The sequence below is a fragment of the Phalacrocorax carbo genome, chromosome 5 (assembly GCF_963921805.1).
Source record: "Phalacrocorax carbo chromosome 5, bPhaCar2.1, whole genome shotgun sequence".
Lineage (NCBI taxonomy): Eukaryota > Metazoa > Chordata > Aves > Suliformes > Phalacrocoracidae > Phalacrocorax > Phalacrocorax carbo.
In genome coordinates this window covers 69,152,038-69,440,395 of record NC_087517.1, presented here as the reverse complement: position 1 = coordinate 69,440,395, position 288,358 = coordinate 69,152,038, and the positions used below count along the sequence as shown (strand labels likewise).

Sequence of the window (288,358 nt, the reverse complement as noted above, 5' to 3'; positions counted from 1 at the left end):
AATATTCAATGTTGAGTATTCAGTGTGGGAGGGAAGCTAAAAAGAACCAGTCCTGCTGTACTCCTGAAGGTGTGTACTGGTGCACTGGAGGTGGCTTATCTCAAATGTTATAAAAACACATTCTGTAAAAAAGTACCAGACATGAGCCTAAGGGATGGCAAAGCCCAGGAACGAGAAGGAAAAGATGCTTCCTGACTGCCTACTATGACAGGGGAGGAGCAAAGAAACAGATTGCTGATAATGACTATTAAACTCCTTTTTAAGGCATCTCATTGCATCGGCTGTCATTGGGAGCTGGGCTGAGATATCAGCTTTAGTCTTTTCACACCTTCTTATGAACGGGGAGAGCCATAAACACTGTTTAAACAACTTAACTGTCATAACTATATGAGGTTTCTCATGGGTCTTTGGATCAGAACTTCTAACTTGCAATATGGACTGCAGAGTTATTATCCAGTGAGAACTTTACTCACTGCAAACAAGCACTGAAATTAAATTTAAAAAAAAAATGCAAGTAGATGTGTGAGCAATGTTACAAATGTATAGGAATTAATTGAAATGAAATACTGCAAACTGTCAAAAAATAGTCACTCAAATTAATTTCAGCTTTGAAAACTCTGCCGTAATTGTGGGCTCCTCCATGTGGGTTGATGCTGATGTGGGCTTTAACACATGTTTTTCTATGAAATAAAGAAATCATTGACCCTGTCGTGGTTTTTTAATATTTTCAGGACTTTGTTGTCTGTTTTGAAAAGAGAAAATCCTGTGAATGCTATGACTGTTTAGAAAGGTAGGAAAAACAGGTGTTGCTTTGCAATTAATACTAATTTTCTGCAGCCCCCAGGTCAATAGTTTACTCAGTAATTTTACAAACGAGAAGGCTGGAGGGGAAGAAAAAGCAGTTTCACAACCTACCATCAGAAGCTGGTATAACATTTTGTGCCACCCCAGGCTTGTCCAAGGAAACAGAAGCATCAGGTGCAGAGCTCTGAGAATCGGACTGGCCCTGTAAAGGGCACCGTGGAAGCCTCCTCCCCCCTGCCCGGGCCCTGCTGTGCGGGCTGGGGGACTGCAAATACAGAAATATGGGGTTTTCATCAGGTTCTAAATATAATACTGAGCTCTTAAGAGATTGCCATGGTTTGTTTGGTTTTTTAATTGGGCATAAGAACGTGCGTAACTCCTGTTTCGTCCAAAGGGCTTAATGGACTGTAACATCTAAACTAAGCTGCAGAGTGATAGTATTTTTCTGGTTAACAACGGGTTGATCAGGGGAGTATTTTACGTGAAGTTTTCCCTGACTGTCAGAGCCCAGTAAGCCTGTCCTGGGACCAGAATGAGCAAGCTGAGAAAAAACCCTAGGCGGTCGGATACTCCTCACCTGTAGCCCTGCCGTGCTTTGCCTCCCTGGATCGCACTGCGGCTGCTGGAGCCGGGGCAGTGAAAAAGCGGGTGTGTTTTTTTTTGGGGGGTGGGGTGGGGAACACGGGACAAGGTGAACCCCAGGGCTGCTGGAGCCTGTGCAGGAGCTCGGCACCGCGGCTTTGCCAGCATCACTCGCCTTTCCCAAAGCCCCTCCGCCGACCTCCCGGGATGGGCAGAGGAGGAGGGCGGGGGCCCGGGGCGGGCCGGGCGCGCCCCACCCTTATATGCCTTGGCGGGAGGGAGAGAGGGGAGGAAAGAGGAGGAGGAGGATGGCGGTACCGCTGCGGGGTGCCGGGGAGGTGCGTGAAGGGCGGGATGGGGGCTCCGAGGCGGGGCGGCCGCTGCGGCGCTTCACCTGGGAGGAGATCGGGCAGCGGAGCGGGCGGGGGCCGCCGCCCCAGGAGCGCTGGCTGGTGATCGAGAGGAAGGTGTACGACATCAGCCACTTCTACCGGAGGCACCCGGGAGGGGCCCGGCTCATCGGCAGCCACGCCGGGCAGGACGCCACGGTGAGCGGCGGGACCGACGGACGGACGGGGATGGGGCGGGGGGGCTTTTGCTGCCGGCGCGCTTTGGGATGCGGGGAGGAGGAGGCGGCTGGTACCCGGCCAGCATCATCCAGCGGGAGCCTGGGAGGTGGCTTCGGGGGGAACTGGGGGGGGGTCTGGGGTGGGGTAGGCAGCAGCGGGGTCTGGGGGTACGGAGGGTCGCCGCTCTGCGCAACCTTTCCAGCCTCATGCTATGGAAATAGGCAAATAAAACGGTTTAGCCCCTGGGGCAACCAGCCTGTAATTGTTTATCCAGCTAAAGTCTTTAGGATTACTCTTATCTGCGGATCTTGCTTCTGCAGCTGCCCTGAACGGCAGTGATTGCTGCAGCCAGGGTAAGGTGGGGAAGAAGCCACAAGCGGCGAGTGCATCGGCCCTGTGGCAACGGCAGCAGCTGCTTCCAGAACCGTACCTTTGGGAAAAGTATCCCTCCTAAATGCCGCCCGGCCTAACGTGTTGGGAACGCAAAGACAGCGTGCTTTCCCAAGCAGTCTTCCAGAAAAGCCTCTGTAGTTATTGCATATGGTCCTCCTGAGCCCTGAGGTGAACAAAATGGAAAGAATCAGTTAAGAATTGTCCAACTGCTGGCAAGTGAGCAGTTCTGACTTGCAAAAAGGCTTCTGCTCATCGTGCTTCCTTGCCTGTCTGCTATTTTAACACCATGGAAACCTGTGATAAAACACGCACCAAAACGTTCGGCAAATTCCTTGAAGTTCTTGCCTTCTGGTGTACGCAGGAAGGGTAGAAAATAGTGGTAAATCAACACCTGTGTGATGTAACTTAACATCACAAATGGGATTGCTTCCTTGCTGTGTATTCTGAAAGAAAAAAACCGAGATAAATAGTTCCCTGATCTCCCATATAAGTTATTGTGTGTGGAGTTCTGTGCTCTCCTGTGCAGCCTGATTATGTGTGAACCCGGATTATCTGGTTTAGAGCAAACTTGGTTATATCCACGCTGAGTTGCAGTGGGAATATTCCCAGGACATTGTGGGTGAAGTAAGAAACTCCTCTTGGTTACTAAGAGCAGTTTTATGAGACAGTGTGAATTCAGTAGGCTCTTAGTCTGGGAGGCAGACAGAAAAGGAAGTGAAAGAAGCATTTCTTAAGAAACTCCATAAGATTTTAGTGAGGTCTGTGTGTCTTGGAATAGGTCAATTGCTTAATCTTTTGGATGTATAGCATGAAAAACAAATATCTTAGTTTGACTGGAAGGTTGCACCAAGAGCATATAGCCTTGAAGGATAACTTAGGAGTGGATGAGAAATATGGAAGGCTCTTAGTAAGAAAAGAACCTGAGGGATGGAAAACAGAGTATAATTAATGCCACAATATTAGTAAGGGTGACACTGCACAAAACTCTGGAGTTCTTTTATTGCTGCTTTTTGTTCTGGTATTTTATCACGAAGGATAGAAGAGCAGAGGTAAGGAATGAGGTGACTCAGGAAGTGGGAGCAACAATCCTGAGACTGGAATTTTTGGCTGAATTTGGCAAAACTTGGTTGAATTTTGGTGACTGTAAAAACATCTGGTGTTGCAACATCATGAAATAGCCAGGTACTTGCAGTAGATTATTTTGCAGGGAAACTGCTTGCTGATGTTTGGATTCATCAGTGACAGCAATTATTTGCATGGTATTTAAACCCGCTGTATGTTACATATATGCCTCAGTGTTAGTCACGCAGTTGCCCAAACCTATATCATTTTGGAGTAGAGGACAGAAATTCTGTAGCAGTTTGCTCAAAGAGATTATCTTTTTTTTTTGGTCACACAACTGTTCTTAATAAACATTTGTTCTGGAGTAACTCTGGGGCTGGAACGCAGTAAAGCACTGATTCTGGTCTGTTTAGGAAGACTAAATTGAATTGGGTGAAAGATGGTGCGAGAGCAGGGATGCAAGCAGATCAGTAAGTTGAAGGCATGGATGTACAAAAGCAGTTTTCAATGGTTGGAGAACCTTCAGGGGAATTTCCTTTCCTACAGACTGAATTCACAGCTCGGCTCAGGCTCAGCTGTGCTTCAGGGCTCCCACCACCCCCATCGTGCTCTGTCAACACAGTTGTCTCCTCTTCTGCTTTTCTGCATCCTGTCCTTTCTGTCCCCAGCCCTGCCTAGAGGCTGTCACACCATGGCTTCTTCATGACTGTATCTTTGAGAGAGCAGTAACACCAGGCCTGTGCCTGTGAATTGTGTCCTCGCAGTCATTTCCTTCTGAATACTTCTAAGTACTAGAGAAAAATAGAAAGTTGTCTGGTATCGCTTGGTCCTTGATGAAATGCTTCCTTAGTTAATTTGGCAGTGGAGTTCTCTACCCGGTGAATAAAGAGGAATGCCATTTTAATTTTAAGCGGTCAGACTTAAAGGGCAATTTTCTCTTTTGACAAATTGTACGACAAAATAGTTTCTGGTCTGCTGATAAGAAAGGCCTTTTGGGCACCTGGATGACCAGGAAGATGGAAAAGTCACTAATATTGGGGTTGAGAAGAGCGGGAAGGCGAAAGGCAAGGGAAGTAGACCCTGCTTTAGGCATACAATGGAGATTAATTCTATTCTGTATTATGGAGCTTGCATACCTGTAGTAATTGCAGTAGCGGGATTCAGACCTCTTCCATTTGCCAGCTGAAATAAGAGCTCACTTAAGAGCATAGGATAAACACGGGAAGAAAAAAGTCAACAAAATCTTAAGGAGATAGAAAGGTAAACCAGACCTCTTTGCTACTGAGGTTCCTCCATAGTGAATGTCTTGCTGTGCCCAGCAGATTGAGGTTAGTAACACAGCATTTGTTTTTCTTACCTCTTCCTTTGCTTTTGTGTGTTCGCAGGATGCCTTTGTAGCGTTCCATGTTGACAAGGTGCTGGTGAGCAAGTACTTGAAGTCACTGCAGATTGGTGAGCTGGCACCAGATCAACCCAGTATTGAGCCCACTAAGAATGTAAGTCTATCCTTGTAAATCAGACCAAAGGTAGATTAAAGGGAAATAGTCTGAGATTAGACCTTGTTCTTCTGTTATCAGCGTAGCTCCTGGAACAAAGGGATCCAGGTTCGTCACAATTTTTTGTGCTATTACTCAGAAACAATACATGAATATTAGTCTAGATACATATTGTGTGGTTGAGAATAAAATTTCTGAAGATTCCTCCTTAGCACAGCAACTCTACGTAAATAGCAGAGCCTTGTTTTGCTCTCATTAATACCACAGCTACCACCTTTTCTTTCCCTTGCTTTGAGAAAGAGCTGACCAAACATTAAGTAATTCTTTCCAGCTGACAGCAAATTCTCAGGCTGTACTGACTTCTGTTGCAGGAAGAGACTGAAGATAGAGTTTTAGCCTTGAATTGAGTTTCACAGGCTGTATTGGCATTGCCTTTTTGGACAGCCTTCTTGCACCAGTCTCAAGGTCATTCGCAGAAGTACTGTTGATGGTTACTCTCTCAGTGCCAATCTGTGATGTCAAAGGAAACCTCATGAGAGGGGCACAGACAACAGGATGGGAATAGTCTTGGAGTACAAGTATTCCCTGGGCTGCATGGTCCTCATTGCTTCCCATTATCCAAGATATCTTTTCCCTGTTCCATCTAGCCTGTCCTGACTTTTCCTTTGCACAGTCCCACACTGCATGCGGAAGGGGGACGAGATGACACATGACCCCATGTAACTTGGATATAAAAACACAATTCAGAGCAGTCTGGCTCCATGCAAAGTCAATTTCCCCAAAATGATTGAGAAAGTAGGCTGGCAAGCTCCTTTGGGTTGGGTTGTGTGGAGGCAGGAGTCAGGTTTGGGAGGCATCTGCGGAGCTGGCAAAGCCAAAGATGAGTTGGTCTAGCACCTGTGCCATGCTCATTTCTTCATCTATCCTCCTTCCTCAGTGCCCACAAGATGGCATGCTATGTTCATGCATGTACAGTACACCTTTCACTCGACACAACTCTCATCTGAGCCCTAGGCTACTTGCCAAGAAGGTGATGGAAGAAGCACCAAAGATATAGTCTTAGGGGTTGGGGGTTCGGCCATCGTGCTCTGCGATGGCAGCTGCTTGCTCCTCTGCTCTGTGTACCTTATCAGGCAAAGACACAGAGAAGCTGTAGGAGAGCAACGATAAAGTTTACTAGCATGCAAGTCCAGCTCTTGCCCATTTGGCCTTTCTTTCTTTGCTCTTTCTTTCCTCCATTAAAGTGGTCCTTAGCTTTTGAGGCTGCAGTGCTGCACTCTAGAAACAAGGAACATGTAACACCTGTGCTTCCCACAGAAAATGCTGGTGAAAGACTTCCGTGAATTGCGTGCCAGTGTGGAGAAAATGGGACTTCTGGAGCCAAATAAACTCTTCTTCTTCCTGCACCTCGCTCACATCCTCCTGCTGGATACGGCTGCTTGGCTCATTCTCTTCTACTTTGGGACATCCTTAATGCCCTTTATTGCCTCTCTGGTGGTGCTGACCATTTCCCAGGTAAGCAACTAAGTCCACAACATGGACATGTGCACGTAGACTTGCATCAACTTTCATACACATAATATTACAGCAGTTTGTAGCCCCCCACTTCCTTACTTGGCATAGCTCTCCTTTGTCATAAGAAAACAACCACTATTTGGAATGTCTTTATGGAAGATATAAAGAAGACATTCTGGATGTGGGGAGCTCCTGCTAAACCTAGTCTGGGATTCTTTCAGTAAGAGAGATGCTAGGGGAAGCTCCAAGAATATTAGGATTTCATAGTTCCTTTCTGGCTGTGATTTTGGAGCACTGTCCAAGAAATAAATAGTGATATTTCAAAGCAAAGATGGGAGTGGCACTGTCCTGGTCTCCATTCCCCTTTCCCTCAGCTCCCAGTGTTTTCTTTTTCCAATTCCAGGTCCAGGCTTCATGGTTGCAGCATGATTTAGGACATCTTTCAGTATTCAGGGAGACCAAGTGGAACCACTTGCTGCATAAGTTTGTGATGTGCCATTTGATTGTAAGTACCTGACCCTGGAAAAGTTCTTAGATGTGATGGGCTTTCCTGTAAAAACATGTGTTCTGAAGGCTCTGTGGAGGATGGTGTGTTCATTGTTGGGTGAGGGAGGGAATTGCTTGAGAGACTCTGGCTCTGAGAGTATTGCACTTCTCATGTTTTGTTCTTCACTAAAACAGGGGGCGTCAGCCAAATGGTGGACTCTCCTGCACTCCCGGCACCACGCCAAACCCAACTGCTTCCAGAAAGATCCTGATATTGATATGCACCCCTTCTTGTTTACTTTGGGGAAGAAATTCTCTGTGGAGGTCAGTGTGTGTGTGTATGCTCACGTAGCAGGGGCTGGGAAGAACACCCTAGCCAACAAAAAGCACACTGTACCGTGAAAACCTAAAACTAAGATGTGATGACAGTTCCTGAAGATTGCTTTCATCTGTGTCTACTTTCTTCAGCCTTTGTAAGCAGGTCACAGTCACATGAAGTTCCTTTAAAAATTTCTTGAACAGCTGACAAGTAGTTGTAAATAAATTAGAGATGACGTACATGCATCATATGTAGGGTGAGAAATCCATCAGCAAAAAGACTATTAATGTTTATAGCAGCTTAATGACCTAGTAGAACAAGTCAGTAATTAATGATTATTAGATAACTTGTAAACACGCCCCTAAAGCATGTCTGCTGTTGGCTTGTGATAATTACTTAATATTAATGTCTGAGGCTCAGAGGTGCAGGTGGCTTTGGCATGTCTATGCCTTCTAGGAGAAGCAGAAGCCTTGCTGAGAAAGGCAGCCAGCACAGCAGCGCTGAAAACCAAGGGCTCTTCCTGCAGCTCGGTAGGACTGGTTGGTGGTGGGTCCCTCTTGTGGGGAGAAGTCATTTGACCACATAGGGTGCTTCAGTTCTAGGCCGCTTCCAGGAGCAACAACCTAAGACGATGCGGAACCCCTTTTGCTGTACTACTTCATCAGTTCTTGAGACCCTGTCAGAGTAGCTACAGCAGTGAAATATTGTTCTCCTTGGAAGACCTTTGCCATTGTGAAACTGTCATTTAAATGTACAGAATCGGAGAAAAGAGAAAATACACCTGACTATTTTGGACCAATAATAGAACTTAGCCTTGAAATATCTAATATTTCACCAAATGAATTATGAATGTGGTAAGAACACAAAACCAAGGAAATTCAGCAGTTAAAATCCACCTCTATCCATCTTCAAAATTATTTTTGTCATAACTTACAGATCACACCATCTTTTATTGGATGAAATGTCCTGGTATAGTTTTCACTCCATCATTCTGTTCCAACCCAGACAATGGTGGTACCTGTGAGAGCAGTTTCCTTCCTACAATATATCAACACGGGTTTTTCTTATGGGCTGTTACCTCTGTTTTGGCTTGGCATAAGTACAGCTAGAATTACTTTCCAAGAATCACTTATTTTTCCCCTACTAGAGAAATCTCATGCTTGCTTAGCAGTTTGTCTTTGAAGGACTTCACAAAGCTGTAAGGCATCGAAGCCTTACACTAATGGAATGAAGACTTATAGAAAAGGTATATTATGTATGTAAACTAAGAGGACAGGTAGACAAGGGGGAGACAGCAGGAGTGAGGGTTGTGGCAAGAGTGCTTCTGGGGGAGAAAGAGTGGAAAACAAGTTACCTTAGTATTCTTTGTGGTTTCTTTTCACAGCTTGGGATCAAAAAGAAAAAATACATGCCATACAACCACCAACACAAATACTTCTTCATCAGTGAGTATCTCTGTTCTCCTGCAATACAACGAGGGGTACTAACGGGGTTTGTAGATCTTAATTTGACCTGCAGGACTTCAGCAGAACTGAGGTGCCTACATCAAAGAACGTAATAATCAGTTTGCGTCTGATTTTTGGAGGTGTTGAAGACCTGACTGGGTAAAACCCTGAGTAACCTGGTCTGACATTATAGCTGATATTCCTCTGAGATCCTGAGGGTCCTTTCCAGCCTGAATTATCAGATGAGCCTATGTGAGATTGGGTTTCTGTGCTTGAAACCTGCTTCTGTCGGGTTTCTTGACTTGAAACACATTCATTTGGTTTGAGAATTTCTAGCCAAATGGCTTATGTTTGTTCCAGGGGAGAAAAAGTATGGGGGTATGTTTATCCTACGTCATCTTAAAACTGTATTGCTTTGTAAACATAAGTCTACACCTATTTAGACAGAGAAAAGGAGAGAGACTCTTAACTCGCTAGTTAAGGAAGTTACTCGGGAGAGTGAGATGAAGGCTCCGGGGACTGTTTACAAGAGCTGTGTAATGTATGGCTAACGAAGTATGTAAACAGCAGAGTAAAAACTCAGAATTTCTCCACTGTTAGTGCCCTGACCTCTAGACTCACTCCTGTGCTCTTCTTCCCATCTTAGTGAAGCTTTGTTCCTTTTGCAAAGCAGCACAATTTCAACATGGGACAAGGAGGTATCACCTCTTGCATCTCTCCAGAGTAGTCTAAAGTCTGCTGCTTAGGATGCTTGCCTGGAAAGTCAACAGTATGAATTTGAACCCTAAAACCCAGCATAAATGGGCACTTTCAAGGTGTGATTCATTTGACCTTTCTTTTTCCCCTTGACCTCTGCAGACAGCAGGAACCGCACTCCAGCAGCGGCTGGTGTCTCAAGTGGCTAGACAGAACTAGCAGGGTTAGCTCAGGTGCACGTGTCTCAGGCAACTCTGAGATGCCTAGTTAAGCTGATCCTATCCCAGATCTTTCATGACCTCCTCAGTGACTCTGAGGTACAACGTCATACCACATCCTTCAGTAGTATTCGAATTTAAATAATAGTGGGTTTGTTTTTGTTGTTTTATTAAGGACAAGTGAGATGTCCATTTGGAAGGCTGAGTCTGAGTTCTTGCAATCCAAAAATCCCTGGTAGGGAAGCAATTTTGCATGTATTCCTGTTGTTCCCCTGCTTTGAACGACTGAATGAGGAGCCAACTATGCTTTGGGGCTGTGGAAGCCACTTCTCGAAATACTACTCTGTGGCTGTTCCTCGGTTAGAAGCCTAAAATGAAATCTTGGATTTGTGAGCACTCTCGGATTAATGGACAGACCTAGAAATATTTAGAGGCACAAATCATGGAATGATAGAATAGTTTGGGTTGGAAGGGACCTTTAGAGGTTGTGTAGTCCAACCCTCCTGCAGTGAGCAGGGACACCCTCAGCTAGATCAGGTTGTTCAGAGCCCTGCATAGCATCCTAACCAGTATCAGTCAGTTGCTTTCTTGCAAAGTGGTTACTGTGGTACTCAAGATTATTACTAAGTTTATGGGGTCTTGTTCTCCTTATTTTTCAGGGTTCTCCACATCCTTTTTTTGTTTTCACTCTTTTCTAAAAGAACCTGTGGTCATAGCTCTCCACGAGGAAATGCAAGGCCGTAATACCTGTGTTGGCAGCTGACATAAGCAGTAGCAGGCTGTCGTGCTGAAGAGCAGGAACTGTCCCCAGTCAAGATTCAGAGAGCTTCTTGTCATACCTCTGCTTTACCTCTTGAGGTCAGCAGGCTCCCAGATTGCTTATGGCTTGTCTGCGTTGGTCCATACTGATATCATCCAGAAAATCCTGCAGCCCTAAAGCTTCTCAGAATATTCTCCATATTGAGTAGCCGTTCAGGGATCCTTTGCTTCCAGTTTATCTGCCATTCAGTCCATGACATTACCAGTGACAATGAATTCTCCCTTACAGCTCTTCCTCCGCTCCTGTTTCCCACCTACTTCCACTGCCACACCTTTTATATTGCATACACAAAAAGGTATTGGGCGGTAAGTACTGCTACTTGTGCAACCAAGAGGGGTCAGCTGTGGGCCTTCAACCCTTCTTCTGAACACGGGGCCAACTTCTGCCCAGAGCTGAGTCCCTGCTGTGTCACACTGTGCCATTCAGTTAAGGCTAATACGACAGTCAGCTTGGTGCAGTGTTTTCAGTGGCTCCGCGTAGTTTCTGCTAAACCCTTTATGTTCCCCAGCTCGATGATAAAGGCCTGAAAACAAGCAACAGGCTGTTTGGCTTGTACTGCTTTGCCTCATTTGCAGAACGATGAAGGGTGCTGTCTCCTATGGTTTGGGGAGCAAATAGTGGTCAGGAACGGGAGGATGTGGGTTTACAGGAACTGTTGTCCTTGATTTCTCAGCAGTGTGCGTATACTTGGCGTTGCTTCCTAGGCCAGGCAGCCAGACCTGCTTCGTTCTTCCTTCTCTTACATGTTCTGTCTTCCTGTATATGTAACACAACTTCCAGCCAAAAATGAGATCGTTGGTCTAGCGCTTAGTGCGCTGTGGAGTCCTGGGCAATGATCTGATCAAGCCTCATGTTTCTGAATGCAGAGTCACTTGCTAATATATTAATCTGCTTACTAGGCCTGAATGCTCAGATTCATCTCTATTACAGCAAGCTGTGAAAGACAGTGTTATAGCTTATGTTAACTTGGATTGCTCCAGATGATCCAATTTAGCAAAAAAACTACAGAAGACAGATGTAGATTGTTCTTTTGTACATATAACATGAAGCTTAGAAAAAGACTTAAGCAAATGTAATTTATAATGATTTTCTTTTCTTGTCTCTGTTTTTGGTAGGACTTGGCCTGGATGCTGACCTTCTATATCAGATTCTTTTATACTTATGGATCATTATTAGAAATAAAGAGTCTCCTGGCATATTATTTTATATTCAGGTGATATCCCTTTAGAAGGTTCTTCAGCCTTCCTCTACATATTCTTTCCACCTCTGCCTGCCTGCCTTTCTCTGCCTTTGCTTATCTTTCCATGTTCTCCATGACCATCTCATATTTTTGCTTAGCTTTTTAATTCCACAAATTTAATCTAAGACTCTCCTGCTTAATTGCTAGTTCAAGTTTCACGTTGCCTCACTGGCTCTGGCAGCAAAAAGACCTCATGGGTGCTGACCAAACTGTTACGTGAGGCAAGCATGTCTCACTCAGTGCTTTGGGTGTTGGGTCTCCTACTGGTTAGAGAAAGAGAACATTTAACAGACACATCTTAGCCAGGGCTTGCAAAAACCCAGGCATTATCCAGCAGCATTAGGTTGAGCGGACAATAAAATCTCCGCTTGGATCATTTTACTGATTCTAATTAGTTGGTCCTTGGCTACAGATAAAACAAGATTAATAACAGGCTACCTCAGTTTCATATGAAACTCATGATTATTTAATGTTTTCTTAAGGAAGTATGAAACTTCCAGGTTTTGGAAGTTCTTCAGGTGCTGGATTAGCAAGGCTGGTGTTCAGCAGTGTGTTTGTAAGTCTGGCTCATCATTGACTTTCTTACCTGGTACTGAATTCTGGCCTCTTGTCTGCTTGCACAGGATGCTGGAGAGCAGCTGGTTTGTCTGGGTTTCACAGATGAACCATATCCCTATGGATATTTACTATGACAACAATTTGGACTGGGTGTCTACTCAGGTAAAATATTTTCCATTCTTAAGAATTGTGGTTATACAGGTACAAATTCCAACCATAAGACAAGCAAGTCCTCTATTGCATTAACGGTGAAATCCTGTTGGCAACTGGGAAGTGAAGGTTAATAGGATAATGGGATTCAGTTATGGTAGCAGTAAAGGAGGACAGTGATGACACGCTTGCGGGCAATCTAAAACCAAAGCCAGGTTCCAGCTCTATTTCCTAACCATACCCACCTCCCCACATATTGCATCATTCTTTCTTGGACCTTTTCTGCTTATGCAGAGATGGAAGCTTGTGTCCCGCTCTTGCTGAGCGATTTTGGACGAGTAGAATGCCAGTGTGGTGTCCCCTTTTTGCAGAGGCACCTGTTGGAGTAGGGCAGTAAAGGCTGACCACCACAGAAGTACCCTGCCATCTCTGCTATTTCTGCAGACATAGGTTTGAGAAGACACAGGAGGAACTTTTGACTGTTCACATGCATTCACAGGAGCACAGAGCCAACTCCTAGTTTTAACATGGTCCATGTTAGCCAGCCTACGTACCTCTGCTGGTCCACAAAGCTGAAGGAGGAATATGACCCCTGGCTTGAGGTAGCTCAGCTTAGGCTAAAAGAAAACAACAGGGTAGAGTAGCACAGCATACTGTGCTCTTTAGACAAATGAGAGAGGCTGCAGTCGCCAATCTGCACTGACTTTGCTTTCCTTTCCCCTCCTCCAGCTCCAGGCAACATGCAATGTTGAGCAGTCTCTGTTCAATGACTGGTTTACTGGGCATCTGAACTTCCAGATTGAACACCAGTGAGTACACACCCTGAGAGAGGGTTTTCTTCCCTCTTCTTTCAAAAAAATAGTTGTGTGTTTTTTTTATTTCTTTCCCCTACTTGTCTTTGCTCTGAATTCTACAAAGAGATGTGGGCCATCAATGAGTTTGTCTTTAAAAAGACTGAAAACCCTAAAAAATAATCATAATGTAATTCAAAGCCTTCACTGGACCCATAGGAAGGTGAGAATGACTAGGGAAAATTGAACCTCACAGGATCTATGCAACCATATGGACAGCAACAGGGTCCATCCAAAGCAGTAGCTCTGAAGCATTAGTGAAAATGCACGTTTTAAGGCACGCTATTTATAGTCTGACATAATAGTTCAAGCCTACCTGTACTGACCACTGACACTATCAGTCTAGAGACTGAGATATGCAATGGGAGGATGGGCTCATCTCCTTTTCTGTGCTATGGAGATGGTTACTACTGGAGGAAGAGGAGGGGGGGAAGCCAATTCTTCCAGTTTATAGCATCACTTAATTTAGAGAAATGTTGCTTCAGAGATGCTAGAGACAGCTGTGGAAAATAATGGAAGGGGAAAGCAGGAAAGTCTCATGAGTTCCTTGTGCTAAAAGCACACCAAGGGTAAAGAAGAGCCAGGAGCAGCTGAAGACCCAACTCAGTGTGAGCTGTGTGATTCCTGGGAAGTACTAATGAATATGAACAAGTGAAAGGTGGTATTTCTGATGGAGCACTGGAAGCAAATCCGTCTGCCTTCTCTTCACAGCCTATTCCCCACAATGCCAAGACACAACTACTGGAAGGTGGCTCCTCTGGTGAAGTCCTTGTGTGCCAAACACGGCATTGAGTACCAATGTAAGCCGCTGCTCACAGCTTTTGCAGACATTGTGCAGTAAGTAACACCACATTGGTAAAACATTGCAGAAGGATGTAGGAGGGACTGGAAGCCTAAGAACAAAAGTTGGCTTGTTCTTCTCTTACAAATCCACACACAAACTCCCATTTCCCCTGTCCCCACCAACGCTCTCCTGAGTAACCCTGAATAAGCAGCCTCTTGTGCTCTCTCCCTCTCTCTTAGCTCTCTGAAGAATTCAGGAGAGCTCTGGCTTGACGCCTACCTACACAAATAAGAAGACAAAGCTTGATGGTACCATTCACAGCCTGCCATGTCTTCGCATTCCCAGCAAGCTGAGGAGCAGGGACCGCAACAGATTCTATGGCAGAAGAAAATAAGAACTGAAGGATATGATTCCAATAGATATGAAGTTACCTGAATTTTACTCCTAGTCTTCCCTGGTGTTTTGGTTCAGACATGTTAAGAGTGGATAGGGCAAGCAGGAGATGACTGGTTAGAACAGGAGAAACCCTTTGTGAGCTGTGTCTGAGTAAATATGGCCAAGACAAGTCAGATTAGGGGCTAGTGCAGCTGCACACACTTAACTTCATGTTGGAGTCCTCTGACCAGTGTTTTTTTTTAGATATTCCTCATGTGGAAGGTTTAATGCTTAACATAATGTTTGCTCCTTTGAAGTCATGTGAAATTGTACAGGATTTTGAATTAACCTAGTGTTCTAGCAATGCGCTTAAATAATAATAAATTATAATCAAGTATGTATCACACTTTGAGTATAACAATTGCAATATGCAGTTGAATAAGAACATAAATGTGTTTCCCATTACTCTTCTCTAGAGCATCCTTGTTGTCACAATGCCAGGCATCCCCAGCTCTCAGGAAGAAATACATGGGTTGAAACCAGCTCAAGACCACTGCTCTCTCCAAGGTTTCTTTGTTCGTTGTTTGGGTTTTTTGTACTTAGTTGGGCTGAGCCATGCATATGCTTCCCCCTGCTCAGCTGGCTGAGTTGTTTATAACCATTAGGTCTCCACTGTCAAGTCTATGCCTCAAAATGCTCTTAAACACTTCATGCCTGTACTTCTTCATGCCACATCCTTGGTCTTCATGTCTCAAAGCTGCTACTATTATACCAGATCTGTATTTCATTACATTAGCAGACAGCTCTATCTCATTCTACAGCAAGTAACTGCTTGGTACTACTATCTATATAAGAATATGATCATACTATAGAAAGATAAACCAAAAGTAAACTAGCCATAGACATTTGGTCAAATAGAAGAGTTGCTGTTGCAGCTAAAACAAATAAAACCAAGTTGCAGATGGTCCAGTAAAAGGTCAGGCTGAGCAAGCCTGACAAGCCTCAAGCGTGAGGCTTTGCAAACTCAATATGAAGTTGAGCTACTCTTTGGCTCCACACAGTTCATATAAACCATAAACCCATTACACTCACTAAATTGCTGTTATAACCATTAGAACCAAGTTCAGCAATTCTGCAGTTGAAGAGTGTGCAATGAACTTCATGATGGGGAACAGATTTATTTCTTCATCACCCTCTGGGTCTCCGAGTAAGCTGTACTCACCTGGAGCTTGAGGCTTGCAGGTGCTGCTGAGCAAGACACTTCTGGCAGGCTGTGTGTCTCAGCTCCTCAGGCTTGCCTTGGAGCCTGGGGTGTTTGCACAGCACCTTGACCAGATGCTAGTCATAGGTGAAGTTACAACAGGTAAGGGCACTCACTTGGAGAATGACAGGGCTCTACCAAAAAGTATAGAACAATAAGCTAATGCTTAATATAGTTCCATGAATAAAAAATGCTATTTATTTGTGTCATAGCTCTGCTTTTATCCTATGAGCCTAATACATATACACTTTAAGAATAAGCATCCCCATAACACTAGTTTTGTCCTGTTTTAAGTTTGCATGTCTTTGTCAGGGACAAACAGTTCCACAGTGATTATTATGCTTAGCTCATATAGCCATTTTTATCTAAAACAAAGGCACCCACTCACCAGCTGGGTTCATGCCCAGGCCCCCAGCACCTCCTAGGTTTCTCTCTGTGGAGGGGGACCTGAGGGAGACTCCTCCACAGATTCCTTCCTCCCTGGAGTCCCATGCAGGGCAGAGCCCCACATGCTGACCTGGCATCACTGAGGGGCGATGCCGATCTCTGCCCTCTCTCCTGGGGCTCCCCTGGCCTCTGCTCCACCCAGCAGTGGCATTGCTGAGGGGTGGGAAGGATGCAGCTGGGGCCAGGCAGAATCAGCTGCTTCAGCTCCCTGCACAGCTGAAGCTGTTGTCTTTATTGCTCCCAGCAGCAGAAGTTTGGGGGCTCCTAGCAGGCAACTCAAAAAGACTGACTAGAAACAACACAGGCAGAAATGTTGTTTCTCTGGGCAGATGCCCCTAGCCAGAGCTGCTAGGTCAAGAGGCAGAGCGAAGAGGCCGTTGTCTCAGAGGAAGTGCAGATGCGCTGGGTCTGGTTGGGGTGGAGTTAATTTTCTTCATAAAAACCCATATGGTGCAGTGTTTTAGGCTGTTGATAACACACAGCAGTAGCTATTGGTGAACAGTGCCTCCATGGGGACACAACCTTCTCTTTCTCACTCTGCTCCCTCCCTGAAAAATAGGCTACGGGGTCAAGTTTGTGTTATGGTTGAGGTTAGCATTAGAGATTTGCACTCCGAGGTGCCTGTGCTCACCAAGTCACTCAGAGGCACCTGGTGCACTTCAGAGGCCTCCCTTCAAACCCTGCACAGCACAGAGGTGTACACAGGTGCCTATCCTGCCCACCAGATAGCTCTGGGTGACGCCTGAACACACTGAAAAGCACCCAAAAAGCTATGGTGCACATCAGAGGGTCCTTGTAGACCACTGGATAGGGTTAGGGTTAGACTTTGGGTTAGAATAAGGGTTAAGGTTAGGGTAGGGCTTCAGGATTAGGGTGGGGGACCAGAGTTTGGTTCAGGATGAGCGCTTGACTATGGGTTGGGTTCATGTAATTATTGAGGTTAGCACGAGGATTGGCACTGCAAGGTGCCTATATTCACCAAGGGCACTTGGAGGCGCCTGGAGCACATCTAAAGGCACTCTTCAACTGCCCTGCCCAGCAGAGAAATGCACATGGATGCCCATCCTGCCCTTTAGATGGCTCTGGGTGATGCCTGCTCACACCAAAAGGCACTTGCAAAGCCCTGGGACATGTCAGAGAGCCCTGGTAGACCACTGCAGGTCAATGAGCTCTAGGGTTAGTGCTGAGATAAGGATTAGCATAACAGCTAAGTTTAGGGTAGGGTATCAGAGTTAGTGCAAGGCATCAGATTAGCCCAAGTCCAGGTCCAAAACAGACACCTGTCGACTAGAGCTCCCACACAGAAGTTGCCAGGAAGGTATAAAAGATCAGCTTACCCAAAAAGGTTTTGAAGTGGATCCAACAGCAGCTGGACTGTCAATGCTTTCATGCTCCCTGGTGTGATACAAGGGACACCTGCACCGTGATGGAGAAGGAAGCATGAGCACTCTTACCATCAGCTAGGGTGTGAATTATTTTTATTTTCCTCATAGGTGTGTTAATGAAGAGTTACAGGTTATAAGTTATGAAATCTTATGACCTGAGTGGTGAATAGAATTCACATGATAGGCCAGTCTAGGCAACAGGGGATTGAGTCCCATTTGTCATGGTTTTTTCGTCATATTTCTTAATATTTCTTAAATCGTCAAATAAAGTTTAAATCACAGAGTACATTGTCCTGTAACTTGGAGAGATCCAACAGTCCGTGATGGGCACTAGCCCTAACCGAAAACCTAATAGGCCCTAACCATAACACTAACCCTAAACCTAACCCTTACCTTAACGGCCCTAACCCACCTCTGATGTCCCTAACCGTAACACTAACAGGCCATAACACTAAGCATAACTCTCATCCTAATGACCCCAGCCCTAACACTTACAGGCACTAACCCAAACCCCAATGGCTCCAGACCAAACAGTCCCTAACCCTAAGCCTAACCGTAACACTAACAGCCCCTTACCTGAACACTAATAGGCCCTAACTCTAAACCTAACCCTAACCTTAACCCTAATGTCTCTAACACTAAACCTAACCCTAGTCCATTCAAACAAACAGATTTGAGGATTTTTTTCACTAAATGAAATAAAACCTGCATTTTTTACTTCCTATGCCTTGATACACAGGAGAGTTTATATTAAAATTTTTGCAGCTCATTCATGCTGTAAAATTACAGAAGGTCACATCATGTTTCCAAGCACCCTAGGAAGTGTTGAGGGGCAGTAAGCTTACTTGCTTCCTGGTGAGGTTTACAGCTCTAGAAATGAACCTGAGAGTTTGGATTACAAATAAAATCAGGCGAGGAAGGTGGGATGAGAAAGCAGGGAAAAGGGTAGAGCTGGCTAGTTTCTTACGCAAGTTTGGCTTGCAGGAACAACAGCTGCATGAACTTGTTACGATGCAGAGCTGCTCTTGCTCCAGACCACATCCTAGCTACTTTTTAAATCAGCATCACACAAGATGCAATACCAGCCTTTTGGACTTGAGCACTGCCTCTATACTATAAAGGAAGAACAGTACAGGATCCAGACTCAAGTTTTTAAGTGAGCCATGGATTTTGTGTCAAAACTTATTAAGATCAAGCTTATTAAGACAGTTTTGAGAGTTCAAGAGTAACTAAATTACCTGAGTGGGCTCCGACTTTGGCTCTGCCAGTCAGAAGATGAGTCAGAGAAAGAGGCTGATCTGGGTGCTTTGAATAACCCTTGTGAGGGGGCAATATCTCTCCATTAATTAATTAATAAAGTGTGTTCTTCGTCTGAAGTGAGTACAATGGTGAGTGCATACTCAGGGTCTGAAAGAAAAGACTAACTTTTGCAAAGGGGACTTTGGAGACAAAAGAATTCGAGTTAGTTAAGTGGTCAGCAGTTAAGACCACTTTCTTACAATAAGGAGAAGCGATGAGGTTAATAAATAGAGATGTCACCTGGTAAAAAGGTATAAGAAAGCCTCTGGCTACATAACGAATGGACTTTGTGCTGCTTATGCAATAATTGCCTGAATTACATGTGCCGTGCTCAGCACTGACTTTTACCTAAAAACCTTTAATCCAATACAGTCAGCCAGAACATGTGAAAAATTTGTGCCCTAGAAAATGTGCAATTATGTTTAGAGGTTAACAGCACAAAGTACGATGCCTGAACCATGGGAGTCAAAGCAGCAATTCCTGAAAACTCCGTGGGGGAAGTAAGGAGCGAAGCAGTACTCGGAATGCTGTCAATTATTCACAAGCACATTTCCACTATTTGAAAAAGCCTTTTAAAATTAAGTAGTTTGTTAAAATAATTTCTCTGGGTAGATGAGAGGCCTGATTTTTGAAGACCAGCATTTCATTTTTGGACCTTCGACAACATTGTGCTTCTGGTTCAGTTTGCAGTCAGGACCCCTGTAAGTCAAAATGCAATTAAAAAAAGTAAGAGCTGCAAATGTTTTCATTAGTTGGGGAGTCAACAGTGTGCAAATGAGGGAAGGTGTGCAAGAAGGTTGAGCAAGATTGAGATGAAGGGCTGTAGATAAATGTGGAATAAAGCCTAAGCAATATGGATCAACAACCAGAGCAAACAGGAGGAGTTGCCAAATCTTCCCCAGGTATCTTCGACCAATCTTATCAGTACGGTAGGCAGCAGGGGTTTAGATGAAAGGCTGCCTGTCTTACCGAAGCAAAATATTTAATACCTTGGTGAGATTTTACACAGAAGATATCACTGTGAGGGCCAAAGAAGGAAACATATACAAATTAGTTATACAACCCAACAGAAAAGCATAAAAGAAATGACTCTTATGTAAAGAAGTTATGGTACATGAAAACAGAGTGGGAGTAAAATCAGTGTCACCACTGCAGTATCTTCTCTAAATGTGAAGAATGATGGAAATAATACAAAATATTGACTATCCTAAAATACAACCTTCATTCCTACAACTGTGAAATGCAAGTTCTGTTCTTCACCAATGGTCGTATCTTGAAATCAAAAGTCCAGGACAGACAGTTTCCTGGAAATAATCTTGAAATTTGGATGTTTAAATGAAGTATTTTTTCTGAGAAGTTCTCTCTGAAGAAGGGCATATTTTAAGAAGTACCAGTGTGCCTGACAAATTTTGTTTTATATATGGCACCTTGTATTACTCACTAGCTATTAAGTAAAGAAGAATATTGAATGTCTTCTGTGTTATAAAGCCGAATGGTAAATAATAAGAAACCCTTAATTTTAAAACAAAAAGCTGTACCAGTTACAAGGTTGTCAGATCTTAGCCAAACTTTTTATAGTATAATCACACTGTTCATTTCATGAAAGTGTTGAAACTACTCATCATCCTGCAGTCTTCACAAGCTTGTACATATACACCTATCAGATGCATAGCTTCCCTAAAAAAGAGCTTGTAAGTTATTTATTTTAAATCTAAAGAAAGAGCAGCATTTAGGAAAAGTAATGAGTGTTAAAAGCACCTTGGACTCTGCACATATGCAATAAGTAGAGCATGGAAAATGAGAGGGGATTTCTTCATTCTCACTTTCCCTCCACAAAGTCAAGAGCATTGTCAAGACCCTGTAGACAATGCGAGAGCTATGATTAGGCAGAACTAAGTGGTTTCACCTCCTTAGTATGTGCTAATTTTGACTTTTTCCCCCTCATCCCAAGCTACACAAAAAGGAACACCAGACTTACCGCCTTATTTAACTGGGTTTAACAGAAAAATCAGAGGAAAAAAATGCAAGTCATGCAAAATATGTTAGACTTCTGTTAAAGATTACACCTTTAGGCAGAGCAAGTGTTGTGTAATTTAAAGCAGCGCTGGTTTGGCCAGCTTGCTGCTTCAGCAGAGCAGGCTGGGAACAGGTCGCACAGCCCTCGCTCAGGCAGGGGTCAGCTGTTTGCTAAAGCAGCCAGCAAAAGATGATGTTTGATTAAACAGGCAATTTACTCCATGTATTTTCCTTTGATCTATTATAGCAGGAGAATGTGAATGCGAAGAATAAATATGTTTGAGCTGTTTTCTAAAAGTAAGGAGGAACCAAAAAGAAGGCTGGACGTGATCCGTGAGGTTGAAGTAACTGCAATGGGCTGAATAGAGCAAGCTGAGAGACTGATGTTTGGGTTTAGGTGTCCCAGTGGTCTCTGCCTCCTGGAGACCCTCACCCTTTCACAGTTGTACATACCAACACAGTCTGAGTGTAGAGAATGAGCTATCGGCTGCCACAAGGACTCCGCTACCCGCTTCTTCACGCGTTTTCAATGGCAAGCCCAGCAGCATCTGTGAGTGAAAGCCAGACTTGAAGCTGAAAGCTCGCCCAGCTGCCACCCCTAGCACAGAGGCAGGGAAGGCTGTCTTAAGGCATTTCACATTTTCATTCTGTTTGGGGAGTGTTGTAACTGCAACTTAGCCTGTAAACAGTATCTCCCACCATCCTTATTCCTCAGTAATTCTTACAACATATATGTACAAGGTCAAGGAAAGATTCCTGAGACTTAAGTGTAGAAAACAGGAAAGAGATGATTCTTCCACAGCTATTTGTTTGTAGAAGAGTCTATCCACTTGTGTGTCAATGCTGTCACTCTTGAATCAACCACCACTGTGAGACAAGGATTTATTGCTCTGAAAAAAAAAAATTTAAAAAAATAAAGTTCCCAATACTGGTCAAAGTTTTAACATGATGAAATCCAAGAGGAATGAGCACAGAATAAACACTGAAGTTAACAGACACAGCAAATCTGTGTACCATTTTTTGTGATTTAGCACATGAAACAGGAAAAATGAGGTTTATCTTCTGACTTGTTCCATTATAGCTTTACAGTATTTGGATCAGATCATTGGATGCAACTGTGATTACAGCAACCAAGCAAAACACCTTTTATAACCTTGTAAGGATTTGAATGAGATGGATTAAGATCAAGGTGAACAGTTCTGAGGTTTTCAGGAAAAACTCTGAAGACATTGCCTACAACTTCTTCTGAAAAAAACACAAAATAACTGGTGGCTACTATTTTAGCAACGTATCGTCATTTAACGAAACAGGTCAGGCTCCAACTTCTAGGCTGAACGATGCCACCGTTGCTCATGTAACGGTACCAGACCTCCTTGATGCAGCTACTTTGCTCTGGTAAGCAGGATGCAAAAACGTTTTATTTGTTCTTACTAAAAAAGTACAGCTATCAGCTTACCAAGCTTTAGTACGTGACCTGAAAATAAATTTCAGCACAGCTCCTGAGGGCCTGTTTACTCTCAGACTGCAAAGCTGTGAGGTTTGGAGCTGCCCTGGGGATGAAGTTCGATTTTGGGTGGAACTCCACCATGACAAAGTTCAAGCTTTTATCACATAACTAAAATATACGGGCTCTACACAGCAGACCAGGCTGCACAACTGTCATTGTCACCAGTAAAACGAGTATCAGGCTACTTCACTTATTACTTTTACACCACTGATTCGTTGTTTAGCCTTGATTAGCTTTCCCAGGCTACGTAACTATGCAACCCTTTACAACCTTTGGCAAACACAGGGCTTTTTCAGGAACCTACTTCAGTCTAAACAATCCATCCCCACAACTAAAAAATTGTTCTGAACTAGGAGAGGACCTCAGAACTTCTCACGTGAGAGAAGTTTTCACAAGAAAAGTACATTAATAGTTTCTTAATTGGACAGAATAGAAAAGGAACGTGACAGATGCTTTGCAGGTGCCTCAGCTGTTTGTGAGATGATGGTACAGCACAGATTATAAAGGTCTTTAGCTCTTAGTATGGATCCAAGAGCTAAGTGGGAATCTAGCAATTACTGACAGACAAACCACAAATCTGGCAAAATTGCCTTTGTGTCATTTACAGTCAAACCGGAGCCTTAGTTCTTCTTCAAGTTCTGTCCAAAACGGCCATATGCAACTGCTTAAATTACATCCTCAACGTCAGTTGAGTCAAGGCTATGCTCAAGTCCAGCTTTGCATGTCATGGCCTGTGTCACAACCACACAACTGTGAGCCCACAAAGCAGTTCAGGTTAAGCTCTGCAATATTGCCTGGGAGGAAGGGTCAAGCTTTTTACCATACATATCTTCAGGTAATCTACTATCAACCAGAGATAAGAACGTGCAACATATCTGTGGATTGATCCACTTCTGCAGTACCGGTTTGAGACCCCAAACCCCACATCAAATACAATGTGAAGTGCAGAAAGAATCACAGAATGGTTTGGGTTGGAAGGGACCTTTAGAGCCCATCCAGTCCAACCCCCCTGCAGTGAGCAGGGACATCTTCAACCACACCAGGTTGCTCAGAGCCCCGTCCAGCCTGGCCTTGAGTGTTTCCAGGGATGGGGCATTGACCACCTCTCTGGACAACCTGGGCCAGCGCTTCACCACCCTCATTGTAAAACATTTCTTCCTTACATCTAGTCTGAATCTACCCCCTTTTACTTTAAAGCCATTACCTTGCCCTACTAAAAAGTCTGTCGCCAGCCTCCTTGTTAGACCCCTTTAAGCACTGGAAGGCCACAATAAGGTCTCCCCACAGCCTTCTCCTCCCCGGGCTGAACAACCCCAGCTCTCCCAGCCCAGCCTCGCAGCAGAGGGGCTCCAGCCCTTGGATTATTTTTTGTGTCCCTCCTCTGATCCCACTCTAACTGGACCATGTCTTTCCTGTGCTGAGGAACAGAAAGGTTGGGTTTGAGGCTAGGGTATTACTGCCTTTAAAAACCTGCAGAGTGAAGGCACGCGAAGGCTAAATGATGAGTTCTGACCCATACTGCACACCAGAACACCAGACCGTGAGTGTGTGTGTGTCTGTATTCAAATGAGACTCCTCAGCTCCTGCTCGTTTACAGCTGGGAAATACAGTCACAGGGCACACATCTGTCATCTTCCCCTTGGACAGAAGGAAGAAAGGGAAGGACACAAGCCAGGACCCAGCCCACAGGCAGAATGAAGACCAAATAATTGGAGAAAGAAAGAAAAAAAAGGTAGTTCAATGCAGAAGAATTTTACCCTTAAGTAATTTCAAATATTTATTAAGGGGAAAAATCTGAGAACACTACTTTCTTCTTTCCAAAATGATGGTGGTTGTGTTTATAAACTTCAGTTAAAAGCTTATTAAATTAGAGGGAAAAAATCTGTGGCGTTCTTTTCCTCTCAGCATCCAGGCAAAGCAGGCTACGAAGCCCTGTCGTGACACAGTGAACACATTTTTCATGACTAAGCGTTCAGACATTATTTGAAACTCTCATCTGTGATGCTAAAAGGCGTTCTTAATACATTTTTTAAGAAGGTCCAACCTAGTGATGAAGTCCCAAGCTATGTGCATCTTTGAGGAAAGTCTCCTCGTGGCAGACCTTTAGATTAAGCCATTTAAGGTCTCAAAACTAATACTAGTCATTAAGCCCGATACTTTCTTTGAACCCTAGCAACTCATAAAACAGGTAGGTGCTTTAAAGTTCTTCTCTAGTGCACATCTACACTGCTTGCAGTGCTGACCAACACAGTTACCTTCTTAGCACCATGAACTCATGCCTGTAACACTGATGTTGACGACTTCTCTTTCCATAGAAAAGGAAGGAAGCAGACATTCCTTCTCACCCAATTAACACTTAACTTGCAGAGGAAAATGAAATGGTTTAGAAAGGAGGATCAATGGAACCCCAATACATGAAATGTGGCTTCTCAGGCTTAAGACAGGCTTTAACGTTCATACACCGCAACCAACTCCTCCTGTGATATTAGGGAAGACTCTTGCTTCGATATAATTTTGTGAGAAAACAGTGGCTCTCATGCCTGCCTGAGAATTCATGTGTCAGATCTCCAAATGGAGAACAAACAGCTTTTCCCTCCCTGATTAATAGCAGGTATATAACATTATCTGGCAAATCAACATGATTTAGTTAACGGACACTAAAGTCATGGACACCGACACACTGCTTAGTAGACAACTTACCTCAACAGTTTTCACCAGGCAATGAGCTAGCTGGGTTCAAGAAAGGAATTCAGGGCTTACCACTTCAAGTATGTTAGAAAAAGTAACTATCTGATCCACACCTACCTCACCCTTTTTGCCCTGGAGAAGAGCTCCATATGCTCACTCACCTCCTGGCACAGCCCACTTCAAGAAATGTCCATTTTGATTCTGGAACCTGCTGCTGCTTTTGGCTGCTCAAGTCCAGACATTTTGGAAAGGGGAAAACGACCTAGGAATCAAGAGGAAGGGCCCATCAGGAGGAGAGGTACTCCAGGAGAAACTAATTTCAAATCCATTCCCAATTCCACTGTTATGGATGCACAGCTAATATAAAACAATAAGAAAACGTTGATCGATTCTCCCTTACACGTAACTGAAAGTCATATTGCAACAACCTGTCAAAGGAATATTTGATTTTACTTGAGCAGAACACAAAGTCAGAGCACAAGTGAGATTGTGTCATGTCATGTAAACAGCCTTTTTACTCATGGTAAGTAGCTGTAAATGGATTTATCACCTTGTTTATTTGAACAAACAGCATTATTGTTCTTCCAGTCTCACCCAACCCTCTCAGTGCCTTTTGAAAAAGCTGAGTTTTACTGTATAATACTTATCCTGGTCAGTTTAGCGGCACAGAATATAGGTCAGCCTTTAAAAACAACTACCCTGAAATTGTGAGTTTTCAAACCAAAGTACGTACTACCCACCCAGCCCATTCTACGTCTTCTTAACAGTACTGTGCAAGACGCTGCCTCTCCTTCATTCCCTAGTGCTGGATTTTCTTTTCTGACTTGACACCAACCAGATTTCAGCCTAACCTCTACTCTAAACTAGCAGAATTTACACCAGAATTTATTAGTGATTAAAATTTATGGGCGTGGTCAGATAAAGGGCACCTGGACAAAGTTAACAAAATAGCTGTCCATGTTAAATGCTCTACCAAAACCTCCACCAGGTCACGTCGCAGTGCCCGTTCCGCCACCTCTTCAGAAGGTGTATTCATCTGCTGTTTTGTAAAGGTTACCCTACACCGTACAATGAGGCATAAGTCACCCAGTTCCTTACTGTGAAACAAAACAAAAAAAAGTAGTTATTTAGGAAAAAAGTAACTGCAATATGAAAAGCAGAGCTGAACATTTGGGTAATATAGATGGGAGAATAAGCCTCTGTACCGACAGCTTCTTGAAAGGCAGCATGGTAGCTCTGAGACACTTCAGGTGCTGCATTTAACCCTACCTACTCTGTTAAACCATCAAGAACTGTCCTTCACTAGGATTTGAGTGAGCTGCGGTGAAAAACTAGATGACCTTGGGACAATTCTATAAATTGCCACCAAAAATTTGAGATGAAAAATAAAAAGTTCTTCAACAAAAGAAAGGCTTAAGTAAGGCATCATGGATGAAACCCACAGTAAGGCAGGACAGCGTTTTTTTTCCCCTTCCTATGGTACGCAGTCATAGGCACTGCTGTTCTACAGACATGGGCAGCATTCCCTTTTCTGAAGGCTTTGGAAATTAAAGAGTAACAAGTAATTTCACACACCTGAGCTGAGCAGAACGCAGTGCTTGGCCCCTGCACATGAATTCCAAGGGTCAGCCTTGGCCTGCCCAGGCCCTGACTGCCAACAAAGCGCCCTGGGCTCAAGTAACCGAGTTCTGAAATAGATACCAATTACCCAGAACTTCAACAGCTTCTGTACAATCTCCAAAAAGCAGATGAAGGTATGAACTTCCTAGATTAAACTATTTGAAATCATTCACACAGAAAACAGACAACACGTTGCCAAGAGATTTTTAAATTCAGTTTTATTTCAGAAATAAAAGAGGAAGACAATTAATTCACTTAGACACAACCAAAATTGAAGATTAAGCCTTGCTTATTCTTTTCCAAAATGCCCTAGGATTCTCTGTTCTAACAAGAACTATTCCCACCCATTCATGTAGCTCTTCCAGCTCCCACCTGCCTGATCAGCTAAAAATCAAACTGAATCCCACAAGAGAGTAGGTTATCAGTTCATATTAGTTTACTGCGTCTCTATCACGCTAAGTTTTCACAATAGTTTAGTAGATGAGTTGGAGAAGTAGTAGCTTTTTTTATAGTTTAATGGAACAGCACTTAGTATGTACTCTTCTTTATCTATCTGCCATTACTTCTTGGAACGCCAGTTCACATTTCAATGCCAAACCAGGAAGTACTCCAAAATACAATTCAAGACAGACCCATAAATGCAGCAATATTGGGGGAGAAAAAAGCCCTGTTATGATTTGAAATTTGTATAACATTTGCTTAAGAGCTAGTAGCTGGGCTCTGAAATCCTTTGCATCATCATTCAAGTGCTGATTCTGCCTCATCAGCAGGCAAACAAGGAAAGCAAATATTTCAAGGGGGGGTTTAATGCTGTGCAACTAGGATCTTCACTAAATACACATATACACTGATCTTTCTCTTTGGCAAGGGAAGGGGAAGAAGTAACAGGCAGAGTAGTTCCAAAAACTTGCCAGGACCTTGGATGCGTGGGGAATTGCCTGATCCTACCGAGCACACGTTGGAAACTTTCGGTCTGTCAGGACTAACTTCCACATGCAACAGGTACAACCAGAGATTTTTATTCAGAACTCCAGCCTTGACACTAATTAGCCCATAACTGGGTAACACTTTCCAAATAACTATGTAAGAAAAAACACTAGGTGGGATTTTGGCCCTTATAAAAACAATAGTCTTGGTTTTGTTGTGTGCTCGTGTAGTAAAGCACCCACACGCTGGCAATGTGCTGCCTTAGGTGACTGCTACTCACCTCAACCAAGGTAAGTCCAGAAATTCCATGATTATCATCTAACTGTTGCTCCAAGTTCTCAAATATAAACACTTTTATTATGTGCAAATTAGTAAGACCTGATTAAAGATTGTACTCCAAGACTGAAGACAAAAAAAGAAATCTTACTAAGCCAGAGAAACTCCTTTGGACTTAAGGAACAATACCTGGGAACACTTTTCAATCCAGAGGGCTCCAAAATCTTTTGCACCGATTAACTAAATTGCAAATACTAGGCAACATTAAACATGCCTAAAACCAGGTTAGATACATACATCTAGCTATAGACACCCACACTCATACAAACATGCCACTTCAGTTCAAGTCTAACTCTGAAAACCAGCTCTGGCTTGATCAATAGACAGCAAGATCAGATTATAGCAGTCAAATAACACAGTTTCAAGAACCATTGGGAATAATTTGGAAGTGCTTGAGCTTGAATTCGGCCAAGATAAAAATATTCATTCATTTAGAGGTTAATTTCTCAGTCACTTGGAAAATTAGTACTTTTCTATTTAAATTCTTACAGATTAGAAAGAACAATTCACCCCCACCCCCCGCAAAGATCTGTAAGATATAATTGATTTAGTTGTAAAGTGTATGTAATAATGGAGACAGGAAATTTTCTTAAATCAGCTATATCCAACCTAGCATTAGTAAGCAAATATTATCTTAAAATATATATTGGGAATAAAATTTGTATATATTGAGATTAAACTTTCTAGTTAGCTTCATTTCGAACATGAGGAATGAGACATAATCTACATATTGTGTATCATTTTACTTCTGGAAAGCCAAAAAATGAATTCCAAAGAAAGTATCTAGAAATACAGAGATAGCTATGTTAATTAAAAATACTAAGCAACATCAACTTTTTAACATGAGCAAGCTTATCCATAGGGATAATCACAGTGTCATTATAGAAGTTCTATTGTGTGAAATTTTAAAGGAAATTTTAAGGAAATTAAGGAAATTTTTGAGGAAAGTTTTACAATTAAAAAAAATTAAAAAGTATTTTGACTAAATTTATGTTTGCTTCTAGAAATGAAGACAATTTAATCATTAATTTCCTTAAAAACACCCTCTGTTGTTAACAGGCCGTGAAGAACTAGTGTTGAAAGGCACTAGGATTGTTAGCTTGTGTTACTTAGTTTCCAATGCAGATACAGGCACTTGAAAGCTCAACAAATCAAGCCTGTAAAACACTTATGTATTTGTGCGGAAGTCTGCTACATTCATAAACATCTTCAACAGGTTGCCCTGCAGTTCTAAGGACGGAAGATTCACAGAGTAAATCTCTGCAGCACGCTTTACAAGTTGGATCTTTCTTTGGCAGACACACGAGATGTGGACTGTGTATATGTCCTAATTACATCCTAAAAATAAGAAAAAAAAAGAAATATTCAGAGCAAGTTCCGTTACAAGTAGTCAGGGGAACTTCAGAAAGAAGGAAGTACTTGAAGCAACAGTTTGTTATTCTCTGTAGCAAGCACTGAGCCCAAGAAAGACTTGTGGAAGTGTTTCATTACCATTACAAGGAGTTGGTAAACATTTGGTCTGAAGAATCAACCTGAACACACTCCAGAGGTACGGTTATCTTCCAGAAGCCTTACAAAAACCCAAAGGAACTGTACATCACTGGTTAATCACCATTTCATTAAATGTTATTAGTGATGTCTCCTGATTTTGTAATTCCACAGCCACTGCCTTCTGCCATTTAAACCAAATGGGAATCAAGACCAGACTTCTCACTTGGTTGCATTTATAAAAGCAGCTAAGATAACGCGCGGCCAGTCAGAATTCAACTACAGAAATCATTAGCATACGTTTTTCCCACTGTCAGCGTTGTATTTGTCCAGCAAAGCCTGGATACGGGCACCATAGTCAGGATGAACATCGGTGAAGTTTTTCACCTAAACAGGAAGACAGAACAGAAAAGGCAACAATAATTTTTTCCTCCGCTTCAGGTGCGTTCTTTAACACATTTTCTGCTCTGTAGTCTACAAGTAGTGCATATCCTAAGGTAGGAAAGGAGCAGGAAAACTCTCTTCTAAAAGTCTAACTCTGACCAGCCAGAGAGGAGCTATGAACATCTCTTCACTCTTGCCATTATCTCACATAGAGCTCTTTACTGATTTAAACAAAGTTCCACTGGGAAGGATAAAGATCCAATCCCTCCCTGGCCCTCACTGCCTTTTCCTGGTTTAGAGCAGAACACTGCACTGGCAGTCACCTGATTTTTGAAACACCAAGCTAAACATTTAATGACATCCTCAATGTTCATCATCAAACCCATTCTTCCCATCAGGAAGAGGTTACTTTAACATGTTATACATCATTTATATTATGTAAACACACACACATTTAAGTGTTCTGTATTGGTAATTCCTGCACAAGAAAAACCTAGAAGTTGCCTTCTCAGAGACGAATTTCTGATCTTCCTTTGCCATTTTGACAAAGGTACTGGATGGCAAGAAAAGCTGAAATAAAGAGTAAAGGCAAAACCAGACAGGCCACTTACAGCTCTCTTCTGGATGAAGAGTTGCGCATCTTTAAGGTGATCAGCAATATTTTTACACAGCCTTTGGCGTTCGTCCTCCTTCAGCACTTTGGTATAGAATTCTCGCACCTGATGATGAGACACAAAGTTTTATTTTGAAATTCCCAAAAGCAAGTCATTCTACCTGTAGCAGCCAATAACAATTACTAGACTTTCAGGATTCATTATTACTGGAAAAGAAAAGCTTTCACTTACAGGCCAGGCAACACTTAAAACATTCAAAATACTTAAACTCAAAAGCTAACCAAGGGAGGGGAGGGGAAGAAGGTTGGTAAACCTGCTAACAACTCTTTATGCATACTGTGAAATAACTGTTGCTTATTGTATTAATGAACACAAATATTGCTGTTGGGGCCCAGTTCATGAATTGATGATGACGACGTTACATGCATACTCTAGCTTGAGTGTCTGCAGACGCTAATCTCAAGATGACAAAGTCACAATCACTAGGTATCTGTGCTCAGAATATGGATGGCAAAAGCCTGTGAGAATTCACTAGCTGTCCTGTCAGCAAAAATTCACTTATTCATGACATTAAGCTGTATGGAGATCTCCCAGGCTCTCACGAGAGCTGAATTTCAGGTTAGCCCAGATGCTTCAGAGAAGGCATGTTTGAATGATTCTTATTAATACTTTCTAGACTCATCCTATAAATTTATCTTATGTAATAAGCAATATCAAACCTTTTCATACATCATACCTGAGTCACATTATCTTCATTTGCACTATTGAAGCGCTGCACATCTCCCGAAACGGACATGCGGCTCTCTCTTACCAAAGGCTGATCTTCCGGACCAGTAAAACTATTTGGATAATAGTTGGGGGCACCACCTGAAAACAAATTTTAAAAACACCCACAAAACCAAAACGATCAGATGCCTGCTCTCTGGGATTAAGTCAGAAGACAGAAAGCGTGCTTTGCCCAGAAGAACCTAAAGCAATTACCCAGTTATGATTCACTTTATTGAAAACAGTGGTCAGTATTTGTCAACACACAGCTCAACATGAGGAACCGTGTCTCCAAGCCAGTACTTAACAGAGCTTATTACAAACAGAATTTCAATAGCTTTTGGAGGCAAAAATTTGTTTGTTTCAGAAATAAAGAGGTCTGGCCACTCTCACAACAACAGTGCTCAGCCAATTAATTGACGAAGTCATGGAAATTATTCAAAGTTTAGTCCAAGGCAGTGTAATAAATACACTTTCATCTGCATATTTGAAGTACTACTAATCTTAACTATGCAGGAGGTTTATTTCAAACACGTAATAAAGTTACAGAACTGCATAAACTTCTTATCTCTTCCTGGACAGGAGCAGCTGTTCTCAAGTCTTTGTTTTCCAGATCTTTTCCTCTCCTCCCTCAGCAAGTATTACAATTCATAGCCCAGAGGAATACACCATTTCTGGCACGAGGCATAGTTAAATATATCCTTGTTTACTCTCTGGTGTGAAACAGTCACCATTGAGCAAACGCTGACAGAACATAACCTGCTGAACAGAGGCAAAGTTAAAGCTCTGCTCTTGGCATTTATACGCTTGCCTTTTGCCCTCTCTTGGAAATCAGAAAGCAAAGCAGTTTAACAAAGTGGACTGACTATATGAAAGTCAGCCTTTTAATTTAGGAGAGGCAAATGCAAATTTCTCACAGACATTTAAGCCATTTGTTTTTAGATTAGATTTTTTGCCTAGGCATAGAAACAAAGAGGCAGCAATTAACTTCTATGAAAGCATTTCTCAGGCATATTTCTTCATTTTAAATAAATAATATTTTAGAACTTTTTCTATTAGGTCCCCTTTAACAAGCATGTTTCTAGAAGTCTTCAAAGGAACATAAACTAGGGACAGAACTGAATTCCTGTGGCTGGGTGTTCTCCTGCAACCCCCCTTTCTTTTAAAGGTCTATTTGTAAATATTTAAAACACATCTTAGTCTTCATTTGGTTTTAACACTTAAACTCCCAACCCCCTGTCCAAACACCCGGAGCTTTCCTGGATTAATAGAAGAGGTATCCACCTGTTCTAAACAAGTACATAAAGATAACAGACATCCTACTTCTGCCTGAGTTGGCGGAAAAAAGGCACTAGAGACACTGAACACCTGAGGAGAAAAGTAGCATTTCTCACAATATACTAAGTTCGTAATATCCAATAAACCAATCTGTTTAGCAAGTATCTCAAACCTCCCGTGAACAGAAAAGAATTCTCCAGTGCATGCGTAAGTATCATTAAAGATATCTTCATTACTACCTTGGTTGTCAGAAACACACATCGGTCCATCCCTCTGGTAATTGGACACACGAGTTCGGAAGGGGCAGTTCACAGGAATTTGTAGATAGTTCGGTCCCAGACGGTGTCTATGAGTGTCAGGATACGAAAAAAGACGACCCTAAAACATTTATCACAAACATTAACTACTACTTGCTGAAAGAGATCACTTCAGTGGTATATCCCAAGTCAAAGCTTTATACATTAAATAGTTATAGGGAGAAGACTTTTTCCTTTCTGTATATATTCTTGACATAGTCCAAATTATGTCTGAAGTGACACTCAGCCACAAGCCAACTTTGCTGGAATACCAGCGAAGAATGGCAGGTTGGTAGGAAATACCCAAGCTGCATAAATGCAATTCAATTTCAGAATGCTACACCTATTCTGAAGCAGGAAAATGGTTACACACGTATAGGCGAAAATTACTGTAACGCTGCTAACTGTTACTAAGGAATAATATAGCATTTGCATACTTATTTTCAACCTTAGACTTAAAAACTGATTCCATCTGAAATACGGTAGTCCCTTATTTATTTACGGAACTGAATCTGAAGCAGTTCTTGACATCTGGATGCCAAGAAAAGAGACCGATTCTGGTCATGAAGTTTGTGGGAGCAGAGAGAGACAAAACAGCTACTACATGATTGTTCATGAGTTTATCCAGTCAGAACTGACGCAATACCTTCTGTTTCATCAATACAATTTGAAACAGCCACCTGGGTTTAATCTGAAAAGTATAACATGCAAACACCCATGGCTCTGCAGCCAGTATAGTCTACTGCAGCCAGTGAGTCTTGCCAGATATTTTGACCTGTAAGAAACCTGTCACTACTTCTTAAGCATAGTCTTGCAGTTTATATCAGGGATTAGTTATATTGGCGCTTTAGAGCATTTGAAGTCCACCTCTCACACTCATGAGGGTTTAAAATTCTAAGATATACTGTAAAAGCATGAATAAATATGCATTGCTGCTCTGGTTTTATCCTGTACCTATTGCCAGACTCGCCCATCAACTTTGATAGTTGTTGCAGATGCCCTCTAAATTCTAGATTTCCTACCCCTTTAGTTCTTTCTTGTTCTCTTCACGTTTAAATTCTGGATGTGTACATCAAACAGTGCCCATTAAGAACAACCACCAAAAAAAACCCCAACCCCCAAAATTCAGTTGCTTTCCATCTGTCAGGTCATTTTACTGCTGCTATACCAGCAGTGATAGGAATGCTTTCAAAAACATCAAAGCAAACATAATGCTTTTCAGGTAAAATCTTATGTGCGTTGTAGTTTACCTGCAGCATTTTGTCAGGGCTAGGCTCGATACCAGGTGGCATATTGCTGGGATCATACGCCATCTGTTCTACCTCTGCAAAGTAATTGACAGGATTCCTGTTCAAGACAAGCTTTCCCACAGGGATGAGAGGGTAGTCACCATGTGGCCAAACCTATAAGACACAACACACATTAAAAATCAACATTATTATAGTATTATGCAGCTTAAATAATATATCAGGCAAATGCTGCCTAGTAAAGTCTTGACTGAGAAACTACATTACTGAAGAAACTTATTTTTTGCTAACAAATGTTTTGAGAAATGTCTTAAGAAGTCTTTTGCAACTATTTCATCATCCCAGCATAATCTCAGCACTTGAATACTTAAATGAAATACCCACAGGTGCTTGAAAAGCTGCCTAGGAACGCAGTATCGTAGGTGGAACTGGTAGCATGGCTGTTTTCAGCTACTTAAAAATGTAGCCAGCTTAACTAGCCTTTTCTTCGTCACCTTAGCCTGTACTTTCAAGTTCAAAAAAGTCCTTTGCCATTTTGCGAAAGCAATATTGGGGGGGGGGGGGGGGGGGGGGGGGGAGAGGGAGGAAGTAATACAAGTTTACATCAGTATCTTTCAACAAGCCATTCCTTGAAACAGCAGTTGGAATTCTGACAAAAACCAGACCAATAATCAGAAGCTACATTGTCAACAACACTTAAAACTAGCAAGCTCAGGGTGTGACTACATGATCTGAGACCACGCTTAGGAAATGCAGCGCAGTTGTAATCTACAGGCCTGGAATCAAGCCCTATCCATATTTCATTGAGGAAGAGTAACATCAGATATAACATCAGTATAACTTCATCTCCAGAATTTCTGACTCATCATAACCATATAATAAAGACTACACTTAAAAAACAGAAGGGGAGAATAAAAAGGACAGAGTGAAGTTTAGCGATACGGACTAGTAAAACAGTGCTACTCCATGGAAACTGTTACACCTTTTTTATAGATAAGCCCAGTTATGGCATTTGCTACATTTTGATTTCATGATCTTTCTTAAAGTAGCTGAAATTGAATATTCACAACAATATCAGAGATACCTTAGTTATATCAAAAGGATTAAATGGAAACTTCTCTGCTTCTTCAAATGTCATGACTTGAATGTAGAAAGACCATGACGGGTAGTCCCCCCTGGCAATGGCATTGTAAAGATCACGTAGTCCATAGTCTGGATCAGTAGAAGCCAGTCTTGCAGCTTCTTCAACAGGAAGGTTTTTGATGCCCTGGTCAGTCTAAAAGCAAAAAAAAAAAAACAAACAAAAAAAGCCACAAAAAATGCAGTAGCACCAGTTACAACATGCAGAAAGTATTACAGAAATCATAATTAAGAATGTGCTTTAACAAGACTTTGAATCCAAGAATGCGATTGTCCGTCTTCCAATCTTCAATAATTTGAGTTCAGAAGAACAGTACATTCAACAGCTGCATTCCAGATAAAATTAGTTCTCTGATAAAAGCGAAATAAATATGTTCTGCAGTGTAGCATTACATAAGACATCAAACATGAAGCTATGATCCCTGCAGCACATCAAATGAAGATGTTTCTCCTCTCCCCTTGCAGGATGGAGTGCTCCTTTACTGTCCCATCATGCCACCTTTTCGTACAGATCACATGCCAACACAGTTATGAAATGGTTACAGCCCTCAGGGCTAAAAGTTCTGGATTCTACATGAATCTCAATTTCTCATCCCCCACCCCTATCTCTGTGACATCTTTAGCACTAACTAAAAATCTCACTTTAATAAGCTTTTGACAACTTGAAGGCTAAAAGCTGCCATACAATCCCTCTTAGCTCAACATAATGTCTTCCTTCAAAGGTAGATGTCAGCCTCCACCAAAGTCTAATGAGGTAAGAAGCTGTATTGCCTTTGAAGGGAGGTTGTTCCAAGTGAGATATGCTAGAGACTGCTTTCTCAGAGAAGTGTGGAAGTTCTGTGAGGTTCTGTGAGCTTCAGCTGCAGAGCTCTTGGAAACAGAGTTTTTGTATTTTGATATACAGCTTATGCCATCTTAAAAATACTAGATCAGTACAGCTTCTATCCAGAAGATAAATGGGAACAAAAACAAGATCCAGACTGAGAGAACTTTTACCTGAAGAAGCACCTGTTGAATCCAGACTACTGTGTATCCATGAACATATCACACACTGAATAAAAGGCATTTCCAAAGGACTAGAGGATTTTTGCATCTGCACTGAGTGCTAGCAAGGGAGTCTGATAGGAAGTTCTTGCACAGCTTCACGCCCAAAACACCTAGTGGTATGAGGCTGAAATGCAGTAAGCTGAGCTAGGTGCTCAGGGCTCACCATACAAGTAAACTGAATTCTCCAATAACAAGAGACAGTTCCCCAAGGAGTTCTTTATAGCCTAGTAAACACCTATTGTGCCATAGCAAGAACAATGATGCCCATCACATTTGTTAAAGGCATGCAACTGAAAAAAACACCCACACCTTTTTGATTCTAGGCACTAACAAGTCTTTTCTGAATTAAACCTGGAAAGTCCCAGAACATTTTTTAGACCATCTGTTTAAACTCGGTTCTATCCAATATGACGTATACTTGCAATAGATAACTGGAAAAAACATCAATACCTTCACATGGAATTTGCAATAAACTGCTCTTCCACCAGCATTAACCAGTTTAAAAGTATGCGATCCATATCCATTCATATGGCGATAACCATCTGGAATACCACGATCACTGAACAAGAAAGACACCTAAAGAGAAAGATCAATCAATATTAATGGACTCACCAGATTATGGATAAAGGGGCCATTCGAGACACAGTTTGCTTATTGCATTAATCTGCATCACTGGAAGCTATCTTAATGTTATCAATTCTTTGAGGAATTTCTGGTTTAAGTTCTAAGATTGTTAATGAAATAAGGCTGCTTTGGTTTTGCACAAAGAACAACTGTGAATTAAACCTACGTGAAGTTTTATGCCCACATGAAATATGAGGAAGTATAAGACATCAACCTAGTGATGATGTTACGATTTCCCCTACAAGCAGAGCTGGTAAGCATGGATAATTTAAGTTACAAATATAAGATTTTTTCTCTACAGGTTGAAGACAAAATCTGAAAGCTGAAACCCTTAATGACTAGTTCTTCAAAGTCTTCAAAAGCAGTAAACATACCACTGTGCAAACATATTCAAAATGCTGCTTTTCTTTAGGTTTATGACCGCAAGCAACGCTTGTGATAATTCTTTTTCTAATCAGTAACTACTGGAAGGCTTCTGTATGAACCAGTTTTCTTTTAAAAGAAAAAAAAAAATCACAACTGCATTTTTAATTTTATATTAGCTTTTTTTGTATAACATTCAGATACAAATACATTTCAGAATAGTTAGAATGCACTGTGAATTCTAGTCACTTTTGGAGTTGATCTAATATGCTATACAATATACAGCTTTAAATAAACTTATTGTGATAGCATTACTTTCCCAGTGTTTTACTGTTCGGTAACATATACAGTTTGTTGTCCATCAGTATCTCCACTGCTTTAGTCTTAGTAAACCTAGCAACTTCCCCTTCGTCCCTATATAAAGTCTGATTATGAAAACAGAAGAATCCCACCCTTTTCATAGAGTCATTAAAAGAAAAAAGGCAAAACTAGATACACGTACTAATAGCCTTAAAAGTTATTGGAGGCCTTTCACCTTTACTGTTCCTAGAAGATCATGTAGACTTCTGGATACAGCACGGAAAAGAGACAGAAATATATGCTCTCATAACGTGATTTTCTTAATCATACAAAATGAAGTCAAAGGAGAACCTTACTTGATGCAAAGACTCGGGGCGAAGACTCCAGAAGTCCCACATCATGTCTGGATCCTTCAAATGAGTCTGAGGGTTCCTCTTTTGGCTATGGATAAAGGATGGAAACTAATTTGTCCAGAAGCGAGGGAGAGAGAAAAGAAAAAAAAGTTCTGTAACACCTCCAAATTATGTGGATTATACTAAGCAACTCCTGGTACAAAACAAGACAAACAGTTTTTTCAATGCACTTAACTGTGAAAGGAACAGCACACTGAAAAATGAGACAAAGTTGTAAGATCACTGAAAAAAATCTTCCACTGTCATACCCCTCCTGCCACCAAACGCATTCACAGACAAGTAAAATTAGGGTAAAGTGAAATATTTATAATTAGGATAAACAGGCTGTTCAAAGCTAAAGAACGCTTCCATTTTGTGACCAATAAAGTGAGAGGCAAATCTTTTCAAATTTGTATATCTGAACTTTACTGAATATCTGACTCCTAAGCAAATACAGAGGTACTATGAAATATGTGTGCAGGACTTCTCTATGCAAGAAAAGCCCCTCTACCTACAAAATGCTGTTAAACTTAAAGACACCATCCCCCTCCCCTCCAAAAAAACAAGTTTAATAAAAAGAATTTGCAAGCTTTAAGTCTTTTTTTTTTTTAAAGTAGCCTCAGAATGAAAAAAATTGTCTACAGAGTTAAACAGCTAATTTCAACACCAGTGAACTTCAGATCTGAAGTTAAACACATGATAATGTAGTTACTTGCTGGCTATTCCGCTGTGGCGTGTACACTAGCAAACACAACTAAACGTGTGTGCTATTTGTGGTATGAAACCACATAAGTAATCAAGCATTAGCTCTTGATTATTTTTTTTTTTAAATCAGACCTTTTCAAGTCAAAAATATTTGGACCATCTAACAAACAACAAGGTTTAATTGTGTCAGAACAGCTTTTGCTTCTCAGTGAAGCAAGAACAAGATGTGAATGAACTTTTGGACTCTCTCACAAAGCACCCTCATCTTTTGTGCTTACTCACCAACATTGCATCCCGAATGAAGAAGATAGGAGTATTATTTCCCACAAGATCCCAATTACCCTCTTCTGTATAGAACTTCATTGCAAAGCCTCGAGGGTCACGAACTGTATCAGCTGACCCAGATTCTCCAGCTTGAAGAAACACATGAACATATGGAAGTGTTACGATAGGAAATGCATACAGATTGTAAGCATAAAAACATCGAACTTTGGAATATGTCATAAAATTCTAAAAGGGGGAGGGGGGGTTATTTTGTGTCTTTTTTTTATACCAAGGAATTTTTGGCATATTTTCAACAATACTTCAGGCACTGAAGTTTCCAAAGGGTGAACAGACACCCAGCCAAGCATTTGGGCCACAGTTAAAAAAGAAAAAACACCCCAAGTATATCCACTTGAACCAATTAAGAGTGAAATTTGCATTATCACTAACAGAGGCAACATCGGATTATAAGAGTAAATCAGCTACACACACGAGTTTCTGTGCGTCAAATCCCAGTGTGAAAGCTCTCATTTGGAAGGCAGCAATCTAAATGTCACGCCTAGTAAAAGGGGAACTTATTATAGAAGAGTTACAACCCTTTTAATTCCCATCTTGCTTTATCCAATCAGTCCTTTCAATGGGTAACTTTACACCACAGCAGAAGTGCCTAAGCAAAAGGGTTCCAGAAGTGTTCAGGAACAGCTAATGCTAAAAATCCTGATCAAATAAAAAGGACACTCCTCCTCTCATTTGAAAAACATTGTGTACTACAGAATACCTAGGAAGAAACATGTTCAAACAGAGCAGGGAAAGGAAAGATACGGATGCAACGACCCACTTCAGCACACGGTCTGCAGATCAAACTCAGCTGCATGCCTTTCCCCCATATAACATTCCATGGTTCCTTAAGTTTTAGTGACACACGGAAAAGCCGGCAGGCCAAAACCAGCACTCCTGGAGCCTTGCTGGACTACTTCCTCTCCAGTACTACTTCCCAAATGCAATCCTTATTAGGATTTCTTTTCTTTTAAATACAGTTAGAGTAGTAACACATCCATTTTGAAAGATAATTTTTCTGTCAGACAAGCTATTAATCAGAATGCATGTTTTAACTAATATAATTTAAGATTTTGCTAGTTTACGCACTCACCTCTTCAAGAAGTAAAAGTTTTTTTATGGAAGATTGTTTATTCTTCTTTGCCTAGTACTTACTTTACAGCCTTCATCCCCAAACCATTATTCCTACAGCCTAAGAGACTATAGATACTTCACTTTCAAGTGTTAAACTGCAGCATTCAAATGTTGATTATGATCCATCCATATACAAAGCAAACTTTCCATCAGGAAAAAAAGAAAGGCTCAGACTATCCTTTCCCTTACATTCCAGAGGGAAAAGCGTCTACAGAGAGCTCTGGCAAAAAGATGCAGAAGCTGCCTGAGGTCTTACAGTTTAACTGAAATTCACATAGAGGAACTGGTTGGCAGAAAGCATGTCAAACTGCCTTAAGCGCGTTAAGAATTCCATAATGCAAACATTGCTATCAGCATAACTGCAGTACACACCTAAGAAGATACAGAGTAGCTTTAGTGCCTTACCAACAGTGGAGAACCGTATAGCAATCGGAGTTCTCTTTCCAATGTGTTCAAACACTTTTGCCTTACAGTACTGGGTAATATCATGAGTGACTTCAAAATAGCCAAAGGCTCCTGGAAAACAGTAATTTCAGAATATCAGACCTAGATACCTTCTTTCCACTCAGGGCATGCCTATTATTCCATTATGGTCCAACATACAACTTTAAGCCAACGGGAAACGTGGCAATACATGAGTTTAAACAGAGTTTATATCTATGCACTAAACCAAGTTTGTTTTTGCAGAACAAAATTTACTGAACCCAAACTATTTGCATGGTGCTCGCTCTCCCCTCCGTAACTGATCATCAACAGCTCCCAGCAGCAATACAGACCTCACTTCTACTGTGCGAAATAACAAACAGTAGCTTTTTGGATGCTCTTCTGCCAAGATTTGCATGTTTATCTCTGAGCAAGACAAGTATTTCTTTAAACCCAATATGAGTTGCAGAATTTTTGGTCTGCCTGTAAGCTAGATGAAGCAACAAAGTTCTTCCCATCCCCACAAAGGAATTTTTCCCATGTACATTTACATTATAATAAAATTCAGTCCCGTATCATCATCTTCTAGGGCAATACGTATCAAAAAAAAAAAATAGTCAGAGGTGCCAGTTCTACCCTACTAAGATCAGTAACAAATTTCAAAATTAGTTGGTTTAGGCTTTTTTAATTTAAATATTAGACCACCATCTTACTTTGGGAGGCAGATACAAAGACAAGAACCTCCATAAAATAACATACCAACAGACATTAAAATAGAGATGTGCAAGTCTTCCCTTCCAGAGGGATGGGGTACTATGGAGGAACAGATAGAGGAAGCAGAGAGTAAGGCAAATACAGTAAAAATCTAAGGGCTGTAACTACGTTTTCTCCCTTTTTCTTTTCAAAGAGTTTTTCAGTGCTTCAAGTTTTGGCACTGAGTTCTTCTAAACCAGGCCCTACCACTGCTGGTGATGTATTATCATTTCTTATAACCTACAGTACTAAATTATAGGTAATATGTAATTTATCTGTCAATCTACATGTTAATTCAAAAGCTTTTTAAAATCTAATTCTACACAGAAAAAAGTATGTGTTTTCAAACATACCTGCCCCTTTTGCATGCACAACTCTTTCAGGAATCCTCTCTCTGTCAAAATGAGCCATCTCATCAGTGAAAACAACATCTTGAACAAGAAGAGGTCCACGTGGCCCTACTGTCAGAACATTAAGCTTATCCCCTACTGGGTTGCCAGCACCGGTGGTCAAGACATCTGGTTTCTGAAAGCAAGACACAATCAGTATCACAACACCAGAAATTAAAACCCCTTTATACTCAAGCCACACAACGTGCATGCCTGTTCAACTGTTACAGGTTGCAGGACATATTAGCAAGTACATAGCTAAATGGCATAAGATTCTGGAACTACTTATGGAAAATATAGATGTTTAACTACATCACAGTTAAAACGTGTTTGGTGCTATTTAAGAATGGGAGTTCAAGTCATGTATAATCCAAGAATGTTTTCCACAGTTCAGAAATATTATTTGTTAAGACCACATATCTTACTTCAAGAAAAATATGAAGTGTCAACCTTAAAACATGAGTTAAGGTTCAGTTTGCCACCCACCTCAACAGGAGAGGATGGGAAGACAGCGAGCTAGAAAAGCAGTAGCTACTAGAAAGTAAGAAGGGAGAAAGGAGAGGAAGAAGGTAGCATCACTATAGGGATGGAGGCATAAGGAAAGAGCTAGAGCCACACAGCATAAAGACTAAAAGGGGGTACTCAATTATTGTTGGTCTGGAAGAGCTATGGAAAATAGCTCCAGGTAAAAAACACTTGATCTGCATCACATATGGGGTCATATGCTCCTCGAAGGCAACAGTGCTATTTTACTGGGTATTGTAGAAAACACAGTGAGAAAGGTACATCCGCTCCAAAGACCCGAGGGTTGCAGGTGTCAGTTTTTGCTGGAGCATATTTATTGTTAGGAGCCAGGGCGATGTTGGTAAAGCACTCAGAAGAACAGAATAGAATCATAGAATATTAAGGTTGGAAAAGACCTCGAAGACCACCAAAGTCCAACTGCCAACCCAACACCCCCAGGCCTCCTAAACCATGTCCCCGAGTTCCACGGCTACATGTTTTTTGAACACTCTCAGGGATGGTGACTCCCCCACCTCTCTGGGCGGCCTGTCCCAGGGCCTGACCACTCTTGCAGTAAAGACATTTTCCCTAATATCCAATCTAAACCTCCCCGATGCAGCTTGAGTCCGTTCCCTCTCGTCCTGTCACTGGTGACTTGGGAGCAGAGACCAGCCCCCCCCTCACTCCAGCCCCTCTCAGGCAGCTGCAGAGAGCGAGAAGGGCTCCCCTCAGCCCCCTCTTCTCCAGGCTAAACCCCCCCAGCCGCCCCCCAGCACACTTGTGCTCCAGACCCTGCCCCAGCTCCGCTGCCCTTCTCTGGACACGCTCCAGCCCCTCAAGGGCCTTCTTGTCCCGAGGGGCCCAAACCTGAGCCCAGCATTCGAGGTGGGGCCTCACCAGGGCCGAGCACAGGGGCTCCATCCCTACCCTGCTCCTGCTGGCCACACCAGTGCTGACACAAGCCCGCGGGCTGGTGGCCTCCTTGGCCACCCGGGCACTGCTGGCTCATGCCCAGCCGGCTGTCAGCCAGCACCCCCAGGGCTTCTCCACCGGGCACTTTCCAGCCACTCTTCCCCAAGCCTGGAGCGTTGCCGGGGGTTGGTGTGACCCAAGTGCAGGACCCGGCACTTGGCCTTGTTAAACCTCATACAGTTGACCTTGACCCATCGATCCAGCCTGTCCAGGTCCCTCTGCAGAGCCTTCCTACCCTCAAGCAGATCGACACTCCCACCCAACTTGGTGTCATCTGCAAACTTACTGAGGGCGCACTCAATCCCCTTGTCCAGATGATTGATAAAGATATTAAACTAGACTGGCCCTAAAACTGAGCCCAGGGGGACACCGCTTGTGACCGGCCACCAACTGGATTTAGCTCCATTCACCACAACTCTCTGGGCTCGGCCAGCCAGCCAGCTTTTTACCGCACAAAGAGTATGCCTGTCTAAGGCATGAGCTGCAAAAGTTGTAGAAATTACTACAGATGTAAAAAAAACCAACCCAAAAGAAAAAAGCTTGCAACAGGGTGAGCTCAAATATCTGAGCCACAGATTATGACCAGTTAACACTAAATCCTCAGTTACATGCTGCACTAAACTGACCTACATCCATATGGGCCCCCTGTCCAAACCATCCTACCCTCTTCTGCCAGTGGCATCCACACACCTGAACCGCAGGAAATGCTGCAGAATAAGCCCACTCACCCCCTCCTGACTAGTTCTCCTTCTTTTAAAGTTCTTTAAATGAAAAAGGATGGTGAAGAGAAGGAAGAAGTAACTCTTCATGAGAAGGCCTTCACTATTATATCAGTGCCTTTATGCGGTTCCAACTTTTACACTGATGAACTAAGGTCTGCTTTAACTGTTTTAGTTGCTGTAAACAGGCAAAATTCCCAGCTGTATCTAATGGAAGAGTATACTTAGCTGGACTAACCTCCAGGTTTTTTTTCAAGAGGCAACTCACAAAGGCAGGGGAAAGAACAATTATTCACATGTACACCCAGAGGCCTGGATGAGGTGGAGTACACAGGCACTTCTATGCACCTTTGTTTAACTCACGTACATGAATAACCACATAAAAGACACTTGACAGGATAACTGCATTTCCAATGTGTTCTTACTAATATGCAACACACATTGCTCTAGCTGGCTTGAATTCCCAAAATATCTAGGTTCTTTATTCTTCATTCACCACTTCATTAGCATAAAGCTATAAAGCTATAAGCATAAATTCAACTCCTTCAGGACGCCTGAAATCCTAACCTGCACTGAAATTTGTATAAGCATTTAAAAAAGACAATATACTGTTACAAACAGGAACATAATGTTCAGAAACTTACAGGAGAGTTACTACTTCAGCTTTATTTAAAGTATTCTTAAGTCAAAGGAACATCTGCTTAAGTCAAAACATTATCTATAGTTTGTCAAGGAAAATATGCAATAGTAGAAACTGTTCTCAGCATTCTTTCAAATGCCGATATCTCACATGCTTCCTTCCTTATATTTTGTTCAGATTTAAATGAGCCAAAAGAAAATTATTTCATTGGTCGCTGAGAAATCACCTAGTCAGGCTATATAGGAAGCTCTCCCATCCTGAGTCAGTCTAAGAGTTCAACCTCTTAAAATTATATCCTAACACACAGGCCCCATATAATTTAGTACCTTTAAATATGTATGCTTTATTATGTTTTAGCTATCATAAACTAGAAATGGCTTAAATTGCCATTACAAATGAACTTTTTGAATTGTAATTTAATTTCATGTATTATAGTGGAAGGACACCACCATATTCAAGGAACCTTAGGAAAAAGCTCATTCATCCATTCCATGATTCAGTTCAGTAAGTGCAAAACTCTACTTCAAGAAATTCACCCAGCACAAATTAATGTACTTACCTTATCAGCTCATTATCCTGACATATTCTCTGTCCTGAGGTACAAAAGCTACAAGCAACCCATCTTGAAACCCATTCTAAGCCTCTGCTTTGAGGAGCCCTTCCTTAGGACACAGCACAGTCTGAAGATGATGACCCTTTAAAATGCTCACACATCACAATGGTTTTAATTAAAACTTTTTGGTCAATAAGTTTTTCCAGAGTTTGTTTAGGAAGGACTACTGTTTTGGGGTTTTTTAACCCAGCTTCCAGCACTGCTTGCATTTTAATTAGTTTTGCTGATTAGAAGCTTCAAGTTTCTCACAGATAAAACCCAATGCGTTAGTTTTGCTAATCATAAATTCTTTTTTTTCCCCTCATAGTGATGACTCTGTATACTCATGAGCAAGCTCATTGTAATGTGATGAAAAAGAACAGAATCTAGCCAAGGACATCCTAAGCTTCTGCGTCTTCCTCTCCAACCCCCTTGTGTTCTCATTCATTACAGACATTTCTATCCTTCCCATGTGTTCTCTGTACACATCGAGCCTTCCACTTCATCCTTGCTCTAAGGCAGCCTGTGATGCAAAAACCCTGGGTACAGCTTCAGCACCATATATGAATTCTGACCACTATAATTTTAAGAAAAGCAAACTTGAGGAGTGGATTCTGGTAACTTTTCTTTAACATGAAACATAGCTCTTAAGAACCCTCCAGTCCATACAGTGACTTTTTAAAGTCGCTAATACTAGTGTCACCTTCAAGCAGTGACCAAGTTTCACTCAGTACATTCAGAAACACATAAGTTCTGTCAAATTAGAGCCCTGTTTATCCTGGAGTTCTTCATAAATTCTAAGCAGCCCAGTAGGTTTAACTACGCAGTGGTGGACTGTAACACATACCTACACATACGACCCTTCACTCTACAAAATCCTTGCAAGAGCTTGGTAAAAGGAAAAAAAATAAAAAACAAAAACCACCCAAAAAAACCCTGAAACCTTAGCCTTAAGGAGACTTTTGGTGTCCCCTTGCTTCACCTATGCCTTTATAATACCTCCCATATGATTACCTCAAGGGTAGAAAAAATCCCTTGCATATTATTTGTAAACTATGCATGCAACAAAGAATAAAGGTTTGTAGAGGTAGTACAGCGCTTCTCAAACCAACAGGCTACACTGTTGTCTGAAAGCCACTTTTTCTATAACGCCAACATTTAAGACTACTGGAAGTAGCAGCTAAAATCACAACTTTTTGAAACTAAATGTATCAAAAAATTTAACAGCTGTGTGGCTGTACTGTATCTTGTGTAGGCAGACTTTCTGAAAGGTTCTTTCTAACATTCACACTACAAACAAACATTTTTTTTTTTTTTAATGGTAGGATATATTCACTTCAGTTTCAGGATAAAGTTATGTGGGGGCACGTAAAATGAGTTCCAGCAGTGTGAAGGGAAAGAAAAAAAACCAACCCAGTACTTTTAAGAAGAATTCTCATACTACTTTTGGACTTGAGTTTGTTTGATGCCTGTATTTTCATACAGCTGGGAGCTGCATACAGTCAAAACCTTAAAAGATAAGAACTGTTGAGCCTGCCTGTGTATTTCAGTACAGCACTAACCTGCCATGACAGAAAGAAGGGAAACAAAGCCAGGAGAATTTTAGTCACAGCTGTTGTAAACACCATACATCAAAGTACATACTACCAGGCATTACTGATACTTTGCACCTTATACAAGTCACTTTAAAATTCTAATAAGTCCTCCCTACCTTCTATCTTAAGGTCTCATGACTCCTTATGCAACACAGACTTTGGGTTGCCTCCCAATCTTCAAATGAACCTTGGCCTGTATCCAAATACTGCTTTGTTACAGAAAAGCCGACATCCGTACAAAAACTATTACTCACAGTACAAAAAGAAAATATTATGACACATGCTAGAATACAACAAAGTCGGAACTCATCCCAGGAAGGTAGTTTTCATAGATTACCCTTTAGAACCAAGGGGGGAAAAAAAATAAATCAAGATAACTTTACAACTGCACACAGTGGGAACTGAGACACCCACTTGTGTCTTGCAAAACTGCTGCTTAATATAACCAGCAGAAAAGGTGTTTAATGCCAAATACACGTTTCTGTCAGAAAATACAGATTAAAAACTGTCATAGTGATTTGATGATGTACGGAAATCAATTCTTGCAGCATTTATAAGTTTACCCCAAAATTTCGGCGTATATTCTACATCTTCAGAAGGCTGCCTGCCACGCTGTTGATTACATGCTCTTATGATTTCAACTCCTGCAGAATTTATACATTTACCCAAATATTTTGGGGTATATCCCACATCTTCAGAAGGCTGCCTGCCACGCTGTTGATTACACGCTCTTATGATTTCAACTCCTGCAGAATTTATACATTTACCCAAATATTTTGGGGTATATCCCACATCTTCAGAAGGCTGTCTGCCATGCTGTTGATTACACATTCTTATGATTTCAGCCAACCACTTGCCCCAATCCACTTCAACCTGGTAAACAAGCCTCCACATATTGCTGAGCGCGCCTTATTTTCTATATTATTATTCCCTAGTTACGTTTTCACGGGGTTCTACCGATGCGATCGCTGAATTTAAAATGTGCATAACTGACTTGAGACCAAAAAAAAGAAAAAATTAATACCTCAGCCCGCGGCCCCGCCTGCCCTGGCGCAGACAAGCCCCGCTGCAGCCCAAGAGGAGAGGGCAGAGCTGCCGAGGCAGCCGTGCCAGCAGCGTGACCGCCCTTGGCGCTGCGGGCCCGCCGGCCGCCGCCAGCCCCTTCGCGCTCCGCTCTCCCCGGGCACGGCACCAAGCCGAGAGCTCCGCGTTAGGGGCCGAGGCCGCCGCCGCCTCCTCCTCCTCCTCTTTCTCCAGCGGCACAGCCGGCGCCGCGGCCCCCCGAGCCCGTTTCTGTCAGGTCAGGCGCCAGGCCGAGGGACACCCCCGCCCCCCCCCCCCCCCGGGCTCTGCCGCCCTCCAGTACCGGGGCTCACCCGCTCCCCTCAGCCCCGCGGTACGAGGGGCGACCCCGCCCCGGGCCCATCGTCCCTCCGCCGCCCCCCCGGACCGTTACTGCCCAGCGAGCCGAGCCGGGCCGGGCGGGGAGCCGAGGGGCGCAGCCCCTCAGACCCTGCCGAGCCCCTGAGCCGGGGCAGGCGCGCACCTGCGAGCCCCGCTGGCTCCGCCACTGCTTCAGCTGATCCGAGGCGTCGTCCCGGCCGTCAGCCATTTTGCAAGCTTAGGCGACCCCCAAAGAAGGAAGCGCGGTGCGGAGAGAAGCAAGTGCGGAGAGAAGCAAGCGCGGGCGGCCCGGCGGGGCTGTACTCGCCACCGGGGAGGAGGCAGCGCTGGAGAGGACACCCCGCGGGGAGACGCGGCCGCCGCGCCCTGCAGCACCACCAGGTAGCGGGAGCCCCGGCACCCGCGGCTCCTACCCCACCGCTGCGCCCACCCCCCGCTACCCCTTCGGCCAGTAGCCCTGCGCCCAGCGGGCAGCGTGAGCTCTGAATGGACGAGAGGAGCGTCAATCAGGCTGTGTGAGGAGGTGGGGATGGTGCCGGCGGCAGCCCGCCGCCTGAGGGGCGGCGACAGGGGAGCGCGGGTCGCCGCGGTCCCTTGTTACTCGGGTGTGTGTAATTAGCCTGTGGAGGTGCGTAAGTAACCTGATTTTTGGTGTGTGTTTTCAGGTCTGAGACATCGGAACTTTCTAAAGCTGCTGACTGGGGAGAAGTTGTTCAGTGGCGCAGGAAATTATAGGATGAGGGCACCAAAAACTAAAATTCGGGAGTTTCACAGGCAGGGTTTGTTTCAGCAGGAAAAAAAAAAAAAAAGTTTTAAATTGCAAAATCAAAGTGACCAAGTGTACAGTTAAATATTCACTCTCGTAACTGTACCTCAAATGAGGCACAGGTGGTACATGAACGTTGGTCGTAATTCATATGCACCCAATTGTAAACAGTATTTCTTTGCAGGCCTGAATTTTTAACCTTAAAAAAACCCAACCACTTCTGAATTAATGAGAAAACTCCTTGGGTTATATACCAGGGGAGGTCCCCTGGTTACCTGCCTGAAGGATAGGTGATAAAAGTGGTTAAAATGCAGTTATTTTCCCTATTTCTGAAGCGAAACCTTTCAGCAATGTGAATAATCTACCTTAAACTATGAGGTTACATGACACTGGGCACTTGAAAGATGAAGATCTCTATCTACCAGTTATTCTGTGGCCTTGCACTTCATGGCACGTACTTCAGTATGGGGTTCCTGGACCCAGCCAGCTGGGTAAGACTACCTACACATGCTAGAAAACTAAAATATATATACCTTTTCGCTTATTAGCTCTTCCCTAATGACAATCATAGCATCTCCCATCATAGCAGGTAGGACACCTGTCTAAACAAACAGAAATTACCCAAATGTGGTTTCAGAAGTACTGGTTTATAAAAGCAACTGAGTCAGCAAGTTTGTGTGTGGTGGTTCGGTCCCACCCCCCATCATTCTTGGTAAGCATCCCAGTATGGTTCTTTACAGAATACATATTGCAGCAACGAAGCGGAGCAGCTCTGTTTACCCATAGCCTGTCAGAAAGAACTGAAATGGGGAAAATGCTTATCTGCAAGATTATGGCTACATTTTTTTTCTCTTAACAGATACAAAGAGTAGTCTAACTCATTATTTCAATCAGGCGATTGCTTTATCTAGTATGTGCTATTATGTATTAGAGGGCTAAGAGTCCCAAATTCAGGTCCATACTACACAGGGAGTATCACTAATGATGTTCCTTTCCTCAGTGGTAAGAACAGTGAACTCCCTTTTTTCTCCTTCAGCCTTATTTGGGACATTTCTTTCATGTCTCCATGGTTCATAATCTTGTATTTCTCAACATGATATCCAACATAATCAAGAAGAGCAAGAAAGATCAATCACCTGTGTTTCTAATATTGTTATACTACATATACATCATCAGACTGCACCTACTACTGCATCTCTGTGCAAACACTGATCGCTTCCATGCACCAGACTTCTACTGCACTCAGAAGATCCTTGGTAAAGCTAAACAGGAGTAAATCCACAAAGATCTAAGCAGTCTTTGTACAGAGCAAGAAACCCTCTATAATACCAGCTAAAGAAGAAAAGCATCTGAGCTTCACAACAACATCTTAACCCACAGAAAGCTTTGTTTCCAAGATGCTAGCTCCCATTCTGCAAACTGAGTTTGTAGGCCTCACCATCAGCTGTTTCGGGGAATGTTAAATGATCTTTTCAGGTACTCATTCAGGCTTATGTGGTGTTCTTTCATATGGCTTTTATTTTTTAAGATGACTTCTAAAACAAACTAGTCTTTTTGTAAGAAGAGACTGATTGACAAGTCCTATGCACTTAATATAAGGAGTGCATACACACATTTTTTTAAACCAAGTAACTGATATTTCAGTTTGCTTAACCATCAAAATGATGGAAATGTGGACATTTTCATGAAGAGTTACTGTTTGCTTTTCCTTTAAAGATTAACACTTCCTGTCAATAGATGTGTGTAGATAAACTTGCTTGCCACAAATCTGTTTGAAAATAAGAGTAACTTGCAAAAACTGCGTCTCTTTCATTTCCCAGAAACCCTTATGACTGTAATGCTAGAGGAAAAGGTATATGTGTATATATACATGTGTATGTGTGCCTAAAACAACAAGAGGAGATTAAATATTGGCTAAGAAGATATGCAAAAAAAATTCCAAGAAAGAGCAGGTGGTAACATCAATGGCATGTATTTTCAGAAATGTTTGCACTTTAGCTTTAGTAACACCAAGCAAACTGCATTTGATAAGAAAGGGCATATACAAAGCTAGGTTAAATGTGAAACAGATACAAATTTTTTCTCTCATCTCACCTTAATCTTTGGCCTTTTCAGCAAAGAAAGCAGTGCGTACTGGTTTAAATTCCACAGGTATCTTGTTGTGGGTATCTTAATTTATTTCTTTTTCCCCCCTTCTATTTTGATATTTGATTCCTGCGGCATCTTATTTGCCTGCGTAAGCCTCCTGTTATATATGCATTGAGTAAACAAACTTCAAACAATTCCAAATTAATCATCTTTATTTACCTGGGGAGACTGGTTCTATGTTGCTGCATGTCCTTCTGAGGCATAATTCAAACCACACTTCACCCTTAATTAAGATTTTGAGAGATTAAAAGTCATAATACTTAGCATTCGTGTTTTGTTTTCTGTATTTAAAGTGCATTTAAACACAAACTACAAGGTCGGTTCCACTTGCACGTGCACACACAGAATCGTGCTGTGTATAAAATTTACGCATAGTTCAGTCGTTTACACCCAAGGGAATGATCTAGAATTAGTCAGGTAGAAGGTCAATAGCGTCTGTTGCTTTGCTAATTAAGTTACATGAGCACCTAAAGCTTTCATGCTGCCATGTATCAGCCATCTCGGCTGGCTGTCTTGGTACCTACCTCTTCCTTATGATTAAATCAGATTCATAAATATTCCCATGTTCTCTACAAGATTTGTATGATGTAGGTATACTCAGAGTGCCTCTACCACACAGCCAAAGCATGTAAATTCCACACAGAGCATGGGGGCCGCAATGACTTTTATTCCAAAAGAGCAGAAAAGAGAAACCCAAGACAGAGAGAACATGTTTTTAATTAAATTGATTATTGGTGAGAACATTTATCACAGAACTGGGACACTTAATTTTTTTTCCCTTTCTACTAAAGATGTTCAAATTTATATCTTCCAGAGTATCCAAATTATGTATCTAGAGATGAGGCTTGGTTACATTTTCTACCAGTGCTGCAAGGAATGAGGTCAGAAAGAAAAAAATAAAAGACACTGTTTTATGTAATGCTCATGTCATAAAAATATAATTGATATTACCGAATGTATTTTCAGTCATGAAACAAATTCATCTTCAGCATGTACTCCAATGAAGTGATATAATGAAACTGTTTTCAAGGCTTGAAATAATAATTGTCCTTGTTACAAATATCCAACCTTGGGATATTTACAGTACCTCGGGAACCTCTACAGATGACTCTTCCGCTGGTCATTTTGCTGTCACGTCTGATATAAGCATCAGGGCACAGAAGAAGCACTGAAAGAGGAACATACGCTACTACTTAACTGTTCGCTTCCATGACAGATATTGAGGGGTAGGTATGGGAAGTACAGTCAGAAGAAAAAGGTTGCTATTATATTTTAGAAAAACAGAGAAATATTAATGGAAACAACAGGTTAATGTCCATTGTAATACAGTAGATGGAACATTTTGTCTGTCTTGATTCTGAAGGGGCAATATACACCCAAAACATTTCTGGGTGTATATTGTATTATTGCATTGTATTATATCCCAGTACTCCATTATATCCCAGCACTCCACCTAGAGTCCTGCATCCAGCTCTGGAGCCCTCAGCACAAGAAGGACATGGAGCTGTTGGAGTGGGGCCAGAGGAGGCCACAAAAACACTCCGAGGGCTGGAGCACCTCTCCTACGAGGACAGGCTGAGAGAGCTGGGGTTGTTCAGCCTGGGGAAGAGAAGGCTGCGGGGAGACCTTATTGCGGCCTTCCAGTGCTTAAAGGGGGACTATGGGAAAGATGGGGACAGTCTCTTTAGCAAGGCCTGTTGCGATAGGACAAGGGGTGATGGTTTTAAACTAAAGGAGGGGAGGTTTAGAGTTGATATAAGGAAGAAAATTTTTTACTGTGAGGGTGGTGAAGCGCTGGCCCAGGTTGCCCAGAGAGGTGGTCGATGCCCCATCCCTGGAAACACTCAAGGCCAGGCTGGACGGGGCTCTGAGCGACCTGACCTAGTTGAAGATGTCCCTGCTCACTGCAGGGGGGTTGGACTAGATGGCCTCTAAAGGTCCCTTGAACCCAAACCACTCCGTGATTCTGTACAGCAAACTTGCAATTAGATGGACACAAAGTCCATGCTACTAAAGGCCAGCCAACATCTGGGTGACAGGTGCTGAGACGTTAAACATAGTATATGGTGAGAAGAAGAGATGGACTATGAGATAGATAATAATAAACTGAGATCTCTCTATTTACTCTAAGTTATGTCTGAAAATGTGTTACTGGTTAAGCTATCATGACAATAAGTTTGTTATTTAATAACTTGTGTTATATGTAGTGTTTTTAATTTTGTATTGTCAGTCATCAGATCTAATGGAAGACACTGAAAACACTGAAATCTTCAGAGGAGGTGGACTTTAAGGGATGACTGAGGGAACAATACACTTGGAAAAGGTAAGCAGGCAGGAAGTAAAAGCTGGCTTTTATGGGAAATTACACATGTATATTGTGCCAGAGTGAGATACTGAGATGCACAGCGGAGAGAAAACATGGACTTCTGAGGAAACACAAGTAGAAGAAAATCAGGAAAAGGCAGATAGGAAACCTCTTTTTTGTGTGTGAAATTTTCCGCCATCCTCTGCTGTAGTTATTAGGGCAAGGTCTTAATTTAAACTGCTAGAGAAAAAGACTAACCTCAGAGATAGAAAAGTGTGTTAGAACAGTAATAGTTTGTGTGTTTCAGAGAACATGTTTTTTTTTCCTTCTGCTTCTTTCATTCTACATGGGCAATAAAGACTTCGGTGACTCTGGAGCGAACATTTCTTCAAACTTTAATGGTGTATGTGGCTAGTGAATGTCACTGGATAAACCAATCCTAGAGTAAAATAAATTCTGTGGTGTTTTTACCAAAAAGAGATTTTTCATTCAGCTATATTCATGTTTTACAATAATTTATTAACTTTCATAAAGAGTAGTCCTGATCGTCATCAAGAAGTTGTGCTTCATATTTAGTGCTGGAAAGATAGCTGCACTACACTTCTGAGATAACTGAAAGAACAGTAACAGAATAAGAAATACAGCACTTGTCAGGTGGTGAGGTACTCAAACATGTATTTAGCATTCTGGATATCTCAGTTTTGTTTCTAGAAGCTACATTGTGAAATTATTTCACATTCTAGAAATACAATTTTCTTTTGTTAATGCATTTGCTTTTAGTTGATTTTCTTTCAAGTTAGAGCACCAGTAAGTGAGCTTACGAATGTTTTTCTGCATGTTTTCTGTATTAGTAGCAGCGTTGTCTGAAGCATTTACCTAATAGCAGTTAATAAAGCCTCTCTTTTGAAACATGATTTTGCCCGTTAATGCTTCGTTCTGCGTAAGAAAATATTTAAAGCTAGACACAGCAATATTTTTTCTGTTGTTAGAATCAGAAGCTCTTAATCTTTTAAGTGGGTCAACCATCCGGTGAGACTTAGTCACATGTGCTTTAAATTAGTCAAGTGCTTAATTGGCGTGCTGGATGTTTGCCTGTATAAATACAGCTGCTTGATCCAAGAGATACCTTGATACAATAGATGTCATTTTATATGTTCTAATTCCGTAGAAAGAAGTGAATCCTAAATGAACTAGTTTTTCAAACCAATTGAATTTTCTGAAACTTAAAGGCAATTAAAGGTGTTGGCTGCCAGCAGGACTGGAAAATCAGGTTATTATTTTATTGCCAGTAAAAATCAGATACGTGCTTTTGAATATTTTGGATATATGTCCGTAGCTAAATGCATCAATACAGCTCTAGACTGATATACAGAGATTATTCATACAATTCATTAATATGTCAATAAAATGAACTAAACTGAAGCTGCTACTTTGGATGCATGAGCAGAATTTGTTTGCCCATTATATAGGTTCTGTGATCTGTAAGCAGAAGAAAGAAGAGTTTGATACTGTGCTGAAAAATATCAGCGTAATATTTCAGATTAAAACACAGAATTCCACGCTGCAAGTGGGAAGGTGTAACTGATGCATGCTTTGTTAGAGGTCTACAGAATGTGAAGTGAACAAAAGAGATTGCATATATGTGTAACACTGTCAACACTGCTTTATCATCTGGGCATTCCGTTTTGAAAGAAAAACCCTAATTAGTGGCATTTTGAGTGCATGACTGACGTTTAGGTTGCGAGGTGAATAACACCAGTAATGATGAGTTTAGGCACAGTTCATACTTCAACTTTCAGTTAGTTTTGGTACTAAAACAATGTTAAAATTTGTCATCTGATCACACATTGTTCTTTACAGCGGTGATTTCTGAATTTTCCTGTGAATGCAGTGTCACTGTTATGACTGGAAGAGACGATACTGTGATCGTAGGGAGCTTATGGAGAAAAAAACCAAACAAATCAGCCAGTGGAATGGCAACAAACGAGATGGATTTGCTGTAACCACAGCAAACGCAGACCCTGGGAAACAAGGAAGGACAAAGAAGGTATGTTGCATTTGTAAGGTATGACAACAGAAAATGTCACAATCTTTGAAATCAGTAGGCAAGTAGCTAGAAATTCTCCATGCATGATGTAGTCACTACGTCAAAACTGTTAAACCTGAGAGATTTAAGTTAGGCTTCTAGGCAGTGTTTAGGTACCTAAAGAAAGGCTGGACTGATATTTTCTCTTTCTATCTATCTATTCTATTCAAGTAAGTTTTGAAAGATGTGACGCTCCGCAAGCAGAGATACATCAAAGACTATTACAATGCATGTGACAATCGTAATAGGTACACGTGATATTTGTATGCTAGAGTATCAGTAGCATTTTACATATATAATAATCCAGTGTGCTGACTTGATGGGTCAGTTTCCCATGGAACCACCTCGAGGTAATTGTTGCAAATTCCCAGAGAACCCAGAGACTGCCTGCCAGGATCCCATTAAGATAATAATATTTTTTAAGTTTAACATGGCGTGTAGCTTAATATGTTTTCTCTTTCACTTTTTTCATCCTGAAAATACAAATACATTTTCAAGTATTTAATGGAAGCAAGCTCATCACTGATTCATTTTCATTGTCTTTAAGCTAGCTGATTAATAGTTGCTGAACATAACTCAGATTTTTAAAGATCATTTCAATGAATAGTGAAATAAATGCAGTTTTAAAAATCTGCTTTATTATAGAAGAAGAAGTGTGGCAGTCTCTTTAGTTGCCCTGTTTAAGAGGGATAACAGCAATAGATGTAAGACTTGAGGTTTGCCCCTTGAGATGGTCACGAACACAACCAAGGGAATAATTAATTAATCCTAGGGTACTAGCACACTGATTAGTATTGTTTGAATTGATAGGAGTTGTAGGTTCTCGGTACCTTTGAAAACCTGTTTTTATTTTGGTGTGAATATTTTAGCCTTTTTTTTTTTTCACTTTAAGTGGCTGTCATTCTCAGTATATTTTTCATTCTCAGTTTATTTTACATCATAATAGGGGGCATCTAAGGATGGAATGCTGGCAAAAAGTCTGCATACCATCTGCTTACATATCTTAATTTTGACAATAAGAAAGACTACAAAAAATTCTGGGGTCTTATGAGATTCGAAGAAGCAAGGGACACAGTCAGCGTGAAATACAGCACTGTTAGTAGCATATTAGATAAATACAAAACAGCTCTTCTAGCCTGGAATAATTGGTCCACCACGGGGCCTGCCATATGGCCAGCAGCTTGCTGACGCCCTTTGCCCCAGCTGTCTCGTGTAATGGCAGCATTTGAGTTGTTGTTGTTCCAGTCATTCTGATAAAAATCAGTTTTTCACACTGACTAGTTATGTATCATTATAGGTTGCAACGATGACCATTATTTTGTTTAAGACTTACACAATTGCCAGGGGCTACTTCTGATTTCTGCTGAAGTAGAATGAAAGGCCTGGATGACTGTTTTGACCGCAGGTAGATGCGTGGAAAATAAACGGAGCAGATTTTTTTCCATGCATTTAGGTATGACTATTCTTAAAGCTGAAGTTCTCTTTGCTACGTTTGACCTCATTTTTCTAAGGTTTTCTCTTCATAGAAAACCCATTGCCTCAAATAGGTAAGCTGAAATTATGGAAGCATCTAATATACTAAAAAAGGCAAAATAATTGTGTGACTACAGTAGTCTTTACAGCATTTAGTCAGGCATTGGGATCAATTTTAGACATCCTAAAAGTTCTGGTTTTTACATGTATGGAGAACTACGTTTTTAAAATGTGCGCCTGCTTTATAAAAGTTGCTAGAAGAGATAACAGTTATTCTGACATATCAGCACAGAACTTGGCTGTTTCCTGACAACCAAGAGGTTGTGAAACTTATCTGGAAACTGTAACAGAGAATTAGTTTGTTGGGTTTTTTCTGGAGGTTGATAGTGAGTTACCAGGTTAATTATATTGAAATAGTTCTTTCTAGCTACTGATTCCCCCCTGCACCCTGCCTGGCCATTTACCAGATATTTGTAAGAGGTTTAGAAGCCATTTACGTTGCCAAGAACCTTATCATGTAGGGATAAAAATGAAATACAGATCATAACTTACAAACCATCACAGTTAGAAACAGGCTAAAACCTTCTAAAAAGATTGACAGTGATCTATCAGCATTCTTATCCATCTTTGTTTATGCGCATTCCTTATTTTTGTTGGGCTAAGAGCAGCGTTTCTTCTGTGTTTGAACACCACAGTTGGGTCTTGATCCACAATGTGGGCTTCTAAACAATTTTAAGAGGAATACACATTTTCACTGAATATGCTGCCTTCATTTTTTTCAATACTTCTAGTCTAAAAATGTTTGATAAATGTAAATTAGGCCAAGTTTTGACCACCAACTACTTGCAATTGACCAACAGTGAAAAAAGCTATTTTTCAATAGTGCTCTGGTTGTCACAGTATTTGGTTGAGGAGGTTAACAGGTTTTTATTTTATTTTATTTTATTTTGTTATTAGTATGGGAGGGGGTCTCTTTATTTGTTTTTACAGTGTGCTAATACCTCTTCTGTTCAGTATTGTTATTCATATGTTTTCCTAAAATCTGAAAATAGGTTTCAAGATACAGAAGGTTGAGGTACCTTAATTTTCTGCCTGCATGGCAGATTCCAGAGGCTTTTCACCGTCTTCTTCCATATTGATGTTTTTGCTCCTTTTTCTGATCGCCTGTCATAGGGATTGTAACCAATATAACCTGTTCACAAAAGGCTCCATTGTACCTGAAAGTTAACTGCCAAATGTATTCCAATGGATTGGAGACAGACCGCAGTCTTTCCCTCTGTATTTTAATACATTTCAATGACGAGGCTTTTGTTGTGACTGAGTTCTAATGACTTATCCTATGACATCCACCCACCATTCTTCATTTAATTTCATTCTTTTGTCAGCATCTGATACATCTCTGATTCATCATTTCATTGAGCACTGATGGATCCCATGATTCCTAACCCTGGTACTAGCCCCTCTTTCACTGAATCATACAGACTATTCTTATATTTTTTCTCATGACCAGTTACTGAGATGTGCTCTGCAAAGAACATTATACAGCACTGTGATATTTCCATTACAGATGATGTGTCACAGGTATGCCTTCCCAATGACGTAGGTGGAAAAAAAGGGAGCTGGTAATTACCTACCCATTGCTTACAGCATATGCTTCATCCTGAGCGGCAATAACAAATTGGCCTGTGTCAGCGGTCTCCTTGTTGGAAAAATATTCCTGGGTTATATGATAACAAGGAACCCTGTGTCATAACTGGAATTAGGTATATAAGAAGGTGGACGGTGTTATGTTTATTAAGGCTGTGCGTTGACTTGGTGGTTCGTGAGCCAATAGTGCTAATTAACAACTCAGCTACATGTGCATGTATGGAACTGATGATGAGTTTTGGGACCTTATGATGTGATTGTTTCTCTACTGCTTTTCACATGATTTTACTTTTTGGGTTGGATGTATGCATGCTCTGCTGCTGTAGCAAAAACACTGGGGTATGGTCATTCAGCATCTTCACGAGAATGGCGAGATGGTTCATTTGCATTAAAAATAGGAACAAGCAGACTGAAAAGGCATGAACAGTGCATTACGTGAGGTACTTTCTGACCATCATATAAACTCAGAAATTCCATTCATTAGTACACTCACTCGGGCAACTAGTGTGAAACTACAAATCCCTGCTCCAGCTACGTTTATGGTTGGACACAATGGTCTGAAGGGTCTTTTCCAACCTAAATGATTCTATGAGTCTAAGGATTTTTCTTAAAATTTTAAATATGGGCAATATAATTTGGTGGTGAGTACTAGAATACTAGTTACTGTGCTGTTATGATGTTATGTAGAGTAAAAAGGTTTCTTTGAAACTGTGTTACAGAATCTTTGAGAGAGAAACAAAGATTTTACCTCTCTCAAACTTTCATGTTTCAGTGGCCTACTAGTGTTACAAAGCTTTGTTTTCTGCTTTGTTTTTCGTAAAATTGCCAATATTAATGGACCTGCTAGGCAAGTTATATAGCACTTTTCACATTTGCCTTATAAATTTTAGATGTAATTTTATTAAAACTTCTGCCTAATTTTGGGCAATCACTCATTTATTTACTAAATTAGCATTATATTGGCTTTGAGGTATTCAAACAATATGAAGTATGGCTCAAACTGAAAAATCTATAAGATTATCTTCTAGGTTTATGTGCAGGTAGGCAAAGTTTTTAGTATGTACTGGGAATGGCTCAAACCTCTTGAGTGTATCAGAGAAACCAGAGAAAAGAAAATCAGGGGTCACAAAGTAAAAAGATAGGATGTTCTCAGTGAAGAGAGAATCCTGCAACTGAAGACATTGTTTGTTGTGGGTTTTCCCCCCCTTATTCTAACACCTTTGGCATTCTTTTAGTAATTATTTTGTTGCTGGAAGTACTGATTCATTGTAGTTTCTCCCACAAATGTGTCTGAACTTTTCTCTCCTACCTTCCAGATAAGCACTATGGCAGTAGTACTGTGGCAGTCTGTCTGTCTCACTCGCTTGCCCTTTGCTGCTATGCTGGCTCAATATGTTATTATTGATTCACTTACCGAACCGGAACAGCAAGTAGTTGGTGGCTAAAATGGTTTTATGGAATATGGGAAGAATCAAGTTCAAATGCTAGAGTTAGACAAGACTTGAAAAGAGCCGTGTGTGCCAGATGACTGCTCTAGTCCTTTGTTGTGCTGAGGGTTCCCTGGATACCTCTGCACTGTCGTTTTGCAAAGCTCTCTCACTCCCTGGAGTGAGACCATGTGAGCAAAACCAACTCACACCATGGTCTAAGTTGTATACTTTGTTCTCTCCTGAGGTCTCTCTGGATTGGATACGCTAGGTCCCTTGCTGATGAAGCCCTGGTATGCTTGAAATTAGTTACAAGACAATTGTAAAGACAGCATGGAGGGCACTGCACAAAGACTGGCTACCTCTGCCTGTCTGTTCTCCAGTGCCATTCCAGAAGGCGTCATACTCTCGTATGCATCATACCCTGCCTTATTCCGTGCTAGAGTATACCACACCTAGCCTAAGCAGTATGGCTTTCTGGAGGGTTGCCCAGCAACCTTGTCACTGCTCAGGATAACCTGAAAAACAACCCCAGTAAGTCTGAACACAAAACCATCGAGGGTTTGTAGCATTTTGGCTTGGGTTCATGAGAAGACTTGGGCATAGCTCTGTTATGCCTGGAGATGGCCTAGATGGGAAGTGTCACTTCCAGCACCATCAGCCTAACACACTGCTAGCAGGTCTTAGGGTGGCTTGACACTCCTGAATTCTGTCAGTAGTGGTGAGCAAGGATATTTTAAATTTCAGAAAATGAAAGCAGAATATATGTGAAAGAGAGCATGTGACTGCATCAAACACAGTAGGACGCATGTGTCTCCTGGCAAGAAATGGCCCTAACAAGCATCTGTACATTCCCATGCATGTATGCGCCCCCTTGGAATCTTTTCTGTGCAGATCAGAAGTAGTGATCCCTGGGTACAAACCCCATTCCACCCATACTTCCTATGGAAACAACATCAACAACATGCTGGAATGCAGTTTATATAAATTATGTGACATCATCTTGGTGAAAGGATAGTTGTTCCACCCCCTGTCTTTTCCTATTGATGCTTTCACATGCATTTCCTATCCAACCCCTTTCTGAAGGTTCCTAATTGCAGAAGACATCTCTCCATGGGCCTCTCACCCTAGGCCACATGTGGCACCCTAGCAAGGAGGGGAGGGAGAATGCTCCAAGCATTACAGAGTATACAGCGTAAGACAGGGTTGGTACTACTGACCTTCTGGTGTAGGGCGATCTCAAAACACGGACAGAAACAGGAGAACTTAACACAAGCTTGCCTTCTCTCATTCACCTTCAGCCTAGGATTTCTGTTTCTGACTGGAATACTGTGTACATGGTGACAGATATGCTCACACAGCATAGGGAATGCTGGTTTTCTCCTTTCACAGGAGGCATCCAAGGTAGCTGCACACCCAAGAGCTAGTCAACGGTGAGCCCAGGAGGCCTGGTAGGACACCGTGGTAGAAACAATTCATTGAGAGCGGCTGGGCAGTGTGTACCAGCTCCACAGCAGACAGGAATGGACACTGCTGATCATCTCAAAGGCGTACTCCAGTTCAAAGTGAGGCACCTGAACCGTCACAAAGTTTTTGATTCACTCCTCACTGAGGGTTAGAAAAATACAGCGGCAAAGTTCCACTGCCACATTGCACTTCTCATAGTATGTGTCAGCTTGATTCCTATCCTCTGTTGTCCTGTCCTTGTCTCACTTTTTCCTTTCTTTTTCTTGCAGTTGCGTTTTCTTGCTCAGGAGCATGTTACTGCACCGAGAGGCGCCTAGGTCGGTAGGCGTGGCACCTTGCCATGATGGGCCACCTCGGCAGGGGCTGCTCTGGGAACATGATCTGCAAATGAATAAGTTTAAACCTCCTCCTCATGCAAAATTGCAGGTTTTGTCTTTGTGAGCATCTGTGTCTGCAACACTGCGCTACGCTGTGTCTGTCTTGCTAATATGTTGTGAACAGAAAGGGGTGCTCCCTCTTCCAGAGACTTTATGCTAGGGGTAAGGAAAGAAAGCAGATCTCTATTTCTAGTTTTATAAATAGAAAGTCATTGGCTTCGCTACCACCCAGTTCAGATGTTACGCTGGGCAATCTGGCAACTATTCCAGGCAGTTATGTATGCAAGGCGTCGTGCACTTGTTGATCACCCTGTGAGGCGAGATACCTTGCGATAGTGCCATATCGTAGGACGTGATCTGTTTGAAACTGTGCCACATATGCAGTGCCTCATCAGTGTTCACATGCCCCCCATTACACGAGGTGTGTCAAACAGCAGCTGTTCACACAGCAGTAGGAAAGCTGCTATTCCTCTTTCCCCTGAGCATTCCTCATTTTGCAGTGCATTGACTTCCTACACGTTTGATAGATATCCTGGAGGAGTTTAAGTAGTGTTGTTGCAGTATTTCCATACAGCCAGCCTCGAGAGAGAGTCAGCAGGTTACTGTGGTACAGTGAAGCCGCCTCATCCTAAAAGGTTTGGTGTTCTGTGGGAAAATAAAGCTCTGACTAAGCACAACTGGGGGGAAGCAGAATTTGTGCGCGTGGTCCGTATAGGCTGGGGTGGGGTAGTAGCCCTTCTGAGGGCCGGTAAGAACCTGTGGAGTGAGATCCTGCATCAGCTAGGAAGCTGTTGCTAGGCTGGTGTATGCCAGTACCACAGCAAATACTGCAGCTGTTCTCCTAAGGTTCTGAATGCTTCCAAACAAGGTAGAAAACATTTTTAAGTCTTTGGGTTTTGCCCTTGCCTTTCCTCTATCATTTGTCTTTCATTCTTTTGAGCATTGTTTGCCATTGTGTATAAACACTATTCTCAGCATGGACTGATACACTCTGGGGCATCGACTTTATAGCAATGTTAGTGAATAACACTTATTTTGGCTTCCTGGCAGTTTCCTGAATGTTAAGGATTATGAAAAATACAATATTTAGCTATAAATGTCTGTCTGTATGGCTGTTCTTTCTGTTGACTCTGTGATCACTGTGGTTGAGTCGATAATATTATTGTCAATACTGTATTACTGGCTAATAAGAGAGAGTCGAGGACATGACCATTACTCGGGTACACATGTGCCAGGAAGCATGACACACATCCGTTGCAATCTGTGTATGGAATTTGCTCTGTCAAGTGCCTCATGAGACAGGTTAACATTACAGCCAGTGAACGGCTATAGTGATATGTCTAATTCTGACATGAAGTTTGTCCAAATATGTGAGTACTCTGGCACATGGGACTGTAGCAGGTTTCCACACACACGTGATATAGAAGTGAAAACATGGCGTGTGACCCCATGACCAGATAACTGAGATTATTGGAAGTGCCTCCAAAAAGTTATTTTACACTGGTTGTATATAGACTTGTCAGACCTGGTGTTATACCAGAGCTAGATATGTAGGTGACCTAGGGAAGTTTATCCTGCTGTAACTTTATACCTAGATGTTATAAATTAATGGCTGTTAAATGCTGAAGAACAACATCATTATTTGCAGCTATTTTGGCAATGCCTAATGACGCTAGAAATGTCCTAGTTGTTTCATCCCTGCATAAGAAAGAAAATGCAGACACTATAAAATTTTAATTAACAGTAAGAGATGAAATGAGAAGAAAAGTGGGGGGAAAGTAGGCCTCAGTGAGTTTCAGTACACCACTTGTCTTGAATAATGTCATGTGATGAGGCAAATGCTCTTTTATCCCCTTCATTTGATCTGATTCCAGACCGTATAATGATTCCTCCCACCAACCCTCACTGGTAAGACCTTCCTGCTAGTGACTGAGAGAGTCTGACATTGTACCAGGTTATCATCCAGCAATTTAATGCATTTTTCAGATGCTGGTCTTCCTTATTCTGACAGTTTTCTCCACCCTTTGTCATCACAATAATTTTATTGTGTTATTTATAGGACAAAAGGATCAAATGTAGAGCCATAATTTTTGTAGTTCCATATTCTTCCCAAATAAGGCCTACTGTAACACTTGTTCTCTTGTCTGATGCATTTAAAAGTAAAAGGTATTTTTATATCACCTCTTGTCTTTATACACTCCAAATTTCTGGACAGAAATTTTCAATAGTTTTTGAGGATTTAATTTTAAATGAGGTGAAATCTCATTGGTTATTTCCAAGATTACTTTGCTTTTCCTACTTCAAAAATGTTTTCAAAACAAACATGGAATAAATACATTATACATGAAACAGCTACTGAGGAAAGAGGCTATTTCCTACATCTAACAAGTACAGGAAGCATCTTCAATACTGCTTTCAGTCTTAGAAAGTGCTTGATTCAAAGATGTCTTCACCTATAAAATGTGTGCTGAATTAAGAGAGAGTGAAAACTAAATTACCCGGAAATGTTTAAAGATGAGAGGATTCAGCAGCAGTGTTAGAAATGCTGGTGAGGAGAGGGATTCCTAATGTAGGCAGAGGACTTGACTTTGGAAAGGGAAAGTTGTGCTGAGAAGGGTTCATCGAGGTGTCCTTCCCAGCGTGAAGAGTGGGATTTATGAATCACAAGAGTTGTGGAGGCTGGAAGGCACCTCTGGAGATCATCTGGTCCAACCCTCAAAGCAGGTTCAGCTAAAGCAGGTTGCCAAGGTCTATGTCCAGTCAGGTTTTGAATATCATCAAGGATAGATGGAGGCTCCACAACCTCCCTGGGCAACCTGTCCAGCGTCCTACCACCCTCACAGTAAAAAGGTGGGTTGTTTTTTTTTTAATGTTGAAATGGAATTTTTTTTAATTTCACTTTGGGCCTATTGCTTTTTGTTCTTTCACTGGGCACCCCTGAGAAGAGCCAAGCTGTGTTCTGTACTCTGCCCCCACCTGGTGTTTGTACACAAAGATACTCTCTCACCTTCTCCAGGCTGAACAGTCCCTGGTTTCTCAGCCTCTCATTAAATGACAGCAACTCGAGTCTCTTAATCATCTTTGTGTCCCTTTGCTGGACCAGCTCCGGTATGTCCATATCTCTCTTGGACTGGAGAGCCCAGAACTGAACTCAGCACTCCAGATGCCTCTGCCTTGGCAGTGCTGCGCTGAGGGAAGGATCACCTCCCTCCACCTGCTGGCATTGCTTTTCCTAACGCAGTCCAGGATGCTGTTGGCCTTTGCCACAAGGATGTACCGCTACCTCATGTTCAGTTCGCTTTCCACCACAACCCCCAGGTCTTTTCATGCAAAGTTACTTTCCAACTGCTCAGTCCCCAGCACGTAGCGATGCATGGGGTTATTCTTCCCTAGACAGAGGACCTGGTGTTTATTTCTGTTGAACTTTGCAAGATTCCTGTCTGACTGTTTCTTCAGCCTGTCTAGGACTCTCTGAACACCACCACCTACTCTATCAACTACTCTTCCCATTTTTTTGTCACCTGCAAACTTGCCAACTGGCCTCCAGCTGAACTTTGTGATGCTGGTTACAACCCTTTAAGCCCAGCAGCTCAGCCAGCTTTCAGTCTACCTTCCCAACCACTTATCTAGGCCATAATTATCAATTTGCCAGTGAGGACCTTACAGGAGCAAGTGTTGAAAGCCTTGCTGAAGCAAAGCTAAACAGAATCAGCTGCTCTTCCCTCATCTATCATGCTAGTGATTTCATCATAGAAGGCTGTCAGGTTAGTCAGGCATCATTTCCCTTTCATAAATCAATGCTGACTACTCTAAATCACCTTTTTTTGTCCTTAATGTGTTTGCAAATGGTTTCCGGGATTATTTGTTCCATCCGCTTCCTAAGGATAAAGGTGAGTCCGACCAGTTTGTAGCTAGTAGCGTTGAATGACTTCTGGAGGAGCACAGGACAGCCAAAGCTGGCCAGTTCAGCTGTCTGCACAGCAGCAGCAGCAAACCACGTTTTGTTCATCTCAGGAATCTGATGTACGTGTGCTCAGAGATTTCACTCCCAAATTCCTTATCTCTCTAATTATACCTACTACAAAAGGCAGCTTTTGGAAGTAGAAAGGATTGTTTTAAAAATGGATTCTCAATGTATCTTATGCTTTTCATATCTGAAAATGTGTGTCAGAAGCAGGCTGTTGTAGAAAATCTTCACCAATTGAAGTTTTTTAAGTGGTCTTGCTTAACAGTCACTATTAGTCATAATAGACACGACCCCTCATTTTTCCTCCGTTAGTAATAATTCTGAGAAGTAGTCCCTTATCTGTCATTACAAATAACAGCAAAGCTAATCTGTGCTGATCTCCTGTGCTAAGCAAGCTTACTGAAAAAAAATTTAAGGGTAATCTTTTTTAAACAGAAATTCTGTTTTAACTGACGGTCTAAGGATATCAGTGAGGCAAGTTCTGTAAGGACAGGTAATGCCATTTATTAGACTAACTGGGATGGTAGAAAAAAGTAGGCAGGATTTGTTAGGTAGGAGTGTTTTTGTGGAATTTTTAATAGCAAAACATAGTTTTAGTCTATGCTAAATCACAGATAAAACCGAGATGGGGAGAAGGTAGGATCACCATTTATTACCAAAAAGCCTGGAGATTTCTTCAGCGTACTCTCTGTAGAAGATTTTGGTGAGTTCTAACCACCTGAAAGTTTGCACAAGGATTAATATTATTTAGGAATTCTTTGAAGAACAAAGGCTTGGCCTGAAATTCTACATTAATGAGATCCTGTGTTCTCTTTTTAAATTGTAATTGGTGCTATCAAGTAACTTGACCTATGAATTACCAGTTAACATATTCTGAAAAGTAAGTGCTGTAGCCTTTGAAAAGGTTCTTCACAAAATGAATGGGAGAAGCAGCTGACTTCTTATTTACTGGGGAGAAAGTCTCTCTTCAGCTGGTACTTCCACTAGCACTTGGGAGCTGGTGAGGTCAGCAGTGAGTATTTGGTAACTTCCTGAACTGGACAATAAATTGAGGGCCTTTGCCGGCTGGGGGTTTTGCTGTACTGTAGAAAACACACCAGATGCACATTATCTCTTAATCAGCATTGTTTTGAAAATATGCAAAGTGTATTCTCTTAATTGCAATAAACTTTTTTCTTTTTTGCATTTCATTTAGACCTGATATGTGATTCCCCTGCTCTAGCCATGCTTTTCCCCCACATCTCCTGGTGCAGAGGCTCAGACTGATTTTCAGGTATTGGGCAGCAACTGTTAACAGAGCTACAGTTTATTTGAAAAAAAAAAGTTCCAAATGTTGCAGATAAAATGCAGTTAAATTAAGTAGCTATATAAGGAAAATGCCATCATTTTACAGCGGGCAAACGGAATTAGCACTTGCTCACAATAGAGACAGCAGCTTGAGAAGGAAATTTCTAGCAATAACCATCGAAGCAGTTGACGGTCCCTGGAGAAGCCATAACTGGGCCAATTCTGCCAGCTGTTGAGCCTTTGGGCTCATTAACACCCTCACCCACAGCTGCAGTAAATAAGGCTTGGAAAGGGCTCCTCTGCCAGGTGCTGTGCAGGTACTACCTCAGGAGTTTGGGTGCAGTGTTCAACAGCTTTTTGGAGTGCTCTGCTGAGGGTAGTTCTAGGGTTTATTTATTTTTCTTTTTTTTTTTTTTCCTGGTAGAAAAGCTTGAGTCTTCTTTACCTCAGGTGAGTAAAATAATGTCCTATGGGATGTAGTGGTAAGGGATGTTTATGCTGCTCAAGAGTGTATACATGAATGTTATTTTCTAGAAATACACTGAATTTTGTGGTTTGAATAAGTAACAGATTCATCTAGCTATTGGTTACTGTAAAAAGTATTGATTTGGAGTCTTTGGTACAGATTAAGTTTATCATGGCTTTATATGGGGCTTTATATTTGCTTTGAAATGTTTCCTTAAAAAATAAAGCAAGTGATTAATTATTTTTTCAGATGGATTTGATGCTGTTTGTGGGTCAGAGAATGCTGCTGCTTTTTAATTTGAATTAATTCTGATGTACTTGAAAACTAGAGTTTTAAAATTCTGTCAAAGTCTGTAGTGTATCAGAGCTAGAATAACACTTGTACCTGAGCTCTTTACATGAAGGAAGATGGGGGTTCTGGAGTGCTGTATTTTTGTTTATTATGGGAATTTCTTTATCTGTTTTGCCTGTGTTCCTGAAAGTCTGCTGCCACCTTCTACTTTCTTAACACTTCACTTTTAGAGAGAAATGGTTATGAGAAAATCTGTCTATAGAAAGTTGACTTTTATTGCATGAAAATAATTTGCAATCCCTAATGGCTGTAGTTGAAACATATGCAAAAAAGAGCCCAATATTTAGCGTGGCTTATAGATTAAGGAATACTAAGTTGTTTTTATCGGCGTGTTGATGTAGGACTTGTAATCTTGGTTGGTTGGGTTGGCAATTTTGTGGTAGCCCAGTATAGTAATTGCTTTCTGGAAATATACCTTAGTTTTCATAGCATGGTCTATACCATTGTTACACATATAGGTGCCTGGTCTGAGAGTGAACTATTTTCTTCTTTTTCAGACAAAGAAAATAATTTGATTACTTCCTTCCGCTCTTCATGCTGCTTTTAGCTGTTCTTGGAAACCTGTTAGAAATCTGGCTATTTCTAGTTGGCTGATGTAGAGAGTGAATTAACGCTGAAGGGCACAGAGCGTGTGATGAAGCTGTTCTGTCACAGGTAAGCAGTGCATATGCAATTGAGAGGCACTAGTAGAGACCCCTGATTTGTCTGGTCCCCTTGCTTCTACCCCAGTTCTTATTGTGTTGGATATCTTGGAGTGGGAGGTTTAAATCCTCAGTAAGGAATATCCTGCCCATACCTGGGGGCTTCTGTTCCCTGGTTGGTTTGCCTTGGAAAAGGCTGGTGATACCTTAGCAGCAGGGGGAGAGGAGGATTTATCAGGCAAAGTGTTATTGTATAAGGAAATGCTACACATGAAACTCTAAAAATGGAAAGGAGTGTAACTCCTAACAGAAAGAAAACACTGCGTGAGGTAAGTAAGAAAGCAGGCGCTGCTGTTAAGCTGGGTGATTTTTCTATTGTTAAATTACTCAGAATAGTAGGAAAAACAAACTGTGTGGGTGTATTGGAGAAGTGTGGTAAACGGAAGGAATAGCAATGACTTGTGGAAATCTGTCGAGTACTTGCACAGCTGCATTTTTCCCAAATAATGTCAAGTTCCCGTTGGCCAACTATGTAGCAATTCTCAGTAGCGATTTCTGCTCGCTTTTACGATTGAAATGAATCCTAAGAGGTAGACAGAACGGGATGAATTTTAGAGAAAGCTTTTTGCAAAGAGGCATCACAAAACAAAGTACAAAAGCTTTTTAGAGAGAGAGAGGTGATAGAGATTGTTCTTACTGCCTGGCCTTCCCATCTGTACAGGGCTCAGTGTGAAGACAGGAGTTTGGGGGGGTGGGGTGGGGAAGAAGGATGTTTCTGTGTATGATCTTAGAGCTCTGGACAAGGAACTAACATGTTGTACCCTTGTTTTGAGGAGGCAGTGGAGAGATGTAGGGACGGACACCATGTGGTAACCTACCAAAAGTCATGGTTAAGAAGTCTATAGTAGCCCATGGTACCTACTATATAGGATTAAATACAGATGTAAGAGTGGAATGGTCATATCTTTAAAAAGAAGTGTATTGATTGAATGTGCCAAACACATGAGACTCAAAGCTGTGTACTTTGAATCAGTAACGCCTTGTCCTACATTCAGGTACCTGTTTACCACGTGTACTGTCAGCTCTGTTGTCTTTGCTGGGCTTGAAACTCTTAAGAACAGTGCTCAAGCCTGAAAAATATGACAAAGTAGCAGAGTTAGCTTTGATCTGTAAAATAACCACCAAGTGAGGTATCGGAATTGTGTTGTAAAAATACCTATTTCTGAACTGACAGTGGAGCACAAAGTGTGAAGTGTTATGATTTTCAAATAATTTGGAATGACTGAGGGAATTATGTCTAGTTTTATTAGAGAACTTATGCTTCATGTTCATGCTTTTGTGGGGAGAAGCTATGAAAAAGCAAAGACCTGAATTATAGCTGGGCTTGCGTCTGAGAAAGATGTAATGTTAAAAAAAGGCAGTTTTGAGGGTCAGCTAGTGGGAAGTTGGTATGCTTTAAGTACTTTGTCTTTTAGTATAATGGAAGCTGCTTGCTCCTGTGAGCAGAAGTGCCTAAGTAAAAGATATGATTTTTCAAGTATTTAATTCAAATCTAATATTTGTTCTGATATATTTGTCATTGCCACTAAGCAAAGTGAGTACTGCAGTACGAAAATACAAAAGGAGAGCCCGTAAGGTGTTATGCTTTTGAAGTAGAAAAATATTCTGTAGCCTAGATGGGGGGAATCTGTGGAACAGTGACTTGCTAGCTATGCAGACGGGTGGTCCACAGCCACATCTGCTCAAAGCATTTGTTAGCTCCGGCCTTTGTAGGAAAGCGCTGCGCTCTAGGTCAGGTTGTGAGCAAATACAACCCTTCCACTTCCTCTATAGCAAGTCGTCGTGAAGGGAAAGTATCACAGTCTGAGAATAGATTTCTGGTCTGAGAGTGTGACTGTAAAATATTTACCTTTTAGAGTTTTAAATGCACCTTTCTAGGCACTTTTTTAACAATGGAAAAAAAAGTCAAAGGATTTGGCGTGTTCATTGTTGCCCTGTGAAGTGGGTGTCATCGCGGTCAGCCTGCTCTTCTAAATTTTAGACGCCTTCAAGTGAAACCTTTTGGCCTCGTACAACCAAAAGACAACAGGACATGACACTTGGTATTTTTGATTGGAATCTATTTAGTTGAAGAACAAAGAAAAATACTCTGCAAAAGCACAAGAAATTCCCACCTAAGTGAAGGATGCCACCTACAGAAGGTGGAGAGAACCCCTGCTTTGAGCGAGCTTTCACAGGGGTGGCTTAGGTTAGTGAGTGCTGAAATTCGTGACTGAGGTTTCCTTCCACAGGTTCTAAATACCAAACATAATTTTGGAGAGAAAAGCAGCACAGTGTATCTTACAGAGTAGAAGTAAAATGCTGGGCTTGTAAATAAGCTGTTGAAAAATCAATGCTTGAAATATGCCACGTTACAGATGTTTGCAGTCACTGCAGTTTCCTGTATGGAGGGGTGAAATGAGGCTGGGTGTTAACAAAATGGACTCTTGGCTACCTTTGCTCTCTGTGTCAGACCCTTGTCACTTAGGGCTGATTTAATTTAGTGCTCTTTGGCCTGTGACATGATACGGTGCCTGCCTGGGTGCTTTGATGGGCAGGTGGCTGTAAATAGCAGCAGAATGGTGATCTTTGTGGTGGGAGGGGTTCACTTCTTGTAGAAAGATGTGGAAACTGCGTTTAGAAGTTGAATGGCAAGAGCTCTGGAGCCCTCAGTACAAGGACATGGATCTGCTGGGGCAGAACAGAGGAGGCCATGAGAATGCTCCGAGGGCTGGAGCCCCTCTGCTGCGAGGCCGGGCTGAGAGAGCTGGGGTTGTTCAGCCTGGGGAGGAGAAGGCTGCGGGGAGACCTTATTGCGGCCTCCCAGTGCTTAAAGGGGGCTGTAGGAAGGATGGGGACAGCCTCTTCAGCAAGGCCTGTTGCAATAGGACAAGGGGTGATGGTTTTAAATTAAAGGAGGGGAGATTTAGACTGGAGATAAGGAAAAATTTCTTATAGTGAGGGTGGTGAAGCACTGGAATGGGTTGCCCAGAGGGGTTGTGGAGGCCCCATCCCTGGAAACACTCAAGGCCAGGCTGGACGGGGCTCCGAGCAACCTGGTGTGGTTGAGGATGTCCCCGCTCACTGCGGGGGGTGGGACAGGATGGCCTCCACAGGTCCCTTCCAACCCAATGACTCTTATGAACCTGAGAACCTGATGCGGGGCGGGAAGGTTTCTCCCCCGCCCGCCTCCGCCGCGGCCGGTGCCCGGTGCAGCCGATGGGGGGCGCCCTCCGCCCGCGCGCCGCCGGCCCGGGCGGGACCATCGTTCGGCCGGAGGGAGGGAGCGGGGGGAGCACCAAACCAGACACCTCCGCTTCTTACCCAGCTCACGGTTCAAGGTCAGGGCTGTGTAAACCGCCGCACAAAGGCTCCTTTCAGGAGCCAGCTTCGCGGCCGCCCGCACAAGCCTCCACATTCAGGCGGTGACCCCCCCCCCTCCCCTCCGCCCTGCGGGGAGCCAGGCGTGCGCGACCTCCACCCCAGGGAGCCGCCGCACCGCCCGGCCCCGAGGTCCCCGCGGTCCCCGCCTGCCCGGAGCGGGGCCGGGGGGCAGCGAAGCGCCCGCCGCCGCCGCCCGGTCCCGCAAACCGGCGGCGCCGCTCCCCGCCTCCCCTCCAGCGTCCCTCCCGCCCCGCTCATTTGCATACTGCCCGCCCAACTCGTTTTTTACTGGCGGAGACCGACTCCGTCGGCGTCGCTGATTGGTGTTTCTCCCCGCAGGTTATTTGCATGCGATGGGGCGGAGCGCCCGGCGGAGAAGTTGAGTCGGAGCCGCCGTCAAGTGTCCCGTCGAGCGGCTCGCGCGGAGCCCGCCCCTCCCCGCGCCGCCGCCTCGCGCCCTCCGCGGGCCCCGCGCCCTGCCCGGGCAGCAGCCGCCGGCTGGGCTCTGTACGGCCGGTGCTCCGCTCGGCTCGGCTCGGCTCGGCTCGGCTCTGCACCGCGCCGCCGGCTGCCGCCAGCCCTCGCTCCCGAGGCAGAAGATGGCTGAGAGCAGCGTCCCTGCGGGATGGAGGTAGCTGGTCCTCGGCGGAGCCGGCGTGCGGGGAGGGCTCGTTCCCGCCGCGCTGCAGATCCTCCCGCGCCGCTGGTGGGACGGGCGGCTCTGTCTCGGTAGGCGCAGGAAGGATCTGTCCCAGCCTCACCTTTCGTGCTCTTCGCGGTTGGCATAACCAGTCTTTCCTATGGCTGGGATATACAGCTCTACTCTGAAGACCCTGGAGGATTTAACTTTGGACTCTGGTTATGGGGCAGGGGATTCCTGCAGGTCCCTTAGTCTCTCGTCTTCCAAGTCCAACTCCCAAGCCTTCACCTCTTCTCAGCACAGAGGCAACTGGTGGTACTACTCGGGCTCCATGAACAGTAGGAATAATAGCTGGGATACCGTGAACACTGTTCTGCCAGAAGACCCCGAGGTTGCAGATATCTTTTCCAAGTGTCCTAAGCTGCCGGACCTAGAGGAATACCCTTGGACTGATGAGGACATTGGAAAAATACTCAGAAAAGGGAAGGGAGATGGCAACACCAGAACCTTTTCTCAGGAAGCTGTCAGGCGGCTCTCGCAGTTACTGAGACGCGTCTTGATCAGGGTCTCCAGGGAAGCTCAGCGGCTGAGCGTGATGCACTCCAAGTGCACCAGGTTTGAGGTGCAGAGTGCAATCAAGCTCATCCAGAGCTGGTCGTTGTCAGAAAGCTGTGTCTTGGCGACTGTCAAGGCGCTCTCTCTGTACAGCATGAGTGCTGGAGATGGACTGAGGAAAGGTAAATCGGCTAGATGCGGCCTCACCTTTTCAGTGGGGAGGTTTTTCAGGTGGATGGTGGACACTAGGATCTCAGTTAGGATCCATGAGTATGCAGCCATTTCTTTAACTGCTTGCATGGAGAACCTTGTCGAAGAGATTAAGGCTAGGGTTTTGGCAAGTCAGAGCCCAGATGGTGGAGGAGGGGAGATCTCAGCTGAAATCCTGGAGATGGTTATCAACAACGATGCTGAACTTTGGGGAGTGTTGCAACCTTACGAGCATCTCATCTGTGGGAAAAACGCCAATGGTAAGATCTGTCTTTTACAATTGCTGATCTTAGTACCTGCAAACTTTACAGTAAAATAATTGATTTCTGCGGGCTTGGGGGTTTTTCTTGTTTTTTCTTTTCATCTGATCTGGTCGTGGTTTGTGCGTGCGTAAAGTAGACCAGGCAAGAGCGATCCTGCTTTACTCTTAAGGTGTATCAGTTTATAAAAGGTGCGGAGGCTGTGGGAAACCAAGCCCTGTTGTCTTAACAAATATCTCCTGACTTTCTACTGGCTGCTCTTTTGAGCATTTTTACTATAACTGGCACATAAAGATGCTTCTCTGTAACCATAAGGTGAAATGTGCTTTACAAGCTGCTCTGCAGAAACCACCACTATTTTTTTTAAACAAAGTTTATATTACAGTGAAAACCTTGCCGTTTCATTTTAAAGACGCTATTCCCACATGCGGCCTGGAGAGGGAAAACAACGTGGTTTTTTTCCTTTGCGGTAGTAAAACTCAGTTTCTGAGCAAAGCCTTCTAACTCCATTTTATTTAGACTTCTTTCTAGTTTAGCAGAAACCTGTGTTGCAATTACACTTCTGCAGTACACGAGAGCTTGTGCTTGGCTTGCCGAAGGGAGTATGTTGGATGGTGCCTCAGTAATGAGAATAACCTAGCATTAAGGTACTTACCTCTGTAATTGGTTTAGAAAGCAGACTTTTTGAACAGTTAAGCAAATAAGTAGATAGAGGAATGTTGGCATCTTCCTATGAGACTGAGGAGTAATTTGAAAGGCTGAAGTCATGACAGTTCCGTTAAGATGCTGTACTGTTTATTTTGCATTGTCACACTGAGGAGTACCATATTTTTCCATGGAAAACTTAAAGAAACATTTGACTTGGAAAACTCTTCTGTATACCATGCACAGTTTTGTGACTGTTGCTGGCCTCGTTGTTACAGACGGGTATTCCATGCATAATATCTGATTTAGCTGTTTATAAAACCAAGTGGCTTGGTTCTCGTCAAAAGACTATCGCATACCAAGAATCAAGTAGAGGAGCAGATTTTCTTTGTGGGGAAAAACACACCTTAGGTGAATGTTAGTAATGAAACACTTTGCCAGAGAAGGGCCAACTCAACCTTTGACCCTTGGGTGCGCTGATTTCCTGCAGTTATCCTGTACCAAAGCAATAATGTCGCCATCCAGGTCACTAGCAGGTAGGGGCAGAGACTGGCTCACGCTACAGTGCGAGAGGATGGCCGCCCGCTATTGCGGTGCTCACAAAACCTCTCTCGGTCGCTCTGTCTGCCCTCTGTCCACTGACAGTGTCACTTAATGTGTGTGAAATAAATGTGAGGAGCCCTTTGGGATGTGCTCTTGGCACTGGTACAAGACACAACTGTAACTGTAAAAGTCAAACGTAGGCATCTGCTTTAACTACGAGCTCTTAGATGGAAGACTGCAAAAGTACGGGGATGTCTTGACCTCTGCCAAAACACTTGTCACAAGTCTTTGTGTGCCATGGGGGTATTTGCCACCAGGTCCAAAAAGAAGACTCTCTTTCCTCTCTTGTTCCTTGTTCAGGGCTGCTGGAGTAAAATACTGTGGTTCTGTAAAGTAAAATGTGCTTCAGCTGTTCTCTGCTTGGTGCTTCTGTGTGTGAAATGGAGAGGAAGAGTCAGTCCCTCATGGAGCTTTTCCTTTTTTTTTTTTCTTTTTTTTTTTCTTTCTTGAGAAATCTCTTTGAAAAAAATTGCAATGAATGAATGGAAGCTGATGCTCAATCGAAACATGAGTGCCTGTGCAGGGAAATGCTTATAAATATTCAAACCACCAAATGGTCAGTTACGATAAGGCTTGTATAGTGTGATACCAAGCAGTCACTGGCCACAGAAGGCTTGGCTTCTGTTGCCTCTTCTGTTGTTGTTCTCTTTCAGATCAATCCTGTCAATAATTGAATGCGTTTTTTAAGTCTGAAAATTGAATAAAATAATGGCACATGAAGGTGTCCTGCGATTTCCTGTGACAGTCTGTCACTAGTATTTTACCTGACACAAGTCAGTGAATCTTCTAAATGGATCTCTTTGCAGGTGTAAGACCACAAATGCTTTTATATGGATGCAAAAAGCTTGAAATAACTTCTTAATTCTTTCTCCCTGTAGGAATTGTAAATTAGTAGTATTCACATCGTTCTCCACAGTGCCTTCAAATTATCTTGTCTTTTACATTAATTTAAATCTGAGATAGATCTAGCGGTAAAATAACTGGATTTATTCCAGTATAAGGAACAGAAAAACTTGCTTCACTGTCACTTTTTTTCTTTTATAGTAAGAACATTTCAATGGAGTACTTGTAAATTGTGAACTTGGCATGTGTGTGTTTGGGGTTTGTTTTATAGCGCTGAGTTTGATGCTAGAGATAAAAAGCACTTAGAGGTTAAGTTCTAACTCCAGTCAAGCATTGCAATCGCTGGCTGAAATCCCTGGCAGCGTGCTATGCAGAAGATTGCACTGGATTATCATAATGGACCTTTCTGGCATTATGATCTATTGAATACAGTTTTCATTATTGGATCAGGATAGCATCCTTCTTTGGAGTCTAAGAAACAGTAAGTAAACATGTAAATCTTCATAAAGTCTCAAGAGGCTGAGGTTTAGACCTGTATTCAGTGACTAATCTCCCATCAAAGACGGTAGTCCAGCCACTCTTCTTACTTTGGAGGCTGAAATCTTAATATTCTGTGTTGTAACAAACATGTTTTGATCAACACCTGGTGTGTGAAGGGTAAAGCTTAAAACTCCGTAAATGCGTAAGGGGAATTTTAATGTTATTTTAAAATAAATAATAATCTATCTGTGGCTTACTTATTCACCCTGTGAAGCTGTTCTTCAGTCAATTCTCTGCTGCTTCTATGAGACATATTCTGCTGTTAGTAGTTCTGACTTCATGCTTGGGACTCCGTGTCTCTGCCTTGGAAGGAGGAATGTCATCTGAGCTTGTGGCTGTACGGAGATCTGTGGGAGCTCTCTGGGTGTGTTGATGCGTCCGAGGGCAAAGTCTTTTCAGACACAGCCTAGGTGGGATGTTGTAAAAATAATGCAGTGCAAGCTGGAACGAAAATGAAACAAAAGCAGCAAAAATAAGCAGCTACTGGAAGGTAAAAAAAGTATGTAAATTGGAACACGTGTTTTATTTTCTATTTTTAATTAGATGGAGATATGATACGCATTGGTTTTTGATAGAGCTAGAGAATGTATCTGGTAGTTTCACAGGGATTTTGAGACATGCTAATTTGGAATATTAGAGTCTATTAATTTAAAATGTATGTTGGGAGGCGAGGAGAAATGTGAACTTACCTTGGAAATGTGATTCTTTTACTTGATGTTCCTGTGTTTGACTGGTGCATGGTTCATTAGAACCTGAACTGTCAGCACTGCAAATACGTTTTGATATTATTGCCCTATTAACTGCGGCTCTTAGATTGTACTTAACTATCCGGTTACAGCCGAGCACTCCCGCGACAGCCAATACACCTGCTGTGCTATTTAATGCATCAGCACATCCTGGTGTTCTGTAGATATAAGTGTTGACAGATGTTTTGGGGGGAAAAAAAGGGAGAGGAAGGGGGAATTTAGCAGAATTTAGCTTGGTAATGCTGTTTCTTCACATGCCCCTTAGCTGAAACACTTGAAGATCTCTGTGGACGAACTAATTCACAAATTGGCCAGTTGATTTGCTCAGCTGATGATTAGTAGAAACAGAGTCGGAAATAAGCTCTACTTGTGTCTGGAGAGATTTTTCTTAAAAAGGGGTTGAGGAGGGTTAAGGGGGGAAGTGTGTAACCTTTCCTCACGGTGGGAGAGAATGGTTTGGATTTGCTAAAATTAGACCAAGCATGAATTACCTTCTCTCTGATACTATACATGGCGGCACACCCTACCAAGCATCAAGCGTGGACTTTGGATTTAGTATCACTAACTAACCCCATTTTATTTTATATTTCTCACTGCACTAACATAGGTTAAAAATTATAGCTGATTTTTATCACTGAGGATTTTTTCAGAGCTAAGCCAATATTGTAATTCCTTTTTATAGTTATCAAAATGATCTAAACTTTTTTATTTCAGTGTAGTCATGGTACCGTACTGAAATCCAGCATGAAAAAGAAAATTGACATTTCAATAAATGGAATGCCCTTTTGTTATCTGAACTGAACGAACTGTTGTGCTTGTAGAGAGCCTCATCAATTTTAATAAGCTATCAGCTTCACAACTATTCAGGAAGAAACCACATGGTAGAAGGGGTGCATTTTGGGGAAGAGCTGCAAATGCAATCCATAGGCTAAGCAGAAGTACAGGGCTAGTACAGCCGTACCACAGGTGGTTTGCAAATCATTTAAAATAAAAAAATCAAACTAAGACCTCTGTCTTCTGTGTTGTCATATCTGAAGCAGCATTGCTTACTGGGGATTCCTGGGGAGGAACCTGATAGAGCTAGGCGTGCGTTTCCATGTCGGATGAGCTGGTCATAGCTATGATCCTATTTGAACTATGCCTTCGTTCACCTCTTTACAAATGTACCCCCAGCGTTCCTTGTGTGCTGCTTCTCCTATACATTCAACAACTTGGATTTATACCCACAAAACCACAGGGAGAAATTCTTTAAGCCTAATGTTAGTGCTTGTATATACATGCTCACCTCTCCTACAAATGCAAACCGCTAGATGCACAATTGAAAATACAAGCATCTGCAGATACGCATCTTGCTTGTGTTAAAGGGTAGATCAAGTAAAGCTAAAATGCCTTTTTCTCCTTAGAGTGGGTGTTGTGTGTGTATATGTATTTCATTTAGTGATGGAAGACTTAATAAAGTAATAATGCCATCTTAAATTTAAACCTTCAAGTTGCTGATAATGCACCATGGCAATAAAGTTTGGGTCCTTTCAGTTCAATTGGTTAAAGAGCAAGTGCTGGAAGTCCCTCTGTGTATAACTACTAGCAGCAAATGCTGGTATTTGGATTTCAAGTGGAATTGGTGTTGGTGATGGTTTATCCCTGCAAGCCTGAGGAACAAGGCCTGTGAATAAGGAACCTCTTGGAGAGAAAAGTCTGACCTGTTGCGTCGAGGCTGAAGTCTGTTGTTACTGCAAAAGCCAGTCAGCTGATCCTTCTGAACTGAGCCGCCAGAGGCTTGGTTTTTTTTTCCCATGTACCCCATTTAATTTCTTATGTGGTTTGAAACCTAAACTCATCTGATCTGTGGAGAGTTGATGGTTGTCAGTGAACTTCCCTAACTGATCTCTAGCATTACAAATCGCCTCCTCTTTCTTGAGACCAGCACTCACCCAGTGCATGGATGTTGTATATATTGGAGCTGCTTTGAAATCTTAATCCCACCTAATTTGGGGCTACGCCAAAACTAATTGCAATGGTAACACACGGTGGCAGTGAGTTTTGAATAAATTGTGTTTTGATAATGGGGTTGAGATGAAAGATCTTTTTACACTGAAAAAAAACTTGTTTGGGTATTAACGTAACGTTTTCATGTTGTAGTAATTTAATTCTGCTCAGGTAGCTGGTGTGATTCAATTAGTCTGGTTAATGGTCCGTTTAGAGCTTCCTTCCTTATCTGTTTCATTTTTCTGTCCCTTTCGCCAGCTTGGTGGTGTAATGCACGGGTATGCGATACCGCAAGGGAAATGTTTAAGCTTAAAGCCTTCTGTCATATGAAATGTAAGAAGGAAAGTACTGAACATACTTGCTTACAACGGACTGTATAAAATTCATTTATTAAACCATTACTAAGTTGCAGAGGGGCATGGGCTTAGCACTCAAGTGCTTAAATAACTTCAGAAAGAACTGAAGCTTAAAAGTGCCTGTTTGCACTTGGAAGCTTAAACCCAAGATCTTAATGTTGTGAACTTAGAAGTTCATTTTTAAAAAGAACTCACCTTTGGCCTCATTTGTCCATTTTCTTACATTGCTGTAAGATAATATTAATCCCGTGATCTTCACTAAGTTGGTATGTTTTCCTTTCTTACAGTAAAATGAACAGGTGTTTATCTTGCGCAATGTGTCCACTGTGCCAGCAGAATTCAAAAGAAGAGAAAAAGGCTTCTGAACACACTAAAACCACCAGACACTCAGCAGTGCCCAGCAAATCCTTCAGCAGTCTTTATTCTTAACGTTTGGAAACGAGATCAAAAAAATTCTTTGTTTATATTTTGGTTCTCCTTTTGCATTTAGTCAATGCTAAGCTTTTCAAGTAAATATGTGGCCCTTATTTATAAACATTTCCACATTGTAACAGGCTCGGGAGTCCTGCTTTGCGGTCTTCTACTGTGGACTTTAAGAAAAACCTCTCTCATTTACTTAAATTCTGCTCCACCAGAGGCCAACAGAAGAAAATGTCCATTTGCTCACACTGAACTATGAGAATTCAAGCTGATGAACAAAAGAATAAACCCCATCATTTCTGATGCTGGTCTTGTTTTATGGGATTAATTTACATGTTATTTTGACCACAAGTGCCTAACAAGACACTTGGTTACATCTAAGCAAGCCTGAGGCAATGGTAAAACCAGTACAATGGTGGCTTCATGCTTTCTTAATTTACAAATTGGGACAAAAATGTTTTGGCAGAGCTCTGATTCCTTCCCGAGGAGAACAAGAGCTGTGTTCAAAACAAAACCAAACAAACCTGCCGGACCTTGTTAGGAGCATCTACGTCAATTTAAGGCTTCCAAGTTGTGCATTTGAGAGAGGAGAGCCTTTTAAATGGAGCCTTCTTGCTCCATAAGGCAGAGCAGGCCTTATCACAAGAAAGCAATGATGGAAAGTGGAAAGGATGCACAAATGCTGAAAGGTTTGTTCCTTTCACCCAAACACATCCAGACTTGCCTCCAGACTGAAGTCACGAACCCAGGTGGGACTGTGAGCTCATTCTGGTCCTTAGGAAATGTTTGGCTATGGCGGGTGTGACTTTGGTATGCTTGGCAACTGGAGCGGGGAGAGACCAGCACTGGGACAGGCCGGCTGTGGGCAGGGCACGGCTGAGGGTTGTTTGTCAACCTGTAATTAAAGTGGCTGCTTGCAGCCTGCTAGGGTGGTGGTTGCAGCTTCTGTGAGCCTGGAATATGTGGGGTAGAATTAATAGCGTGAAAGTAACTTCTGAGGGAAGGGTGTGCTGTAACCACTGCCGTCTTCAGGGGTGGAAACTAAGGATCAGTCCTTTCAGTTCAGGTTTAATGGAATTCTGAGCTATAAAATCCTTGTCTATTAAAACCTACTTGCTTATATGTTACTTGCAGATGAAAGTCCCTCAGGATTGTAAAATTCCTCCTCATCTGCTCAAAACCTGTTACTTAATGATGTGATTTCATTAACTATTGTGGTGGTCCTCTAGGAGGCAATTGTTTGGATTGGTCTTCACTATGATCTTAACATGAAATGTGTCTTTGAAACAGACATTCAGCAAAGCTGGGATTGTGGACTGTAACCTGTGAGAACCGTTCATCAGGTCACAGGGACCGCTGTGAATGTACCACCTTCCTTCCCCTCAACCAAGCGAAAACTGGTGTTCTTTGTATGGGTTTGACCCCAACAACTCGTAGGTCGGTCGTAAGCCTGAGCACTTGACATCTTGTTCTGGTTGTTCTAATTATTACACCTCGACCATTTCTTTCTTAAAACTTGTTTGATGTTCACCAGGCTGCTTAACCTGCTTTGCGTCTGAATTGAGCAAAACACCAGCTTCCGGAGGATGCTGCAAGGTTTCAGTCCGTCGTCTGGGTAAAGTGCTTTCAGGCCGTGGAGTGACAGGGACAGTAGAAGGCAAAGATTCTTCGTAATCCTCTTGGGTCAATGTACATCGCTCATGAATTTCATGTGAGGCTTTCTCTCTACGCTAACTATGCTGTCTTACAGTGAGAACGTGCGTCTCCATTTGCTTGCTTACCTTATGCACAAATATCAAGTCAGCTGTTTGACAAGCTTTCTGCTAGGTTTGTGAAAGTGAAATTGAAATCTCGGCCCTGATTTGTTTTTGATTATTATTAATTTATTTTAAAAAATCAGAAGAAAGCTAGCAAAGCTTCCCAGTGACCAAAGTGACATTTTTGTAGCATTACAGTGCCTCAGGAGGCTGCATCTGGCTCTCCCTGTCCAAAAAATGAAAAAGTCTTGACATAAGCAAAAAAAAAAAAGGAAAACTGTGGAAAATGTGCTTAAGTAATTGCTGTAGTTTTTGTGTAGTGACACCAAAATGCTTGAGATGATTCTGGGTATTTGTGGTGTAATCATGGGCTAGAGAATAAGATCTGAAGCCAAATAAACATTTCAGACCAGCTTTTTCAGTTCATGTGTGTAGATTTATAACAACTGATAAATTTGCTGTGGGGCTGTGCAAGATCAAAGTAAATGTTTATGATATTTCAGGGATGAGAGGAAAGGAACACTATGGAAGACATAATCTGCTTGTCCCATTCTTTAGTGTTTATAACATTACAGTCCATGTTGGATACTTCTGTTACTTTCATTTCTAACCCAATCTGCAGTCTGTTGCCTGGATCCTGGAGAATAAAGGAGAAAATATGACTGCATGTTTATGCTGGGTTTTATACATTAAAAAGATAAACACGCAGAGGCATAATTATGTTATGTTCTTGATCTTATAGCTGTGGTTTTTTCCTGATTAATTTCAAGATGACAGTGAATAGATTTTCTTCTAATATTTACATTTTATTGCTTGTGAATAAAGCTCCCTACTCTTCAGCTGAAGGGCAAGAGTTGAATATCGGTAAACAGCTGAAGCGGGGAATTAGGCCAGCCTTGCCTCATATTCTTTCTTCAAACTGTTGTGGATTTTTTGATGTTTTAATAGAATTTAGTAGAAATCAATATATTGTTTGCTTGTTGTATTTAGATGACTACCCAATACTCCATGCAGCACAAACTGATGTCAAAATTAGTATGTTAAAGCAAAAAGCCCGTTTTTCAGTTACTTGCAGACAGTTCACTCCTCTTTCACTTAGTTTCCACTTGGACGGTCCGTTGATGATCCTGCAGCAGCTTCTTTTAACCTGAAACAGTGAGTGCCTCAGCCTTCCCGATGGGCGAGGAGGCGGTGTCGGGGTGCTGCTGTGGCTTGTGAGGAGCAGGTGTGGTGGTTCTGCGGTTGGCGTGCGTGCGTGCAGGGCACCCCTCGGGTCAGTTACACTGGAGTGTGACTTCAGAGGTGTCTTTTTTTGGACTGTTTTATGTGCTGAGGTTGGGAAGGATTGGTAACGCGAGTCATGAGAAACATGAACAGACTGGTGCACGCTGTAAATTTGTCCTCAGAAGTGCTCATCTGTTTCTGCGTCACAAATGGCTGAGAGGTTTCCTTTTTATGTCTCTGTTTTTGTGCAGTTTCCTAAGATAATACCACAGGTCTAACCAAAACATATGTATGTTGTAATAATATACAAGATAATAATGAAATGTATTTCCTCTGTGGGGGTGGATATAAATTCTGGTTAATCGCACATTGAATTTCTGCTCTTTGGTTTGAATGTTATCTTCCCTCCACCCCCCACCCTGTTTTGTGCTCAACTTGCACTGGCAGTTTTGTTTAGTCTAGAGATCATAAAAATCACTCCAGAGTTGAACCGATACAGTTTTATTATGGTCTTAGTATGGTTTCTGGTACTTTTTAAGTTACTACATCAAATTTATAAGGTGTCTTTGGATATTTTCTCTGAAGTGATAGTTTAACCTAGAGTGGAGGGAAGAAGATGGAGAACTCTAATAGAGGCAACCAAGACATATCACCTTTATCAGTTGTTTTTAATAAACCATTTCATTCTATTGTCAATATATAAAGACTTCTAAAGCTTGTCTGTGGGCTCTTTTCTTTCAAGAAGTGTTATGAAAAGTTCTCTTTATGCTTTAGCCGTATATGTGGAAATTTTGGCTTGAGTATCAGTTTTGTTTGAACTTATGAGATACTTTAGGGTGATGACAGTGAGATCATCAAGTAGGAAATCTGTCAGAATTATTGTCAATGAACTGCTACTGAAGGCAGGCTCAGAATCCACGCGAGAAGTGCTGCGTACCTTGAAGCTTAATCTTGCTGGAGCCAAAGGAATAATTTCCATTAGTTTTAATGGGGTTTTGATCGGTATCCAGAATAGGTTTGTGAAGCTCTTAGTTCTGAATAATGCTTCTGCTTGGTGTGGTGTAGGTAGAAGAGAAAGGAGAAAGTCAAGAAAATGGATCAAGGTCATAAACTAGGCTTGGGGTGGGGGTGGGGAAGAAAAATACAATGTGTTTATTTACCAGTGCTGAGAGACCAGAGTGTTTCATTATAGAGTAAAGCAGCGGCTTCTGGATTTTAATCTGTGATTCCTTACAATAGCAAAGGAATTATTTTGCTTATCAGAAAAGACTGGATTCTTTCTGAAGCAGTTGCCTGGGCTCTTCTGCTGAAATCACTTAGATTGAGGCCACGTGTTTGTCAGAGGTAGCTTTGTTTTAGTACTTCATAATAATAAACTTCAGGGCTTTACACCTCGAGGTGGGAGAAGCTTTGATGGTCGTTCCATGGAAAACCTGGATGTCCTGTCATGTGTGCCGGGGGCAGGGGGGATTTAAAGCATCTATACACCAAGGCAGTTCTGTAGCTGCGCCGGTGGGTGCGATGTGGGTGACTGGTGCGTTCTTGTGAACGTTATTCCTTGGAAAAAAGCGCCTCCTTCCCCCCACTACCCCTGGCCCCATTCTCCCAGGGCAATGCCAGGTGCAGAGTCTCTTATTAAAGCCACTCAAGGAAGATTCATGTTTAACACTACATTTCCCGGTGGAAAGCAACCCTGGAATTGTTTCTGGCACCTTTTCCCTGTGTATGTAATCTTGGGTCTCGTATTTTTGTTGCAGATGTGTGGAAATACAGCTTTCATCATAGGTTGTTTCGTGGGATGATGTATGTGCTGCACATCAATAAATTTGCGAAGGGGACTGGTTTACTTTGTTTTTAAACGGTTGTAGTGACCTGCTGGAATTGAGTGATAAAATGGTGTGAATTTTCTTCTACCTTGACAGCGGTTCAGAATATAATTTTCATTTTTATAGTATGATGATGTATATGTAAGGCTGTGTAATTGTGGTATTTTATGTTCTCTGCAGAAGGCCGGAGCTTCCCTAAGGCAAGCACAATTTATAAATTAAAATGACTATAATTTATTAGCATGAAGGTAACTCCTGCCATATAGCCAAGACTTAGATAATGCAAATGTTGTGGAAGAAGATTCTAAATTGGCACAGGGCATTTGGCCTACCACCATCTGCAAAGCCCGCGCTCCAATTTTCTGCTGTTGCCATGGGCTGCAGACTCAGACAGGAAATCATGGTAGGGTGGGAAAGGGTCCAAAACATACACAGCTAGTATAAGGTTTGCAGTTAAAAGAGAGGCAGAGAACAGGCTATCTGTTCTACTGAACAGGCAGTGCAAAGTAAAACTGACTCGTGTGTGTGCGCACGCGCACTTTAAATGTCTCCTTATATTTTATACGCTCATTTTTTAAAAGCTTGAATTTTTTCCATGTCAAGTAACGTGTATAACTTCAAATGATCCATTTATATATGAGGGGTCTGATTCAACCCTCTCTTAATTGGTCACGCTGGTCTGAAAGAAGAGTAAAGCAGCGGAGAATCAGGCCCCTGACCACACGTGAAGCTTTGTCTCGGCATGTCAAACAGAAGAGCAGTCCTCTGCCTCCGCTTCCTACCCTGGACTCGCCACTGCCTTCAGATCAGCTTTTGTTTCCAGGGAACAAGGCGCGGGCGCTGTATGAGGAGTGCGGCGTTTAGCCGTAGCAGGCTCCGGTGTATGGCCTGTCAAGAGACAGGGACACAGAAGGTGTTTGGTTAGCAGAGCTGGATCGTGTCCTAGCGCTGGGTGGGTCATAGGGTCAGCGTTATCGGTGTGTTTCTTTAAACTGTAGGTTGAAACAGGGAATACTGGGGTGACTTGCTTTGGTGAGCAAACAGTTCTCTTACCTGTCAGCGAGAGAGTAAGCATAATAGCGTACAGGTAACGAACTGCACTGTTGGCCAAGCTTCCAGTGGTCTAGAGAGTAGCGTGCAGCTGGTCAGCTTATGGTCCCTTGACAGATGATGGGCGAGAGTAACTCACCAATTTGATCTTTGTATAGAGGATGCTTCTTAACTAAAAAATAACAACAAAGCAACACTGAGCGTCATGCTAGTGACGCGTTCGGGACTGAGAGAATAGGAGCTCCCCAAACTTCTTCTAGCAAAAACCTGAACTAAAACTTTTTCTCACAGGCCCATCTGTGGTTTTGAATTCTGACTGAAGGGAGCTGTACAAGAGGGTGGTTTGTTCTCTGGGCATTTTCCAACCCTAGCTTTTATTTGGCCGTAAGAACTGCTTCCTGCTTGCCTTAGCTGTGTATGTAGTCCCTTTTCAGCTGCACGGAAAAGTGAACGGCGAACAGGCGTAAGGTGAGGTCTGTGTGTTACGGTGCCAAATGTTGCTGGATGCGATGGTGATGTACCTGCCAAGAGTGAGACTGAAGCTACCAATTAATACCATTTAGAAATCAAATAACTTGGGTAGCATTTAACCCTGCACTGGGATCAGCAAACGAGGCAGCCTATTTCATGACCCTGTATCTTCCAGTAACTTCTGCTTTTTTTGTGTGTAATATCATCTCAGAAAGACTTGCTGATTTTAATTTTTTATTTTGAATAAAATCTGCCTGGAGACAGCTTTCAAACTGGGAACTGTCTCAGCCAAGCCATCTGCCTGAGTCTTCAGCAGCGCATTGTATTTCTGAAAAGTGGTCTAGCGAAACATCGTAATTCTGTAAAGTTTGAGCTGATTCTACATTAAAAGAGGTGATCCAAAAAGCTGCTGCTGGCTTACATGTGAACACTGCCAAGTATTGCTCTGCTGAGAGTACGTAACAAAGAAGTGCTTGAGTGGTTGAGTAAGGCTGATGGGAACAATCTGGTGTGGATTATAGCTCCTTCTGATAGTCCACAATTGTGAGAAGCTACTGTCGCTTGTGTCTTCAACCTGTGTTTTCCTTCGAGGTGCAAGATCTTTTGTTGTCAAGTCCCTTGAGCCAGTTGTGGGGCCAGACACAATATTTCTTGCCTAAAAATATTCATGAAGCTTGCATGGGTTGCCTTCGTCTGACTTTGTCACCCACAGTGATTTCTAGAAGATGACAGAAAAGTTGTATTTGCTTTGTCTTAACTGGGGATCGCTAGACAAATTCTAACTTGACTTTTGGGTCTGTATATGGATATGAATTACAAATCTGCTGCTCTCCCAACCTTGCTATTTTCTTCACTGTTACTAAGGAGTTTGCTCAGTGAGTATCTGTAAAAATTCATTGTATAGGACTGGTTCATCTGAGGACGTTTTTCTGTTCAGGGGCAACAGGTTACTTGTTATGTGATGAACAACATGAGTCTAAAAGGCTCGTGTGGGAGTGATTTCTTCTACTTTTTGTGATTTGCTGTTGAAGAGAAATGAAGCAGTTTATATAAAGCAGCTGCTTATTTTGGAACAAAATCAGCATAACACATTAAAGAACCCATTAATCACTTAGCTTGACCTTAATTTATTATTTAAAAAAACTTCTTGCATCTGTTGTTCATTTCAGAGTGCCAGGGATGTGAAGAAATATGTTATGTATTCAGATCTACAGGTTAAAAGCATCAAATTAAGTTCTAATCAGGAGCAAAACCAAAATGGATTCCTGTTGAAGTATTGGCTCTCCTTCTACTCATTCTCAGGAGTAGAAGTAGTCTGTATAAATACCTGCACAAATAAAGAACTGCTGTGAACTCTCATCTTGTTCCATAGCTGCGATGTGTACATTTTCATCCTGGGATAGTGGTGGCGTCTTTGTTCAATCCTTGCCAACACAAAAGCCCTCGCTCTTTCCTGCAGGCCTTTCAGGAGGAGAAAAAAAGAGGAATAAACCAACTTTTCCATCTCCCCTCCCCTCAAAAATCCCAATTCTCGTTTTAAAGAGAACCAATTCTGTATTGAGACTCCAGGTTCCTTGGTGCAGTGTCCTTCTTACATATCCCCTGTTTAGTCGTAATGGTATCAGAAGAGCTTAATGTGTCATAATCATGTTAACTTGTTGCAGAGATTTTTGAGTACTGTGAATAAAAGTATCGGCCATTAAAACCTGGATCAGTTTTGAGGTGGAGGAAGGGGTCAGCAGATGACTTTTCGAAAAGTCTGAATGATTTGGTCAGAAACCTGCCCTGTGATTGCACAGGAGCATAATACAGCTGGCTATTCCTGCAAACCAAAATGTAATCATAGCCACAGGATCAAGCGTTCATCCAGCTTGAAAGTGCTGTTTGTGTACCTTCCTTACATTTTACTGGGAGGGTATAGCCATGTTTGTGGTGTTCATTTGTTTATATATAGAAGTGCATGAAACTGGCAGCCTTAATTGGATGTAACAGTTAGTAGAAGCATATGAGGTGAACCAGAATGAGATCTCTTGGGGTCGGAATTGCCTCTTCTCTTCAAATACGCATGGCTTGTCGCAGCAAGTAGCTGAGGTCAAGAAAAACATAGCAATAATTTTGTTTGGATAATGGCATTTGTGTAGCTATGCTAATGAGCTGTACTCTGTCTATCCTACAGATCGTGGACCGGACTCTGAGCTTAATTTACATCTATAATGGCTTCTGTCTGCAATAGGGCTTGTCTCAATGCGCAGCGACGCAACGGATCAGAATCTGACTGTATTGCACTGCTTTCCCACAACTGCTGTGCAGCATCACACAGCTGTTCACAGATTTTTTTTCCAATTAGCTGCTTTGGGAGACATTATTCTTTGGCCTCAACTTCCTAATGTAAGTGATCAGCCACTTTCCAGTAACAGCATGCAGACAGAGCAGGCAGTGGTGTTGAAGGCATTAAGCATTGCTAAAGTATTTGGTTCTGCTCAGAACATTCAGGTCTTTAATGAATCTTAGGTTTAGTTTTATGGGCAGCGAATTATGTGCTTCCTCCCCCCCTTTGCCCCATCTTTTCCTCAGCTTATGACAAGCTAAGACAAAAGTAGCACTTAAGGAATGAGGTGTTTGATAGAGATACATCTTCTAGGCTTTTATCATCAATGTTACGTGCTCTGTTACATCCAGCATCCCCACTGACATCGGGAAAGCTGCGTGGGCTAGCAGTGGTTTGGGTTGGGTTTTGGTTTTTTCTAAGTATCTTTGATTCATTCATTGTAAAAGTACTGTGAGCTTATGAATTAGACTCAAGAAAGGGTGGGAGGAGGAATATAAATGAATACTGTAGGAGCTGGAAATCTTGGCTGCACTGCATAAATACTTGGTCACATTAGAATGACTGAAATCCTGGTTAGGAGGAGCTCCTGGAGGTCCTATAATCCAATCTCCCCCTCATAGCTGGACTTCTGCCAGTACTAGATCAGGTAGGCGATGGCTTTGCCTCTCTAAATCTTGAAAAAGTCTGTGTGGTAGATCCCCCAGCCTCCCTGAGAACCTGGTCACTTTTTAGTGGAGAATTTTTTCCTAATGTCCATTCTGAGCCTTCTAAGCCACAGTTAATGCCAGTGCCCTTGGTGCCCCATCTGGCGCTCCCGAGAAGAATCTGACTCTTTAATTTTTGTAGCAACCCTTCAAATAGTTGTTGGCTCCTTTTAAATTGGCCTTTAAGGTCCTTATAGCCAGCCTATTCAAGCCCAGCTCATTACCGTTCTGCCAAACAAATACGGTATACATAATACAGAACTGTATATTATGGGGTCTGTTGTCATCTCTGCCTACCCTAAGTGCGGAAAGGCCGTTCTGGTTAGAAACTGCTGCTGACTTCTGGCAGGCAGAGTGCGGGGAAGCAGTGGCAGGGCTCCAGTGATGAAGAGGCAGAAGTGTGGCAAGGGAGGAGGAAGCAATTGGGAGGCTCGCTCCAAAGCGGTTGGCACTCCCAGGTCTGCTGAATCCAGTCTGGTTTCTGAAGACTAGGCTTCTCTGTGATGCTGAGCTGTTGTATAACTTTTTGGCATTGTGACTTTTTTTTTTTTCTCTCTGTGTCTGTTATTAATTAATGTATTGAAGCTAATGATGCCTTTATCTTTTGGAGAGTTTCTAAAGTTCAGTGAATGAAAGAACTTCAGAAACAAGTGCGTTACATTGCCTTGTGACCACACATTTGTACTTGGCTGCCGTCATGTCCCCTGTCAATCACAGAATGCCTCTCATTGTATGTCAGTGTCGCCTCATCTTTAATTTGGTGTGCTGTTTGTACTAGAGAAGCACCTGGAAACCCCGTCTTCAGCGCATGCTTGCCCTGGCTTGGATGCCAGTGCTTTATTAGGTGTCATCTTTGAGCCAGAGAAATTGCAGTGCAGTCGGACAGAAACAAGCGTGGGGGGATGAAGTGTTATATGACAGCCCCATGGCAAAAGCAAGAACGAGCCCGGTCCGATTGGGTCCAGGCTTAGCGCTTGCGACCGCTGTTGCGCTCTGTGCTGGAGAGGGGCAAGTCCCGGTGTTGCCGAAGTCCTGGACTTGACACACTGTGGGCCAGATTGTGGCTTTATGCGCAGTGAAGTAGTATGGCAAAAGAGCGGTTTTGGATGCAGAATTTTCCTTCTGCGAGCACAAAACTGAGACATCACTCTAGGGAGTTTCCAAAGAGAATGACTTCATTACTAGAGGGTGAGCTTGCAGTGATTCTTAAGTTCCATTATAGCCATTTGCAAAGTTAAAACTATTTCTGATGTTTTAAGATAAAAATAAAAACCAGAATAACACCACCCCCACCCACCCACCCCCAAAAAAACCCCCAAACCAAAACGACAAAAAAAAAATCCCTAGAGTCTTCTGTGTGGCAGTTGAGTATTACCACATACTTCTTGCAAACTTCATTAGCTCTCTCAACTGAGTTAGAGCTATGATGTCAATGTTTTTGCAGCATATATCAGTATTCTCACTGTCCAGATACCTCTTCAAAATCAAGAGTTTGAAGTCTGGCTGTGAGTTCTGCTTCTGCCTGAGATCTAGTCTCAGGTTTCAGTGGTGTGGTTTGTTTGGGGTTTTTTGTTTGGTTTATTTTTTTTGTCTTGCCCCTCTGCTCCTTTCTTGCCCCCCTCAACCAGTGTTGAAGGCACAACCTGCCTGATAATTTTAAACTTAAGAGATGGGGAAAGAAGGATCTGTTGGTTATAGCAGACGGCAGACTTAGATTTGTTGTCATTCTTTATCACTGGCTGCCCTTTTTAAAGTTGCAGTCTCACTTACATGAATGCTGCCTATACGTACTTGGAAAATTGAGTCACCCTGCTCTGTGCAAGTGGAGAACTGAGAAGCAAATGTTTTAGTTGCTCTACCTACTGCATTATGATGTGGAACATTCACGAAGCAAAGACTCGGCCACATTTTTTCAAAGAAGCATTGGATCTAAACACTAGCTGCTCCTTCTTCCTTACACCAGCTGCCCAGGAAAACAGGTACTGGATTATGTTGTAGCCTGACATAACCCTTAAAACCAGAACGTCACCTACAAAAATTAATGGACTAATATTAATGGACTAATAATACATGGGTAAGCAGCTGAAGAAATTTTATACCAATTAAAATAACAGTGCTGGTGACTGTGCAAGTTTCAGTGTACCCACACTGCTTCCTTCTTCCACCTCTCATTTATTTTGCTTCTAGGTTATAAACTTTTGAAGAGAATGAGATGGAGACCAGGACACTGAAAGTTACTCTGTATTAACTTTGTTCAGCTCTCGAACAAAGCTCTTAACAAAACTTGAACTCTTAAAATGATTAGTGAAAGTAACTGACCAGGGTTGTCACTTCCTCCTCCTGAAAATGTTGAGATTACGCTGAAATACTCCTCAAAGAGGCTGGATCCCATTAGCCAGCCGTATCAGTTCTGGGTATGCAGTGTCCCCGCTGAGGCTGGCAGTACTGGTGGGAAAAGAGTAGAGAGACATCTTTTTGACATATTTCATTTACTAATGAGGTATAGACTGCAAATACTGGTATACCCCAGAAAACGGTGTTCTCCTGCCTTGAGCAGTGTAACTAAATTGAGTTTGGTAGTGGCAAGAGGAAGCTTGCTCCCTACATACAAATTCATGTCTGTCTTTCTTTAATTGAAGTAAACCCTCTGTGAAATCGCTACCCAGAAATGACCTCCCTGAGGTTGTTAGCACAAACTCTTGGCAATCAGTTTTGACTACTCAACGCAGTAGCCAGAACGCAGCAAAACCCCCAATGAGCAAGAGAGTAAATGAGATGGTGGTGTCCATTATACCAAAATGGTCTCTAGTGCTTCTCTGCTTATAGTTCAAAAAATAATTAAAATAGTATTCTAAAGTTGCGTTTATTAGTTCCACCCTGCCACGTGAAATCCAAAGAAATGGCTCTATATAGAATGCTAAAATGCTGGAGGTTAACTGTGCTTCAGTATTTCGTATTAACCCAAGTAACCGTGGTGAGCTACTTAAATACAACATTAGGAAAAAAAAATGCTGCACTATTCGAAGTCTGTTGCCAGTGAGTCTTTGAATTTAAGTAATTTCATGCATGTGGAGGTAGACTTTATTTTTCCTTCATCAGCTAAAATAACAATAAAGCTGAACTTGGTGTATTTATATAATGAAACACAGGATCCCTGCCCTGATGGTTTTAATCAATACCCTCGCTATGTGGTAATTAGGGGTTCTCTCCCATGGTTCTGTTTTTACTTAACTTTCAGAATGTGTAGCCAGTTCAAGTTTCCAGAGATACTTGCAACTAATGTTGCCTCATTTACATGCAGATTATCCAGAGGGGACTCTTAAACACACACTCAGGTTACAGAAATGCAGATGTTTTCAGCAGTATCAGTGAACGGTGTTCTTGAGTAAAATGTTATCTTTTGTAACTAATTCATTCCACTCTGCGGATGTGACCAGCTCTTTCATTTCTTGCACACAAGGATTCAGAAGCTGAAGAGGGCTGAGAGCCAGGATTGCCTGCTCTCCTGTATGCTGCTGGATACAGCTCTGCTAATTTAGAAGTACATACTGAAACCAGGTTCAGGCTGTAAATTTGCCACGGAGCAGCCCTATATGCAATACAGGCCAAGAAATGGGTCCTTGCGCTCTCGGGCTAGGCAGAGCGCAACAGCGGAAGGAGGTTACGGCGGGCTTCTCATCTTTACCCTTAGTAACTAACTCCCTAAAAGCGACCTGAGAAACGCTGATGTTTGTACCTCTAACTGTACAGCTGGCTACCATTTGCTCCTGGCGGTTATGGCATCACCAGAGACAGGAGGAAGTAGAATAAATATATAGCATTTAAAGCTCTCTAAAACAGCTTCCCTGTGTAATAGGTGATGTTAAAATACTAGGTGGCAGTTTGGTCTGATATAAAAGTTTTATTGGTGTGAGTCTGGGCCAGCCACATTATTCAGGAAGCCACTATGGAGTTTTCCAGTTGTCCAAAAAGTGTGCTAATAAAACCCTTTTATAAAGCAATACAACCTCATGCAGACTCCCTGTATGGCTAGTCATCTGTATCCTGGGATTTAGCTGGTGGGATGTTTGTGATGTGAGTCTCGGTTGCTGGTTTGTACAGGTGTAGTGCTTGTAACGCCAGGCAGAAAGAGTGAGCTTCTCCCAGCCTCTCCTGGTCCCAGACTTTTAGCAAAGGATTACAGATAAACCACTTTTTTGTTAGGCTGAAACGTATTAATTAAACTTTTCTCATTGCAGAACTGAGTCTTGCTGCTAATTCCTTTCCCTTCCCGAGCATTAAGAATTAAGAGGGACCTTGTCAGGTTTTATCCAGCACGCTGTGTGCCTACAGCTACTATAGAATCAGAAACGTGTCTCATTGTGGGTATCTGGTGCCTCTTTTCCATGGGCAGAAAAATCAAAAAGCTTTCCCCAAAACATGACTGATGAAGTTGAGACGGTGGGAGTTGAGTTTTGGATTGCAAAGGGAAAAAACATTCTCTTTTATTATGTGCTGTGTACATCTCAGAATAAACTAATCGGAGATTAAAACATTTTGGTTCAAATACAGGTCACTAGCTGGAGGGATCTGGGGACAGAACAGGAGGTGGCCAGCCTGGACAACTGGCATATGAGCATTGCTTCCTAAATGTTGGGTGTACACCCAACTGGCTTTAAAGGTCTCCGAGCCCCTGCCTGTGTCTAGAATAATGCCCCTGCCATTCTTTAGGAATTCTGGTAATTGTGAAATGCCCTTATTGTAGAGATGCAGCGTTAGGATGAAGGTGTGCTGCGTTCTGATTGCAGTGGGATCTCTTATTGTTTGCCTGCGATGCTGTTTGGGTTCCTAGCTAAGTAGGTCTTTCCAGGCTTGTTCAACCTCTTCTTTGATCTGGCTTGGCACTTTCCTCTTTTATTCTGTTGTAATTTTTCCTTTGCAGCTCAGCTGTTCTTAATCATAACAGCTTATGCATTTGGCTATGTACTTTAGCTCTGGCTTTGAAAATGAGGGGTTTCATCTTTACAGTTTTATCATAAATACCAAAATTAAGAAATTGGTAATAAAACGTGCTTTAAACGGTTTCAATCGGAGAGTGCATTACAGAGTGTTGTGAGAAACCTGTTTAACTGGTTCCAGTAACAGTCTACTAACAGCAGCTTAACTTTTACACCTATGCTCGCTAAACACAAAAAACCCATACACTTACAACAAATGTCATTTTCTTTTGTGAATAAAATATGGATACATACATTCTTCTGAAAATAAGGCTTGCTCTTGCACGTTGTGGAAGAGCTGGTGTGTGAATATATGAATACAGACTCCAGTTTGGAAACCCATAAGGAGGTGTAGAGATTGGAAAAAAAAAAAAAATTGCTCAAAATTCTTCCCCTCCTTCATACTCTTTGCCCAAAAAAGGGGAAGGATGACTGAAAATGAGAATTACTATGAGCAAAGAGTAGGGAACCCAGCACTGAGTGGAGTTACTGTGCCAGCATAGCCCTACGGCAGTGGTAAGCTGTACTCACTGTAGTGAGTTCTGTAGCAGCACCCCATGAAGAGCATGGAACTGAGAGGGGGGGGACTGGGGGTGTCTCCTCCTTTCCAAATGAAGGATCAGGCGTTATTCCTGCTTTTATGTTATCTCAATGGCCGGTTGGTAAGAGTTAATCATTGGGTGCAATCAAAATGTTTGCAGATCTCTCTGGGTTTGGCCACGTCGTTCCTGTGTGAATGTGATAGTACGTGGAAGGTTGTGGGTGAATAAACATGATAAGCGGCAGCCAAGGCTTGGAAACGTGGGACCTGCATTCGCTGCTAGGGCTGTTCTGCTGGAAAACAGATCCCTTTATGAAAATAAAACCATGTTATGGGATAGCTTTGCTTGTGTTGGGGTCACCGTTGTTTTTTTAGAGAGGCTGGACTTCATTTAAGTTGAATATTGCTGCTAATAGTACAGCACCATACCCATACTCACTGTATTGATGTGGCACAGAAAATTCAGCTGAACTGTCCAAGGCCACCTTTAATGTCAGTGTCAGAGCTGAGATTGAATTCTGGATGTTCTGGCTGTTTTAAGTTTGGAGCTTTTGCGCTCCCCCTGCGTCCTCTGTTGTCCAGCTGTAATTTTAGAGCTTGTGATTATGGAGGGCAAGATACACTCAGCAGAGCGCCAGTCGTCAATGAGATTCTTTAAGAGTGATTTTATACCGTGAGCATCAAACCTTCAATGAAAATAGCAAAAACTGTGCTGCAGCAAAGATCACTGGTGTTCGGAATATGTCCCACAACTTCTTAGCAGCTTGTTTGTCCGATATTCTCTCTCTGGCCTTGTAGGCTGGGACAGTCGTCAAGGAGAGCGGTGAAAAGTAGCCAGTTAACTTGAAGGATTTACATTCTGCTCAGCTGTGGCGGTGTCAGAAATAAATTCAGTGTACCAGGATGACATATTTTAAGGACTACTTTTCACTGCGCAATCAGCCACGTTTGAGTAACATTTCCACGTTGTACAAAAGCAAATCACTGTGCGTACTCATTACAGAAACGTGTTTGTGCAGCTCACCACGGATCGCATCCAGCAACAACCTGCACATACCCGTCCGGTGACAAATGGTGGCTGAGCCCAGCAGCAATCCGACTTCTGCTTTATGATAAGCTAAGGTGGTTTCCGTATTGCAAATGATGGGAAGGTCTCTTTCTCTTTCTTTCTGAAGCGCGTAGCCATCTATTTTTGGATTTGGTTTGTCTCACGTTTGTAATGACTGTGGCTGGGTACGTCAGAAAGCTTGTCATCGTTCTTTTTTAAAATATTACGCAGCTGAGTAGAATTAGGGCATACCATACACATGAGGAAAACCTCTCTCTTTCCCCTTTCAGCTCTACTGAGAAGCTGTGTTAGTTCACTCTGTGTTTGTACAGATCACTAAGCACCATAGGCAGTGTAATAAGAGGTGGAGAAGCTCTTGTGAAGCAGTTGACACACGGGAGTTTCGGTATGCTGCTTCTACTTCTACGCTGCTTACAAAATATTGCAAGGACTCAAGCCAGAAGCTATAAAGCTTATTGTTGTTACAATAAACTACTTGTGATTTTTATAAAGTACTTTTTTGTTAGCATTTCACAAAAACTAAATAAGCCTCGTCGCACCTTATTAAGGCAGAAAAACATTGCAAATTTCAAATAAAACAGGAAAATTTGAAACGTGTGCAGGAGAAGTGATTTGTTTAAAGTCACGCAAAAAACCAAAGTGGCAAAACTGGAAAGAAAATCCTAAAACGTGCCTCCGTTGATACTGTGGTGCTATCTAATGGAGGGTGTGCTGTTCGCTTAGGGCTTCTGCCAGCTCATCGAGAACTGAAATAGAAGTGTCCGGGATTGCTGTACTCGGTGCTCCCTGGCCAGCGCAGCAGGCACTGTGAGGCTGTAGCAAAACGGAGGGGTTTTTAGAGCAACCCCAGGACTGCGTGAATTTACAGCCCACAAACGGCGGAGGGGGGACACGACAGAGCCCAGCATCTGCAGCATGTCGTTGCATCTCCAAACAAGAAATGGGATGCTGTCTTCCTGACCTTCTGTCTGATATCGAGTAGTTATTAGAGGGTGGTCTGCTTGAGACTTAGAGATAAAAGGTTGTGCTGTGCTTAGGCCAGAGGTTTTTAACAATTTGTTTCAAGAAATCATTATGACTAGAGGTCTTGCAGTGAGTTTTGCTGGAGAGCCGTGCTCCTGCAACTGCGTGAGCCAAGAACAGGGGCCGCCTTCTCCGACTGAGCAAATTCTCAGTGCGTCACATGTGAATTGGTTACTGAACTCCTTTCCATGTCGAAAGTGAAAGCTCAGTCGGTTTCCATTTGGCTCTTCCCAGAAGAGGACTTTCATTTCTTTACTCCCCTATGGTAGACGCTGAAGATGAATGGAGATACATCTGCTACTGCATGTTTCTGTTTTTGTGCCTACTGCAGGTGTGGGGCTGCAGAAAGAGCACGTTATTGCCTATTTTATTAAAACTTTACAAAAAAAAAAAAAATCAATGCATGAAATTGATCCTTTGTTGTGTTCATGGCTTTTTTTAGGACCAGAACACAATTCAGTGTGACATTAAGTCAGAACCTGGTTTTACCTAAACTAAAAGAGTTCTTACGTTAATCAGTTATGAATCGTATTTCTTTTTTTTAAATTACAAATAGAAAAATCCAAAGGCCTGAGGAAGTTCACTAGCATAACTTAAATATAAAAAAAGTTTCAATTTATTACTTTCAAATCAGGCTCTAACTTCATAAAATTGGTCTGATGTTCATCTTAGTTACAGCGGTGTATCTGAAAAGAGCATATCGACAATGAAACCTCTTTTAAGCAATTGCCCTTTAGACTGATAAAAAATTAATGACTTGGTTATTTAAGGTAAAAATCAAGTTCTGCATGGAAATGTAGGCTTGTTCTGTAAACGTGTGCGACCATAAGTTTACCTGGTTTAGTAAATGTGTTGCAACAGTCTTAAATTAGACATTTTAAAGAGCAGATTTTCCTGGGGTGTGCTAAACCCCTGGAAATGTTATTGACTGACCAGCGGCTGAATTTCCATGTTGTGAAATTTCTTCTAAGGTCTCTCTCTTCCCCTGGAGAAAAATGATTCCACATCACTTTAAATTATTGGTCTTGCTGGTTATGCGTAAGCTGTGGGGTGGATTTACTCTCCGGCGTGCCTTGCAGATCTGGTCTGACACCTTCCTGATGTTCCTACCACAAGGCAGGACAGGACTTGAGTGTGTATCTCTCCACCTCCTCCCCAGTCTGCCTGGTTGCCTGGGCACCTGACTCTTTTTCGAAGGAAAACAGGAGTTTCCAGTAGACTTACGGCTGCATAGTTGGGGAAATAAGACTGCAGGGAGTCCCTTGAATAGTCCTGGTTTGTAGGTTAGGCGTGATTGATGATGAGGACCAAATGGGACCATGCCAACATAGGGTGGTGGTTACTCCAGAAAAGTGCAGAGCTTTCCATATCTTTAGATAGGTACAGTATTCTGACATTCAGATTCATAGTTTCATCTTACTTCTGCATGGAAACGAGACGACTGTTCATAAAAGGTATTTTTCAAGCAGATGCCAATAAATAATACGAAGAGCTTAATGAAAGGTAATTGTCTCTTATGGGGGGAAAAAAGTTTCATTTTCACCACTGCAAATTGAAACCGTGTTGTAGGTGGCTGCTTGCAACAGAGTCCAAACTTGGCTCTGAGAACTGAGCCGGGTTCATCCTTTCCTGAGAAAGGCTCTGGAGTACAAATTATGCCCTTCCAACGTGGGTGGCAACTGCATCGTGTTGTGTTTATGCCGCCGTTGATGGGTTTGTATCCTAAAGCAAGCAACACCCGTGTTTAGGTGCAATAGAATGGAACGTGGTAAATACAGTCTCATCCTTCTCATGTGCCTATGATCCAGACTTTTTTTTTTTCCACTAGATATAAGGTGAGTGATGGAAAAAAACCCAGTCAAGTAATGAGACAAAGTGACTTGCATGGGTACTGCCTTTTATTTTCTCTGTCGGAGGAGTTATTCTAATTTAACATGCTGCGGTGTTATTATACAAGGCCTTATATTGTCTGTCAGTGTAGTTAAATTATAATGATTAGCATAAACACATTCTCCTTTGCATTGATTCTTGAACTGCTAACAGAACAGAAAAGCAAGAAAGGCTTGATCTGTGCCCTAAGAACAGATGATCTGGCTCCGTACAGAGCTGCTGAGTAAGAGGTTGTCGTTGCTTCGTAGTCAAATTTTCTTCCAAATCTTTTTCAAAGAGAAACACTTTTCTGAACTTAAACTGAAGCTTGACAAGTCAGGTGCTAGTGGAACCAAAACCAAACAGAACACTTGTAACAGAGCAAGCGAACTTGTACCATCCAGTTGAACCTGGCTTTGAAATTAATGAGCACTGAGTGTGCTTGTAACCTGAACTGGGTTTTATTTTTTGAGGAATAATTACTAAAATGTGCGTTGTTGTTGAGAGTTTTTCCACGTGGGGATTTCAATGCTAAGTAAGTGGTAGTAAAAATTCAGTAACGTTATTTTAAAACTCTGTAAGTGGAGCTGCTCTGCATTTGTTAGGGCTGTCCCCAGAAAGGAGGTGACAACTTTTGCTGTATGCTTACATTTATGCCATGGCTTGCTGACGAATGCTAATGCTTACACAGTGTAAGCCCTGAAATGTTACTGAACTCTGTGGTTGAGAAAAAAAGATGATCTTTCAGAATATTCTTAATACTACTGAACAAAGAGAAAAGATCAAAGCCAACCAATCGACCCCATTTTTTTGTTTTATTCAATTGATTTCCAAAGGCCCCTGTTACTATAGTAACTCCAGTAGGTCTTTTAATTAAGAAATTTGTAAAAACGCATCAATTATTCAGAACTGCTTGGGGGGAAAAACAGTGGCACAAATGCTTTATAAAAAAAAAAAATAGAAAATTTGCAAACAACTTGCAAACAGAGCTTGACAGACTTCCCATAAGCGTGGCAGGGAATAACACCATCAGCATAAACACGTTGGGTTCAAGTTCGCAGAAAGCAGTCCCCTGTTAGAGGGTTCCCCCTTTGGCCAAAGAAAGAAAAATCCCTATCACTGTCAAAATAAAGCACTTCCCTCTCTACAGATACAGACGGTAGAGCTTATTCTTTATGGACCCTAAATTTAATTACAGCATATCTGAGCAAAGCAGTTGTGTTATCACATTAATTAGCAGTTTAGAGAGCTCTTCACTACTGGAAGTGTTGAATACCAGTGCGTGTTGCAGGTACTAGTTCTATCAAAGAGGAATCATTTAGCAATAATGAGCACCTTTCAAATAATAATTGCATTTAAAAATAGAGGCTGTCATTTTTTTATCATCAGGTGTGTTTCCAAAATGCATTTATACTCCAAACAGACTGGTACTGACAGCACCAGGGTAGAAGAATTCGAGGCATATTGTGGGAGCAGTTTCCAGCTGCCATCTCTTGACTTGAATATGTGCTGAGCTGATGTATTTGGCAGACCTGATGTAGCTGTGGGAGGCGTTGCGTTCCCTGACACCACAGGGGAACGCAGTACTGAATTTTGGTTGTGAATCTTTCACTTTTTAAACATGGGACACTTCTAATGACTGATATTTGGAGTCTCTCCCTCTTCCCCCCCGCCCCACCTTCTGCAAGAAAGGGCATATCACTTTTGTCTCTTGTATTCCTTACTGGAGTATGTCACACATCCCAAACTTGATGTCGTCTTCTGACAAAGATTTTAATTGTATGACCAAGTAGAAAGCTTACCTCTGGATCTAACTTGGGTTTTAGCCCAAAACTAGGTGGTTATGCCTGTACTAAACTACTACACACTCTGCACTGACCCCTCGCTTGCTTGGCTGTGTTGTGAACAGAGATTGCTTCTTCTGGAAGCTCTGCTTTTCCAGACTTTTTTTTTTTTTTAATTAATTTTTCTTTCTCTGTGTGTGTCTGCGTGCTACCTACTTGTTCCCTGTATGTCAAAACCTGCTTGTTTACATGGCGTGGCCAGGACTTAATCCTACTTCTCACACTGCCTGTTCCGCTTCTGCAGGACTTGGATCCTCTCAAGCGATAGGAAACGTAACTATGTGGGCTGAGGAGTCTAGATTCAGTTTAACCCTACCGTGCAAGTGCAGGATGAAAAGGTGACTTTAAAGAAGTGTCAAAAAACTTCATGTTTCTTGAAGGAGCTAGTTAGTATCCAGCATTAGAAGTGATAGGCATGAGGAACTGTCGATGCTGTGTGAAACAGTACTGGGTGTGGATACCATTCTGACCATGCTAATTAGCACCTATCTCTCAGACTCCTCATTTAACCCCTGACAGTTCTGCTATGAACACTTCACCTCGGTAGCACTGTGTGGTTGGGAAGCACAATCAGGTTGGAAGCAGGTTTGGTAAGGTTTGGTTTTTTTATCTTTGGAAGCCCAGCCCTAATACCTGCTGCATGCAAAGGTGCAGGCTGTGGGTAGAAGAGTCACAGGAACTCCGGCATTTCGAGGGGGGATGTAGCTGAATTCCTCCTTGGTTGTACAGCAAGCACCCTGAAGGTCTCGGAACAACCCCCCTCACCCTGTCTTCCTTCAGCCAATTATATTAATGAAAATAAAAGACACTGTGGGTCTTCCAGACTCTCAGTTACGTGAAACTTGTCAGATTGTTCCTCACTTTATAAGACAACAAGCAAAACTATGTTACCACTACCATAGAAGTATTACTGGTTTTATTCATTTCCTACTAGTGTAGTTTCTATTGCTAGAAGGAACATTCTATTCCTACTATTAACCAAATGTCTTTTTATATAAAATAGAACAATAAGGGGTGTTTCTGTTACCCCCAGAATGTTTTGGTGTGTGCTATATTACTTGGTCAGAGTGAAAAATGCACCAAAAGTTTTTGAAACCGCCCCCCCAAGACTGGTGTGTTTACACAGTGTCAGCAGGCTACAAAATTGTTCCTCTGAGATACTTTCACAAACATCACCCTGGTACTGTACGTTTTTTCACATTTCAAACTCTGGGATTATGTAAATCCAAGAAGTTGTGGTTAACAAAGCTTCAGTGTTGGTGAGTTCCTGGGAAAGAATTTGTCCCTCCTTACCATCTTATATATTTTAATCTAAGCAAATGATAGCTTTTTTCACCTGATGCGTAATCCATGCCAATGTAAAAGGAATCATAAACAGCCCAGCCGATCTGTTGCTGTACACGGTAACATGAGTTTCACTAATACATCTTTGTCTCCAGGACGGTGGTCTCCAGTGTAAATGTGTTGAGAATATTAATGAATCTGTCCTTGTAAATAGCTTTGCAGTCTTCAACCGCGTGTGCAAATTTGAACTGTGCGGACCTGTACGGCAAAGGGGCCAGCACCACCTTGCAGTAGTGCCGCTCATCTTTAGTGATGATAGATGATCAAAACCTGGGCTCAAAGCTTCATTTGAAAACCTTTTGCTGTCATTAAGGTGTGTCTGTTGGGGTCTCCTAAGTGATGAGCTTTACAGCTGTAGAAATAGTGTTCTGAGAGCAGGAACCTGAGAGCAGCAGAGCTGCTCTGACCCGCAGGCTAGCAAGCTGTGGGCAGCATGGAAATGCTTGCTACAAAGCAGTACCTTTATGCCCAGGAGGCTGGCCACAGCTGCCTGCGGGGGTTTCATGGGGCAGTCTGATTCCTCACCTCAGAAGGAGAGATTTAATGAGTAATCCTTCTGGTTGATGGATAGAGTTGTAACCTGATGGACTGAAAATAGAGTAAAATTTATATTGATGTTGAGTATATAATTTTAAAGGAAGGAAAACGTACCATCCCTTAAAAGTTTTGAATGTGTGCACACAGAGAAAAGAACCGCTGTCTAAGCTGCTTTATATCATTAGCTCGTTGGCTGCCCGAGATCCTATTGCACAGGATTTGTGCTGAGAAACCAGTGCCCGCTTTCCAGAGGCTCCTGAGCGTGCGACTGCAGCGAGGCTCTCCTGGTTAATCACGGGGGGTAGGAAGGAAGGCGCATTTCAGAAGCTGATTCACAGTGAAAAGTAATTTTTTTTTTTTTTAATTAGGCAATGTTTCTTAATGGTAGACACCGTTGACCTGGGGCTTAAAAGTAATATTCGCAAAGGTTAATTTTAACTTGGAGAGGTATTTTCCCCTCAGCTCCGTGCTCTGAACCGTCCCCTAGAGTGGCTTCCATTTTAGACTTCTTTATTGGCTTGCAGATCGTTATTTCTCAGTGTGTGAAGCGGAGCTAATAATACTAAGTTTCAGGACCTGTAGCTGTGAAAATCCCTTGGTTTTCCTTTGTCTTTAAAAATCGGGGCTTTTTTTTTTTTTTCACTAAAAAGTTTTGAATGACTCTAATTTGATCATTCTCGTGATGAAACCCAAATGCGAGAAAAGAGCAAATGTCTTACCCAACATCACAATATATCAAAACCAGTGGAAACAACTGTTTGAATGATAACTTTTTACAGTTAAAAGTAGCATGTCTGTTGTGTCTAATAGCACAACCTCCTTAGGTTCAAAACTGCCACAGATGATGAAGTTTCCATTAAAGGATAATAAACTCTATATGTCAATGTGACAAAAGAACTCTCTTATCTCGTTGCAATAAGAATGCTCTTTGAAGAGCTTCATAAAAGACTGCAGTATGAAATAAGTCTAGTGGATGGTTATTTTGAATTTCTATAAAGTATGTCAGGCCAAAGGCTAAAGGGATTATCTGTGCAGTAACAAAATGTGAAAAATGCATGCTTTCCTTCTATGTGGTGAATGACACCTCCTTAGGAAGCACAGGTATAAATTGTTCCTCCCCATCAGTGGTTCAAATTGGGAATGATTCCTTGAAATGAATGGAGCCTTTCAGATCCAAGGCATCGATCTACAGTTGAAGGATAACGCAGTTTCAGGTTGAAGTGCAAATAACTACTCATAATCCTGATCCTGCATATGGTTATCTACCTCTGGAATTAGAACGCCACCTCACTTTTAGCTTTGCTTACATTTTTTTAGGTGAATTAAAGTGACCAGGAGCAAAGATTAACTAGAATAGGCATATCCACGTGTGAATTTACTTAAGAACTGCTCTCCCTGGTCTAACTAAAAGTTTGCAAGCCTGAAATCAGAAGTAGGTTAGATCTGAGTATTTAAATTAGTCATGGTCAAATTTGGTGTTTATGGATTAGTTTTTATTACAGTTTTTTCAGTCATGAACTAGATAAATACTAAGCTCTTACTCAAAGGCAGAGATCTGGCGGTAGCGAGGCTGAGTGTGCTGCCGTGCTCACCCTCTGAGTTTGTGTATATGGCTGTACACAGACTGAGTGAAGAGAGAGACATTATTTTACTGCTTTCAAGGTCTAGCACATAACCATTTGATGACTAGGTACATATATTGTTTTCTCTTTTTCCCCAGCATGAATTCTGGGGTATTGCTTTTTGAATTGAGAAACTGAAAATTAGAGTAGATTTCTCTTATTTTTAACTAGCAAGGGAGAAACTGTTTCCATTTCATAATATTCCTTGTGTGTCAGAAGAGTAAAAGTCCCTTTAAGAATGACCAATTTGGCCAGTGAGCAGTATTGAAGATATCTGGCGAGTGGCTAAGTTGTGTGCCTGTTAGTAACCGGCCAACAGTAAATAGCTCTGTATCTGAGAGCTGGCATATTGCATGTAACGAAGGTGAGGAGCGGAAAGTTTCTACCCTGCTTGCAGAAGGGCAATAGAAACAAAAAAAAAACCAACCCAAGCTTTGGAAATAATTGCCACAGCATTATGCTTTTATTGATGTATATAGCCACTGAAATCAAAAGGAATATAAAACTTTCCTCAGGCTAAACGGCTCCTGTCATCTCTGCTGAGAGCCTCTGCATCCTTGCTGACAACTCGAGAGCTCCTTTATCTTCTGATCACCTTAGCAAAAAGCAGGCTCGCTTCGCTGGATGAGTATCTGCGGGCGAGAGGCTCAAACGCAGAATAACGTGGCCTCTGGAGATGAGCGGAAGGGGAGCAGAGATGGGTGGCACTGGTGGATAGCCAAAATCCAAGTTATTAAACCCTTTGGATGCTTTTGGTGCTATTTCATTAAATGCCAGGACTCTGGGGAAGAGATAAAAGGGGATGTAGGCGAAAGCTCAGATTTACAAGCCCTGATCATTCCCAATTAGGTTCGGCAAATGGCAGAATAAAATTAATGATGCCAAATTATCCTTCTACGCAGTGTGCGATAGCTTAAGTATTTTAGCTATTTCAGTACTGTAAATTATGAAACCGATGGCGCGCTAATGTGATCCTTTCAGGCTTCTCGTTTATATTAATGAGTTTTAGTCATCTAAGGCAAACTGATAACTACTGATTAATAGCTCAGCGACTTTCAAACTGGCATCAAAGGCTGATCTTTCCCTTTTTTCTGTTGTTTTTTTTTTTTAACTCCTTGATGGGTTATGAGTTAAGACAGTTAACAATTAACTCTAAGCTTAATTGAAATCCAGATGTTAAATTCTCGATGAAAGTTAATTTAATTCTGATCATAGCTATGGCTGATTTCCATCTAATTTTTTTTTTTAAAAAAAGTAGCTTTGAACTTGCAAAACAGGAGCGTGATTCATTACATTTTTTTTAGCGTTTTCAGTCTGTTGAAGAGGCTTTTTTAAACTAATATTGAACAAAGATAAATTATCACAGAAGCGTCAAATAGCTACTAGCAAAAGCAATTAGAACCCCTCAGAAAAACTCAAGAAAATGCATCTGCTGAAACGAATCAAGAAAAGGCAAAAACTGCTTTTCTGAAATCTTTAAGCTGTTCTCAATTTCCATATATTTGTATGAAGAACAGATACTGTATTTTCTGAATAGCACATAATGGTAGAGACCGGGATGAGAGTTACAGGTATGTGCATGTGGAAAGTCAAATAACCATTACTTGTGTAAGAAAATGAGTGGGAGGGCTTGGAAGAAAAATTGAGAGCGTAATAACAAAAGTTAAATCAGTCTCTGAACAAGACTGGGATTTTCATATGCAGAGGCCGCTGCTTACAGGTGGAATCTTTGAAAACTTGATTGTGCAGTTATTCAGTCTCTAGGTTTTCTGATGCTACGGCGAACACAGGATTGTCAAAAACTGTTAGAACAGTCAGTGCAAATTAGACATCATATTAGCATGGGATACACTGCTCTAATACCTGCATTAGGCTTCAAAATATTCCAGTTTTGAAGTAGAGGTTTTCAAAGGCCAAGCAGACAACAACTTAGTAGCGTGTTTGTGCAATTATTATTACAAACGCTCTGCATTTTTCCTGGACTGCTTACTAAAAATCACATCAAGCAGCTGAAGTTCTTGCCCTGACGCTCAGATAATGCAGGTCAGCTTCTGCTTTTCAAACAACTGCCGTCATTGTTTTCCAGGAGGAATATTGCTGCAGTTGTCTAAATAAGCCATTCCTCCAAATAAGGAAACCTGATATGCTGAGAAATCTTGGCCTAGAGATCAGAAGCCCTGTTCACTAATTCGTATCTTTAGAATATACAGTGATGTTGACACATCCTCTTGGTGCCCGGGGTTTGAGCTTTAAGGCTGTCCCACAAATGGCCTTGTGCATTTGATGTGCACAATGATAGGAACTAGATTTGCAAAAAACCAATCTCATGGGAGAAAGGAAGGGGGGAAAAAAGGGTATAAAAGGGTGTTGGTACACGTTTAGTCTTCACGTTCGATCAAGACATTTTACAGTCACTAGATATTCCGAACAGCATCTGCTAGAAAGATATATCCATTGTAGTGGAAATCAAATGCATATTTTAAATTCAGGCAGTTTTGTATTGTATTGTGTGCGATGTTGAGGAAAAATAAATGTGAAAGCCATTTGAAAAGCATGTGTAAGACTTGCAAATGTGTTAAAGACCATTGTCCTTTAGAATTAGACCCCAAAGCAGACTTTCTTGATGGAGTGACTGGTTTGTTTCTCATCTTAAGAGTTCTTTTCGTCTCTAGAAAATCAGTTTGAGAAAAGAACTTTAACACTCTGCAGCAGAATTGCACATCTGAACAACGAGCATCTGCTACGGTTTGAGATTCCTCCCTCACCGGTAAGAGCGCTCCAGTTCAGAGTGTGCTGAAGTTGGTGTGCTTGACAAAACGCTGTTCCGACTGGAGCTCTCAGACTAGCAGTTAGTGACTTGTAACACTTGCTGCAGCACCTCGACCGAACTTCTGGCCCAGCTTTCAAAACTGCACAAAACTGCCATCGTTACCGATCTACCGCTTGCTCGGTTTTGAAGAGGCCAACTGGAGTTTAAAGTATCACTTAACGCAAGCTAGGCAGGTTTTGTCTGACCAGAAGCCAGCTTAGTTCAATGGAAAATGTTACGTGAAGATGGGCCTGGCAGAAGTAAGGTAACTACAAAGTGAATTCTTAAATTCCCAATTTTCTCCTCAGAAAATCTGGTAAGATGCAGATAATGCATTATATACAGATAATTTAAATAAGATGCAGATACCAAAATAAAAAATAAGAAAAGAATAGATGATAGTATAAAATAGCTTTCATGCTTACAGTTGGGATCCTCCTAATATTCCAGTTACTAACCACAGAAAGGAGGACTAATATAAGGAACTTATAAATTGCTGAAGCCTTTCAAATCTAACTCAGCAGGGCCCTTCTAGCAGAAAATACATTATATAGTGTTTAGATATTTAATGTAGTCCTGGAATACTAAAGAGCTCTAATTTGCAGGAGGAAGGACTCTTTTTGAGCATGTTCAATCTTTCAGAATCCTAACCTGGCTATCTGAGGTTGAGAGACTGTTGTTCTTTTTTTTTTGAACAGAACAAAACAAACCAGTTTTGGTTAGGTTTGGTTTCTGGTATTTTTAGCCTGCAGTGTTTAAGCCATTCTTTACAGATGAGAAGAATAAAAGGAAGGATGTCTTGTTTGCTTTTTTTTTTGTTTTGTTTTAAGGAACATTCTTCTTCTCATTCAATACTAAAACTGTGGGAGATGCACTTGAGAACCACAGAAACTCCCCGATTTGCAATAGAATGGCAAAAAATGACAAAACTACCGTACTGGAGTCTTGACTTGACATTGAAGGCTGTTAAGAGCTTCCATAGACCTAGTAATAACAACTAATAATTTGGGTAAATCTTGCTTTTGCTGTGTTTTAGCTTATATGAGAAGGCAGGACACTATTTTTACAGTATGTGGACCAGATTTCATCAAAAATGTCTCATGATCGCTTTCTGGATACATCGCTCCTCTATTTCTCCACTGGGAGCTTTGTGCCAACCTCTGAAACCGCTTGCATGTGAAAACTGTTCCAGCAAAAGGCTGCGTATGTATATTTAGGTTTTTCCAATGGGAGGAAGAGGAATCATCACATGTGAACAGCTACTTCTTTATAGTCGTCCGGAGATACCATTCAGTATCCTGTGAGTCGCAGAACACAGCTAGGAAACAGCGTCATAGAGGAGTCAGGGTGCAGTTTTATGTTACACCGAGTTCAGTCTAAGTTTAGGTTGCCAATGAAATGAGATCCTGTTCTCCCTGGGCCAGCCATGTGCTTCCACTGTTTGTGTTTGTTCTGGCAACTCTGTGACTGTGGGCAAGTTGGATCAGTTTGCTGACTTAATGGAAAACTTGCTTTCAAAAATAAAAGCAAGTTTTCCATTGGATTGGATCGCAGACCTGAGACAGAACTGCATAACCCTGTGCAAGGCTGAGGGTGGGAATATGTACCTGAGGGAAAAGAAAATAGGGCTTCACCTTTCACCAGCGGCCGGCATAACGTGAAAATGTGACCGTGGGTTATAAACTCTGATTCCATCTAGTTTAAATATGCAGAATACTTAGGGTCTTTCTAAAACATCGGCTGGCACCCCCAGGGTGAGATCCTGATTCTGTATTATTGGATGTGAACTACCCTGTATGGTTACGGCACCCCACGTTGAACTGCTGAAATGGGTGGAATTCAAACAGGCAAATAGAACATCCTCGGAATCACTGACTCACTCCTTGCCAGCGCATTACCTGCAGCACTGAGCATCTGTTACCTCATGGGTATTTCCTAGAGAAAAAGCAGATAAACACGAAACTTCCCTGCAGTGTAACCTCGTATCAGAGGGTGTGGAACAAGTCTTTAAACACCTTTTGAGTCAGACAAGCAGGAAGAAGCCTGCTACAGCCCAGGTTAGTGTTCTGGGTGAATTCTTCTCTTTTGCAAGTCGGTGACTGACTCAGCCAGTGGGAGTCTAGAGTTTCCAGGGTGAAAACAAATGCTTTATCCTCTCAACTCCTGTGGACTGATCTAACCTTTCCAATTCATAATACATGAACTAGTGGATAGACACACTTGGGTTTTTTTGTTTTGGCTAAAAGCTTTATGCAAGATCTCATCTCATTCTGATCCACTTTGTTTCCATTCGCTTTGATATAGATCGGGAGGAACTCTGGCATTTATGGAGCAAAACATTATCCTTTAGCTGTATTCACAGAAGTAGTCCCTACAGGTAACCTGATGGGATGTGCACCGCAGAATCAAACCTTAAGTCAGCGGAAGTTGTGGCTTGTTGGACCAAGTTGTATTTATGGTGGGAGCAGGTACCGCAAAAACAGTATGTTGTAACAAACATGCTGTAGCACTTAAAATTGTGGAGTGTCGTAAGTAGTCTGTCTCGCTCTCCTGCCCCTTGGCAGCAGAAAATAGAATAAAGAAATTAATTTTCCACGTTCAGGAGAGGAATAGCCCTACTAGGTCTATCACAGACCTGTGAGCAGAGCCCGTCTGGGTGCATCTCCCCGGAGAAGTTCGTATCACTGGAGTGAAGCCGCACTTAGCAGACCTTTGTACATTTTTAGGGGGACTGCTTTAGAAATTCACTCTGCTTTGTGCATTCAAGAGCCAGCGCTCTATAGATCAATGTTCTTTATTACAGTAGCTAATAAAAAGAGCTTTATCAGGTTACCTTGCTTTGTGGCTGGTTCTTACATCTGTCTCAGTTAAGCATTTCCCCATTTACCGTAAGAGCAGTCGAGTCCTGTGGCTGCGAGGGCAGCTGTGCCGCAACACAAGTGTGGAGGTATCACACAAACAGCAGTTTGCCTTCAACATTCTAGCGAGAACTCCCCACTAAGTTCTCTCCTCCCAGCTATTTAAGGGAACCTGCAAATTTCTCGTGCCAGGACACTCATTTTAACTGGCCTGTGCACATACATTGCAGTAAAAACTGCAAAAAAAAGTCAAATCGTGCTATCAAATACGAACTGACTGTCCATTGGAAATCAGAAGGCGCAATCCTCGCTTGGTGTACAAAGCCTGTCCTTGCAAAAATGTTTTATGGCTGTGCTAAAAATCCTTGTGCTTACCTGCTTGCTCTTGTTCAGTTACAGAATCAGGGAATAACAATAATAAACTGCCCCTTGTGGCTTCATTAATGCGCACAAGCATGCTTTTTTGAAGCTGCATTTTAATGTTAGTATACTTCATTATTAATACACGGGGAACAAATACAAATATAAAGGCCAAACGCCAGGCTTTTTTATGAAGATTGTAAATGAAAAGAAATCCGAGTCACAACAGTATAAGCAAGAGCAGAGTCTGCACTTTGACTCTTGAAAGGGAAATTCAGATGGATAATGCTTTTTGGTCCTTTGCACACACCAGAAGATCGTGAGTATTGCTTCCTAGTACTGAATTTTACTGTAACACTGAGAAAATCTTATTAATTATTGTATAAAACTCCAGTTTTTCCTAACATGGCAGTTTCATAAGCCTTTTTCCTTACAATTACTAGATTTCTTAATTTTCAGTTTCCAGGTCTGATCGATGAAAAGCATAGAAAGTGCAAAAAGTTGGTTTGATTTCTTTCAGTGCAACCCCTAGCCAGAAATACGTGATACTGCAAAACAGGAAGGAAAAAAAAGAGAGAAATGCAAAAGCCATTGGTGTTCGAAGTGGAAGCCCTGCTCCCTGAAGGATAGAGCTATTTCATGTTCCCCTTTTCAAATGGAGCATTACAGCATATAATGCAGCAATTATTTTGTTGGGTAGGTGTTTCATTACCAACCTGGGCCTTGGAGGTGATGGGAGAAAATTTGTCGTGACCTTCCAGGCAAGCCATAAAAGAAAAATGATGTCTAAATAATAAATGTCTAGGAGAAATGTGAAATGCCTAACGGTGTTGCGCTTAGCTTTCATGACATCTGTGCATTGTAGTATAAAGAGCTGGTATATGGATCATTTTGAAAGCAGGAATATTTTCTGTTGTTTCTTTGCATTTTTGACCTTCCTCCTTCTCCTGGTTCAATCACTCTCAAATACAGTTTAATTATTTTTTTTCCAGCAGGATGTGTGTTTTCGTGGTTTTATCTTAGGACTGGAGCAAGCCACAAAAAGCAGATTTGGAAAAAAAACTTTGTTTCCAAAGTGAGGCTGATGGGATCAGGTTTTTATTTACTGTACTTTGCCATACGTGTGGCGCTTGGTATCGGTAGCCGCACAAGAACGGATCTTGCCATCTCCCTTCGACGATCCTGTGAGAGTGGGACCGATAATAGCGTGGAAGAGAACACGCCGGAGTAGCTGCTGTGACCTTCTTTGTGTCGCTGCTCGGGGTTCGGTAGGGTGGGAGTAGGTGGTTCTTGGTTTTGAGTGTTGTGGGGTTTTTTTTGTTCCTTCATTTTCCAAATTCAGATTTAATAGTTTTCAGGTCCAGGGGTTGAGGCGATTGTCATTCCTGTGTTCCAAAACTTGTAAGTCTGTAGTTGTGTTGCTTAGACCCTTGTTGAATAACGATAATGTTTTCTGTGCTTCTGCTCTTTCCAATTGCTTTGGGAAAGGCTAATTTCCTCTCTGAGTGATCTACGATAAAGCTGATTTTAATGGAAAAATAAATGGCCCTAGAATAAATAGTCCATTAAATGGTCTCATTTTAAAATCTTTCCTTCTAAACAAGTATTAGTGTTGCCATGTGTTGTTTTTCTTCTTATTTTATAGTCCTTTAGGTCTAATGGAGACAGAGATTCTCTCTTGCCAGGCGAATGTAATGCCCCCAAAGAATTGCTGATCTGGACAGATAAATGATCATTATGTTGATCTTTATTAACGTTCCCAAGAACCCTTGTGTAACATTATCCATCGTGCCAGGGCGTAGGAGTAACTTCTGATTGCATCTGGCTTGAGTGATCTGCGTCATTCACTGAAGTTTTACATCCCCAACAACTTCAGATACCGATCGATCAGCTGTTTTTCTGTGGGTGCTTGACAGCCTTTGTTTTACTCCTAACTGAAGTGTTTCTGTTCTTGGCTCAGATTCTTGGGTAGAAGCAATCCTTTAGAGAAGTAAATGCTTACTGCAACAACTTATCCACTGCTTTTTTGTATCATTCTTGTGTCAGCTAGGTCTCTCAGGCTCTGTAAGGTGTGGAGTAATGCTCCTTGACCCAAAAGGTTTGCAGTGATTAGAAGAGGCACAAAGGAGAGCGTTTAGGCAGGTCTTCCGTGCGTAAAACAAGACTCAGCAGCCAGGAACTTAAGCTGTAGCATCTGAAGCTCAGTATCTGTGAGAGGCAGGGGCTCCCAGCTGCTGAGTTCAGAATGCAGCGCCAGTGGAGATCCACTCCCTCTTGCACAGATAAGAAATTACTGATAAGGAAGTAAGTAGGATCTTGCCTCTTTTTGAAGTCAGTTTTTAACTTTATCTTCCTTTTGGGAAAGAAAAATCTAATCTGATACGTTGGTCTCAAAACATTGCCTGCTCTAATTCTAGCTTGGTGTCTAAGGATGCACTAATGAATCTAAACACTGCCCAAAAGACTCGCCTTGACATAGAAGCTAGCCACTAACCCTTCACATCGTGCTTATGGCGTTTCTTAGATTCCCCCACTGCCAAACATAGCTATACCTCTCCCTTCTTCCCCTCTGTTTTTAATCTCACTTTTCCATAGTTAGGAGTCTTTAGTGACTTCCCCCTCAGCACAACTCCAAACCCACTGCATTGTGCAAACTGAGTGCCCTTTGTCTGAACAGACCTCAGTGACCTTCCCTAAACCCTCTTTCCATTCTTAAGATGTGCTCAGATGCTGTTCCCTGTCCTTCCAGGCTCCCTTTCTTCACTGGCTTTTCTACCTTTTCATAGCTCCTTTCCTCGTACTCGCGAATACTAGTGTATTGGATTATTGCTGCTTTATTTTGTGCTTTGTCTCTTCCCTAGTATGGCCCTTTGCCAATAAAGAGCCCTTGGTAAATGTTTATGTGAAACGTGGCTGCTATAAAACAACTTCTGGTAGCTGTCGCGTCCCTGTAGGCATACACGGACAGGGATGACGTGCTGCTGTGATTTCAGCTGTAGTTGGCACTGCTCGGTTTTGAACTTTGCACCTGGTAGCGTGCTATCTGAATCTTGTCGTCTTTTTATTGAGGAAATGGGTATCTAAAGTGATTTAATGAGTACTGGTTTGCTGGAGGTCTCCGATGACTCGGTGGAATATACAGGTCTGGGGGGAGTGGGAGCGTGTTATGATATTTGTAAAAGCAGAAACTTGACGGGTTGAGAGGACAAAAATTATGAATCATCTCCAAGTTTTTGTCACTGTTATAAGCCTAGAAAAATACCCAAGGAGTGGCTGTAGCTTTAACTCATCTCAGCTGAGAGTTGGTTTTGATCATAGGGAAACATGCTAGTTCTTCTCAGGGCTTCTAGAGAGCCTTGATATGGTTTTGACATCACGATGACTGTATATAAGAATGCTTAACAAGACTGTCAGTATGGTGTCAAGTATATAAGTACATCTATTTATACATGCAAAAAAAAGATTTAGAACTTTTCCTGTGATCCTTTATCTCACCAGAGATATGTCTTGCTTTACTGTATCTCAGGGGAACAGTGTAACTGCTGGAATGTTTTCTCTGCTTTTTTTTACTGCCTCTCAGTCCCTTAGTTTTTCCATAAAGAGGTGGTTTAAAAAAAAAAAATCTACCAATGTCTATGTTTAGATGATCCCATTTATGCATGTTTCCTGTCAGCAGATAGTTGAGATAAGCAAAAGCATGTTCCAAATCATAAGCTGGAAGGAGCAATCATCGTTGCCCTTCAGCACTGCAATGGCAGCATGGATCGTGACAGCAGTTTATTATCCGGTTTGTTTGGTTTGTTGTTTTTTTTTTCTTCAATCAAATTGACAATGACAATATAATGTCAAGGGACTTCCCGTAACTCTTTGCATGAAGTTAGGGGAAGGTTCAACCCGTACATACACGTACTTTATTAACAACAACAACAAATCCTGATAACCAAGCCACAAATCCTGATAACCAAGCCGTATGGTTTCCTTCACTTCCTAAAATGGAGGTCCCCAGTTTATGAGGCTACTCACTAGGGAGTCTATGTAATGTATGTACCGTGAACATGAAGGTGTTTAAGATACAAAGGTGTTACTCAAGTTTACTACTGATTTGCATAGAGCTTAAGAAGAAGTAGTTAAACAGTTGCTTCCCCCCAAGTTACTTGCAGATAGTAGGAAGAAATGCCGTAATAGCTGTGAACGTGCTGTCTCTGAAACCCTCTAAGGAGGTAATATGGAAGTTAATACTGGGAGCCAGACAGTTAAATACTCTGTAAATAGTTAAAAGCTGTCTCTGTCTCGTGCTAAAAGAGTCACCAAAGCTCAGCTGGGCTGACAGCCTTGTTACGCTGAGCTACCGGAAGACATTGAAACTGTCTTGGTGTGTGTTTTCAGTCCTTTTTGTCAAAACGCTTTACTGCTAAGGTTTGCTGTTAGAGAGCTGCTGTGTCGCTCTCGTCACTGACAGCTGTGGGCTTAGCACCTGAGCCCATTTCATTACATTTAGGTGAGCTTCATGGAATGTACGAGAGGAGTTGTCTCTGTTTTCAACAAGAATTGCAGAGTTTCATCCACAAAAAGAGAATGTATGGAGTCCATCCATCCACACCTGATTGGGGTACAGGAGGACAGTCAGGGCAAAAATGCAATTGCAGGAAGAGTGAAGATGAGACCACCTGGTCCCACCTCTGGGATCTGGCTCCCTCGCTCGTAAAGGTTTTGGATTTTCATTTCTGAGATGACCTTGGGAAATTCCCGCAGTAGTGATTGCAGGGCCCCTGTGTAATTCTGAGGAAAGAATTCTCCCCCTTGCCTCCTGCAGAGACCTTCAAATGCCATCTTGATGCAGACTATCATCCAAGATTTTTTCCTAACGGATAAAAGCAAGTGCTGGTCACGTGCAGGATTGCTGTTGTGAGTTTGTCTCGCCTGTAAGTCTCATCAGCGCTACACTGCGTTTAAGGACCTGTTATGAATTAAGCTGGTTCATGCAGACAAGCCCCCTGACTTCTACTTCTATTGTGACTGTTTTTCTGGGCTTTGTGTGCATTTCTGTTTGTTGATGGTAAGTGCCCTCCACAGCATATGGCTGTTGAAGCATGGTGTCAGCACGAAAGCCACCCTGGAGGATAAGATAAAAAAGATTTTGTGTGGGCAACTGCATAGGAAGAATCTTCAAAGGAGTCATATGAAGAGCATCCCTTGAGACTTGACTCTTCTAATCGGCTAAACAAACATGGGACCAGTTAATCTTTCGGGCCCACTGGTGAGTTCACAGTGTCTTTCAGAAGTTTCTGACTGAATGCAAGTAAGAATCCTTGAAAGAAGCGTTAGTTGTATCCCACCTAGTGTCTTTGCCGTTGATTTGTGGTTAAAACTTTAGTTGATGCTACAACCAAAAAGGCATTACCGCCTCAGACGGGAAGCTCTCAGTAGTTGGAGCGTGGCTGGTGTTTACAGGAACCTGATGGCCTGGTAAAGGCCAGTTCATCTCCGGGATGCCAGCCAACATAATTCTGCATTTATGTCATGTTGCCTGTTACCACTCTGGCAGGCTTGTCTGTTGGGGCTGGTGCTTCCCCTTCAGAGGGGTTAATTTTGTCTCACTTCTGAGCACTAGGGAATAAAATCTAGCCTCTTTATTCTTTTGTTCCCCCCCCCCCCCCCCCCATTGCCCATGTTAATTAAATTTGACAGCCAGGCGAATAGGATTTGTCAAATACTGTAACCTTAAGCAACACAGATATTGAAAACTGTGCTTTAAATTTATATAATCCAGATGTGAGAACCAATAAAAAGCTCAGATGAAATGAAATGTCAGGCTTTGTAGGGAGAGAAAGGGAGAAATACTACTTGCCACTTATTTTTCCACATGGCAAAGTGCAGAGCGGGGTTCAACCAATTGTATTAGTCTCCAAGAGTAGTGGTAGTTTTTGTCATTTCAGTGCTGGTAGCGAAGAATAAATATGGTTGATATTGAAATGCTGAATCTCCAAGACAATGTTAAGTAAAAACAATTCAGTGTTTGGGCAGTGAAAAGGCTGGTCTTGGTAAGGACCTACGGCTACATTGCTGAGGTGATCTTCAGCTCAGGATGGTGAAGTCTGTTAAGGAAATCCGGTAGTGTCGTGTATGAAATTGTTTACCTTTCTCTTTTCACAAATACAAGGCACCACTCAATGAGGTAACGTTTCTCTCCCTTAGTAGTACTAACGAAAAAGCCACCAACTTATTGATTTTCAGCTCTGTAGGAGTTACCCAGTCAGAATAAGTCAAAGAACCCCGAAAGAGCGAGGGGGAGAAAGCTGTTGCTGCATGTTTGCTGAATATGTGAACTACAGCGCCCTATTTGGGTGCTCTATTTCGTTCTACAAAATATATTCTCAAATTAAGCACATAAAACAACTTCTGTGTCAGTAATATTTGTTCTCTTGTACGTAGGAGGAGCCTGAAAGATGTATAATAATTATCTTAAACTAGTTTTCGGCTGAATCTCTTCATTCCTTCTGGTGACCTTTCTTTGGCAGAAGGGAAGAAATACTGAGTAACGCTAGGCAATATTTATCAAATAGTTCATTCCCCAAAAGTGCAATTTAGTTTTAGCTAAACATGGGTATTCATCAAATTCAGAGCATAGGCCTAACACGTAGGATTAAAATTTGAAGTTTAAACACTTCCATTTTATATTTAAAAGACAAAGATTTTAATGTCAATACGAATTGTCATTTTAAATTTGCTTGCATTTAATATAAACCCTGAAGAAACTTTCAATCAAAACAAAACAATTTTTCATGTTTTTCAAATAATTTGATAGTAAGACCAAAGTTGTATGCGTAGCTCAATACGTAAATGCCGGCGTTGAGAACACTAACTTGATTTGTCTGTACCGTATTCTTGTGGTATGATAAAATAAAGTTGGGCTGTTCTTAGACTTATTTCCAGTCTCCACCATATGAAATAGGTGTTCAGGAATAGGTTAGAAATGGAGACGTGTTTAAACCACCACCCTCAATTCCACTCTCAGAAAAAACATCTTTCATAGTTGAATAAATTTAGACCTGAATCGAGACCATCTGTGGTTTAGATCACACAAAATCAAAACATGCATGATAAGATATTGCAAATCCAACCCAAACACTGGCTTTGTGTGTCCATCGATGATGATTTCCTTAAGTCAAAAGCTGTAGAAAAAAACCTTAAAGCTTTATTGAAAAAAAATAATAATGAGAAAATGTATGTGTCGAATTCTTCTTACTCCTGAGACACAAAATGAGAACAGTTAGGGGATGTATCCTCTAATATTAGCACAATTAATGAAATTAAATGCTCCTGTTGGAGCCTTGTATTTTGTAAACTGAGTTGTGAAGTTACTGCGTTAGCTAAGAGGCTGGGACACGTAGACTGTAGCGAAGTTATTCGGTTTTCCGATGACTTTCTGCATAGTCTTAGCACAGAATTACACCCTATTCTGTAATACAAGGCTACTACTACTTACGTCCAAAGGGAGATTTTTGTATTTTTATATTTTTTTTACATTCATGAGCCTAATAGGCTGTGATGTTGGATGAGCTTCTTCGGGCTGATGTAAAGGCAAAGCTTTTACCAAAGGCAGTCATTGGAATGCAAGTCTGGGGCAAAGTCTGCCGTTTCTGCTGGAGTCTCCAGGTATCCCACCCTTTCCAGGCCATGCTTAGGGTACGTTTGTATGCAGCCAGTGTCAAAGTTCAGGCTGATGTTACTACTAAAAGGGCAAACTTTGAGCAGATAAAATTTCATAGCCCTGGATATTTGAGAGAGAGAATACTCCCAAAGTTGTTCCATCCAAAGCTTTGTATACACTGTCACAGAGAAGTTTTGGCATCAATTGCAGCTAATTCCGATGGAGGCAACGCTGCTGAAAGATGTCAGTGAAGGCAGATCTGCATTGAAAAATTCCATGTTTTTTTAAACAATGCAGCATCTGTCTGGATTCTGGCTCTTTGAAACCCTAGTATAACCGAGCGCAAAGACCCAAGCAGTAGAAGCACCACTTAAAACACTCAGTCCCATTCGGCTGATCGTGTGATCGTGGCCTCTTGGGTTTGTTTGATTCATTCATTCATTAGCTGTGTAATCCATTCGTTTCTGCTGAGGTTCCATAAATCACGTGCTTGCCAGAGTGGAGAGAGTTATTTGAAAGGATGGAAGAACCATTAAGTAGAAATGAGAGTATATGTAATATGTTCACCCTACGTAGCTGGGGGAGCGAGCACTGGCCTCTGTACAGTACGGAGCAGCGAAACCTCAGCCATTTCCCCTGTTTCTGGTTAACGTAATAAACAGGGTACTAGGCTATTCCCAGTAGGGACACGCTGCAGCTTCCCAGACTGGGGATAGCTTTCTTCTGTCATGCTCAGCCGTGGCTTTGTATGTTTTTCCTCCAGATTACAACACGGTTTTAATCCAAACAGACATCGGTTCTGTACGCCAAACACATCAAATACGTATTGCAAGGATAACAGAATGGAAGAAAGTAGCATGGCTCACAAAGTGATGGTGTGATGGTACGGGGAAGAGGAGGGGGAATTGGAGGAAAGGGCTGAGCAGGGAATGGACCCCCTAAAGCAGAGCAACTAATGGAAAAGGCGGTCAATGAATAGAGGTATTGTATTTAACTTTATGAAAGAGATTCCCCAGGGAAAGGTTAGGTTCCAGGATAAATGAAATCTCCCCTCAAATGGCGTTCTTCCCTGTCCAGATTCAGGCATGATGATTACCTGTTAAGAAAGAGAATTGAGAGTATTTATTGCTTCTGTTCTAATTTACACAATTTTACAGGTGTCTTATTTTGCCTTGATTGGAAAGGCTGTGTCATCAGGAGATTCTGCCCTTCTGGAAGATTCTTTTAGGATCTCTTAACCACCACATCCAATTTTTATTTTCTTTTTCTTCCAGCTTTTTATACTTTGTGTTGGTGGAAGGTATGGGCTTTTTCAACAGTCACTGCAAAACTCTATCTAGAGAACAGAGTCAACCTTGTGTAAGTCTCTGTAGCTTGGTGTGTCTCCACGTTTCGGTACGAGTTAACAACCAAAGAAGGTTGAAAGGTCTGTCATGTTTTTTTCCCTCGAGTCCCCTGTTATAAGCCTCTGAAAGATTAGTAGTGGGGCCTCCGATGGGTAGAGAGGCTGAGGAGTGCCTGCTCTGTACGGCTGGGCTGTAGGTTGGTGCACGGGAGGTGCTGGAGCAATTGGGCGACAGCACTGTGGGAAGAAAAAGCTGTTTTGGAAAAGGGGTGTGGATGGAGAGGTGGTGGCTTTGGAAGCCATAGGGTTATTTGTCTTGTGTAAGCTCACAAATTAATTCAGACAGGGGATATACAAATGCTTAAGAAGGCTGTTGTGAAGAGTACGTGGGACTGAGGGGGGAAGAAACAGATGGGATGCCTCTTGCAACCTGCTCCAAGCCTGAAAAGGTATACGGTGTTGTGATGTCATTCTTATGACAAGAGTGATAAGCTCTGTTTCCTCAACAGTTGTGTTTGGGGTTTTTTTTGTTTAAGTGATTGCTGCTATAATTAGAAAATTACAGGACAACTTCAGTTTTCACTACAAAAGAAGTTGGTTTTAGCTCCTGTGATAGAAGTTCAGATGGAGAGGACAAGGAGGAATGGACACAAGTTGCTCTTTGGGGAGATTCTGATGGGACACGAGAGGGAAATTTTTCGCAGTGAGGACAGTCACCGTTGGAATAATCTCCCCAGGGAAGGGGTTGGCTTGGCCACGTTGGGCACCTTCAAGGTTTGGCTGGATAGGGTGCTGGGCCACCTTGTCTAGGCTGTGCTCTGCCTAGGAAGGTTGGACTAGATGGTCCCTGAGGTCCCTTCCAGCCTGGGATTCTGTGAAGTTTTAAAAACCATGGAGTGTAGTCTAAAAATGCCAAAACCTGAAAGTTCCTGAATGTTAGAATAGTGCCTCAGCTTGGTATTTTTTCCCAATTTTTACCCTCTTTGTTTTTTCAACTCCTTAGTGCCACCAATATTTGCAGTAAAGAAATCTACGTTAGCCTGGTGCATGGTGCATCAGGCACCGGTTTTAACTGTGCCTAGTTCAGCATTGGCATTTATGCTGCCATCGCTTTTTGGAAACTCATGCAAGTACTAGACAAAGTGCACCCACGCCTTAGGGACTGCTTCAGGTTATTCAAATCCTGTTTAGTTATCAAGCATGTAGATACGGTTGTCTACTTAGATCAAAGGTATTAAACTGGAATCATCTGCAGTTGTCTCTAGTATGGTGATATAGGACTGTGATACTTGTACGGTTTTTAGAATATTCTGTTGAGCTTTTTGGAAGAAGATTATAGAAGTAGTCGTGTGGGGGAACGGGCACAAAGAAGAGCCATTCTCGGAGTGTGAGTGAGAGGGCAAAGGAAACAAACCATGTGTAGATGGTGTAGAAATGGCTTAAAAAAAAAAAATCAACCTGAAATATGTTTTCTTTAGTATATACAGTCTCTCTCTGCAGCTGCTCCTTCTGCAGCCAGGCATGCAACAGTTCCATTGCAGCGCTCCCTACGGACTTGGCATTGCTTCGTCTGTCAAGACCAGCAAAAAACACAGCGCTGCAGAAACGTATGAAGCACGAGTTGAATGGAGCCAACGCTTTATAACGTTCCAGAACTTTTTCCCAAATAGAAGGATCCTGCACTGAACTGCTTTCTGTTCAGTTCCTTTTACAAATCTACACCTCTGGCTTTTTCTCAAGAAACGTATTTCTATCATACTGTGGCTTTTCAGAGACGTTACATGTTCTCAGTCTTATGCTTTGATGTACTATATTTTGACAGTTGCTTCAAAGCTGGAGTGGATTTGGCTCCAGAGGGTTGTAGATTCAGACTACAACTTCAGATGGGTGAGAATGAGGGAGGGAAGTCAAGGAACACAGCAGTGCCTGAACCGGGGGAAGCAAAGTGGTACTTGGTAGCAGAGCTGATACGATAACGTAAGAGCAGAGTGTTAGAAGCCAAACTACAGGACAGTTGGGACTAAGCCGCTTCTTTCTGAAAACTTTCTCTCTGAAACTCCTTGGGCTTGTTTTATGGAGCAACGGAAATGGTCTAAACTCAAGACTAAGGGGAAAATGCTGAATTTCAGATAGTGTTCTCACGCAGACTCTCTCCTTGTGGCCCCAGGTAAAATGTTTTGTTTTCAATCCATAAAACAGGTCTGACGCTTACTTCCCTTCCTCAGAGAGACGGTATGGGAATTAGTTTCCATTTACGAAATATTTTAATGTGCTGTAGTTCTTCATGGCTCAGAACGGACTTTAACCATAGAGATTTTTCTCTGTGGCTCAGAAGAGACCACACCTACCACATTGCTCTCAGCTTTATTCGAGTCGCCAGAAAAAAGCTAACAAATTGGCATGAGCTCAGAGGAGAGCAGCCCAAACAACTCAGGGACTGGCTGGAGGGGTTAAATTAATAACACAAGATTAAAAGAGATAAATATATGTAATTTGGTGAAAGCTGTTCCCTTGGAGTTAATTATGCCATATTATTTTAAAGATGTAAATGTTGAAGGATTTGCTTAGTGTGCTCCGGAGAGGTAATTGGCAGAGAAAAGAGGAAGCGAAAAGGAACTCCGAGTTGAATACCGAGGGAGAAGAATTTCCTGACAGTGGATCTGTTGCTCTGGCAAGCAGACTTGCAGAGAAGTACTGAAAGCCCCGCTGTTTGAAACCTGAAAATCTCCCAGACGAGGAGGAAGTCCTGAACTGAGATGAAGATGAAACCCAGTGAGTCTTGTCTGTTTCAATTACTGTAATTTGAGAGACTCAAATTGATACAGCAGTAATGCCCAGGAGCTCAAATCACAGATGCACGCTGTAGAAACACACGAACAAGCTTTCCTTATCTGTTACAAAATCTGTAGACCAATCTGGATCTAGGCTGACTCAGGAGTTAGTACTGAAGGGCCGCAGCCAACACTGTATGGACATTCTAGCCTCCTCTGTTCCTATCCCAGCAGAGACACAAGGGCAGCCCGTGGGCAAGACCAACGTCTCTAGCACAGCAGAGCTGCCCTGGACACGTTGGTCTTGCCCGCGGGCTGCCCTTGGAGCACCCAAGAGGGCAGTGGCAAACAGCTGCTACTGACTCATCCTGCATGCGCAGACTCCACTAGCATGTGCCTTTTCAGGTCACCAACGCAAAAATACTGTCCCAGGCTTCCGAGGTCCTTCTGATCCGTAATTTTAGGAATAACTATTTAAAGGTTCAGAAACTACAGAGAAAACTTCAGTAGGAAAACTCAAGAGAAGTTAGTTTAACTTCCCAGTTAATTATGAGTATCTTTTCCCTTTCCTGGATATTTTTTTCTCTCAGATTCCAGGTGTTCCTATGCCACAGCATATATCAGAGCTGACCTGAGTATTTGAGGAAGGGATAGCTGTGGTGCCCTGGAGTTCCTTGCAGGCAAATTTATCCTGGTAGTCCTAGCAGGGTATATTAACCCTTGTTTAGCGCTGTGCTCTATTTCAATTACTGTGCTTCCAGTGATGAGGCTACCTTGTTCAGACTTATCACAAGCATATCTACAATGCTCAGCAGTCAGCTCAGCATTTTTCCTAGAAAACAGTATCAGCAAAAGTAACAGCAATAATCAGTATTTCTGCCAGTTAAATAAGATGGAGACCTAAAATCAAAATGCTCTAATTTGTGCAGGTTTTTTAGATCGGGGCAAATCCTGAGCTCTGGTCTGTAGAGTTAAGGAAGAAGTCAGCCTCGATCATGGCTTTTAACTTGCCAGGCACTGGGTTTGATCAGAGAACTGGATCAAATGTCCTTTTTAAACAAAACAGTACATTCGAAACCACATGTGAGAAATTACAGCTATGAAGCCTTCATCATATTGCATGGGAAATACCCAAGTTATTCGTTTAGTGAGGAGCACTTAAATTTCTGAAGAAAGACTGAAGCTAGGACTTCAATGCAAAATCCTGTATTCTTTTTACATCTGTGATTATAAGCATACATGAGATCTTATAAATAATGCTTCTGCCAAGCCTCGTTACCTATGCTGATGAGCCCTACAGGATTTTATTCCCAACCTGAAATACAGCGATAGTCCAGGAATGGACGTCCAGTTCCATTCCCTTCCCCATCAGCGTTTCGTGGCTAACCTGCGGCTTTCTGCCGTACTGAGCTTCAGCTGTAGCAGAACAACTCTTAACATCTCGGTCCATGTTCAGCAGCATGTTGTATTTACAGCAGAGCTTGAAGCTTTAGGGCATCTCAGAGGGTCTACAAAGGGAGCTAAGATCCAGAGAGATGCAGATTTCAAACTTTAAATGTAACCTTTTTTTCAGATTGCTTCTGTTTGGAGGTATTAATTTTGAGATAACTCAGGTTTAGAAAGCAATCCCAGTGGAATAAAAACACTGAAATTGTTAGTGTTGCTGAAACTCCAAGAATCCCCTGCTGCGACTGTGCTGGGTAACTGCAATACATGTACAGGCAGCATTTTCATCAGGATGTGTGCTGGCAAGCAATTAACTAAATGTGAAAAAAGATGCGATGTGGAGTTGAGTGCATTTGCTCTACTCTTTTTTTTTTTTTTTTTTTTTTTTTTAAAAAGGCAACCAAATAAAAGCTTCCAGAATACTGTCGTCAGTATTCTGGTTAATTAACCGATTAAAAATCTGAAAAGCTATATTTTTGCTTTTTTTTTTTTAATTCTTTGCTTCAGAATCCCTTCTTACCAGGAGAATGTCTGCTGTAGGCCCAGTGCAAATTAAAGCTAAGGAGATAATTCTGTTGCCAGGACGAGTTCTGGAAGTCGGAGCAGAGTAGCTGATCTGTCCAGGCTGTTTTAGCTTTATTTACCCACTCCCTGCCGTCTGTACATCAGAATGTCCCCCCTGCATCCCGTCACTAACACTGTTGTGAAGAGAAATGCTGTGATAATCTGTGGTAACTTGGCTGTCCCATTCATTAGATATATTGTGACTTAATGATAACATTAATTGAATTGGCTGAGTAAGTGCTCTTTGGGCGGGATGCCAGTGTTTCTGGGAGTTTGTGTAACAGATGTGCTCTGAGGAAGCGAATGAGGTATAAATCTGTCTTACAGTAGGCACCGATTTTGGCATCTGTTCCTGAGGTTCCCATCATCTCACAGCTCTGAAGTGATACTTCTAAAAGTATGTGGCTGGCTGTAACACCGGGGGGTTTTGGTGGGGATTTTTTGTGCCGCAGCGATGACGATTGGAATTAGCACTTTGCAGGATGGTATTCCCTGCCCTGGTGGCATGTTCACCACCAACCACGCTTTCTCTTCTTGTTTGGATCCTGATCGCTGTACGTTCCTGACCTTGGCCCAGAAAGGTCAACGGCTCTTTACCTCTTTCTTTACCTTCTGTGGTCTTCAGGTCTCCAGCATAAGAGAAATTGGAAGGCAGGAAAGCTTTTTTGTCGCCTCTCAGGGATTCCTTGCAGCAGGTTTGCCATTCTTCCTTTCCGTGTACTATTCCTGTGCGTTGTTCTGTTGTTCCCCGTTCTTCCTCACAACATCCGTCAGGCAGTACCGCACGGCTTCGGGTACAGGGCTCGGCCTTCCTGTGAGACTCCCACCGCACCAGTGAAGGCAGGATAAACGACAATAGGTACTGTGCTGATACTGCCATGGCTAAAGCTAAGGGATAACTCCTTCTGATCCGTACCAACGCAGTGCATGTGCATTACCAAAATCTGAGTTCTTTCATAATTTAACCACTACTTTTATTCAAGGAGAGAAGTAGATATAGTAGGGGCCATTTCAATTATTTACTGCTTCAGTTGCTTAGATGTTCCTTGGCCTTAACTAAAAACCTTATAGAGAGGCAACAAGTGTGTATGTAGAGAGACAAGGGAGGGGGGGATCTTTTTAGGTATTCTGGTGTGTTCTGAACGTGGATATTTTTTCCTCTTGCCCCCACCACCCCGGTCAAACTTTGAGCTTCAGCAAGCTGCTTCTAACTACTAACATATGTCTGGGGGTGGGGGAAGAGATGTAGGAAGAAATACTCTAAGGAGTACAGTAGCATTTCTGCATTCAGTAAGTTAGTCATCAGCTGCTTCAGCTGCAGCTTCAGCAATAAAACGAATGATCTGTAAAGGAGCTGTAAATCTGAGAGCAAGCTTGTGCCGTTCATATAGTGATCACATAGCAGAGCGTAACTGTAGTTTACCTAGTGTTTTCATTATGAGGATCTCAAAGCCCTTCAGTGCTTTGAAGTACTGAGATCTTTATTGCCTTTACTTTACAAATGAAAACATGAAGAGCCAGGCAAAGATAGATCTTGAATTTCTTGATTCACAACAGCCACTTACGTTTTTCAGTGTGAGATGCTGTACGGAAGGAGTTCTGAAAATTCAGCAAGTAGTGATCAAGTGGGAGATGAAACTGTCTGAGGTGGTGGTGAAGACCCAGGTCCCTTGCTTAATTTGTTCTTTGAACCCCAATATCATCTTACTTTTTGTCTTCAAAGTCAACCCTCCCTCTCTGCACAATCGGCACTTGCCTGCTCCAACCGGGCAGGGGATGTTCTCGCTCGAACTTCTTGAAATCTCCCCATTGAACCCGCACTGAGGGTGATCCCAGTCAGCCGTCAAAGCTTTTGTTTTAATACTTTTACTGTACAAAACATGACCTGGGGGCCATGTCACCACCTCATTTTCCCACCTCTGCCTTCGACCCCCTGAGAACATTCTGTCTGTCTCCACTGCTTCCAAAATAAGTACTTTTTTTTTCTTTTCCTGTTTTAAATATGACAGACCCATGTCTATTTACTTTAACTCCTTAAGGACTTAATTGCTGTCTGCTGCGTGTTCCTTGGGAAGGCAGGTAGCTGTAGAAAAGAAGAGCACTAACAGTTGTCTTTTAAATCTTGAATGTATGGCGCGTGTGTGGTCAGTATCTCCTTTAAATTTTGGTCTCATCTTATATTTGAGTTGCCCATAAAACCTCTATGACTATTGCTGGGAGCGAGCCAAGAGAAACAATGGCTATAAGGAGTAGAAGCGTATCTTCCACATAACTGCAGTCACATTTGAGGTTCACTTGTACTGCAGAATTTAGCTTTCTGCTTCTGTGCATTCCTTCGTTGTTATCACCTGGGGTTCAGCACTGTACAGTGCTGAGGCCTTGGGTCAAGTCTCATCTTGAACACATGCTTTGTCTTCGTTTCCCCCCCCCACCCCCCCACCCCCCCCCTTATTTGCTCAGACTAAAAATTTTGGTTACAAATCTCAGTGAACAAGTCCTTTGAGCTACACCCCTTGTTTCTGGAAGCTAATTGTTGTGTGTTAGTAAATGAACCGTGGAGCAAGAATGTTAAATGTATCAGACGTGCTGCAACAAGTCTCCTGTCAAAAGGTAAAATACTAACCTCTCCCTAAAGGGTGAGATATCAGCAGTTACAGCCACCAGCTGGTAGGAGGGTGAGGAACAGAGTAAGGCAGGAACAGGAATAGAGTTGTAAGTATTATACAATGAGCTTCTTCACGCAGAAAAAAGCTTCAGAAAAGCAGAGACCAAGACTGTTTCCCGTACCACACATGTGGTCGTGTGCTGCTGGTACCGTAAGGAAAGCCTCTTTTTTTTCTTTTTCTTTCTCCCCTTTGCCCCTTCCAGGCTTGTTAAATGCTGAAGTGGTACAGGAATTTGAATGCTGACTCAGAGGCATCAGCGCGTATTCTGTCCTGGTTTGATTCCTGCTTTTCCAGCTATAGCAGGATTTCTACAGATGAAGTTTCAAGCTCTCAAATGCATCCACTTGCCCGGGGGGGAAGAATGAAATCCAGAACGTAGCAATTCAAAACATTCCTGATTCCAAACCAATCCCCTGAGTCACTTAGCGCAAGGGACGCAATTTGAGTGAGCTCAGTTCAAAACAAACCTGGAGTTCATTATCAATTTGGGCTGATTTAATCTCACAACCCTTTTATTATTCCTTTCTGGGACTCTCTGAAGTGAAAGTTGTATCTTCTTCCGCTGTAGAGAGAAAGCGCGTCGTGTCAGTGATGTGCGGCGTAGCCAACTCGCGTTTGCCTAACAAACTCCGGGACCTTGCAGGCCAAAAAGGAAGCTCGTGCTAAAAGCAGGGCATGGTCAAACGGTTTGCCACAAGTCAGCGAGCTCCTTTGTGCCTCGCTGCGTTTATCTGTGAAATGGATGCGATAAACTATGAAGTGCGTATTTTTAAATTAAGTACATCCCCTCCCCCTTTTTTTCCCCGCATCTGTAACATGCCACGTGAGGTGTTGCCGTGTGAAGCAGATGAATGTGCCAAGGTAACCGATGCTGAGGCAGTCTTGGGTATCTACAAAGTTGTCTCCTCTCAAAGAGTCTGGCCCAGTAAGAGTATAGCTGATAGTGAATCGATCTCAGGTGTCAATGGCTGTACTGCATAATTAATTATAACTTTATAGGGCAGAGAGAGAAACAGAGTAATGGTGTCTGTGTGTGGTAATGGTAATAAATGGATCTGTTTACTACGGATCTATGTCACAGTTCAGTGTTTTGTTTTTTTTAATCTTTCCACTGGTTTATCATTTCATCCAGATGTTTCCATTAATTAATTATGTGGTAATTAATCCTTGTTGCTGTTCAGATATCTGTTCCATCTGAGTAAATTTGTCTTACCAAGGTGACTGAGAACAAAGGCATTTATGAACTCCTGTCCGTGGAGAAAGTGACCCCAACTTTTAATCCTCAGGGTATCGAGCACTTCTGCTCCTGCGATGTACCTATACCTCTGTTTCGCAGTAATATGTCTCTACCTTTACACACATTCTGTAAATTTTTTCCGTGCGTGCCTTATAGAGCCTGGCTGGGTTATTTATTCTTGGTGTCAGTGAGAAGCGGGTGCTGTGGACATGCATGCCGCCTGCCCTGGGGCTGGAGTGACGGCGGGAAGGTAGGTGTTCTTCCCGCAGGTTCAGCCTCTGTATACGCGCTGGAAAAAATGGGGGGCAAGGCTCTCGTTGCTGCTGGCACTAGGCTAGGAATTTGTGCCAGGTTCCCACGTATGTGGTTGCTGGGGAGATGTGGTCTGCCGATACGGTGTGATTCTTGCACGTGAGCAGCGAGTGACATACCTTGTATGTGGGAGCTTTTCCCATGAACCCGTGGACCTGTGAATTTGGAGGTTGGGAGCTATTGCGATGTTTGGATTAGGCTGGCTCTCGAACACGGCCTCTCTTTGCAAAGACCTCGCCCTCCGTGGACAGTGAACGTCTTCTAGCTACGATCCATGCTTTTCATTAATCGCGACAATGGCGAAAATACAAAACTGTTTCATTTACAGGCTACAAAACTGCATGTTTTCCAGTTGTAACCTAAGGATGTCATGTAATCTCGAGACTCTCCAGCTGCACAGTAACCATGAAAGCTCAAGTGAGAGTTTTATTTTCAATATAGAGGGGAGGTTTATGTATTATTAATGATGCAAAATGTAATACAGTAAGCAGGTATTTATGTTTTCATTCAGGTCAGTTATTTGTGTCTCAAAAAACCTAGCAAGCAATAGGTTGGGTCCCCCCCTCCCCCGCTGATTGCACTTTATCCTCTTTCCTCATACCCTTCTTATCTTTTCTTAATTCTCTATAGAAATGCTTCAATGAACATGTCAGATGTTTAGTATTCTGGTGTTCTCTGCGTGGGCCCAGACATTTTAAGCAGTTGCTTAAAAAGACCTATAAATTGATTTACTAAATATGAATAATCTTATCTTAAACTGTTCTGCTTTATCAAAAATAAGGCACAGGAATTATACAGGAAAGTTCATGGTTAAAATTTGGGCATGAATCAAAAATTGCTTCTAAGGATGTCTGAGTTCTGATTGTTTCTAGTGCAAATGCTGCATAGTCAAATTTTGATCTGATTTAAAATCCTGGCAAGCCTTTGATGTTAGCGAGGTTATGCAAGGCTGGCTTTGCAAGCCTCTCACCATTTCCTCCTACGAATACAACCCAGACTCTCAGTCTCTTCAAGATGAGCAAATGGTTTACTGGGAATTTCACTTGGTTTCACCAGGACTTTCCCGAGTTGTGATGTGTCAGTAAGGCAGAAAGGAATATAGGCCATCAGAAGCGAGTCTGATGTATTAACCTGACAGTAGCTGGCTTAGGAGCGTAGCGCTGGCTGAATGCCCAGCGCATGCAAGGTGGGTATGTGTTTGTCTCCCTGTTGAACACTGAGGTAGGGGCATTCTCCATTTTTAAGAGGAAAGAAAAGTGCGTGCTTAACTTACGCCTATTTTGCCCAGCCAGTGACAATTACTAAACTGCATCGCACGTTATTACTGTTGTTTCTTTAAGGTAAGAGATCTGGAGGCTGCAAAAGCTTTAATAAGCATGTCTGCAGATAATGGTATAGACTGCATAGCTCAGCTATTGCCTGTGCTTTTTTGCAAAGCCTTTTATCTGCCAGAATAGTGTCTGAATCTGTCTCTTTTTGCTCATACTGATGTCGGTACATAAGTTGCATAAGCCAGTGGCGTTGCAGCATCCTGGTGTACACGAGAGGAGAAACAGGTCTTTCATTCCTTTGTTACTTCAAAGAGTCGCCTTTTCTCAACATTACTGCCTGGGTAGTCCTGGTGTTGCAGTGGGCTGTCTTCAGTGTGCCAATTCAATGCAATTAATAGGGCTATTTAATATGTCTGTGGCTCCATTTGGGATAGTTTAGGCAGAATGTTTAGTAGTCCAGCGTGCTCTGTTGTTACAGTGGAGAAAGGTAGTTTAGCTACCTATTGCAGCAACTGTTTAAAAGATGCGCTGTTATGCACCGTAAGCAGGATCAGCCTGCCATAAGCTTTCCACCAGATTCAAAGTTCACCTCTGGGCACTGTTTCTATGTATCAAGACTCAGTATGAGGCAGTGCATCTTCTGTCCAAAAGAGCCTTCAGTGTGAGATGAGCTCTGACAAGCAGCTATGACAACCATGGAAGAAGAAACAAGTAAAGAAGGTGGGTGGAGATGGCCTAAGGAGAGGAGAAGAGGGGCTGCACGTAGAGAGAAGTGCAGTTCTGGCTGTTGAGCTTGGCAGATCAGCTCAGCTAAGTGCTGTCAGTAGAAATTGGTCTTGCCTTTTCCCTGCGTGTGCCCCGGGCAGGTGTATATCCCTTGCCTTGTCAGTGCTCGCACTGGCAAAGTGTGGTCAGCACCACGAATCCAACTCCAGCTTGTGCCATAACCTCTCACAGGGAGAGGCAGGACTGCTGTAAAGGGCATAACAAATTGGGGTTTGTTTGCTTTTGTAGCTTCTGGACGTGGCCTTTCCTGTAGGTCTCCCATGACTCTTGAATGTTCAAATAAGAGAGCCTGAGGCCTCAGGGGGCTGCTGATCACACCAGCCATATAGTAGGGGCTAACAGTGGTAGAGTGTGTATGTGGTTTTCCTTGTAAAAAGAAGCGGAGCATGTTTTTAAGGAGCATATTTCCTTTCTGCCTCCCCTCAGTGCCTACAGATGTTATTCTGGAGACTACACTAGTTGGTAGAAATCATAGCCTACGCTGTTTCCTAAAACCCACTTCTCGGTCTCATGCGTCTGTGCATGTATATACTCTTGTGCTGTCCTTAGGTTCCACAATGAGGTTTATTTTCTGGGACTTACTGGAAACATTATCAGAGAAAACTCATAGCTAGTGACCCAGCTACATTGTGTTTTTCTGTCTGTTTTTTATTATCCCTGTGGTTTTCCCTAGATTTGCTTCAGCTGTGATTTATTTTAATCTTCTGCTCTGGTATTTACTGTTTAAGCTTGCATATTCCTTGCATTTTGTGGAGTGTCACTTCTTTTCTCTGAGTTGTGGGATTATTTTGAGATGACATCGAGGCCTTTGTCTTTCTTATGAGTACATGGCACCAGTTGTCCAGATCTCGGTCAGAGCCACATTCCAAGTCTGCTCGGCATCTCCTGCTTGACTCGGAGTTTTTGCTGCCTTTTTCTGTTACTATTGTATTTCTGAACCTGAAAAAGTACTAAATCCAGGGTCTTCCGGCTTTGAACAATGTTTTGAATACTGATCACACACCAATTTTGGCATTTAATGATTGGAAGCTAAAGAGATTAAATTGAGAGAGATTAAATTGAAGGAGGCTAAATTGAGAGAAAATGCCTTTTGAGGCTGTTGAAAGGATTAGTCAGGGCAAAGGCTGAAAACAAACAAGTATTTTGGGCTAAAGCTGCCCCATAAATGCCAAATGGCACAAGCAGTGTATCTGTCTTAATTCTCACACGTCGGTGCTATATCTGAATGCCCACAGTGGAATCTGTAAACTCTGCGGGTTGCACTCAGGAGTGTGGCTTTTACTGGTTTCGGCTGAAAGGGTGACCTGCACTGAGCGGTGTGACAATGGATCGAGCTTCCGAAGAAGGAGCAAAGGGCCAAGTTGGTTGTGCTGACAAAAAAAGGCTCCTCTGCCAGGGAGCTGGAAGTCCTACTCTGAAGGTGACTTTTCCAGAGAAAATATTAAGACAAATCCTCAGTCCTGTCTTTGCCAGGGACTTTTTGTTTGGTGAAAGATAGCAGAAAACCGGTAATTTTAGTTGAAGTGTTTGGGAGTTTACTTAAGGTAGTAAATAACAGTTTGGTGGCATTCAAAGGCATCTGAGAGGATCTTTAAACCTTTTTTTTATTGTATTAATTACATGTAAGTTCTGGGGCGAGTTTTCAGCAGAGATATTGTGGGGTGAAGTAGGAGCAAAAGTTTTGTCTGTAGATTTGAGGTTCTTCTATTCTTGTAGACAGATAAAATGTGACTGTTACAGAGCCCAGGATGTCTTTCGTATTTCGCTGGTCATTGTGTGTGTTAGGGGCTTCCACTTTGTCAGTACTGTGGGCTTTTTCTACCTCTCAGTCTAGTGAGCTGCTGCCTACAAGACCTGTAGCCCAACACTGTGCGTATTGTTTGGGCAGGAACTTCTCATCTGATTACCATATGATTCACAGTCCCGCTGTGATACTAGCTTATGTCATGTGTCCTGCTCCCACGCCCACAGAGCTCGCATAAATCCTCTACTTTGCTTACACTTATTTTGTTTCTTTTGTAGTAAAAAGGGTGGCTGGAAACCTCAGTTGTGGAAAGCATGTGTGGTCAACTCCGGCAAGGTTTTCTGGCTTTCCTTCCTCTCCATGTATGCATGCACACAGAGCAGCACAGCCTTGTCTTTCCTTCCTAAGCCAGGATCCAATTACACTATATCCCTGCTCTGTTCCCTCTCTTCCTCGGCTACGAACACAGGCTCAGTTATTAATACATGCCTTGTGCGTGTTCTGTACCTTACTGCAGTCCCCTCTGCAAAACTCATGCAAAAGATGCTGTCTCTCCTGCCAGCGCTCCGAAAGCACCCATGCTGGTGCTGCCCAGCTAAGCGGGCTGACGTTACGTTGGCGACTTAAGTCGGATCGTTCATTTAAACAGCCCATGCTGCTCTTGTATCCAAGCTTGAGAGTTTTATCTTCCGTCATTCCCGTGCAGTGGGGAAGGGTAGTGTCTCACGGAAATTAAACATGAAGGTTGTCTGCCGTGGTCTCTTATCTTGGGGCTTGAGCTTGTGCATATTGCCTCCTTGTCGGATGGGATCCTGCTTATCTTCAGGGAGCCAGCTGGCAGTCATTTAGGGCAACTTTGAACTGAAGCTGTAGCCCGGGGGAGGGTATTGGTGCAACTGGCACAAGCCACCTGAGCAGGGACTGAGAGGCTGTTACCGGAGGTGCTCTGGATACAGCCAGCGTCACTTGTCCAAGGGGAGACTAACCTCTGTGTGTGATTGCTGGTTTTCAGCTGAGTGTCAAATGTAAAGCAACCAACCCCAAACGCTTGGTGATCGGCAGGACGCCGCCTCAGCAGTGAGCAGCGTGCCCAGCATGGGCTGTAGGCTGCCTCGTCCGCCACGGAGCTGGCGCCCATACGGAGATCCAGATTTAGACGTCTGGTAATAGACTTGGGGATAGGGCTCAAGTACAGATATACTGGCAGCCCAGTGTGAGCTCTTCTTGAAATGTTATGGTTTTATTATTTCAAATGAAACTCTGCGTAATCATTTAGAGCATGTTATTGTTTGTAAGGCTCTGCCCCTAAGCAGAAGAGCAGAGAAGCTAAGTGTCAGGCAGGAAAACGTGACTGGTAAACCACAAAAACTGGAAAAGAATTCAGAGTGTGAATTAACCCTTTCGCTCCCCTTTCCATGAGGCTTTATTTCAATGCAATCTAATGAGCAAAATACAGCTAATGTTTTTTTGGTAGGAGGGTTTTTCCCCCAATTCTTTGGTAGCTGTAATACTTTATTTTAGCTCTGTGATTTGGTATTGCCAAACAGACTCCCAGTAGGCTTTTGTTGCTTTAAGAAACTTGAAGGGAACCACTCTCATCCCAGCGTTAATTTTTCAGAAGGTGTGGAGAGATCTCCAAGAAACTGTTTCACTTCTAGGTGCTGCCTTAATAATTCTGAACCACGCAATCCTGTACAGTTTAGTTGGTGAAAGGCTGTACGAGAGCATGTTTTGGATTTCCTTGGCCAGTACGAAGCAGAAGATACCCCAGTGAAGCTGACTGTAACACTGCTTTGAGTCGAGAGTGGTATCAAGTGCAATATAGTGCTGTGACGCTTAGACTGCTTCTGTATGACATGTTGGGAAAGTGGCAGGTTAAAAGCAAAGCCTCCAAACTAAAGCATCAGGAAAGAGAGACTGGCATTCCCTGTGCCAAACAGCACAAGTTTGACTCCTCTTCTCCTAAGTGTTTGCTACGACAGAGAAACCAGTAATTGTGTGAAGCTGAGGAAGTCGGTTATGGTTTTCTAAGTAGCTCATAATTTCACATAGAATTTATCTTTCTGCTATAGTATGGGAAATGAACTTTAAAATATTATGATTATTACTATTGTGGAGCAATGTAAATGTAGAAATGACAGCAAGGGCTGCCTCCTTGTCGCTCCCTCAGCCCTTGCTTCCAGTGGTATGAGCTACAGCTAGTACCTTGGGTCTTCTGTTGTTTTCTTGTTTGGGTTTGGTTTTTAAACAGATAGCTATCCAGACTTTATACATGGCAGGATAAGCTGGTTGCAATGATAGGCTGTAAAACAAATTAATAATAATAAAAAAAAGTTATTTCAGGCCAGTTTATGTGGTGTGATTTATGAGCGTTCCAAAATCACTCTGCTTCCGTAGTGCATGGTCAGACAGATGATGTTGAATAATAAAATGAACAAGGACTATTTATTTTTAAAAAATAGACTATGCAGCAGCAACTGCGTTCTAGTTGGTCGGGAGAATGTAAGAATGTTGAAAAGAGATTAAAGAGGCATTAGGGTGAGCCAAGATGTTACACTTTTTAAAGAGCAGGGAGGGAAAATTCATCCTTTTCACAGTCTGGCTGTGCGCCGGCCAGCCCTTCGTCATGGCCTTGTGAAAGGGAGCAGAGAAGCTGAACTCACCATTTATTTGCCTTTTATTTTTGGAAGGGGTTGGTTTGGAATTTAAGAAAAAAAATCAGTTTCTTTTACATGATGAAATAAACCATTTTTCTTTGGCTAATATTAGAAAAGGACGGCTCTGCCTGTCACAAACTTGGATGCAGTTCAGCCCTGCTGTGCCAGAGCCCCCCAAGGGGACGGAGCGGCAGGTCCCAACAGGGGTGATGTCATTAGCATCAGATGAAGCTGAAGTTGCTCAGAACCAGGCAGGTTGTGTAGCAAGCTGCAAGGAAAGAAATAACTTTCCTTTAAAGATGACAACTTAAGTCACGAACAAAGCAATGCAGTGCAGTTTCGGTGGGGACTGGTTCCATGCAAGAGGTGACGGCGGAGCACGTGAGCGTAGCTCAACCGTCTGAATAGCTGTTGATACAGTCCAGTCAGGCTGTGGTGGGGAAAGGCCTTTTCCTCCGCTGAGAAGTTAAATGGATCACATGCTCCGGCTGGAAGCCACACGGATTCATTACTCATTGCAGGATTATGGTAAGCTGTCCGCTCTGGAGCCTCTGCTCTCCAAGCACCTGCAGGAACCTGCTCTCCTGTGAGACACACTCCGACTCTTACTTGTCATCCTTCTTCCAGGGTACTCATTTCCCTCTCCCTATTTTGCCTGGCTCAGCCGGTGTTTGAAACCAGTATAAATCTGAAACAGTAAAAAGTCTTCAGAGATAATCTGTGCTGCAGACTTGAGCCTTACACGTAAAGAATATATTCTCTCGTATCAAAAATGCATATTGAAAATGCAAATGCGTAATGAAAACACCCATCTTATTCCCCAATTCCTAGGTGTGGAAAAGGAGGCATGGAGTAAAATGTCCCAAGCTACCTGAAAAGACCCAGCTGGGGGTATAATCCAAGACATGTAATGTCCTGTTTGTGTGTCTGGATCAGCATCCTTCTGTGCTCTACCTTGTGACCGACCAAGCCTTGGGCTCATCTCTTGCTGCTGGACTCGAAGTTTCAAACATAGCGAAGCTTTGTATAAAGCACGAAGTGAAGATGGCCGGCGAAGCTGTGTGTTTTTCAGTCTAACCACAACAGTTTTTGTTGTTTGGCTGGGATTTTTTTTCTCCAGTCTAGTCAGCCACAGGCAATAAAGAGAATTTCCTATGTGTGTAACTGGCGATCTTGTAAGTCATTTGCCTGCTTCCACTGGCGTGCCCGGGCTTGCCTTTCCTCTCCGTTCAGTCTTCTAAAGGCCCAGGAGAGCGCAGATAGATTTTAGCCTGATCTCCTGATTTGCTGTAAAACAGCTTCTTTGCTGAATAATTGGGTTTGAAAACGTTTTCTGTCGATATAGAAGGATTGCCTTTCCAACAGGACGCAGGTGTTGCCACGAAGGTCGAGGCAGCACTCAGCCCACGTGCTTCCGTGGTGGATCTGGACAGAACACCTCTGGGCTGTTCCCTTGCTCTGCCTTGTGGTGTGCACAGGTTGAGGATTCGGGGTTTAACTGTGAAACAGCAGAAACCTCTAGCTGCAGCAACACCCGCCTTGCCATGGACAATAAACTGCCGGCTTTTCAGGTGAACACTGGTACTGAAAAAGCTGCTAACTTTGTCATGACTCTGTGTGTTTGCTGAGGGTTGTCGTGCTGCTTGGGTTTTTTTTCCCCCAAGAGTCCTTTGGAGGAAAAACAGCATGATGAAGTAGCCTTGCTTTGAGGGTGATAGTTCTGGTTTTTATATAGCATTATGTTTTATAAGAAGCAACAAGCTAACTCTTGGCCTTTCATCTCAGTGGATCATGTTCACAACGATAGGATCTTGTCCCTGTGAAGACTGAGAGCTTTTTGTCTGCCATACCACTTCCTTCCTCTCCATCTCAGAGTCTTTTCCAAGCATCTCTGAGGCATCATAAGTGGGAAGCAGTATTGTTAACTGTTTAACAGATGAGAAAACTGAGGGAAATGCCTTAGTCACATGATTTAGTGGCAGACTGGAATAAATTCAGTATTTCTACTGCTGGGTCCCATGAGCTCGGTACTAAACCTACTGTTGCCTTTACAGCCTGCTAAGTCTTTTCCCACTGTAACCTCTGTTTCAGCAGAGTCTTATGGTTTATAATGCTGCCTGAAAATAGTTTTCCTTTTCTTCTGAGAATAGAGAAGTTTTTCTTCAAAATACTTACCCTCCCCCAGATTTTTATTTTTAATCATCCCCTGCTGAAAAACTCCACATCAATCTGATCTCGGCTTGTCCTTCCAGCAGGAGAGGGGGGTTTGCACAGGCCCCATCCAGAGCAGGGAATGTCAGCGCCTCTCTGGGTTATTTAAGATACATCTACGATGCAATAAATCTGATGTTGTCATTCTAACGGTACAATAACTTGGAAATGAAAGAAGTCAGCTGGGGGAATATGTGTGCACTGGAAAAATCATCCAGAATACTGTGCTGGAACAGGGGCTTGGATATTGTTGTGGAAAAATCTTGGAAGCCGTTAGTCTGGTGCACAGAAGCAATGAAGCAAAAGAGCGACACTTATTTAACGAAGGGAGAGAATATGAGAGGTGGCAGACTTAATGAATCTGTTCCTTCTAGACTCTCTTTCATTCTTTTTTTTTGTGGTGGTGCAGGTCTTGTTGGCACTATCCCTTAGGAGAAAGTGAACGTAAAGAAAGCAAGTCAGAGGGTAACCAGAATGATACTCAGGTAGACTAGCATTGAAATGTGGGTTTTTTTGGTACCTCCCAGCTGAAAACACTGAATAAACGATATCCATGTGGAAATGCCTTGAGCTTTTTGGGCGGTCAACCAGGTACCATGCAGTATGTTGCATAAAACTGCTCGGTGGAGATGTATTTCACCTGGAGGCTGCGCAGGTGCCCTGTGGTCACCAGTAACTGCACAAACAGGAAAAGAATTATTGACCACCACTTCTCTTCTCCCACCCTTTTCCCTGGAGCATGTCTGACTTCCAGAGAAGTAGGTTTCCTGCTCCACCACAGTACTGGGGAACAATGCTGGGCAAGGGCTTTGATGCCCCTGCCTCCATTTCTCCAGCTGAAAAACAAAGATACTGATATTGATCTTTCCTTTGTACGGGAGCTGGGGTAGCTGAAGAAAGGGGTTCTGTAGGTATTGTTTAAAACTTCCACTCCAGTTGCTGACCTACTTTAAAAGGAGGAAGGGCTAAGTTGATTCAAATACATAAATCAGCGTTCCCGCAAAGAGGGGTTTAGGTCTATTCATTACATCCCAGAAGAAAGGGTAGGAGGAATTCTTGGTTTGTTTTTTCAGTCTGCTAGATGAGAAGAGATTCAGAGACTGCTTCCTTCCTACCGAAGAAATGCAAGAGTTGGAAGCGGTTCCTAAAGGTCCCAGTTAGACCTGAACCTCGGAACTTCAACCATGTTTGAAAAAGGAGTCGATGATGTCTTCGGTGAAGCCTAAATCTGAACCAAAATTTGACAAATATACTGTGTCTGTGTAGTGCTCACGTGCTTCGCCACGGCCTTTCACGATAGTTTGAAATCCAGTCCTCAGGTTTCAGGCAGTGTGCAGGTGTAGGTTAAAAAGCATTTTCCTTCTCAGTGCTTGGTGGGGAGAAGAGAAATGCTAATATATCTAAAGTCCACTTCCTTTCATTATAAAATAAAAAAAACCCAACCCAAAACTGGGAATAAAATGTGATGCAACAACTGCACTTAAATTTTACTTGTGGGGAAGACATTTGGCAGCAGAAATCAAAAAGGCGACATAGCCTCTTTGAGATAGATGACCTCTGTTTGCCCTGTAAGATTTCCTGCGTTCTGCTTTTCATTAGCTATTTGCTTATGAGATTTATATGCTGTATAGATATAAAAAAAATAAAATATGAACTACGGTACAATTTTAGACCTGACACGGACCTTAGGGATGATGTGATCACGCTTATAAGAGCTGGACTCTGTGGTTTGATGCAACACAGTTCTTACTCAAGTCAATGCATGAAATCACTGAACTGAAATCAGGGAAGGCCCACCAGCTTCTGTAATTCTGCCTGAAATGCTCTGTCATGCATACTTAGGAGTTGTATTTTTCCATCCAGGGATGCCCTTGGTATTCATGGAGATATCTGACAGGGAGGAAACTTGCGGATAACTTGGGGGAAGCCTCTTCCTCCTGGGGAGATACTTGACGATTTAATGAAAACTTTAGCTCAGACTCTAAATGCTTTTGGTTCAGTGTTGTATCCTGGACCTTCCCCCAGCTCAGAAGGATTAAGAGATTATTTCCCCCCTGCAAAATGTTAGCTCTGGTGGGAGATTAATGGGAGATTACTGGAGCTGTTTAAGAGGATTCACCATTGTAAGAAATGAATATTCAGAAGCTGAACCTCTTTTCATGTCTTATTTCATTAGAATGCTCCAGTGTGTATGGGGCGGGGAGAGGTGGAGAGGGTAGAAAAAGTCCTTCAGAATAAACCCTTTTACGTTTGCCTAAAGATTCTCTTTATGAAGAGGTAACATGCTGCCAACTGGAACTTCTATATAGACAGAAACAAATTTTAGGGAAAAAAAAAAATTGCACAGAGGGTGTCAACAAGTTTCATGGAAGCCTGCGTTCCCATGTCCTGACGTCTGCGCTATACTAGGGAACAAAAGCTGCATGTGTGTGGGCAGGGAACTTCCTACCTTCTTCTCCTCTGTTGCAGAAGTATTTTCTTTTTCCATAATGTAACAGTAATGTTTGTACTTCCGCAGCATTTACCCAGAATTGCAACACGTTTTAAGATGAGTAATTAGTCGGTGCATCTGTGTGAGTAATGTCGAGGATACTCAGAAATCACATTTTCCCTAACTGCCCTCTAACAGCAGCCTTCAGGGCTGGATGTGGCAGCTGTTAAAAAGCACACAGCAGCAACCTTACACTACAGGTTAGGCCAGGAAACGAGGACAATTTCAAACTACACGTGTCACAAATGAGTTTAGGCAGTTGGAAAGATGTTGTTCACGTTAAACTGCATCGGGACATTCCGTCAAAATTTCAGCTTTCAGAAAACAAGCGACGTGAGCGTGCGCAGTTGTACCTCTGAGAACGTAGTACGCAAAGGCACCGTGTTAGTAAATAAATTAATGGTTCAAAGTTGGGAAAAAATAGCCTGTGGGTTACGTCCAAGTCTGTAGCATGGCCAGAGTCAGTCACAAGCATCGAAAGCTCACTTGTGAATCCCGAGTCTGCACAATTATGTGAAAGTTTTTGTCTTTCATTTGAAAATGATGGTACAAGAATAAGCTTCAGATCGTGTCGTCAGGGCCTGAAACGCTATAGGAACATCTGCCTAGCTGAAGTGAGTCTAAAATGACTGCTCTCTCCTAAGCTTTTTAGGCCAATGCTAAGACCCTCAGAGTATCATCAGCACACTTTGGTGGTGGTGTTGGACTACCCGTGGCAGCCAAGCCTCCTCTCTTTTCAGTAGATGCACTGGCTGGCCCAGACTCTTCCATGCTTCCCACCTCCCTGCGACTCTCTGTGGGGAAGAAGAGGGGAGGGATTCTGCCCAGGCTAGGGCTTCAATGAGCTGTGGCACTGGGAAGTGCTTTGGGCTTTGCAAACGCACTAGCCCAGCCCTGACTTGGCGGCATTCCCCAGGTTGGTTTGTAAGAATGGCCGAACATTTGGTATGTCTGCGGGTAGTAGTCGGTAGTTTTAGTAGTTTTCCTTTCTTAATTGGTAGGACAGCAGTGCCGTGTGTGGGCAGCTACGGGTTTTTGTTTTCCTTTCACCCCGGCAGCAACTGTATTTCCTTTTTCCAGGAAACTCTGCCTCTGACCTACCTTGTTTAATGTATAAGAAAGTTCTTTTTAGATACTTCAGGATAAAAAGTATCCGTAACGCTGTTTCACAATTAATGATGGCATGCCAGCTACATCAGAGGGTTTGAGTCTTGGATTCTCAGACTTTCATAAAATAGGTAATTTATCAGTTGTGCTAAATGAGAGGAATCACCCTCCAGCTGAAGTCGGGAACATGCGTGCTTTGGTTGCATTGGTATAAGAAGAGAACGGTATTAGACAAGCTGTCTGTCGTATTGTAAGTAGATCAGTGCTGTATTTTATTTTGGAGTGAAATTGTCTAAACATTGAAAAAGTGTTCTCTAATTATGATCTTTAAAATATTTAAGCATCACCTGACCTTTTTGCCTGTGTTTTTTAAACACAGCACCACACATGGAATCCCCTGGCACTATACTTAGGTCTAATTCATCATCAGCCGCTCTGTGGCTTTTGGATTGGAGCAACTTTGCGTTCATCCATCTTTAGGCATGAACCAGGAAAGCTTATGACCGAGAACTGCAAACTCTAGAAGTGGTAGTAAGGAGTGCTCACTATCCTAAGAATCTTAAGATGCTTTAAAACAAACAAACACCAGTCCCTTGCCCCCAAAAAACCCACAACCAACCAAAAACCAACCTGAGGAGTAAAGAGAAAGAAATGTCTTTCATTTCTGGTTGCAGGTAGTATGTTTAAAGGCGGAGAAGTGGATTTGCCCGTGGTCCCTAGCAGAGCTAGGGAGAGAACCCAGACCTCCTGCAAAACCATTTCTCCCTGCCTGTTGCACCAAGCAACTTGCTAATTTGAGAGCAATATTGTTCCAGTTCTCAGGCTATCTAGGCTGATGTAATATTTCTGGCTACAATCAGGTGGATCATAATAAATTTTCTGGAACCATTTCCAGTTCTCTGTTTCTTTTCTTATAAACAACTTCTTGCACTTGGCAAATTAAATTTGTCTTAGAATGCCAAAACTGTGGATCACTTTTCTACTAATTTCTAAAAGTCAGTCTCTCACTATTTTCTCTAAAAGCAGAAGAGAGAGATTCAACGGATCCTACTTAATTTATGATTTTCGTTATTTCAGCAGTTTCAATTACTTCTACAAGACACGGTGGCAATAGAAGGGTGTGATTTTTGTGGCAGCTTAAGCCAAATTAAATGGGGGTTGCTGTAGGCTCACCCATCCCCTTTTGCCCCAAACATGTTCCTGCTGCCCCTTTTATGCTTGCACTTGCATTTGTGTGTTTATACAGTGCATATGCTAAGGCAACGAATTGATGTGACCAAAGCTAAGCCTACCGAGAGAGAGGGGATATCCCTCTGTTTCCTGAAGCATCTTACGATACCACCCCACAAATCCAGTTCTGACAAAAGCAGAGGCCAGGACCGCAAAGCTCGGGGCCAAAGCAGAGAGGCAGGGGCGCAGCTGCTCTAATACCGGAGGTGGTTCAGTGGAAGTTTAAAACGATGTAAGTGTAATGCGAATACGAAGCCATCGGCTCCTTATTAATGCCCTGGGTCTCTTTGAGATCCTACCTCTTATCTGCGTCAGTCTGCACGGAATGGGTAACGTGGAGACAGATGGGTGCAGTCTGGCCCGAAGCACGTTGTAATGATGATCTTTCACCAGGTCAGCTCTAGAGAGGGTGAAAGGTGATTCAGCCTCCAGACAACGATAACAGGTTAGGCAAGTGCCAGTCACCTGTGGGCTAGGTTGAGGTGAGAGCTGCAATTTGTGTGTCCCGTGCCTTTTGTTGGCGCTGCAGACCCTGAGCTAGCTGTGAGAGCAGCCGAGGGACAGAAAGCTTGGTTTTACTGACTTGAGCATCCAGGCACCTCATCTAAGTTAGAATAGAGGCTCGTGTTGCAAACAGAAACACAGGAGAAGCATTGCTCTTTTCTTTTGGGTTTTTTTTTGACAGTTTTGGACAAGTAAGAGACGAGTCTTTTGCATCTGGGAGACGAGAATAGTGGAGGGTGCAATAGCTGCAGGACTCTTGTATTTCCTGCTCTCAAACGCTGCAGCTTTTGCCACCTGTCAGTGACACAGTGGGTTTTTAAGCACTCTGTAACATAGCTCTAGCTACTGCATATGGCCAAAACTGAGAGGTCTGGGTTTGACTCCCACTGGAGTTTCCTCTGTGCATGCTAATTTTTTTACTATCTTGTTTTTGGTAAAACTGCAGTTGTCAGATTTGATCCAAACATCTGCTTTTTGCTGCTGGTTTTTTATGGTTTTATACTCTAGAAATATCCCCAGGCTCTGAGAAAGGTTTTCTGTCCGGTCCTCAGCTGGGTAGGTACTATCTATGACCTGCTGGGTTACTGGTAAAAATAGGATTATAGGGAGAAACTTGAAGAAGGAGTGGAAGAAATGTCTCTCATGTACCCTGGAGATAGTTTGGTGGATGCTGTAGTGACATTCCTCAAGGTGAGATGAAGGAGATGGATTGCTTACACCTGAGAGAGACACCCAGCAAAATACAACTGGAGTAACAGTGCAGCTGGAGATGAAGAATTCCTACTGGCTTTACACAGCACAGAGATTTCCACATTAGTTGCTGTCAGCATGGAGACCCCTTGACATTATTAGGTCAAAGAAAGGTGCTAATCCATCACAGAAAATGGCTCAGCGCTTGATTTATATTCATTTATCTTCGCTCTGCACAAATGCTTTGTTCCTTATCCTTCTTTGAATCAGGCCAGCCTAATATATTGGCATCTCAATCATCATTTGGCTTCCTACTGAGATGAAGAAGCAGTGGTTGGGCCTGCAGGGCTGTAACAGGAAATCAGTGATTTATTAGTAAGAACAGGGCAGGAAGGTGAAGAGGATCTTGAAGAAAATAGGTAGTTAGGAGACCGTAGCATTTTTCTCTTCGTGTTTGTCTGATTATTCTTTCCTGAAGAGCTGTTAAAGAGCAAAAGCAAAACAAAACCCAGTATCTTCAGGTTTCAAAGAACAGTAGTAAAAAATTGATTCCTTTATCTTTGTTTCTTCTTATGGTGATCTTGAAATTAGCCCGTGAAGGTACATGTGGGAACGGAATGACTTTGCCCAGATAGCTACAGTGGATATCGGGTTCCATCGGTATTACGAAGAGGCACGTCCGGCTCTGCTGGATCACCCTTTGTTTATCATGCCACTTCTCGGGGAAGGGAGACAAATTATATCAGGGGTTAAAGGGTATAGAGCATTATAAGTGCCTCAAGTCCCTGAAAATTCTTAGGAAAAATAAAACATTTCCAAGATAAGACAGTAGAAGTGGCTCTTATTTATTGGAGTGTTTTCCAGCACTCTCCCATTCTTTCAGTAATTCCTTCATCAGGGAATGTTTGAGGGTTTTTTCTTGTTCCTTTCCCACCATCCTTCTTCCATGTATCTTTTTCCAGCCTCTCTGAGTCTCCTGTGTGCTCCTTTCCCTTCCCTGTTACTGTTGTATTTGCACTTGGGAAAAAGATGGGTCTAAAGTAAAATTTCAACTCCAAATAAATCTACATTGCGGAGCACCCGGGTTTCAGATTTGAGCGATGTGTCCTGTCTCCTATTCCAGTCTTTGTTCCTATCTGCATTTTGAGATTCCCTGAATGGAACTGCAGTGCAGTTTAGTTCTAGCTTTTACCAGTTTGTCCTTTTTTAAGAGAACAGTATCTTATTCAAACTATTGCTTCAATAATGTGATGAAAGGAACAGAGTGCCATCTGAGGGGGAAAAAGTATTCTTAGATAGTTAAGCCTCCCCAAATCTGCATCTGCCATGGTCCTAGCTTTTGCCTTCCACCATGACAAATTTAAGAAGCCTTTTAAGACTTTTTTTTCTTGGCAATAGTCGAAGCTATTAATGTTAGTAGGATATAGCGGTTGCATACAAACAGCTGGATCCAAAAAGTGATTACTTATGTGGTATGGGATTATTTATGTGGTATGGACCTTTGCTTTTCAAGTACTTCCATGCTGTGCGTCTCTGCTATGCAGCGGTAGAGATGTCGCGTGTTGCCATGAGAGAGAAAATGGCAATGTAGAGCAGCATAGTCTGGGGTCAGCAGGGAACCAACAAACTAAAAAATATTAATTTTATCGTACAGCCTCATGACTACAAAAGTTCTATAGACAGAGGTAATGCTATGATCATTTATTTAAAAGGAAAAAAAAGAAAAGCTTTTCTAGCTATGTTATTTTTTGTCAATGAAAGGATCTTTCTCTGAGAGCCAGTTTTCCATTATTTTCCTAAGAACCGTAGAAATGTTCCCTGTAACCTTAACCTTGACCACCAGTCTGCGAGATGCTGCCGTAGGAGCATCTTCACACGTAGGAGCAGCCTTGTTCAGCATTGGAAATGGGTGCTAACTGAGAAGGGGGAGGGAAATGCAAAAGGATAATGGCTGCTGCTTTTTTTCCTTGCAGTCAGCTTGTGTCCTTCCTCAGGTCATCTTCTCTAGTAAGTGGGTTGCTGTGGTCCTGCTATTTGAATAGCCCTTGACTGTGACTGTGGGCAGGTTATTTTAGCACCGTATAATTCAAGATTACTTGAAGGATAATTGGCTTCCTGATTTTGAGAAGTATTTAGGACAGGCTGCACGGTCGCGGATAAGCAGGTAGGCACTCCAGAGTTTGTTTCCTCCACCTCAGGTCCCGCGGAATTTGCCAGCAGCGATGGGGATGGGGCTGAGCGGCTCTTCTGGCAAAAGTGCAAGGATTACCACTTTATTTTGCAGTTAGCAGCAAGGGTTCCATAACATGTAAAGGAAATTGTCTTGGTTCTCTCTCTGGTAAAAATGGTGGGCGCAGAATCACCATGTTTTTGCTTATTGTCTGGGAGAGCAGCCACTTTGGTGTTTGGAGCGCTGGCTGTGCTCTTGCCAAAGCTGTTCTGGCACGTGCGTCCTCGCTGCCTGAGCTACTGTTCCTCCTGGGGACACCGTCGGTGTCTCTGTGTGCGTGCAGTGTTGTAAAGCAATGAGAATCTGTTTTGCTTTAAAAAATACTTTCCTTTTTACTTCTGCCATAAGGCAACTTTTCCTGTTTTTTCCATCATCTCACCTGAAGGAGGTCACCTCTACAAATAATTACGTTCCAAGAAATTAATTGCAGGCTATGAAATGGTGTAATTGGAAAATCAAGTGCAAGAAAGCATTAAGAAGATAGGACGCTGGCAAAATCAATTGGGTTGAATGGTCAAATCCATTACAGATAGGGTGCACAGGTGTGATAAAGATATGAAAACGTATTTTCCCTGTTAAAAAAAAAAATTTAAAAAATGAGAATCTAATTTTCATCCTTTACGCAGATGCTGTGTTAGAAAACTGAAGCATGTGGTAGTGTTTCCAGATTCTTCAAAGAACCGTGCCCATGCAGTGAGCACTGTAAACATTGGTGCTTTTTATGCTTATGCAAAAAAGATGCTGTTCTAGAATGAAAATATAGACAACCTGTTTTTCTTCTGAGCCGTTTAGCATTATAAAACAATGCTGGGGATCCATTAATCTGAGTGGTTTCCTGACCAAGTATTTAGATCTTAATGTAAATGTCTATAAATAATATAGCGGCAACGGCATTCCGTTGAACACAAAATTCAAAGAGGTACTGTTTGAAAAGTGAATTCTTGCTTAGGGCAGTTATATTTAGGGCTCTAATGGAAGTGTACAAGTTATGCTTTTTATACAAACTATAAATGGCTACAGCCAAGAGACTTAGACTTTGAAACGCGTTTGGCACTTGTGCAATGTGAGAGCCAGGCCAGAGCCTTGCAGCGGAGTTGTTGGGGTTTTTTTTCTGCTAGCTTTACAAATATTGCCAAATTCTTACAGCGTTGCTATCCCTAAAGGGTACTTTCAAAAATAGATATTGAATCTTACTCTTGTTTGTAACTAGTGTTGAGCCTTGAAAGGGGTCCTGGGAACAGTACAAGCATCATGATGATGATGAGTCGGGGATGGGGAGGGGACAGGGACGGGACACAAGAAAGAAGAATGCAGGTGCAGAAGTAGAGAGTAAAATAGGCGCTAGAAGCCCGAGCAAGTGGCACACATCGCGGAAGAAAGCCAAGCGTGAATGTAGATGGTATGAGATGGTCCTTTAGTACCACACATGATGTGAGAAATAGGCTAAGGTGTTGCAAAGATAGAGGGCAGAATTCAGCAGCTGGTGAGGAAGTGGAATTCCTCGACTCCAAACTCTCTAAACAATTGGTCATTGTTGATAAGATCTCCAGGATGCTTTGATGTCAGGAAGCAGAAAGTTGCAAAACCCTATCATTAGTAAGAGACTGATTTGCTGTATTGTGGGGAAGAAACTGCCAAATACTTCCCAGTATTTGTTTGAGGAAATAAAAGAGGAATAGCTTCTGTTCTGAGATAGAATTGTTGCGGGGTTTTAGCGCTATCAGAATACTCCTAGACAGTAAACCCTGTCCAATGGTGTGAGTCAAACACAAACATTGTTAGCTGTATGGAGGAGGTTTGTGTTTATACTGGGCCCAACAGCTTGCGCTCACCAAAGCTAACACTGGCTTTCAGGAAGTTTTGGGGTAAAAATGACGAAGCTTGTGATCCATGAACTACTTATGTAGGTAAATGCTGGTATGAGCAATTTAATGTAGCTACGCTGACAGTATTGGAGATTAAACTCTAGGTATCAAATCTACAATATACTGGGGTTTTTTTTGTCTGGTGAACTCCCCAGGATACACCCACCCAGAGTTTTCTGTTGTCTGGCCAGTGACTCAAAACCTGAATCATTTTCGTCTGGAGGCACGGTATGCATGTGATCATCCTAGCGAGACTCCAAACCTTGCCCTCTTGAGGTCAGACTTTATGGTCTCAGGACTGTGCTGTGTTGTGTTTCACTTAGATAAAATTTCAATCTTATATTGAGTGACAGATGCATATTTCACCCTGACAAAATAAAAACTGCGCAGCTGTGCATCAGAGGGCCGGTGTTGCTGACAGCTAATGGAGACGGTCCTTGTTGTGTAAAAAAGGCCAGTCCTTCAGGAGCAGTAGTTCCGTTACCGGTGAATTCCTATTTCCTCGTTGCTTTTTTTTTTATAAAAATAAGCATAGAATAAACAGCTCTTACGATGCTCTGATATTTTAAGTCATTAACTTACATAATTGCAGTCTTGATGTTTATTAAGCGACCACAGTTTCTAAAATTTTATTTTAATGGGATGTTTACTACAGCCAGGAGAGTCTAACCGGGGTAGATTTTATCAGGCCAAGGGCTCAACTCTATAAAGAAGTTGATGGGCAGGGGTCATGTAGAGTAAACTCTTTCAGAAGATAACCCTGGAACAGCTGAGAAGGGATTGCATTGGGATTATGCTGGAGTACTGCCCTGGTCAGATTCTCCGTCTAGATGTTCCCTAAGAAAAGGAACTGGGAGTGACAGAGGATATAAATTTACTATCCTCTGTGTTTGGCAAGCGTACAGATCATCGGATGTATAAATAGAAGAATTGAAGGCAAGTAAAGAGAAGTCATTATGGCATGTACAAAGAGCTTAGTCAGACCACATCTGGAGAACTGGGCATGATTCAAAGACCATATTTCAGGAAGGACAGTGAACAAAAAGGAATGGATTAGAAGAGGGTATTGTAGAGAGTACGAGGGCTCTAGCTGGTGCCTGCAGTTTTGTTAGGCTTATGCTGCAGATGAAGCTGGTTTTACTGTAAGAGCACCTAAATTGGAGGCTTCTAAAGAATTCCAAGGCAAGGGAGAAAGTGATATAAACCTCTGCTCCCCACAGTAATGCTACTAAAGTACTCGGTGTTTCTGGAGTTGCCATTGTTTACCTGTCGTATCTCTTTCTTCTCTTTTTTAAAAAAATAAGGTTTGGGGTTTTTTTTTAGCTTGCCTATGCCATTTCTTGTATGTGTGTGTATATATATAGCTTCTTCTTTACAATTTCTTACAGTATTTTTGTTATGTTTGTCAGAATAACTGTCCTGATATTGTATCTGCGTCAGAATCTCTATTAGGCTTAAATCCATTTTGCCTTTCTTAACACTCTCACTTGGGTGAAATGTCGCTTCATGTATCATAAGCTCCACTGAGGTGGAGTTACATACTGTCACAATATTGTGTCCTTTCATCTCCAAAGCAGCTGTGTCTCGGAGGGCTTTGGGATTGTTGGAGGTAAAAAGGGCTATGTAAAGGAAAGATGGGCTCTTGTGAAGAGACAAAAACTCTGCTGTTGACGCATACAGGAAATGGGGACGCTGCTGAGATGTTGAGGAGCATGGAGGAGTAAGATGAGAATGAGAAATGAAGCAAAAACGCTGCCTCTGTCAGACTACCCTTAACAGGAATGAAGCAATATCCCCATTTTCCAGGGAAGTGAACTGGGACACTAAGATTGAGTAAACAGGTTGGAGTTTACACAACTCGTTAATGGTAGGTTTTCTGCCTGTTGGACCACATTAATGTTTTGGCACAGGATTCTGCTTTGTATTTCTTTCACAGTGTTCATAATCTATTTATACCACGCCTTGTAAAACTTTCTCTCTGGTTTTGGTTTTTTTTTTTTTTTCTTGATATTTATAGTCCAGTAGAGGATTTTCTCTTTAATGCGCCTTACTGGATCCTGAAAATAAGAGTCCTAGAAATGTAGGTGGTTTTGTCCCTCAGGCTAACATTACAGTCCAGTGCAGGTCTTTGCCTGACCTCAGACCCTGTGTCGAAGATCCCACGCCTGGAAAGCCATCTGTGCAAAGTTGTAATGGATCGGCCTAGTTTTAGGGAAGTACTTGTGGACATGATAGCACACACCCTTCTTCTCCAAAGTGGTTGTAGCCGTAGTACTAGGAAGCGTTTACAGATCATATTCTCAAAGTTCTTTTATTATGACATGTAAAATAGGTAGTAGCACAGTTCTACAAACCTAGACTGAAGCCTCACAGTCATGCCATTTATTTCAAATATCTGGATCCAGGTTGTGAGACCAATGGCTCCGCGATGGCCGGTTTCATACAGGCAAGGTCTAATGGCACAGGGGTTCTGAACTGGGCTATCTGGACTTTGCAAAAAGCTGGTTCTGATGCATTAGCTTGGTAGTTGCTTCTCCTCCTTTTGTCTCTGGTTCTCCATCTAGGAAATGGAAACGAGGGCAATCATCATCTCATAAAACCACAGATACCTTTTATCTTGCAATGTATGCTGCTGCTGCTAAAGACAAAATTTGCTGTGTTTTTTGGCAGTCGCTAGAATACAAGCCAAGGATATCTTCCCTTGTGCTTATGTTCAATTAAGCACTTGGGGCAAAGCCAGGTTAGTGGTTGTCCAGAAGACCACAGGGATATGGAAATGGGATTAATGACTCAGTAAATACTGACTCGGTACTAAACTAAAGCCTTTCTCCTACATTTATAGTCACTTGCATCCTGTATATCACAGCTGGATTCAAATATACTAGTTCTTACAGATACTTCCTACCTTCTCCCCTCTAACGTCAACCCCAATTCCACCATTTTCAAAGCAAAAGCGAGGCACAGTACGTCGAACAGTTGCAAGTGCTGGATGAAGACGGGGCACAGTCAGTTACCTGGGAGCAAGGAGGCGTTTAAGGGTTCGTAGCGACTGTCAGTACGCATCTGCTCTTTCTCTGGCGGTGCATACGGAGGGGTGGTGGTACAGCTCACGTCGTACTGCACAAGCTGTGAGCTCCGCTGCTTTCACCTGATTTTGGAACACGAGGTGACCTGCACCCCAGAAAAAGGGGGTAGTGGGGTTTGAAAGTGCTTTAAGACTCTGCTTTGAGGTATTCTGATACTTCAGTCAAGCAACGCCTGTTGACGTTGAGCCACATGAAGGACCAGACTGCATGCTTTAAGGCAACACGTCTCTGCTGATGTTCTTGAAGTCCGGGCAAACTGCCTTTTGTTAATTTGAAGGGGACGTTGTCTCTGCGAGCAGTTAGACCGAGACCGGGGAGCCCACGTGAGGGCTGTGCGAGTCACATCTGTCCAGAAGTGTCCGATTAGGACAGCAGCGCTTCGATGGAGAGAGTCAGTTGAGCACTTGCAGAAGTTTTAAAGATCTTATCTCTCTGCTTGAAGCTCTTCCCTCTTCTGCTTGTCCTCCTGTTTTCAGTTACAGAATTACTGTTTAATGTGGATGCAGATACAAGCAACTGTGTTTCATTTTTCTTACTGCTGACAGAGACAAACTGAGAGAGATGCCTGCCTGCTTTATAGCAGAAGCCACATTATTTTCCTATATGTTAGCAATTATATGCATTGTTTCCTGATCACAAGTCTTTCTCACAATCTATAGCATGACTGTAGTTGATTATAGAGCGTGATGTGTTTAGATTTGAGCGAGTTACATCAGGAACACTTCGGTTGCCTGGCTTTTGGGGGGGTGGGGAGCGTTTGTTTATATTCTGTCAGAACGATTCTGTCTCATTTCATAAAATAAAAGAGAGTTGAGCTTTTCTGGCAGTGGCAGTCCAGCAAGAAGAAAACAGAGCTCCAGGAATTGGCATTCATTCTAGGTGGTGCTCTGGACTCTGAATTGATTGGCAAGAAGGAGCTGCACGGCATTGTGTTGCTTCGTAGAATGGGAAACAAAAAACAAGGAGAGCCTTGAATGCTCCTTGCCATGAAGAATTACAGGACTTTGTGCAAGGTGACAGCTCTCCTGATGTCACGGCCGAATTCCAGTGTGGGAACTGCAGTTGCAATTGGGTTGGGTTTTTACCGGCTCCACTGAAATCGGTGGGATTTGGCTGTTCACTTCAGTGTAGTCAGGCCGTCACCATCTGCCTGCAGAATTTTGGCCTCCCAAATCGTGGCTCAGCTCACTGGGGTCAGCCATCGCTCTCACCTCGCAGAATGTTTCTGACAGAATTTATCACAAGCCAAACATCGCAAAAGTGCGCTGGTGCTGGAGACCAAGACCATTTTTTCTTACTTGGTTTCCTAAGACACTTTCGTAGCACGTTCGCAGCAGTTCTGTTTTCACGTGTGGCTTTTTGCAGTATTAGGGGTTTTTAGAAACAACTTCTAACACGGAAAGGTGATGCTGAACTTTTTGAGGGCTTTTTTTTTCTGTTTGGTTTTGCCAAATAGATATTTCTCCCTGTTGTGCTAGTTTGTATTATGGTAGCGTTCGGTAACGGTTCCCGCTGTTTTAGGTGCAACGCAAACACAATGCGCAGAGAGAATCCTTGCCCAGAAAACCTGTTTTTATTAGGGCCAAAGGCAGAAATCAATATACATTGTATCGTCAGATAGACTTTACTAGGTTTATTTAAAAAAAACAAAAGCACTTTTTCTGTGTCAGTAGTTTACGGTGTATGCCCCTGTCTGAATATTCTGAAATAGCCTGAATATCAGAATATTTCTGATTCTGTGCCCAACCTGTCATGAGTACAGCCAGTGCGTTTCTGAAATGAGGGGGTTCGTACCCTGGGCAATTTCCGTGAGGAATCCCAGACAGCAGAATTCGAGTGCTTTCCAGACAAGTCTCCTTGGCCCTCTGCCGCTTGCGAGTGGCCCCATCTTAACCTCCAGACATCATGTAAGTGTTTGAAAGTCATCAAATGGCTGATGAGTTAATCGCTAGGGTTGTGATGATGTCTCCCAGCGTGGAGGATTTAGATTAAAGTAGAGAAAGCACCGAGAAGATCATTACAGCGAGGTACAAATGGTGGCTAGTCCTTTTGCATGAATGTAGCATGCAAACAGCATGAAGTGTGAAGGTAACGTGGGTACTCTAAAAATTATTTGAAATAAGGTTTTTAAACATTCAGATCTTAAAATAAAATTCAGGTAAAAGTCTGCATTTGCTTGTATCTTGGTATCAAAGGAGCAGAACTTGACGCCAGCCTCTGAAATATCACGGGACACTCAGAGATGGACCCAGGGCTCTTTACAGAAGTTGCTTTGCTTGAGGACTGCACCGATGGCCCGGCTCGGGGAAACCACGCAGAGTTTTGCACAGCCCTCCTCGTGGGAGCCATCATGTTCTAGCCAAAGCTGTCAGCAGAACTGCTACACCTCTTAAAGCAGAAAGATGTCCAAGACCGTGAACAGACTTTTCCCTGGACCTAGCTCAGACTGTGGAAACATTTTCAGTTGCTATTAAAAAGCATCAAATTACAGACAACAATTTCAAAATCTTTAGGCACTGAGAATAATTTGAGTTTAAGGAACTGCCTAACTGGAATTCCACCCAGTCGTGACTGCCTTTTAAGATCATTGGCAGCAAGAGCCCGTGAACAGGTTTCATGTATTAACTGAGGTAGAATAAATATGCCTTTATTTCCAGCTGCTATTTCAAAGGCTATGGAAATATCAGAAACAAATTGTTAGCCAGCCGTGCCTTAATTACAGTGCTACAAACGTGCTTTCAATGGGGCTGCTATGGGGTGCTGCCTCACGCCGTTCTAGAGAGGTGACTTCCTTGTGCTCTTGAGGTTTGATCTAAGAACTAAGCCATGCTCAGATTAATAGGCTCTCACAAACTTCACCTGGGCTTGGATCCCATACTTAAAATCTTGGTTAATTATAAAAGAAACCCGTGACCAGAATGCCAGGATACAGCCAGGGATGTGTAGGAAACACAGCGTAGCCCACATCAGAGAAAATATTGCAATAACAGTGGTGTGCATGCCTGAATGGTTCGCTCCTGCACGGTAATTACGTGCTGGTTCACATTGTTGTTTTGTGGGGAAAACGTGTTCTTGAACGTCAGGAAATAAATCGGCAGTTTTAATGTGATTTCAAACAGAGTGTGTTTTGACATGAAGTGATTTATTTCAGCTACAGTTTTGCTTATTTAGCTAGCCATGATTAAAACCAGCGTTGCCACAAATATAAAAGTACAGAAATGTGAATGCCAGATAGAAATAGAAATTGCCCCTACGGTTTGTACCGTTATAACAACTTTTGACTGCAAATTTCTTGATTTGGGTGGGAGGAGAGCAGGTACCGCCATTTGGGATACAGGTAGACATCCCAACGCAGCTGTCCCTGTAATCAAACAACAGGCTTTTAATTGGCATTAAAGATTAAGTCGTGTTCCTAATTATAATACCAGTGGGCAAAGCTTGACTGCAGATGAATTTCTGATCTGAAGAGCAAAGATGATGCTTTCCCAACTTACGTTACTGGAAACATACAGAAGAGGAAATCGCGATTAGCGTGCTGCAAGACGTACTAATTGTGGGGTACGTTTCTGTTTTGCTGCCCGTTCGGTCACACGCTCGCCGTCTGTCTCAAAAGCAGTGTCGAGAGGTGTGTTTTCTCATTCCCAGGCTTGCTCATAGCTAGCAGGGCCTGCCGGACGTGGCGGGAGCGTTTGTGAAATCTTATGTAATGAGGGCCTGATTCACACCCCGCTGCCATCCCAGGGAAGATCCCCGGTGCCATCAGCGGGCTTCGGCACGTGGCCAGAGTCTCAGTAACTTCCTTATTTCTCTCTCATACATAGAGGGTATTCGTCAGCTGTACCAAGGCAGATGAGAACATAAATCTCGTCCGCAACTATCTTGTATGAGTTATTTTTCCAAAAGTACATAAATTGTCCCTGTTTCCTCTTACCCAGAGCACCTGGCAAGCTGCTAACTGAAAAACTGAGAAAATGTTGTTTCATTTGTGAGCCAGCTTAAAGAAGCATTCTCCAAATCTTTATTTTTAATCCCTTGATAGAAAACAGAACCAACTGAAACTGGCTGCAGAGAAAATGTGCCCCGTTTTGTTTTGTTTTGTTTTGTTTTGTTTTCTCTGCCTGACTTAGTAATGAAACTGCCAGTTTCCGTTTTCGCCTCTGTAGAATTATATGCCTCTATTTGAAACTTTTCACAAATCAGTCTATTTTCATTCTCCCTCTGCCATAAATTCAATCCATATGTCTTTAAAACATCCTTTCATAGCTTTAACATGGAAAAGGAAGTGGCTTAGGCTCTCTATAGGAGGCTACAGTGTATTTAAAGCAAGCTCTTCTAGTTTGCATGCGTTGCTTCTGTTAGCTCTTAAAGCCTCGATTTCCTAATTATTCAGGTTACAGAGGGCATTGGCAGGGTTTTCTCCATTAACTCGGTGAAGAAGCACAACAGGATCAATCATTCCCTTATCCTCAAAATATCCCGGAAGTTTTTGATGCGGCCCTTGGCTTTGCCACCAAGCAGGATGCAAAGAGGATGTGAAAAGGGTAGGAGAGATTAACTCAGCATAAAATTTTAAAAGAACACATCAAGACAAAAGAAACAAAGCTCGTGCACAATGCGCTGCCATTCTGCAGGCAGGGTTTTGTTTCACAAGAATACACAGCACTTATGTGACACGAGTAAAGTATCTCCGCATCTAAGGCTGAAGCGGGGTCAGAAGGTGAGGGTGGGAAGGAAATGTGGGTCTAAGCTGAAACCTACTGGAGCGGCTGTGCACGGATCAAAGTCGACAAGGAAAAAATACAGGATGCAGCAGGGTAAGAGCACAGGCAGTCGTGGCTATAAGTGTCCTCGTCTGAAATCACGGAAGATTTGGGCCAGGGTGTGCTACTGGAATTGTTGGATAGAGCCGTAATTGAAAATATGGTAGCAACTGAACACAACTGAAAATATGGTAGGGACAAGGGTACAGGAGCACTGGCTGTGTGGGCTGCAGAAGGCTTTCCAGAGTCCACCTGCACAGCGAACGCTGTCCAAAGACGCAGTGTCATGCTGTGTTTCATCAGCTCCACCCCAGGGTGCCACCGGAGGAGGCAGGTCCGCTCTCCCACCCCAGCCTCCATCACATACCCGCGCTCCCCACCTCACATCAGCAATAGAGGTCGTGTTCCCACCCTTCCCTATGTGCCACACAGAGCAATCATGCGGCCAAAGGGCAACAAAATTCAGCTCACTAATTTGAAGAGAAACTATTCAACTGATGGATTTCTGGGACGAAAGCAGGGTAGGCAGGGTTTTTTTGTTGGATCTCTGTGGCACTGACTTGCATCGTGGCTGCAGATGTGCCATGGTTGACCAAAGGTAACAGGTGAAAAAGATGACTGGGGGGAGGTGAACGACTGCCCCTCCTAGAGACTGCCTGCATCTTAATATGAAACCACATCCAGTTTTTTGTAGCATCCGCGTCTTCGTTACTGTTCCCAGCTAATGGCCCAAACGGTCCCTAGTTTGCTGACAACGCAAATGAGCTGTAGGGATACACGCAAAGTAGGATGGGGTCCCAATAACGACGACGCAAACCCGCCTGCAGATCCGTCGTTTCGTTCAGTTACTGAGCATTAATGCTCATGTGTGCAAGGAGATAAAATGGAAGGAGTATGTGTGGGGTAAACGCGTGTGCGCGATGTAATTATCCTTCTAATCTCTGTCTCTCATAGAAGGGTCATTTATAGAGTTGAAAATATATAGTCAACCTCAAAACTCGTGGGCGTAGTTTGGCATATCCCGAGGTTCACACATGTAGAAACCACAGTCTGCACATTTGAAACTGCACGCAGGTTCAAAGAACTTGGCATAGCCCGTGGTTTTGTTTTCGGAGTTGCAGCTACCATTTACCTTAAATGGACTCGAGGTTATCTTCCACACCTCTCAAAATCTGGCCCTTATATCTAGCAATCTGCATACAGCTGTTCAAAAGCAAGCTGTGTGTACACAGCCGGGTTGTTGTATAAACAACATTAGAGGCTTCACTAAAGCTTTTCATGTAGTTTTATCTTAACTGCAATTTGTTTCTAGTTTTTAAAGGCTGTAGAAACATCTAGCCTTACTCCCTAGAGCGTAGTTTCACTGTTTCAGCCATTCCAGTGGTATTTACAGCGCTGTTTGATTTTGTTTGAACTGTTCAAAAGGCCTCAGGTCCTGCAAGAAAGGTGCAAAGGTGTTTCAAGCTCCCTATCACTCCTATCAGTAGAGCGACTTGCTTTCCCCTGCTGTAACTTCACCCATAACAGGACTGTTCTTTGCTCTCATCCCCAGGTGTGCTGTCTCTGCCTGCCTACTTTAGCCCATACAACGATGGCTCTGCGTGCAGCGATGGACGGGCTGATGCTTACGCCCAGCTGGAACTCCGAACTTTAGAGCAGTCTCTGTTGGCAACCTGCGTTGGAAGCATCTCTGAACTGAGTAAGTTTCAGATGTAATTGAACGTGGGATTCTCTCGGTGAAGCAGGAGAGCCAGTCCCTCCGCTATTGAGGTCAGTGGGAGCGTTGCCATTGTTGACAGTGAGCGCAGTATTTGGCTAACGTTGAGTAAGATTTAATTGCCTCGTGGTGCTGTTTATGAAAATCAGGTTGTTTCGTCAGACTGCTTCATATTTAATTCACCTTGGACGCGTGTAAGATGTGGCTTTTCTAGCCTTTTGGTAGTTAGTGGCGTTAGTGCCAACAGAAGATGGACGCTTTTGCCTAGGTGCCTCTGGAGGCTTTCTTGCACATTTATGGAATACAGCAGTGGCACCTCCCTCAGATGGCGAAGAGGGTTCTCTTTGTTAGTGTTTGCGCAGTGGAAATGTCAAGGGTGCCGGATATTCAAGGAAAAGCTTTTTGGTTACTTAAAGAACAAAAAGTGGAGGAAGAAAAAAATCTGAGAGCACTTTGGTGACAAAAACTTCTTCAAAACCTTTTTTTAAATGCTAACCAAATGCAATGTTTCACTCCTAGACTACTCACAAAGCCCCTTTAAAGTAAACGAAAATGATTTGTGTTTTCCCGGTCTACTTTTCCCTTGCAACATTTCTGCTGGCATCGCTTTCTTAGTCTCCACCATCTGCATGCTAATGAATGTCAGGGCCAGCAAGGAGTTTGTGGGTTTCGCCATTTATTTTGCAACCTGCCGTAATTTGAGGTTTTCAAATTCCTTTAACACACCTCTATTTATCCTGGAACACAAGAGAACATTTGTAGCATGGGTTGAAGATTGAATACAGCTTCCTCTCTCTCTTCCCCCGTCCCTGCTTTGGCCAACTTGGTCATTACATCTAGTGAATAGATCTCCTGATACAGTTGCCTACTTTTTTTTTTTTAAATGCTGCTGTACTTTGCCAGAAAAATAAAGAGAGTGAGTGTGCAAAGGAGAAGGAACGTTATTCTGAGCTGAAAATTTGAATTCCAGATGCATTTCTGCTATAACTGCGCAGACTTCTGTGTTGGTACCAACGCTAGAGGATTCATGATGCTCCTGTAAAACGTTTAGAAGCTGGAGAGTCAGGAGCTACTGAAGTGAAGGGCAGAGATATTAGAAAGTTTTTTCATTCTGAAGTGGGTCCTTAAGCTGAATGTAGTGTGCAACAAACGAGTGGCACAGCTTTACATTGCAAACTGAGATTCTTAACACTCCATTGATCTGAACCACCAATAACGTTGTCATGTTTAGACACACAGTAGCTTTGTGGGGGTTCCTCCCTAACTTGGGTAACGCTAGAACCCCGTGGGTTCAGCTGGAGGTTGTTTGGCAAATTCGGTGTATTGCTGTTAGATATAAATGAACAAATAACAACTCCCTAAGAATTTTAGAGGGAGGCGTGACTAATTCGTATGTTCCACGGTGAAGTTCAGGGTTCTCAGGAGCCAGCTTTGCGATGGGGCGACTATTTCAGTTCCATCCTTTCCCAGTATTGTAACTGTAGGCCACAATAGAATAACGTTTCCTGTGAGACTTTTCAGGGCCTGTAAAACATAAAGCAACAGAGGATTCTCCCAAGGAAAAAATAGATCCTAGCTATGTATAGTAATCTATAGTAATCGTTCAGGTCACTGGTATGGTAGTCACACTACTCAAAGATGTAGTGTCTGAAGCCTTTATTGCAAAGCTCTCGAGAGTTTGTAGTGCACCACAATAAATGCAGAGCAAACAGGGTGTGCCCAAAGCAAGCTCATTACACAAAGACCAGCTTTATGTGACTGCAGAGCTGCTGTCTTGGGGTCGTTGCTCTGTGAACTTTTTTAAAAATCTGCAGCCTTACAATCCTTTGCAAGTAGAAACTGTGTAATACAGGTCGCCTTCTTCCAGGCCTCCTCAAGTCCACCAGTCCTCTGACACAGAGGCAGGCTGGCTTGAGTTCAAAGACCAAGAGGACTGAACAGCCTAGAAAGCTCCTGGACTGAGCTTCTCACAAGGCTCAGGGGCAGATGTCTGGCACAGCTTGTGACAGTCAGCATGGTAAAGACTGGCTTTTTAATAAGAGAATCAGGTCTTTTTATTCTGGAGAAACCTCCAGCTAGAGTCAGAATGAGAGAAGCAGACCCCTAAAAGAAGGGATTTCCATGTTGAATATAACATCATTTCTTTGTCATAAGTACCTGGGTAGAAATAATAACCCAACTGAAAGAAATGGGAACAATCTCATACATAAAATGGTGATGCTGGCAATGAGAGTAAACTGTTTGTTACTGGTGTTACTGGTTTTGCCTTGTGAAAGCTATCCTCCCAGGTGGGACATCATACAAAGGTATCGGTAGTTTTTGTAGGCAGGCAAGAAACCGGTACACGTGGTTGGAAAGAGGAGAAAACCAGCATTAAAACAGGATAGAAAAATCACTGTGAAGCTGTTGTTCTGAATGTAGGGTGACTGAGACAAGTTTCATACTATATTTTCTAATTAAAACTTGTTATTTGAAAGAAAGTTAAATTTCCCATACAACAACCTGCAAAGTGGCAGCTTGAGGACAGCTTGCGCCTTTGTGGAGAAAAAGGAATGTGCGCACACAAAGGACGTTTCTCTTAGCTGCGAGAGATTTTATTTAGTTCAAAAAGTGTACTTAAGATGACTGTGGATGAATAGTAAAGGGATGCTTTCGCATTCTTTCTCTTTGTGCAGGTGATTTGGTATCACGAGCAATGCACCACATGCAGTGCTTGAACACCATCCGCCCAGGAATGAGCCCCATTCGGCAAACCCGGCAGCAACAACCCATCTCCTGGTCCCCCGATGCTCTCCACACCCTCTACTACTTCCTACGCTGTCCTCAAATGGAGTCCATGGAGAACCCCAACCTTGACCCTCCAAGAATGACCCTGAACAATGAACGGTATGTCGGAGGTCTCCTTTTATAGAGTAACTGTGTGCGCTTGGGCAGCTCGGGCCACTTTGTGGGATGCTGCCTATCAGGCATCAGTTATTCCTGCAGTCAAGCCAGATTATGTTGTCAGCCTTGCCAAGTTTACGAAGCCTTGGAATTGGACCTGGAAAGTGAGCTGTTTTTTCATGCAGTCTTTCCGAGCAAGGCATATGCTGTGTGCTGCCAGCAAGGCTTGTCTAGAGATGCTGCCAAAAGTATGTGTGGTTGCCTAAAGCAGTAGAGACCTTACCAAAGAAAATGTTACCTTCTGAATAGCACCAATTAACAATTGTCATCATTTTAGGGAAAAGCCATGTCGTTTGCTGGGGAGAGGTTTGACGGGATTTATGGACATCCTTCATAAGGATTAATTCAGTTGATGCTGTGTGTCTGGTATGGAAAGAAATTTATATAGGAAGCCAATAACTACACAGAAAATGCAGCGGGTCTCCCGACCTTCTGCCAGCATCACAACTGACTCTGAAAGTAGATCCATTATTAGAGTGGGTCAGAAATTTTCCAGCGGGATGTTTTTTCTGTTAGAAACCTCCCTGATTTCCTTCCTGCCCAGCTCCTTGGCAGTCTGCCTTCACAGGCTGGTGGCAGCGGAGAGCTGAGGAGCCCTCAGAGCCCTGGCCACAAGTCGAGTTCCTTGACAGGTCAGGCAGCTCCTGCTCCTCAGCTCAAAGACAGACTGATAGCATCCTGCGGGGAGACCCAGGCTTCTCTGGGATTGTTAGGTTTCCCCAGTTTGAAATGCACATCCAATTCTGTATTTATTTCAGAAATCTTGTCTAAATGGGAAGTTCTGGTTTCTGATTAACTTGGTTCAGCATTTACGCTAGCTTACTTTCTGGATTTATTTTAGCCTGCTGGACATCAGGCCGATGGCTCTCTCCTGACCCTTCCCAAAAGCAGCCTGTGGTTGGGCAGTTTCAGAGCATGGTGAGGTGTTGGGAGGTCACATTCACAAAACAAAAAAAGCAAGGTGCTTGTTGGACAGGTGAGCAGGGAAAAGAGAACATCTCTGCAGCTTTGTAAATAACGTGGTTTCTTCTTCCCACCTTGGGCCTTACTGTGCCGAGCCCCAGCTTCTAAAGTTGGTATGAAATCGTGGTAACATACAAAGAACTAATTCTTAAAATTAATTCTAAAAAACCTACAAAAGTTAGCCCTTTCTCTTTTCTTTCTATACTCTTCTGCACATGTGGGATTATTGTGCTTTTTCCTCTGCTCCGTGCTGGGTAGCCTGTTTTGGTTTGTTTTTCTCTTTTATTAAGACACCTGATTGCTCTCAGACTTTGGTGTCTTCAGTTTGCGCATTTCTGATGTGGCAAGTCAACCCCGTCTCATGCAAACCTACGTTGCCCTGCACCAAGCCTGCCAGCTGATTTCAGCAGCCCTAAAGGCTTCTTGTAGCTGCATTCACCACCACTGGAGCTGTGGCTGATGGCTTCATGGCCAGACCTTGGCTAGTCAGGAGTGAGAAGTCCTCTTGAGACTAAGACTAGATTGAACTGTCTCCTTTTAGGGCTCTGGATTTTCAGGCCAGGGTGCAGGAGAAAACACACTGGATGGAAGGCAGCCTCTATAATTTCAGTCTTGGTAAGTTACTTTAGGCTAAGGGAAACTTCAAATGAGGAAAAAAAATACAAAGTTGTCGCTCTTAAGCTGCCTGTTCTGCCATAACATTTTGCACATGGCTGGTCTGCGTAGCTACCTCCACTGGTCGCTTGTTCTCATTTACTCTTGGTTGCTGAACCATCTTTCCGTACTTCATTGTAGCTTGTACTGGACCGACTTCTTTGAGGTCTCAGTCTGGCAGGAGCTCAACTATTTTGCAAAGTAAAAAAAGACTGTCTTTCTGTTTGTCTGATCCTCCCCCCAAATCCTGCCAAAAAGAACAGTCTGTGAGCAGAACTGTAGCATCAGAGGGAATTGATGTACACGTGTGAAGAACCAAGAGGAATTAAGTGAAGTTGAATAAAATAGTAATAGGAAGAGGCATGGCTGCACAACTCGGAGCCTGTTGGTAGTTCTGTTTTTTGGGCTCACTAATCTTAATCATAGAATAATTTAATGTCCTGAGCTGGGAGGGACCCACAAGGACCATCAAGTCCAGCTCCTGTCCCTACACAGGACACCCCAAATTCACACCGGGCTCTGAGGGCCTTGTCCAAATACTTCTTGAATATCATCTGAAATGCCCTACCCAGTGCAAGATGATTTATTTTGCATTTCATGTTAGCACACTGGGCAAAAAAATGAGTTTTCATGGGGCCAGATTCTGTAAAGTTGTACCGCTAGTTCCCACAGTTGTACAGTTGAAGCTGCCAAACAGCTTGTATCAGAAACATAGATTAAGCTTTCTATTTTGTGTTGGGTTCTTTTCAGTACTCTCAGTGTAATGATGTTACTGCAGCTACTTGTTTTGTACACTGAGGATAATAAATGAGTTAAGTCAGGAGTGCAGTTATCTCTCCAATTGCTCCCAAACAATGCTCTTCACATGGTTCACTGGAGGTTTTTTGGAACGCAGACTGCAGTTCTATTCTGTTTTAAAATCCACACTAGATCCTAAAACAGCTGGTGTAAGGGAAATTTCTGCCATTTTTTTTCTGACCAGTACTTAGCTGTAAAGGAAATTAGAGAGGATATATTAAAATGGAGCAAAAACTGACATGAGGGGGAAATTAACAGAACCTGAGGTCTATCGGTTTAAACAATTGGCTTTGAGAAGTCTATGAAAGCTGGAAATAAAATTAATATTGTCCAGTATACCAGAAATGAACATCCAACCCTACCTTTCATTTGTTCCAAGATATATTTGTATATGTCTTACTGTATTGACTCTGCACATGTTATTTAGTGTAGCCAGTGGGATAAATACTGCTAGCAGTGCTTTATCCAGGAGGCAGTTTACTCTTTCCTAGCTTAAGAGGAGAGACGGTTGAGGCTGCGTGTGAGATGCCAGGCTCATGGCATGATAGATGAGGGCACTGATTCACCTAATGTGACTTGGCAGAGCTGTGCAGCCCAGTTTTTTTTCTTCTTTCCAGGGCTGTGCTAAATCAGCTGCAAACTCTGCATTGCTCTTTTGTGCATTTATGCTTTCTCTCTGGAATATACCTGTTATGTGCACTGCAATCCCGCTTTGTCTTCCACTGAAAAAAATCTCAGTCGCAAACAAGGACAGTAACGCTGACCTATTCTGCGTTTGCTTGTGCTTCAGTTTCTAGGCTGCTGTATGAATCTGTCGGTGTTGAACACCAATTCGAAATTTAGCAGAGAGGCTCTTAGAGCTGCAGACTTGCTAAAAACTGACCTTGAGGAGATCTGTGAGCCACGTTGATTCAGTGGAAGGAACTGCAGTTGTTCAGTACACCTAGAGACCTGACAGCCTACTATCCATCTTGCTTGGCATTCTGTTGTCTGTGAGCTTTCCGTGTGTGTCACTGCAATGCAAAGTGCTATGAAAATCATAACACTGTAGGGCCTGGAAGATCTTTACTGTACTTCACTCCAACATGAAGGCAAGCATAGAATTCAGGTTCTGAAACCATGCCTAATGGAGGGTGTCATATGCCATAAAGGGCTTTAAAAATCTAGCCGACCTTCTGGACATATCCTGCAGCAAGCTGTACAAGGTACGAAACATCCACGCTTGCACATAGGTATGCAAGGCACCCCAGTGCAGAGCCAGTTTAAACTCCTATAAGCTGTGTGCCTTCTCCATGGTAAACACCTTGGCAACTGAAGAACTGAGGTGGGTGAACTGTGGAGTCCTGCAGGAATGGGGTGGATGTAGTTGGCTCTCCAGAGCTTGGCAGATAGAGGAGCTTTCTGTTTTGGCCTCCAGCATGTGAACGATTTGGGATACCAATAAATAGAAACTCTGGAAAGTTTGTGGGTTGGTTATATCTGGTTCTGATACTTACCTCCAGGTAAAAGCATTGAAGCAGGAGGAGAGGAGGCAGAATTCGAGAGAAAACACCCAGGTATAGGCAAAACATTTGAAACACGTCCATAGTGAATGCAGCTGGCTGCTGTATGACCAAGCCATGACCCACTTTGAACCCTGAAATGACCGTATTTGCTGCACGGACAGCAAACCATCTGCTCTTTGGTGTCAGGAAGGCCACCTGAGGAAGTGTTTTGCAAATAGAGTGTGCCACTTGTGCAATACTTTGGCAAACTAATTAGACCCTGAGGTGAGAACAAGCTGCTCTACTCAGTAATGATACACCTGACTGCCTGAAGGCTAAGAGCTTGTCTGTGTCCTCAGAGAGCACATCTGTCTGTGTTGCTGCAAAAAAGTGTCTCTGCTGGGCAGTAAGATTTTTAGTGTTTCTCAAAGATCATAGTCTGTATTGTGTCAGAGGTCAGACAATGTAGTTTTGGACCATGAAGAGTCAGCAGACGCGTGGCACTCCCTCTCTCTCTGCTCTGTTTCTGCTCTGGGTTTTTTCCCATTGCTTATGTCAGGCTGGCTGAGCTTGGGAGCACTCTGCCACGGTGTGAGATCATGTCCCAGAGCAGCAGAGCATGTTTGCTGGGATTGTTTGGGATACTGTGACTTGAGAAGGGCCATCCAAAGGTAAACGAAGGTTCTTTCTCCCTTCTTCACTTTTTCCCAAGTGAAATATAAAGCTTTTGTCTTATTTTTAATGCTGTGTCAAGGCAAGAATGCGCTCTCAGTGATACTTAGGGAGTGTTTGTCTGCTCCCCATAGAGCACAAATCGAGGTCGTTATAAGTCTCATTTTACAGCTGGGTGGACCAGTCTACCCTAGGTTAATTGACCTGGCCAGGATAGTGGTCTAGCCTTAAAGCTAGGAATAGACACTATTGACTGCCCTTGTCCTATCTCTTCTTGGTTATCATGTGCGTACAGCATTTAGTGTAGGCAAGTTAACGTGTTAACATGATCTAATACCTAAGATAGGCAAAAAACGTTGGATCCTGCTTCCTTGTGCAGCTGATTATCTGCGTGTCTTTGGTAGGCTGAGCTTCTTCCTCTTCCAGGTACTCTAAAAAAAAAAACAACTATTGTGTTTGCCCATGGTTGTTCTTGTTGGTCTGTAGAACGTTCTAAAAGTAATTCTGGGCTTTTCCATCAGTTCCTGTGGATTCAGCCATGTCAGACCTTTCTGAGCTATCCATGTTGCAGACATGCCAAGTTTTACACATTGTTTGAGTTTGCTGGTGCATTATTTTATTCCAAATGTCAATGAGTGTAAAACAATTTACATCAGCAGAAGCACACAGACCGTACCCAGCTGACTGTCGGTGAAAATCCAGTAAAACGCTCGTGACGTTTCAGAGCTGATATAGGATTTGTCAGCTGCCAACAGTAAAATTTAGGGCTTGCCGATTTGATGGAAATTCACAGCTTTTCAGCTGGAAAAGCTGTGGACACTGCAAGAAGCCAACTGCAGTCACACAGGGGGCCACCTCATAGGGAAAGAGAAAGCTTCATTCTGTTTTCCATGTGCAGGCGTCTAGAAGGCTTGCCTCAGATTTGCTGCTTCTCTAGAGCAGCCTGTTTTGTCATGTGTTTGCAAACAAACCTGGGGACGCTCAGTTTCTCCCTTGTCACATGAAATCCTTCAGAAAGGCTGCTGCTTGTTCTTTCAGCTGGATGGGTGCTTTTATCTGCGAGGTTCAAAAGTGACCTAAAATTTCTTTCTGCTTCGGAGTCCTCCCGTGACATCTGTTACCTTGCGCGATCCAGGGCCCATGGCTAAGCGTGCACAGCATATTTTTCAATAGGGTCAAGCAGGAGAAACAGCCTAGTGCCTACTCTCCTGTGCTGCGTTAGCTGGGCAGGAGGGGGAAGGAGCTGAGCTGTCTACTTGGGTTTTCTCGCTGTGGAGGATTTCCAGCAATGCGTGCTCTGAAACATTATTTATTGGGAAAGGACAAAAAACTCATCTCATGCTGCCAGAAGAAAAGACTGTAGCCCTTCCATGCTATTTTTGAGTGCTATTTGCTAAAATACTATATTCTTCCAATATTTGAGCTATTGATTTAAATCATCATTAGCTAGAACACTTGATATTTTTTGCCTTGTGGCGTATAATCCAAATTTACTCTGGCTAGCATGGAAACCAGAGATGGGTCTAAGCTAATAGTTCCTGATACCGTGTCAAAATCCTGTCCAAGCATCCCTTGACTCAGTGGTGATCAATTTTGCATCTCAGCCTGTTATGCGTTTAGATTCAAATACTCATGCTCACACCAGCCTAAGTAGCGCAGTGGCCGTATGACCTTATTTTATCTGTTATACTTTGTAAAATTCAGTCTGTCCTGATACATCAGAGACATGCCACTGACTTCTAGTGAAAGTAAAACCATCTCCAAGCAGTCTAAGCTTTCCTAGAGCACTACTTTCAAGAGCCTTCTGGCGTAGTTTCCCTATCAAGAGTCTTGCAGTGGTTGAAGCAAATAGAGCCCCCCTGTGCTTTGGCTGTTTCTAAAGCCCCAGCGACCATCTGATGGAGGTGGCTGCCTCTTCATATTTTCTAAATGTCACGTTTTGAAAAAGCATTGCTTTGATCTTATTTAGTACCTTTTTACTTGATGATCTCTAGGTGCACCATTAGAAATCATTAGAGCCTTCAGCTCTTTCCCTTGCGGTTAGCTGCTTTCTTCCCGTTTTCAGAAAACACCTGGCACAACTAAATGGTCATTCTGAAAGTGCTTGAGACAGATGGATCAAATTTATTCAACAATATCAATTAATATTGAAGAGAATACTGACATCCCAGTTATTAATGTGAATTGTCTCCAAAATATCTTGCTCTGTGTTATATGGGCATCCAACTGGCAGAAAAGGAAGGAAAATCAGGAATAACTTGGAGAGCCTGCTGCTGAGACCTGTGCTTGCTTGACCTGCATCCTCAACATCACTGAGAAATATCAGTGCTTTCAGAGCTGGCTGAGTCTTTTCAGGATAAATCTTTTCTCCAGATGGATATTTCCAGACTCTCAGTGATCTGTCATGAGGCTTTTTTCCCCTCTACTCTTTTTAACTGCAGGTTTATGGAATTTTATTAAGTGCCATAGCTACATCATTGTCTGTCTGCTGGATTTATCTGTGGCCTGGCTGTTCCTAATTCAAATTTAATATATTTATGTCTGAATTCTTTTATTTTACAACCCTATCCTATTGTTACCATGCCGCATCAGGAACAGAACTTGATACACTTAGTTCAATGAGCTGTGTCTTTGAAAGGGTCTGCAATAAAATAAGTTCTGGGATCTCTTGTCTGAGAGATCTTAATACCTTTCTCTTCTGTCTACAGCTGCCTCACCAGTCAAGAATAGGTATATAGGAATAATAAAAGTAGACCCTGATTCATTTGCCTTGAGAGAGAATAATGCTGTAATCATACATTCATGTTTAACAGTACAAATATCCACTCAGAGTATCCCTGGAGTCAACAGGGGGATTGCAGAAAGATGTATCAGTGAGCATACTCCAGTCCCACCCCCATGCAATAATGCCATTGATTTTTATTTTTTCCCCCTCGAGCTATTTTGATATAAATATACTGATTAAATATAGGGAAACACAAGAAAGCCTTACACTGAACTGTGCCATTACAGCATTGCTTGTTCAGAGCAGACATAAAAAGGTGTCCCTCTTTGTTTTAAAGAAAAGAAATTTGCTATTGATGAAAGATTAGTTCGGTAGATTTATTGGAAGCATAAGCAGGCTATAAATGGATAAATCAGCTTCCTTCACCAACGCTAAGGAGAGAAGCTGTATTTCTGCCTGTTTCAGTCTTTGACCAGTTAATGTCAGACTCAACTGTGATTTTGAGATGCTCGTTCACAAGGAAGATGGAATGAACAGCCCTGTTTCAGAGGCCAATAAGCTACAATCAACATGTATCTATTGACTAAAATTAACTGTTCACTGGCGGTGCTGTTCCTGACCTTAGGCAGGATTATGTATTTGTTGAGCCCGTACTAAATTGCTAAATAATTATTTTCCACAGTTTTGAGACTTGAGAACATGTATCACTTAACAGGAGGAGTCAGTAGCTTTATCACACTTGTGGTGAGCAACTTTCACCTTCCTGCCCGTTATGGTGACTTCTCGGCACATATTACAGCAGCTACATCTAGCCAGAAAAACCAGGAACGCTTAGAAACTGCTGACTCTTTAACAGGGTCGGATGCTGTGCAAGTGGGACTCCCTTTACATATGTGCTTCTGGTGTCCTAACTGAAAGACCGAAGTGAGATCCAGGGTGAAATATTTGTCATAGATTTTTATTACTCCGTGTCCGTGTGTCCATGCATGTTCTGAGCACCATCACGTTGGGTATGTGAAGTGAATTAAAAACAAGTCACGTTAAAGTCAATAGGTGACAGATAGGAGTTACGATTTGGGTTCCTGGAAATATTCCTGCCTTTGCCTGGCATCATCTATTGAGGTATTTTTAAGTCTTGTAATTTTTTAAATTGTTCCTTTCTTTATAGTTCAAAGATTGCAAAATTGGAATGTGAGGGGTGACCTTGGCAGTAGCGAAGGGAATTAATTGCAGACCCTGAGGATCGAATTCATCCAAGTGTAACTGCTGAACCTGGCAATGCAGTCTACTCTGAATTAGATTTCCCCCCCCTTCCTTTTATGTTGTTTGTATAAACAAACACTGCTCAAATTTTTTTAACTCCGTGTATCTCACACCTGGGACAGGCTGGCCTTTCTCCCATATTACTGGCTGTAAGCAATTTGTAGTGTCGTTGGAGTGTTTCCAAAGTAGCCTCTATCTTCTGATCTTTCAGTACTGGAGCAGGGGCGTGGTACAAACATAGATTATTTAAATTCTCTGCAAAATGGCAAGGAGAAGAATCTCACTGTATACAAAATTAAGCAGCACAGAGCAGACTTCATGGAGAGTAAAGAGACTGCCTTCTTATGCCAGCCTTGGCACACGGGGAAAGCATTATGGGTAAAAAAGAGCATACACAGTGAAACAAAACTTTATGCTAACGGCCGTATGTGAAGCCATGTGCCAAAAAGTCAGGCTTTTAGGCTGTCTTGAAACCTTGCTGCTTCTTATGCCCTGGTTTCCATGGGCAATAGTTAAGGATGGTCTGAGAAGCCTCAGATGTCACAGACACAAGCATCCAGGGGGACAGGTCCCCTGGCAGGTTAGCAATTCCACGTGGGTCTGGGCAACCGGCTGTAGCTGACCCTGGTTTTGAGCAAGGGAGTTTGGACTAAATGATCTCCTGGGGTGCCTTCCAACTGCAGCTGTTCGGTGCTTTTGAGGCCTAATTACAGTGTTTGTCCCTTAAAGTTGATTTACCTTGTCAGCCTGGTAGCTTCCCAGTCATGGAGAGGTATCAGTACGTTGTTTCCTAGAACTGGCCGTTCAGGTGGACCGCAGGCAGCAGTTGATCCTTACCACCTACCTAGAGAAGTAATAAGGCATTTGACAGTCCGTTCTGTCAGTTACGAAACATTTGTTTGAAAAAACACTGTTTTCTGCTTTCATAGGCATTTTACAGTTGCCCTCAGTGCTTGCTGGAAATCACCGGAAAGACTGTCTTTGACCTAAGCCATTTCTAGCAAATGTCCCCTATTTGTAAAACTGTTTGAAAACTAGACAGATCATCTTTGGCTTCTTGTTTAGCAGTGAAGAGATGGCAGCCATTGTGCGTGTGTGTGCGCTACCACCCTGCAATTACTGTAACTACAGCTACAGTAATTACTGTAACTACTGTAAAGATGTCCATGTTGAGTTCTTGGCTTCTGCTCTGAAGTTTCCATCTGTTCAGATAAAAAAGAAGGTGCAAGAAAATGAGAGCCTGGCAGCTTAGCTGCCTGGATTCTCAGGGCTGGTACAAAGAGAAATCTTCAGTGCCTGTAGGCACCCTGTGTTGTGTATTGTTTATTGTTTGCTGGTTTATGATGAGAAGACTAAGAAGCAGCAAGCTAGCATCAAAAATGAAGGAAGAAGAATCCAGTGAAAGTTAAAACAAAACTGATACACCATGTGTTACTAAAAAGGCATTGTAGAAACACAGAAACGAGTAAGACAAGGTCTTCTGGATTCTTTTTCCACCTGTGGCTGCCCATTGAAATAGCAGAGGTCTGACTGAGAGTCTCAGTTTCTCTTCTTGACTCTGGCTGGTTTGCTGTCATTCAATATCAGCCTGTCTCCATTTTTCCTAGTCATAGATCCTTAAAGACAGTATCATGACACCCATGTAGTGCTCTTGTAACTAATACAAGTGAAAAGCAGTAACTTTGGGGATGAAAGGTTCTGAGCATATTGCAAAGAACGATGATGGTAAGAAGCCAACAAGTTTCTTGTTTTTCAGTAATTGCCCTTTCCAATTGAAGTTAATATTATTTCCTATGGGACTAAATTACAGGCCCTCTCTTGCAGAACTTGCCTGTTTCCTGAGGAAGGAGTTAGCTGGTGCTTTAACAAAGGCCATGCTAAACAAAGACGCAATTCTGAGCTTTTGCTGTGCAGCAGCCAGGGCTGGCAGGTTGTTGGGGTTTTTGCTCTTACTGTTCCTGACATCTCCTAACAGAGAACTAAGAGCTAAGCTCTTCTGAAGAGTAAATGTTTCTGGGTGTAATTTATGATAATAGCAACAACCATTCTTTCTCTCTGACCTTGTGGAGATTAGAAACCAAGCTTGTCCAGGGGTAATCCTAGGTTGGTATGTCTCTGCTTTGTTTCCTTTTTAAGGGAGACCCTGGCAGCTCGTGCCTCCTTGTCCCATACCTACGAGTGCACGTACCGCCATGACCTGGTGGTCACGTACGAAGCTAAACTGAACTGTTTTCATCACATGTTTTTACAGTAAATGCTGAACTGACTGTTTTAAAAAGCACGTCTGCTCTGCAGGACAAATCCTGTTCAAATGAGTTGCATGTCTGAGCTGATTCAGCTTCATGGATTCTTCTGGGGCTGAACAACTTTGTGTTGATCCAATGCATGCTGGGCTAACGTGTTTGCTTCGAGAGGAAGGAGGCTGAGCTGTGTTTTGCTCTTACTGCTTATCGGTGTAAATCTGCAGTGATGCTGCTGAAAGGGGTAGTTTCAGTCTGGAGTCAAGCTACTGGGAACTCCAGTTCCACTGAAGAGTTTGTACCTGAATTTTGTTCTTCAGTGGATTAGAAAGTATATTGTAATGGCTAGAGAACAGAGGGGGAAGACAGAACCTGTAAGTTTTTGTTCCTAGGCCTGCTGGAAAACTCTCTGCTGCTGTAAAGAATTCACTCAGCCATTCTTCACCTCTTCGGCTTCCTTCAGAAGTGCAAAAGATCCTTCCAGAGAAACACGGGCTGCTTCTGAGCCAGGTGCTTCAGAATCGATAGGCTTTTTTAGTAGGAAAGGATGAGTTGTCCATGATGCAGCACTGGGGGAAGATAGTTAAGCGAGTTCAGAGGAATATAAGCATATTAGCATGAAATCACAACAGGTCTACTAATGTAACTAATCTAACCTGCTCAGAATGTATCTCGTAATTACATTGCTTCCAGCATCCAGCCTGTGTGTTTAAGAGTTACCTCTGTGCAGCACTGCGCTGTGCCAGGTAGTTGGTGCTCGGTTCCCTGTTGTGGCTGCCAAATTCCTCGGGAAGGATCTCTCTGAAGAGCCGATGCATTAGAACATCACAGAAACATATGTTCCTTAAATGACTTTCCATCTGGGCATCCCATTCTTCCATAAGAAGTTACAATAGTTTAATTAACTCACTTTGGAACCTCTTTTAGTTTGCTAAACTGTCTGTGTTGAGACACTCAATATGCTTAAGGGTAAGTGGCCAAACTAACTTAATCTGACCTGTACACGGGGAAGGGGCGTTTGCCCCGTATAGTGATGTGTTACAGTTTTGGCTATGTGCAGCTTTACTCACATACTCAGGGCTCAGAGGTACCTGATGTGAAGAAAGGCAAATGAAAATGAGTTTATTTCTCAAATAATTTTGTTTCTTCAGTTTTCTTTGAGGTAAAAACTCTGGGAAGAAAGATATCAATTTCCCATGTTTCATAAACATTTTGTTGATTACTCCTCCGTCATGTTTGGAACGCAGAGCACTGGGTGTTGATAGAAAGGTTTACTCGAGCAACAGGTAATGAAGCGTAGAGAAGATTAGTATTTTAAATGAGCTTTTTTCCCTCAACTAGCTGAAAAAAAATTGTGCATGTTCTGCTTGGTGTTAGAGTTGGTGCATGTTTAACTTTGTCATTTTTAACATATCATTCATCAATGCTTCTATGGTTTTAGATCTGCTTTCTGGCAGCAGAATTTTAACGGGGCTGAGAAGAAAAAAAATTCCTTGTAATTCGGTATTAGAAACAAAAATTATCATCTTGTCACGCTAGTCATTAGCGGAGTGGGTAGCTGGAGCTTGAAATTCCTCCGTGCGTTCCTGTAGTAACCACAGTGCTTCACCCTCTGCAATGGTCAAAGTGAAGCAGGTTGGACCTGTTGCAAGAACGGGTTTTAGCTGTGTGTAAGAAAACTCCGTTCTCTTACCCCCCCATTACAGTATTTATCTCATCTAGTAACATAAGGCTATTTAAGTGTGCCCTTTTAGAGAGCAAGATGGAGTAAGAGATAACCTTGATACACAGAGTTGTATGACAGCTGGGTTTTTTAATCTACCTCCTGGTCTGTCCTGCAGATGTCATGGGTACAAACAAGCATTGCTAGTGTCGTGTTCAGTCATTTGCAAACTCAGCATAAAATCTGCAACTCTGTGGTTCAGAGTACATGAGATATAAAACTTGGGTAGGGTAACGAATTGCTTTGTAGGAAAGCATTGCTTATGCCGCTGTGCATGCTGCTGGCCTCCTGTTTGTGCTAGGAGGCTTGGCAGCTGCGTGTGTGGTGGTGTCGAGATTTGACCGTCAGTGCCTTTACCTTTCTCCTTTGCAAGATTCCCCCTACTTCTGGTGCAGAATGGGCATGTGTCTTGAGGAATGGTTGAAGTTACCTGCTAGCTTCTGCAATGCATATGTGGATAACATTGTCCTCCTGGAGAAACTGGGAGAGCGGTTAAGTGACTTAGCTTTATGGGCCGACAGCGTTTGAAAGGCTTGAGACCAGACTTGTCAAAGTTCATGATATTTTGACAGCTATGGCTATTGTCTGCAGCACGCAAATTCATTATAATAGCGGCTCTACAACTCTGGCCTTAGATCTGTGGACCTTTTTCTAAGAGAAACCAACACAGTTATGGTTCAGTAGAGATGTCGGGAGACTACTGATACTGAGGTGGCAAAATCCTCTTAGCTTAACTTTGCGTGTGCCCTGTCTGTATCGTTCTTGATTAGATCAAACTGTTCCCTGCTGAAAAATATCCTGCAGGTATATCCTGAGGTATTGGAACATAATATTATTATTTTAAAATCACTGAAAGTTCATACGCTGTAACAGTCCAAGCAAGAGACTGTTCAGCAGCCGTGCAGGCAGATCTAAGTAACTGTGCTGAAAGCAGAGTTAATAGCTGGAATCTGTGGCATCTGCTGAGAAGGGCTACAGCTCCAAACGTTGAAATTTAATGCATGCGTGCTCTAAATTTAGGATATTTGGAAACGGAAAGAATTTGAGCTTTACCAGTTAAGTCCACTTATCAGAATCCCATAGCTAAGTTCTGCCTGCTGTTTGTAGTGTGCTTAGGTTCATGGATACCCACTGATACGGCCATAAAAATCACGGTGATAGAAGCATAAAGAGTTTGAAACTGTGAGATTACACAATACTAAACACAAAATGGAAGAGTGAGGGGGTTTCTAGTCTGGCATAGAAGGACAGAATTCATCACAACAGTGGTTTTCTTTAAATTTAGGACAATTCTGTTGCTTATATTTCTCATATCTATACACTTACATTACACTATTTATTTAATTATCTAAGGTAAAATGCAAACATACAACTCATTGCGCTTTCCAGTAAAGGACCAAAACGTCTTCGTTCACCACTGGTACCAAACACCTTTGGATGAAACCGCACTCTCTTTTCCTTTCTGCCCAGCAACTCTTCAATATTTTGAGACAAAAACTGAGGAACAAAACAGAAGCTCCTTGGAGATGATGGTGAAATATGTTCAATGAGCAGCTTGCCGTTAGGACAAAGTGATGTTCTCTTGCAAAAATAATAACTAAAAAAATGCCTTGCTGGCATCTATTTCATCCAGCAGTGATGTTGCTCCTCCTAATCTTTCATTAAAGACAGATGTTATGTGTCTTACCTGGCACCGACTTAGGGAGACGACTCCTGCCTGTTCATTCCCAAATGCTACGTCCTGTGGGCTTGATTGCCTTTTATTCAAGAAAATGGACTCTTCAATTTTGGCTGTTTTGTTGAGACTTTCTGTGATTGTAATACAGCAGCCAGAACCGGGATTGTATAATCACACTGTGGGGTGGAGTGGGTACCTGATTTGAGTGCACGCATTACGTTACTGTACCCAAGAGAGCTCCAAAATCCGTTCTTTTCATCTGTACATCTTGGCATGTTCCTCATGCCTTCATGCTAAATTAGTTTCTGGAACTTCTCAGATGCCAGGAATGTGAAAAGCCAAAAGATTACTTAGGTGTTCATTAAGAGGACCCTGACGTCAGCAGCAGGTGAGACTCACGTCATACGACGGCCCTGCTCACGGTGGTGTGGCGTGGCGCTGAAGTGTAACATCAGGCAAGCCATTAGAAAAATAGAAGTTTCATCAACTTTTTCATAGTCCTGAAAATGAAAGAATCTGTTTTTAACCTTGAAATGTTTAGCCTCTAGATACCATTATTTTGTGTTTGAAAATTTCTCTTTTGAAACATTAGTTAGGTTTTGGCTTGCGCTGTAAGGTAAATATGAAACGTTTCCCTACTCATTGTGAAAACCCTTTGCTTTGGTGAGGATTGTCTCTGTTTAGCTGAACAAACTTTTGCAGTTCTAATTAATTAAACAGTTTTCAGTATTCCAGGGCTGCACAAAAATATTTATCTTTCTGGCTCTTTGTTCACGCAGATGTAACTCGGGAGCTTCAGGCAATTTTTGTAAGCAATGAAGGCAATGTTCTGCCTTCAGGATTTTACAACTGGGCCCTGAAAATTAGTTCTGTGATTTAATCTGGCAGATCGGTTTTGGCTTCAGAATCAACATATGTTTTTAACATATGCATGTTGGCAAATCAGATTGAAGTCGTAACTAAGAGGCCTGTTATCTCAATTCTACTAGTGCTTTTGGGAATTAAGTATAATGGGCAAAAAAATGATGAGGGAGGAGGAGTAACAGCACTGGATAGTGAAGAACCACACTGACCCCGGATAAATCTGCTTGCAGATAGCAATGGTTTTTTCAGTTTGCCAGCGTCACTGCTGGAATGAACCATAGGAGTTACCTCTCGGTTTTTCTGCCCACAGGATCAAGGCTAATCCAAGAATAGCAGACAACCCATTCTGGCTCTCTGCCCGTGTTTATCTCTGCCTATTACAGGCTCGTTTCTTTAACACATGTAGTTTGTATTCACGTCCCGCTCTGGTGTTTTCCTTTGCAGGAGGAGTTGTCGCACGTGGCAAGGTTTCCTCGGTCGGTCTCCTTGGGGTGGGTCGTGGGTAGCGGGCCTCCAAATGTCAGACTGCTTTGGGGGGGAACACGACATGCCGGCCATTCTGGTCCTGCAAGTCTCCTGCGCCCTTTTCACCAACTAACTCAGCAAATCCCCAAGAACGGCCTTTCTCTTTTCTTATTTTCTGTTAGTCAATGATGCTAATTAAAAAAAAAAAAGGTTGTAGTATTTAAAACAAGGACATAAAGGGACTTTTTAAGATTTTCCACGTAAGTTGATTTTGAAGTTTGAGGCGCAGTTTGTGACCTGACCTGCTGCGTAACTCAGCACAAGCACATTTGGGCTTTTAGAAACTTAAATTGTAAAAGCAGAAATGACAGGCAGCAATTTCTGAGGGGCGTGCAGATGCAAAGCATCCTTTCTGCGGGTTTGGGTAGGCCTGCAGGGCAGCAGCGAGACGTATTCCCACCCCACCTGCCCAGCAGGCGCAAGCACTGCTTCCTTCAGAGCATCTGGTGTGAAAGGGCTGGGCCACAGTTAGATCTTGTCCAGAAAGCGCTTTGTGCTTGCAGAATGGAAGGCTTGCAAACCAGGGTAGTCACCTTTCTATAAGAGCTGGGAAAGGCTTAACAGATCTGATGGAAATGACCTGGCCAGAGCCACCATTCTGTGGTGGGAAGAGCTTGTGTCTCAGTGACGATGTGAGGATGCTCTCGGCAGGTCAGAGATGGCGTTTGAGGCCCAGGTCCTTCAGGGGGGATCTGTAGAACTGACCTCTGCAAGTTTGGTGGCACAAGCTGACACACACAGGTCACTGGCAAGTGCTATTTTCTGTGCCCAATTCAGCAGATGTAACAGCAAGTCAGTCCTCATAGCTGCATCTGATCTTGCAAGGGATTTAAACATATAGCTATATATTAATTGAAGTCAAGGCTGCAGTTTTGTCCAGAGTCATGCAAGAGTAGTTCATGTCCCGGATTGTTTGCCATAGTTTTCAGCTTACAGAGAGTTTTAGGACATCGAGGAGTTGGGGGGAGCAAGAGGAGCATGATCAGTGGTTTCCCTTCCTCCGCGTTTCTTCTGTTGAGGTGGCTACTCGCAGTGCCTGTCAGGGATCAAACAGCTTGGTGTGCATCTGGGGGAAGCAGATGGAAGGCAGTCACATCCTTGACCACATAACTCTGACCATATTGTTGTAGTTAAAACTATCATGTATATCTATCTGAGTCTTATCATCAACTATATACAGTTGAAGTTGGTTTTAATTATTTTCTGTCTGTCTAGAAACCAAGAGTTCCTTCTGCCACAGCACACAGATGTTACAAATATGTTTTTCTAATGAGACACATGGCACATTCCAGAGCAGCACAAGTACTTGTTTTCAGCCTGAAAATGGAATCTTTCCCCTGTCATCAAAACAGTTTGTAAAATGTGATTATAATAAATAAACCACAGACTTTTCTAAGATTCAGAGTGAGTTCCTGATGATTACTTCATGGGCCTTTTTTTTTTTTTGTGAGCTTGAATTTACTTTTTACTTCGATTTGCAGTTAACATGAAGTACAACCTGTCTGATGCTGCACCTTATTTCTAAGTGCGGTTTGCAGCGAGGGTGGAAAAGGTGGTATTTCTGTCTGTGGTTGCTAAGAGAGATCAGAGCTGCCAGTTCTAGATTTAAACTGTTCTTGTACCATTTTATATTCTATAAGCAGAGGAAACTGTGAAGGCAGATTCAGTGGAGAAAAGATCCCAATAAATATAATACTAACCAGATGTTTTTCATTCCATTAGTGTCTGACTGAAGGATAACTTGCTAAACTGTGGAAGTTAGTGTCATGGCATATCCAAGCCAAGACCTTAGTACCTTTATAACGATCCACTAAAAACTGAGAACTTTTATCTTCTTAGATGTGAGCCAGTCATTGTTTCAAGGGAATTCAGAGGAAAACTTTCTTTGTGGGCCAGTTGGCTGTGATTAAATTTCCTCCTCCTTTTCTGTGAAGATCTGGGAGTGTCTGCTTTGAAAGACGTGGCATTTGTTGAGATGATTCTTGAATCAGATCCAGCATGATAATTCCTATCTTTTCTCTGTAAATGTGGGAGGTTTTTGGAAATTCAGTAGAATATTTTCAATCTGAAAGGCTCCTGACTTAGACTGGTTGTGTTTCGGAGCAAAGATTTTGTGTTTTTTTTTTTTTTCTAAATCATAATTTCTGATGTTATTTTATTCATGTATAACTATATACTCAGAGCTTTTTTTTTTTTTCTGTAGCTTGAAGAGGGGTTTAGTGTTTGAGAATCCGAACTGTAAATATGCCACTGTTTTCCACATCAACATGACATGGTTTAGGTTTTGGATGCTCTGTCTTGCCTCAGAGTCTTTTCCTTTCTCCACTTAATGAGACTTCGCTGTTTTCTTTTTGACTCTGTTGCCATCCTTGGGATTTTTCCATCTTGGTGTCAAGTTCAAACAACGCATCTCCTTCTAGCCGCCCTCCTACCTGATTCACCCTTTTGTTGCAGATTAGTCTTATTCCCACCATTTTTCCCCTACATAGTTCTGCTTACTGCATGTGGGTCTCCCAGGACCCCTAACTAGGAGCATTGAAAAGCTAGGAAGAAGCTGGCTTGGCTTACTCGGCAATCCAGCAAGCACCCCAGTATCTCTGCTAGTCACCTTACTCCAAGTGCACACACACAATGTGACTTTTAAGCTTATTCCTTAAAAAAAAAAAACAAAAACAAAGAGAGATCAGGTGAGGCTAGGCTGTAGCTTTTTATAGCTGTTCTTAACTTGCTCTGTGGTAGCGACTTTGGGTTCTGTCATTTTAGGGTAAAATGGGACTGAACCACAGAGTTTGATTCCAGCATTAAACTCAAACATCAGCTCACTGCACTGCACTGCAAGCCTTGTTTTTCAGTCCCTTGCAAAAAACCACAATGATCTCTAAAGATCTGGGGTTCTTCTCTGCAGGTAGCCTCTGTATAGTTTCAGTAAATCCAATATTGGATTTACTCAGTTGGAGTTGTCGTGGCTTATCCTACTCTAACCACAGGTATTCTGATATTTACATGTGTTTTGTGATGCTAAAGTTTACATGTGTTTGAAATGTTAGCAGGGGCTTATAGAGCAGTTGTTACAGAGGAAGGGAAGAGAAAGCTTGTCTAGTCAAACCATTTAGAAGAACGTGGGACAAGCTGGATGGGAGACTGCCCGTTGCACGTGTGGCTCAGGACCGGCTCGGACTGCCAAGAGGGAGACAAATTTTGCCGTTCTCACCTGCTGCCATTAGGACAGTATTTTCTTTCCTGCTTTAGAAGAAGGAGATTCTTGTTCAGAAGAATAAGGGTTACTTTCTTGCTGTTGCTGTCACTGTTGGCTCCCTCTTTATTTTGCTGTAGCAAAAGAGAAGGAGATGAAAAACAGCCCAGGAGGAGAAGAGAGGTGGCTGCAGGGCAAATGTCGTCTCCTCCCCTTGCCCCTTCCTTCTGCAGTCTTGTCACTGGACCCTCCTGGGGACCCAGGCAGGAGGGAGGAGTTTGATGGCATGGCTGTTTCTTCTGGGAGGACCTGCTGTTTTCACCTGAGACAGCAGGTGTTCTTCGCCTCTGAAAGTCAGGCTCCAAGTGCGTTGTTCTAGCATTCAGTGCAGAGGAAGGATGACACAATTTTCTAACTCCTCTGGAGCTCTTTCGTTTTTGCATACAGTTAACTTCCCTCTGCCAAAAATGGCTTGGCCCCTGCGCTCTTAAAAACCCTCAGACAAGCTCACTTTGGGGACTAGTTTCTTTGTGAGGCATGAGTTAACACTGAGAGTCTGGGATCCCGCGGCACCTCCTCAAGGGCTGCCGCACATGATCGCCACACGCCGGTCGTGTCCTAGGCTGTTCTAATCAAATGAGCGTAGTACATATTCCAAGACAAAGTTACAGCTTGCTATAAATCCTCTGCCAAGTGCTGCTGCCACCGTCCTTCTTGGTTATGTCTAAATAAAACAAGTTTTAGTTCAAATGAGGGGAAAAAGCCCACGATAGAGTCCGTTTTTTCTCCGAGCACGTCTCGCCCAGCTCCAGCCTGATCCCCTTGGGAGTGGAACGGCTGTCCAATTCTAAACAGAGAAAATTTCAAAGAACCAATGGATAAAATATTGTCAGCACATGGCCATGTCGGACGTTACTGCTATCCTTTACAAGGTGTGTAGTGGATGAGCAGTGTCCATCTTCCTTTCCACTGCTGCGTACTTCCCCAGTGTACATGTGGCATCACTTGAAGACAACTTCGTGGCAAGAAACTGGACAAAGCAACGGTGGCATTCTTCTTCCTAGAAATCAGAGGGTATGTGTCCCTAGTGAACCGCTGCTGCGAGTATGACAGCTTCCCAGGGATGGATCACTTCATGTGCAGGGTTTAATGAGCTGCCAAATGCTTCTAAATGTCAGAAAGTCCAGAGGAAAATGCACAGCACAGAACACGGTACAGACAGAAATGTAGAGACAGAAATTAATTCTTTAGCTTGCAGCATCTCCCAGTTAATTTTCCATGAAGGTTTCTCCCCTTCCCCTCCTCCAGTGTTTTTCAGAGTGTGAAATGATCAGTGTTTCCCCAGAGGCAGAGAGACGCCCAGGTTATGGGCCACAGGGATAAGAATTGCGTTTATTTGCTAGAAAACAAATAATTGCATCTGTTTTCTTAGTGCAATGTGGCCCAATGTTGGCGCTTCATTCAGCTGAACTGCATCTCTCTCTCTCTGCTTAGATCGCGATAATACTGCTTATCTGATGCCGTGTCAGTGAGCTAAGTAAGATAGCGCCGCTCCTGCGAGCATGCCCGTGGTGTGAATAAAGGAAATAGTGAGATAAAAGAAGTGTGTGCCTGTGTGTCGGGGGGAGAATAGAAAGCCCGTCCTCAAAGTAGAAATTTTCAAGACAAGTAAAGCTTTTACAGCAAAATAGAAGTTGAAGTCGTTACAGTCACTCCTGATAGAATGATTTATCCAGCTTGGGCGGCAATGCGAGTGGTGGGGTTTGGACAAATTAGGATAGCAGTATGAGGGAAACATCCTTCCTGATATTTCTTTTTGCAATCCAAAGTCTGCTGTCCTTCAGGCACAGGGCAACAAGGCAGTCTGTTGAGCTGTGGGTTTTAAAGCCTTTGGAAAAATCGTTTGAGATTAAAAAAAAAAATAAAAAAAAAAAACCAAATCTTTCTCCTTCCTCCCAAACCAGGTTTTCCACATTCCGGGTCTGCTTGTGCATGCAAGCCATTTATAACCCTGGCACACGTGAATTTTTTACAGAATGGAAATTTCTCCATGGTACGTGTAATTTCTGGTGCAGACTCAGTGCTATTTTCTGTTGGCTGACCACAGTCTCTTGCTGCCCCGAGCCGTGTGTAACAGTTAGCAAGGTTTGGCTCGTTACCTGGTGGGACGATCAGGACTGTGCTGGATCCACGGCAGGTCTCTGCCCAGTAGCGTTCCCACCATGAAAGTGTCAGGGAAGATGTGATGTGGCCTAAAGAGTTATCTGCCCCGAAAGGTTGTAGATATAATCATTTGTAAGATGAGTTTTTGTGTTGCTCCTGAGATGTTTACGCTGTCTAACTTTGAGTATTCAATTCTGGTGCTTTTAGCCTGCCTCTCTGTCCTCACCATGTCTCGGGAGCTTTGAACCCTACACTAGAGGCTCTGCTGGGTAGGTAGAAAGTCTAGATAGTTAATGTAGGCTCCTCCTTTAAGTGCCTCAGTTTAAAAGGTGTAAATGCCTCTTTTCTAGGCCGGGTGAGGGTTGAAGTTCTCTGGGACAGGCTGCTGACAGGTATCTCTCAAACGCCTGCCTCGGATTGCTGCCCTTCCCGTAGGGGAGTCGGGCAACTCTGCGTTGGCTGGGCTGGAGGGATTCACCCCATCCCATGTGCGTGGGACAAGTTAGAGAGCCTAGACGGGTTGGGGGATTCACGCTGGGTTTCCAGAAAGTCTTTCAACTGATGAGCTACTGGGTAATTTTCTGATATTATGGTTGTTTGACATCGAAGTAAGCTGGTAAAAGCAGTTAAGTAGATGCCCTGTTAAAAACACCCTCGATTGGCAATCCAGGATTGACCAGATGTTTAAAAAGACCTCTGATTTTGTAGATGCTGCTTTGCTACTCAGGAGAAGGAGCAGAGGGGAAAAGAGCGCACGTGTTTGTGAAGAGATAATGGCGGCGTTTTAGAGCACACCTTGCAACCGGCCAAATGGAAGCAGATGGCACATATTTGACAGAGTGGAGTTATTCCACCCTGAAGGATGTTCAAAGTCATACAGAGGCAGTTCTGCTTGCAAATCCCATTATTGATAAATGGTTTCTAACGGGATTGGTGCTGCTTACTCTTACTGTGCTCGCATATGTGCGCACACATACACAAGCACAGCTTTGAAAGTGCCTTTCATGTGTTGAGCTGCTTTCATTAATGCCAAAATAATTTTATATTTTCTGGTATGTATCTTTTTTTTCTCTCTGAACTTTGTAAAGGAATTGGTACCTTCTTCCCTCAGTTATTTTCTTTTGAATGCTTAAATGAAAAGGGCTTTTTTTCTCCAACGTTAATAAAGTCATTACTGGAAATAGGAAAGGTGTTTTCAATTACAGCCGGCACTTCTGAGCCTTCCACCAGGGTGGCAGGTATCCTTGGGGAAAAAATCAAGCACAAAATGGATCAGTCTGGCTGTATATTGAGAGGAAGGATGAGATATGTTGTGTATGAGGGTGTTATGGTACCCATATATTAATGTGTAATCTCAGTACTGTGTTTATTCTTACAGCAGGAGTAAGAGGGGGCCTCTTCATAAGCGAGTACAAAATGGCTGTCGTGGATATTATTACCTTATTCCTTTATCGCCTTGCAACCCTTCACGTCAAGTAAAACCTCCCTGTGTTGGATGCTGTACAAATTAGGAACAGATAGATTGCTTTCCCACAAAGTGGTTACAACTTAAGTAATGTACATTTATTCTTGCACAGAGACATCTCCCTGTTAGTTGTTATCTCCTTGATTCCACTCGTTCCTCCCTGGCAAAATGGTTCATGTTACAACGTAGCTGCATCAGTTCTGCTGCGGTCTGTAGGGTCAGTTGTGCAGAAATGAAGGCCTGAGTTCTGCATGTGGGAAATGTAGGATGCGAAAAGCTGTCGGATAGTGATAATGTAACGTAAAACTCAATGGAGGTAGTACTGAATTAGTCTGGTTTAATTGAAGCTTCAAATAATGAACAATATTTTCAGTGTTCCTAAGTAAGCAGTGGAGCAGCCTGTGCATATGGATTATTTAGAATAACAGACACACTTGTTACAAAGGCTGTACTCCTTAGATGAGAGCCCTTCAGACCCAAGGCAAAGCCTTGGCCACTTGAGCTAGAGGGGCCTGACCTAGAGCTAATAGCAGAAGTAGGTCACTTATATTCAGTCTGGCCCTGTTTCCCACGGGGTAAAATGTTTTGCACGAAACCAGCATGTCCCGGAATGACCCCATTTTGGGTAAGAAGCAGTTCAGATAACCGAGGCTGAGCAGTTCCAGTTCCTTCCACCTGCTGTGACCTGCCAGTCTTGCTGAGCACAGGGACAGAGTTAGCCTCTGCAGGTGGGTGTTATCCGTGCCAGCCTCCCACAAGCATGCCCAGGAAGCGATGAAGTGTGCTTTTGCTTGGCAATACAAGACAACAGGCCAATGTTAACTATGATGGATTTTTTTTTTCCTTGTTTACACAGACCCTTCATGCTTCTGCCGCCGCTGATGGAGTGGATGAGAGTGGCTATCACCTATGCCGAGCACCGGCGCAGTTTAACTGTGGACAGCGATGATATCAGACAGACAGCCAGACTGCTCTTACCTGGACTGGACTGCGAGCCCCGGCAGCTCAAGTATGTGCACTAAGCTTTATAAGCAGCTAAAGTAGTTGCAACTTCTTACAATGTTCTTCTTACTGTATTTCATGGGAGCTGGATTCCAAAATACTACACAGGCAATACATGTTTAACCTTTCAGTACTCCAAGAGATAAAGAAACGTTGGCCAAATGCCGCAGCTGGGGTAGAAAGATTTTGTTTGGCCAAAAGTTACACAGGAGGAATGAGACAGATTGAAATACAGGTATTTGGGGTTTTTTATTCCTCAGCCTTAATTACAAGATTAGTCTTTGCTTTTTGAGGTACCTTGATGAAAAGTATCAGTACCTCTTACAAGTTTCCCTTCATATATATATATATCTCTGGAGAACAGGGATTTATCATTAGCTGGGTTCATTAGCACATCATAGGTATTTTACTCAGGTTTGTAGGTCTTTAAGTTGCTGTCATTAGCACCAGTTTTCATATCAGGGTTACGTCTTGAAGTTTAGTATAAGGTAAATTCTTGTTTCTTGAGTGAATTTTCTCCCTCGTATATCTTTAGGATAAATGACTGGGCGGGACACATTAATAACAATAAATAATACTTTCTCCTGGTCTTAAGTGATGAAATGATCACCTGAAAAGATAAAAATATACCCTTACTCTTAGAATTATTTTTTCATGAACAATAAAAGCAACAAGAGGCTTTTAATCAGGACTCCTGCATCCGGTTTTGTTGCTTTTTACCTTTTCCTTCTGGCGGCCAGAAAGGCTCTTGCTTTTTGCTGCATCTCTGTCTCCCCATTTGTGAATTGAAGGGTAGTGCTTATTACCCGCAAAACCTAACGCGAAGCTAAATAAGTCGGCGAGCACGCTGGTGCAATTAGATGACTGAATGTTTCGGTGGCTGCCGCTGACTCCTAGTCTTATTCCCAGCTCTCAGTTCCTGCCTTTCTCCTGAGACGTGGTACCTGACCAACTGAGAGTGCTGCCAGTCTTTTTAAAAGTAAAGTTCCACAGATGATCCTCAGCGGTTGGTTAAACCCCTTGGCTTCAGACTGGGAGGGAGCAGCTGAGCTTGGACTTGGTGTCCACAAAGCGGTAGTTGTACACTTATTCCTGGAACACTTTCCTTCTGCCTTTTTTCTGCCAGTGTACGTGTGCTCTGTGTCAGTTAAAGCACAGGCTACTCTGGCTTAACGTGTGGAGGGTAGGTGCTAGTGTAGGCAGCTTCATATGGGCTAAACTAATTTTACATATGTGCCTAATGCTTGCCAAAACCTTTGAAATTCTTTGATGAACAGTACCCCAGAAGACTGACCTAATCACAAGTACTTCCAGTCAGTTCCGTGGTTTTTCTTTCAGTCTCTCCTTTAGAAAAGCTTTTGATTTCAAAACTAAATCCAAACCTTCCACTTCAAAGGCATCCCACCCTCTCGCTGCACTGTTTTTCATGTGCATTAATGTACAAAGCACAGGTAGCCCCTTACTTTATAGATTGTATACCTTAAAAAACAAACAAAAAAGAAGGCGGGGATTTGGGTGCTTGATTTGCCACTTATGTGAGCTAAAAGGAAACGCTTAGAGACAGCCTTTGTGAAAATGGGGTTCATCTCAGTAACTGAAAACTGAAGCCATGATGATACAGCTATGAAATGAAGGTCTCAAGAGAAACCCAGGAAGTCCAAAATAATGTAGGCAATAAATAAAAGTGAAAAGCAGGTATAGAGGGCCTCAGCCCCACCATGCGGGATATTCAGGCATAAGATAATTCAATGGCTGGATTGTTAAGGGTTAGCAGTACTAGCCTAGGGAAGGAGTATGTTAGAGGTGTCTGTCCAGTTTGTTGTTATTACAGAAAGAAAGGCAATTCTGTAAGAAAACTAAGATTCTTTCCTACCTTTTACCTCACCAAACTGTTCCTCCGTAGGGACATACGCAGTGTGCCTTCCCTGCAGGTGAATCAACCTCTGCTCTAAAGTAATAAACGTCATCTCTGTAGTAAAGGACAAAAAAAATCAAAGTTAAGCTTGATCAGGTCTTTGTTCTGAACTGTCTTGCCTGAGTTTTATTTTCAGAGGTCTAAGGGTGTTCTGTGATGTATGGTACGAGGGAAAGAGCATTGTCTTCTTGCTGCATGACAGATTTAAACTAACTGAAAAAAAAAAACATGAGGAGAGAGCAGTGCCTCATTTCCCGTGCCCATGATATGATCCTTTAAGGCAGTCATTTGTATCCAGCCTTTAGAGCACATTTAGGGGAAAAGGAAATCTTGGAACTGAAGCCAAATTTATCCCTGGGTCCCTCTGTGACTATAGGCAAATTACAGCCCGCTTTTCCTCATGATGCACAGGCTAAAAGTCATATAATGATAGTTCCTTGCAGGGGTGATGCATCAGGAAGGGTATGTTGAAATCCCTGAAAGAGGAGTTGTGCAGAAGAACAAAGTATAATTAGTATAACCTGAAATTCAGACCTCTAATATCTGTTCTCTGACACAGACTGCTTGGGCAGTATAGGCTTCCGCAAAAACTGTTTATGTCTTAGTGGATGAAGCCTTCTAATAGGATGCTTTCAGTTTATGTCTGCCAGATGATTTATAAACATCTGCAGTACTCAACTCTTGCTGGTGAAATAATATAAGTGGGGAAATGCTAGATTGCAGAGAACTGTGTTTCTTTCCCACCTGTTATTAAAAGGTTCGATACTAGTAGTTGTAGTGGTGGTCACTGCTTATGAAACCCAAAGAGCACAGCAGGCTCCTGCTCCCTCATCAAGCTACCCCTTCCCAAACAAGGACCTCAGCCCTATCCCTGTCCCGGCTCTCTGGGCCCTGCCTCCCCGATGTCTCTCCGTCCACCTTCAGTTCTTCAGCTGGGCGTACGTGGGAGCTGCTACCTGAGCAACTGCAGGAGCATGGGCTTGACTCTAGGAAGCGTGCAAGAGGTTGCCTCTCTTCTCCACAGGATAACAACTCACCCATGGAAAACCTGCTGAGGTTACAGCTGCCGCACAGCAGCTGTGCGTATGTGAGCTCTGTCCCTGCCAGCTCTTGTAGGATGCTCTGACTTTTATCACACTCTAAAAGAAAAAGCTACTTTGCATCTATGGTAGAAGAGCATGTTGTCAAGGTACCGCTACAGAACAGCAAGCGTACGGTAACTTCTGTATGGGCTGAGCCTGCAGGTCCCCCAGGAGTAAAGCTCACAAATTATAACTTCAAGTTCTTGCGTGTGAGCTGGCCTCCTGACAGCTGCCTCCTGGCAGCTCTACACCAAGAACCACCGGCCACCTTTTTGCTGGCTCTCTCTGACAGCTCTGTGCAACTGTTGTGTTTTGCTGTTTGCTCTGCAGGGCTCGTCGGTGAATTGTCCCCCCACCACCCTTGCTCCGACAGTGCCTGTAAATAGCACTGGGTGGAATCGTGCCTGTTAGTAAAACAGAAGCGATATGCAGAGAGAGGTATCATTCCTCCAGAAACCTCTATTTTCTGAAGGTCACTGGATTTCAAGGGATGTCACTGTACTTCACTTTTTTTGCATAGATGCTTCTCCTTCTCATCATTATTATACAAAGTCATTGCATCACATTCTACATAATATTGTAGCATCACAATACTGCACCAACTACCTTAGCAGAACGAGATTATTAATGGACTAGCCTAGCCCTGAGATTTGTATGTGTCTAGCTTTAAGCCTTTTGCCTTACTGTCCTCTTGTGCTCTGTACTGGATGTGTCCTCATCGAGTGTCTGGGTGCTTCAGAGATCTTGTCTTCTGATGTACTCGGCTGCCTCAGAGACACATTTTATTTGCAGATGTATCTCCAAAGAGCTACTGACTCCAAGACTGGTACTTTGCTTCCCTGCTGACTGTTCCCCAATTGTACCCTGATGTAGTTCCCCTCTGAAAGCAGCTGCGGTGAGATGCTGGTTTCCCCAGTACAGTGTGACTGGTCACCAGGCTGCGGAGGGATCTTTGTTAACTCAGCATATTGTTCGTAGCATCTGCTCACCATTTGTCATCCACCATCAAGGCAAGTTCAGGAGCATTAAAAGATGACCAGCTGAATTGAAACTTGACTAAAATTCGTCTTGAATCTTCTACACGAAGTGATGAGCGTTTTACTTACCTGGCAGGCCATACCAAGTTTCCAGAAGAGCTTAGCCTTATTGAAAGAATCTCATTTTGCAAAAGAACTTGGCAGGCTGATATCTGACTTGCTGAGAGTTTGCACAAGAGCCTGTGTTGAAAACCAGGCAACTAGTAGAGAAGGCATTCACCCTGAAATAACATCAAAGGGCTGACCATATCAGTGCCCAGCTGAGATAGGGAACACCTCCAGTTTGGCAACGTTTCTTCAACAAAGGAGATACCCTTAGAGGTTTGGAATTCAGAAGTCCCTGAGCAGATAACCAGAGGATTTACAGTAATCCCTGGGCTCCTTCCAAATGAGTAAAGGTCATTTGATAGTCATCTAAAGATTAAGGATTTAACAGAGCCTCATAGAAATGTCAACACGCTTCCTTTTACTGGGGCATTAAAAAGAAGTTGAGAACATTCCACTCCCCGAATTTGATTTTTATTTCACATTTTTATTTTGATTTTTTTCTCCCAGAAAAGAATTGTTATCTTCTTTCAGAAATGCCTTTTATGTCAAAATAATACCTAGTCTGATAGACCGACAGCATAATTGTTTCATCCTAGAACTACACCGGTATTTTATTAGATCACTTTCTCTCCATCTCCTTCTTCACCTTGCAGTATGTTTTTGTGTACGTTTGATGGATGCTATCCTATAACAAGCGGGAAAATACAAACATGGTATAGAAAATATATACAGCTAATTACTGAAAGCAGCCAGATTTTGGTGGGGGGTTTTGTGAGAAGCAGAACTAAGGAAACCCGGTTGCTGCAGGTCTGCAGCCTGTGACTGGCCCCACCACAATAACCTCGCTGCTGCAGTAACCCCGGTCGCTCGCTGCCCATCGTGGTTCGGGCATATTCCAGCACCCCCTTTCACTTCTGCCGGATAAGATGTAGCAGGAGCGGTGCCTGGCCCAGACCCACCAGCTGTAGTGAAGGGCTGGGTGGAAACTACCACTTTTGACCAGGAATGAGGATTTCTCCCTGCCTTTTCCTCGGAGGAGGGCACCGACAAGGTTTCTCCACTTGCACACCTTTTTGAAAATATTTTTTGCAGTGTTTACGTGAACTTAGTGTCTTTCTCTAAGAACTAAAACTTCTATCTTCAGTGTGAGTGAAGTTAGCCAGGTTTTTCAGAAATGATTGTGCAGTAGGGATGGAATACGATAGGTAAAATAATGAAAATTCATGACCCTGATTTCTTAGGAGCTGGGGCTTTAAAAAAAAATTTTTAAAAAATATCCAGAAATTATTCTGTTCTTCACAGACCTGAGTGCTGCTTTAGTTCCTTCCGGAGACTGGATGCTAAGGCTGCTACTGAAAAATTCCAGCAGGATCTGGGTTTCCGAATGCTAAACTGTGGGAGGACGGATCTGATCAACCAAGCAATCGACGCACTGGGACCTGACGGGGTTAACACCATGGATGATCAGGTACGCCGTATAAAAATTGTTTGCATGAACAGCTTGCATGTTCCTTTCTGCGTGGCAAATCAATACGCGAGGTCGTGTTAGTTGCCTCTCTCCTAGGCTTTTCTAACTCTAGCTTGTGTTTTAGTCTGAAAATGGATCCATTAAAGACACAAAAATAACGCCCCTAAAAGCCAGGCAAAGCCTGGAGTGAATTGTTTCTTTATCAGCTGGAATGTAGGCCTGCTCCTTGGACGGCCTCTCTCAGGCACTGACGAAGACAGGTTAATACGCTGGCGGCGAATGGAAAGTCTGGTGTTGTCTTAATGCTAAGACAATGTCAAAACAAAGTGGGTTTTCCCAGCGACACTCTCTTCTGGTTCAACAGCGCGAATCCAGGCTGGGTCAGCGATGAGTGACCAAAAGGCGTTACTGCCTGATGGCTTACGGGCTGCCTGTGTGGAGCTACACGTTCTCAGTACAGTCTGGCGTATCAGAAACGCCTCCGAGAACCCCAGTGCTGTTGGTATCGGTCGGTATTAGCTTTGTTGAAAGTTCGTCGTGCTGATGCATCTGTTTTTTCATTTTTATCTCTCCCCGCTCAGCTGCATTGAACCGCAGGGATTTGGTAGTCTGGGGAGTCTTTAGGTGCTTCTGCTTGTGCTGTCAGTCCCATCAAGTAAGACCAGAGTCTGTTCTCTAGGGCATCGTTCAGTGCACTGAATTAGCTTTTAATTTAAATAACCTTTTTAATTAAAAAATAAAACCAATCTAAACCTCTCCCAAATAAACACTCCTTATAGCTGTCACAGCAATGAGAATGAGCTGTCATGTCTCAGAAACAATAGGATATTCAGCAGCAGGAAGGACTTACGTTCAAATAGAGAGGGTTTCTCACACGCAGCATTTTGCTGCAGTGGCATTTCAGACTAAAGTCTGAAACCGGCACATCTTCCGTGGTACTTTCCACCATCCTGCAGTTTTAAAGGAAATGTGAATGTATGCACAAATACAAGCAGAAACTACTCGTGCACAGGCTTATATTTGGGTATGTAGTTCCCTCGTTTACATATCCAATACAAGGAGCTTTGTGGTCACAGAGGTGGGGTATCACATCCCAGGTGCCCTCGACGCTGACTTAATTGAAGTGTTAAAGGGAGCAGATTTATATTACGAAGGTCTGCTGCTTACTTATTTTAATTTCCTTTTCATAAGTTTTTGCAGTTCTATTTCTGTAGCCTTGGGCCTTCTGTTTTCTCAGAACGGATTATTTTGCTTTGTGAGCTTTGCTATCCTAACACCAAAGATGCTGGTGCCGAGACCATCACTCCTCACAGCGGGATGTTTTTTACCTCTCTTCAGCCAGCCAGCAAACTGGGAGCTCTGTGGCTTTTGTACGCCTAAAGACCCCGCGTTCTGTAGGCAACCCATTGGAAGGTTTGAGGAGTTTCTGCTGTCACTTATTTATGGTCTCATTGTCATCCGGTAGCCAGTCCTACTGCGAACAGGAGGGTCGCGGTGTGCTGGCGGCTCTCTCTTCTTCGCAGAATGCTGCTCCCGTGTCTCAAAAGCAGTGTTTTGGCACTGACGGAGGAGGGCAGGACAGGCTCCCTCTGGAGATGTTATTGCTCTGAAATTCTCCATTTAAGTGATTCTGGAGCAACTCATCTCTGCAGCTAAGCAGCTGTCCTCCATTGCGCTACCCATCACAGAAGCGTTAAATCCAAGCTCTGGCAGTGACTCTGCCGTAGCTGGAATACGAAACCAAAGCTGAACTTCACAGCCAGCTGCTTTTGCCCTTTCTGTGAAGAAAAGAGCTAAAGCCAGTATACCCAAACCTGGGACAACAGACATAGGCACGGCAACAGAAAGCAGGTCTCTGGGTCCTGTTGTAGGACAGGACATTTACCACTGGCACCTGGTGAAGCTCAGTTTATATATCTTGATTTCTTTAGCTCCCGATGAGTCAGTCTTACGACAGCGCACAGTAGGCAGGCACCTCTGAGGCATCGCAGCCAGGTGTGACCATCTCTCACCTGGCAAGTACCGCAACAGTTTTTGTTGTAAATCCTACAATAGACAGAACCGTTGGACTAATTTAACATCTAGGCTTTAGATCCAGGTTCACGTTTAGACCGCTCCCAGAATGCGAGCGTGTCCAACCCCCTTCCACCCGCATGTGCATGGGGGTATCTTTAGAGCGAGGGAGAGAACTCGGAACGTGTCTTCAGAAACATGAGGTTGGAGCAGGACCCTGTATTCGCTTCTAGCGGGTGCCAAGCGGCGCTCTGGTGTCGCAGGATTTGAGGTGTTTAGGAAAACAATCTGTTCTTCCCGTTGCGTACTGAGGAACAAGCAGGGAATGCAAAACTGATATTAAAAATAATTTTTAAAATATTAGAAAACAAGGCAAGCTAAGTCTATACAAACCTGTTAGTTTTAGAACCCTGACTGTGGCAGGGTTTGTGCCTGCAGACCCTAGTTTTGAATTCCCAGTTAAGTTTACTTGTCTATAATGAGAGTGGATCCTCCCGAGGCCCCCAGAAGCCAAACCCATCATCCCCCTCCCCGCCCCTGAAACATCTTTGCGAATGTAACTGCCTCAGATGCAGGGAGGCTGGGATTGTGGCTGTTTTGAAAAGACACCTTTGCAGATAAAAGATAGAACTCCTCGGTGTGAGATGTTAATTCTGTTTTACGATACGTGTCCGTCTCTAAAGATGTAGTATTAAACAGCGAGCCACAGAGATGCCGCCTGGGAAGAATTCGAATGCTCACAATAATAATTAAAGGGGGGGGTAAGGCTGTAGGGCGTAAGCAGGAATGGATTTTACGAGGCCATTTCCTTTCTGTCCTTGGCTACTTCTGGAATGAACTCTGTAAGTAAGGCTCATTTGTCTCATAATTCATCTCTGAGCCGTCATGGTTTGCTGGTTAAGTAGAGAGAAGGAGAGAGATTTATGGGATTGAAATGCTGAAATATTACAGCAAATAGGATTTTAGCAATGGGGATAAGTTGCCAAATAAATTCATCTTTTTATTTTTGTGTTGTTTTCTGCTTTTGCTTCATCTGGCCACAAATGATCCAAGAAATGGTATTTCTTTTTTGGCAGCCTTGAGAAAGCTGAAGGATTGCGGACAATACACGGTTGGGATTTTCAGTGATCCCTTTTGCCTTCTTGCAATCTTGTCCCATGACGTTTTGTCCTCGTCACTTTCCAGAACTAGCGCATTGTGCCCGCTCTGCATTGAAACCAAATCGTTTTGAGCATACGCTCACGCTGTCCCTACACACGTGCACGCCTGCACACACGCTCTTCTGTACGTTAAGATTCCAGCTTGCCCTGTCGGTCACTGTTTCACTGTTGATAGGTATAGAGAGGTAACTTCTTTTTTGTTCCTTTTCCTGAAGGGTATGACCCCGCTAATGTACGCCTGTGCTGCTGGAGATGAAGCCATGGTCCAAATGCTTATAGATGCTGGAGCAAATTTAGATATACCAGTGAGTAATAGGGGACATTCCCCCCATAATTATTCACCTGTTAACTAACAAGAGCAGTTATGAAATCTCTTCTAGCAACTGAGGGCTTCGTTTCTGGAAGCTTCTGAGCAAGCCACTCCTTTCAGAACCCATTGCTTCAGGGATTTGGGAGGGGGGAAGAAAACCTTCAAAACCTCTTGGAGCGCTCAGTGGCTCCAATTATGATTGGCATCGGCAAGTCTAATAGGCATGGGTGGGGATAAAGGGGCCTCCCTCCTGGAAGAGCTGCCACTGGGAGAAACCAATAAGCCCATTAAAAAGGCCCAGGGGATTGGGCAGAGTGACTAGTGCTGGCAGTGTTCTCTAAATGGCCTAAGTTACCATTCCCTGGGGATGTCACTTAAAAAGAAAAAAGCCAGTTATGTACAAGCCTAAAGATTATGGCAGACAGAGACTGCAGTGGTTAGTAATTAACCTGGTTCCTTTCTCGCAGGTTCCCAGCACCTCTCCACGGTACCCTTCAGTCCATCCCGACAGCCGGCACTGGACTGCCCTCACCTTCGCTGTGCTACATGGGCACATCTCTGTTGTTCAGGTAAGCAGAGAAATCCCCTGGCTGGGGAGCTTTACAGGAGACAGAGAGGGGCTGAAGTGCAGCCCTGCGAGCTGAGTGCGGGGCAGCACCCTCGCCGTCAGGCTTCCTGTGCCCGGGTCCGTCGCAGGCTCCACGTGCCGTTTGATGGAAGCCTTCTAAGAAACCAGTGAAAAATTGTATGTTTGGAAAATGAGGAGAATGTAACCGATGCTTTTCTTGCAGACCTGTGAATTGATGGCGTAGTTCCTAGCGAGGCCTTGATAACAAAACCCAGCATGTTTCCTTATTTTTGTTTGGTTTCGGTCTCAGTCCAAGGCTTACCACTTCCAGAGCAATGCTGCACAATCATTTCTTTGGTATTAGATAAATTACTGCTTCGTGTGGAGTGGTTACAGGTAGACTGCTTGATCAGGATGCTTTCTGACATCAGATGTTAGTTGGTTTATACATTTACATGTGCAAAAACTCAGTGTATGCCGATTTCTGCTCTAATGGCAGCAAATCATCTGTAACTTCCTTTATCATCCTTGAGAATTGCGTGAACAAGACTTAAGCTGTCGTGGGAATTGAGCCTCTCTCATCCTTCCTGCTCCCTTTTCTGTGGAGTTAACACGGGGGGGAAGCAGAATGGGGTGGAGGCCTGGAAACCCTACCTGAAATTCAAGACTCATCACAGGAGATAATCAATTGCTGGTGAATTTAATTTACCTTCTGCTAAAGGGGGCGGGAATATGTAGGCGAATGAAGGCTGCGCAGGCTCATTTTTGTTTGTGTACATTTGTAAATAATTACAAAGATGAGATGCCACCTGGCAAATTGCCAGGGCAGCCTTTGGCATTACAGAGGTCGGACAGCTTTAATTTACGTGTGAGATAAGAGCGTGATTCTCTCAGGAGATGCAGCCAAGCATATCAAAGCTCCTGATGGACTGCATTACCCACGGTGTTTGTTTCTTGTAGTTTGGTTAAAACTTCTAAAGATTGCATACTTTTTTTTTTTTTTTAATTTGGCAACTATTATTAAAAGGGTAGATGCCAGCTCTTGCTGAAATCGGAGTAAAAAATCGCCTTTCCAGTTAAGGTCTACCATGCAATGCTCGCATGGAATACAGCCAGCTGGACTCCTACGGCCAGCGCAGGAGCCTCCGGCAGCCGAGCGCTGGGGATGCACACGCAGGCAGGGCTCGCCCACCAGCCTGCACCTGCAAGCGGTGCTCTGGGTGCCCTGATGCCGTCTGCCAGCCCTACCTGGCCATAAAGGGTCCCCATCACATTGTAACCCTCTCGCCTTCATCTGCGAGGGGGGTAATTTCCCTTGTGAGCAGCTCGGTGCGTTCAGTGAAAGCAGGTTCTGTGTGTGGCAAATCACTGCAGCTGCCAGGGCCTCCTCACGCAGGCTCGGCGAGGTATGTTTGGCCTCCAGGGCTAATTCCCTGGAGGAACCCCGTTTCCTGAGCGCAGCGTGAAGCTAAATAGGATGGACTTCCTGCGCTGAAGAGAAGCTCTGATTGCAGAGCTCTTTAGAATTGGGAAATTACAATTGCAAAACCGTGTTCATAAAGGAGATTTTAATAAAAATAGTAGGTGATGTCCTCCAAGCTGCCAGCTGAGCACCTTTCCAGCACAAACTCGCTATTGAAAGCACCGTAAAGCAAAAGAAAATACGAAAGCTCGGGATTGGCATTCAAGCGGAGAATTTAGCCCTAGGCTGAGTGAGGAAACGCGAGAGAAATTTGGCTTGCAATAGGTATTTTGCTTTAGCCTTTGAGATGGTCCATTTGTGCGCATGGGCTCTTCCCTATGAATCTACTGGTTTTCCTTTCGAACACAGCCTCTTCTGTCTTGTCTTTCTGAATTGCTCTTTTCTCAACTCCGTGTCTTTCATGTGCCTCTTGCAGCTGCTCTTGGATGCTGGTGCCCACGTTGAGGGCTCTGCCGTTAACAGTGGGGAAGACAACTACGCTGAGACTCCGCTTCAGCTGGCTTCAGCAGCAGGTAAGCTCAGCGCAGCCTCAGCGCACTCTGCCTCTTGCTACCACACAATAACCACAACCGGTTCACGCGCGGGTCCGGTGTCTGTAAAACGTGTTAGGAGTCACTTTGCACGGCATTCTAAGGTACTGTGGGTAGAGGAGAGATCCGATGAGTGGCGTGGTGAGCTGGCTACCAAAAAGTCAGCATTTTTTTTTTCATTTCTAAACACTAGCACGCTACAGTTCCTGCACTGGTAGGATCCCCGTCAGGGCTGGCAGCGACTACCAGCTGTCGTCACGTGGCAAGAGCCTGATGGGCACTAAATGGGCGTCTGCTTTTGCACCTAGGCCCAACACTTACCTCCCCGCAGCAGCCCCCATAGTAAAGCTGACTGAAACAACTCCTTTGCGCTGGGCGCTGTCGAGAAACGTAAACCAGCTACTGTCTAGTCTAGGCATGTCCTGGATCTAAATAACTTCCAGATGCAAAAATTAACAAGTTTCAATTCAGCCTGGGGAAAAATAACTGCTATATAAAGAAATTAGGTTTATTAATTTATTAAATACAAGTAAAATTCTGCATTTCTTCTACCTAACTGTCATGAGACAAGTTTAGCATTCTGTGAACGAGTCTGGGCTAGCCTAAAAGTGTTCTTCAACACTGCACCGATATACTTGTCTGCGGGGTGGTTTTATGAAGCTGTGGTCAGCACGTGCAGCGTAGAGCAGCGCCCGTCCAGCCTTCTCTGTTAACCTCATCCACCAGCTGAAGGGCCAAGACTCTCTTCCTAGTTAGCTGGTTGCGTACATCTCTGCTGGTGCGTGTTGGAAGCGCCAGACCAGTTTAATTCTCTTTTCAGTCTCCCTCTGGCTAGCTGCGTGTTCTTTAAGTGCTTTGTGATTCAGTTTCTCTCTCGGAGATGTTACAAAGCCTCGTGCATGCTTGCAGGATGCTCTGAAAGCCTTGGTAGCATGAGAGTTGCTGGTACAGTCTGTTACCAGTCCTACGCTGTATGCTTTCAAAGAGGTAATAGACATGGAATCACCATTATTTTTCTCTCCATTTTTCCCTAGGGAACTACGAGTTGGTCAGCTTATTGCTCAGCAGGGGTGCCGACCCACTCCTGAGTATGTTGGAAGTCAACGGTGTGTCTTCATCGCTTCATGAAGATATGAATTGCTTCAGTCACTCGGCTGCACACGGGCACAGGTAAAGCTCCAGTCGTGTTCAGAACAGGGTTTTTTTTTTGCCAAAGGCTGTCGCTGTAGGTACTTTTATGTGACTTTGTATTGTGTGTCCTATACCCAAATCCTCGTGGTGTTGACTCTGCCGATAGCACCCGGTTTTAGTGCAGTGCAGTTTCTCAGACTATTCCGATTCTGACGCAGGTAGCGCCTTTTGAGCATTTTGGGGAACCAAAAGATTCTTTAAACTCGTAGTTGCTCTCTGTTACATCCCTTTGAGAAAAAAATGATGCAAGGCTTTTGTTATTCAGCAGCTATAACTTTGATAAAAGAAAGGGATTATATTTTAGTCAAAAGCACAAAATACAAGAGAGAGATCTTTGCTTGCTTTTTCTTATTCTCTCACTTTCTGGCCTAGCTCTGCAGCACTAACGGTGAGGAGCTGGTTCTGGGCCACACGTGAGCAGACTAAGTTCCACCTTATGAGATTGTGGTTCGTGTTCTGAGACAGAATCTAATTGCATTAATGACTGCAGAAATAATCTGCAGCAGAATTGGGTTGACTGCACCTCTGGTTTTCAGCTGGCTGACCAAGAGATCAGTCATTAAAATGCTGAAGAGCCAACCTGAGCTTTCCAACCCTGTTTTCAGGGTAGTTATTTAGAAATAAGACATTACTTACAAACTCATCCAGAAATCCTTCTGTTCCCAGAAGAAAATGTTAGCGTAACAAGCCAATTAAAACAGCCCTGAAACCGCCCGTGTCGATGGGCTGAGAGTGAGCCGCAGGGTCTTACAGCAGTACAGCTGGCCCTTCCAGTAGCATCTCAAATAGTAGCTACCACCTTTGCTGAACACAGCTGTGCTTTGCAGCGGTGCCAGAACTGCGCCTCCAGGTACATCGCACATCTGGATACGCTGGGGAAAATATCCCAAGCTCAAATAAGGCCCAAACTCTGCAAAGCTGGAATGGCCTAATGCGGTTATTTACAGTGCAGAACTACACAAACACGGTTCTGTTCCCAGCTCTGTTCTCCTCCCACAGTCTTCTGCAACTTCTAACCGTGCAAACTGTGAAATTGAAGGCTTATTCTCCAATCGGAGAGGGCAGGGTGATCCTAAAGCACAAAATTAACGTTTTTTTTAATTCATACTGAGTAGTGTGGGTGCAAAGAGAGCACCAGCTAGTGGCAGTTCAGTGTCACAGCTGAGCATTCGGGTGGACATGCTGGGATGGGGAGCGACTGCTGCAGATGGCTCCAGCTGCCTGTAGGACACCAGGGAGGCAAGCTTTCTAAAGTGGCTGGACACAAACAAGCAAGCCTCCTCCTTGCAACTGCTGTGTGAAATTCCAAAGCGAAAATAATTCTCCCTGGATTTGGTGATGCAGAAATATCATTTTTTTAATGGTTTCTGTTTACTGACACAGGAAGCGAGTCTGACTAAAACAACATAACAATTGGTTGGAGATGGGCATTTGGGAAAACAGCGAGGGTTCTAACAGATGCTCTCTGGTAAATCTTACGTCAGAGCTTCAGATGTTACCACACTGAGGTCTGGCGGAAGGAAGCGTGCTTCTATGCCAAAGTATGGACTGCAGTACAAACCAGTTTGCCCTGACACTCTGAAACACGCCCTGGTAGCACTAAGGTACCCGAGCATACTCCATTCTTTTGCCCTTCCTACCAGGGCATCAATTTCAATGTGGAACACAGAATAGGGAAGGACGAGCGTTTTAAATACTGCTCCGTATCTGCCAGCTGTCTGTCTTTTGGAAGGAAATTATTATTTCCTAAGCCAGATCCCTAAACCCAACTCACCATAGCCCTGTCTGAATTGTTGATATTTCATTTATTAATAAGTGATATCTCTTCTTCCTCCTCAGGAACGTTCTGCGCAAGCTCCTGACCCAGCCCCAACAACTGAAGGGAGATGTCCTCTCGCTGGAGGAGATTTTAGCTGAGGGAGTGGAGAGTGACACCTCCAGCCAGGGCAGCTCCAGCGAGGGGCAAGTCAGGCTCTGTAAAACCAGAATGAAGGCTCTGCAGGAGGCCATGTATTACAGTGCTGAGCACGGCTACGTAGACATCACCATGGAGCTCAGAGCACTTGGTAAGGTGTTTATTTTAAGCATTGTGCACTGTTAAGGTGTTAAAAGCTTTTTCCTCTACCCCTTTCACTTGGAGAAGAATCTGTAAACCCAACTGCAAAGCTATCCCAAGCTTATGGGAAACTAGCTGTCTAATTTAATTTAAAAAGTGTTTAAGGCTCCTCACAATTCTTTGCAAATTCCCACTGATCGAGGATGTCCCTTACTTTTGGCTGGATCCTCTGTTCCCAAGTATTAACAGCAAAGGCCACGTCCCTTCCTCAGATACTCTGACACCTGAAATTCAGTGTTAAAGAAAGAGGCTGGTCTCAAAACCAAAGAGAACATCAGCGATTCAGTCATTTAAGGTGAAAGAGCAGATCTGTTCTGAAGGTAGGAAAGAGAAGCTTTGAAGCTTGTGTGTCTGGACTGTTACAGGTAACCAGAAGAAAAGACCTCACGCCATGTTTGCATAGGGTTGGGTTTTCTCATGGATTCAGTTCAAATTTATTTTGTAGTTCTAACTAATCGAGAGGCTTAAATACACAATAGGGAGGTTCTGGTCCTTAGAATCAGCAGAAAGTTCCAACTTCTGGTCCTGGTACCAATCCTTTGCTGTTGTAGATACAGCACTTAATCTGTCAGTGACCCAGTTCAGTCACCTTTAATAGTAAGACAAAAATGTATCAGCTGTTAGGGCGCGTGTAAAGATGTAGTTCAGTGCCGCTAAGTGTTAGTAATAGCAGCGGAACCATCTACTCACAGGTGCTTCAGCAAATCATCATCTTTGCCCTTTTTGCTGTGGCTACAGGAGTCCCATGGAAGCTCCACGTGTGGATCGAGTCACTACGGACAACCTTCTACCAGTCCCGTTACTCAGTCGTACAGACCCTCTTACGGGAATTCGTCACCATTAAGGAAGAGGACTACAATGAAGAATTGGTTAATGAAGGGTTGCAGCTCATGTTTGACATCCTCAGAACCAGCAAAGTAATTATGAGTTTTGTAACAGCATCAAAATCAAGTGGTTTGGTTTTTGCTATTGGAGAAGGTAGCGCACAGCAAGCACACGTGAATGCCTGTGCGAAGTCCCTAATGAGTTACGGTATGAGAACGGCCCTGATAGCATTTAGCTCAGTTCATTTCCAGCCCGCAAAGGCATTAATTTCAGCAGACGTGAAAGCTGTTCTGTTAAAGGCCCGTTCAGCCACTGGCTTTTGAAATGATGTGAATGTAAGAGGAAGAGTTACCAGTACAGCACTGGGCAGTTCAGGTTCTCTCAGTGTCTTCTAGGAGTTCTCTGAACAATGCCTTTGTTCAGCGACATTTTCCTTCTACCTCTTCCTTTTATTTAAAGGTTGCCTGAGACTGGTTTTTCTTCCCCTTGCTTTTCAAGGCATGTCTAGAATGGATTTGATCCATGGTACATAGTTTAGCTGTCCCATTTTGCAGATAAATTCGCTCGGTCTCTACCACGTTCTCCTCCAAGAGGCTGTTGTCCTCCATGTGAGGAGGGGGATGCCTGCCTTCTGACTGTAGGCGGGATACGTTTGAAATGCACAAACAGGGGAAGCTGAGGAGTATGTACAGCTCTTGATCTCCCCATAATTGGTCACTGCAACATACACCGTAAGTGTCCTTTAAATTAAAAGGAAGAGATAAAACTGGCTAACTAAAACCAATTGCAGACTAGGAACTGGAACTTGGTATCCGACACTGAGCTAATATAATGAATCAAATCTTGCTGAGGGGGCTTACGTGCTACAGAGCAAGTGGAAGGATGAGCTTCTGCTGGTGGACTCTTTCCCCTGACAGAGGTTGGCCCATCAACTGTTGCCGAGAGCATTCTGCTTGTTCAGACCGCGCGCTTGTCCCTCCCTTTGGAGGTAATTCTGTAGGGTGCAGTCGCTATTAGCCTCAGACGAACTGTTACACGGCACGTTTGAAACCTGGTCGATACAGAGTGCCCACTGATTCCTGTTCCGCCCTCCTTACAGAACGACTCTATCAATCAGCAGCTTGCCTCCATCTTCACCCACTGCTACGGCAGCAGTCCGATACCCAGCATTCCTGAAATCCGAAAGACACTGCCAGCTCGGCTAGGTAAGTTTCTCACCTGAACGGTGACATTCTTGTCATTGGTTGGTTTTTTTTTAAAGCATCCACAGTTTCAAAAAATAATGACCCTCCTTTTCTTTTTTCTTACCCTACCAGATCCTCACTTTCTAAACAATAAAGAAATGTCTGATGTAACTTTCTTAGTAGAAGGAAAGCTATTTTACGCACACAAAGTCCTGCTGGTGACTGCATCTAACAGGTGAGTCGCTTTCCACAGCTAAGTGTTACTGAAGGCCCAAACCTTCCTTTCTCTCGTCTGTGTGACGAGCTGCCAGTCACCCTTTGCAGTAAGGCAGCTGCTAAGGGCACGATTCCAGACCATAATTCAGGTCTGCAGGACCAAGCCACATCATCTTTGCTACTGTTAAGAATAGTAAGAGAGTAAAGATGTGGTTTTCTAGACAGTCCTTGTATGCGTTAGAGGTTTGCAGAGCTCTGCTGACATTAACCGACCAGTAACTACCCCAAAACACCTGCGCTGCAGTTGGAGTGTACATATCCAGCCACCCACCGCCCCTCCCTTCCCCCTCTCACGGTTTGCTAGCTAGAGCTACGCTTGCTCCAGATTTCCTGGAACTCTCACCCCTGACCTGGCACACTTGCAGTCGTTCCTTTCTCTGTTACTGGCACAGTAACAGTGTTTTGCAACTGTTACAGGGTGGGACTGGGTCAGAGCCAAGCGATTTACAGGTTAAGTTGTCCCTGAAGTTCTGAACTGTCACTAAATTGAAAGAAATGTTTCCATTTTCAACCTGCAAACAAGAGCGAGGAAGCATCTTTATTTTCCCCTTCCTTGGGCTGTTTGTCAATAGGTAATGAGCATGTGAAGCACTAATACAGAGATCTGTTAAAACCATTCTCAGGTTTAAGACGCTAATGACCAATAAAACAGAACACGACAGCCATGGCAGCAAGACCGTTGAAATCAGCGATATGAAATACAATATTTTCAAGGTATGTAACTCTGCCTTGCTTTACTCTTTTCACCTTCTCACGTACTTGGAAGCCAAGAGGGCCAAGGCTTAGTATCGCAGGTAATGTGTAAGTAGAGATGGAGTTCATTTCGCCGCACTTGTATTTCAGGAGTATTCTGATCTTTGACAAAACTTTTCAGCCAGGACCAACCTTAAAGCAGAAACCTCCAGCCTGTTCCCTTCCTAGGCAGCTGACCCTTCTGTAAAGCCGGAGAGACTGGCTGTCTGCTGAAAGTGGTTTTGTACTTTTAAGATACCATTTTCAGGCTGTGCTAAGCAAAAAGTAGATTTATTTACAGCACGTAGACTGTCAGGCTTCATATTAATCCTAATCAGCTGATCAGAAATCAGCGGTGTCCCTTTCAAGAGTGGCTCAAAAGTTGGAATTGCACTTTGCTTTTATGATGTTTCTATATTTAATGGACCGAAGGGAGGTTCATTCACAATGGAGAGAAAGCAGGTTACTTAACACACACCCAAGGAGAAAAACAAGCCAGTGAAGTGTGGTAGTTAAGTGAAATGCAGATCTGGAAAGCTGGAATAAGAGTTGGAAGAAAGGTACAGAACAGGGAAATGTGCAGCGCAGAACAGGCGGTCTAACTGTCCCACTGCAGGGTTGAGGCTTTTCCTTTTTCTCTTTTGATAAGCAAATGACACAGCAAAGCTGTTGGTCGCAGGACCCTCATTGCCTGTAGAGGGAATGAAGTTGACCAGAACAGATTTGCTCTGCTTGCAAGGGGCTATACAAGTTCTGCGTTGCATAGATGACATCCACATTTTGCAGCTCAGGCCACGACAGAAAAAATAGATTGAAACAAGCCTCCTTAATAACATTTTTACATCAAAAGGTTTCTAAAGCTAAGCTTTTGCTTCTCTGGAGAGAGCAACAAATCAAAAAGAATTAAATCAGTGAAATACTTCATGGAATTACACAATCTGATGGTAAATAAAATCAGACAAGGTAAGGAGATGATGGCATCCTGCAGCAATCTCAGTTATGGTGTGTGGAGAACGCTGAGCCACCAGAGCTCTGCGCTCTGCTCAGGGCTCTGCTGGAAAGCAGCTTTGCTCCCCCGTAATTCTGTTATACAAATAAGGTAATATTAAAAGTAGTAGCTTAGTTTTATTACCACTAGAGTGAGAAATGGTAAGCACAGCATGCAATCCCCACCCCTTCTCACACAGCACCCAGGACACTGGAACGGCTTCCCTTTCCAACACCAAATCTAGTCGCTCCCTAGATAAGACAGCACTGGGTTAGCTGGGGGTGCGCACATGTAGATCAAAGAGCAGAAGCTGCCTCTTGCTCTCCCTGCAAACAATTAGGTCCTTTCCTCTGGCCCTGGTGAGGGGCTGGAAGCTGATTAGAAGCACAGCAGGGGAGGCAAGTGGCTGGGAGGTCCCCGAGACACACATGCTCCCGGCGCAGCAGTTTCAGCGCTCCAGCTAGCTGGCAGCTCTGCGTGCGACCAGCCTGCAAGGCTTTACAAAACCGGATCCAAGGAACTGTTTTACAAGGACATTCGTGTTGCTCAGAGACACATTGTCACCCTCGGCCTAAAATCCTCAACAGGGCCCTTTTCAGAGCCCAAGGAAGAAGAGTATTAGAAAGCAGCAGATTTGCAACACTAGGGGAAAAAAAAGCCAACAGTGGAGGCGAGAGCCAGCATACCGCGCGATTCCCATCTGCTCAGCCATTCACAGCCCCTTGCGACTTCAGTGATAACAGCTTCATGCCTGGCCTTCTTCCCATTTCAGATGCTGATGCAGTATTTATACTATGGAGGAACAGAATCTATGGAAATTCCCACCAGTGATATCTTGGAGGTGAGAGTGTTGTCTTCTAAGTCTTGCCAAGTGCACTGGGGCGCAAACTGAGCTCGAAAGGCAAAATCCAGGAGCTATAAGAGGAAGCTTCCGATCCCAAAGTATACTTAACACTTTAAGCCCATTTCAAAGTTTCAAAACACTTGCTCAGAAATAAAGAGCTACCGACCATGTTTTGTTACGTCCATGAGATGCTGTGATGGGGGGAGGCAGCAGCAGGGAGGGAAATCATGACAGTGCTTTTGGTACCCAGAGGCGGGTGGGAGCCTCCTTTGCACCACGTCCCCTCTGTCCTGGGAGAAGGAAGCAGGCGTGCTGCGCTCGTGCTGGGGCACAGGAACGGCGCAGCTGATTCAGCAGCTCTGGTGCCCACAGCAGGCCAGACACCAAGGGGCTAGAGATAATAGAATTATTAATCATAGAATTATTAAGGTTGGAAAGGATCTCTAGGATCCTCAAGTCTAAGATTGTAGAGAAACGACTGATTTCAAGCTGAACTTCTGCAGAGCAGCTGATGGTGCTGCAAAGACTGGACTAAGAGCACTTCTGTGTTACAGATGGGCCCTTTTACAATAATGCTGCTCGGTCACAAGTAGTCTGGTGAAATTAAAGCTTTAAGCTAAAGACTACACACAACTATTTATTTTGTTCTGAGGAAAGGAGAGGGAGCTTTGAGCAGCCCGGAGCTCATACATCATGGTGATAGAAGGTAGCACAAAAGCACTTCCTGCAGGAGAAGCATATTTTTGCTAAGAAAGGCAATCTGCCGGTCGCCTTAGCTAGGCATTGAGCGGTCTTTCTGCTCTCATGAGGCCTCAGCCATTAAAACAGGGAGTCGGAGGTTGGTAAGAGAGGAAATCACCGGTTCTGTCCTTTTCCCTTCCCTAAAAGCCTTTCAAGGCTCATGATCTCAAATAGCTTCTCTTTTGTCTTGATAGCTGTTGTCGGCTGCCAGCCTGTTTCAACTGGACGGCCTCCAGAGACACTGTGAAATCCTCTGTGCCCAGATGATCAGCATGGAGAACTCTGTTAACATCTATAAATATGCAAAGGTACACACCAAACCGCCTTATTTAAGAATCCCGATGAAACAGCACGTATGCTTCCTGCGGTCTCGTTTTGGTAACTAAATACAACAGGCACGGAGCGGGCACCTGCTGTGCTGGTACCTCTACCCCCACCACAGCCTCGAGGGAGATGTATTCAGGTTCCACTCTGTAAAGTCCTGCACAGCCCTAGTATGTTTTCTTGTCTAAAGCAATCATGTATGAAATTGATGCAAGGTCCCTACAGAGCAGGGGAGAGGCGTCTTAGCTGGCTGATACAGCAACATCGTCCAGCAAAGCCCAGGAGGCTCAAATCCTCAGAGCAGCAGGGGCGACTGATAGTAGTAGAGCAGCTAAGAAGTAAACCCTTTCCTAGCACTCCTGCTGCTAAAACATATTCTTTACAGCTCCAGAACTAGCATGTACTCCTTTGTGTGACACAGATATTCGCCTCTGTAGCAAATAATCCATGTTATCAATTAAATCACGAAGAAACACTCTGCCCCTCCTGGAAGTCCGCAGCAGCAGATCCCTTAAAGACAAGCAGAAAGACTACAGCAGGGGCTGGTAACGACAGGCTTGTTTACTTCGTGGGTAGTGTCGCACCGATCCTTTTCGATTCCTGCCTCTCACGCTGGGCCATTTTTTTTCCACAGAACTCGGGCTGGTTTCTTTCAGGACCTAGAATGTACAGTATGCAGTGATAGAAAGAGGGCAGGGAGCATTTCCTACTGTCCTTTAGTAATTTTCCTTAAATTACTCTTTGCACAAAGTCCTCAGAAACAGCTCTGCGCGTGCGCGTGTGTGCACAGTGCTTAATCCCGACCTTGAGTTTCATTGTCCTCCTATTACTGAGCTTCCCCCTCTGGTTCTGAAGCAAAGGGAACCAGATCACAGCCAGAAATCCGCCTAACGTGCTTTAGAAGTGTCACGTTCCTATTCCCCTACATTCAGCTCCTTTTTCTAGGAGTTAGGCTTGCATCCCGGGAACCATCTTCTTACCGCCATGAGCTGTGCGCGCCATCTGGCAGCGCAGCGGTTCACGCTACGGCACACGAACTCCCCGCCTGCGCGGCCAAACAGGTATCTTGGCCACGTCAGCAGCCAGCTGCTCTGCTCCTTTAAGAGGAAGAGGCAGGAGCGCAGGCCATCAGGGGAAGGAATTAAAGAGCTTGAACGCCTCCCTGCGCACACCTGTGCCCGCAAAAAGCACCAAAAGAAATTATCAGCCATCCCTGGTCCTACCTTCAGTGCTTTTCTACTGTTATTACCGTCCTTCTTCTGTCTTAGAAAACATCAAAGGGAAACACACTAGAAACGAGAAGAGGCTCAGGCATGTCCTTCAGGTCTGCGACATACAGAAAAGGCTAATCAATCTCCCTCTCTCCCGCAGATTCACAACGCGCCTGAACTAGCCTCTTTTTGCGAAGGCTTCTTCCTCAAGCACATGAGCTCTCTTCTAGAGCAGGACTCCTTCAAACAGCTGATCTACAGCAGGAACAGCAAAGTGCAAGGCCTGGACCCTCTGCGGGACTTGCAGACAGCCCTGGCCGGCCGCCTGCACTCCGTGTACGTCACCTCCAGGGTGTGAGGCAGGAACAAGGCAGCGGCAGGAGCGCTGCTTCACACTGCGCGGGGACGCGTCGTCAGGCAAAGCTGTGGCTTTCCTCTTTGCCTTCCGGATCTTGCTGAACGTCCCCTGCAACAGATACCCCCTAGGCAAGGGTGCTGTGCCTCGTCCCACTGACGGAGCGGGAGCTGGCTTCTCTGTGCTACTACTGTCACAGAAACACTGTCACAGCGCGACCACGAACTGCGGGTGCAAGCGGAGAACCCGAACCGAAGAGACCATCACTGCTGCCATGTACACAAGCACAATGCAGGGCTATAGAGAAGCGAGGCGATTTACCTAGGCCCAACACCTAACCTGTAGTCTTACACGTCTGTCTACACACCACAATGGCCACCTAGTTCATACACGTAGGTGTTTTACTTGTAAAAAGGCTGCGTAGGAGGAGTTCCCTAATCCTACGGACCACTGCCCGTCCGACGAGTCACCTGCCTGAGCGCAAAGGCTGGTGTGCACAAGCTACTTCGCTGTAGTAATAAACACCGGTCTCTACACTGTCAAGAGACTCCAACATAAATTTTCCCCCCAAACCATTTGCACCTTGAGAGAGAGAGATTTTGTAGATGTTCAAAGCTGAGTAGAAACTAATACCAACTCTGAAATGACTCTTTAAACCCAATATGAAGAACCAAGCTGGGGCAGGGAGGGGAGAATTGGTTTATTTTTTTAATACTGTCTGTTAATCTGGATCCATTTTGAGGAGGGGAAAAAAAAGACTGTTTACCCTTTCGCTATTAAGGTTTGATAGTCCCAGTCACTTTCATCTTAAAAACCTGTTTCTGAACATTATCTGTGAGACCCAACACCATAAAAGATGCTTTCTAAAAGACTCAGGTGTAGCAGGAGCTAGCACTATGCTGAAAAAGTGTCCAATAGCATAAATAGCAATAAAAATCTCCCTCAGAGTCTGAGGGACGTAGCGCTTGATGGTTTGGCCTCTCCCTGGAGCCAGTTGGGATTAAAAGCTCTGACCTGTAGTCTCCACTTCCACAGCCTCATCCGTGGGATGCTGTTTCCACAGACAGGCTGCCTCAGCAGGGGCTGGGCGTAGCGCACACCCGGCCGGCTCCTGCAGGTAGGCTGCAGTCTAACACTTAGGCAGCAGCACTTAAACCAGATGTCTCACCTCAAATGCCCAAGATTCACATAAGATTCACATTTTCCCTTTGCTCGCAGCAGGCAGATGTTTCTGGTCCACAAGGGCCCATTCTAGGCCGCCTTCTAGCTGACTGAGGAGACAGGTCAATCTACAGTTCTGGGTCTGAAGCAATGTTTTTGTGTGTGGTTCTTTTTATTTTGAATAATCCCAACCGTAGGAAGGCGGTTAGTTGTGTAAAAACACAGACCTTGCTCTTAGCAACAGCTTTAAGGAAAGACCTTCAGCTGTTCCCACTGACCTTCGTTGGCACCTGCCAAAAGCATTTGCCCGAGACGCTTTCATTTGTTATAGGTGGGTGAAGGAGAAGAGGAAGCCGAGGTCTCAGTGGAGAATTACTGCCTCTTAGAAATTCAACAATTAATTCTGTAACTAAACACACTGGAAGGAGGAGGCTCAGCTGGGCCCAAGCTCCAAAGCACGATGTAGACGTGGTTGAGGTAGACGAAGGGAAGGAGGATGAACTACAGCATCTCCCAGCAAACCCATCCAAATCTGACATCGCCTCATTCTTAAGGGCTTTACAGCAGAGGCGAGTTGCATGCAAGGACACGAACGACTCACCTGGGCTCGGTACGCGGACAGGCACGTTGGTCAGGGCACGCGCCAGCTGTGCTTTAGGGACACAGCCAGTTTTTGAAGATCACCAGCTTCAATAACCCTATTTATTATCAGAAAGCCATACAGGTGCTTCAAAATTATCACTGGTCTGCCTAAAAAATACCACAAAAGGCTTTATCTTGGAAAATATTTTCAAGTAGCTGCTCCAGCTATCTGTACAGATACGTAGGTCCTCTTTTGTTGCTGTAATATTACAACGCTTTGTTAATTGTACATTAATGTTGTCATTTATGTAAATGTATCAGGGTTTTATTAACAACGTAATTTTAAAATACACAGCTGCTGTTATTTATTCTGCTCTTCTAAAAAAAATGAGAAAAACCATATTTAACGACGCTTCTGTGGAAAAGGCAGTTGCAGTTTTAGCATCTTTAATTTGGTTTGGGATATATACACCTAATGTTATCCTTCAAACCAAGGGCATTTCCCCCTCCTAGGCGCAAACTTCTTACTTCAAAAAAAAAGTGTTTAACTTGCATTTTTCCCCAGCTGACGCAAGTTCACCTGCTTTCCCTCAAAAAGCAGCAGAGGGTAGTGTTCCAGAAAAATCCTAATTCTAGGATTCTTCTCTGCAGAAGAGACAGGGAAGGTTAAAGCAACTATTAACGTAAAAGGACTCAAGCACACCTCAGAAGCTGAACGTCCGCTTCACTCCCTCCCAAATGCTCCCAAACAGAACGAGGAGGAGCAGGTAACGCTCCCTTTCCGAGTCGCTCGGAGCCCACGAGGCTGGAGTGGCTCTGGCTGGGGCGCGGCGCCGGGGGCTTCGCTGCGGCAGTAGCCGGGCTCGTGTCGGCGCAAAGAGCCACACGCGGTCGGGCATGCGACAGCGTGGCAACCAAGGGCATTTATCTGTGAGGTAAGAGGTATCCAGGTTTAATTCTGCTATCAGAGCAAGAATTCGACCCAGAAATACCTCCTCCCTGCCCCAAGGTTACCCCATAAACCTTGCAAACCCCTACCGAGTTTGGGGGTAATGGCCGAGCTGGGACTCCAGGCTTGGTGCTACCTCTAGAGGACTCAAACGCTTTCTCACGACACGTTGCAGAGGAAACCCTTAATACAGCCAGAACCTGTACCTGGCTGCCGAGAAGCTCGTCGTAATCGCGGCTTTCCTGCAATTTCCCACCACGCACATAACCAAAGGGAACCGTGCAGCGTATCGCTCTGGTGCGGCAGGGCTTGCAATGCAGTTTATGATAAGCCACCGTCACAAGCATGTCTTAGCCTTTGATTTACGTCACCTGAGCGAGTGCTGCTGGGCCGGGCGCATGAGGGCTGCTGGCTCTTGTGTCGCGCCAGGCGCACTTGGAAACCCACCAACGCACACCCCGCCTTGTTCTCAAGAATCATGGAATGCAAACACCTGACGGTCCCTTTGGAGCACTTTTACGCTAAGACGTAGATTAAATAGAAATTTCTATTAAACTACTTGCAGATCGCCTCTGTTTTATGCAGCGCTGCCCTTGGAGCCCTGGAAAGTAACGTAGCAGAGTTCATCCAGCTTTGGGGAAGCACAGAACTTTGCTGGCCATAATTTCATGGCGCCGAGGGACTAAACAGAGCTCACACACCTGCCTGAACGTGCTCCGTGACTTTCCGGGTAAAAGAAAACCTTTTTTTGCTTTACAATAAGCCTCTGCACAGCAGGCAAGCGCTGGCTAATGGAGCACTGCTACTATCTGGCCCTTTGCCCTCATGAAATGCTGCACGAGCAACAGACCCGGGTTCCTGCACCTGCCAAAACGGGGACAGCCCAGGGGACACAAGCGGGGGAAAGAGGGGAGCGGCGACTGCCTCGAGGAGCCGGGGCAGCAAGCTGCTGGCACCGCTGCCTGGGGCAGGGAAGAGGACTCAAACGCGAGATTTGCCTCCCCAAAAGGGCGGCTTTGAGTATAAGGGATCCATTAAGCCACAGAAAAGAAAACAGAATGTTGCAGTCGGCGCTATTTGCTCAAGTAAGAGAGGCAGGAAAAAGGGTTCTGTTGTATGATGGGGGAAAAAAATCACAGCACAGCAGGGAAAAAAAGGCCTTGCTAAGCAGCAACACCCGGCCCCCGAGAGCTGGGGTCATTTCAGTGCTGTCCATTTTCCTACCACTGGTGACTAGAAACGAGCGGGCCAGTTCACAGCTGCTCGGCTAGAGTACTGCCTTCACGCACAGCGCAGTTGGCGCTCGCTGCTCGCGTCCACGCTCGCTGGGCGGGCGGCTTGCTACACCGAGCATGGGATTTGGCCCAACGCTCCGGTCTCCATGTTTAGCTGAGGCAGAAGGCGAAGCGTGTCCGTCGCCACCTCTCTCCATCCTCAGCCTTCACGTGCCTGCTAACAGCACGCAGGCGTTAGAAAACGCACGCCACGAGGTGCTTGTCGTTTTGGGCCCTTACCAAGAGACAGGCTCGTGATTCAGAGACTACACAGAGAAGTAGTGACACAGTCAAACAAAAATCCAGCTGTGGAAGCAAAAAAAACCTCCCAAGGCAATAGCACAATGGCCAAATGGAAAAGACATACGCCCTCCTGCCCCTTCTACGCGCTGCCCTTATCCAATACACCAACCTCTGCTTTCCAGACAGCTCATTTCACCCACACACAGCTGTGGGCGGCAAGACCCCTCCTGAAAGGACAGCCAGCTCGCAGCAGCAAAGAGCCTCAGCTTCACCGGTTTTACTTCCTCCGGGATACCTCGCAGAGGTCAGCTCGCTCCAGCTGTCAAAATCGCTCAGGGCTCTCCAAGCAAGCAGGATGATTCCACTGACAACGAGGTCACATCTACCCGCCACCTGCGGAGAGCTGCTCGGCTAGACGTGGCTCTCCCACTTCCCTCCGATCAGCCACAGCGCTCCATCGCTGCAGGTGAACAGCTCGCCCGGGCACAGGAGAGGAGGAGAGCGAACCTGCACGAACGTGACAGATCCAGGGAGCGCTGAAAAAAAGGCCGTAAGCTGACCTTGTAGGTTTAAAACAAGGCCCGAGGCACTAACGCATGTGGTTACAGGGTTGTGCAAAGAGCTGTCCCCTTGACGGGGAACGGAGGCGGCACGGACACCCGAGCTGGCTTTGCCCGCGGTCAAGTGCCTGCGCTGCAATTAGCGGTACACCAGGCTCCGCCAGGCTCGCACAGCCCCATCTGCCGGGATCCGGGTACGGAGAGACCAGGAACCTGCTCTAGTCAGAGGAAAACTTGGGCTCAAAACCGACCAAACTAACCCGACCCCGAAATTCGTGGATACAGAACTCGCCCCCTTCTCAGCTCCTATGTTGCATGGCATTTTGAGTGCTCTTCTGGCCACAGAAAGACATGTGTCCTTGCTTTGTTGCTGGATTGCGTTCAGCCAGCCCGTACTCTAGCTGGAATTTTAACCCAGCTTGACTGATGGAAAGCACAGACAGAGGAAAATGTGGTTTGACTAGACTTGTTAAAAAAATAAAAATAAAAATCCACATCTCCTACTTATTTTAGTATCTGAGGGCTTTTTTCCACTTTACTGTTCAAAGAGCAATAGACAGGCAGAGGAATCCAAAAAGCTGCCAGGAATCATAAAATGTACACGGAAAACCTGAAAAAGAACGGTTCAACTGAATACACGCGTTTTCTGTAGAAATAGCAAAATCCTCCTCAAATACAACTCCCACTCGGAAATGGAGGGCGCACACGCAGCTCAGATCCTCCAAGGCTCTCACAGCAAGTACAGTGCACCCAGTTCACAGGCAAGAGAGCAAGGATTGCTACGGCCTTCGGAAAGCAGCGGAGGCAGCTCTAGAAAGATGTCAGCTAAATAGTAAAATCCCAGTCTGCTTGAAGAATCCAGTTTAGTTTTGCCTACTATCTTCCACCTTGATTTACAGCCAGCCTACAAGAAGTCTTACTGGACTCTAGATGTTCTCCTAGATCAGCTCCTACCTCGCCTGTCATCGTGAGCGCTCCCAACACGCTTTCCCCGAGACAGCGCCACTAAGTCAGGCGTCAAAGTTTTCTCATGACTCCTGCCGCGTTTCCCGCAACAGCCAGAAACCTCAGCCTGGCCGACGGCTGACACGGCAGCAGCTTCATCGCAGCCACGTGTCGACGGGGGTCCCCTGGGCTGTGCAGGTCTCAGCTTTGGCCTGGTCCCAGCAGCAGCAGAGGACAGGCGAATTCATACAGTTTCACAGATATTTAGCACGGCCTTATAAACAAACAGACACTTTGACATATTTTTCTTGTAAATATGAACCTTTTTTTAACCTCTTGGCCACTTGATCCTCACCTTAGCCATTAAAAACCACAAACCAATTTCTGAGCCCTAACAGCACATGGGTGTTCTACAATAAAATTTCTCTTAAACGTGAGTTTTGAGCCTATTAGAACTCGAGTTTAACAGCCCTCCTGAGACATGCATTGTAACTTGCACCACTGCTACGTTTTAAGGGAGTTCGATCAGCATTTTCTTAGCGCATGAAGTAATGTGCAATAAAAAAAAGCCTTCCGATACTGTCACCTATTAGACAGCAAGACCCAGCGCAGGTAAAGCACTACGCCTGGGTGAACAGATCTACCAATCTGCACAGGTCAGAATCTGAAGTAACTACTGCTTTATTAGTGCCAAGTTTCAAAACGCTTTAAAAGGACTCTAAACGAGTTCAGGGCTTTGACTTGCGGCCTGTTGAACCACAGATGAACCTCACCGAGCAAAGCATACGAAGTGAGCAAGCCAATGACGCTCCGTCAGTAACCACCTGATGCCGGTTCCTCACCTGACCACCACTTCAAGCACATCTTTGTTATCCCTGCCTCAAATAGCTAAAGGATGTGACCGGCTTGGAACAATCCATAAACCCCCCTTTTATTACAATAACCATCCCTCAGACAAATGCGACCAGCTCAAGAGGTTTCTGCACTGAACTAAGCGAGATGCGAGAAAACCACGGGCCTACAGGCATCCATGGGAAATGCGGTTTCGATGCTGCAGAGCCCCTGGGCTGGAGCACAGCCTCCAGGCCCAGCCACGCTACTCCTGTTCGCCGGAGCTGCTCTCCTCCCACCTGGCCGGAGAGCGTCCCCTGAAGGGCTCCAGCGCTGGCTGCGGCCCCTCCTGCCCCAGCCTGCTCCAACACCCCCAGCCCTACAACTTGGCTGTCTCCCGGGTCCCAGACAGGCACAGACAGCCGCCAGCCAGCACGTCCAAGCAGAGCCCGGCCCACAAAGCACGGGGTTGTAGCTCTTCACCCCTCTCCACCACTATCCCTATTTTTAACAATAACAACAGCAAAACCACAGAGAATTCACACTCACCTTGTCTTCTGAAGACTTCCTGGGCAGCTCTGCAGAACCTCACGCTTCTTGCCTGCCATATCTCCTCCTTTCACAACTTCCTCAGAGCTGGTGGAGGGCAGCCAGCCCCCACCTCACCCCTGCAGGCTGCCAGTGCTGCTCCCTCACACAGCTGGGTGATAACGGGGCCCCTCATGATGCCTTGAAGGGCTGCAGCTGCAGATCTCCCTCCTCAGGGCTCAGGTGCCCGCCCCAGCATGGGGGATGCGCCCCTGCCACTGACTCAGGTAACAGCCTGCTAACCAAAGGTGTGCACGGGCGGTGCGAGACCCACGCTTAATATAGGTGCCTCATAAAACAGCCTCCTAGAGAAGAAATACTGTCTTTACCTAGGAAGAAACCGTTTCTCCAAGGATTTGCTGGAAAAAGGAGCTGTGAGCTCTATGAGTAAATGTAACGCAGCTGCGTATCAGCTGTAGGCAAGGGTCTCTGTTCCAAACCTCTAGGGTGGGAAGCTGGAACTCCAACACCAGGGCACTCAGGTTTCGGACAGGGACATTCCAGGGTCAAAGGTTTTCCCCGGTTTTGAAACCTCTGGGGTCTGACAGGCACAGAAAGGCCCAACTCCAGACTGGTACGTATTTATTGCCAGAGGCAGAGCTGGGGAGTTCAGTGGCTTGCCTGCTCAGCTGGCCCAAAGAGATCATTAAGACCAGGTGTCGGTGTGACAGTGCTGATCTCCTGGCAACCTTAACACAAAACGTTCCAACAAAGCCAAGCAGCAGCTCTGGGTCAGCAGATATCGGGAGACAGAATGGCCACAGCAGCTTTCCCAGCACCTGTTAATCACACTACCCTGCTTGGGAACTAGGAAATGTAATTTACTGGGCTATGGGAATGCTGAGACCTTGTAAGTAAGTGTGAATGCAAAGGAGCAGCCTTTATTGGCAGCTGCTTGAGGAGCACAGTAAGTAGAAACTATAGACTACCTTCCAAAATAGAAGTGTTCATTGTGTGCCCTGAACTCCTGTGAGCGAGGACCGAATCACGAGTCTGAACTGAGAACACGGTTAGTGCTCACTGAAAAGCCAACCCCAAATAAGAAGTCAGTTGTCGTTTGCACCGAGAACTCCCTCGAGCTACAAGGCAGCCGTAGTGCTACTGAACCAGCAGCGGCACGTATCCACTTGTGCCGCAGTGCTACGAGGCAGGGTCACGTGCCAAAGCCCAACGCGCTTCTATCCTTTGTTGTCCGAACGCTTTTTTTAATAAGGATACCAACCATTAAGCAGGAAAGTTTACAGACTGATCTGCCCTCTTTCAGTGAAGCTCTGTGGCTGCTAAAGCACCCTCGTAACATCCCGACGTGTTGCACAGTGCCTCGCTCAAGCCCCGCAGTCACACTTCATTAAAAAATCTTCCTAGATTGTCTCCTGGCAGTGTCGCTGTACCTCCCGTAATACAAACGCTTTAAAAATGTCCCTAAGGCTTTTCCTTCCCTCCAGCTCTCACCCCCCAAAAGAAAGTCTCTTGATTTAAAGGAGAATAGTACTTCTTAAGTACAAGCCCGTCACTTGTTAATTGAAGTTCACCGATGGTCTTTAAAGTCATTTCTTCCACTTCTGCTTTATATCTTTAGTCTTCTTAAATTTCTTCTGTTGCTTGGGTCCTCTTCCTGTTTCTAATTTTCTCTTCTTCTCACTGGGAAACAGGAACAAAATATCTGTTAAAAATACACTAGGACTCCCATCCAGCTGGGAAATTTTTGTTGTAAAAGGGGGAGAGGGTCTACACAGAAATGTGGTTGGGAGGAAATACTTCCGATTTCTTGGGTCATTTAAACTGGTGCTAGAGAAAGCACAAACAAGAGGATGACCTAGATTTTCTAGTGTCTTCAGATCCTCTAACCCAATTTGAATCCCGCAAGACCTCTGAGTTTTAGCTCTTGTCATTGCTTTTCAAGACTTCAAGTTACGTGTCCTAAAGCAATTCATACGGGGCACCTGGAATTTAGAGTACCCAGAAAAAATATTACCACTGACAGTTTTAAGCATGCAATTTTGTTCCTGCACTAGAGTCTGACTAGAGCAAACGTGACAGAGCTCCAATCTTTATAAGCACTGACAAGACTCTCTCAGTCCTGTAAGGCTTCTGGAAACTCACAGCTTCCAGCATTCGTGAAAAAACCCACGAATATGCAAAGGGTGGAATAGAGACCCCATGATTACTCCAGCTGTCAGGCACCCCAGGAGGGGGAAATAAGCAAGCAGGCAAGTCTCAACTATAAATCCCCAAGGAAAAGATGAGGAAAGACTCCATGCTGGGCAAGGCAGAAGAAAGAAGATGGATGAAAAGGAAGGAATTGCAGAAACACAGATTCGGTATTTTGTAGGCTTAAGCTCACATCTGAAAGAATTATTCTTCCCTGGATCTGCATTTTCTCCAGTGGGACTATCACAGGCTCCCCCCAGCGTTAGCTCCCAAAGCAAACGTGACAGTTACGGGGAATGAGTTCTTTCTTTAAAAGTGACCCAGGGAAGGAATCGTACCAACTTCTGTGCACGATCAGGATCAAGACTTAACCATGGCAACAGAAAAAAGTTAAAATAAGCAGGTAAGTTACGTGAAGACGGGTCTATACTCCAGAGCAACACAGAACCCGCAGCAGCGCCCTTACAGGAAGCACTGAGTACCCAGGAGAGCTCTCAGGTGCTCACACCCCCGTTTCTCCAGGAAAACCGAGAATCTATCAAGGACACTAAGTCTATTTTATCTGCATTTAACGCTTCAGCTTCGTGCTTTTGAAAAACGTTACAATAAAGCCAGCAGGAAAGCCCAGAGAGACCTCTGTGCAGTATTTCAACTTCCTTAACCTTTTCAAACTGACGACGGAAGCGTTCTGTCCTGCTTTGCTCAGCACCTCATTCCATTCTTCGTCGTCACCCCGGATAATATATCTAAGTGAAAAAGGTAAAGGAAAATCCAAGTAAAATTGCTAGAACAAAGTAAAAAAAAAAAACAAGGTGATTATATTGTCAGGCACACACTGCTCTGCAGACAAAGCCCCTGTGTCAGCACCCAGCCAAATCAGTATTTGGAAATACATTCAGAACCAGACGGGCAAAGGGACACAATAGCTCGTCACAACTTCAGCAGACTTGGTCCAAACTAGGTCAGTAACAACCAACAGCTGTCCCCATCCAAAGCTGGTCAGTGTCAAAGGAAGTTCTCTCAGCCCCTACTGTAAACACGACAAAACTGTTCTACGAAAGCCTCAGAGAAGCAGTGCTGTTATGAAAGCAAAAAATAAGGCCACAAAGGTTACACTTTCCACAGCAGTGGTGTATATTTCTACTTTGTCCACTAGATTTCTTAAAAGATAGGCCTTCAATCACTACAGCTTTAAGCCTCCAACCACAATCACATCTATATTCACTATACAAATTTACTTATAAAAGCTTGAGAGTTGTTTTTTCTTTTGCCCCCTCCAACAAAGAGGAGGAGGATGGTTGTGGTGGTAAAGGAAGAGGATGCAAAAAGCAGTGGCTTATGGAAGGTTAGCTAAATTAGCAGCCTCTCTTCTACAAGTCAGCTTGAATGGTACCGTTGTTCTGCATCAGTCTGGGAAAAACTGAAGACCTGTAGCTTTCTTTTGAAGAGAGAAATTTAGACAACAATTGCTATTCAAATCAGCTCATGTTCCATGCCCCTTGTCTGGGTCTTCAAGTACTCTGGAAATCACATCCAAATTTAACTAGGCAAAGCAGTCTTGTAGCAAAATTAAGTGGTTGCTCTCCATCTCAAGTTCTTCGAGATTTAGGATAGGCTAGCCTTTGTTCATACACAGCCAAACAACACCAGAGAGAACCTTTTCAAATCAAACAGCTCTGTTTCTTCTACTAGTTTTCTATAACGTGTATTGAAAAGCGTCCAGAATAGATTTTTGTCTCTCTCTCCCCTCATGGAGGGGAACAGAAATCCCATTCTGGCTGGGGAAAAAAAAAAGGATCATGGTCCAAAATGACAAACAGGTATGTAACACTATCAGTGCTAAAAAATGGAATTAAAACTTTTTAAAAATTCTGATTATATTTTTTTCTTACTGTGACTGACTTGCAAGTCACTTCAGATCACATCCGTTTTTGTCCTTCCTTCAAACAAGACAAGCAAAGATTCAAAGAAGCTTTTAGTCCTTTTCTCAGATTTAACAGAGATTACCCTGGAGCCAAACCAGACAACTTTGCTGGGGCATCAGTAAACAGCACAAAAAGTGGGAGGAGGAGAGAGAGAAGGGAGAGACTCGGTGGCATGTGTAACTCCTGTCAGTCCAGAGAGAGAGACATCTGCTGACGCTTCGAGTAAATCGCTGGTTCAGCAACTCAGTATCCTACAAATTGTCCAGCTGTACAGCAGTTAAAAGGCATCCAAGCACCCTGTAGTTCGTAAAAGCAGCTCTGGTTGGTTGCTAGTTTTCTGGTGGTTTGGCTTTTTTTTTTTTTTTTTAATTTTTTGTTCAAGAAGAGAATTAGCTGGGTACTGTTTTTGCTTGAGTTGCACACAGAGCTAAGCTGGACAGCAAACAGGACCCGGGTATCCTGGTTTGAGGAAACTAATGACTATTTCTAGAAGCACAGGAAACTATAGAATTAGAAACCATCCACAGCCAGGCAGCTTGCTTTATTACTCCACATTATAGAACTGCGTAACTTATAATATAAATACCGTTCACAGCCAGGATCAAGATGGACACATAGATACACAGTAAGAGCTACTGCCGTGAATAATTTACCATTTAAGCACCAAAACAGAACAGACATAAAAGAAGAACGTGCTCAAGCTCATGCCAGAGGCACTGGGACAGAGCTGAGAACCGATCCAGCGTTTCTGATTGCAGCACATCATCTGTCTGCAGCCCTGTAAGGATGAGCCAGCCCCAGTGCTAACAATTCATTTCCACAGTTCCAGAGACAGACAGATCTCTCTGCTGATCAGCTGCGACCTGCTAACTCGCAGCCTTTCGCTTTCTGTTCACAATACCAGCAGAAAAAGGGAAGTCGGTGAGTTCCCACTTGGGAGCATGACACACTTCTCAGGCAATGAATTAGCGTACTGAGATAAAGAGGTGAATGGCCTTGAACAGAAGTTGTTACTGAATTTAATTCATACTGGAAAGAACGTTTTGAGTGTGAAACAAAGCAGCTGCTAACAGAGCCGATAAAGGCTAAGGTATTGACCATCAGGCCCACAATACCCAAAGTTTCCGTTAGTGTAGCAGCATCTGCTGATCTTACCTGGCCACCGCTGAAAATACCCACTGCTGTTTCTCCTTTATTGATGGTTTCAGTTTCTGATACTCCAACTACAGCCTCGTGCACAAGTCTCAGCAAGATGTGCGAGTGACCCAGCATTCAAACAGATTATCAGGGGAAAACTGGATTTGAGACTCAGACAGATAAATTCTTACTGTGTAAGGTCCAATTCCTTCAGCTTCCCCACTTCTTGCTTGTGTTTTTCTTGGAACTCCTTCGCTGCTTCTTCCTACAACAGGACAGCACGACAGATGCGTTCAGTTCTATGTGCAAATGACCATGTGAAGCGAGGAAAGCGCCCTTCCCACTGAAAGAGAAGTATATCCCCTAAAGCAAATACCAGACAATCCTGAAAAGCTTCTCTCTTTTACATAATTGCATTTTTATGTTATTTGTATACACATACTTGTAACATATAACTCCAAGAACGGCTCAGTAGGTTCTGTGAATAATCTTTACTGCAGATTAACCACAAGCATGTAATGCAAAGCTGTCAGGTTTGAACTACCATAAAGTGACAGACCTGATGTGGATTTCTTCCCATCCAAGAAAATTTAGATTACAAGGCTTCTACACCCAAAGGGACTACCATAAAGTGTTTACATATGTATGAAGAAGAAAGTTCATAATTACCAAATCGTCATTTAAAGATTTCAGTGTTGGCTCCATTACAATATCCTTTGTTGCCACCATCTGCTCCTCCACAGCTTTTTCCTGGACCGTGTTGAACAACTGAAAATGCAGTAAGCCAACATATGTAAGACTTGCTGGTGTTTCTCCTAGGTTATTGCTTTAAAATAAATACAAAATGCTGTCTGTCCCCATGAAACTCTTTTAACCTTGCAAACGTTAGCAGGCAGTTATTTCTGATGCAGGAATTCCATCATACTGAAATAAAAAGCTCAAGGCTGCTTCCTGAAGGCAGAATTATATATAGCTTTTATAAAAAGCACAAAACTAAAATCAACCAGCACTCAATGTCACTCACATAAATGCGGAGAACTCGTAGTTCACAACATACTTCATTAATACAGCATCCTTCCATTAACGTTTGCAGCTAAAAGCTGCATTTTTATGTTATTATCTTCAAGATAATTAAAATGGTGTAAAGCTGAGCAAATCACCTCTCCAATGAACAACCTATGCCAGACTGCAGGAGCTTTGCTACCATATCCTGATCCTTGAGAATCAGAGGCCCCAGCCTCAGCAAGCAGCTGCAAGCAGTCGGCAAGCGTTCTGTCCACCTCACCATTTGATAACCCATCACACTACTCACTTCATCACAGACGTCAGACAGAAAGAAAACCAGATCCAAAACTTGCCAATTATTTCACCGGACTTCAAGCCTACCTCTAAATGACGTTGCAAGAGTTTGTTTTCAAGAAAAGTTGAGATGCCCCCAGTGCAGTGAACAATCGTAAACAAATGGCTCAGGCTCAGTGGGCAGCATGGGTTTACGCTCAGCATTTTGGTCAGGACATTTCAACACTTAAAAGCACATGACAAGCCCCGTTATTTGGGAAAACACTATATAAGTCAATGCCATAAATACCTGCTTTTCCCACTGGGATTTTCCCGTCTTACAAAGAAGTTCACAGTCAATTATTTGGGACATGTTAAAGATACACAGTTCTGGTTCAGCTTTCTGTTAAGTGCCAGGCTCGGTACTGGAATCACGCTTTGGTCCGATATAACCAAGGCAAAGCTTGTCATGACACTATTACCTGAACTACTTTGCGGATGATTCTGTTGAAAAGGCCCATCAACTGACTGCTGGGCAGTTCCACCTCCTTTTCCAGTTGGTCCAGAGATTTATGCTGTAGGCCAATCCCCAGAAAAAGGGCCTGTGAAAATTACATGTATTTCAGTTACAGAGGCTTTTAGAGCAAATACAAATAAATAATAATACCCTCTACACTCCCTACATTTTACCAAGTCCTTGCTCTGCTCAAGTAGTACAAGGCTTCTCTGGCACAAGATGAAGCTTTGCTGGAAAACCCCTAAATTATTCTGCAGATGGCAGGTGCCATTCCATACTTAGCACAGATGACTACCTTTCTCCTGAAGTGCAGTTCAAGAGCCAGAAGTTTTGGAGGGGGTTTTAAACAACAGTTCACAGCATACAATGCATGGGGCGCTGCACTGAACACACAACAGAATACGATCCCTACAGTTGTTATCTAAAGCTGCGTCCAGCTCTGGGGCCCTCAGCACAAGGACATGGATCTGCTGGAGTGGGTCCAGAGGAAGGCCATGAGAATGCTCCGAGGGCTGGAGCCCCTCTGCTGCGAGGCCGGGCTGGGAGAGCTGGGGTTGTTCAGCCTGGGGAGGAGAAGGCTGCGGGGGACCTTATTGCGGCCTTCCAGTGCTTAAAGGGGGACTGTAGGAAGGACAGGGGCAGCCTCTTCAGCAAGGCCGTTTGTGACAGGACAAGGGTTAATGGTTTTAAACTAAAGGAAGGGAGATTTAGACTCGATATAAGGAAAAAAATTTTTACTGTGAGGGTGGTGAAGCACTGGAATGGGTTGCCCAGAGGGGTTGTGGAGGCCCCATCTCTGGAAACACTCAATGTCAGGCTGGACGGGGCTCTGAGCAACCTGACCTAGTTAAAGATGTCCCTGCTCACTGCAGGGGGGTTGGACTAGATGGCCTCTAAAGGTCCCTTCCAACCCAAACCATTCTGTGATTCTATGAAAGCAAATGCCAAAGGTGGAAGAACACTACAAGCAGCAGAAATCATGAAGAGGGCTACAAAAGAAGCAATTAACTGAAGCAAATTATTTTTGTGAAGATGACATGAAACAGGAAACTATTCAAAAAACATATATAAAGAGAGGTGAAGCATGGCTTCACAGTGATACATACCGACTGCGCAGCAGAGAGGGAGATGTCACCCATCTGGTTGAGAAAAAACATCCTGGCAATGGTAGGTACCATGTCCATGATGAGGTGATAGTCCACCATGTTGCGAGAGTACATCTCTAATCTCTTCAGGTCATATGGGATGAAAACAGATTCTAATTCAGCACGGCTGATGGCTGATGGGTACAATAAAAGGACAACAATGTCAAGGCTGTTCTTCATAATTATCCAGGATCTCAGTATTTAACAAGTTCCTTTTCACATCATTGAGTAAAGGCCAACTGCTATCCCATAGGTTCACTTCCCAACATGCTTCAGAATTCAACACACTAGGTACAACGCTGCTGTTCAGACTGGCTTGGTTATTCAAAGTCTTTTCAGACAGACATAAGTTCCTATGAAAAACAATGCAACTGTCAAAACAGACCAGCATGTCAACTCAAAGATGCCAGAGAGACTGAAAACAGTGAGGGCTGAGAAACACAGTTTGCCTGGTCTTTAACTATCTTACGCTGGTTTTGCTGTTAAAGATCTTTGTCCCTTGTAGCAGCAACCAAAACTCTTTCACCAAGGCAGATACTAAACACCCCCAAGACACAGTTTACCAAGTTCTCTCAAGAGAACTCCCCTCTGTTAGGCAAACAGAAAACAGCAATTTGCTTTTAAACCAGAAGTGACTGTTAGACCTGTCTTGTCTGGCCCCGTTTTTAATACTGCCTGTGTGTTTCCCCCAACATGTGCTGCACTGAGCCCAGTGACATGCAGTTGAACTAAAGCCTCTCTTAGAATGACATCACATTCCAAGTTCCAAATTTCTGACGACAATATTCTCGCTAATATCCTAAGCGAGCTGCTCTGCCTATTGACCCTTGCTGTCCAAGACTTCCCTTTTAATTCCATACTGGATTTGGCAGGTGTCACTAACCATCCATGTTTTGTCACACATTTAGCTGTTACAGTCAAGAGCCCTCTAATTTTGGGTTACTTAAATCTTTGATCAAAAAAAAGCAGGAAGAAAAAACACACCAAAAAACCACCACTACCCATTTTCAGTGGCAGAAAATGCCCTCTTGGCTTTTACTATTTAGTAATACAGTATTTTAGAAATACGAGCATTTTTCTGCATAATAGGAACAAAACCCCATAACTGACCGAGGGCAATTCATAGCACCTCACAAAAGACATCACATAATGCATGTATTTTAGAACTCTGATAAACATATACATAGACCTTAAACTGCAATCTAACTGGCCATTGTGAGCCAGGGTACTCACGTGGTTGTGGCTGCTGTTTGATGTTTTTGTTCTGTAGAATATTCAATGCCAATGAGGGAGAGAACGTGCTGAACTGGTAGGAAAGCAGGGAAAGGAACCGCCTCCTAAAATCTATAGGATGAGATGAAAAAAATAAACAACTCCTGTGGACCTCTAGAATAAATATCCCAGAAGATTCTTCTAGTGTCGGCAAAATCAAAGGTACCTTTCCAGAAGGCAGTAAGCCAAGGCTCTTGTTCAGCATCCTCTTCATTCAGCATCTTCAGCATGATGCACGAATGCTCACCAGTCAGGTCATTCTAATAAATAAGATACATTTCCCATCATCCCTGTGAACCTTTTGCACTCTATGCTCAACTGAAGAAGGCAAAGGTCTTCTAAATCAACAACAACAATGCATTTATCAACTGCTACTGACCACTACTACCTAATGTAAAACCTATGAACTTCTATAATTTGGTAAATCCCAGCACTGAGGGATTTGGGCTTCTTGAGGTAACAAGTAGTCACCAGTATTGCAAATTCCAGGTACAGCTCAAGAGCCAGAAAAATGCAGTGACCCGGGACAAACAAAGTATTCTCTCCAAAGTACTGTAACTGCAAGTGCTACTTTTTGTAACTACCTTGAAAAACAAGAGCACTCAGTTCAAGGGCCACTTGCATATTTTACCAATGACCACATTAATAACCCTCAACAGCTGCACCTTTGCTCTAATTTTTAAGTGCAAACTACTTAGAGGACCACATTCACAACCCTAAAACTTTACTCCTTTAGCTAACTAGAGGCCCAAAGAACAAAAATGAACAAAAAACAAACCCCAAATGTAGTCTCAGAAAACCCTCCTGCCCAAACGACATCTCACAGAAGCTAATGGAAAGATGCCCAGTGATTTCAATAGGGCTGGATTTCATTCAGAAACAGTATGCTACTTACTGGTGTCTGCCTTAGATAAACTGGCACAAATCCAGCACGTTTCCAAAACCTGGGGAAAGGAAAAAAAGCACTGAGAATTATGGAGCTGTTGATTCTACAACAATACTTGTGATTAAATGCCATCTATCCACCGTATGAGAACAACTGTTGAAAACTAGGCAAAAAGTCTGTAAGCCACCCCAGCAACTCATGAAAACGAACGCTGACAGAAAGCAGTAACAGCAATCAACCTGACGGAGGTTCTAACTTAGAGGAGTGAAGAATTATGGCTCTGAGATCAAAAACTGAAGAAACTTCCAAAGACTGAGAGACATGATACAAGAGTTACCAATTTTGACATGCTTCCAGGACCTCCTTTAAAAACAAACAGGTTTTGACCAATAATATCACAGACTCCCAAGGGATAGCCTGGGGAAGGGCTGAGGATTTACAGTTTACTTCAGAGACTCTGCTCTTCTTCGATGAATGATGATTTTTTCCCTGGCAACTTCCAGGTTTCAGATAGCCATTTGTGGACCAGAGAGAATCACAGACTGATCAGTAAAATCCTGCTGACATCCCTTCTCCATCCTCCGGTTCCCTCTTGCATCTTAGTTTTGAACTGACCCTACAATTCATTTCGCCCAGTAAGAGGAGGACTAGTATAAAAAGGCCTCCTGAGACCAAACATACGGCATCCCAGACAACAGAAAGCAGCCAGGCCCCAGCGCAACTGTCACTGGCAACCCACCTCCGCAGGCCATGGGAGGACTACTCATCAGCTGAGCAGGACGTTGCAAAATTTCAGCAGGAAGCCCTACACGTGCACCCCAGCCTCTCCCTGCCCCACCATTCATCCTTCTTTTATCCATCCCACCATGGCTAACAATTAATCAAAAAAGAAGCAGCGAAACACCTTATTCTCCCCCTCTGCCCCGAGAGGGATCATTCAAATAAAGTTAGACACCTGAACCATTCACTTTAGAATTTGCATTTATTATAAAATCGTATGCTTTTATCTAAAACTATATTGTAAAGTGGAGGTAAAATGTAAGAAAAATTAATAAATTATTTACAGCTGCAGTAACTCAGTTCCTCCCTGGTAAGAAAAGCAAGAAGCAGCTGCAGTTGCTGGTGAAAAGCATTTACATTACTCAGGAAACTAACAACTAGGGAATAAGATCAGCTGCAGCTCAAGCTTCTACAGGTCACAGGAAGTAGTATTTAACTTCTCCCTACCTATTACAGGCTGTTCTTACTTCTCTAGCCTGGAAAAACTGAGCAATTGAAGCTAATTAACTGTTCAGAAGGGTCACAGAGATGATCAAGAAGGGAATGAGCTTTCCCTCAGGAGGAGTTTGAGGAAAAACTACCCTGAAAGATGTCCTTAAGACCTTTTTTGACATACAGTAGGGCTGATCCTACCGAAATGGGCTTGGGCCTGTCCCAGTTTTAGAAACCAAGTCAAGCACACAGAGATAAAGAGAATGTCCAAGGGCTAAAATATCTGCATCTGTATCTATATACGTTGTATTATTTATATATATTATTTTAATTAATACAATTTATATAGTGATATTTTTGCACTGGATGTAACTAGCAAATAAAATAACATCTTACTTGAGTAATCTCGGTGTTAGGCCATAAGATACCCCTAGATAGTCTAGGCTTTCAGCTTGCCTCTCGCTCAGTTTGAGAAGTAGAGGCGGCAAGTCTTTCCGAGGTGTCACAACCTCTTCTAATAAACTAACAGTCTGAAAGAAAAAGTGGAAATGGGTTAGTAGCAAACCTCACAGAAATCTGCAAATTCAGTCTCTCATTCTGTAAGAAAAATAAGAGCATTTCCTCGTTACACAGAGAAATCATTATCAAGACTTACCGTGACAAACAGCTTAGCACAACAGAAAACACAAGAAATGCACTGAGCTCCATACCTCGCTGCTTACAGTTGCAATTTCTTTTGGCTTTTGAATTGTTTTTTCTTCCAAACATGGAAATTTGCCTTCATAGTACATCTGCAGTAAAGTCAGAGCTCTGCTGCCATAGCCCATCTGTGAAGTAGGGACAATACACTATAAGCAAAAAGATGTATCTAGTTTTTAAGACAGGGCCACGACATTCTCCCCTTACAAACCCATTAACAATCATCAGTGCAGAGATCATTCAGTCACTGCAAAAATGCATTTCCTTTGCCACACAGCAGAGAAGGACACTACAGATCCCGGATGTCCGAAACCACAATGAGAGCCCAGTCAGTAGTTCAGGACTGTGTAATAATTCTTGGTGCTTCAGTCTGGCATTAAGAAAATGCCAAACACCAGCGTGAACATTTGGTAATCTCACAGTAAGTATCACCGGATCTTGACTGTGTAACGCTGCTTGGGATGCTGCCTAGTAATGACAGGAGCACTGGTGTGCTCCCCACCCAGAGGAGCACCCCCAGCCTGCTGTGGCACCGCACCATTTCTGTGCATCTGACCCTGCTCTGCTACTACCGCTGGCCCTAACCCAGGCTTAAAATTCTGAGAACTGGAGCAACTGAAATGTTTGCCCTGTTCTTGAAGTTTGCTCATACAGCCATCCTCTGACTGACTATTCACAATAACTGGGTTCCAAAATACTTTACCCCCTGATAATCCGGATGAACTGCGATGCGAACAACACGCCCACCAGAGAGGCCCCCGAAGTCCGGATCTTGGAACTGCGTAAGAGACAAAAGTCAATTTAAAGAACACAGATGGGTACTCTGGAAATAAGAAATTGTGCTGAAATATATCTTGGGTGTGAGTACCCAGCCAAATTATTCACCTGCTCTGAAACGGTCCAGGGAATAAGATCACCAGAAGCTTTCTTTCCCCTAGACAGACTGTTCATGATAGATTGGCGAGAGATCTCTCCCTCCATGCACACCTGCCAGAAAAGGTAAAAGACCATTAATGGAAAAAAAGCACTTCCTCCTACAGTCAGTCCACTGCAGCAGAATCAAAATTTATACTCATGTATTGGGTGTGCATGGCAAGGCTTTGGTAGCAGCGGGGGCTGCTGTGAGAAGCTGCTAGAAGCTTCCCCCATGTCGGAGAGAGCCAGCGCCAGCCGGCTCCATGACGGACCCGCCACCGGCCACGGCCGGGCCCATCAGCGATGGCAGCAGCGCCTCTGGGGTAACGTATTTAAGAAGGGGAAAAAAAACCTGCGCAACAGCAATTGCAGCTGGAGACGAGCGAGAATATGGGAGGGGAACAACCCTCGGGAACACCAAGGTCAGTGAAGGAGGAGGGGGAGGAGGTGCTCCAGGCACCAGAGCAGAGATTCCCCTGCAGCCCGTGGTGAAGCCCACAGTGAGGCAGGCTGTGCCCCGGCAGCCCACGGCAAGGCAGGCTGTGCCCCTGCACCCATGGAGGTCAGCGGTGGAGCAGATATCCGCCTGCAGCCCATGGAGGGGCCCACACCGGAGCAGGCAGATGCCCGAAGGAGGCTGTGACCCTGTGGGAAGCCCACACTGGAGCAGGCTCCTGGCAGGAGCTGTGGCTCTGTGGAGAGAGGAGCCCACGGTGGAGCAGGTTTGCTGGCAGGACTTGGGACCCCGTGGGGGACCCACACTGGAGCAGTTTGTGAAGAACTGCAGCCCATGGGAAGGACTCATGTTGGAGAAGTTTGTGGAGGACTGTCTCCCGTGGGAGGGACCCCACGCTGGAGCAGGGGGAGAGTGTGAGGAGTCCTCCCCTGGAGGAGGAAGGAGCGGCAGAGACAGCGTGTGATGAACTCACCACAACCCTCATTCTCCATCCCCCTGTGCCGCTCCAGGGGAGGAGGTAGAGAAAATTAGGAGTGAAGTTAAGGCTGGGAAGAAGGGAGGGGTGGGTTGAAGGTGCTTTTAAGATTTGGTTTTATTTCTCATCTTACTCTGATTTGATTGGTAATAAATTAAGGTAATTTCCCCAAGTAAAGGCTGTTTTGCCCATGATGGTAATTGGTGAGCGATCCCTCCCTGTCCTTATCTCAACTCACGAGCCTTATAATTATATTTTCTCTGTCCTGTCCGGCGGAGGAGGGGAGTGATGGAGCAGCTTTGGTGGGCACCTGGCATCCAGCCAGGGCCAACCCATCACAATTCAGTTGCTGAGTCCAGTATGCAGTATTGACATTTCATGTCATCCCTGCTCTGCAACATGATGAGCAAACACGTAATGTGCCAACAAAGAGGCTCTGCTCCTAAAAGCCCTGTCTCAAAAGGCACATCAGTGGGCCAGCCAGGCATATCTGACACAGTAAGTGTTACGCTATGGCGCAACAGAAGCCTTATGAGACTAAAGCACAGAAAGTGCTCTACGCATTTTCTGTAGTCCAACAGCAAACATAAAAGCTTGTCCCACCAATATTTCTCTTTAAATGCCGTAAATTGTTCATGTAAATGGGGCCTTTTCTTTTAAAAATCAGATTTAACTAGCTGCATCGAACACAGATAATTAAGAATCTGTGTTCTTAAAGAAGGAAGGAAGCAAGCAAGCATCTAGTAAGACACCCAACAGTCAAGGGCTGAAACATTTCTACATCTCTAAGCACACACACCTGAGGAGCTTGTATTTTTGCGGTTCTACTGCAAATAAAAGGAATGCTAGAAACATGGATCAGCAGAGTGAACCAGTGAACCAGCTGTCCTTGCAGGAAGTTGAAATAGGAGGACAAAGTCATCTCTTGAAGCAGTAGTTCAGCTCCTCAGAAGGCTTCTCAGCACAAACACATTGTGGAGACGGCGAGGTATATGTGAAAGGATCAGCATCACAATATACTTATGCAGCAATTAGTGTTAACGAAAGGAAGGGGAGGGGGGAAAATCACCTTAATACACCATTGTAAGACACAAAAACACAGCCCTAAGCTACCATCTACTCCTAGAGAGTACGCTGCTGCCATAGTACACTATTAGTATATGGTCTCACAGCAGGTGCTGCTTCGTTACTGAACAGTTCACCTCCTAGATACATGCTGCTCTCTTACCTGAACAACTGCAAGTACTTCTGGTAACGAATTCTGGGTAGGTGGAACAGGTGGCAAAAGGCAAAAAAGATGGTGGGCAGGTGCATCAGATAGCATCTGGAGGTCATTGGGCGAGTTCTGGAGGGTAAAGGCATATCAGCAAGTTGAAGAACTATTCCATGAGAAAAGCTTCAAAGTCTTGTGTAATGTTAGTAGCTGACTACTGAACGCTCCTCCATTTTCAGAGTTTAGGGCTATTAAGAAACTTGGAACTAGTACAATAATGATGGATGAAGAAGTTCACAGGCCAGTTCATGGCTGTTCTACTACCAGACAGCATCTGTTTTTCTCAAGTGAAACCTCTTGCTCTAATATGCGTGGAACTGAACTTTCTACTTTTTATATAGATACTTATCTCTTAATCTACCAAACCTTAAATCATTTTTTGTAAGTGAGAGATTTTTGGTACTCAATACTTCAGTACTTACAGACTTCACCACTCACATTTACAAGTCACCCACACTCTTGAAACCTTGAGATGAATTATTTCTCTTTTCAGTAGTACAACGGTACTGCTCTTTTGGTTAACTTGAGGCTACTAGAATACAGTAAAGAGAACTGCAAAAGAGGTTCATCACTAATACTATTCTAACAAGCTTGTAGGCTCATCTAGAAATTAGTCTCCAGAATTTCTCAAGACAAAAATATTCCACATATCTCTAAATCCAGTATATTCGGCCAAGATGAAGGCACAGATCTTCTCAGAGAAAGGAGAATATGGATCTGTATATAACAAGAAGCAACCGAAGCTGTTCGGAAACTTCATTTAGGCCGATTCAATTAGACTGTCTTAACAAGCACTGCTCCCTCTACAAAATTTCTAGCTGAGATGTTGATACAAGTAGCAGAAGCTTTACCTTGTAGTGTGAAGCCACATAGAGGGCCATCAGTCTCTGCAGAAATACTTCTGATGCTCTGTGGTAACAAAAAAGTGTGTCTCTATTTACGTAGTATCTAAACACAGTGGTTAAAGAAACAACCTCCTTGTTGATTTAGGAGTAGTATTTTCAGTACAGCCTTGGGCTACTAGCTGGCTTGTGCTCTTAGGCTCTACAGCTCTGGCTACAAGAATGAATGACTCTGGGCAGTGTTCACAGCTTTCACAGCCTTCACCTTTAAAGCCAAACCTTTTATTACTCCGACAAGGACTTTCTGTCATTCAACCCTTCCTTAGAATTGTCTCTGCAGTAAAACTGGAGTTTGGTAATATCCTGGTAACACACACCACCAATCTTATGAGGCAGTGGTAAGAGCTCAACTCCAGAAGTGTGGTCTTAAGAGACTTTCACCAAAAGGTCATGTGCTGAGGTTATCACGTTAGCCAGAGAACCCACTATTAATCAGCTTGAAAAAGCCTCCACCTGGAATCAATATATGCTGATCAGAGCACATTTGAGTAAGGATACAGGTCACAAGTCTCAGGCAGCGGGCAGCCAGAGATAATTCTGGTGATGTTGAGGCAGTCCAAACACAGCAGATCATTTAGCCACTTTTCAACTGGGTCACCAGGGGCATATCTGATTGACTCATGGAGGGAGACTTCATGCAATGTACGAGCTGCAAACAGATTTCAGAGAAGAACATTTAGTGTTGGAAGTTACAGTTAGCAAAGAATCCAACAGGATCAGTGTCCTTTGAAGGGCTCCCAGGAGGTCAGAAAATCATTACTCATATAGCCTTCATTCCTTAAAAGCCTTTACATCTGAAAAGCATGAGGGGAAAAACAGAGGAGAGCTCCTTCATTTTCCCACACCACTACAGCTGCAACCTAAGGGGCCACATGGGATAGCCAGAGGGGTCACCAGTCAGCAGCACTGGAGAGCATGGTTATACGCCGCAGTCCAGAACACAATGGAGTACCTGAGGCGAGTTTAGCTGTAGCTGTGGATTTGTTCTCTGCTGTCATGGTGACTTGGGTTTGTGCACTCTGTTGGCGGAGCTGCTGAATGAGCTTCAGAGATAGCGATCGACCAGTACCCTCATACCTGAAAAGCAGAGGACAAAAGTCTGAAGCAAATAACCAAACAACAATCCAGAGCCACAGGGAAGCTCCAGCACAGAACCAGGCTGCCACCCAGAGCTATGTGCTGTTCAGAGGCCTGTGAGCACCCCAACCACCTGTGAGAATCCCTGCCTTTTGATGTTTTTGAGCAGGTAGGACAGGGCAGCCTACCCTGCCACCTTCTTAGTCTCACCATACTGGAAGGAAGATGTCATCCTTCCCTCTCTCCTAACAGACTGCACAATCCTGCTTATGTATTTGCTCCTCGTAGCAGAACAGAAGAGGTGCAAGTCAAACACCTAATGAATCCACAGCAGAACCAAAGGAAAGCAGCAAATTAAGTACTGACTCTTGGTTATTTTAAGGAGCAGTTCCACGACAGATCAAGAGTTAGCATAACCTGGTGTAGAAGTGTGTAATAAAAAAAGTACTGTAGATAAAAAATAGCCCACAAGCACTTGCACAACTGCCTTCCCAGGTAGACAGTTGCTGCCCAAGCCTTACCCATTGATTGTAGAAGCCATGAAAACAAGATAAGGGCCGAGCAGGTTTTTCACCAGGGGTAAAGGAATGGCGGCGGCTTCATCAATCACAACAAGTTCAGCTTGACCGAGTTTCACAGAATCAGCAGGGTGTATGTACTGCAAGGAATGAGAGGACACCATCATTGTCAACAATAGCTTGTCTGGAAATCAGGGAAATGTCAGAGTTGGCAAAGCTGGAGCCCTGAAAAGCTGTTTGTTGTTCCTGTTCTCCATGACCATCAAGCCAGAGACTGAGACATGAAAACAAACAGTCAGGAGAGGGTTCATGTTAACCTAACAAGGACTGGGTCACACATCTTGTTTTGCACATTTCCATGAAAATTTATCTGCAGACATAATTAAAATAAAGGAAATCTAATCACTAGAAACATATGTTCTTCCTTCACTGTTTCGTTCACCTTCGTTTGCTTTTGTTTCAAGAAGAAACCCACAAGCAATTACCAAGAAAGTTTTGTAATCTACAAGTTATTCACAGAAAGAAATAAGATATTTTGTGAAAGTCGCTCACCAGAAAAAAAAAACGGTCTGCCTTAAAGCAAAATCAGTCAGGACATCCCGTAAAATGAACATGCTTAAAATCAAAACAACTACAGCACCAGTAAAGCCAACAGTTAGGAACAAAACGTAGAAAGGCAAGAGTGCAAAAGAGGCCAGTTACCTGAATGGTCTGTCTGTGCTCCTTGAACACATTCACTCTGACAACAGCCTTGTTAAACTCTGGATTTAAAGACTGAACAATCTCATAGTCCAGATGTTCCTGGAAGAAAACATTGTTAAACAGCATGAACAAGCCAAGATCTAAGAAAAATATTGTTCATCATTACCATCAAAATAAGCTCTCTAAGAGTACACTGTTATTTCAGATTCCAGTTTAAAACTCTTATAAAAGCTTCAGAGGCCTCAGAACTGAGAAATTATTTACTTATGTTAAAAACTATTTCACAAAGAAACTGATTTACCCAAACTAAAAATAAAGAAGGATAAAAATAAAAATCAGTGGGCCGAGGTCAATTGTGTGAGGTTTAATGAGGCCAAGTGCTGGGTCCTGCCCTTGGGTCACACCAACCCCCGGCAACGCCCCAGGCCTGGGGCCGAGGGGCTGGGAAGGGCCCGGCGGAGAAGGCCCTGGGGGTGCTGGCTGACAGCCGGCTGGACATGAGCCAGCAGTGCCCGGGTGGCCAAGGAGGCCACCAGCCCCCGGGCTTGTGTCAGCACTGGTGTGGCCAGCAGGAGCCGGGCAGGGATGGGGCCCCTGTGCTCGGCCCTGGTGAGGCCCCACCTCGAATGCTGGGCTCAGGTTTGGGCCCCTCGGGACAAGAAGGGCCTTGAGGGGCTGGAGTGTGTCCAGAGAAGGGCAGCGGGGCTGGGGCAGGGTCTGGAGCACAAGTGTGCTGGGGGGCGGCTGAGGGGGCTGGGGGGGTTTAGCCTGGAGAAGAGGGGGCTGAGGGGAGCCCTTCTCGCTCTCTGCAGCTGCCTGAGAGGGGCTGGAGTGAGGGGGGTCGGTCTCTACTCCCAAGTCACCAGTGACAGGATGAGAGGGAACGGCCTCAAGCTGCATCAGGGGAGGTTTAGGTTGGATATTAGGAAAAACTTCTTCACTGCAAGAGCGGTCAGGCCCTGGCACAGGCTGCCCAGGGAGGTGGGAGAGTCGCCATCCCTGGGGGTGTTCAAAAACCGTGTAGACGTGGCACTTGGGGCCATGGTTTAGGAGGCCTGGGGGTGTTGGGTTGGCGGTTGGACTTGATGATCATAGACATCTTTTCCAACCTTAATGATTCTATGATTCTATAACTACTATGATTTGTTTTTGCAGAACATTACTAAAAAGGCTGGTAGCTAATATATGTAAACAAAAATCACAGATGAGATGCAAAACCACTCTTAAGCAGGAACGCTGTGAAAGTATTGCAAAATAGTCTGTTGTCCTTACCTGATACTGCAGTGCATCAAAGCCTTTAAATATGAACTCAAAAAGAGTGTGAAGGTTATCCGGGCTTGGAGATGTTACAAAGATATTGGAGTAACTGCACAGAAAAACAAAACAAGAGTTTAACTCTTTTTCTAGCAAATTTTACACATACATGTTAAGTAGAATGTTTACATAAGGGGTTGATTTTACCTAATAACCAAAACACACCAGATGTCTTTAGACACTTATGTCAATTTATGTGGGATTATTTTGGTTTTCAAAGACTGAAGTTTCCTTATTACTATTAAATAGAAACACTTGAATATTAGTGTATGCAGTAATCAAAAGATAGAAGAAAAATAAAAAGAAGGGCTGTAGAACTGGAAATTACAAATATATTCAGATCCTGTCATCTCTTTAAAAAAAAATAATAATAACCTCATAGATGCAAATAAAGTCTGGGAGACTGTGGGGGATCACTCACCCAAAAGCTACTGCTCCAGCAATAGCCAGGCCCAAAGCAGCAGATTTACCACGTCCCCTGGCTGCTGTTAATGCCACAGTGCTCCGCAGAGTCTTCTCAGAAATGGCTTCAATAAATTTTAGAACTGCTTTTGCCTGATGATCAGAAAAAAACAGAGAACAAAAATCAGTTGTGTTTAAATTACTTTCAGTACTACCTACGCTTACCACTAGTACATGTCTTCTTTCCTACAACAGGAAAAAGGAAAAGAAAGACAAGAGCTGACCGTTAAACCCAGACCAATAACGTACAAGAAGTGGTAATCTTGACCCAATGAGTTCTTGAAATTATTCAGGTCAAAACACAGATCAACAATCAGTAACAGCAACTGCCAATTACTGCCTCCATGCCACTGACCACAGAGTGTATTCGGCAAGACGGGAAGAGGCACACTGCTCCCAGAGGAGGAAGGCGAACATACCTGGGCAGTGAGATGACCTACTATAAAAGGGCTGAAGCAGTGCACAGCTCTGGGCACCACCAGGCTGAACTGCAACTTCTCAGTGGATACACCAAAAGAAAGACAATTGCAATAGGGCCTTCATTTGCACTAGTCAGACAGTCTCAAATTAGAGTAAAAAATGTGTAAGGGAGGCAGGAATAGGGGCATATTAAAATACAACTTTTCAACTTCTATTCAGAACTAAACTGAACAGAAACTTCAGGTTAAGTTTCCTGCTTATTTCAAACCCTGAGAGCTCATCATCTTTTAAATGGTGACTTCTCCAGATCAGCTGCCTGTCTCCATTCTAGTCCTTCCACTTATTCTCAACCTCATGAAGAAAATTACTGATACTGTTGTTGTGCTACCATGTCCAATCAACTTTTCAAGGGAATTCTCTAGATCCACACCCACCACTGTTCACAATCAGATTTGATTACATGCGAGATGAGACACAGAGACATCAGTACCTAAGGTGACCTGTCAAGCACAGAGTATCTCATACTTAAACACCACACCAACCTGATCCAGGGTTTTACAGCCATCCACCAAAACTCCTACAGGCTGTGTGTCCTGCAAGCTCTCCTTCAGTTCTTTCAGCTCCAAGTCCTGCGGCCGAATATTATCCTCCTATAAGCACAGGATTTACCATAATAGGGTTAGTAAAAGACACTTCTGCACAATTATACCTTTGTGGTGTCTTCTGATCTCTTTCTCTGCCTGACGAAAGGTATCTGAAAGGAAACATTACCATGAGTTGAATATACTCCCTAGAAACAGAAAAAATTAAATGACAGACAGGTATTTAAAATACTTCAATTTTAATGCATTTCCAGGACAATGGTCACACAAGAGACAGGTATCCCAGCTTCCCCAAGCTTGGAGTTAAAAAGAAAAGAATTTTTCAGAACATGGTAACCAGAGGATGGCATCGCTAGGAAAAAGGGACCATGGACCAATTTTCTGAAGAATTTAAATCGTTTTTCAGTCTTCAGGCTGTACCAAAATTTTATGATCTTTGTTATATCTGTCGTACAAGGTGTACATATTGCCACGTAGGGGGAGAAACTACTGCAGCAGCAATAGATCAGTTTTCAAACCAATACCGAGGTTTTCAAAGCCAAACAATAAACCTGGATGCAAAAGCAATCAATTTTAAATGGGAATGAATTCTGATTTTTCTTATTGTCACTTAAAATTCCAAAGGCATCAGCCTGTCCATCCAACAGATAAGCATTTGTGCTGCTGTCAATATTGTTCTCATGCTAAATGGGGGTTGTTTTGCTTTTTACAATCAGTGCTCTGTTAAAACGTTTTTACCACCTCTGACAGAACCTACGTTGGTATTTCTTAGGCTACACAAACCCCTTCAAAAACTTAAGAAATTTCTATTTTTAAATGGTTCAATCTGACTTTATTCTATAACTGAAAGCGATAAAAGGATACATTTCTAACAGAGCAAGCTATAGGCCTGGCTTATATTCAGCGAATGGTTCCCGAGATGTGGCATGGGTAACCCAGAAACTGAAACAACTACCACAGCTTCAAGGTATCAGTTGTCTCCTGAGCTTGTAATATACTTATTTCCAAAGTGTCTTCCCACCCTCCAACCATCGAAAGGTCTTTTTATTTGTCTCATCCCCACTATCCATCAGCCTGAAATCTCTCTATGCACTTCTGAAACAGCAGCCACAGCAATTAACTCCACCTCACTAGGCTAAACATCAACACAGCAAAATAAATAAAGGCAAGCACAAAAAAAAGCTGTGATAGAAACAAAACCAAGGAAGAAAGAAAAGAGAGCTTCCCGTGCTTCACCCATACCACGTATGATTTTTGCAGAACATTTCACTTCCTCTCTGCAAGATTGTTACTTGATATAGATCAGGGTGAAAGTTTCCCTTTCTTAAATCTTTAACACACCATAGTCAACTCAGACCAATTTCTCCCACGGAAAAGCGCTAACATTGCTTACTGACCTGCGACTGTGGCGGAACCGGTGTGATGTTTGCAACGTGGCTGGAGATGGGCAAGATATTCAGCTGATCATCAATCACGATGCAATTCTTGCACGAGGCCAGAGACAGAATGAACCTGAGCAGTCAAGCAAAGCAAAGGCAGCTTAGGAAAAACACTAGCAACACAGTTGCGTTTTGGTAGTTAAACTCTTTTCTAAACGCAGACACAGTGTTCACAGCTACAGCTACTTACAGCTGAGCTATGACAAGTTCACGCAGCTGGCAGCATGCCTCTTACCATAAAACCAGGACTGTCTACACAAAACAGGTATTTACTTACCAGGATGTCTCCAAAGAAGAACACTAACTAAAGACAATCTACCAAGAGAGCGTTTAAGCGGGAGATAGCTGCACGAAAGCATAAGATGTGAATCCACAGCCATTGTGAGAAGCGCTGACCCCAAAAAACTGCAGTCAGCACTGGCTTATTCATCCTAAAATTAGGATATATATATAGGATATATATATAACCACCTCCATGTTAAAGAACAATTTCTGCAATTTTCTTACGAGCTAAGGCTCACTTACTCAATAACAGCTGCTTATTCTATACCACAAAAGCAGAAAAAACACCTTTACAAGACACTGCTAAAACCACACTAAACAGCTTTATGTTCCACAGTAGAGCAATAAGTGTCTGAACTTTGGTGCATCTGGAGCACGTGTTTCTACAGAGCGTTTCAAGAAAGGGACTCAGAACAGTTTACAAATTTGGGCCTATTTGCATATATCCCTTGTAATTTTGTATACAATTCCTCCAGCAACAAACCATTCATTTTGAGAACAGTATATTGTTCAAAACTGAAGCAGCCAAGAAGCCCTATCGTAATGCAAAGTTATTAGGATGCTTTCCTAACGTGAATACATGACGTTGTTCCAGATGCTTCTCTTAGGCATACAGCCTAGATCCTTTACACACGTAATAGCTTACCTCTCGTTAAACCGTCCCACCACGTCCTGGTGCGCCTCTGTTCTGTATCGAGAGTGCACATCCTGAAAGAAAGAGAAAAAGTCCATCTGGAGAGGAAGAGCAGTAACAGTGCTACTTACAAGATCGTTACTCATGGGACAATCCAACTGCTCTTCCACTCTTGTGGATTACAGCCTCCCCTTCCATCAACACTGCATCCCAGACAGGATTCTGATTTTGTTTGTTGTGAAACATTCACACTTTCCAAATACCTGTTAAAAATGTATTTTCCCGCCAATACTTTTCACAAGGGCCTTACTTATTCTTGCCTGACTTAAAGGTCAACTCTGACAGGTACAGAACATATCAAACACCTCAGGGATGCTAAGAGAAAACAATCTATCATTTAATTCACCTACTGGCATTATTACTAATGGAAACAGTTCCTGCTCTAGGTCTAAGTATGCTCAGTGTAAATAGTTTGTATCTAGAAATATATAGTAGTTGTGAAGCTGATCTCACCTAGCAACAGGTCACAAACCACTCAAAAGGCCTATTTTTCACTTAACTTTCTGTTACACGGGCAGACAGCATAAATACTTTCCAAAACTATGGTGAAACAAAAGAACACAGTTACGTTTGTGAACGACAAGTGTTTCTTCTTTGTAACCCAGGAGCGTTTCAAGACACAGAGGTTGGCAGAACTGCATAAGACATTCAATCACAGATGAATGAAGGAGCAGGAAAGATGATGGAAGGAAGACCACAGCCCATAACAAAAGCAGAACTTAGCATCACCACGATGTACCTGCTTACGTAAAACAGACATGTTACGTTGAACATACCATGGTCATTGTATAAAGCTGCTTCAGTGAGTTCATCGTTCTCAGGAGAATCACCACGATTCCACCCCCTTCTACTGTTTCGACAGTTCTAGCTAGCAGGTTTGGAGTCAAGGCTTCAAAATCCTAGGAAATGAATAAAACTTCAAAGTTGCCTAGAGCTCTCAAGGGCAACTAGCACCTACTAAAAGGAACAGAAAATCTGGAAACACTATTTCTTAAAAGTTTAATTCACACTTAACATTTGCATTAACCCACAAGCGACTGATACTAGAATAATGCCCTTAAGTCAAAAGTTTAACTCCTTACCTGAAGTACGCACATGCCGAAAGTGTTACCAAGGATCTTATGAGTTTCATTGTAATAGCAGTAGCGAATGTTTGTGGCTGCTATAAATAACTCAAAAGGATCATCATCCTTTATGTTTAAAGTTCCACTTTTAATCTTCTTCTGTAGTTGTCTCATCCTCTTCTTCCGGTGGCTGGAGAACAAAATTATACAGAGGTTTACTTGGAAAATGGTTTGGGAAAAGTGCATTCAGGCCTATGTGTGAGTCTAATTGGAAGTCAGAGCACAGCCTCCAAGGAAAAAAATCTTGGGTCACACTTGCTGCTTTCACAATATGTTCCCACGTCCCTTCAGTCCAAAGCAGTGGATATCGCACAGAAACGGCTGTTTTTGCAAGAAACAGCTTAGTTGGAATCACGCAGTTACAGGTAACGCTTCCTTCCTGACTTTGTGTGAGGGCTGTAAGTACGCACACTAATCTCAGAATTAAAATTTTAAATGCTTTTTTTCAAAATGAAGGCACTCTAATACTTAATCTGCGTTCACTCCTAACTATTGCTGAGGAATTAAAGTTTTGGCCTTTTGAGATTAAAAAAGTGAGGGAGAGATTGGTCCAGGAAAACAGAGTAAGTGTTAGAGCTACAGAAAGAAACCAGAAGGACCTAGTGCTGATGTCAACTGTATTACGGAAGCCAAATTTTGGTTCTGGAAGACCAAACTTCCTATAGCTCCTCCAAGAACTAATCTTGTTTCCCCTTACAACCAAATCACACAGCCTACATTCTCTGCAGACCAGTTCCAGAGCTTTGCTTCACACAGAGCAGCGACCGCAGCATGAGACACGAGAGATATCTTACCTGCTGAAGCCCAGCTCCTTTTTGTAACACCATAGGACAGAGGGCCTGGCCTTTACAGTTGCTTTAGACAACATGTGATGAAGTATAACCACCTGCCAAGACACAGAAATGTTCATGAACAACTGTACTCTCAAGCTAACACGGAAGAACAAATTATTTTGCTATTCTTGATTTTACAGCTGTGTTTTCTACCAACAAACCCTGTGCAAAACAGAAGGATCCCTTGACATTTTGTGAAGTTTACGTTGCTTTTTACACAAACATGCGTGTCTGTGCCTTCTCCAGGGCTGAATGGCACTGAAGACACTGAATTATACCTACCGTTTGCTTTGCATTCTTTGCCAGAACTGCTAACAACTGCACAAACAGGAGGTTATTATCCCAGGCGAAATACAGTTCCTAGTATTTGTCTCTTAGTATAGATTTTGCACAATGTATTTCAGACTTCTTCTACACTTTAACAAGATTTAATCTTGAACTTTAATCCTCTGGCAGGCTTGACAACCCACCTCACTGCTATGTAGCCTGCACATTCAGTGAGCACGCTTGCTGCTTTGCAATCCAGCTCACCAGTGAAAATACTGAACGCAACCAGACTCAGGATATGCCCCACCAGAATTCACCTGTCTGCTTTGGCAGTAAATAAACGATAACTTTCTTGTACTGCCACCTGATCAACTCATTATTTTCCAAGGCTTTTTTACAGCTAGTTTATTTTACTTCCCCAGGAAGCAGAGCTAACAGAATTGACTTATCCTAAAACGTTACAGTTTTGCTGTGCCGTTCTTTCCCTTCCCACTCAAGAAACACAAGTCTAGAGTCCCTGAAGAGAAATAAGTTTGGTGGTTAATTTCTTCTATACTACGTCACGAGGTAGGTCCAGTCCAAGTTCTGGTGCGGTGACATCTGCAAGATGGCTCGGTACGTAAAACACAGCTCGAGGGCAAAACCACAACATCTTACAACAGAACCGAGATAGGACAGAAGCTCCTACTCGCCAGAAAATTAAATATATTTTGCCTCGGTGTAAAAATATATCCTGATTTGCCTGCACTTGCTTTATCTGATGTTCACGAGCTTCTCAAACAGGAGATGCTGAAGGACAAAGTCTCCTAAACCATGTCTAACACCTTCCTGCGTCCCTGCCCCGCGGTGAGTTACCCGGCCCGGCCCGGGCCACACGCAGCACGCCATGCCTCTGCCTCACTCGGGGCGGGTTTAACCCTTGCTTTACAGAGGAAGAAGGGGGAACCGGAGGATTACAGGTCAGCCGCCCTTCAAAGGCTCGGTTCGACACCGGCACGGACACCCACCCCCCGCCTCGAAGCGGGGCGAGCCCCCCGCCCGCAAAGGGGGGGTGTGTTTACCTGGTCCTTGCCGCGGTCGCCAACCACCACGAAGAGGCTCCGCTGCCGCTCCGCCACCCCGTTCTCGATGAGCACCCGAATGCGGTTGTCCACCTTCCGGCGCTGCATGGCTGCGGGGCGCCGGCACCTTCCCCGCCGCCGCTGAGGAGGAGGAGGAGGAGGAGGAGGAGGAGGAGGAAGGCCGCCCCCTCAGGCGGCCGCGGCGGTCCCGCCGGCTCGCGGCACACCACGTGGGAGCGGCGCGGCCCAGGTCGCGCGCGCCGCACATCCCGGCAGGACCCCGAGGCTGCCCCCGCCGTTCGCCTGCACGTTGAGAATACCTATATCTCTATTTATTTAAAAAGCAGGCTCATTTAAGCTAGTTTTCCACATGGGAAAGCCGCAGTGGAGTTGAGGAAACACACAGCGCCGGTGCATTTTATTACTTCACCGTTTTAGCTGCGTTATGCCCTCGGGGTGCGCGGCCGCCATTGCCGGGCCCCCGCTCCGTGAGGAGCCGCCCATGGCGGTGTGTCCCCAAAGGGAGGCGGCTGTGGCGGGCGGGAGCTGGCGGGCAGCGATACCATCGCTGCGCAGGCACCCGCAGTCCCTTGGAGAAGGGGGAGAGAAGCCACGTTTTGGGCCTGACTCACCCGAAACCGTCACCAGCAGGGCCAAGGGCTCGGCTTGCAAAGAGCGTATTACTGGAAGAACAAATAGAAAGTAATTGCTTAAATAACAAGGATGCTCCAGGCAGGAGAAATAGAGGTATTTTGGAAGCTACTTTCTAAATCACTTATGTATCCTTAATCACATACACCAAAACAAGTGAGCATGTGGAAACAACCAGGGTTCCTGCGACCAGCTGGCACTCAAAAGCCCGCGGGGACACAGAGCTGTTCAGGGACAGGAGCTATGAACTTTCATATCTATCCTATGTTTGTTTAGTTGGGTGACTTTTTGGGTACCTGACCATAAAAATGCGATAAAACAAGCTGCAATTTGCAATGGCAACACTGATTTTATTTTTTTAAATCCTTAGTTCTAAGTAAATCTTGCTCACAAAACCCAGCCCTGTTGGAGTAAACACCATATCCCTACTGATTTTATAAAGATAAGCCATTTCCACGTACTGCAGTTCTACATCAGCATTACACTCTGTGTCACTAGGTGTCCTTTGGTATCCTTGAGGGGAAAAAAACCCAGGCTTTTGGATACACAGTATTCCCATGGAAACAAGACTGCAGACACCAAATAAAAGCACATATACAGAAAAATAACAAATCTTTAGGACAAGTTATTATCCAATACTGAATTATCAAATCCCAAGAAACATTAGTAACCCTGCTTTGCAATAAAACCAGGTAGCTTATAACATTTAAGCTGTGCTGTTTAATAAAACCCCAGCTGTTCAGGAGTTTTCTATACCACTTCCCAAGCTGCACAACTGTGGAGCTGCAAGAGGAAAACCATTTATCAATCTGACTGGCTTAAATTCTAGTAAGAGCTTTCAGAAACACTAAATTTATTCCCACGCTGACGGCAAAACTATTCCTAATAACCTAAAATCTGTAACATTAACCTTTCGATACCAAAGTTGAGCCAAGCTATTTGCATAGATAGATTTATTCTTAGCTTTTAATACTGCCAAGTGTTTTGAACTTAAAACATTCGAACAATGAAGTATTTAAAACCAGGTAACATTGTAGGAAAAGTGTGTGTATTTTGGGATAAAATAGATTTAAGTTCTAAAATATAGCAAAAATATGATAAAACTACTGAATTAATAATCCTAAAGGCCGTAGACAGTATCTTTTGAGGTGAACCCAGGTAAACCCAGTTACTGAGACAAAACCACCAACGCAACAGAAGTGTAGCAAGACAATCCCTTAAGGTGTAGGTATGAAATACTTGCTTAAAAGGGAAGGACATAAAACATTTAAATAGATTTATTTTTTCAAGTGTTTACATAAGCCATGGACCAGTTTGTTTTAGACGTTGAGTTAAAGAACTGCAAAGACAAATATACAGGTACATTTAAGGCCATCAGAAAATTTAAACCGGTCAATTAACTAAAATGTAATTGTGAAGACTTATTTTATATGGTAGATGCATTACTAAAATTTGTTCTAGAATAGCTTAAAAAAAAAAAAAAGAAATACATTTTTAAATAGAAGTCTAATGGCTAATTACTAAAATTTATCTCGATACCAAAATTTCAGGTGTACTCTCGATCCACTCTTGGGTATTTGAGCACATTTTATAGAAAGAAGAAAGCGGCCACCAGCGCTGGAACTGAGCTGATTACACCCGATTATTTTATGAACATTAAAAAGCATGGGGACACACAGAACCTAGCTTTTGAAATTGAAGGGTTAATAACTGCAGCAAGCGCTAACGACAAGTTGAATTCAGAACAAAATGTAAAGTTAGGCTGAAGTTTTCCTAACACAGTTCTCTAAAGCACCGCTCAAACTGGCTTTAGGATGTGGATTTTGGAAAACAAAAGAGTTCCTTCCCTCCATTAAGGCTAGATCTACAGAGCCACAAATAATTTTAGTCGCATTATATTAAAAAAAAAAAACAACCTAAGAAAGTGGTTGAGCGAATAGCACGTCTTCCCTTAGATAATACATTTAGAAAATCAGTTTCTCATCAGACTCTGCCATAATACACCAAAAATTTCACAACGCCCAGTTTCTGTAGGATGAGAGGCAGAAATCCAAGACGCTTCAAGTTTTCGTGGAAGCATATGCAGATCAGGGTCCTGCTGTCACATAGAGGAAGAGACATTAAGTTTCTTTAACAGTCTACTAGAGCATAGGTGGCTTCTTTCCTTTTAATGTTAGATCATTTGAGTGCACCATCAAATCCCAAGCAGCCAGGTGCAGCGGTTCTCAGAAGCGCATGGAGCCTTTCCTCTTGGAAAATAGCACATACTGACAGGGATGAAGAACATTTGACTGTGAAAGCAAGCAGTATTTGCAAACCAGGAAGTCTGAAGGACCTTTCCTACCTCCCTCTGGGAAAACCAACTGGCCAAACAGAAACACATCACAGTTTAAGCATTAGCCTTCTCCATGACTCTCAGGTATGCTTATCTCATGCCACAGAAGGGAGTTTTTCCAAAGTTCACATCAAAGCTCCTTCTGTTGAGTTCTGCCCCCGACTCTAAGACAGCCGAGATCAGTGGGAGACCAATCGAACGCTCAGATGCTGGTGGAACAAAGACATTTTAACAGATTTTGTCATTTGGAGAAAACCAGAGTCAGAAGGAAACTACACAATTTGGCAATGTTTGAGTTTCCAGTGAAGTTCCACACAATAATCGCAACTATTTTTAAGCCCAGATTTAAATAAGGAAATCATTTTCTTCCTAAGCTGAAAGTTTTATTGTTTGGGATCATTTCCCGCTTGCTCTTTGGATGAGGCACCGATGTCAATCAGCAGCGAAGAACACCTACCCACCCCACCTGTAGAACTTGGCTGGTGCCAGCTCAAGCAATTAAAAACCCTTCTAGTCCCGTCCCTATTCAATGCAGACGGAATACTGTAAAAAACAGGTGCATAGATTTGAAAGACTAAAATATACAGTCTACTTTGTATAGTCGCACACCTCAACTCCAGCTAGAAATCTGTATCCTGAAGTATCTCTCTGGATGCTTTGCACACACTTGAACCAAGAACAGTTTTGCACAAGCGAGAGGGATGATCTTTTCAAGGTGTGACTGGCAGCCTCATTAGCAGGGCTGGCTCATGAGCAGCGCTCTCATGCCCTCTTGTATCCACAGGGGACTTGGGAGGGGAGACAAGTGAGGAATCCAGCAGTTTTGTCCACTGAGCCCAAACGCTTGCATCTCAGATGTGTGTTTATAATAAACGGTACTTGCAAAGAAGAGGTAAGAAGAGTCAATTACTCAGCTTACGCAATATCAGAAAAAGAACAGGAAGATCCAGATTTTTCTGACCAATTGGTTTTGTATCTTATTCTGCTGGACCACAAAGGTTTTTACCCTATTTGGTTTTAAGCAAAGTTTAACCACTGTTTCAGTAACATTTATCATATCTGTTCATTATTTGTTAAGGCCTTTTCAGTAACTTTTCTCTCTCCAAAGTAGTTACTCAAGTGCCATTTGGACAAAAGAAAGAAGCTTGATCCATTCTCTAAAGACACGTATGAAGGTAACCCGTAAGCCAATCAAGGAATCTGCCTGTCTAACAAAAAAGGTCAGCAGAACATTTCGAGAAGATGCATTTTTGAAGTCACGGAGTACTCAGAGTTATAAAGTTCCAGCAAAATACATTAACGGGCTATGAACAAGTCTCCCAACTACTCTGATTGCGTTTATGCTTTCAAGATTGCTATACACAAATGAGAGTATCTTGGAAAGAAAATAGGGGTTAAGTGAAGTCTAGAACTCCCTCCACAGCAAAATCTGGAAGTCGTATTGGTGAACTGTTCTTAAAAAGCCTGTACACAGGGAGAACACAACAGTAAAATGTAGGACAAGATTAACCTTAGGTATGAGACAACAGCTCATACTGAACTGACATTTAATTTGCTGAATGTCTAGGAAGGATCCAAGCTTCCCAAACACAGCAAGATTAGGTAGAAACATCCAGAAACTCAAGTGATTTAAAAATTTACTCAAGAATCTTCATATTAGAGCCAAGAGAAAGTAAGAGGCTGAGTCTAGGAGTTTGTTCTCGGACACGTACCGCTGTACATTATCGCAGCCTAGCAATACGAGATTATGAAGCCCCCGCCAAAATAAAAACCATTATCTACTCATAGTAGCTGCATTCACTAGGCCGTCATCGCTACTGGTACGACCCCAAAAGACCGATTCACAGAAGAATCAAGGAAAACCACCCAAGAGCACAACCAACATGCCCACACCCAGGCTCAGAAGCAGCACTTGGTGATGCTCACTCGCACTTCCCCACCACAGGCGTCAGGCCTGAGCTATCCTAAAGCAACACCCAGCTAGAATGAACGCAGCTCACCCTCTGGCATCCAGGAGGGGCTCCACAACAGAACCAGCCCCAACCTGCCACCGTTTCGCCTCAATGTGATCACTCCTTATAAGGGTCTTTGGTCAAAATATGATCTTTTTGAAAAGACCCATCTAGGAGTGCTTGTGACCTGGACGTAACTCAGATCTAGAGCTCTTACGCAGTGAAGATACTTAAAAGCTCCCCTGAATGGGCCAGAAAACCCAGTTAGTGGATCTATGTGCCATACTGGGACTCAAGCCAATTTTTCAGTATACTGTTTATTAGACACATGTATTGAGATTAGAGGAGTCAGTGCAAAATCCCAGATTAAACACATTTTATGTACTTGTTTTACGGTTGTTATTATGATAACACATCTCCCTCTATCAGCATACAGTAGAGCAGCTACTCTAAAGACCATTTTCATACATTAAAAGGCTTACAAAGTCGTATCTCAATTAAGAGGCCTCTCAACTACCCAATGTTTTATTAATAAATTTAAGTTAAAAAAAACCCGAAAACAAAGAGAAAAAACCCCTAAGTGGAATGTTCTGATCCATTCAGCGGTCTAATTCAGTATGCTGCAAGTTTACTGTCAAACTACAATTAGCTATTTAAGAAGCATTTGGTGTGCAATGGAAAAAGCTGAACAGCTCGTGTTCTACCAACCATTGAAAAAGCCGATGCACAAAACAATAAAATAATTAAAAAGAGAGAGAATTTACTGTTTTCCTACATCAGTTCAACATTAAAAGGTTTGTCTTTTTCTTATTTCCAGTTAAAAAACAGTTGGGACTATTATCTCAGTAATAGCTTCCTAAAAAAGACACAGAACAGCAACTTCTCACCAGACTGCAGTTTATATTCTTATACTGGTACGGAATGTTTCTAAGCCTTGACTAAAACTGCTGCTTCTAGTCATCAGCATCATTTCAAGATGTCTGGTGCGTAATATCTTCTTCACAAGCTTATCGCTTCTCGCAGTAAAAACAATTCTCATTTGTGCTCTTCACACGGAACATGAAAAAGGGATATTACCACCTATTCGTATGGAGTTTCAGATTATTTCACAACGAAGTCAAAATATCCGACAAGTTCTGAAAGTTCAGTTGTGATACAAAGTAGAAATGACCCTCTGAGTGAAAATAACCTTCGGTTTTATAGATCAGTTAACCAACACGCAGCTGTTCCTTAATTTCACCCTTCGATGGGTAGGAATTTTTTGATGAGCAATACTTAACATATATAGCACTTTTCTTCTTGCACGTGCTATTGAATGCAACAGAACTACCAACACCTCTATGGAGGCAGCTATCGATATATTCTCCCCACTGCAGAGAGAGTGCATGTGCGCAAAAGGTAGGCACAAGTGATTTTTCCGAAGATCACACCGCAAGTATGCAGTAAAACTTGAGTAAGACTTGGTTTTTTCCAGCTCCTAGTCTTATGTCATTTCTTTTATACATTGCTGCCTTGATGAAAAGTCCATAAAAAGAAAAAGTTCCCCAGAAGAAGTCACAGCTATTAAAATAAAATTAGAAAAACAGGAGGAGGATTTGCATCTATTCAGGCAAAAAGAGAATCTACCAGGCGGGACACGGGGGAGACACCAAACCAACCTTATGAAATATCACCCCATTACATTAAATTTGTTTCAGTCGTTGAAAACCAGTGTTCCAGGATACAATTTTTATAAACATGTTTTATTTGTCTTACTTATACCATTAGAACTGTAACTGCTGGCTGTCATTTCCCTTAAAAGGGGAAATCAATTCAAACACATACTGGTGCTTTTCAAAAGAGAGCAATTAAAAGGGCAGCAGCAGCGGGCATTTGAGATTTCTTAAAACCTTCAAGGCTGCAGGAAAGACAAACGGACATGTGACCAAAAGTGTTATGATTATCCATTAGAGATTTCCATCAGTACCGGCATCAGTTATTTAGGTGATAATACAGCAAGGTCAAGTATTAGTGACAGACAATGTGCAAGTCATAAGGAATGATAGAGAGTACCAATCCTTACAAAAGTCATTGCTATCAAAGAAACTTAAAAAGTGTTTCGAAGAGATATCTAAATACTTCACATCAAATATACAGTGGCCATCCAGATTATATCTCACATCTGTTGCAAAATTTTGCTGAAGTGCCAAATCAAAGCTTTTTTCTTTTCTTTTTTTTTTTTTTTTAAAAAAATTACACCATTACATTAGCAGTTATGCAAGCGATCTTAAATCCTTAGCCACAGTAAAGAGGGCCCTGGTGACGAGGAGTGCTGTAGCTAAGGGTGCTTCTTCTTTGTCAAAAACTGGCTATAAGCCTATTTGTCTATTTAGGGAAATATGCATCACTACGCATCTTTAACTGTTCAGTGCTTCAATTTAATAAGAAAAAGCTGAAATGTAGTTGCTCTACCAAGCCACACTTCACCTTTTCCATCCTTTCATGGGAACATTAAGTTGTCAACTGCCACCACAGTAAATCTTTACGAATTTGCAGATTTTATCCAAATTTGTTACATCACTTAAATGTCAGAAGTGAGTCTTTGCTTTTTCCTGCCTCTTCAGTTAACCATGGAGATTGGATCACCCTGAAAATTGCCTTTTTTGCTTTACTCTTAGCAAGGGTGAGGAATCTGAATCTCATGTGCAAGGCTCAAGATGATGCTTAGGACAGAACATGCAGAGTAAACGTCGTTTCGTTCCTTTCCATATCCAGGTAATATAAAGCTGGCAACTGTAGTCCTGTCATTATGGGTAATGAAAATAGTCCCTTTACAACAAACTTCCTGTAAGGGAGAACAAATATATAATAACTCTTCTGGTAACATGTATAGTACACTGGCCAGTGTGTTTTTGGCGTTTAACGTAATCCTGTGAATTTGTTTAATTCACTTGCTGAGCATTCATTTGAGGCATCCCTCTGTTTGGTCTTGGGGGCCCTCCACGACCTAGAAAACATATAAAAAGGCACTTGAGTTATACATGAAGTCAGGTTACTGGAAAAAATTCCTATAAGCCCTGATCTAAACTGGGTCAGAATTCCCAGGTGTTTATATATGGTTCTAAAAGCTCCTTCAAATCAAAACACAGCAGCATGTAACCTGTCTTTTTCAATTTCCAGCTTTATCCTAATACTTTTTTTTTCCCCTGGAACTACAAAACTGATCACTTCAAGTAAAAAAAATTAAAATAAAATCAAGCAATGAAGATATGAACATAAGACTAAAATTAGAAGTTCTGCAGTAAGGTAAGGAATAACTGGTTTGATCTATTTTAAATGTAAATACTGTGAGCTAACTAATCACATTTTAACATCCATTCTTTTCTTCCCTCATTAAGAAAGAGACTGCCTGTAGCTCACACTATCAGTATATCAGAATTGTAGCTCACAGTGAATTCCTCTCGTGTTTACTTGCATATCCCTGACAACAAACCTCAATACTGTTCTTCATTATCTAGTTGTGCTCCCTAACTCCTAGTTTCACCACAGCCCAATACTATGTTGAACTTCAGGCCACAGCTCCACACTACAGGGCTTTCAGTACCAAGACAGTTGAGGACGGAACTCTTCAAAACCCAACGACCACATGGAACTGTGGTTTCAGACAGTGCAACGTACAGCCTCGAGCTGTCCTCACTGGCAAGGTGCCCTGGTGATAACTCAAGATGCTCATGGAAATGGCTGTATTGAGACAGAAGACAGTCTCATCACCAAAAATCTACTAAGAAAAGAACTGTGGAAATAATGTTGAAAATAAAATTTAGAAATTCAACTACAGCCTTGTTATATATGTGGGGTTTTTTTGGTTTGTTTTCTCAGATGAACACATGGCCTATGCTCATATGAAGCTGCAGGACACCACACCTCCATAAGCTAAAAGCAACAACTCTATAGGATCAAGGAACAGATGAGCGCAGAGGAAAGTTTTGTATCCTTAAGATGAAGAGAGACCTCCACAACAGATACAGTAGGACACCTTTTAGTGCAACAGAGCACACAAAATTTTTAAGGCTGACAGCCAGCTCAAGCTCAGTGTCTGCTTTTTAAGCAAGTCTTACTTGCAAACTACTAATGCAGCTAGTAAGCACATTTAAAGTCATGATAAATCTCACAAAAAACCCCAAAACATCAAAAAGATCACTCTCCTAAGGGTTTCATTAATAAAAGCCAACTAAATAGTACTGCTACATTTAAAGTGCCCATAGCAATTGTTGTTTTATCTTTTTTCCAGAGAATTCCTCATTCAACAACCAACTAAACTTCCACCACGAGTTCAAAGGATCACAGTATATATCATTCAAGTCAGAAGGGTCCTCAAGAGGTCCTCCAAGTCCACCCCCTTGTTCAAAAGCAGGGTCAACTATGAGGTCCGAGGAAAGTAAGCTTACTCTTCAGTTGTGCCCTGCTGAACAAGGAGTGAGGTTGCTTTTTAAATCCAGAAGTTGGACCAGAAATTTCCATTCAGCCCAAATCAATTATTCCCTACTCAGGAATTACCTCTAGGAGCTCCCCGAGGTCCACTTTGTCCAGAGCCACGTTTGAAATTCTGTTGATATCCATCCTGAAGCAAAGAAATGAGAAAAGTTACAACATAAAACCTGGGCATTTTGTTATGCTTCAGGAAGCTATTAATTGCCAATAAAATAAGGAGCTTTTAAAACAATATACAATGACAAACACCTGTGACTTCAACATATAGCATTTTATTAGTTTAAATTAATCTTAGAAAATAAATTCTTACTCTTACTAGTACCTAGCACGTAAAATAAAACATACAATGACAAATTCTCTCTCTGGTTACAGTGTACGTTGTTCAATATAAATAAGAAAGGTAGAGAGATGTATTTAGCATTCTAATTTTTCAAACTACACAGAGGTCAAACAGACTAATTTGCTGAATGACCCGTCAACAAATGAAGCAACATTTTAGCAGCAGATCAAAATCTGTCATCTCATTTGCTTATGAATACTTATTTGGGGATATGCAGAGGTAGACATTTCCAGTCAGTCTATGCTTTGAGCGAACTGAGGATACTTCCTTCAGAACAATTAAATTCTATGCAAATTTCGGAGTAACAGATCAGCATTGCAGAAGGCAGGCAAACCCAAACAAGTTTTGAATTTAATTTCAATGGATTTAAGTTCTTCTTTAAGTTTCTTTCTGAAAAAGCTTTGAAAATAACTATATTTAAGAAAGAGTTCTTTATAATTCACTCGACCTTGCTCTAGTTACTAGACTAATTCCTTTAGAGATCAATCGGCCAAAGAGAACACGTTTCCCAATTACAACCAGCCCTTTAATATTCTGCTGTTTCTAAATATCTGGTTAGTTCCTGAAACTTTTGTCTTCATTAGCAATTAAAAATCTCCTCAGAGAATTTTTCACTATTAGATTTGTTTGAGTGCTTTCATTGACAGGTACTTTTTCCTTCTACTTCTAGACTGTCACAACAAAACAGTAGCTTACCCGCTGGTAGTTTGAATAATCCCGAGGAGCATTAAATTGGGGCTGCGTGTAACCACTGTTTGGAGTGTTGGAAAAGGACGGACGGTAGCCATCATATCCTCCTAAGGAACAGGGGACAAATCTTTCACTTGGAAATGACAGCCTATTACTTTATGCTACCATAAGAAGAAAAGCAGTAACAGCATTTTACCTAAACCTGAGGAAAAAGTCCCCTTTAGTAAATACTGTTTACCTGCAAACGAAGCAAACATCTGCAACATCAGGGCTAATATTACAAGAATGAAGACCTAGTAAGAACTGGGAGGATATAGCAAATCAATGCATTTCTCCAGTAATTTGAGGTTTGATTTACATAACATAGCTGAACATAATAGTAGGATCTAAATGTAACAGCTGTGACCCACAGGACACAACAGCCAACTCAAGCAAGAGGCTGCTCCTGAGCCAAGACTCTCCTGAGTGCTGGGAACTGTGTCCAAGGATGGCTCCAGTCCCAAGGGTCTAACACTTGAGATCCAGATCAATTTTAAGCAGACAAGAAGTGACCACTGCATTCCCTACTACATCAGTTTTATTTTTATTATACAGTTTCTCCTCTACCCTCCAATCCAAATGAGGGGAAGAGAAAAGAACACAGCACTGTACCCACTAGGCTAATCCCATAACACCTGACACAGAAACCATCTCTCTCCCCAACTCTAACATACACATCTTCATAGCATTGACAGCCATGTAAAACAATCTCCAGGAATCAACGTTCTGTTATTTATCCAGAACTACAGTATCATTCCTTCAATCCCATTAATTCTCTCAGAGTAAGGACTTTTGGACTTTATTATTTTATATTATCCAGCTTATTCTCAATATGATGAAACATGGAACTCTAAAATACACTGCTGCTACTGTAACTGGAAACAGAAAAGCATTTTTGAAATACCAATTGGCATCTGAATTCCTCACTTGATGGTTGTGAAATTCTGTTGGGTGTTTCCCTGTTTGCTTATACCTGCAGTAGATGCCTAATGCAACTAACACTAAGCTTTCAGCACAGAAAAGGAAAAAAATGCTTCTTTGTTTACTTTCTAGTAGGAAGCCTAACCAAACACCTAAAATTTCAGTTAAGTTAGCTAAAGCAGACAGAATTTTTACTGCAAGTTCAAATATCTTGCAGAGATACCAGTACAGTACAAAAACAACAGTAGGTAAGTTTAACACTTGGTATCTTGACAGTTTACTAGAAAGAAGTAAGTAAAAGTCAAATGAGAGAGTTTAATAAAGCCGTTTACCTCTAAATCCATTTGCCGGTCCCCTGTAACCGTTCATTAAGCCACGAGCCCCACGCGATCCACCACGAGACACTCCTCGACTGTTGTAATAAGGCTGACTGTTACGTGGAAATCCAGTATTCTGCTGGGGAGGTTGCTGGTGGTTACCCGCCACTTGGTGAGTCTGGTCCGGGGAACCATGGTAAGTACCAACCACTATATTGGAAGTGGGGAGAAAAAAACAAAGTATAAAAGTCTGTGTTTAGGTTCCCACATATACTCTCTTCAAACTCAACATTCAACGATTTAAAATACCATTGAACAACTCAGTAAGTACTCACACATTCAAAGAAAAGTAATCTGCAGATTTAAGTTTACTAATCAGATATCCCACAATATTAGAGCAACCCAGAAACAGTAGAGTTGATTTAAGTCAGTGTCAAGAAGTATCTAGTCTAAGCTCAGCAACGAGTATTCCTAATGCAGGTACAATTTTCCCGTGCTATTTCAAACCCTTTAAAAATCAGCAATACGCACTCTGGAAAAAACTATATGAGTAAGCTAACCTCTTCTGTAACCTCCTCCTCTCTGAACTGGCAGAAAGCCACTAGGAAATCTTTGCTCTCACTAAATTCTCTCTGCTTGCATTAGCTGTGCTAACTAAGGTGGGACTGACGGGAACATTTTAACAGACCTGCCGTTTGGCTCTACAGGCTGGGGGATCCTTTCTTACACATACAGGATACGTAAATCAAAAGGCAAGAGCAGGATGGATAGCTTGAGACTATCTGCATCTTTGAAGTAAGGTATGCTGCATCGTCTTCAAAGGAATTGTCAGAAATGAAGTGGATTACAACAGCAATCCAAGGGCTACAGGTTCTGTATCTAAGAGCAAAATAGCTGTAAAATTTAGCCTGATACCAAATGCTTAAGCACGATCTCACAGAAAATATTTAAGTGGTAACGCCCCTCTTGTAAGCAGGTATCATGGTTTTAGCTGGGATAGAGTTAACTTTTTCCACTGTACCTGGCATAGTGCTGCTCCTGCCCAATCAGAACCCTTACGTACTGTGGAAGGGGATAAAGTCCATGTAGCGCACGTGAAAAATATGCTGGGGAAGACAGTCTGGGTTCTTCCTGCCTCAGGCAAAAAGGCAAACCCATTCATGGGATGGCTTTTGCTCAAGGACCTGGGTGCACTTGGTGGGTGATGCAGGAGGATGGAGGAGTCCAGTGTGTGCCTCAAGGGGATTTGGTTTTCGGTGAAAACAGCCAATGAACTCAATGGTATGCTGTTAATTGCTATGTACTGTTGTATGTCATCACTACTATGGTTGCTATATGCCATATCAATGGTATCATGGTGGGAATCTCCCAAATTAATAAAAAAAATGAACTTTCATCGAACCAAGGAAAGTGCAGCGGTGATGGAACAAGGACTGACTTCAGCACGCAACAATCAAACACCACACACACCATCTCTCCAGCCCTGAAAGAATCGTACAATAGATGGAACCCAAAGTCATGGACTAAATGAACTCAATGGACACTTCCCAGACATTTTACAGGGGTAGGTCCATAGAGTGGGGAATGATAAATGGAATCTGTATATTCTATTAAAGGATGAGAAGGCGTGTTGGGGTTAAGTCATATTAGATGGTACAGGACTTGAGCATGATGTAAATGGTGTGGAATAAGGGGTGGGGTACGGTCATGGTTTTAGCTGGGATAGAGTTCATTTTCTTCACTGCAGCTGGCAGAGTGCTGTGCTTTGGACTTAGTGTGAAAACAATGCTGATAACACACCAATGTTTTAGTTGTTGCTGGGCGGTGCTTGTACTAGTCAAGGACTTTTCCAGTTTCCCAGGCTCTGCCGGGGGCACAAGGAGCTAGGAGGGGAGGGGGCACAGCCAAGAGAGTGGATCCAACTGGCCAAAGGGATATTCCATATCATGTAATGTCATGCCCAGTGAGGAGATGGCTGCGGGAGGCAGGCAGCAATCGTGGCTCAGGGACCAACAGTGTCTGTCCGTGGGTGGTGAACAGTTTATCGTTTGTGGTTTTGGTTTCCTTTTTATTATATCATTGTTATTATTATCATAATTATTATTTTAATTATTAAACCGTTCTTCCCTGAACCCACAAGTTTGCAGGGGGTGTGTGTGTGTGTTTTGTTGTGGGTTGTTTTTTGGGGGTTTTGTGGGGGGGGGTTGTGTTTTTTTTGTTTTGTGGTTTTTTTTTCTTTTTTTTTTTTTTGGCTTTTGCACTTCTGAGCGAGCAGCTGCGTGGTGTTTAGTTGCCAACTGGGGCTGAACCGCAACAGCAGGAAAGGAAGATTTCTCCATCACCCACCAGGGAGCACAAACTTTGTGTCTACTTCACTCAGCCACAGAGCACTACGGAACTTTTGCACAGATCTTCCCTCCTCCTCAACTTCCCATCAGTTCTCATGGAATGCACAAAGCGGTCATGATTTTGAGCTTTTAATCAGTGTGCAGGTTTTGTTCTAATGCCACTGCATTTTCTGTGTATCAACAGCTAGATTTGCTTTGCCATTAAATATTAAGTGTTTAATATTGCACGACGCACCCTAAACACCAGCACTCCCCAGCTTGTCTTTCTGCCTCATGCTATATACAGCTCAAATAACAGAGACAATGAAAACTTCATTCTCCCTCTTCTCACCCACCCGCCCCAGTATCCCAGCTTGCTAGGAAGACCAAATTCAAGATCATAATCAGTTATAGAGAAAAAGGATCAGGCTCTTTTTCCTTACTCCACCTCCAGTAGCTGTTAACACTTCAGCCTTGTCACCTGTGTCCTGTGTCCTTCACTCAAAAGCCCTCTTTGCATCTGCAAATTTTATCTCAGTGGAAAGTGAGAAGTGCTGGGAGAAGAATAGCTTTGTACATAGACTTTATTTTACCATTTATTTTTTGAAGTTGCTAACTTTGAAAGGATTTTGCCTGCTGTATTCAAGCCACCTAGAACCAAAAGGTTCCAGATCTTTATAAACCTTACATAAGAGAAGCAGTCCATATTTGCTCTCAATTCTACCTTACTATTTCCTTTTCAAAATGTTATCTCAAATAGTACCACCTGGGGTTTTTCAATGCGAATTTAAGGATCAACCAACCTTAACAGCAGCAGAGCAAGTACTCCACTATACAGCTTTCATCTTCAGAATAGTCCTTAATCCTGTTCATGTTTTTTAAACCCACAGAAAACTGAATCAAGGGGCAAAATTCTTGTAACAGCTGGAAATATACATACTGAATTTCATACCCTGCTGGATATTCAAACTGAGACAGAGTAATAAAAACCAGGTATTGTTCAGGAGAAGCTTCGCAAGACTAGTTTTTGCTAAAATAAGTTTACCTGTCTGGAGTTGTTCTTGCTGAAGATCTGATTGTTCTACTTGGTGAGGCTGATTGGAGAAGCTCTGGTTGTAACTGGCCTGGTACTGATTTTGTTGCTTAAGGGTTTCTGGCTCATTAACAGGAGGAACAGGTGCATTCATGTTGAATACCTATGTTAGAAAAACAGCTCTCTGGTCCAATTCTTTTTTTACAATTCCTCATTGCATCATGTAAAAAAGTATGCAAATCAGGAATGCGAATAACCAAAACTATTTTATATAATTACATGACCGATTCCAGGGCTTGTGTAACGAAACAAGGAATGACTACCAAAACAAAGGGATTCAACATTAATGTATTACTTACTGTTTGCATGGATTGGAATGGAGCTGCATTAACATTGATTCCGCTGCTATGCAAAGGTTTGCTAGATCCAGCCTGGAACACCTGCGGCTGGGATGCAGTGGGAAGCGATGATGATGATGGCGTCTGGTCTGCATTCAGTGACATTGAAGCCTAATAATTAAAAACAAACAACATTTTAGCAGCTTTTGAATAATACAAAAATTTAACTTTTAAACTTCACTTTCAAAAAAAAAAAAAAGAAAAAGTGACAACACCTCAGGTTCGCCTCAACAAATGAGTATTTTCTACTTCAGCTGAACAGCCTCATTCACAAACCATAACAGGAGAGGAAAAACCTAGCAGTCTTCTCCCTCATTAACTTGAACCACAACTAGAAGGAACTACAGGGGGAAATGAACAGGTTTCAGGGCTAGCTGCTACCCAATGTAAAAAAATAAATCACATTTCCTAAACCAACAACACTTGACACTCACATGCTGATGCTGGCATGTTACTTCTAACCAAACAGACAATCTATTAAGTTAAAAGTCCTACTATGAAGGACTTACTGGTCACAGACAGGCTCAGAATTCTGAAATTCGATGGAACTGAAGCAGCCCTATCAATAGGTAACTAAAAATTACAGAACTTTACAAAGAAACATAGACTAACATTGATCACACCTGCAAGCAGAGTCCTTCCCACCCCTGTGAAATCTGACTTGCCTGAATCTGGTCAATTGATTCTTTCTGTGGCCGTTGCTCTGTTGTGTGAGAAGGCTGATACATGGGTTGGGAGGCTGTATAACCCTCACTTGTAGAAGAAACCAAGGGAACCTGACAAAATAAACCCCAAAGCCCCCAAAAGTCAGCTGATGCTCACACACAGTTTTATAAAAAGTATCAGAGAACTCTGGAATGAATAGTACTCTCTAGTACAAGTACGTATTCTGGCAAATCTTTACCACCATTAAAAATTAAGCACTTTTTAACAAGTAGAGGTTTAACCACCTCATCTTGACATAAACGCTAACATGCCACACCACCCAGCCCCCGCCAGGTTGTATTCTGTGGGTATTTCTGAATCAGCTGGACATGTATTTGCTTTTACTGAACATCCTCCTCGTCATTTCCTTACACAACCCCAACTACCATTACAACGAAGGTGGGGAAAGACAGAGAGAAATATAGAGAAGTTTAAATGAGAGAGCTCCAAGCTCATACAGAAATACTCATTTCCAGGGGACTCAATTTGCTCATTTTACAGCCTTTGCTCCCCTCCACAATGCACAGTGAAAACTCTGGCCAACAAAGCAGAGGACTTTGCATTTAAGGCCATTAGGGACTTCAAGAGGCAACTGATAACGACCGATGGGTGTGTTCACATCACTTTGCTGAACATTAAGAACGGAAGAGGTGAGTTTAGCTACTGCTTGCAAGATCCCCAAGGGAATCATTAGCAGCACTGGTTGAGGTAAGGAAAATAAGAAAAAAATTCATTGGAGTAAGTCACAAACATCATTTAACAGTAAAATAAAAGCTACTGCAGAGAGGGCTCTCTAACAAAAAGGTTATTGAATGCCTGCAAAACAACAGAACTGCTGAGAGTACTCACTAGCACTACAGCAGGTACGTACACAGGAAACAGAAAACCCCACATTCCTCTTTCTATACAAATGAGTGACAAAACCTGGGGACCCAACCTGGACAACATGAAACAAGCAATTTGTACTTCCTATCCAGGTTTTTCTTTTTGTTTTCAAACACCTACAGCATTCAGACTTGTTCTGACTCCTCCACAATGCCAGTATTAAAATATTATTCAAACAAGCAACTGGGACTCATCCTTAACACAACAAGTCAAAAACACCACCACAAACTATATAGTTAATCTATTTCACCTACTTGTGGTTTGACACCCACTTGAACAGACACAGACTGCCCTTTAACCAAGTTATTTTGGTTTTGGCATTTCTGTCACAAATAAGCAAACAAAAGACAAGTAGCTTCTATTGAAATTAAAAATATTACTACACATGGCTTAACGTGAAAGAGAACACCACTAGGCGAAGACTGACATGTCAAATCACTAGTCCCTCTTGAACAGAATGCACGGAGAAACATCAAGTTAAACTGCTTTATCAGAGCAGGACTACACAGAGCGGCATTCCAAACAAACTCCTTCCTCTCAACAATGAAAACAGCACTTAAAATTCACCATCACACGGGATACAGATTTCAAGCAACGGCAGCCTAACACACAGGCACGTGGAAGTCAGTTTGTGAAATGAAAAATCACGCCCACACACCAAATTTGAAGACCAAGGTGAGCTGCACAGATTAAAAGAACAGGCACCTGCTGCAAAGTCCACATCGGGCCATTAGAACGGGCAGTGCAAACTGCAACTGCTCCCGTGCTCATGCCCCTCAGGTTAAGAGGTCTCTCAACTCTAAATACAGTTTCCTCAATAAACTCGTACTTGAACCTTGAACCTTACAGTTTTCCAAACAGGGTAAAGCCTGATAAAGACCCCATTACAGGAAATATGCAATGTCTGCACAGCATAAAAACTGTACCTAGTAATGCTTGTAAGTGACAATGCTGAAATAGATAATGGAGATAAAGCTTACGTTTTCATTTTGGGAAGCTGGTTTTCTTTGAGTTTCTCATTTAGTTAGGAATTAAAATCCTATTATAACATAAATCAAGACTAAAATAAATTTAAAATCCAAAATGTAATTTACTAAACATGTTACCTGTGTAGCTTCTGGTTGTACAGGAACTTGATTAGGCTGGGCAAGTCTTGACTCGGCATGAACTGAAGTAAAATAATGTCATTTATTACACAGTACAATCAAACTTTCCACAGAATAGCATTACCATCTTATCCAATTCAGTTATCTGAGAGCTCACCATCGTAAAGATGATTACACCTTTGGCATGGCAAAGCTCTACTCAAAACACCAATTACCATCTCCATGCAAAATACGTTTTTTTCCAGTTGCCCAAAATAATCCAACAATTTCCAAAAGGCTAAGCAAAACTACAGTTTATCCATTTTAAAAAAAGCTTAAAATGTTTCACACTTCCAAGCAAAATCTAGAGGCTAGTGAGAATTGGAAGTCTGCAAATAGCATGCTTCAAAAGTACCACCACATTTCTGAGAAAAAACACACTTTAACAGTACTGTATTATTACTTTTGATGACCCCTTCCCTATGTAGCAGTAACCGAAGCATTTCTAGTAGATGATTTGCAGGCTTTCCCAATATTTATGTTTAGGATTTACCATTACAAACCTGGAGGGCAAACCATTTGTGGCATGTCCAAGTTCTGTGCTGGATTCATGGGCTGTGCAGATACAATGGCAGGATCAAGTGTTTGGTTCTCAAACTCCAGCATAGAGTCCTGGGGGGAAAAAATTTAAAATAATAAAATCAAATCCAATTTACTGTACTTTATGGCTGGTTTTACCACCCATTTTAAATCAATTAAGATACCAAAGATTCCAAAATCTATTTACCACAATAAAAACTCACTTTACGTATACAAATTAGAGCTTATCTCACAGAAAGATTACTGGAGGGAGATTTTAATAGCCAGCCAGAATAGGCGTTGATCTATTCTTTGTCCTAAATTAGCGCTTTGTAGGAAGAAAGAAAAGGAATATAAGAAGTGCACACCTCTTCTGTTACCAAGGTGTCTTACTCTATCCTTTGTGGAGGAGGAGGAGAGGTTTTTTCTGACGTACTCCATTATCTCCCAATGCACTTCTAGTTGTTCTAACTTTAGAGGCTAAAGGAGAGCCTTCAAGAAGCAACTGGAAGAGTATTCTCTTCATGTGTGTAGAAGTTTTTCATAACATGAAATTTAGAACTAGCTTATAGAAGGGATATTTTAGAGCTAGTCTTGCTTACGCAGAATACACTGACACCCCATGATGCACAGCCTTCTGTGTTCTCTGTAGATTTAGTAAAAACAAGGACTGAAAAGCTAAATAACATTCCAATTGTACTTTGACGGCAATACACGTTTGCGGGCTTTGGATGAGATCTTGCCATACAGCACTATACAGTTTGCAAGACCACTGTGTTTTTCAAATTAACTACATCAGACTCTCTAAATCATGACTAACAGCCAGAAAATGCTGTTTTGTTCCTTTTTTCTACCCTCACAGTACCATGGTGGGTTCATCATACCTGCATGAAGTTATATGGACCCTGCATCTGTGCCATGAGGTCCTGTACTCGCTGTCTTCTAACAAGAGGATCTGCTTGAGCCACAGTAGTGAGCGTGTGAGGTTCAGGAACTGGAGGAGATGTAGCTTGTGTCTGTTGCTGCAGTGAATTTACAACCTAACAAGAAACAAGCAACCAAGTGAGATTTCAGCTTAAGATAACACTGCACAGAAGCGACTCCGTAGCTCTTGAAATGTACGGCTATTGCCTAATTCTCTATGGTCGTAATTACTAGTGTTCTTGAAGAAAAATACCACATCCTCCTACAGTCAAGGCCAATACTGGCGGCCAGCTACTGATCTGAGCACTTCACAGGATACGAGTTTGGAGACTGTGCTCTATTTGCTTTCCACCTACTCTGTTGCCCATTAAGAACAGTGCTAACAAAAAATGTGTTCAGTATTACAGGGATTGTTTTTAGAGCAGGATTTGAGACAGCAATTTATCAACATTTGGAAATTTGAAGAAAGTCAGGGAAAAGTAAGTTTCAAAAATATGCTCACATGGAACAATTCTCATACCTCTTTGGTAAATATAAGTAGAGGCAGAATTTTTTGGCCTTTAAGACTTGAGAAATTTTAAATGTTCATAGCCACGTCTAGACCCAAATTCTCAAGTGTTATCCTAGCTCGCTGATTTATGGTCTCGGAGACCAGCAGGCAGCATTGCGTGATGGCAGGATTGCAAGACAGCACCGTGAAGAGACACCAGAAGCAGAAGCACAACTTACAGCGGGCAAGAAAGCTCAGATTTACTAGACGTATTCCACTATGGCGCACATACAAAGGTATGACAAACAGCAACATGCTTTCAAATACCACCTTATCAAAGACAGCAGAGCAACCACAAAAGCTGAGCGTGACCGTCTAAGAAAAACCATCATCAAATAGCTTGAAAACAAGATAGTTACAAGGACAGCTGAGCTGCACAAAGTAGCACTTTTGCATTCCTAACCAGTTTTGCTCTTCAGGCAACTCTCATAACTCAGAAGTCCCATTTTCAATTTGCATTCAAGTCAACAACTGTCCTTTAAGAAGATAATTGTCAATAACTTGTCTATTGCTTCTCTACTCCCATTAGCTTTTCATTATTAAGAACCTTCCACACAAACAGGTAAGCCTTCAACTTACAGCTGCAGAGGATATAAAGCACCACATGTGCACCTGAAAGTTCAAAATATTTATGTAGAATAGCTGGTTTCTTGTTAGAACTGCAGAAGACAGATGTTTGTACAGCAGTCATGACAAGTGACAAAGCAGTCCTATTTTTTCAGACCGGTTCTATAATCACAGGTCTGAACTTTAAACTTCAGCTCCCTCCATCCACCCTCAAAGCCTGTAAATTTTGTTTACGCTTCTCAAAGAAACCTACAGCATCTTCTTGCACGCCTACCCCTTGCTCAGATTCACAAACATTATTTCTATGTGACATTCTGCAGGTGCAATTGCCTCACAAACTTCAAGGACACTTTCCTTGACCAAACCCCTGTCCATCTGTAATAGGAAGTTAGAAAAAAAAAAACCAAGCCACATTAAAAACAACTCTAAGTAAAACTAAAAAACAACCACAACCCACATTTCTCTTCAAGATTCCCTCCAAATCCAGATCGCCACTATTAGCCATCCAAAGGGAAGCAACATGACAATTCCCATGGAAGTACACCCTAAGACTGTCCACACTGGAAAACAAGCACAACTGCTCTGCTGCATTACGCAGTCCCCAAACTTCAAATTACGACTGTTTCCAAATTAAGAATTAAGCCCTGTAAGTGGAAAAAAAATTTTTTTAAATGTTATTTAGAGCACACATATAGACCATAGACCTCTCTCACATTATAAAGCTTTAAAATGAAAGTAAAGAAAAAAGCAAGCCAGATGACTAGGTGAAACTTGAGAGGTAAAACCAGCAGCTACTCACCTCCTACATAATTATTTTCAAAAATGTTCTTAATTATTTCAGTACTACCACTCAACTTATAAAGTCCAAGTCATTCATAACAAGGTCAGTGTCTTTAAGAGAAAAGAAGTTGATGGAATCAAGACCACAGAACAGGGACAAAATTTTATCAAATGTTTCCCCTTTCCACAAGTAGTACAGTACTAACCTCAGATGGTGTTTAAGATTTCACATTGTCTTTTTCAAACCTCTTTTTTAATGTCAAAAGGAACTCTTCAGGGTCTATTGCCTTAAGTCTTATTATCACTACCAGGCACTTTGACCTATTAGAATCATAGTACAATGAACCAATTAAAAAAATATCAAGTTTTGCATATTAAGTTGCCAACGGACAGGCTGTAGTTCTGAAGGTAACAGCTTTCTGACAGTCTGCTGCATGAAAAAGGTACCGAGTCTACTAAAACATAAGATTCATTAGTCAAAAAAGCAGATTATTACTCAAAAAAAAATCAGATTATTACTCAACCATACATCTCCATTCATCCTGCGGGCACAGCAGCAAGGTGAAACTTTTCTTTTAGGAGAGCCGAACCTCTCTCCAGAGCAGTATTTGACTCAAATTGCACGCTCACCCTCTGACACCCTGCCTCCCGACACCTTGCACCTTGACCTTCTCAGTAGGCAGAGCTGCCCAGACACAATCAGAGAATTATAGGGTAGAGAAGGCCAGGGGGCAAAGGAGAGGTGAAAACAGAAGTCTGAGACCACAAACCAACCAGAGAGAACTTGTATTCTGACGGTCAGAGAACAGAGTTTCCAATCTACGCAAAACGTACAAGCATCCATCCAACTCAAGTTCCATAATCTAAGGCACAGAGAGCCTTGTATACAAGCAGATTCAGGTACTTATTACAAAGGAAGCGATTAAAAAAGTTAAAATCAAACAAAAAACTCCACCACCACCAACCCCCACCATTACCAATACAGGACCTCTTCACCAAAATGAAAACATCATATAACCAAATGCAAAAACACTTTGAGAATTCACAAGCAAATTCTTCAGTTTGAAGCTTAGGGAAGGCCCATATAGAAATGTCACTGTGAGACACCGTCACTTCTCAAACTAAAACATATACCACAGAAATATTGAATTTATCACATCTACATGGTAGAGGGTTGTTGAAACAGACGAATCTGTGATAGCCTTCCTCTTCATAAACAATGACGGAAGTCTTCTGCGTACACTATCACCTTCCATTCACAGCTATCATTCACAGCTCTTAAGATACTAACGTCACAGCTACCTTGAGGTGAAGAGCACAAAGGTTCTACAAAATGCGTATCATCTTCGCTAAGGACAATTCAGTTGCATTCTCATGAGGAATGGGATTTTGGAGCCAGCAAGAAGAGCAAGAGTAATTTCAAAGACAGCTATTCTCAATTTCCCCTTGCTGTGTTAAATCTGAGAAAATAAAGTTCTTAATTATGAAGAAGCAGTCTTCAATGCTACTAAACTGGTCATTTGTACACAGTCCAAGAAATTGGGACAGAAAGCAGAACTGAATTGTACATTCTTTGTATTGTTCTGTGAAAACAAAGCTGACAAAATCCAGGTTTAGCTGACTAGTGAAGATGTCTGAAAAGCTAGGAGTTTCTGAAGGCAGTCTGATACAAAACCACAACCTGGATTATTTTACCATACTAGTAAAATTACTGCATATTGTTATTCCCACAAGGAAGCAGCTGAGTTTTCAACTGTGCACTACACAGTCCTATGGTTTAAGAGCAGAGGGAAGCACAACAGGCTTCAATCACAAAGACATTTCCTATACTCTCCTGTCTTCATTCACACTACTTACATGAAGAACTACAGAGAAATGAACCTCTAAGCTACTCTGGACGCTTGCTAGAAACACAGATGTAATTTGGGTGTAATTCAAGATAGACTGAAGCCAATCAAGCATTAACTTTAAAATACTGTGTCTTGTAAGAATACCCCAATAAAACATGTTTTTCATGTGTGGTTTTGGAGGGTTTCTTTGCCTTTTAAAGAGATTTCTTTAATCACATTCAACAGCAGTGATATTTTAGGGGTTTTTAAGTAAGGGAATGGAATACTATCACAGGATACTACCAAAATCATCCACATACATGGCAAAGTTGTCTAGTTAGTTCGAGAAGCCTCATACCCAACCTAAGTATTATTAAGTCTCTTGGTGGTCTTCAACACCATATGATATGAAATCTCAGCCAGTCTGAATGTAAAACCAGGCAGATTAGATAATCAGATCAAAATGGCTGCTCTCTTTTTCACTACTTGAAGAAATGATGAACATTTACTCCACTCCTACACTTTAAAAAGCCTGAAGACACCAAGGAAGAGAGTCCAAAAAATTGACCATCTGTAATTTTCTGCTGAAGGCTAAGTTGAATCAAAAATTAAGTCTCCAGCATGTGAAAGATGCTGCTGTTCCTAACAGAGGGATACAACCCAAGTTCCAACATACCAAACATGTGAACGACTCCATGTGACTTGTCCTTTCCAGGGTGTGAAGAACACAAATTCCAGTATAATAAAATGGACTTGACCACATAGTTAAGTCTCGAGCCTGAATTACTCAACAGAGAATGGATCCCAATAGCAACGTACCACAACATCACAAGTGAACAACCACTCAACTGCAAAGTAGTAACAAGTTAAACACTTGAAGAACTATAGTTGCTGAAAGCAGAGCTGTACATACAAGCATATTTTAACAGCAAATTATGTGCATACACTATCCAGAGTAGATATTAGTTGAGATATTAGTTTTCAGCTCCCTTTCCATGGAACTGCTTGCTCAATGAGGCGCACAACTATGCCATGCCGTCAGCAGCTGTGTACATGAACTTAAGTACTACATTTCCAGCAAAGCTCTCTTAAAAAAAAAAAAAGTCTTCAAAAAAATCTTTTAAGCCTTTTTAAGCCTAAATCTTTTAAGTCCCATTTTCCCAAACAAGCCACTAACAAACAAAAGCAAGTTCTCCACAAACTTAGCCAAACCATGTAGTTTTTACTTGAGGTACTCCTGAGCTAAATAGGTAGTTGAAGAATGAGTGAGTCCAAGCCTACTTAAATATATATTTTTATATATATCAGGGGAGAAGGGGAGCAATACTAAAACCTATCATGAATTGTGAGTCAGCAGAAACAGGGATTGCAATTTTACCTGCAGTACACAAGATCTTACCTCAACCGTTTCAACTGTCCACTCATCTACCTGTTCCTTCTCACTACTGCTGAACTGAGCCTCTGCCATGAATTGTCTGTTTACATACTAAAATAAAAATAAGAAAGGGTATGAAAGTAAAAGTAAGTGGCATTAAAGCTATACAAAATGACAATCTTTCCAGTGAATAATACCTCAGTTGATTCAACTTCGGTTGGTTCAGTAAATTCTTCCGCTGGATCAGGTTCTGTAAGAAAAACATACCATTTATGTGAAAAAAGATACCTAAACCAAAACCCATGTTAGACCTAGGAGATACAAAGTTAGATGACACACACCACCCCCGTGCCAAGTGGAATTTTGAAGAAGTATGATGCATTTTTGCAGTCATTTATCAAAACTATTTCAAATAAGTGTTACAGACTTACACCTAGCTGTACTTCTGTGTAGTAAGAATGAAGGGGCACACATTTATTCCTGAGTGACATTAATACCTAATATTATAAGCTTGCTATGCAGTAAGGAAGGCGTCTTGTCAGACATCTTCAAGGGGATGGGATTTTGATTAGATCTGAAATTAGATCCTCAACATTGCTGACTTGCACAGTTCAGTACCTGCTGGGTTCAGAAACAAACCCACTGTTGCAAAATAAGATAAAGAGGGAACTCATTTTTATTTTCTTCATTCTGAGACACAACAGGACATCAACAGAGAATTAAACAATAACAGATTCTCAGAGTTTTGAATTAAAGAGAAAAAAATCACACTAAATTCTTGCTATGAAGAGTTATGTTCAGTTACCCCAAATTTCCATTTCCTCCACAACATATTCAAAAAGAGAAAAATGGTCATGAACTTTTTTCAAGTTTGGTACCATACTCTCAAGTTTCCTAAGTATGCAGCATACTTCAAGAACTCTTCCCTTCTAACACAAAATTTAACTGGTGGGAACCACTGAAAAATCAAAAAGCTTCAGGCAACCAGAACTTTGATCTCTGACCCTCTTAACACTACAGACAAACAAAATTTTGTTTATAAATCATAGTAAGAAGTTCTACAGGAGAATAAAACAGGAAAGAGATGTCAGCAACAATTTGTTTGGATAAACCTGCTCCTAAATAACTTCATTTTTAGCCTGGGTTCTTTTTTCAGCAAGTGACATATTGGACAGACAAATGCTGAACTATGTGTTCAAAAACAAGTACTACTAAGTGACACTCCACAGTTAGAACAGTAAGCCTTTCCTTGCACATGACCCAAGACATTTACGATGTGATCATGAGAAAGGATTACGGTCCCTCCGAAGAAACTGGCAAGAATCAGCCTTGCACAACTCTTCTGGAACACAGCTCTGTTCTTCTTTTCTTATGGCTCAGAGCAGGGCTAAATGAATGGCTGACTGCCCCTGTATATGTTGCCTGGCTAGATGTATACCTGATCATCAAGACATGACACTTCTATTCAAAACAGCGTACACCTGAAGAGTTCTGAGACACATGCTTTCTGTGCTTAAAACTACATTTTCAATCTAATCATTCTGATGAATCCAAAGAGACAAGACAGCACAAATGAATACGCTAGTCACAAGGGATCTTCATATTCTTACCAGCTTCTGCTACAGTGTCTTCTACTGCAGGTGCAGGTGTTGCCTCTTCTTCCTCACATAATCCATTCTGATGGTTATGGGTGCTATCAAAGTAACTAGTTTGAAGAATACGTTCAACGATCTCCTTTAGCGCTTTGTCTAGGGAAATGGAAGAATTTGAAGATTAACAGTAACTCAGTCCTAATCATGCTTTCCTTCTTTCCCAAAGATCCCACATAAATTTTATTACCCTCTTGCTGGGAAGATGTTGCTGCCCCAAGCTACCCCACAGACACTACTGTTACAGAATTACTTCTGTCTTACATCATCATATTAAATACTTCAAGTTGCATTCAGAAAAAATCTGAGGGCCAAGAAGAATCTTAAGAGTATTTAATGCCCTTCAGAAGATTGGTGAAACACTCCAAAGCGAGGTAAAGTTTATGAGTTTAATTACCATACTTTTATTCCTGCTGTTTCAAAAATCTTGGTTGCTTAGTTTTCAGTTTTAGAAGTCACTGAAGTTTCAACCATGACCAATTTATTTGTCATTTTCTAATTAAGAACACCTTACTGTAAGTCAATTTCTTACAAAACAACTGTCAGTACAAATTTCCACAGGTACCACCTTCATGAAGGTTCTTCCCCTGAGGGGAAGTGGCTCAGAACAGCCTTTGTAAGTGAAACAAGCACAAGCTTGCACTCAGTGCCTCAGCTGAATGCTGTGGTGTCTTAACCCAAAATAGATCAGCCACATTGGCAAGGCAGCATTACTGACTGTCTTGGCCAACTAAAACCAAAACAGGCTCAAAATGGAAGATTCACAATGCACATCTGGCAAGTGACAATCACTGTATGAATCAATACATACAGAGAAGACCACCGAAATACATGATCACTCACCCCATTATAAGACAAAGCAAACCAGCAATGGCTGCCAATGACATTGCTAAAGGCTGATCCTGAGATCCAGATACAATACCCAGCACGACTTCATCCAGTTAAGAGAATGACTACATCTCCAATGAGTGTACATCAGCTCTCTCCTGAAAACTATCCCCACACCTTCCCCTCCTCCACCTCTTAAAAAAGTGCTACATATCTTTGGGCTCTCTCAAAGACCTAACGTCACAACCACAATCTAACATTTCAGATTTGATTTCTGCAGAACAAATATTAATTAAACAAAATGCTAGGCTGGTATCTCCTCACAAAATTTCATTTCAACAATATAAACAATTTGAAATTTCCTATTCTGCCACAAACAAGGAAAATATTACCACCATTAAGGCCATAATACCTTACAATCTCCTGTGTATCACTCCTCAATAAAGCAGGTTAGATAACTGCAACACTATCATTCCACTTTCTATGAACATAACACAAAACACTTTCAACAGCTCAATATTACTCTAATAAAATAAGGGTAATTGAAAATTTTTTTTAGAAGGGGGAAAATTGTTAGCCATTTTACCTGAAAAGAAGGATACTCTTCCCTAAAACTTTCCTACTGATTTTCAATAAACAGACTTCAAAAATTCTCCATGGTACAAGGAACAGCCAACTGCCTGCCTAGCAGAGCCATTTTCTTAAGGTCTGATGTTAGAAGCTACACATTTGTGAAAATGTACATTTCTGCAATGAAGCAGTCCATACAAAGGATCACACCCTGATTTACAGAGTAAATCAGTCAAAACAGGGCAAAACTAGAATGCTTTTTGCAGGAGACAAGGGGGAGCAGAACATCACACTAAATAAGGCCATGCCAGTTTCTATATTAGCTCATGCTATTGACAAAGCTCACAGACACATTTCCAGAAAAAAAAAGAATTGCTACTAAGCACCACCAGCAGCAGAATACTGCTGAAATAGCAGGAATGAACTAAGCTTAAATACCGAGTAATGCTGCATCAGTAAAAAAAAAAATACACCACACACTAAGTTCACACTTCAGTAAGTGATTCTGTTACAGTCCAGCTAAGGTCTGAAAAAAAACCAGCTACTCTAAAAACTCAGTAAGATAATTAGCGGCCAAAGTTCTCTTATATCAGACACTGTATTTTAGTTCAAGCACCAATTCAGTGTGCTCTCTCTTAATGCAGAGACTACACTTACAGGTTGTTCCACAAACTGTTTTTTCCTTCCCTTCCAGTAGGTCCCACAGGTGAACAGATGCTTGCTCATACTGCTCATTCAACCTTAAAAAAACAAGAGTTCATTTCTTACCAAGTGTTCAAATTACTACAGTACAAATGTGTCATTAACTGACTGAAAATCATAAAGAAAAGCACTTCACTGTAAGCCTACCTCACATTCATGTCTCGTTCGGGGTAAACTAGCTTGTAAAACTCATCCAGCATTGTCAGTTCCTCCTCTGTCAGTACCGGTACTCCATTTGATCCTTGTTTCAAGTCATTGCGCACTTCATCATCACCCAACTTGTCCAAAATAAACTGTAGCTCTAGTACAGTCTTTAAACGCTTCTGCTCAGCTTCTTCTCGCATCAGTTGCTCCCTGCGAGCTGTCTTTTTTATTGTTTTCTGGATCTGTTTCAAAAGAAAAAGAGATTTTAAATAGCTTAAACCTAGATTCTGTAGTGAACATAGGGGAAAAATTAGATTTGCAATGTCTTTTATTGGTAAGTAGAGATGGATGTTGGTGCTGAACTGATTTTACAATATTACAATAAATATTACAGCAAAATAACCTGAGAAATTTGAGGAATATTTTTTAAGCAGAGTCAAAACCCTGCAAATTAGGACAAACTTCAAAATCAATGCCAAAAACCTTGAATCATATCAGATCTTTATCATATTCTTACCTGAAGTCTGTACTTCTGCAGTTACATCTAAAGCTTCAGACATTAATGTTATTTCAAACAAGCCCAACTTACTATTATCCATTATGAAACATCCTGTAAACACTAAGTTATTTTGATCTAGATGAAAGTGGCAAAAATGTACAAAATGAACTATCTTTTAGATAAACATTATGGCTATTTACAATTTCTGGCTTCCATAACTCAAGGAGGACTTACAGCTATTAGAAAAAGGTACTGAGAAAGCAAACTCAAATGATTAAGGGGACAGAGCAGTTGCCTTATGAGCAGAGCCTAAGACTCAGGTTCTTCAATTTGGGGAGTAAGGGTGATCCAGATTTTTCATAAAGGCCACACAGGCCAGCAGATAACGTGAACAAAGCAGTTATTCACCATGCCCCATGATAGTAGGAGGCATTCGTTGAAACTCCTAGGAGATCAGCTTAAAACAGATAAACAGAAATACGCTTTTGTACACACCATGGGAGGTAACTCATGGAATGTTGTGCCACCAAAGGCTGGGGAGATAGAAAGTATCAGCAAGTTCAAAAAGGATTTGAACAAATTCTTGGACATGAGGTCCACAGACAGATACTAAAAGCAACAGGAACGCATCTGTTCTCCAACATTCTCAGCCTAAAGACCACAGATGCCGTAAGGGAATGAATGACAGACAATAATCAGCCCTGTGCTCTACATCATACCTTCAACAACTGCTGTCATATTATGGTCTAAATCCATCACTAGTCTGAACTCAGAGGATGTTTCTTCCATTCCTATCCTTAATCCAACCATCCAGCACCCAAAATTCAGCTTGCTCACTTTGTAACTATAAAAAGCTTTTATGTTCTACAAAAAAACCACACATCTAACTTATGGCAGTGAATTTCTCCCTCTGAAGCATCTATGTTTCTTCTTTAAAATCAAAGACTTATCCTAAAATCAACTCTAAGAGAACTAACTCCAATCAGGAAAAATTGCAACTGAATGTGAAAGCAGAGCACCAATTTACTACTCCTGGATTCCCTCGCTTCTTTTAGCGGTCAGCTGACCAGGGAAATATTTCAGGACAAACTTGTCAGAAGAAGGAAGTTCTTCATTACCAACATTCCATAAACATATATGGAACCCTGATGCAAGAAAAGCAAAGAAAAGGCTTGGCTTAGAGGCCTATAAATTTAAAACCACACCAAACATAGAAAGCAGTTTACAGTGCGAGGATGCTGATGCCCTTCAAATTATCACATAGTCTGTTCACAAACTAAATACACTCGTTAGACCAGTCTGCTGCACTTAACATCGACTACACAATGAATTCTACCAATGCTGCTGCTCTTTCCATAACTCATTTATGCTAACTCTCTTATTGCATTTAGAATCTTCCAGTCCTGTAGAATGGGTTACACTTTCAGCTGGCCCCAGAATTAATTCTTCCTTGCAACGATACCAGAGGTCTGAAGTGTGTCTTTTTGTTTGCAGCTCTTGGCACAAGAGAAATAAAGCAAAGCCGTTCATACAACTAGAGTTGTCTATTAGCTTTAGAACTTATTCTTGATTACACTGTTATTTAACACCCTTGATAAAACACCAGCCCAAAAGATTACCTGGTTTTACTATTATGCAGTTAACTTATCCTTTACGAAAATAGTATTAATCTTGTCCCACACTGCAGTTTCAGGCTGTTTTTAATTAACAAGACCGCAAGAATCTTGAAGAAGGAACCGCAATGTTTTCCGTTGCTGAGATTTAACATCCTACGGTAATACAGGGAAATTAAAACTCTCAGCCACTTGCCAGAGAGAAGCAGGCCTGCAAAATCTGTGTTCTTTTAGGAAAATGTTACTCTTGGCAGTAAGTGACTGTCTATAATGTTGCATGACAGGCGCCTTTTGCAATCACAATGTTTTCAACAGCTACATTTCATCAGAAAATGACATTATTTTTGTTCTCATACATTTATGTGGTCAATCAGAAAGATCTTTTAGGAATAGCCTTCAGAAAACCTGACATCAGCTAGTACACAGAGTAAAAAAACCCAGCCAAACATACAAGAAATGCTGAGCATTTCATCTCTGCAAATAGAGGCGACTTCTGCATCTAGTATTAGTGAAAGAGAGTTGAAAGCCTAAGTGTTCAGTATTGCAGCTGACAGCCCAACATTGCACCACTTGCTCTTTACTTACGTCTTGGCTCAGAGCCATAAAACTCCTCTGCAGTTCTTTAGCAAATTCCAGATTATTTGTCACTTCCTGGTATTTTGACACTGCATCCTAAAAAAAAAAGAAAACACAAAAGTAAACCATCACAAATAGAACAAAAGACATACTTCCAGTAAAAAAATCCTCACATTTTTAATTCCTCAGTGAGACACGGCTTCTCTGAATGGGACTGCCCTGACATCCCTGAATGCCTGCAACAATGTTAAGCCATATTTTGATTTTCACTGGCCAAAATATTGAAAAGACTTGTGTATGTCTTTAGGGCCTCTGGTTCCTAAATAAATATGCTAAAGTATGTGCATATATGCTTATATGCATATATGCTTATATGCATATATGCTTATATGCATATATGCTTATATGCATATATGCTTTAGCCAGTTTGACAGAAACGTTATACATAGCATGATGTTCCCTTCTCCAGAAATCTGTATTATTTGCTATTTTCTTAAATCTAATATTCTGTTTTACACCAAAACAAACCGAACTCCTTAACCCACTTGGCAGTACTGAGAAATTACAGAGAGTCAACTCGGGGAAAAAAAAATGGCTGAGACATTTACACTCCTGCTGTGACAAAATTAATAATAGGTATGCTCTTAGTAAGAACAACTGAGCCAAAAAGGTATGGTCCTACTTTCTTTGAAAAGGAAGGAACATGAACAGTATTTTTAAATTTTTTTCTTAATGATTTCCATTTGTAATATAGCTAACTAAGAAACTTACTCATTTACACATATTTTACATCTTACACATACACATTAGGTGATTTACAAAATTCGTCATTCTTAGCCAATTTGTAGAAGCAGAAGACATAAGTAAAAGTAACAAATGCTTTCTGTATTTATCCAGCCAAAATAGATTTTATCTTTATGAAGTGTGGTAGCCAGGCTGTGGTCTTCATAAAACTTAATTCATGAGCTTCCCTCCTTGATCTGAAATTTCAGTTATCTTCCCTGCTCAAACAGAAAACTTCTCATGGTTTATTTTCACAATACTCCATTAAAAAACTAAAAATATGCAGATCAATGATATTTCAGTTTTCAGCTGGCACAGAACCAAAGTGAAGCCTAGACAGATGAGAAGATCACATGGACCAAGGGAAGCAGCTAAGCCTTTTAATTGTTAACAGCTGCAAGAGTTGCAGAGTTAATTTTATTTTTTTCCTTCGCTCTTCTCCATGTTAAAAATAATCAACAAAATATTGTTGATTACTGAGCACCTGGTAATCTCTAAGTATCAATATGCCTGTTTGCATCTACAACTGAATTTAATTTGATACTTGCTATTTATTACAACTGGAAAACTGCTGTTGAGTCAAGCTCTACATCAACCTACTTCAAGAACCAGCCCAAACAAGGAGAAGCAGCATACATCCAGTAAGGCTAGCTTATCCAGAGCTTAGCTTATTTAGAGACTTAGCTAGTCACAGCTGCTGCACTGATAGCTGTGATATACACATGGACATTGCTTATTTTCAGAGCCCTTCAGAACTTGGTTTAAGCTACAACTCTAACTAGACCGCACAATATTTACAAGCTACCAAGTGGCTAAGCTCCTTAAGTTGTCCCTGGGCACATTTTAGGCAAAGAAAAGGATGACGTCCAGAGAACCTCAAAGGTATCATTTAGCTCTTTCAACAGTCCTAGGTTATAACGTAATTTTCACCACAGCTTCTTTACAACCTAACCTCAAAAGTGCAAAGCATTACAACACGTTCCTCTACCTATCCTTTCAGTTTCTGATGAACAGAAAAATGGAGATGTTCTAGCCAATAAAAAACTGAGGCCAAGTCAGAACTCAGAAGAATCTATCTTTTAATAAGGGGAAAGGGGAAGTGAAATTCATCTCTTCCTTTCCCCCCAAGATCACAAAACAATTTAACAGAGATCTGGTTAGTAATTTTTTTTTTTCTTTTTACCAGTTGGTCTTGATTCAGGCGTTCTCCCTTATTCATTCGTTCCTGGTAATCATCAAGTTTGCTCTGAAAAGAAAGAAAAATGCTGTTATGAGGAGCCAAAATCAGGTTACTGCTTTTTTCTGCTTGTGCTAACAAAACTAGGTGCTGTAACACTGCAGTAAACACAGATCATTAACACATTACACAAGCATGCCACTGTTACGCAGAAATAGTACCAAAGAAAACTTTATCTTCTGGGTTAAAAAAATGTAAATACTTCCCGAGAGATAAATATTTTTATGTTCTTTGGCTATCACAATACATCTTCACGACTAGTCTTAATTTCTGAGGAAACACACGTTCCTCCTAATGGGGAGAGCACTCTCAATGCGCATTTCCTTCAGTCCAAAGAAGAGCTCAACTCAGTTCTGCATCAGAGCTTATTACCACTGTATCACTACAGTACCAGAAACATGACTGCAAAAAAAAACCACTGTCAATGCTAATAAGATTTAGAGTGGTAATTCTTTGTACTTGCATCAGTTAAGGTAGTTTTACAGAATGTAAAACAGTTTCTAATCCTTTGTGCGAGAATGCCCACCAACACAATTCATATTAATAGCTCTAAAATATTTTTGTTCAAGAGCATTAAGATTTCTTTTTCATGGGAAGAAACTGAAAAAGGAATCATTAGGTTAATTTTCAGCAGGATCAGTTCTCTAATCTGCCTAAATACAAAACCATGGAAAACACTGACATTAACAGGTAAAACTTAAATATGCTGGAAATGACCAAAAACCTAAAGGTTAAGTAGAAAGTTTCTTAGAAAGGAAGCAATGTCTGTAAGAATAACATCATTCTTAAGCTCTAAGTTTTCACCATTTCTGTGTTATCATATATGCTTGTACTTATGGCACTTGTCTTGGTCTTATTAAAAGAAAGCCATTAAAATGAATCCTTAACAATTATCTTCCCAATCTAGAATAGCAACAACATGAGAAGGAAAGCCAACAGAAACACTTCATTTTGAATGTAAAATTATTAAAACCCTGATGCAACCACTGTTTCAGAATTTATACTTGCCAGAGTGACAGGTTTTTTGGTGGTAGTGGTCTTCGTTTTTTCACTAATTTTGCTGCAGGCCATTTCAGTTAAAATAGTTCACTCATGTTTTTCTAGCTAATTCAACTTCTATGCTCAACCTCCAGCCCTCTGGAAACATCAAACATGAAACATTCTAATGAGAAAGTTCTTCTTACACAGTACTGGATGCCTAGCATCACTTACTGAAACACAGAGCCACCCTTATGAGACTTGGTCCTTTTGATGTCACCTAGTGCCAACAGTTTATTTCTTTGGAAATCCTATAGGTTAGATTTAACACTGAAATACTACATCTTCCAGTGCATCAGACCCAGTAATGTCCTAGGCAAAGTCAAAGAAAAACTTCCTGAGCTCCAAAAATATATCACTGGGAATTTCATGCTGGGGACAGACGCTAGCAGAGTAATAGCTGTCAAATGCAGCAGCCACAGTTGGTAATCTATCAGAAGAAATACCCCTGAAAAGCTTTTGGCATATTAGAAATCTACCATAACAGGAAGCAAAGTCATTTTACTCGTATACATACTACTTTCAGAATAGACAATGACATGGTTGGACAATTACAAAAGTAGTTTTTATGATTTAAGAGATTGTAGCTGAGCTGTGGAGTCAAAATGGAGGGTAAAGAGCTCAAACATTGCAATGCCCCAGTGAAAAGCCAGCCAGGTTGACCGACACCTCTGCTGCTTAAGGTAGCTTAAATCCTACAACAAACTGGCTTTGCAAAGAAATTTTTAAAAGTTCCTGCTTGCTCGAGCCACTTACTCCCGTGCTGCAGATTCACAATGCCCTTGGTCGCACTGATGCAATTGTTTGTGAGGCTGCACAGTAAAAAGACTGAGCCAGTTTAAATATGAGCCAAAGCCAGTTTAAACAGTGTCTACAAAAATGGATTAAAGAACCCCTAATTTCTGTGATGCAGTTTCCAACACAAACCCATAAACAACAACAGTAAAACAAACAGGACAGAACATCAAATTCTAGGAGAACACTACTTAGATCAACTTTGTTGAAGAAAACATACAGTGCAGAATTATGCTGCAAACCACTCACATAATCCATTTTGGTGGCTAAGGGCATATGGGAGGGAAGAGACAAAAATACCCTAACTACCTGCAATCGTTTCTGCCTCATTTTTCCATGCAGCCTTACTTCAGCACGGTTTGCATCTCCAGATTAAGCATATTGCAAGAACATATTCAAAGAGTCCATAAGTTTTTCTTCAGTGGTCAAATATTCTTAAGGTCTTATGTGAATGCTTTGTTCATTTCCATTCAGCAATGTTTCAACTAAAAAACAACGGGTAATATGTCTGTTTCTAACCATTAGAAGTTACTTCTCTTCACTTTTCCGCCTTAAAAACACCCATATCAGAGAGGTAAAAGCAAAACAAGGAAAGCCCTTTCAGCTGCAATGCAGAGGACAAGCAAATGTGTATTTAGTTACATGTTATCACCAAGATTTCAAATGCCAAGTAAGCTTTTTTCTTTCATCCCAAAACATAAAAATCATCCTGAACTGTGAAATCCAAATGCTGCATTACACAAAAATATTACAGAAGCAAAATGCTTTCTTTTTAATCTGTACTGTCAACTAACAGCAACCTAAGAGCAGCATTAGTGCTGTAAAATAACTGCAGTAAAATTCCTGCTTAGCAACCTACTGCAGTGTCTGCAAGAAGTAAAGATTTTGTTAATTTTACCCCGCCTTACACCACTTGAGCCTCACTCACCATGGATATACATCTTTAAGTTTAAAAGCTAAACCAGCAGGAAGAAAAAAAAAATCAAGCGGCAAAGCGAGCACATAAATTGTCTCTTAAACAGCTCATGAGTCAGCAGACCCCAGTTCTGCAGATACCAAGCTTTCTTGCCACTAAGATACCCAAAGTATTCTGGAGCTCCCTAGGGGAAAAGCACTACATACAGGCTACCGGGGGCACAGGGGGAAGGTGGTGGTGTTCATTGCTGAAGTATGCCCTGGATTTTATTTTAACAGGAAGCCAAGATTGAGTTACTTCATTATGGTAACAGACACCTTTCCCACACTGAAGTTCTCATTACCTTCTCTGAATTGCCTCAAAAATATCATCCTAAAGTATACAAAAAACACCAGTTACATCACATTAGCTTCAAAAATAATACTGGTTTTAAAAATGCATGACCACTCAGCTGTGCTGTTACAGTCATTTACAGTGCTATGCTATAAACTGGATCACTGGAATGGTCTGATTAAAAATAACCCTTAAAAAGGGGGCCAGGAGCAGGAGGGAGGTGCTATATTTAACCAGATAGTTTCAATGGTATGGTTTATACCACTTAGAGCAGCAGAAGTGTATATGACAAGCTGCAAGGTGGAAGGGGAGAAGGTAACCTCTTCAACCAGCTGAAGTAAACATTTTGTAACGCACATTTCACTATAAGCAAAGAAAGGATGGAGGGAACTACTCTAAGTCTGTTTTCTGAGATATCTCAAAAACTGAATGTATTTTTTAACAGCATTAAGCAATTAAGATAAGCCAAAATTTAAAATAGCTGCTTTATAGATTTTCCACTGAAGCAAAAGAAGAGCCAAGCTATGCAACAGAAGTTTATTAACTTGTTTTACATTTGTACATTGTCATTTATTTGCCCTCCACCATCACCTCCACACTCATTCATCAGTTTTGCTGGTCAGCAAACACTGCCCAGAAATGACTAAAGAAATCCAGTCTTCCTATTTCCTTAGGAAAATAGGCAGAAAAAGATCAAAAAGGTAAGACACAAACTGTATCAGGAATGAAACACGGAAGTTCAGAACCTCTCAAAAAACCCCACAGTCCTCATGTTCACTATCTGGGTACACTTCTTATTATACACACACACACACCCCCCAACAGAAGTCCCAGGAAGCTGTTTCAGTTCTGAGTTATAACCAAGATGTAATGAAACATTAACATCAATACTCCAGAACACAAAATACCGACAGGTCTTCTGTTTAAACGGAATTAATTTTTGGAATAACAGTTGTAAACATTCTTGTCAGTTTTTCCCCAAAAGTCTGTCAATTTTGACAATTTCGAAAAAAATATTGGTATTGTTTTTTAAGCAAGTGACAAACCAATTCTGAGACTGCAGTCTGATGACCAGCTTACCCCAGAGGACACTGACCACAAAAGGAGTATTCTGCTCACCACATGTCCTTGACCCTTCCACACACACCACCAAGGACAGCCCATGGCCACACTGACAGCTGAGTCAGGAGCCTTATCCAACCAAATACGTCAGACAGACACGAGAAAGGCTAGGGGCAGGACGCACTCCTTCCCAAAGAAATGCAGAACTGATAGATAAATACAATCTTCAAAATGTAAACCCTTTAAACTCAAAGAAGTTGACTACAGAGAAAAAGAAACCGCTTCTGCAATAAAACCTGAACTAAGTTAAGCCACAAAGTGAAACTCCTAGAAGTTCTGGTGGCTGCATACAGTTAAAACAGAGCAAGCTGAAACCAGAAAGTACCAACCACCAAATAATTTCACAGACAAACCTACTTGGGTTTTAAGAGAAGCTTGGTTATCCAAAATCGCTATCAAAAGAGGTTTCAAAGAAAGATTCAGGCTTCCAGTATACAGTTTTGAACAAATTTTACATTTTTTTTTTTTGTTTCAGAATCACATTTAATCTCCAAATTTGAAACCAAGCTTTGCAATGAGAGCTTCTGGAGAGACACTCACAAGCCTTGAACATCCAAGTGGCCCAAATAATGGTGCAAAAGCACTTAAGAGTGCTGCTACTGATGGGCAACTTGAAGCGTAGCGCTTCCCTGCTATCGTTAGCTGCACCTACAAGAAAAGACGACCAATCTCGGCTTTTACTATAGGTTCGTAACTGTTTCCTCTGGCAAATCCAATATTTTATTGAACCAAGTCAGATCAACTTGAAATACCCATCTACTGTTCCAGTGAAAATTCTTGTGCAATATTGACAGAGGCATCTTTAAAGGACTCATTTTTCAACCCAGTCAGGATGATGCTTATTTGGAAACCCAGAGACAGGCTGATAAAGCAACTGCATCTTAAGGTAGCAGCTACAGTTAAAACATGCCATTTTTTTAACTGTATACACCAAGCTCAAGTCATGTCAAGTAGTTTAAGCTAATATAGTTACTTCATATTTACAGTTGCCCAAGAATAATAATCTTTGTGATCGCCTGCCGATACCTTAAACCATGTGTTCGCAAATGAGGTTTTGTCCCTCTTATAGATCATTTGGTTTTGGAAACCACTTCTACACAGCTTATGCTATATTACACTAGCTGAAAGCAAAAGTAACTTTGTTTCTTTCACTTGTCATTGTATCAAGACACAAGCTTGATCTCAGCTTAATTTTGCAAGGTTTTTCCCTCTAGAAAACAAAAAGCAGGAAAGGCAGGGAGAATAATAAAAATCAGGTCTTACTGAAGTATTTTCTCCTAGCGAAGTGGGAGAGCTAGTAGGATTCTAACCTCTAACAAAAACGTACAGTTCATGAAACTTTTACATTAAGTAAGTACATTAAGCTTGTCAGCATATACTAAAGCTTCGTGTCTTGTAGAGAAAATGCCCCTTCAATTACCCCCTCCCATGCACACACAAATATCCAGTCATCTAAGAACAGAGGAAGGAAACAGGATAGCATTCCTATCATTTCCAAATATAAAGAGAGAACAGATGTTTTCAGGCCATGGTTTCCCATACATTTATGAACAGCAGTTCAGTTTATCCCAGTCCCTGTTAACACAAGCAATACTCATTCTTTCAAATAATGAGGTCGCTTTTAGGAAGACAAAACTGAAGCACAATGAATAATCTAGTATTTCGCGTTTATACAGAAACAGTCAAAATAGTACACAACTAAGTTAGAAATACTATGATTTGAAATTGTGTACTGTATTTTCATGGTCACATTTTATCCTCAGAGTTTAGAAGGAAATGTGACAGTAAATAATTTACTTCAACATTCCTATTCTTCATGAAGAGTGACCTTTCCTCAACCAAAAGCTGCACATACCATTTAAAAGCTAAGACGGTACCTCTTACAGAGCAGTTATTTTTCATCCTTCAAAAGCATGTGTCTAAGTCAAGTATATTTCATATTCGTTCTCACATACAAAGCTCTCAGAATCATCTCTACTGGCCTTCGTTATCAGCTGCTGACAAAGAAAGGATTAAATGGTCAACTAAGTAGAAGTTTTCAGTGAGATTTACCTATTTTTCACTCACTCATGTCTCCATACTTTCTGGATGGTTAAAAAAAATCTAATTGAAAGACTCAAAATAAAGAAAAATCAATTAATTTGTGTACTTAAGTAAACTTCAAAAGTAACAAAAATACTGATGCCTGTGTGTACAATAAGCTTTGCTGTCAGGACCCTAAGCACACAATGTTCTCTTCATTAAAAAATGCTGATTTACTACAGAGCTGTTGATTCCCCACCAAGGGAGAGGCTCAAGCCCACAAATCAGTAACTGTGCTCTAACACACCAAGAACAATATCTCAAGTTATATACTGTTTATATGAGAGTCCTACTTCAGTAAGTTTCAGAACTTCTTCAGCCTGTTAAGACTTACAGAGATCTTTGAACTTTAATTCAATCGGTGTGAGAGCACACCTAGCTTTCCTTTTTTCAAGAAAAGCCTTTTCTTTAAGTCCACACTGCCTAGCACCTAGTACCCCAAAAAGAGCTGCTCTAAGTAATTTTAGTGGAAGATCTTTCAACAGAAGCCGTTTCCAGAAAAAAGAGACTTCGTCCCCTGTATTCACTTGCTATGACATCATAGTTATAAAAAGTTGCAACAGCAGCCACAGAGAACACAAAAAAAACCCAAAACCAAAACACTAAGGTCCTCATGAGACCAGTGTCACCGATTTTCACTCTCTTCAGCTGGAATAATAGCCTCCCATACAGCCTCATTTAAGATACTATGAAAGTTGACCAAAAGTCCATTCACATAGAATGGAATGGCTAAGCCAAGTGTAAATTAGGTGTAAATTATTTATTTTTAACGGTAAATGAAAATGCTACTAAAAAGGAAAACTGACCCACACAACACTAAGAGTGGGCTTCTCCTCTTTATTACTTCAAACTGCAGACTAGATCAGCAGAATGTTCACCTAATTTTAGTTTTTAAAATACTCATTTGGAACATCACAGAAAAATATTTTTAGAGGATTTCTCTGTACGTTACAACAATTGTTTCAAACCATTCTATTTTGTTGAAACAACTGGAGGCGTACAGAAAGATCTGCGTTCTTTCTCAAGTTGAGGACCAGTGTTCTTATGTGCACCCACATTCATATGTATTAATTACAGATTTAAGACAGATATCTTGTCCTATCTGTACAAAAGAGCATTCGGACAAGGATCAAAAAAAAGATCCTCTGATTCTAAAACCTATCTTAAAGCTCCCGGTTTGCTCCTTTTTGTTGCTTTGTTTTTGAAAAACAGGAAAATTCAACACCCATTTTAAGTGGGAAACCACACTTTGCACGTATTTACAGGCAAAGCACAGCTTGTTTCATTTGCAACTCACCTGTACAGACTAATTTACTGCTAGTACTTCCACCTTCCACAAATATAGACTACTATACTACGAACTTAAGTGCTGGTTAGAAATTAATAGGAGAGTAATTGTGCTTATTTACTTTTAAGAGCAAAACCAGATTTATAGCTTCAATGCAGACATAAAATTATTTTTTAGTATTTCCTAATTTTAGCTTGGTAATGTAGTGTTTTGAAGCAAGTCTTTAGGCCACACGTAGGTCAGTATTTTTCTGATGGATGCCTCACGGTCTGCAGGTTGCAAAGCCCTCTGAAGCTCATTTAATCTAGCAACACTGAGCACCGAGTGGGTGCCACAAACCATAAGTAACCACGACACCCTTTTTTCTCTTCTGTCACAACCCGACCATTCAAGGACCATGGATTTAGTAGCTGCTATTTCTAAAAATAACTCCTTAAAGGCCGCTTCCAGCTGACCTAAGACTCCCAAAGGGGTGAGCGATGAAAAACGAGAGATGAAAAATCCCTGGGTGGGGTGGCCGGCGGCCCCCGGCTTTGTGCAGCCGAGCAGCACAATGCAGTTCCGTGGGAGAGGCTGGGGCTGCCTCCGCCGCCGCCATGTTAGCTCCGGCTTCCATGTGCCCGGGCTCTGAGGGGAGCCCGCCACGCCGCAGTCTCTGCCCGCAGCTCGCCTCTCCGGGGCGGGGAAGGGGGGAGCGCTCCCGCGGCGGCAGCCGGGGGAAAGAAGGGACGAGGTGGTGGCGGGGAAAGGAGGGAAACGGGCGGCCGTTCCCAGCGGGAAGGCTGGGCAAGGCCCCGCCGAGGGAAACAAAAGGCGGAAGGGAGGGGGAAGGGAGCCGCGCCGCCGCGGGGGTCTGGCCGGCAGCGAGGGGGGTGTCCGCGGCGGGGCTGGAGGGGGGGGCGGCCGCGACCCCTCCGCTGCCACACGCGGGGGGGGGCACACGAGGCCGGCTGGCTCCGGGGGGTGATACGGGGCGGCGGGAGGGGGCGGCCGGCAGGAGGGGGCCGGGGGACCCCCGAAAGGGTAAGGGGAAAGGCCGGGAAAGAGGCGCTCGCCCTTCTGGAACCTTCCAGCGGGCGGCCCCTGGGGGCGACGGCAGGAACAACCCGCGCAGGCCGCGGGCTCCCTCGGCCAGGGAGCAGCAGGGCACGGCTCAGGGGGACCGGCCGCCGCCTGGCCGGCACAAGGAAGAGGAAGGGAAATAGGATGGGGCGGCTCAACCTCCCTTCGGCCGGAGCCAGGCTCGCCAGAAAGCGGGGCCCTGCCGGGGTGAGGGGCGGGGGGCGATCGCGGGCGACCCTGGGGGCAGGGGAGCGGGGTTGGGCGCTCAGCCCGCGACCCGGAGGAGGGGAGGGGATGGACACACGGACACACAGAAGAGCACCTTTTTCTTCTCCAGGTTGCGCAGTTTTTTGTCGATCACTCCCAGGATCTGCTTCATGGCCTCGGTTTGCACCGAGGTGATGCTGCCGCCCGATGCTTGCGGGGCGGCCGCCGCTGCCGGGGCAGCCTCGCCGCCCGGGCCCGCCTTCCCGCTGCTGCTCGCCATAGTGCTGTTGGTAGCCGAGGGCATCTCTGTGTGAGAGAGAGAGAGAGACAGACAGGAGAGAGCGAGGGCGCGTTACGGGGGAGCGGGCCGCCGGACACGCGGGAGGGCGGGCGGGCGCGCGCGCCCGCGGCCGCTTCCCCACGCCCAGGCCGCGCGCGCGCGCCCGCCCAGCCGCACCTGCCGGCGCGCGCCCAACTCAACGAATGGACTCGAGGCGGGCGCGCGCGGCGGGCCGTCCACGTGACCGGACTGCCTCGCGCCGCTCCACCGGAGCCAACGGTCGTTCCCCACCTCCCCCCGCGCCGGTGTCCGGAGGGTCTCGCCACCCGCCTCACCCTGCGCGTGAGTCACCCGGGGGAATAACGGGGGTGGGGGGGTGGAAACTCAGTGCGCTGCGCTCTCGCTCTAGGAATGGCCGCCTCAGCCGCCTCCGGCCCCGCCGCTCTTGCGACCGCCGCACCGCGCTACGCGGGGAGAGAGCGGGGCCGCGCACGCCAGCGCGTAAGGCAAGGGCGGCGCGGGAGCGAGCGGCGCGGGGTCCTCGCCGCTCCGGAGTGCCCGCGGAGAACGCCTGAACCCGCTCGGCCTTAGCCGGCTAGAGGAGGCGCTTCCCAGCAGCGGCGGCCTCGATTCGTTTTTGGCGGGTCCTTCAGGCGCGCGGCGGGCGCCTAAGCGGCAGACACAATAGGCAGGCGGGGCGGCCTGCCCTGGGCACTCGTTCGGCGGCGGCGGCTGTGACTGTTCCTCAGTGCCCGCCTCCCCGAGCCGGGACCCGCTGTGAGAGGGTGGGACTGCCCCCCCCACCGCCCCGGGCTGTGCCGCCCGTGGAACAACCGGCGGCGTTGGGCAGCTTGCGTCCCCCCGCCCGCCGTGAGGGCGCTGCCGGGCCCGGCCCAGCTGAGGCGATGGCTCTGAGGTGGCGGGGTGTCTGCCCCGAGTGGCGCCCGCCTTCCCGGGAGGGACGCTGTTCCCGGCCTTTAATTCCAAAACACGTTGTCTGCATATTCATGCCTTTAAGGCACGTCCCTAAAGCTGTGGGAGGGCTCCGGAGAGCGGCGTGCCACAGGTGTAATTGGGTTTTAATAACCTTATTTCAGTCACTGGAAACAGTTGCCTCATTTGTCTCTCATATGGGTATTTGCGTTAGACGTACCTGCATCTCTCTCCAAACACCATCCCTGAACGCTACATTATACGCTTGATTCTAGTTTTACATGTCTCTGTGACCCAAAGCTGCACCATGTCTCGCTAGCACTTGCTGAACCTTTACTTCTATGCTGACAATAATTATTCAATATTAATTCAAAGACATTATACAGAAATAGCATCGGGTTTTCTGTGAAATAAAGGCAATTTTTGAATGAATGCTATGCTTTCTTAGTGACGTACAGCTTGAAAATCAAACACCACTGCCTTCAGCATGCTGGGGAGCTAAATAACACTGGAAAGCGTTTTAGTATTTATTCAGTTGTCTTCCTGGAATTAATGGGTGGAAGACTGGAAATATAAGGCCCTGAAAATGCAGTTCCTAGTAACAGCAAATCTGACATGGAGTTTTTTATTTTAATGCCAGTTTAAGTTCATATTTGTACCATTGTTTTTTAAAGCTGATTTTTCCTTTGATCTGTTTAGTCACGGATCCACACAACCAATTATGTTAACACAAGAAAAGCGCTGTTTCTTAAACAACTGGGCCAACCTAATGGTCTCCACCACCAAAACAGAGGTGTCTCGTTACCCTTCCTCACCAGATCCCTGCACACAATCACACAGTCCTTGCCCTTGTTTCCATTCTGATTCTTGCCTCTCGTGGGTTAATTCAAGTTGATAATCCAGCAAGAAACGGCTTGCTTTGATCTCATGCTATAGAAGTTAATTTTGAACGGTCAGATTTTTTTTCTTCAGTCCACCTGTAAATATTGCTTCTTATGCTTCTCCTTTTCGTGTCTGCCTGCATTTTCCCTACCAGCTCAATACCTTGTCATTTCAGATCAGATTATTTGCTTTCCAAATCACCTCTTTTTGCATAACAGGTTATAAGACAAGTGTAATAAATCACTCAACCCAGTTATTTCAGTTGAATAAATGAAGTATGAAAGAAATATCTCCAAATATTGAAAGTCCATTTCTTTTCACTATTTGCCAAGATTTTCTTAATACCATTATATTTACAATATTTAATTTTTATGCACTTACTTCTCCGAGCCCCTCACACAGGGGTTGAAATCATCTTTTTCCCAACTTAAATGCAGTTTCTTTGTGAACAGGTGAAGCACATTGAGGCTTTTTGACCACAAAATGTAATGCTTTAAAATAATATAGGATTTTTATCCATTCCTATTCATTTCTTCTTTTTCTTACATTGCTATTGCAATTCTGCATAAGCTCTGGGCACTCAACAGCTCAGGCAAGTTTTTCAGCCAATTCAAAGGATCCTAATGTAGTTTGTACTCAAAACCTGTATTGTTGAGGAACTAAAAAAAAAAAATCTGCAATAAAAGAAAAAACAGAGCTGATGGGAGAATTGGTGACAGTAAATTAAGAATACATGTTGGACCGGAATAAAGGCCCCATCTTGTCCCCCAACATGACATATTTGTTCTTCGTGGGAGTTAAAAATACTGCTCCTGAGAGCAGTTATTACATGACATTACATGAGCGATAATTACGTGACAATTACTGCATCAAAGCTCTTCATAATTACACTGGATGCCTTTTTGGTTAGCCGAAGATGGAGTTGAGACTACTGCTAGGCTTACATGCTAAAGGATAAGGAACTCTAAGCAAAGCATTAAGTACTTACCGTACCCAGGGACTGCAAAAAGGAGGACTTTCATATTACACTTTAAAAAAAAGACTTGTTAATTTAGCATGGGATAAGCCTTACTAAATTCATTTAACAGATTCTTACTGTGACACAGCAACTTTGTACCAAAAATATCTTAAGTATTACAAAAATACTGGTGTATTACAGCATAATTCCCCGTCAGTACTGCACTGCAGTCGCTCTGCGTGGGCTCCATACCGCATCTCCAGACCCTTCAGTCTCTTGGAGCAGCCTGGGAACAGCTGAAGTACGCGTGCTTCCCTAGCCTGTGTCAACTTCAGAAGTAAAACTTCTGTACTTCCAACATTCACTCAAAAATAACTTTTACACAAACAAACTACTGCACAGACAATCTCAACTCCTACAATATCTCTAGGGGAAGAAAGTCTTAAGCTTATTGGTGTGATCAGGGCTCAACTGTTGTGGGGACACAGAGCCTCACTGAAGTCCTGCCTCCGGCCGGGTTTTTCTGACCCTCCTTTATATCACTTCTGTACCCCAACACACCTTCCCAACCCTTCTCATTTCAGATTTCCTCCTTTTGCCCAGTTGCTCCTGGACTTTTGACCAAGCCAAGCCTTGCCACGCCCTCTGGGGAAAATCCTACAGGGAAGTATCACTGGTCGCCTGCCCTGTTGTTCTGTCTCCACATAAAAAAGAAAGAAAGCAAGAGGGAGGGAGGGAGGGAGGAAGGAAGGAAGGAAGGGAGGGAGGGAGGGAGGGAGGGAGGGAAGAAGGAAGGAAGGAAAAGAGAAAGAGAACAAGAGAGAGAAAGTGAGAAAGAAAGAGAGAAAGAGAGAGAGAGAAAGAAAGAAAGAGACAGAGAGAGAGAGAGAGAGAGAGAGAAAGAAGATTGCTTTTCACCAGTGCCCTGACAGCTACTTCTACGCAAGAGTGAGGCCTCGTGTTGGTTCCTTGCGAGCTTCAAGGACGAGCTGTGTCTCCCTGCAGCTCCGCCTTGTTCTGACCATTCCTACGCAGGCAATTGAAGCAGACAAGTGGAGACGTGCTCCTGCCTCCCCAAGCCTGGTACCCCAGCCCTGTGTTACCCACTTCTCCAAAACAGCAATTGGTCTTACGCCTCGCCAGCTTTCCCACCCTGCGGATATGTTCTCTGCTTCCCCAAACCAGGACCACGGTGTGCAGTGTCCTCTCCTTAATTGCCTCATTTGCTCCCTTTTCATACTCAGAATTATTCTAAAAAATATAATGAAATAATATAATGAATAACTTCTATTTGTTATGTGTTGGGTTGGGTTCTTTTTTTGGTAGGATCCATAAGACTAAAATGAAATTTCCCTTCTTGCACATTGTCACAGATCTATTCATCAATCACTTCCCCAACTGATCTCATTGAATGTTATGAGGCTTCAAATGCCACCGAGAACATGACAGTAAGAAGAGGGACAGAGGTAACCATAGCTTCAGTTGAAAAGCAGATCCCATTCCACTGGTGGTGCACAGAAAATGAGGAGTACCAACCTCTATTTCCAGTTCCCAGGATACAAGGATTATGGTTAGAAAAAGAAACAAACCAAAATACTTTAACTTATAAAATAGCAACATTTAAACTAGAGTAATGAAGAGGAGCCAACAATATCTTTTATTTGCCTTTGAGGTTGTGAACTTACTTTGGAGAGAAGAACTGTACCTGCAGCAATACCAACCCAGAGCAGGAGTCCTGTCTCGGAACAGGAGCCTGGGAGAATCTGAACTTTCACTCAGTTTTACTGTCTTAAGAGGGCCCCATGCTGCAGATTCCAAAAGCTGTGGTTCCTCCTGCTTATCAGTCAGTTTTAGAATGTTCCTTTTAGTTAGGTTCCCTTTTCCCAAAGGAATTTGCTTAGAGGAGAGAAATTCCCATTCTATCTAAATCCACAGGCTGGCTAACTTTCACAATAAAATTAAACCCAGACACAATAAACCTCTCTGAATAAGGATTGAAAGCTCAGTATATGTTTTTGTCTGAATAAAATTAAATTACAAGTTTTTTTATCACAAATGTTAAACATCGATGTGTTAGCAGCAGGATCAAGAAAAAATTCACATGGTATTTCGGTTCAAAGGAGATTAAATCATGCCTAATGGTATGTTTAGTCAAAACTAGCATAATTCCAATGCAATACAGAAAAGAATGGATTAAATGCCACTAAATGATAGATTTCCCTACATAGTCATTGATGGGGAATCATTACAAAACACATTTCTGTTTGTACTGATGTCACACTTGGCCCTTTCATGAAGCAATTGTTCCCAAAAGTCTTTAGCTTACAGAAGTAAATAGGCAAGTTGGGACACTACTTTGCTACATAAACTGTATGCAAAGTAGATCAAGCATTCATTTTCATGTACCAAGTCCCGACTTAGGAAGGGAGTAGGCTGGTCATACAGAGCAAAGAAGTCTCAACACTGAAAAGCAGCTCAGAACCGCTTGGGGCTTTATATTTGCCTGAATTAGCTAATGAATGGGCCCCGCTTAGCACGCTATCCAGACTGTGCTATGCCTGTCCTCCCTCTAATTTACTCTTTCGGTCATCTTTTTGTATCTGTAAATTATATCAAGTAATTTTGTATTTACTTCCTTACTGTTATGGAAGATATGGGGTAGCATTAAGACAAATGCTGCAGCTCCAACCAAAGCATCTTCCTAAACAGTCATTTTTCTATTCAGTTTTGGGGTTTTTTTTTGCACCTGTCAGCCACGTTACTATGTCACACCAGTTTAAATGAGAGTATCGCAAGGCTGTAAGTCAAACTTAGGCTTATCACAGTCTAAGAATCTTAGGCCTCTACTTCTGGAGAACATCTAGAGTGGTGTTATCCAAAACTTGTAATCACCTCAAAAAAAAAATCCTTTTTGTTTCAAAAAGCTATTCTCTATAACAGTGGAGATTAAATGGTGCTACTGAAAGGATATTAAATCCAGTGCTGAAGAGTATCATAAAAATCGACAGTTGGAGGGCAAAGATACTGTCAGGGAGCAGCAAGGGCCAGCTGCTCCCTGAGGGAGGCCAAATTTTACTGTAGATGGAGTGGGTAGCACGGGGCTTGTGATGTGTCCAATACCAACATTTTCTCTTTATTTCCATGAATGCATGGATGGAGGAGTCCAAATGGTTCTTCACAGTCAAATGGCCAGATCCAGCTACCGCCTGCCCACTTAGCCCCCAGTATATATGTGCCAAAGCTCTTCAACTCTTCAGCTGATTTGGTCGTGCATAGTCATTAGAAAAACAATGTTTTTTCTGAAGATATTAATAATCTATCCATGGTCATGACACGTAGTTTCCAAGTGAACCTGAAGATTGCTAATCAAACCTCATGCTCTCCAACTGGCACATCAAAATCTTCCTGCATATCACATTCATAAGAAAAATAGAGGAGGAGTAAATTTGAAAGTAACTTGAAGGTGAAGGATGACTGGGTATTTTAAGGAATCCATAATGCTAATATAGGACATGCTGGACACAGGTTGCAGTTTAGTCCCAGGATGGTCTGCTAATGTCAGCCTCCCAGGCAGGTTCTTTTAATGCTTCATGATTCTTACTGATAAAAAATTGGCTTTGCAGGTAATCTGAATCTCTGTTACTCCAGTGCTGATGCTGCTACTCCTCATCCTAAATATTCTGGACACAAATACTAGAGTTTTTTCTTTCTCTTCTAAGGTGTCCTTCTAACACAATATGGGAACATAGCTGTATTTCTTCACAGTGTTCTTTGCTAGGTCAGGCAACCCCACTTCTTTCAACCTTCCCATAGAGCTGAAGCTTATTCGACCTCTATTCTTGCTTGCTCTTTCCCTCAATGGTCCTCCAGCTGGTCTGTACGTACCTTCACATGTAGTGCTTAAACCTGGAAACTTTACTTCAGCCAAGTCCTTATAAGTGATGGTATGGTGATAGAGTTACATTATGTCTCTCACAGGTTGCATGCACCCAGGTATGAAGTTTGCTTTTTCTGCAACAAAACCCTCTGTACACTGGGGTTCAGCTTATTATTC

At 42.9% G+C, this 288,358-nt stretch overlaps 5 protein-coding genes and 1 long non-coding RNA gene across 9 annotated transcripts; 3 read left to right on the top strand and 3 right to left on the bottom strand.

The window, feature by feature from the left end:
- Positions 1–1,694: 1,694 nt before the first annotated feature.
- Positions 1,695–15,596, top strand: LOC104045549 (acyl-CoA (8-3)-desaturase). Its single transcript, XM_064453271.1, has 12 exons — positions 1,695–1,934; positions 4,796–4,906; positions 6,224–6,421; positions 6,825–6,926; positions 7,103–7,231; positions 8,611–8,671; positions 10,634–10,710; positions 11,521–11,618; positions 12,269–12,365; positions 13,083–13,162; positions 13,916–14,041; positions 15,479–15,596. Exons 1-12 carry the CDS (start codon positions 1,695–1,697, stop codon positions 15,594–15,596), a joined length of 1,437 nt encoding a protein of 478 aa, XP_064309341.1.
- An 11,191-nt stretch (positions 15,597–26,787) lies between these two features.
- Positions 26,788–48,360, bottom strand: CAT (catalase). Its single transcript, XM_064452926.1, has 13 exons — positions 48,081–48,360; positions 41,477–41,648; positions 40,353–40,463; positions 38,775–38,905; positions 37,752–37,856; positions 36,559–36,684; positions 35,006–35,197; positions 33,925–34,077; positions 32,618–32,756; positions 31,072–31,202; positions 30,333–30,440; positions 29,638–29,724; positions 26,788–29,187 (listed from the first exon to the last, which is right to left on the bottom strand). Exons 1-13 carry the CDS (start codon positions 48,144–48,146, stop codon positions 29,122–29,124), a joined length of 1,587 nt encoding a protein of 528 aa, XP_064308996.1. The 5' UTR covers positions 48,147–48,360; the 3' UTR covers positions 26,788–29,121.
- A 3,197-nt stretch (positions 48,361–51,557) lies between these two features.
- Positions 51,558–68,355, top strand: LOC135313528 (uncharacterized). Its single transcript, XR_010373170.1, has 4 exons — positions 51,558–52,078; positions 53,083–53,175; positions 55,018–55,204; positions 68,203–68,355. It is a non-coding gene; the product is annotated as an uncharacterized LOC135313528 (long non-coding RNA).
- A 3,761-nt stretch (positions 68,356–72,116) lies between these two features.
- On the top strand, positions 72,117–207,134 carry ABTB2 (ankyrin repeat and BTB domain containing 2). Its single transcript, XM_009510603.2, has 17 exons — positions 72,117–73,434; positions 155,963–156,109; positions 158,803–159,013; positions 182,337–182,489; positions 187,867–188,032; positions 191,421–191,510; positions 191,983–192,084; positions 193,982–194,078; positions 195,131–195,266; positions 197,127–197,353; positions 198,142–198,320; positions 199,328–199,433; positions 199,545–199,647; positions 200,312–200,402; positions 202,181–202,249; positions 203,188–203,301; positions 204,689–207,134. The coding sequence occupies exons 1-17, from the start codon at positions 72,570–72,572 to the stop codon at positions 204,884–204,886; spliced, it is 3,054 nt and encodes a 1,017-aa protein (XP_009508898.1). The 5' UTR covers positions 72,117–72,569; the 3' UTR covers positions 204,887–207,134.
- Positions 207,135–213,200: 6,066 nt separating this feature from the next.
- NAT10 (N-acetyltransferase 10) lies at positions 213,201–239,316 on the bottom strand. The gene is made up of 28 exons (XM_064452924.1): positions 239,056–239,316; positions 237,689–237,780; positions 236,853–237,024; positions 236,547–236,669; positions 235,723–235,784; positions 234,753–234,867; positions 233,296–233,403; positions 232,293–232,426; positions 231,830–231,923; positions 230,558–230,656; positions 229,859–229,995; positions 229,213–229,337; positions 228,759–228,909; positions 228,210–228,306; positions 227,314–227,430; positions 225,124–225,225; positions 224,942–225,016; positions 224,250–224,366; positions 223,936–224,069; positions 222,337–222,385; positions 221,608–221,701; positions 221,403–221,513; positions 220,131–220,303; positions 218,990–219,109; positions 217,899–217,997; positions 217,421–217,494; positions 214,830–214,913; positions 213,201–213,657 (listed from the first exon to the last, which is right to left on the bottom strand). Exons 1-28 carry the CDS (start codon positions 239,161–239,163, stop codon positions 213,564–213,566), a joined length of 3,060 nt encoding a protein of 1,019 aa, XP_064308994.1. The 5' UTR covers positions 239,164–239,316; the 3' UTR covers positions 213,201–213,563.
- A 6,398-nt stretch (positions 239,317–245,714) lies between these two features.
- Positions 245,715–282,042, bottom strand: CAPRIN1 (cell cycle associated protein 1). 4 transcript variants are annotated; one of them, XM_064452918.1, is made up of 19 exons: positions 281,867–282,041; positions 281,367–281,557; positions 272,355–272,417; positions 270,398–270,484; positions 267,704–267,942; positions 267,512–267,594; positions 265,418–265,555; positions 264,005–264,057; positions 263,832–263,918; positions 258,667–258,822; positions 257,767–257,875; positions 257,225–257,286; positions 255,194–255,304; positions 254,490–254,639; positions 254,143–254,293; positions 250,786–250,980; positions 249,500–249,600; positions 248,530–248,593; positions 245,715–246,979 (listed from the first exon to the last, which is right to left on the bottom strand). In XM_064452918.1, the coding sequence occupies exons 2-19, from the start codon at positions 281,553–281,555 to the stop codon at positions 246,915–246,917; spliced, it is 2,103 nt and encodes a 700-aa protein (XP_064308988.1). In that variant the 5' UTR covers positions 281,556–281,557; positions 281,867–282,041; the 3' UTR covers positions 245,715–246,914. The 4 variants fall into 4 exon arrangements, with proteins under 4 accessions (XP_064308988.1, XP_064308990.1, XP_064308992.1 ...); XM_064452920.1 differs by lacking the exon at positions 263,832–263,918 and having other exon boundaries at positions 281,867–282,042; XM_064452922.1 differs by lacking the exon at positions 255,194–255,304 and having other exon boundaries at positions 281,867–282,040.
- Between the last annotated feature and the right edge of the window lie 6,316 nt (positions 282,043–288,358).

Bases quoted from the DNA above. Each gene is read 5' to 3' on its own strand.
- CAPRIN1 (XM_064452918.1), bottom strand. From the start codon at position 281,555: ATGCCCTCGGCTACCAACAGCACTATGGCGAGCAGCAGCGGGAAGGCG. The intron at 270,485-272,354 runs GTAAAAAGAAAA...TTTTTTTTTTAG, and splicing joins GCCTGAATCAAGACCAACTG to GATGCAGTGTCAAAATACCA. The intron at 250,981-254,142 runs GTAAACTTATTT...CTTCCAATATAG, and splicing joins GCAAGAACAACTCCAGACAG to TGGTTGGTACTTACCATGGT.
- LOC104045549 (XM_064453271.1), top strand. From the start codon at position 1,695: ATGGCGGTACCGCTGCGGGGTGCCGGGGAGGTGCGTGAAGGGCGGGAT. The intron at 8,672-10,633 runs GTGAGTATCTCT...TCTCCCTTACAG, and splicing joins ACACAAATACTTCTTCATCA to CTCTTCCTCCGCTCCTGTTT. The intron at 11,619-12,268 runs GTGATATCCCTT...CTGCTTGCACAG, and splicing joins GCATATTATTTTATATTCAG to GATGCTGGAGAGCAGCTGGT.
- CAT (XM_064452926.1), bottom strand. From the start codon at position 48,146: ATGGCTGACGGCCGGGACGACGCCTCGGATCAGCTGAAGCAGTGGCGG. The intron at 35,198-36,558 runs GTATTGATGTTT...TTTTGCTTTTAG, and splicing joins ATTGCAAATTCCATGTGAAG to ACTGACCAGGGCATCAAAAA. The intron at 29,188-29,637 runs GTATGCTAATGA...TCTTATTTTTAG, and splicing joins ACGCTGACAGTGGGAAAAAC to GATGTAATTAGGACATATAC.
- NAT10 (XM_064452924.1), bottom strand. From the start codon at position 239,163: ATGCAGCGCCGGAAGGTGGACAACCGCATTCGGGTGCTCATCGAGAAC. The intron at 228,910-229,212 runs GTACTCCATTGT...ATCTGTTTGCAG, and splicing joins TACAGCTAAACTCGCCTCAG to CTCGTACATTGCATGAAGTC. The intron at 224,367-224,941 runs GTAAAGTATTTT...CCTACTTCACAG, and splicing joins TTCATCCGGATTATCAGGGG to ATGGGCTATGGCAGCAGAGC.
- ABTB2 (XM_009510603.2), top strand. From the start codon at position 72,570: ATGGCTGGGATATACAGCTCTACTCTGAAGACCCTGGAGGATTTAACT. The intron at 191,511-191,982 runs GTGAGTAATAGG...CCTTTCTCGCAG, and splicing joins GAGCAAATTTAGATATACCA to GTTCCCAGCACCTCTCCACG. The intron at 200,403-202,180 runs GTATGTAACTCT...TTCCCATTTCAG, and splicing joins TGAAATACAATATTTTCAAG to ATGCTGATGCAGTATTTATA.